The sequence below is a fragment of the Coturnix japonica genome, chromosome Z, assembly GCF_054131305.1.
Source record: "Coturnix japonica strain WE chromosome Z, WE-NBRP24, whole genome shotgun sequence".
In the NCBI taxonomy this organism is placed as follows: Eukaryota; Metazoa; Chordata; class Aves; order Galliformes; family Phasianidae; genus Coturnix; species Coturnix japonica.
Window position 1 is genome coordinate 22,274,141 of NC_140702.1, and position 288,358 is coordinate 22,562,498.

The 288,358-nt window shown below is 37.3% G+C and overlaps 2 protein-coding genes, 4 long non-coding RNA genes and 1 pseudogene across 15 annotated transcripts; 2 read left to right on the forward strand and 5 right to left on the reverse strand.

Moving 5' to 3' along the window:
* Positions 1-9,419: 9,419 nt before the first annotated feature.
* Positions 9,420-151,692, reverse strand: ROR2 (ROR family WNT receptor 2). 7 transcript variants are annotated; one of them, XM_085528631.1, is made up of 11 exons: positions 151,438-151,692; positions 112,284-112,385; positions 110,566-110,638; positions 52,713-52,790; positions 42,340-42,627; positions 41,384-41,414; positions 22,710-22,837; positions 17,288-17,602; positions 15,337-15,582; positions 13,919-14,121; positions 9,420-12,474 (listed from the first exon to the last, which is right to left on the reverse strand). In XM_085528631.1, exons 4-11 carry the CDS (start codon positions 52,783-52,785, stop codon positions 11,032-11,034), a joined length of 2,727 nt encoding a protein of 908 aa, XP_085384757.1. In that variant the 5' UTR covers positions 52,786-52,790; positions 110,566-110,638; positions 112,284-112,385; positions 151,438-151,692; the 3' UTR covers positions 9,420-11,031. The 7 variants fall into 7 exon arrangements, 6 of the variants coding, with proteins under 6 accessions (XP_085384757.1, XP_085384756.1, XP_085384755.1 ...); XM_085528630.1 differs by lacking the exon at positions 112,284-112,385; XM_085528629.1 differs by lacking the exons at positions 110,566-110,638; positions 112,284-112,385 and adding an exon at positions 147,130-147,230.
* LOC146753809 (uncharacterized) lies at positions 69,553-90,653 on the reverse strand. The gene is made up of 2 exons (XR_014939308.1): positions 90,428-90,653; positions 69,553-80,834 (listed from the first exon to the last, which is right to left on the reverse strand). It is a non-coding gene; the product is annotated as an uncharacterized LOC146753809 (long non-coding RNA).
* Positions 151,693-177,336: 25,644 nt separating the features above from the next.
* On the reverse strand, positions 177,337-200,071 carry SPTLC1 (serine palmitoyltransferase long chain base subunit 1). The gene is made up of 15 exons (XM_015849385.3): positions 199,942-200,071; positions 198,855-198,962; positions 190,762-190,856; positions 188,927-189,020; positions 188,514-188,586; positions 186,472-186,604; positions 184,858-184,987; positions 184,038-184,127; positions 183,284-183,391; positions 182,568-182,663; positions 182,193-182,289; positions 181,618-181,672; positions 180,690-180,807; positions 179,700-179,773; positions 177,337-179,133 (listed from the first exon to the last, which is right to left on the reverse strand). Exons 1-15 carry the CDS (start codon positions 200,008-200,010, stop codon positions 179,040-179,042), a joined length of 1,434 nt encoding a protein of 477 aa, XP_015704871.1. The 5' UTR covers positions 200,011-200,071; the 3' UTR covers positions 177,337-179,039.
* Positions 199,934-220,340, forward strand: LOC146753810 (uncharacterized). Of its 2 annotated transcripts, none has more exons than XR_014939399.1 (2): positions 199,934-200,071; positions 219,074-220,340. It is a non-coding gene; the product is annotated as an uncharacterized LOC146753810 (long non-coding RNA). The 2 variants fall into 2 exon arrangements; XR_014939398.1 differs by having other exon boundaries at positions 199,936-200,071; positions 219,077-220,340.
* Positions 220,341-224,639: 4,299 nt separating this feature from the next.
* LOC146753811 (doublesex and mab-3 related transcription factor 3-like) lies at positions 224,640-230,283 on the reverse strand (annotated as a pseudogene). The gene is made up of 2 exons (XR_014939309.1): positions 228,599-230,283; positions 224,640-226,317 (listed from the first exon to the last, which is right to left on the reverse strand). The product of XR_014939309.1 is annotated as a doublesex and mab-3 related transcription factor 3-like (transcript).
* An 801-nt stretch (positions 230,284-231,084) lies between these two features.
* LOC146753812 (uncharacterized) lies at positions 231,085-234,369 on the reverse strand. 2 transcript variants are annotated; one of them, XR_014939311.1, is made up of 4 exons: positions 233,789-234,369; positions 233,351-233,415; positions 231,736-231,799; positions 231,085-231,321 (listed from the first exon to the last, which is right to left on the reverse strand). It is a non-coding gene; the product is annotated as an uncharacterized LOC146753812 (long non-coding RNA). The 2 variants fall into 2 exon arrangements; XR_014939312.1 differs by lacking the exon at positions 231,736-231,799.
* On the forward strand, positions 231,223-232,112 carry LOC146753813 (uncharacterized). The gene is made up of 2 exons (XR_014939310.1): positions 231,223-231,329; positions 231,690-232,112. It is a non-coding gene; the product is annotated as an uncharacterized LOC146753813 (long non-coding RNA).
* Positions 234,370-288,358: the final 53,989 nt, after the last annotated feature.

Here is a 288,358-nt window from a genome sequence, read left to right on the forward strand (position 1 = left end):
AGAATGCAGGTAAACATATTGAAATGCTCTCTGCGGTGACGGGAGCACTGCTGCTAGCTTGAAAGACAAGGTGCAAATGTGGTAGACTGATATCTCAGTAAATCAAGATGACTGCTCAAATAAACATATTACCTAACAAAGAGCTTTATTTCAAAGAACATGAAGTAAAACAGCAAATGATGAACACTGTTACCTCGTTTTCCATAAGGTTGTCAACAAAAGATGTTCTGTTGAATAACAAAGGATTCCAAATGAATTCATAGCTATGGTGCCACCGTGGGTAACACAGTTCCACAACTTAATACTCTGTTATTGGCAATGCTATACTCTTACAACACTTATACCAAATCTATAAAAACCTTTGAGAAAGTGTGAAATGAAGCATATGGGCAAATGTGTCTGACTATCACATCTCCTTGGGGTACTCAAAAAAGCATCTGCTTCATTCAGTGTCATCCATTTTGTTAAACCCTAGACATTTCAAGTGGCCTTTTTTTTTTTTTTTTTTTTTTTTTTGTTAGATTGTGAAACTTGAAACTAAACATTAGTATATAAATATTGACGTGGCTTTTGGTTGGTTGGCTTGTTAACTATGTTGCCTAGTTTCAGAATTAATGAAATTATAGTCACATTCTTTGCAAGAAAAAAACTTCAGTGTATTAGAAAATATATTGAATAAAAACCGATATATTGGCATACTGTATTAATAACAGTATTTTTATACAAGACTTTAGGGCATTCTTCTGTCTCATTACAACTCTTGTTTCAGAGGTCTATGTTCACTATTAGTGGCAATAGAGGACTACTTGTGTGTCTCACATTAAACATACAGTTACAGATCTTATTAGATCTACAGAAAAGAACAGCATAGAGCAAATGTCACACATAATAAAGGAATCTTCTGCTTCAGTATCCATTTTCTTTTGAAATAAACTTGGCTGTGCAGTATAACTCATTAAAGAGAAAATCCCACTGTCTTGCACATGATTGCTTTATTTTTGATATGACTTTTTTATTGTTTAGCATAAAATCTCATTTCTGTTCCCTGACAGGACTTTCATACAACCTGAACTTCTGTAGACTTGAAGTGAAGGATGTCTAAAAATTGCAGACTCTTAAAAAAAGAATGTATTTTGAAGTGCTACTGCTCAGATCCTTTTACTAGTATATGTTAAAGTCAAGACAAAGATGATTCCAAGGTCACAGACCAAGAGAAAGTCAATTTTTAAACTGATTTTTCTTATTTCAGTTTCACCAATAAATTGAATTTGAATTACAGTGAAGTGGACAGAAGTCATCTCGAGGAGAATGACTACGTGTTCTTTGTAGATTAAAAACTCAGTATGAGCCAGCATTATGTGCTTGCAGCCCAGAAGGCCAATAGTGCCCTAGATACGAGAAGAGGAGTGGGGAGAGAGTAGGTGATTGTCCCTCTACTGTCCACTTAATTCCCCACCTGCAGCGCTGCATCCATGCCTAGGGGCCACCTGCACTGGAAAGACATGGAGCTGCTGGAGCAGGCTCAGAGGAGATCACAAGGATCATCAGAGGGCTGGAGCACCTCTGGAGAAAAGCTGAGGGAGATAGGGGCTTATTCAGTCTGGAGAAGAGAAGGCTCAGGGAAGACATTCCACTGCACAAAGAAAGTCTATAAGAAAGATGAAAAGTGACTCTTCATGAGGAAGCTTAGTGACAGGGTGAGAGACAATAGCTTTGGACAGCAACCCTGCCCGTGGAAGGGGAGTGGAACTGTCTGGGCTTTTAGGTCCCTTCCAACCTCTTCAAAAACCTCTTATTAGCATGCCTAAAAATTCAAAATCAAAGAAATTATATTAAGTCCCACTTATTAAAAGCAGATTATTGCAAATATGTACTCTTATTCCCTAGCAAAGAATGAAAAGAAAAAAAAAAAAAAACCCAAGATTTTCATGCAAGTTATTTTGGCAAATATTTTTCCCAAGGGTGTAGGTTAGTGAACAAAATGATTGCAAGACAATACACTAATTTTTTTTTTTGTATGCACAGAACAATTTAAAGAGATACAATATCATACTGACATATAAAAAAATATATACATGAAAAATTACAGGCTTTTAAAGTTATTAAGAAAATAGTAAAATTTTCTCTCTGTATTAAAAAAGCCATTAAGGAAAAACAATAGTAACATCATGTAATAGTAAATTTAGTAACATTATCAATACAAGTTGGGGAGTGTTTATCTAAAACAACAAGATGAATGTTTCTCATGGTCTTGGTCCAAAGTACTTTGAGGCTGAAGAAATTTTCCCAATGACATCTATGGGTGTTGGTTCAGGCCTCAAGAAAATTTGTCATTGTAAGATTTACCTACTCAATTCCAACCAATATTTTTTTTTTCGTTACCTTCAAAAAAAAAGTGTTATATCTATTTACACTACATCAGTAGCCCAGACTAATTCCAGGAACCTCACAACCAGTTGACACAATAATCTTCTCAGGATCAGCAGAAGATCGCTTTTGGTAGTGTCCTTATGCCATATCTAGTATAAGCATAATCTATCAGGAAGCTGCTAAACACATCTGTAGTTTGAATATATTTCTACCTCATGAGTTTCCCCTCAGAATACGTGTGTGGAGCCCAGAGATTCTGAGATTTACAGAAGAAATAACAACAGAAATCTGAGTAATTTTGCATAGAGGTGGGAACTCATTCCAGAATTAGTTCCACACCTCACATGAACACTATCAGGACAAATACAGAGAATAACCAGGCTTGTAGTCTTCAGTCTGGTTAGGGCAGAGTCTACCCCCCAAGAGTCTTTTTAGCAGTGGGCTGCCACCCACAGTGATCTCGGTGTGAGGTTGCTGCCCAGTGAAAGAGGCGATGCATCTCTGACTTGCTGCAGTGCTAAGTCACTTCCAATGTAGCCTACTGAAATTACCCACTTGAGGTGAGAGGGGGTAAGCAGGTCTAGCATCGTCCCCTGCTGTGTCTATAGGAGGATATCTGAAGCACTTCAGCTGCTTCAGAAGTGAATACTGCATTGGTTTGGATTGATTATTATTATTATTTATTCATTTATTTGTTTTTCAGTGTGGAGTGGCTCTTTCCACAAAAGCAGCCATAAAACCTGCTGTGTAGTTAGTGTACTCTCATTTAAAATATCCATTAATTATCAACAAAGACTACAAAAAGTTGAAGAAAAATCTACTCCTTTAAAGACAGAAACGTGTTATATCATGTTACACAGAATGTAAAAATGCAGGCCACAGCAAAGTCAGAGATGGACTTACTGAAAAAGAAGTATCTTGCTTAATAACATCCTTTTGCTTGTGTTAGGGTTTGCAAGTTATTGAATGACAAAACCCTTGCGCTTTTAGTGTTGTATGCTTTGCAACATGACAAGACTAAATTCATTCATTGAAAATATTTATGAAGAGAAAAGCTGGATCTTCTGTCTTCAGAGAACAATATTTATTAGTGAATGTTGTTGTAATGTGAGAAATATATACAGAAGGCAAGCACAAGAAATATAGTTAAATGAACAAAAAATATGGGAAGTAATGATAGTATAAAACAGTTACTTCCTTAAGCAACAAACTCTTTATTCCCAGCTTTTTCAGTGTTAATGGGGTACAATTTAAAATACTTCTTTGATGATTCACACAGAAATGATTACTAACTGAGCTAGGAACAGGAAAATGCACAAAAAAGACATATGGTTGCTGTTAAAACAACTGGAAAAGCTGAAATACAACATTCCCTCCTTGGTATGGCTATTAGCTCTTTTACAAGTTACTTCTCCTAACATTTCACCTTTCATCTCAAATTCATGTTTAATTTAAATCTGATAATGAAATTAATTAAACAGTAAACTGCATCAGGCTAGGATTAACAGCTGTGCTAGACAAAGATTTTTACTGTAACTGTAAAACCACAGACCATTCTCTTATTCTTGTAACAATCAACCTCAGCTGAAAGCACAAATTAAACTGATGTTATACACCTCAAATATTTCTGTTTTTAAACGACTTGAAGACAGTCCCTGTGTGGTCAATTACTTCTACAGTTTGCCATCTATTGTCCAACCTATCATCACATTGTTAATTACAGTGTCTTTTGTGGTTCTGAAAGGAATTTCTTTCATTTATTAATGGTGACATATATCAAATAGTTACCCTTAAAGCAGACTATAAGTGAGAACTGCATTTCTTTGTAGGATTGTTAAAACTGGCTGTGTTATGAATCAAAATGACAATGGCTTGCAGCATCTCCAGTGACCACTTCAGCAATTTGAAAAGCAATTTGAAAGACTATGTGGAGGACTGTAATTACATAAAATATAATCTTCTGTAATAAATATAAGCCATGTAGCAAAAAAAACCACTTTATGTAAATCTCCATAATGATTATTTATTACCTGGTGCATGGAAACAAACATTCAAGTAAATGGATTCAGTAATTTTTTTTAATTTTTTTTTCTAATTTCACCAGTTTTAGAATTAATAGAAGAGCTTATTGAGCAGACAGGTTATTCCCAGTTTTAGACATAAGTCTTAAAAAGGACAGTTGAACCATCAGGTACACTGCATTTGAGATAAAGTTCCTTTTTCAGATCAATCGAAATGACAAGTAACTACATCAGATTCTGTGTTCCCTCAGTATCACCCTGTGAACCTCATACTATTTCTAGCTCCTGACATAACTTCAATTATATTACTTCCCTATGCTTGTGCAATCTTGCAGTATCTAGACAAGATTTGGATCTGCTTTTGGGGGGTTGTTTTCTTTTTTTTTTCCTTTTTTTCTTTTTTTTTCTTTTTTGTTTGTTTTTTGTTTATTTTGTTATTTTGTTTGTTTTTAATATATATTTCATGTTAAGAAGCTGGATGGGGCCTGGATCAGGAAGGGTACTGAGACATTTGAGGCAAGAGCTGGGAAAGCTCCCGAGCTTCCCCCAGGTGCCCACAGCTGACCGAGGAAGTGCCCATCCTGCATCTAAGCTACAAATTTCATGGAGATGCTCTCTGCTGAGCATGTTTTCCAGCCTCTCAGTGTGATCTCAGGACAATGATGGGCCACTAAAGTCTGGACACCAAACCTCAGTGGCCTGAACACAAGTTATCAGCTGGGCAATATGCTCTTCTTTCTGGTATCAGGGGCTGAGTCATGCTCCAACAAGCTAAGGCCTGGATGTCCTGCAGGTGTAGACCGTATGCGGTCTGAGCAGGACTACCATCCACACTGGTGTATGCAGGACCACTGTTCTTGAGTCTATTTAGGGCACTGTAGGTTTTCTCATGGCAACTTAGTGTCACCATTTCTCAGCTCAGTAACAGGAAACTGGGGGGCCTTTGCGGCAGAAGAGGCATAGACCCTGTTGCTGGTGCAGAACAAAGATGCTTATTGTACGTGCTTACAACCTTTTATGCCCTTACAACAACCCCTTGGTCACATGTAGGAGCCAGGCATCTCGTGTGTGTTTATGTCTGGTGCAGGTAGCTGCTGAGCTTGTTTACTCATTTTCAAGGTCTTTTGTTCATAGTGTCTTTCTTTGTCCCACAGGCCTTGCAATAGTTCCCCATGTTTTCTGCAAGCCGTGAAGAAATGATGAGGACTTATTTTCCCTGAGACCTAATTTTGACTGAAATCATGATGATGCTACAATATTATATGTAATTTACAGCATAGTGATGTGGAACATGTTTCTTTAGAATTGTTTCAGAACAGCATTTGCTTAATTATGAAGTAAGCAAGGGGGTGTAGAGTGAACAAGGGCAAAACAGACACTACAGGGAGGGATGCAGAAGGGAGGAGAGGGGGGAAAGGGTGAGCCAAGGAATGCAACCTTATATTTTACCTGCCAAGCACACATGTGCTCATGCATTTAGTAGAGGATGTGACTTAGGAATTCTACTACAACCTGCAAGTCATGATAACTCAGCAACTGGGGTGGAGAATATGATAATAACTTCTTAGAATCACTGTAATATCCCCTTCTTCTCTAATTGTAGTGTCAGAATAATCTGCTCTTAATTTCTTAGAATGAATTGTTATACCCCTTCCTATTCTTTCATATGTGTAACTTGTCTCTATAATTCTTAACCTGTCACTTTGTGGTGTGCAAACTAGGAGTGGCTAACCCACTTGTACCCAGCATGTGTGTGCAGCGCTGTAATAAAAATATATAGCTGCTTTGTAACCTGTGTGTGTCTCTGTGTGTATGTACATGTGTATGCGTGCATACTCATTCCTCTTTGCCCTAAACACAATGTTACTGCATTTTATTTTTAATTTCAAAAGCAGGCATGCATGCATACACACATGTACAGAGGTTGCCTTACCTTATACTTGAGGTCACATAACAGTACTGGGGACCCAAACTTCACTTCTGCATTGAGAGCTTAGTGTTAGGAGTTCCCTGTCTTCCACGAAAGTTATATGATGGTGAAGGAATGAACCTGCCTATCAAAGCTTGTAATAATAAGGCCTATTTGTGTTTATTAGTTTGCTCTTTGGGTCAATAATTTATTTCTACACTCTTGTTTATACCATGCTGTCTGTGGCTTTGTATTCTCTATAGCTACAATAGGAAAAAAGCTGAAAACATCATAAAATAACTCGAATCTCAGACAGTACCAGAATGGGACTCAGGCTGGTGTTCTTGCTTGTGCGCAGCAGCATGGTGAAGGAGGGATGTACAGCTACAATCACTTTGTTACCCTGTTCAGATTACGAATGACACTAACCATCCCTCATGTGATTGAAGTCCAGTCTCGTAGCAGTAATATGGTTTTGTGAACAAGAATCCATATTTTGCTTCCGGCTCAAGCAACTACTCTGTGAGGTTGATCAAGATACACTTGGATCCTATATCTCTTCAGTCCCTTGTGCTCCTGGACATATGAACCCTAAGAAAGTGCCGTCATAGTTCAATACTTTACCTTGTGACTGTGCTACACACAAAGATCTCCTACTTTTCTGTTCAGCTTCTCCCTCCCCACCTTTGCCTCACTGGGACTCAGGAAAACAGGTAGCGGTGATCACTGAATCACAGAATTGTAGGGGTTGGAAGGAAACTCTGGAAATCATGCAGTCCAGCCTGATAAAGCAGGTTCCCTACAATGTGTTACATAGGAAAGGGATTTGAATATCTCCGCAGAAGGAGACTCCACAACTCCTTGGGCAGCCTTTTCTAGTGTTCTGTCACTCTCAAAGTAAAGTAGTTCTCTGTGTTTTTATGGAAATTCCTGTTTTCTAGTTTGTGCCCTTTACCCTTTGTTCTGTCACTGTACACTACTGAAAAGAGTTTGGCCCCATCCACTTGACTCCTTCACTTTATATTAATCAACAGTGATAAGATCCCTTCTTATCCTTCTCCACTCCAGGCAGCACAGTCCCAGGTCTCTCAGCCTTTCCTCATACGGGAGATGCCCCAGGTCCCTCATTGTCTTTGTGGCCCTCCCCTGGATACTTTTTAGGAGAGCCTTTATTTTTTCCTTTTTTTTTTTTTTTTTTTTCTTTTCCCCCAAATGCTGAACAAGACCAGATCCAGTAACAACACTGCTGGCTCCAGTACTCCAGCTAGGCTCTGTGCCATTGATCACAACACTCTGAACTCTACTACAGAGCCAGTTCTCAATCCATCTCAAAAAATCTTCATGTTTGCTGACACTGGGCTGATATGCAGCCTGTCTAGGAAAATGCCTCAGCCCAGGGCTGCTTTGCACTGCTCTAAGGTGAATCCCAAATTTGTTTTTGTGCTCTGTGAGAGCAGGCTGCATTAAAGGGGCTGACTGCACCAAGGCTCCTTTCAGCTTTCTCCAACAGATCCTTCTTCACAACATTCTGAACCAATATCAGACACCTGAAACACACTGGAAACCATTTGCAGGAGTGGGAGAGGCATGCACCAGGTCCAGTGTCACATAGCTTTGGAAGTAGGGAGGAAGTAGTATCCATCAGCCACAACTTCCTGCCTCATCAGTGGGATAAAATGCACAGTAGTGAATCCACATCCATTTTTTCTAAGATCTTCTTCCTTGTTTCCTTAGAAAGATCATACTAGCTGAAGTAGATCAGGGAAGTGCAGTTTCAAAACCAACTTCCTCTCTTCTGTTTATCTAGCCATACATTTGTTGACTACAAAAGCTGCTCTAGCAAACCTCTCTTTTCTAGCCATGGCCTGAAGAAATTTTGCATGCTCTATTGATCAGCTTTGTTGGGTCCCTGCCACAAGCCTTCCTCCCCTGTTCCCACTTCACCTTGTTCCATCTACTTACTGCCAAATCACCAGTCAGTTGTCCCTTTTCTGCTTTTCGTTACCTTTGCTTCCAAATCTTGAAGAGGCATAGAAGGTATGAAATTTGTCTGAGTCTGCAGCAGACATCACAGGGGAGTAGTCCAGGGAGTTGCAGAACAGCAAGTTATCATCAATACATATGACTTACTTACAGCAGCCATTAACATGTTGGTTGCATTAAGTGTCTACGCAGAGGTGCTCACCTGAGCCATAGGTAAGGCATTTGCATGCTGTCATATCTCAGATCATGGCAGCTCAGGGAATTCCATCAACACCAACAGGTGGAAGAAAACCTCTCTGTGCTACTCAGTGTACAAGCAAAGCTGGACTAAAGAATGACACACTGCTCCTCTGTCATCACTTGAACAGCGATTCTCTCATAGCAGGGACAGGAAAGTCTCAATAGGAGTCAGGCTTATTTTCTCTGATTAAGTTTTATAGACTCAAATTTATGAGGCTTGAGGAGGAGAATTAGGAGTTTCCAAACTGCACCTGAAGTTTTAATGACTTTTGACTACCAGAAGTGGGGTGAACTTTGTACATAGTTCTACAGAATCATCCACTGACACTATTCCAATGAGCACTAGCTCATTTACATTATCTCTTTCTTCATTTATGCATTTGTATTGTAACTGGATCATCAACCTTTATTTTTTCAGGCATTAAGTTACAAAAGGAAGCAAATATAGTTCATTAATGAGGTATTTGAATGCGAGAATGGAAACCTAGAGAAGCAAAGAACTTAAAGTTTCCTTTTTTAAAATTTATTTATCCTTTATTTATTAATAGCACCCAAAGCTGCATTATATTAACACAAGCAATAAAGTTTTCATATTTTACTCCTACCAGTGCATTTCCAAATCCAGGTGAAATGCTGGAACAAGTAACGCTGCCATACCATGACACAGAGTGTAGATCAAAATGATACACCTCTTAAAATGTATCCCCATGTAATCAAAAAAAAAAGGGAAAAGAAAAAAAAAAAAGAAAAAAAAGAAGAAAAAAAAGTACACACAAAACAATCATAGTTTAGGCATGAAACCTGTAATCTAAGGGACTGTGGCCATTTCTAATTCCACAAGTACTGTAACAACAAAACAATGGCTGTAGGAACTATAAAGATAACATACATTACCATACCTTTTGCATTACTTTATTGGAAATTCCACATGCTGGATGTACAACTTATAGCTACAGTGTGTATTGGCTACAATTCTACAAGTGTGTATTGCTCGTAATACAGAAAGAGTAGTGAAATGTATGGACCTGTCTGCACGTTCAACAAAATGAACCAGCAATATGATAAGACTGTACCACATATGAATATTGTAAATGCTTAAGCTATAAAGTAATTTGTTAAAAAAAAACCAAAACAAAACCAGATATTTCAAAGAAAAAAAAAAGTGTATAAAATGTAGTAAAACATAAATTACATTTAAAGGTCTGTACATGATCCATCCTGCAAACAGAAGACAAAACCAGCACTCTGTACAACTTTGCTCATTTTGGTCTTCTAAAGTTCAAAGAATTGTTTTCACTAAACTGGCAGGAACGAAAAACATGTTTTCACATGCAATCCAGCAGTAATTGCAGTAGATCAAGTGAGTTTATAACCCCCCACAAAACCCAACATTTTTACAATGCAGGAACATGTATGTGGAGCCCTTTTCTATACTTGACAACAAATATGCAATTAAAGTTGGATTGTTAAGTTAGTGCACACCTACAATATCCCCATTTTTGGTTAACAGTGTATTAAGGCTGCTTGCTGCTAAAAATTCACAGCAGAGAAGGAATACTTCCATCCACAAATGCAGTCAGATGATCTCATTTGGAAGCTTCTGTCACAGTCATAGACATCCTCTCTTCTCTCATGTTATTCCACAGGATGTTGTGGATGCTCTAATTTTTATGTGGGTCCAAAATCACTTGTATAAACTCATGGAAGAAAATTCCATCAAAGGTTATTAAACAAACAAAAAAATCCACCTCTGGCTTGGGAATTTCCTAAGCCACAAATTGCTGGTGCTTGTGAAAACACTCTGGGGAAACTTGGATTGCCCTTGTACTCCTCCCCAGGCAGAAACTATTCTCTTCGGAGACATGCTACTGGGCTAGACAGACCCATGGTCTCACTCAGCGCAGCCTATTTTACATTGTTTTTCTACTTTTCTGGTTATTTTAACACAACTATGGATCTGTATTCTCAACTTGCTTGTTTATTTGTTTCCTTTTTTATTTTTATTTTTTTATTTTTTTCCCAGATTCAAAAAGCAAACAACAATCTTCTGTCCATTATATCAAAAGATAAATACTACAAACTAAGCTGTCCATCACAACCAGGGCACTTCTTTTTGCTGAGAGCAACTGTAGTTGGATTCCTTCGTGCTAATGATTTAAGCATAATTCACTAACACTACACTCACATACCATGATATACATGGTGTGCAATGTTACTCTGCAATATGTTGCACAGCAACAAGTACATTACTGAAAAGCAGTTTCCCTCAAGAGCTGTAGTACTGTAAAAAAGATGAAAGCCAGCAATTCTGTACCACCAAATTTGCAAAATGCAAATGGTGGCAAAGGTCAATAAATCCAGTATGTCATTATTGCTGCAATTAATATATGTATATGCTTTTTGGTTGTGCTTTTTTCATCAAATGAAAATCTTTGATGTTAAGCTTAAGGATCTACCATCTCCAAGCACAGAAGTGACACAAAATTTTTAGTAGTAAGGCTGAATTTCTTAAGCTTCTGACTGAATTTCTGCTTCATCCATCTGAAGTGTGTCATTATCACCCAGCAATTCTGTTTCTGGCACAGATCCCTCCTCTTCCTCCTCCTCCTGGACAGGATTCTGGGCAATGTCTTCTGCTCCATTGTTTGTGTCATCTGTTCCCTCTGAGAGTAGAGCAGCCCTGTCAGCCACTGATGCATTGGAAGGAGCTGTTGTTACATATCCTGTGCTGGTGGATCCACTCCCACTGTGGTGGGAGCCTGGTTTGGGAATGATCTGGGGGGGCAATTGCTGAGGAGCCATTTGCATTGGAATTTGAACAGAATAAAAATTTGGCAAGTAAGCCCCATAAGCAGGCATTGGCTGGTAACCATTGACTGGAATATAAAGTTGAGGAGGTGGGACCATTGGTCTCATCTGCCCTTTCATTTGTATGAACTGAGGTTGAGGAAAAGCTGGAGTTTTCTGTTTTGGTCCTATGTACCTAGCATTGCTGACATTACTAACAGGGCTTGTGCTAAGGGAACTTGTTTGTGTGGTGTTGCTTGCTCCAGAAGTTTGTGCTGAGCTGTTATAATTAGAAAGGTTTCCCCATGTTCTTAGTCTGTTGTGTATATCTTTAAATCTTGGTCTTCTGTTGGGAAATTCATTCCAGCACTCCAACATCAAAGTGTATATCCATGTGGGGCAGTCATCAGGACATGGCAAAACCTGTCGGTTTCTGATCATCTCAATGACATCCTGGTTAGAATAACCACAGTAAGGCTGCAGGCCGTAGCTGAAAACTTCCCACAACACAACTCCATATGACCAAATATCTGAATCAAGAGAAAACTTGCCATACATAATAGCCTCAGGGGACATCCAACGGATAGGAAGAAGAGAGTTTCCCATCAGTTTGTAGTAATCAGCAGCATAAACTTCCCTGAAAAGGCCTAAATCAGATATTTTTACATTCAGTTTATCAAACACCAATATATTCCTAGTGGCCAAGTCCTTGTGGACAACATGGTGGCTTGAAAGGTATTCCATTCCTGCAGCTATCTGAGTCACAATGTGGAAGAAGTCTGCTGGTTCCAGAGTGGATTTTACTGTCTTGTCATCATCAGTGCTGCCAACATCTGAATGAGGAGATCTCATCACCAAAAACTCGTGGAGATCACTGTGGGAACAGTAACTGAAAATCATGCTGATGGGTTGCTCCTTTGTTACTATTCCCAGCAAACAAACAATGTTTGGATGCTGTAGTCGTGATCTCATCATTGCCTCATGCTTAAATTCTTCCCGAAGAGACAATTCTGCTTTGTCTTTCAGCGTTTTGATAGCAACAGCTTGTGTCTGTTCACCTGGTGCAGTACCAAAAAGATGCCCTTTGTAGACTTTGCCAAATCTCTCCTCTCCTAGTTCCTCCATAAATCGCACAGTAGACAGATTGATTTCTTTAAGTTTAGCCTGAAATGGAGCAAAGAAAACAATCAGCAAAAAATCACAATGCTTTCTGAACAACAAAATCTACTAATGAAAAGCTCACAGTTGTTAAGTCTTCAAATGGGAAGATAAAGTGGGTAAAAACTAGGTAACTTTTGGATATTTTTTTTTTAATATCCACATCAGTGTATGGATTTTACAGTAAATCTTGAAATGTTTACAGAATAATGAGTATCATTACTTTCACAAACAAGTTACAACATTTCCTGCAAGCTAAATGAATCACCAGTTCAGAGTAAATCAGGGTAACAGTGATACCTATTATAGTATTATAGTTGCCCTGCAGTTCTGCCCAGAGGTGTCCAATAAAGGTATGTCAGAAAAGTAAAAAAAGTTGGCAGGCTGTAGGGTGAACTGAAACATCATTTCCAGTAGAGGGAGGTGTGAAGCCTCTCTCTGTTTCCCAGCATCTCATCTGTCCTTTCTCCAACACTACATGAAAGGAGCAGTCCCTGCCTGTGGGTAGCAGTTCCCTGCTGAGAAACTTTGAATTAGCTCTAGCGAGGAGAATGAAGGAGGAGCTCTAGAAGGAAGAAGGGGGTGCCTTGTGATGCAGGAAGGTAAAGGTGGCAAAGCCTTGAGAGAGCAGGGAAAGCCAGAGACAGACAGCACAGCTTCACACAGAGGGTAATGCAGCAGGATGGGGTAAGACAGGCTGAAAATACTCTTAACAGGTAATCTGTGAACAGGTTCTGATTTTAGTGGCCAACAGACTGTCAACTGGCCAGAATACTTCCAGTGCAGTGTAAGCTCAGCCATAAAACTTCCTCACCAAACAAAATCAATAACATTTGTTACAAGCAGTAATACCCTGCAAATACTAAGCAGTTTTGTGAACAGATGTTGTAAACTGTTCCAAACTGAGCACTGTTTATAAGAACTCATGCCTGGTATGATTAAAAATTCAGCATTGGATATGAACACGATTTTAATATTTAGCTGATCGAGAAAATTGTATGAAGATGAGATCTTCACACAGCAGCTCAAAGTCATTTTCTTGTGATAGCAGCCTTAGAAATACCTTGCACCTCAGCTCAGATTAGAGTTTGCTGATAATACAAGCAGATTGTGCCAGCAGACGGGAGACAAAACACCGTCATGAATCCTGCTTGAAACAAGCAAATCAGCCATGCTGTTATCAAGAGCAAAAAAGGAGCTGCGGGCAAGAGGCAGAATGGGGACTGACAGGTAAGTGCAGATGTCATGAAATATTTTGTTCTGAAAGCTGCTGCCTGATGCCAGGGTTTCTAGATACAGCTAGCAAGGGGCAAGTAACTGGTTTTCACTAAAGAAGATGACTAATACAATATGAAAAGCAGATTTCTTGCAACATGGCTCAATTCAAATACTGAAAATATGAGACACGGTAAATCATAATATTAGAAACACGTGATTCTGGGAAAAACACCTGTTTGTGTTGATTAATGAGTGGCATTTCCATGTCCTGGCTGGGAGATGCCATCAGCTGGCGACGCTGTGGTGTTGTGGCAGATGCTTTCTGCTTATTTCTGCACATACAGACCAGAAAGAAAAGGCAGGCAATGACCAAAGGGATTGCTATGCTGGGAACCAAGATGTACAAGATTCCCATTTTGCTGTTGTCACGTGGACCTGTTGGCACAGAAATGTTCAGTGTTTACAAAAAGTATTTCGACACATTCAACAATAAAGAAAAATAAAAAGAACTATGACTGTTAACACTATATTTTTAATGAGAAGTTGACATTTATAAATTGAAAACAGGAGTCATGTTACCCATCCTTTGCCAATAGTTTTTTACTAAGTATTTCTAATAATCTGACTAAACATAGCAGTATAGCAGAATGAAGATAAATTTGTGGTGCCAACTTTATTCAGGTTCTGATGGCTGCATCTGTATGTTGGTTTATTTCACATTATTTCTGAGGCTTCCAGTTCTGGAAACTGCAGAAAATACAACAGTATCATGTTCTGGGAATAAAATCATGTAGTCTTCATCAGAGTATATAAAGCAGTAACCTGAACATGATAAATTAGGGCACACCACCACATCTGGCCTTCTCATTTCACTTCAGGCATCTGAACAGCTTTTCATACACTTTCTACCTTCACTAGTACTGCTACTGCCCAGAATAAAGAAAATATCAACTCTCACTGGCAGAGGTATTGTTTCTCCTCGACTTAAGAGAACAAAAGTGCTTCTATCACTTTTAAGCTATTTCAAGCTATCAATACATATAAGTCTGTAACAACAACAATTTTATGGCTTCCATGGTTTATTTGTTCCCACAGTAGGCAAGATTTTCTTCCTAGAGAAGCACAGTAATAAATTGCTTTGCTACATCTAAATACTGTTACTACTTCAACAGATCTAGAATGAAGTCTGCACCAACACAAGGAAGTAATCAGGACTATGTTGAGCCGTGAGAGGCTGCTTTTCATTTTTGCCATCAGTTGTGCAGATAGTGCAAGACACTTCTGATAAAATCATATGTTTTATGACATCTCCTCTTCTGTGCTTCACACAGCTTCATCAAAACCAAGCAGTGTTATACCTCCCTCTACAGGATCTTAAAATCCTTGTTTACTGCAAAATGTAATACAGAAAAAAAGCTAATACCACTGAGTAACACGAGCAAAACAAACTTATATAGGTGATGTTCATCATCTAGCAAGAAAACATTAAATGTTTTCATAAAACATAAAACAAAACAATAGTGTCAGATTAAAGCAAGTGAAACACTTGAGAGATTAACTTGTTAAGTGAATTGCACTTGTAAAACATGGACAATTAAAAATTACACAGGTTTCAGGACAGTAATAGTCAAAAAAAGAAAGAATACATACTACAAGAAGGTATGTCACACAGTTCCATGCGTACGTTTTTATTCTTTGTAAAACACCAAGGCCCATCCATCTGACCCCCAGGATTCCGGCAATACGCATGTCCTCCACCCAGCTCTGGAAACTGTGTGCTTGTTAGGTCGTGGTTGTGGGGACTCTGGGAGTCCCAGTGCTGACAAATGTGGCCAGATTTGGTGACGCTGACTGTTCCTCTGTAGTCTGCACCGGAACCATTGTAGCACTGATGATCTGTTAGAAAGGGTTTGGCAAAAGGTTACAAATAACAAAATAATCAGGGGTCAGCAAATCCATAACAGCTGCAATGTGTAGATCATGTATTTTTATTTTTAAAAAGTACTTCAAGTATTTTTAAGTATTTAAATTTAGGTCCTTTTAAGATTTAAACCAAAGCTTTTTTTTTTTTAAAGTTTCAATTCTGTGGCCCTCTGTACTGTTTCACAACCACCTATATCTGAATTCTGCCTTCCAGTCTATCAACCTATGGCAACAAACATCAATACCTGGTACTTCTGAATGTGAACTGGTATCAAGCAGACATTAAACACAGGACAAGATGCACTGAACTGGAGATACGAGTTTAAATTCACGAAAAGTCTTCTGATGCTAACAGTGAAAACTTCATACTACTTTTATTTCTCATAATCTTCCAATTTTCTCACACTGATGACTTCCAGGAGAAATTTGCTGCATTTTCTGTTGCCTTGTCAGTTTTTCTTTCTCTTTCTTTCTTTCTTACTTTTTTTTCTTTTCTTTTCTTTCCTTTTTTTTTTTTTTTTTCCTTCCTTTAGAAAAAAAGAGACCTAAGCTTTTGTTCTATTTCTTATCTGCTAATGTATCTTTATTCTCTCCCTTATGCTGCTACTCTCTTTTCCTCCTTTTGATTACTTGTTTCTCATGTTTGGCATCTGAACTGAAACATGCATTTTTCAGTATGCTTGCAACACTGCCTTCATCATTTATCCGAGTCTCCTTCCTTAGTCCTTAGGAATCCAATTCTCACAAAGCTGCTGTTTCCCATTACCTAAAAATCAAGGGCATATGCACTGCGGCTCTTCCACCAGAGGGAGCAGCAATGACACCAAGAGTCAGAGACATCTATACTTTCAAATCTTTTTCTTAACTGGATTTCTAATTACTGTTTTTATTTCCATTTCTTTTGCCTGATTTGGTTTTCCCATCAATTTCTGAGTTAATATTCCTTCTCAGCTACACAAGGCAATTGCCTCCCAAGAACACAGCAAGTATGGCTACTGTTATGCCATTACCTCTGCTCAGATAATTGGTATTCAGAATAACAGTACTTAGCTCTTTAGGCATCTTTAGTATCTAAGAGCTTCCCTGTTTAACATCTTACGAGAATTGTGATTAATTGCTAGGAAATGGAGTAGGCAGAAAAACTGTCATCACATAACAATTGGCAACTGAACAACCCTTCTACTCCTAGATGCAAATACAAATCAAATGAAGTGAGATTAACGTTTTCCACCATCCTGTGTGGGTGAACAAAGACAGCTACACTCCAAGATTGATTTAAAGAATTAGCACTCTTGTGGATTTTTTCACAGATAGAATGAACATTAAAAGTTTAATTTCTTAACAGACTTCTTGAGTTAAGCTCCTACAGCCTACTTAGATTTTATCAACATGTAAATAAAGCTCACATATAGCAGCATGGGAGGATTTATTCAGAAAGTTAAGAACTAAGTGAGCACTGAGGGACAGATCATGGGAAGGAAAGGTGCACTGATTTCCTTAGCATAGCTGATTAAAACTTGTGTCAATATGGAGTTTCATAGCCAAGCATAGTTGATATAATCCTTTCCAGTGCAAAGCACCATCCTTTCAGCTTCCTTACCACATTAAATGTACCTAGAACAGAGCAAGACTATGGTCAATATCAACACAATATAAAGTACATAGCACACTTGCTTACATCGGCTGAGTCTCTCCACAGGGATCCCAATCCTTATGCAGTTGGCAGCTTCCAAGGTGTCAGGTCGTGGGAGATCCTCACACTTAGGCAACTGCAGCTGCATCAAGATGAGGGGGTTTGATCTAGCAATGTTGTACTCCTGTTTACACAGATCGTTTTCTAGAACTTCACACTCATCCCGGCACAATTCCCGTGGTTTCGGTGTCCGGGATCGCTCATCGCACAAAGGAAACACAAAGTGGCAGAAGGATGGTATTGCAAACTGTGAACACTGGTCAGACAAATGCGTAGAAGTGCCAATCATTGTAAATGCAGCTGGAAAGGAATAAAGGTGCTGTTTAAGCATTAATTCACAATACATATGTGAAACAACATAATTTTTACATTGTTTGCCTTTTACAGCTTTCACCTTCTCATGATAAGAGAGAAAGCCTACCAAGCAGCAAGGAAAGAAACAAGGTCTTTTCTACTGCAAAGGACAGCTGGCAAATGCAAAAAGCAAACTCTCTGACATCTGCACATTTCTTGCAGAACCTCAGTTCTTAGGAAGTCACCCATGTGACTACTTTTGAGTAAACTGTTGACATTTTATTAATCTTAACTTGAAAGGATAAATATCTAAGGCAGGAAACAACTGCCAGAATGCTGACCTATGTTCCCAAAGTTTCTAGTTGGATAAAATTTGAATGAGGATAACTTAGCTTCATCCTCCTATAGATGTTTTGATCAATAATTAAGCATTTTTTAAGCCTTGAAAGGCTTGGTATTTGGAGAGATGTTGCCCTTAGTAGATAAGGGAAGCCAAACACATAACAGTAATCAATGTCAGCATGCTCATCATAGTTCACATTAAGATGTGTTTTATGTTGGTTAAGACCTTGACCTTCCCCTTCTGCTCTCACTGTCTAAACAATAATGTTAATCCGGGAGTTTTCCTGCATGTTTTTTTAAAACAGACAAGTGAACACATGCATTATGTATCTGTCTAAAAATCAAACTCTAAATACAAGAGTATTCATTCTCACACTGGAAAATATAACTTGCAAGTGAGGTTTGCTAGACTGTACATCTGCCAGTGCACACTGTAAAGAAAATCTGTCATAATTTGCAGCAGTATTAGAAACAAATTCTCAGCAGTATTGAACATCTCCCCATCCAAGCCTTCTATACTGTTGTCATGTTTCTGAACATACTATGTGGGAAAGATGTAGCCAGCATCTGAATGAAATATGCGGGAAATATGTGGAAAAATTAAAGCAGCTAAGGGGTTTGATTTTAAGTCAAATAGACATGAAGCAGCATGGCAAAGACATTGCTAGTTACACATATCCACAGGTTAGGGTTCAGGTCCATACACTTTTTTTCTCACATAACTACATAGCTGGGATCAAGCAGAAGTATAGGCAGGCAGTAGAAATATCATGAACATATTTTAAACAACAGCACAGCAGGGAAATAAAAATCCATTATGAAAATTCCCCATTGACTACATCCATAACTTTTTAATGAGGTCTTAGTGTCAGACAGTAGGTGTCACCATTACCCAGTCACAATCTTCCCAGAGTGGTGGATGGTGCTGAGTACAAAGAGCTTCCACCAAAAACCTTAAAAGTGTAGAAAAAAGTACAAGCAGATTCTAAGGAGAAGTTGTCAAAATATCCTGGAATTTAACGCTAAGAACATTAACACTGAAACACTTATTTTACATTTAAGAAGAGTTACGGACAAAAAAGCGTACTGTGAAATCCTCAGCATTTATTTTATAAATAAAGTATTTGGTATGTCCTTCAGATGTATGTAATTTTTAATATAATTTTTCTCATAAGGAAGGTTTGCACCAGGAATACTCCTCACGTCCTACACCTCCTCAGGTTCCCAGTCCTCAGCCTTCAAAATCCATCCAATCAGTGGTACTAGGGAACTACCAACCAGATCACAAGTGTCCATGCCATGCAATCCAGAAACAAAGATCAATAATTATTTTCTGGAAGACATCATGATTTAATACTTTTTAAAATTTGTTTTAGTAGGACATCATAAAAAAGCACACAGAGTTACAAATCTAATCATTTCAGATAAGTGAAGATTTTCCAGTTACTGAAAAATGTTCAGTCAAGATGACTGAGGAAAAAATGGTATCAGTACTATGAATTAATTAATTATTGAATGGTATGACAGGCCAGAATTGAAATAGAATACAAGAAAAAAGAGAGGGAAATGAGTTATAAAATCATAAGGAGAGGTCAAAACCTGGATTTCCACAGCCCCAGTATTTGATCACCATATCCTAGAAAAAAAATGGATATGGACTTCTGGCTTGAAAATAAACCTTTAAAGTAATGTCTAACTTTAAAAAGTAATATCTTTAAGGAGATAGAGCTGACAAGTCAAGCTTTCTTTTCTTTTCTTTTTTCTTTTCTTTTCTTTTCTTTTCTTTTCTTTTCTTTTCTTTTCTTTTCTTTTCTTTTCTTTTCTTTTCTTTTCTTTTCTTTTCTTTTCCTTCTTTCTTTCTCTCTTTCTTTCTTTCTTTCTTTCTTTCTTTCTTTCTTTCTTTCTTTCTTTCTTTCTTTCTTTCTTTCTTTCTTTCTTTCTTTCTTTCTTTCTTTCTTTCTTTCTTTCTTTCTTTCTTTCTTTCTTTCTTTCTTTCTTTCTTTCTTTCTTTCTTTCTTTCTTTCTTTCTTCCCCCCCCCAACTAATTGTGTTTAAATTCCAGATTCAATTTGATAGGCAAATCTGGCCAGATCATAAAATATTAAAATGGCCTGGGTTGAAAAAGACCACAAAGATCATCTAGTTTCAACCCTCCTGCTATGTGCAGGTCCGCCAACCACCAGACCGGGCTGCCCAGAGCCACATCCAGCCTGGCCTTGAATGCCTCCAGGGATGGGGCATCCACAGCCTCCTTGGGCAACCTGTTCCAGTGCGTCACCACCCTCTGTGTGAAAAATTCTTCCTAATATCCAACCTAAACCTCCTCTATCATAGTTTAAATCCATTCCCCCTTGTTCTATCACTATCCACCCTCATAAACAGCCATTACCCCTCCTGTAATGGCCACAATGAGGCCTCCATGGAGCCTTCTCAAAGCCAAACAAGCCAAGTTCCCTCAACCTCCTTTCCTCATAGGAGAGGTGCTCCAGCCCTCTGATCATCTTAGTGGCCCAACTCTGGACCTGTTCCAAGAGCTCCACATCCTCCCTGTACTGCGGGCCACAGGCCTGGACACAGAACTGCAGATGGGGCCTCACAAGAGCTGAGTAGAGGGGGACAATCACCTCCCCTTCCCTGCTGGCCACCCCTTTTTTAATGCTGCCCAGGATACAGTTGGCCTTTGGTGCTGCAAGCACACACTGCTGGCTCATGTCCAGCTTCTCATCTACCCCCAAGTCCTTCTCTGCAGGGTAGCTCTCAAGGAGGTCTTCCCCCAGTTTGTATAAATACCTGGGATTGCCCTGACCCAAGTGCAGCACCCTGTGCTTGGCCTTATTGAATCTCATCAGGTTTTCATGGCCCACTTCTCCAGACCTGCCCAGGTACCTCTGGATGGCTTCCCTTCCTTTCAGTGTATTGACTGCACCACTCAGCTTGCTGTCATCCACAAACTTGCTGAGGGTGCACTTGATGCCACTGTCTATGTCACTGATGAAGATGTTAAAGAACACTGGTTGCAAGACTGATCCCTTAGGGACACAACTTGAGACTGGTGTCCACCCGGACACAGAACCATTAATCACAACCCTTTGGCTTTGTCCAGCCAACCAGTTTCTAATCCATTAAACAGTCCATCCTTAAAATCCATGCCTCACCAATTTAGAGAGAAGGATGTCAAAGGCTTTGCAGAGGTCCAGGTAGATGACATCCACTGAAGTTCCCCCGTCCACTGAAGCCATCACTCTATCATAGAAGGCCACCAGACTGGTCAGGCAAGATTTGCCCTTGGTGAAGCCACGCTCACTGTCTGTCTCAAATCACCTCTTTGTCTTGTATGTGCCTTACCATAGCTTCTACAAGGATCTGCTCCCTGATCTTCACACAGAGTTGAGACTCACATGCCTCTAGTTCCCCAGGTCTTCCTTTCTCCCTTTCTTAAAAACAGGAATAATGTTTTCCTTTTTCCAGTCACTGGGGACTTCACCAAACAGCCATGATTCTTCAAATATGGTGGAAAGAAGCTCAGCAACCACATCAAACATCTCTATCAGAACTCTATGATGGATATCTTCCAGCCCCATGGACTTATACAAGTTCAGTTTCACGAGGAGAACTCAGACTTGTTCCACTGTTACTGTGGGACAGAAGCCACTCCCCACACCTCCACGTAGAGGCTCAGGGTCCTGGCAGACATGGGAAGCCTGACCAGCTGTGAAGACTGAGACAAAGCACTCACTGAGTACCTCATGTTTTTCTATGTCTGAGGAAGACAGCTCCCTATTACCTTTCATCAGATGGGGGAACACTCTCCTTGGCTTGTCTCCTCCTGCCTACGTACCTGCAGAACTGCATCTTGTTATCTTTCACATCCCTCACCAAGTTCAACTCTATATGCACTTTGCTTTTCTAATCCTATCTCTGCACACATGAACAACAGCCCTGTATTCCTCCCAGGCTACACAACACTGCTTCCACTTCCTGTACATTTCCCTCTTTTCACTCAGTTTAATCTGCAGGTCCTTGCACATCCACAGCCGTTACTTGTGTCCCCTGCTCGAATTCTTCTGCTGGGGGATGGGGAGCCATTGAGCAGATAGGCTTCTGCTGGACTGTGTTAATTCTCCATAAATAAGCATTTTGCTCTATTCCATGAACTCATTTCCTTGCTCTGCTCATGTCTGTCAGAATCACAGCCGATCAGAATCACAGTTATCAGTCTGATGGCTGAAGGTTCAATGAAGAAAACTCATGTTGATATACAGCTCATTTGTTTTGTAAACAAATTTCTGAGTGTGAACCGAAATGACCAGAGGAAGAAGTCAGCAGAGGCAGAGCACAAGAAGGTCAGATCTTGTTTTATATAAAGCAGTGTGAAATACGGACTCTCCTGAGATTATGCAAAGGAGAGGTAACTGAAGGGAAAAGCCACCACATAGAAAATAATTTTCTCTTACATCCAGAAGGCATTTTATTTTTTTTTTAAATCTTACACTAGAATCTGTCAAGCAGAAAGCTCCAGTATAAACTATAATTTGTTAAAAAGTCAATGTCCTATTACTTTACTTGAGGACATGGAAAGAGCTTTTATACAATAGTAGATACTCACCTTTCTTGCTCCAAGTTTTACTAACAGCAGAAGTGGGAAAATGGGTCATCTACTTCAAGCCTTAATATCTTAGTCATTGACTTACAAAAATGAAAAGGATGACAAAAGTGCTTGTATCGATATTGGACTGGTTTTCTGTCCTGCTACAGAGATGTATAAGCTTACCAGTAATTCGATTTTCAATTTCCCCTTGCATCTGTAGGGAGTCCACATAAATGGTCCTGTTTCCAATGATTCGTGCACATGCAATTCCCCTATATGGCTGACAGAAACCATCTTCATGGTAATCTTCTCTGCAAAAGACAGGTTAGGAACATATAAACAGATATTTAGGAATGCATAAGGCAATAGTTTTTTACAAAATATTTTCTTATAAAAGAAGAGAACCCCAGAAGATTATAAATTTGAAACTGTTCAGCTCCCAAAATGAAGCTTTCTCCTCCACTGCTGTCTGCGCTATCTCAGAAGTATTAATGAGGCACCTTGTAAAAAGACAAAAGTAAAACAAAAACTGATTAATTTAAACATCATATACTGATAGCAATGGAGTTTGAAGGTGAGTCTACTAAAACACTGCTAGACAGAGACAGCAAAACAGATGTTTTTTTACGCGTCCCCATGTAACCATGGCAAACTGTTTTTTCTCTTTTCTTACCCTCCCTTTCTTCTTTCCTATAGCAGTGAACAGCAGAAGAGACCCTGCCAAACTTTATTTAAAGTAAGGAAAAAATCTGAACTCTGAGTTAGGTAAACAGAATGAAAAGTAATCAAGGTTTTAACCTATTTTCCTCTTCTCTCTGGACAGAATCAATGCCAAATTCCTCTTCCTACATATAATTTAATTCAATTGAGTTAGTGTGTAAGCCAAGTTCAACTCCTTACATCATCATAAATACTCTGGCATAAAAGAACTAGCTCAAAGCCCTGGTGTTCAACACAGCATCCTCAAAGCCCAAGTAAATAATACAGAACTGATGTGTAGATCATAATGGTTTGAGTACTGCAAAGGGAGCCTTGTGAGGGAACTCTCAGAGTGATTCTTCACAACACCATGCATTTCCTCTGGTACAGCGCAGACAATATGCTAGGATTCACTAGCTTGAGTGTTTCCTATCACTCATCACATGATGCAGTGAAAAAGCATAAAACTTGATCTAGAAAATCATCAATTCTAGGACACCCACAATCTTTCCAAAGAGTCAGTTCAAACACCTGAGGTACTCCTCTAATACCAGCAATATCTGAAGTATTACTTCAATACTCTTCTGCATTTTGTACATTATATAAAATATCTTCAGATATTATGTGTTTTGGTTACACATATTTCCATTTCTCTTACAAATATCTTCATCCTTCCTCCTCAGCATGTCGCATGAACAGAGCAAGATATTGTGTAAAACCACATGACTTCAGCTGGGCCATATCATCACTATAATCTCCTGTCCAAGAACAGCTAGTCATGATAAGCACATCATCCAACACCTACCCAGTGCTGAGTGTAGCTATTAGTTTGGGTATCTTATTTTGTTTTAGAATCTTCATTTGCTTTTTATTTATTTATTTATTTATTTATTTTTCTTTCTCTCTTCACTATGGCTCCCTGGTAAATCTCTTCAGGGAAATGACACCTTTATTTCTTAAGTTATAAAATGTTTGGATGTGGAAGGGTGGGAAGGGCTGTCCACATAGGATAGGCAAAAGCTGGGATCATTACTCAACACCTGAGCAGCAGTTCCCCTTTCCTCCTAGAAAGACAATAAATCCACCATTTATCCATCACAAATGCTGATTTATTATATGAAGTGCCTCATGTAGCTGTCTGTCCCTTAATTCCTACTACAGTAAGATTGCTATTTATTTAAAAAAAAAAATAAAATTGTCTGAAAAAGTTAAAACAAATTCTGCTTCCAGAAAGAGGCAATTTGTATATTACAGTGGATGAAGTAAAGGAGGCATCTTTCAGGATCAATTAATTGTCGTAGTGTAATTCTTTCACACTCATAAAAAAAACCCTCTGATTTTGCAACAACAGCAACATGCCTGAGGGGACAAAAATCTCAAAGCGCTTTCTCTGTGCATGCTTTATGATCCTTGACCATCTCAACAGGAAATAAGCAATTCCCATAATGAGCTGAATGAATATGAAACCCCTATTTAACCTCTTTCTCAAGAATAAATTTATACTGTTACCCTGCAGAACAAAGTCTGCAGTGTACCTGAGTGAAACTGCACCTCACACTTCATCTCTCAGGGAAGGCTTCTCTTACCAGCACAAAAAACAAATAAATTATTTTAAAAAATAATAATAAAAAAAATCTGTAAAAGCTAGCATGGGTTTGGCGACAAAGACAGTATGACCTCTTACTTAGCTCAGTTTATTTATTTCTGTCAAGAACTTCTAAACACAGCTTAGATACTATATATAAACACATATGCTCCCTCCTCTCATGATACAGTTAACTGCTGATTAAACTAAACTGGATATGACCATTACTATGGATGCAAGCAAAAGTAAACAGTAATCTGATGTCATATACTATGCCTGTAGCAGAGCTCTTGCTCTATGTGTATATTAGCCAAGTCAGAGTAGTCAGTGAGTAAAACATGGTCAGCACTACTAAAAAAGGGGAGAAAAATTATGTTAGTCTGAGCAAAATAGTTGATTTTGAGAAAGCTGAAGTAATGACAGAAAACAGTCTCCTTGCAGATTGCTCTATCCCTTTGCAACTTGGCACATGGCAAAGTGTTTGCAGCAAAAAGCAAGGCATAGGAAATTTGATAAAATAGCACAGGGGAAGCAGCATGCTCAGTTCAAACAGGTGGCTTTGGAACCATGTGCTGTTTTGATTTGTGCTCTAAATCATGTGCCAGCAATTGAGCTGCTGATTAGAGCAAGAGTTTAAAGATGCTGAAAATAGGCAGAAATACTGACTCTTCAATTTCCTGCTTCTTGAGCTTTGAAGTTTGCTCTGATCAAGAACCCTGGTTCTTCCTCCTAAAACTCCAACTTCAATTAGGATGAATGCCATACATTAGTTTTCCAGACTCAGAAAGTTATCTCATGCCAGAACAGGGAAGTTTAAAAAAAAATGGTTTTCTGATATAAAGCCAAAGCAGGAAAAACTTCAATTTAGAGGGAAAACAAACAAACAAATAAAAGTGGTATCAGTGTTTTTTTGTTTGTTTTAATGTACAATACAGGGTCTATCTAAGATTAATCTTGCTTAACACATCTGGAAACATAAAGAACAACTGAGCACTGGTAAGTAATCTATGTGTTCCTTATCCCACACATACTGTACCACTCAAAAGCAGTTTGCTTAGAAGGAGAAGCAGAAGAAATCTGTATAAAATGGAAAACTGAAAAGACACACAGTGAAAAAGAATGATGAAGGCTCTGCGGTGCAGCGCCTATCCAGTCTCTTCACGGAGACAGAAACTGACTTCCAGGGATATGTGGGTCTGTAGGAGAGGTATGGAAAGATAGAGATAACTTATGAATGGTTTGAATCCAGGCCTGTTGCTTTTAAGCTGTCAGGAGATGAGACAGATGTTCTGGTGCAGGACATGTTCTCTGCTCAGATGCCCCCGAGGGCCTAAGGTCAGGCTGTAACAAGCAGCATATGGTTAGAAAGAAATGTTATTCAGAACTAATGGCTTTCTTTTCTTATAAAGTGTACTGTGTAACAACTGTACCAGAGGTTATGCAAAGAAGGTGAAGATGTTCTCCAGAAGCACACAGAGAGAAACACAGGGGCACTACATGCATTGCAAAAATTACAGAGCACTGCTACCTTCTTGCAGTAAGCATTACTTTAATTTCAGAGGTGACAAAGAAAGAACACCCAACAAAAGACTGTGGGAGAAAATACCTAGAAAACAAAGAGGCTTTTCTGAATAGAAAGTCTCATATGCTGAAAGAATACATCTGGGTGTAATACACTATATGACATCCATGTAATACAATCTATTGTATGCAACTGCCACAGTCAAGTAGGCCAGAGGGCAAATGAAACAAAAGAAGTCCCAGTAAATAAAAGGCAATTGTGGAAATTCTGTTCAATACTAAGATCATCTTGTGATGCATTTAAGCCTAAAGAGGGTTTTCAGCATGTATTTCATGCTCCTGCAAACACAGTGAGAGCTGACCTAGCACCTTTACTTGAAAATGGAGGGAGTAATTGAATGCATACATCAGCATGATATAGATTCAGAATTAAGACACAAGCAAGCCCAGAGAATTCCCTGTAAGAATGATGGTTAGCACTGAAAATTAAGTAACTAGAAATCAGTTCCGGCACAGGAGCAAGGTGGAGAAGGGGGAACCAAACAGCCTGAAGTAAACAAAATGGTAAAGAAAAATAATTAAAATGGTTGGCTTTGCAATTATTTTAGCGCTGAAAGCTATACTCAAGTAGTTTCCTAAAACTGATTTTTAAGGTGCCATAGAAAAGAGTACAACAAATCTGGTATGTTGTTATTCTGTATGCAGAACTGAAACATTATTTGTTCAAAGAATATTTGTATATAGTAAAAAATACCAATTCATCAATATTTTGATTGCCAACTTCCAAAGTCCACTTTGCAGTTTTGAACCAAGTAAGAAGACAAAGCTCTTGAAGGTTCATGTTAGATAGTCAGATTCAATACATGTAAAAAGAAGTCAGTGTACATTTTTAATAAAGCTTAAAAGTTATTTGGAATTTTATTTCAAGAGTAATTTGTTTCAGTATATTAATAAGCTTAGAAGTTATTTAGAGGGATCTTCATTCAGAGAAATTACAGGGTTTTGCTCAGTTAAAGAGGTAAGTCACACTAATGTGTGGGAAGGGTGTTACAAAGCTCTGAAGCAAAACATGGGGGATTTCTGTTTTCAATACATGTATACAGCAATGGTTTGTTTACACTGCACCTCCAACAGAGAATTGTTAAAATCTGGTACTACAATCCTTGTTATTTGTTCTCTCTACTTTGACATATAACATTTCAAGGGAGGGATCACTTTTCAATGGCTAAAATGAGTACACACGTCACAGCATTCACTACCTCCTACTAATACAGGTTCACACTATAGAGAAGAGAAACATACTATCTTTATCGTATGTAGTCTCATTTCTATAAAACTTTCATTTAGTCAAAAATATAATAAGTCTGTGTTACTATTATTGTAGAAAAACACCTAGTAATTCCAGTTCAGGTTGTTTCTTGAAATTTCTGATGAAAATATAAAAGAAAAGCAATTTTTTAATGCAGTTTCTTGTTTAATCATGAAGAATATTGTTTCTTAAATAGGGTATAAAATTGTTCCTTCTTGTGTACTTCATAATGTATTAAGGAGATCAATGAGAGTTAACACTACTGACATGTGAAACAATATGACTAGGGTATAAATATTTGATAAAGAATGGGATTTATTAAAAGCCATATTGGCTTAATTGTTAATCCATTGAGAAGGATTGGGCTAATGCCAGATGTTCCTGATGTTACTTATAATTTCTTCCGATACAGTATGCATACAGATGAATTGGAGGCTTCACTAAAACTTTCCAAAACACAGGTGTATAGGAAAACCTAAAACAAAACAAAACAACAACAACAACAACAACAACAAAACAACCCAGCACTGACACTGCATGTGCAGGGCTGAGTCCCATTCGAAAAAGCCAAAGATGACAAGGAAAAGGCTGATAAAGAAAACATTGGTGCTGCAACAGGGCCCAACTTAGCTGGAGGCAACTTTGGCCAGCACCGCAGGGAGTGGTGTGTGTTTCTTGCTCTGCCTGCTTTCATGATCAGAGCAAACAGCTTCATTCTGTTGCCAAACGTCTGTTTGCAGATGAACCACCTTTCTGGCACAAAAAATCATTTGCTTGCACATTTTCACTGGCATCTAAGCATTACCATGCTTGAGATCACAGAAAACAGAGATCATAGTTAAAACCTTGAAGAGACATCACTGAAATAAAAGATGGAGATAAAACTTTCTTCTGTTCACTGGAGGACTGTAATAAATATTATCAGTATCAGTAAAGGAATTCAGTGTTAAAAAGTCAAAAACTAACAGGTGGGGAAATTTGTATATACAGTCATAGCTAAGTTGAAGCCAATGGACCTATGACAATTTACACTCACCAAGGATATGGCCCGTGAATTTTGCTACCAGATGTTCACAGAGTTTAACAACATTCCCCTATATCTGCATTACAACTTAGATAAAAACCAATGAGTAGCATTTATTTCTGTGCTTCTTATCTGAGAAAAAACATAACAAGGCAGAAAGACTAAAAAAAATAAATAATGAGGCATTTACAGAGCAATATTCATCTGCTAGTTCTTAAAAGGTATGCTGTGAACTGAAACTCCAGATTCAATGTCCAAATAGAAAATTACAATTAGTCAGTATTCCACCGATCCTACCAAATGACGCATTTGTTAATTGTAGTACTCAAGGTACCATTTCAAATCAGGTATCAGATAAAGCATTTCATTGAAATTTCATTAATGAAAGAACAGCAGCAAGTGAATTTAGTCTTTGCAACAAAGCAGAGAAAAGTAAGTTGTCAGATAGCAACTTCTAGATAACCTTATTTTTAGCCTACTGCAATCATTTCCAAAACTGATTATAAAAGTTATGTTTTAAAATGCAAAACTAAGTTTTTAACGTCTGTTTCCAAAATCACTTTCAAATGTTCATAAATTATCATAAAAGAAGGATGCTTTTAATGCAAGGTATTTTAAAAGCATTTAAATACACAAAAAAAGAGGTGGGCATCAATTGCATTTGAGGGCATGTCTCCATTGAATCGCAAACCAAATTGCTCTACTCAAAAGGCACTGCCTTACATGCGCATCAACATCCCCAAATGAGCCATGCCCTTGCAGCAAGATACTGTGTTTAAAGACTTAAGTGGATTAAAATCCATGAAAATTGGTATCGACTACCCTTCTTTCACTGAATCATTCTCCATCAATCCTGTAACACAAAACGCACTGCAATTGCTAGAAACATGTAGGAAAAAATTAAACATATAAAACAGTGGCAAGGTGTGCATGGCATAACACCACATCCTACTGGTGTTTAAGGGTATCCTGCACAGTCAGATATTTATCATTTTTTTTATATAGTTACAAGAGGTTTCACTGCACCAAAAAGTAGTAATGTTCTCAACTACATAGGGAAATAGAGACAGAGGGGGCTGTTCTTACAAAGCCTGTGTAGAAAAAAACACATGACTCTACAGTTCTGTTTGTGCTGTTCTACCCATGACCCAGCGCAGTCACTCAGTGAGTAGCAGTAACTCCAGCTTTTGGGATATCTGCTTAATCATTTAAGCCATTTGCCAGGGCACAGAAGATAAATAATTTTGACATTTGTAATGCAGACTGTTCATCATGAAGATGAAAGAAGCAAAGCTAAACAAGAACACCTGCTTTATAAATTTCCACAAGGAACAGAAGATTGTTCCTGGATGCATTTTCAGCCATCATCCTCTGACAACCACAGACTCTTTTTCAATTTCTTTCAATTTACTGACACAATATTTTTCTAAGTTCTCCCACTGCTTTCATAGGTATCAACGTGTTGGGACAAAGTCTTTAAATCACAAGTCAGCTGGAAATCCAAGAAAGGCTGCCAGTCTGTTTTGTTGAGTATTGGGTATTTTCAGCAAAAACATCTCTGTTATCATTCGCGTTACAGAAGAATTTAAAAATGAAAAAGTTTCAGAAAGCCAGACTCATGGGAACATGGACCTGGTCTTGCAGCATTCCACCTTTTTGCTTACGAAAGAAATAATAAAGCCTCCCTCCACATGTTTTTTGTTTTTTTCTTTTTCCTTTTTCCTTTTTCTTTTCCTTTTCCTTTTTCTCCTTCTTTTTCTCTTTCTTTTTCTTTTTCTTTTCCTTTCCTTTTTCTTTTTCTTTTTTTTTTTCTTCCTTTTTCTTTAAAAACATGCTATCTTTCCTGTTGTGTTACAACTGTGTAATAAATTGTCTCTCTCTAACAACCCTGGGGAAAACCTGTAGGACCAATGAGCCTTTCACAGAGCCTCTAACAAGTGGCTCCCTGTTTCTCCCACTGCCAGAAAACAGAATTCTCACTCAGTTTTCATCTTTCCTCCTCATTCCACACTGCCTCTGAGCAACACACAGCAATACACAGCTCCGCCCCACAAAGGTCTTGGAAATGTTATATCATTGCTTATTTCATTAAAATCTGTTAGCAGGATTTTATATGCATGCCTGTCTGTGACAGGTAGGAGGTAGAAAGTCTTGAGAGAAAAGAAGACTGAGAAAGCATGACCAAAAACAACAGCCATAAAAAGCCAAAGACAAAGAGGGTACAAGAAGAACAATGGAACTATTTAAAAAATGAATATTAAACAACATGGAAGTGTCTCAAGCTTTTATTATTAGCACTGTCTTTAAATGGAAAATGGTAAATATTGCATTTTTCTGTAAAGCGTTTCTTAGCTTTTAAACTGTGGTGAAAAATTTCAAATATTTTTGTGAAAAATATATTTTTAGTCATTTCAATTGAAAGTTGTTTGGAAATTAAAAATGTTTTAACTGGACAAGTCCAGAAATGAAACGAACCATGTGGATATAATTCTTTTCTTCCTTTTTATTTTTTAAGATAACAAGGGTGGTTTTGCTATTTCAGATACGACAGATAATCATCAATATAAGCATAGGCTATGAATTCAAGGTTACATAATTACAAGTACATGTAAGCGTTATCTTCAGAGTTCTTCACAGACCATTTTTATTCAAACTACAATAACACCAACTGTTTATATCTATACAATATTAAAATGTCAGTTTCACAATAATTTTCCCAGTCTTAAGAAAAAAAAAACAACCAAACCAAAACCAAACCAAAACTGGCATATTCTGCTTAATAGGAAACCCAACCACCAAGTAAGAGATTACTTTACAAGCATCTAAGCTAATATACTCATTGATTCTCCAATAGTTTCTATGGATAAAACAGGAACTACCTACTTTAGGCAGTACTGTGCAAAGTCACAGTCTGAAGTGTTAGAGGTAATTTCACAGTTCTTCTTCATAGAAAATAAATAAATAAATAAATCAGAACTGGAATTTTCCAATTATCAAAGCTAATGTATTACTTTTTAACTTCAAAATATATGTCTCAGGTGTTTTAAAAAGCAGTGTTGAAAAGCACATTCCAAACCAAAACCACTACCAGGAAAAAGGGTAGCCAAAAGACTGCAATGCTACTGAGCAGACACCTGAGACATGCTGGGACAGGCCTTTTGCTAAACCTATGAAACACTACACAAGTCTGCCCAGCCTTTTGTCATTTCCATCCCTGTGTGCTCATCCCAGCCTATGAGAATGCAGATACTAAGTTCTGCAAATACCCAGTCTACCTTCAGCAAACTTTGCAGTGTGTGAGAGAAAACAGTTTGGCAACCTCATGGCTGGAGCCTAAGGTTAAATGAGGCAACTATGCAAGGAGCTTGCTACAGCCCAGGAAGACAGGGTATTCAGCTATGGGAGGCAGTAGCAGGCTGGGGGTGCATCAAGAGGCTTCCACCAGAAGAGCACACAGTTCTCCTTAATCTGGAGCAAAACTTAATACTTTTTGTCTCTTGCTATTCCTTTCTGTCAGTCTGTGAGTGCATGCTTTCTCCTCTGGGCTGGTCTGCTCTGAAGATAGAAGCCTGTTATTACTGTTCTCCAGCAACAGAGGTCTGGCTGGTATGGGTAAGGAACCTAGACTTCACAAAATAATTCTGATGTGTCATCACGATTCCAGGTAATAGGATTATCAATATTCCCCAGATTAGGAAAATTAGCTTCTAGACAAGAAATTCTATGCTAGTTACTATCAGAATCCCTAAATTTTCAAAAAGAAAAACAGACGTGAATCCTCTGCCAAGCCACTGGAAGAGGATAGGAAGAAGCCACTGTCTGTTCAGCAGCAACATCTGTGGGGCTGGTGGCAGAGCACAGTGATACATCCAAATCTGCTGAAAGGTCTGTATATCCAGCCAGGCCTCACACACTGCTAAATGACAGTTTCCCCCTCCTTTTCTTCCTTTGAGCTTTAAACCAGTTGCTGAACATTTATCACAACTAATTTAATTTCACCCCTGCTCTTTTCATTTTTCCTATTCATACACTTACTTCTGGCTAAATGTCTTTTTTTGTTAAAATCTTTAAGAAAAGTAATAATGAGTACTGCATTGTTTCTTAGGCAAAGCAAAACAGTTAACATGCAAAATTCACTGCCGCAGTTTCTTTTCACATGCCACATGCAGGATGCCATGCAGGCATTATTACATGAGAGGATGTCAGTAGCAATTCGAGTCGCTCCACAGCTCCAAAAATAAATCTAATCAGGCTTGACATCACTAACCTGCTTGTTAATATGAACAAATAAAGAAAACTCAATTAGGAAATCAAATGTGTCTCCTAAGTTTAACATGTTAGGACTTAGCTCCTAATGGTTGAAAATGAATATGAATATGAATATGAATACTGATCCACCTGTCAATCTGAGTGACAGAAAATTTACAAGTGACTGCCCACAGTCTTGAAACTACTGAGTATTAAGAACATGTTTTTAAGTAACAAGTAATAAACTGAATTCAGTTACAGAAGAAAGTAGGAAGGCAGCCTGCTCTTGCTTTGCAATCTGAAACTACTACACTGCCATGATGTGGGCAAAAAAAGAATTTTTTTTCAAATGTATTCTGTAAAACCACCAGATGAAAACACCAAGATTTCTATACAGAGGCCATCCTGCTGACACTTACCTCCTTCACTGAGCTAAAGCAACTAATTTCCCAATTTGAAGGAAAGCATGGTAAGGTGGGTGGAAATGAAAACAAATGTTTTAGGGTAAAAAGATGTGTGTCTCTGTGTGAGCACATAGGTTTAAAAGCAAAATTTCTGTGATATATTAAACATTGTCTCCCACGTGAAGCAATCCTTTTCCTCTTTTGTGTTATAATCAGATTTATCAACACGAGAAATGGAACACTTATGAATGACCTTTTTGAGAAGCATGAGAGACTATGGCTAAGATGAGCTTCTTGCCATTTTTATTTTAGAGTAGCATTACCTCAAAGACTTCAGATCTTAAAATTAAAAAAGCTGTACCAATTTTAAAAAGCAAATTTCCTTACTATTTCTTTCTTTCTTTCTTTTTGAAACAATGCACTTTATCACACTTCGTGTTATTTGGTTTTGAGGGAAAATGTTTCAGTTTTATCAGTTGTGCCATCTGCATTACCTTTTGTCAAGTACACAAAATAAATTGCATCTATTGTTCATTAAGATCATTCTGCCTAAAACAGAGAACAAAATTATACAAAATGTAAGGAAAAATGAACCATAAAGCAATAAAAATTGAAAGGATTATTTATGGTGTGCTGTTACAACGTTAGCTTATTTTGTTAAATTGCCTACTTTCCATTAGAATAGTGTTCCTTTACCTTAGAGCCTAACTACAATATTTGCCCTTTCCCTGCATGCACTTAGCTATTCAGTGCCCTAAGGAACTCTAATTAAACACAGTGTGGCATCCAGTGCTGACAGGAAGTCTCAGGGACGTTTAACTGTCCTTTTGTAGGACATACAATAAATACTTTGAAAGTCATTTAAGCTACAGAATGAAAGAAAGAAGGGAAGGGAGAGAGGGAGGAAGTAAAATCAAAACAAACTAAAGATTCCTGGTTGTATCAGGGATGTCCAACAGCTGCAAGAACTACTTGCCAAAACCCCAAAAGCTATTTCTACTTTGAAAATCAATTTACATATATCCTTAAAAGGATCAACAAATGTCTTCTTTTGCTTACAAGTTCTTTGGTAGTTTAATATAAATTGCTTTGTTGAGATGTCCAAACCCAGACACCTGCTGCAGATCTTGAATTTGCTGGAACAGGGCAAATCGGCATTGCAATTTTTACAAACTCAGAGCTGTGTGCTGCTTTTGGTCACACATGCACATCTCAGAGTTTCTCTGTGGAGTAGGAGGGATGCTCTCCCAACCCACAAATGATGGGTAAATTTTCTCTACACAAACCGTCAACTGTCTTTAATATCCATCTATCAGTGAATCTTCCAAATTTTGAAAAAGCAGATCTGTTAAGAAACAGAAGGTTTGTGTGTTTTGTTGTACTGCCTGCTTGATTCCCATATGTAAAAAACAAAGTGGTATGCATTACATTTATTACATGTTCCACTCATTTAAAAGGGTGCTATTGCTGAACAGCTAATCAAAAGTGCTTCCTCAAATTTAATCCAAAGTCAGATTAACAGTAAGAGCAGACAAAAGTGTAATTGACACTTCTTCCTAAGCTATTTAGAAGCCTTGACCAAAAGCAGGGAAGCCCCATAAGGATTCCTTTCTGGCATCACAATCAGGCTCTCATATAGTGCAGCGCAAAACAGCTGCATTACACCGTAAGGCTCAGGGACATTTGATTTCTGTAGTATGACAGAGAAGGTACAGCTTTTCTGGAGGTTTGTTTTTACTCATTTTTGCACGTGCTTGGCATAATTTTGTGGGCGTTTCTGAACAATTTAGACTAGTAAGTATAATGGAACAAAATATTAACCATTTTTTCAATGTTCCTTGTCAGCTTCTTTCCTCTGTTCTTTCCTTCCTTTGAAATGAAAGAAAAACCAGCCACTTGCAATAGTTCCTTCAGATAACAAGTTACAGATAATAGAGACACAGCTCCTGGCCTCACATGCACATCTCAGGGTCACATCTGGTAAGATAAACTCTAGGTTAGGAGAAACATAATCTCTGCTCTGCAAAGAAAGAAGGCTGTCCTACACACAGGCAGTTGTAACTGCACTACAGCGTTAATCGTGTTAGTTACAATACACACGTGATGTTTAAATTAATTAATTTTCCAAGTCCATGTTGAACTCATACTTCTATTACTACATAACATAGATCCTTCAATTTAATCTCAGCTTTCCCTCCAATCACAAAATTAAAAAGGAAAGTAACATACAGGGGCTAGAAAGAAACTGCTGCATGTTCCAGCCAGATCCCCAAACTGGATTGTGAGAGGGCCAGGAAATCTGCCAAGGCAAACATTTGCTGTTTAATGTGGACCAGCCTGAGACAGCTTTTGCCTCAGTTCCTCATTTGTTAAATAGGAGCAATGTTCCCATTTTTCAAGAGAATGTATCCTAAACATTTTGAAATTATCTGACTGCTAATAGTGGAAGGCACAGAAACCCTGAAGATTGACCATATATCCATTTGATGTACAAGAAATGGAGAGACAAAGGTTAAGCAACTTGCTGCAATCACACACGGAGACAGGAGCACAGCCAGAAATTGAATCCAGACCTCTGAAATTACAGACCAGTGTTTTAACCACAAAATTCTTCTTCTTGCTTGATTAAAGCAGGAAACCAGAACACAAAGTATGTGCTTATTCTCCAGCTTCAACATGATACCACAAATATCTATGGAAAAATATATATATACTTCAAATATGGTGCGTATTCTGTTGAAACAAAAGGCAAGTAATTTTTTCTTTCTTTTTTTTTTTTTTTTTCAGCAAGCATTTTTTTCAGTAGTAGTCAGTCATAGTTTCATGACTTGTGATCAGTATTCCATATAATAACATCAAGTAGTGCACTGGGAGTTAAAGAGTTAATGATGCAGTTCTGTGGATTGTCTATAGTTCCAGTTACCTGGCCTTAGAAGAGTTAACTACAGCTCCCAGAAGTCTTCATTATTCTGTTTCCAGCCAGAGGGAAAGATAAAACTGACCAGAAGCCAAGACATCATCTCTTTTTCTGCCTGCTCCATGGTGTGCGCTCTGTACCTGTCTTGCCTACAGCGTTACAGCAAGGCCTTTGGTTTCAGACACTCCTTCTCTCATTTTATTTATTAGCTTCAATTCCAATTATCTCGTATTTTATTGTATTGTCTCTAATTCCACTATTATATTCAGTAAATTAGTTGTTTTCCTTAGTTTGTTTCAGCTTTTTTTGTTTGTTTGTTTAGGCCCATCTCCCTACATTTTACCCTCCCCCCTTACCCTTTTCCTGGAGTGTGGGACTGTGAATCCCTTCATTCCCTGTCATGGAACCAAGCTGAACTGGGCTGAACTGTGATAGGAGTCCTATCTTTTAACACCTAATCCTTAGGTGCCTGAATAATTACTGTAAATTCTGATATGAAATAGCCATGTATTGGGTATAAAAACATTTGTTTACGTAAATTTTAAGAAAAATCCTATGTGATTTACAAGGTGTAAAATATTATTATCAGTGGCTGAACTATACTTAGACTAGAAAAGAGTTTTTGCCTCTCCAAGGAAAGGAAAGAGATACAAGTGGTGATGCTGCTGTTTGACTGTAGGGAAGTATTCCTTCTTTGTAAAGTGTTTAGCTTGCCAGACAGATCCAGCTTACAAAATGTTTTTTGCCCACAGCTACAGCCTTCTTCCTAGATGACCTCAGACACGACCAGGGAGGTGACCTTGGTTCAAAGTACTCCAGTGTCCCAGTCCCTTTCATTCTCTTTCTCAAGGTCTCACAGCCTCTTTTCCAGCTTGTGATAACGTGTAAATTTATCACATACTTGCATGCATAACAAGGCTGTATGACCACCTCTCACATCATGCAGAAGGTCACCTCTGCATCACAGCACAGGTGTGCTTTCTCTACATGATAAACATGGGATATGAAAGCTCACCCTAACCTTGGCATTCCTCACCAGAGCCTTAACTGAGATGAGTAGTTGGACTAGATGAAAGGGTCCCTTCCAACTTAAACACTTCCATGATTCCATGTTATTAGTTTTCAAAAACATCCTATTTTCAATCACTTGAAAGATTTTTTTCTTATTTTTCAACTGACTGATTTTCTAAATTCTTATTATTAATACAAACTGCATGAATGAAGGAACTCTTTGCACTGCAAACTTAGTCTGAATGGTTTGTATCTCAAAAACTCCTCCCCAAGGTAATGGCAATGCCTACTTAATAAAGGTGTTACTTCTCACATGTTTTTCCTTAGAATCGTTATGTAGACAGTCATCTGCGACTGAAATTCAGAACCAATCTTAATCAGAGCTCAATTAAAAAATGAATGCTTATGCTTCAAAATCCTAACTCCCCTACACAGTGCTGAGAAGAAGACATTAAGCTCCTTCTGTCATAAGCAGACCACATCAAGCATATGCATGGAAAGCATAGCACTTGTAACAGAGTGCTCTTGTGTTATTCTCATTTCTGCTAAGGCCTTACCACATTTTCCAGAAGACTTTACTGCCAACAAACTATTGAATCTTCTATCCCAAGACCTCTGCAAGGTATTTCTACTGTTGTCAAAGACTACATGATGAATGATGTCTTCAAAAAGGAACTCGCCTGATGGGTAAAATTCAATCTAAGTTTTTAAGTTTGGAGAAAAATAAGTTAAGTTACTGAACATGCAGTCTTCTTAGAATATTATTATCTTGTAAGAGCAGCACCTCAGGAAGGGAAGGCAGCTGCTTCTGCCTTCCTACACTTAGATTTCACAGAATCACAGAAGTTGGAAGGGACCTACAGAAATAATCAATTCCAAGCCCCCTGACAAAGCAGGTTCCCCACACCAGCTTGCACAGGTAGGCATCCAGGCGGGTCTTGAATATCTCCAGAGAAGGAGACTCCACAACCCCCATGGGAAAGAAGAGACTGACATCCATTGCTCAAATGTAAACTATACTAAAATACCGTTCTCTGGTACATAATACTCAATTTTTTAACATGAACGCATTCACACCTTTCTCACTGGACAGAACATCTCTCTTGAGCAGGGAAAAAGTAAATGATGTTAATAATGAAAAATATAACAGCATTGAGCAGGGAGAGAAAGAATTCACCCTGCTGGCTGGTCTTGTAGTAGTATAGTCCTCTACTAACATGCTCCTTTGTACAGTAAAGGCTGGTCAGAGACTAGTTATTTTTCTTGTTGTTTTTTTCTTTTATTTCCTTTATAAACTAATTTCTACTAGCTGTTAATTTTTGATAAATTATTTGCATAAGTTATATTTTTCCACTTCTATAGAAATACCTCTGTAACTTTCTACAGATGCAAGCCTTCACAGAGGCTTCTCCAGCCTCTCCAAAGCAATAAAAAACCAAAACCATAAAACAAACAAAACAACAATACAAAAAGAACAAGAAGCAACAACAACAAAAGCCCCTAACTTTCACAAGATGTGTTTGATGAAATCTTTCACTTTTTGGTTTTAATGGAAATGTCTTGACTTCAGTACAAGAAAGTCAGGGTCCTTTTTTTACACTGCTAAAGATGACTTCACAATGTACATTTGATCTACAGCAATTCTAAATTTTTAGATAATTTTTTAAAAATCCACAGCAAAACATGTGGGATACATAAAAATACCTTGACAGATGTTATCTGTTTAGATAAAGGTTTTTATTCTGTAATTTTTCATTAGTTATAGTTTTAAACCAAGACACAGTGGTTTTAGGTTTCAGAACTTTCAATGAAGCATGTCTTTTTGGAAGCATTGATGCCAGGAGAAATGGCATTTTAGGAGGTTCAACAACAGACTGTTATGTAGCCAGCAAACAAAGAGTCTACTGTTCTATATCAGCCCCTTCCAAGCATCTACGTATTTCAATAATCAATTTCCCCATTTCTTTTTTCAGGTTTATAAGTTGACCTGCACAATTTTAAACAGAATATTTAGTTTAAAAAAAAAAAATAGGACTGCCAAATTACAGCATTTTATTTGCAGAATAGAGGAACATGGGAACAACTGTAAGGCATAGGAAGAGAAAACAGAAAGAAAAGTAATGTAAGAAGGCAGGATATGAAAGCTGTACAGAAACTGGTTAAGTAGAAAGATGCAACAAGATTTAAATAGAAATTATACAGTGAGGAAAAACCTACCATCACTGCACACCTCTACACTTCATCTTCTAATTCCCTCAAGACTTCTCTCTCAACCTCCAATCTCAGGCACTTTTTCTCATGCTTCAGCTCTCCCTTCTGCTTAGTGCACGTGCCAAATATCTACCAGCACCACACTTTTCATCTTACTTCCAATGGTAAGCCCAAAAACAAGATGGCAGGCTACTGCTTCAAGGTTCAATACTGATGCCATTATTTCAGGACCAGTTCAGAGTTGTCACAGTACCAAACTAGTACCAAATTCATATGATATTCTTTGTTTTTCGCAAATAATAGGAGCTTTTTAAGGCTATTTATTTGTCTTAATGTATCATTCAAAACCTGTACAAATGAATAACAATTGATCAAAAATAAGGTAAAGTAGGAATTAAAGGTACCTTTCATACCTAAAAAGTATTAATTCACTTCCCCTTTTAGTGGATGGGTAATTAAGAAATCTGTGTAACACTTATTTTTTTCACTGTCACTGCTTGATTATTAAAAAATGATGTTACTTGTAGAGTAGCAATGATCTAACGTTTACTGCAGGAGAAGATGCTGGTAGACACTAGGGAAACCAAAAGAAATAAGATGAATTATTTCTCTAACAATATGGTATTAACTAATGTAAAACCTAGATCCCAGCATTTCACCTCATTCTTAGATCTCAGTATTCTTCAGCTGTATTTGAGAACAGTGTTCTTTGAACTTAAGTTCAGTGCTTCATTATGTGTATTTTAGTTTACTATCTCTTGTCTCAGTCACTGCCTTTCCATCTTGTAAAAGATCAGACAGTTTCCTGGCATCTCACTAATTTTCCTTTGCAGAGCAATTGTAAAACAGTTTTCTGAAGTAAACTGTGTATAATCTTAAATAGGCTTTCCGTTGGTAGAAAAATTATTACATTTTTTCAGTATGCAGTTTTGAACAGCCATTTTTAATCCACAAGAGCAAACAATTTTAAGAGAAATATGAAACCTTGTGAAAATTATCTAAATTCATGATCTAAATTATTCTAATTCATTGTGCATACTATGCTTATATAAAAGAATGTTGTATTAATTTCAAATACATAAAGCAACTGATTATTTGAGATCTAAAGGAAATGGAATAGTGGTCAGACCATTGCAGCCACATGATATTGCCACCCAAGTCATTGGCACTTCAGTAATCACAAACACTGATAAGCAATGTACACGTGAAAAACATCCACATGTCTTTACAAAGTTGCTTTACTCCATCACCAATGGTAACTTCATGCAATTAACACAGAAAAGTTCTCATACTGCATTTCTCATGTCATTAATCGATAGACCTAACCTATCTAAAAAAAACTACAGAGTACGTGTTACTGAATTTAAAACTAATACATAAAGAAAGCACTAGGCTGATCTATCTTAATCTTTATGACTGAATCTGCAAGCAAGCTGAAATAGCTATGAAAAATCACCAAGTCACCACTAAAGTCAATATGACACCTAACAAGTAGAGGTTACTCAATCATTCAAAGAAAAGATTTTGATCCTGTTTTGTCTGACTTTTCAAGCTATAACAGTATGACATGGGTAGATTTACAACTGCAGCAACTTAGGCACATTATCCATTCATTTTTAACCACTCATCCAGCCTATATTTGCCCTTTAAATAGTGTTCAAACATCATGACTCTGTGGTATTCTGATTGTCCAAAATATGAAATAAGCAAACAGAAATTTCTCGGGAACATTTGATCAAATTCAGACTCACAGAAACATAATGCTATCCTAATCAGAACTCTTCAGTCATCTGCAAGTTTTCAATCATACTGGATATTTTTAGCAAATGCACTGTGGTCAAAGGCAGTACTTACTGAGTTTATGAAACAAATTCTTACAGAATAAAATTGGTCAGAGTACATTAAGTAATTTTCCAACATGTACTTACTGAAGATTGTGATTTGGGCTGTTTGTTGGACCTGTAAGTATAAAACAAACAAACATTGCTTGTAAATTTGGCTCAAGGAAACTGCTTAAAAAAAGTCAATAGCAAACTGTCTCTTCAAGGAAAGTTAGCCTCAAGATTCAAACAAAAGTGTCTAGGTTCCCACACATAATTACATGCTGCTATTTTCAAAACCACAAATAAAAATCACATGTATCTTCTGTCCGTTCAGGCAACAATCCGTGTGAACTTTATTTCTGTTGGAAAATATCTACTGCCATAAAAACACAGGCTGTTAAAAAGACAATGTGTTATCTAGACACATAATTTACGCTTTACTAAGCCCCACCTGAACATTCCTATCAGTTTATGGTTCAACAAGGTTATGCACCTAACCTTTGTCATGATGAGAACAAGGTCAGATAGCCAAGTGCTTAATGAATCACTATAAACAAACTTTTGAGTAGTCATTATCATTATAAAATCAGAGGAAATTTTAGGTAATTGTGTCATGGCATTAGAAACACAAGAAAAAGAAATAAAACTTTTGCTTCCAGATGGAATGATCAATTCTCCAGCAGCCAATGCAAGTACTTCTTAATAGGTAGTGTACCTTTAGCTCTCAAAGAGCAGAATTTGAGGCCAGGATTCATGGAGCAATACAAACATGGTATATCACAAGGATGGGCTTAGCACTACTGAACACCACCTGTTTTTTCATCAATAGAAATTTAAAGATTTTTCCATCTGTATTTCCTTCCTTTTATTACTGGTAAATGAGTATTGAGTTCAACTCAATAGCTTCTGTGGTGGGGAAAAGGTACTTGGCAATGGCTTTATTTACTCCCTTTCACATGGACAGTTCTTAAAACATCAAATTTATTTCTTGTTATGCTATTGGAAAAGCTAATACCCAGCCCATATTGAAGTCCAAGCAATTATAAAAGCCAGGAACTCACCAAGCCTCACAAACAACACTCCTGTTGCTGTTATCGTCTTCATCCCATTAGAAGCCACACACTGGTAGTATCCTGTGTCAGTTGTGTCAAGATCTTGGATTCTCAGACGTGAACCATAATCTGTTTTTCTTATGATGATACGCCTTGGCTCCTGAACCACTGGAGCATCATTTTTTAGCCATCTGACATTTGGAGATGGATTTCCTGCTACCTTGCAGTGGAGGATTGCTGTCTGCCCCTGGACTATGGTGATATTGTTTACTGGTTCCAAAAAGGTCAGAAAGTAACCTGAAAGGGTAAAAGGTCAGAAACGTCAAAACTTTGCTTGGGCTTGGATAAAGGCATGTTTTTATGAGCAAGAGTTGCATTTTTATTTGAAGTATATACTAAAAAACAAGTCCCCAAATCACACCACACAATTCACCATTCCAGGTATACATCCAAATTGTATTTCCTAATTGACTTCAAGCTTCTCTACAGGTAAGTATAAAGATTAGAAGATAAAGCATGAAATGATACCATTACAACTCTACCTTCTTTCATCTATTTTGAGGTTGTATTTTTAGCTGATTACAACCTGCTATTTTTTTAATGTCAGGTCCCAGAATAGTGCTAAAATGGACAAGGAAAGAACTGTATGCATATTAAGTAATCAGGTTTCATGGGTTTATGTTCCATAAATGAAAAATAGAACACTAATTTGTGATTTGTTGAAAGCAAAGTGTTTGTCAGGAAGCCGTTATGCTACACCAGTGACCTCAAGTGATAAAAAACTGAACAGTGGATGGAAGCACAATGTAAAAACACTTGCAGTGATAAGTTCCACAGGTTATTATTTTAAAATTGAATTTGGTCCTACAGTTGATGCATATCAGACCATGAAAGCTTGAGAGCATTTAATTCCTCTGTAATAATAATGGGAATGTCAAAACATATCAGAAAAGTATAAATCTGTCATGTTCATGTTTACTTTGATGAATTTATACTATCTAGGTGCTTCATTAGATGAATTTCATACTGCACTTCATAAGTATGTAAACTGAATCTAAACAAAATTTAACTTAGATACATGTTCAAATGTGCCTTTTCCTATTGAGTAATACAATTTTGCAGTTCTTTAATTAGGAGACAGCACATTACTCTGTAGGAATATAACAGTAGAATGCAGTGGTCAACTTTGCGCCTAACAAAATGGATACTCTGTTTTTATTTACTTATAAGGTGACCATGAAAATCAATTTTCCTGTAATAGGTAGTTGTAGCATTAGAAAGAAGAGCAAATGACAGTAGAAACATCAAAATAATCTAAGTTGAGAAAGCAAAATTTTCCTGGAAAATTGTGTTTTACTGAGTATTACACTGTTTTCTACTAAATAAATCCTGATCTAGAGAATACTATATGAGAATACAATATAGACAAATGTGAAAGTAGTATGTCAGTACACAGTAAGATCCAGATATATTTCTTATCTCCATACAGCACTTCAAATTTAAAGGAAAAATATTTTGTTATCTTTTTCCTTATCAATACTTTTTTCTTTCTGTATGCAATCTTAAATTAATTTTCCCTGATGTTAGCCTTGTACTCCTTAGTGGTCTCTAAGAGATTTTGATAGAACACAAAGTATATTTATATTTAAACATCCTTTAAAAACAGTGGGCAGAGGCGATTTTTTTTCTTCAAAGTCTTTCCTGTCATTTTTCCTGGTTTACAGTCTACAACTGCAGTTAGAGTTATTAGAATTACATTGTAGCAGGTAAGATGAAAACAAATTACCTCCTGTCTTACAACAAATTACCCTGCCTGTTACAGGCAATAAAAAAAAATGTATCGAAATTATTACTTAAGTCAAAAACTCACATGCATAAGCATTTCTATAAAAAAGACTGTATGATCCCTCACAAATCAGAAGACGGTTTTCCATTGCTGTTTCATTTTTAGTTCTTTATTTAAAGAATGCAATTTTTGACAATTTTTCATATACCTGTATATAACCTGTAGCAGCCTATTTTCAAACAGCAGAGTTGAGGGAGGGTATGTGTGCAGGAAGACAAGAAGGCGACTTGCAGTAATTTTAAAAATATTCAAAAGAAGTCAGTTTGCACTAACTTGAAATACACTCAAAAAAGAACTGACATGGTCAGTAGCAAGGCAGAAGAATAAATATGTGAAAAGAAATGGAAAAGTGAGTGAGCAAAAAATTATTCGAATTCTAGCAAAAAGACCCCAGCAGCACAGGAGAACCATGAAAGTGCAATGACATCCAGTCATGCCAATGGTAGTGTGCTGTTCACAGAATCACAGAATGACCCGGGTTGGAAGGGACCTCAAGGATCATGTAGTTCCAACCCCCCTGCCTGGCAGGGCCACCAAACATACACATTTACTAGATCAGGTTGCCCAGGACCCCGTCCAACCTGGTCTTGAACACCTCCAAGGACGGGGCATCCACAACCTCCCTGGGCAGCCTGTTCCAGGGCATAACCACTCTCCTAGTGAAGAACTTCCCCCTAACATCCAACCTAAATCTTCCCTCTTTTAACTTAAAACCATTTCCCCTAGTCCTGCTATTGTCAGCCCTTTCGAAGAGTTTACTCCCCTTCTGGGAGTAAGTTCCCTTCAGGTACTGAAAGGCTGCAATGAGGTCACCCTGCAACCTTCTCTTCTCTAGGCTGAACAAGCCCAACTCCCTCAGCCTGTCTTCATAGGGGAGGTGCTCCAGCCCCCTGATCATTTTCGTGCCCCTCCTCTGGACCCTTTCCAAAATCTCCATGTCTTTTTTGTACTGAGGGCTCCACACCTGGACACAGTACTCCAGATGGGGCCTCACAAGAGCTGAGTAGAGAGGGACAATCACCTCCCTATCCCTGCTGACCACCCCTCTCCTGATGGAGCCCAGGATCCCATTTGCTTTCTGGGCTGCCAGAAAGCACACTGCTGACTCATGTTGAGTCTTTCGTCCACCAGGACCCCCAGGTCCTTCTCAGCTGAGCTGCTCTCAAGGACAACTCCTCCCAGCCTGTACAGGTGCCTGGGGTTCTTCCGGCCCAAGTACAAAATCTTGCACTTTGCCGTGTTGAACCTCATTAGGTTCACCCGAGCCCAGCTTTCCAGCCTGTTGAGGTCCCTCTGAATGGCATCCCTTCCTTTCACCGTATTGACCGCACCACTCAGCTTGGTGTCATCAGCAAACTTGCTGAGGGTGCACTCAATGCCCTCATCGATGTCATTAATAAAGATGTTAAAGAGCACCGGTCCCAAGACAGACCCTTGAGGGACACCGCTCGTTACCGGCCTCCACCTGGACATAGAGCCATTGACCACCACCCTCTGTCTGCGGCCTTTCAACCAATTGCTTGTAATTGCTGTTGGGTGGAAGAAGACTAGAGACAACAACACAAGGCCATGAGAGCATCAACTCAAGAAATAGCTCATTGCCCACACAGGTGGCTGAATATATGCACACAAAGGAAGTGAAGGAGAAGGTTTTGAGATGTAGCTAGTATTGAGGTACAGTTTCTTAGGTTGGAGTCATTCCTGATTACTAAGAAGTAAAAGAGGCAAAAAGGATGCTTTCTGCAATGACAGAGACCTGAGGCAACATAAACGAACAGCACAGTGAGAGTGGTTCTCCTTCTTCACTACACTTTTTGTTCCTAATACACAGGGATATAAAAAGTCTGCAACGTTCTTGTGCTATGGTCAGCTTTTGTGTTGATGGCCAGCTTATAGCTTGCTTACACATTTATCACTATATCACTTTTCCTGACTTAACCTGAGTTGAGTCTTCTGCTCAAAAAAGTTATGGACATTACATTTAAATTAATTCAGCTGAAAACAGGTAGTAGATCTAAGTATTAGGATCAAGAATTGTAGCTAATTCAAGAGTAACTCAATACCAAACCATGCTCTTATTCCAATTAAACTGGGATTATTGGAGGAAGTAATCTGACATATAACTTAAGCAACACAAAATATTTCATATAAATTCATGAATAAGATGCAACTAATTATTAGAGCAAAACTATTACCACCAAAAGCAATGCTAAAGATTTACAGACTAATTTAAATTCATCATGGTTGGATGCACTTCCTCTGAAGTCAGTGTAACTGAATCTACCTCCTAATGATCAGAATTTGGATTTAGCTCACTATTGCTCCTGCCGATTAAATCTTGTGCAGTGTTTTAAATTATCCTGCTATTATTATCAAGTAATAAATATTTTAACCTACTGAGCTTTGAAGCAAAGACGTTTTTTTTAAAGTTCTGTGGAGAAGCTTGGGAGCATTTGAGCAACACCTACTCACTGCCTCCGTCAGTATCCTTAATAGCATGCTGTGTTCTACCTCCATTTTCTCTTTGAAAAATGATGCTGAAGTCTGGCATTTGTACTTGCAGAATCTGAAGTGACTGAGCAGGCAGCCATTCCTAATGCTGCCCTGCTATTACACATCCACTCTAGATAACCTTAAATTGCAGATCCTCCAAACAAAGTAGAAACCTTTACCAATCATATTACTAAGAAATTTTTCCTTAGTTAATTCCTGTGGTTATAATTAGCAGTTACTTTTTGTGATGTATGGAACACCACAAACACCGTTGGATGCCAGTTTGATGCAATGGTTTCAGAAAAAAAACAAGCTAGCCCTCAGGCTAAAACAGCGCCTCAACAATAGGGAAAACAAACCTTTTCAGTGTAGCTCTCTCTAAGTAAACATGTACTCAAATACGGAGGACTAGGAAAATTAAACATGAAGGTACTCAGACATGTTCTCTATACAACTTGCATCCAGTATTTTGAATTCTGTAGCAGACAACTAGAGATTTTAAGAGTTTGAACAATTATTACTCTGTTTTAATAATACTGAGATAGCTATGAAACAAAGAAAAAAACTCTACAAACATTTTGGGTTTGCTATGTGCAAAAAGCATTATTAAACTTGTAGATGTCATAATACAAAAAAATATTTCCTTTGGGATATGGATATTCCAAGAGCATTTTTTCAAAAACAAGTTGTCTCAAACGATATGTGCTGTGCTTGTCATAAAGACAACACAAAATGATAATTCTGCTTCTGTTAGTTTAAGATCTTAGCTGTGGATTTTGAAGTTGGTTCTAAAAACAACTACTAAATATCTTTAATTATTGTGGATCAGGTTCTGGCTTAGCTTTTCTTCTGGCTTTTGATGAGAGTTCTATTTGTGCTAATTGCATTGTTCCTTCTCCCTGTATAGATTTAAAAAACAATCATGCATTACCAACCAGCTTCATGATCAACTCTATGAGTAGCAATTACCAGTAATTTGTAACTTCTTACTTCAGAAATTCTCAATCCATTTAAGTCTCATGACACGGAAAAGTACTACCAACATTATTTTCCAAATCACAGAATCACAGAATCACAAGGTTGGAAAAGACCTACAAGATCTTCTAGACCAACTGTCCTCCCATCACTGTTACTACCCACTAAGCTACTAAACCATATTTTGTAGTTCATCACCCAGACGCCTCTTGAACACTGCCAGGGATGGTGACTCCATCAAACTCCCTGGGCAGCCATTCCAGTGCCTGACCACTCTCTGAGAGAAAAAGTTTTTCCTTATATCTAAACTAAGTCTCCCCTGGTGTAACTTGTGGCCATTTCCTCGGGTCCTGTTTGTTGCCTGGGAGAAGCCAAACCCTTCCTCATCAAAACCTCCACTCAGGAAGTTGTAGAATGCAGTGATCTCTCAGTTCCCTCAGCCACTCCTCATTAGGACTTGTGCTCCAAACCCCTCACCAGATTCATTGCCCTTCTCTGGACACGTTACAAGGTTTCAGTGTCTTTATTGTAGTGAGGGGCCCAAAACTGAACACACTGAACACAAGCCTCATCAGTGAAAAGAGATGATTACCTTTCTAATGCAGGCCAGGATGGCACTGCTCCTCTTGGCCACCTAGGCACACTGTCAGCTCATGTTCATGACACCACTCTCCAAATTACTGCATTGTGAATACAGTAATAAATGTAAAGTATTCACAGGACTGACAGGTAAACTATGAATAATATGAAACAGTTACAGAATGTTCTGGGTTTATATAATCTCAGAGTACTGAAAGAAAACAAATATGAAAGTTGCTGGAATATAGAGAATTTCTTTCCAGAGATGTATACAGCAATACCACTAAAAGTAGAAGAGTTTAGGGGACGTATATCACACCATCACACCTCAGTGAATGGCTGGAATGCAGTAAAGTGGTTCCTTCCACACATAGATCAGGACTGGAAAAACACTGAAAAGTAAGTCTTAGCTCAGGGGGATGGAGAAGCTTAAGACTCCTGATCTTTTTTTCTAAATACAAAGCAGTCTTCTCAGTTGTTTGCCCTTTAATGACAGTACAAAGATGAGCAAATCACTACAGTATGTTAGAGTCAGGTTAGGAAATGTTAGGGATGTTGGCATCTCTCCCAAAATACATGAGTAATTAAGGAGACTACAGCAAGTTCTACATTGCTGTATGTTTTCAGATGAATTGATACTTTTTCAGCCCAATTTAATCTCATTATTTGCACTCTATTCTCCTTAATATATATGACCTCAATGTACAAAAATGCAACCATAAACATGTAAAATAAAATGATTTGTATAACACACATTTTTAGACAAGCAACTAGATACCTCAGAAGTAATTTGAAACAAATTGAAGCCAATTCAGTGATGAACTGGAATTGCCACTGAAATATTTCCACAATTTCAACATTGTCCCCCATACTTAAAACTAGTGGGATTATTCTTATTTGAAAAAGAAAACCTATTTTTGAGCAGTATTTTCTCATGCTGGGTTGTAACCCAGGCTTCTTACTTACCTATCCTACTTGGTAGAACAGTGTTGTTTTCTTGCTTTCTGAACTCTCAGAGGAAACTGAAGAGGCAGTTTCTCCAGCCGTTGGCTACGGGCTATTTAGAAGCAGACTGTCAGGGCATAAGGCAGTGCAGGTTGGGTATAGACTGTCTAGAGGGTCATCGGTTGTATATGAAAAATAGCTGCTTTCAGAATATATACGAGTAATTCCTGATATGTTGCTCCATGTCAAAATCAAGGCAACCAAGACAGTCCAATCATAGCTGGGGTTTATCATATAAGTAAATGCCTCAAAACAAGTTCCCAGACAGACTTGTGCAGAAAGCAGGGTAAAGATCACAGATTTGAGGCATCTTGTCTCCTGGAGTAGCTCACCTCACTCAGTATCTCTGTTGCTGCAAAGCTGCCCTTCCTCATTAAAGTGAGTTGCTCCAGTACTTCCAGATCTAACTTATGATACTACCGAGTCTCATTTTCAGAGCAATTTTCTGTAATGTGGTACAAAACCTGAAAGAATCTTTCTACTTTTCTCACTGTGCACAAAAACTGAAATAAATCTGAAATGATTTTTTTTTTAAATAGAAACTATGTTACTATGACAGAGAAGCATAAGGGTTAGCAATCGAACAAAAAGTTCGATTTTTGCTTACTCATTTGCAGCCACAAAAAAAAAAAAAAAAAAAAAAAAAGAAGAAAGACAGAAAGAAGAATGACCAGGCATGCTGGAAACTAGCAACTGAATCCATACCAGTGAGTCATATATGAACAAGGGTCTCTCTCTATTCCTCTCTCTCTCTCTCTCTTTTCATGAAGGAAATACAAAATACTTACGATGTAGAAACATTTGAGATGTGATTAATTACTTCCTCAGACAGGTATTGCCTATGGCCTTAGAAAAAAAATTAAAATAAGGAAATAACTGCAGCTCCTTCTAGGGCAAGAATTTAACCAAGTAATGTCACATGAAAGAAACATTTTCTTTTATGTCTACACCTTTACAAATTCAGAAAAAAGCCAGAACAAAAGAATGGAACAAAAATGCCTGCCTTTAAGAATCAGAGACTAACTTGAAAGACTAGAGAAAGAAAGGCAGATTCTAGCCCTCTGTTCAACTTCTTGGTGGAAGAGGATCAGATTCAGACTGGGGAATACTAAAGCAACCTGGACATATGTAAGTCCATGAGACCTGATGGAATGATGGCAGATATCACTGTGAGATCAGTTTCTGAACACCAGACAAAAAAGCAGATGTCACTCCTACCTTTAAGGAAGGATGAAGAAAGACCAAGGGAGCTATGGTTGAGTCAGGCTCACTTCAGTTGATGTGATGGAGTAGCTAGTCCTGGAAAATATTTTCCAGTCACGCAAAATAAGTGGAAATCATCCCAAGAAAGCATCATGGATTTGCTATGGGGAAGTAATAATTGGCCAACTTGACAAACTTCTATGATAAGAAGACTATGCTGGTAGATGAGAAGAGAGCAGTGTTTATTCCTGGTATTCAGTAAGGCCTCTGACATTGTGTCTAGTAAGATCATCACAGAAAAACTAAACATAGAGTAGACAGTGAGGTAAGTCAAGAACTGTTCTTATAACTGAGTCCAGAGGGTGGTGATGAGTGGCATGAAGTCTAATTGGAGACTAGTCACCAGTGAAGTACTTGGGAAGTCAGTGCTAGACCCAGTCCTGTTTAACATCTTCATTAATCAAAGAACAGAAACACAGAATCATAAAATCCTTAGAGCTGGAACGGACCTCTGAGCATCATCTAGTCCAACTTCCCTGCAAGGTACAGGGGCACTACAGCCTAGTGTTAGGTTGCCTAGGGCCTCCTTTCTTTCAAGCCTCACCTTGAAAGTTTCCAGGGACAGGGCATCAACCACAACACTAGGTAACCTGTTTCAGTGCCCCACTACCCTCACTGGAAAAGACTTTTCCTTTATATCTCATACATACAGCTTAAATCTACCCTCTCTGAGCCTGAATCCATTTCCTCTTGTTCTATAGCCACAGACCATGCTAAAGAGTCTATCCCCTTCTTTTCTGTAGCTTTCCTTTCAGGTCACTTTACAGCCTTCTCTTCTCCAGGCCAAAGAGCTCCATCTCATTAAAAAATGAGGGAGATGTTCTAGCACTCTGTCTTATCCTCTTGACCCTCCTTTGGACTTGCTCCAATAACTCCATGTCCTTGAGTTGGGGGCTCAAGAACTGGATGCAGTACTCCAAATGAGGCCACAACAGTGCAGAGTAGTGGGCTGGGATCACCTCCCTTGAGCAGCTCTAGGTAACTCAGTTCAAGAAGGGCAAAGAACTGCTTGAGAGAGTCCAGTGCAGAGCCACAAAAATGATTAAGGTAGTGAAACACCACCCTTATGAAGTGAAGCTGAGGGAGCTGGGTCTTTTCAGTTTGGAGGAGACTGAGGGGTACCTTCATTAATGTTTATAAATAAGTAAAGGGTGAGTGTCATGAGGATGAAGCCAGGCTGTTCTCAATGACATCTAATAATACAACAAGGGGCAATGATTACAAGTTGGAACACAGGAGATTCCACATAATTATAAGAAAAAACTCCTTAGTTGTAGGGGTGACAGAACACTGGAACAGGCTGCCCAGAGAGGTTGTGGGGTCTCCTTTTCTAGAGACATTCAAAACCAACCTGGATGTATTTCTGTGTGACCTGATCTAGGTGTTCCTGCTCCAGCAGAAGGATTGGACTAGATGATCTTTCAAGATCTGTGATTCTGTGTGACCTGCTTCTCACAATTCTCTTGATGCAGCTCAAGATACATTTGGCCTTCTGGGCTTTAAGCACACATTAGCAGCTCATCTTGAATCTTTTATTAATCAGCAACCCCAAATCCTTCCCCTCTGGGATGCTCTCAAGCCATTCTCCTCCCAACCTGTATCTGTGCTTGAGATTACCCCAACCTAGGTGTGCAGGATGTTGCAACAGTCTTGTTGAACTTCATGGGCCCACATGTCCAGACTTTCCAGGTCCCTCTGGAGATACCTCTTCCCTATAGAGTGTCAACTGAAACATTCAGCTTGGTTGTCATCTGCAATCCTTTGATCCCACTGTCCATTACACAGATGTTAAATAATGCTGGTCCCACTGAGGAATACCATGTGTCTCCACTTGGACATGGAGCCATTGACCAGAACTCTCTGAGTGCAACCATCCAGCCAATTCTTTATCCAGCAAGTGGTCCTTCCATCAAATCCATTTTTCTCTGATTTGATGATCAGGATGTCACGTAGGACAGTGTCAAATGCTTTGCACGAGTCCAGGTAGATAATGTCACTTTCTCTTCCTTTATCCACTGACACAACTCCATCATAAAAGGCCACCAAGTCTGCCAGGCATTACTTGCCCTTGATGAAATCATGCTGGTTACCACCAATCACTTTGTCACAAAACTGCTTTTCTTACAGGTGTATATACACAAATTAACATATGACAACACAGTTTTGATGGTGCTTAAAAAAGGATGATTTTATCTGGGAGGAAAATGGAACTTAATTTTACCTTTCGGAGTAGGAATTGGTCTCTCAAGTCCATCCACATGGCCTAAGGGGTCATTTGAGTCTGGAATTTCCATTTCACCTGGACAAAAGATAAAATTTTTTTGTGAATTGAAGGTCTGGGTTAATTTATCCCTTACAAAGAATTCTGATAGCGATAGAACTAACTTATTCAGGCCAAATCCCAACACCTGAGTAGCACAGATGAAATACCTAATGAGAAGATCAGGAATTATCCATACCATGTTAGAAAATATAAAATTAAGTCAGTTCTGTGGAATATCTTGTGCTCTATGATTGTCTACATTCTGAAAAATATCACTAGAAAGTATCTTCTAGAAATGAAAACTAAGTAACATAACAATTTTCTCTGATAACTTTATCAGTTTTCCATATACTGGACTACAGTGAACTCATACTATATAGAACATATAGCTCACAATTTTAAACTAAAAGAGGAGAGATTTAAGTCAGATGTTAGGACAGGATGCCCAGAGAAGCTGTGGGTGCCCCATCCCCGAGCTATTCAAGGCCGGGTTGCATGGGGCCCTAAGCAGCCTGATCTGGTGGGTGGCAGCCCTGCCCACAGCATGGAGTTGAAACTTTGTGGTCTTTATGGTCCCCTCCAGCCCAAGACATTCTATAATTCTGTGATTCCATAATATATCTGAGCAGGCAGAAATAATGTTGGTCTGCCAGCAGTTCATGCAGACAGTTGACAACATTTCCATGTTCCTTTGCTTTTGCAGTGTGAACTGACGAAGGTATAGCAGGAGTGCTTATGTCAAATTTCAGCAGAGATAAATCACCTCTCAGTTTTGCAAGAAAAACTGAAATAAGCTTGCCTCTATTCCTTTCTTTCTGAGTGACCTCTCCTATGTATCACAAGGAGTTTAGAAAGGGACTCCAACATTGATCAGTTAGGGGGAAAACAAACAATGGAGTAAAAGGAAGAGTAAGATGCTGTGTATTCAGCTTCAAAATACTTGTTCCCATTTCTTCAGTCAATTAGAGAGACTGATAACAGGAAAAAAATTAGTTCAGACATCAGCACAGAAATTCTTCTCTTTTCCTTCCTTCCCGGACTCATATCTCTTTGTTCTTAAAAGCTTTAAAAAACAAAGATGGCAAGGGAAAAAAGCATTTCCCAATTTGAAAATGTCTCAGTAATAGTCTTTCTGATTAATTCTCATGCTTGACAAGTTTATGTCTGGCAAAGACACTTATCTCCAGATGTGCTTTAAGAGAGAATAATTACAAACCACAGATTGTACCTACAAGCGAAATCTCCATGTCTAAGCAATGTTAAAATTGAAAATCATTTATCTACTAAACAAATTATAAATAAATAACAGATCTGTCAGTTAAATTGTTGTTTTTATGAAAGAAACATTTATATTTTATGCAATTTGCAAAGTTCCACTTAGACCATATTTATTCTGAATTCTCAAGCTTAACCTTGAATTTACTGAATCATAAGAAGCCACAAAGTCATTGTAAGCATGAAAAAAAATAATTTTTTTACACCAGAAGTTCTTCTAGTTTAGACAATCAAAAAGATACTACAATCAAATAACAAGTTTTCACCTTGAGTTAAACACAATAAAATAATCCTTTAGTCAAGAGCCTCTCCAAGGAAAGACTACATATACCTGCTGTATATTCTCTATGTTTCCTGAATTTAAATTCCCAACTTAATACACTTCTTCTTCTAGGATTGAATCCACTGCACTTTCCTCAACAGATAATAATCCTTGCAGTTATTCTTCCTTAACTCGTGCTACTTCACAGCAGACATTTCTTATCATGTACTATCACCTGTTTTCCACAGACATACACATCAGGTTTGTAGTTTTACACTTATTAACTTATGTCCTTTTTCCTATTTCATTCATTCAATATTCTGATCTGGGTATCTCATTTTACTTCTCTTCCTTCTGCTTTCCTCATTTTTTTTCTCCTGGCATTTTTTCCATGTCCTGCTGCTGCCAAGATGGGTGAAAATCCACAAAGATGGAAAAGGAATAGCTAAAGTGCACATGGCTATCATAATCACATTCAATGCCAGTAAAGAAAGGGAAGCAGACAGGGAATGTAAAGAAAGACAGACTTGGCTAGGAAAAAGAAAAACAAAAAGTAATGAACATAGAGAAATATCTTTCTTGATACAAGGTTTGCTCAGAGCTAGCCAGGACCTTTAAGGTGCAACATCTTGGTCTTAGAATTGTTAGTTCCAACGAAAATGAGCTAAAAAGCTAGAAGCTAAAAAGCAGTAAGGAGGACAAATTCAGTTAGTATTGACTATTTCTGGGAAAAGAATAGAGAATAAAACTGAAAATATCATTATGCTGCTGTATAAGTCTATGGTATTCTTTTATATATAGAATGTTGCATGTTTTTGAGGTCATCTCGTCGTGAAAAAATGTGGTGCTCAGAGAGTTTCAGAGAAGGGCAATGAATATAATGAAGAATAATGAAAGTTAGAGAACAACTTCTGTGCACCTGCTAGGATTCACCACTGAGAAGGAGGTGGCTGAAATGTTTTTCTATTGTGAGATTCTTGTGCTGAGATCCAATCTGTTCTCTTTCACCAATCTCTCAATAAAAACATGGGAAAACAGTAAAAGGCAATTTCAGAAAATGAAAGACAAAGCTTTCTGAGACAAGTTATTGTTAAGCTGTGGTCAGAGTTTGCATGGATTACAGGTGAGAATGGACAAGTTAATAGGAGAAGAAAACCTATGGAGCCATAACTAATATATAGCAATCACATGTGGATGAGGAAGTCCCTGAGCTCAAAATGGCTGGAGGCTAAGAAAATACCTAGAAGTACTTATACAAGCCCCTCTTACCATTTTTCTCCTGCATCTCCTTTTTTGCTTCTGCTGTAGCTGTGACACACAGCAGGTAGACATCTGATCTGCTCTAGTATGGTTACCATCATGTTTTCAGCTGTATGTGTCCACTACTCAGACTCTAGGAGAATCATAGCTCATTTCTGAACACCTATAATCTACATTTGCAGTGAGTTATCAGGTAGAAAAGATAACCAGTTTCTGTCCTCCTTGTACATTAGCAGACAATACTGCAGCATAACCACAACTCCAACTGAATGGAGATTCCCCACATGGGGCAATGTGTATTTCATACTGACCACCTATTACATCCTCAGGGATATCCCTCTTTTTAGGGACAACGCTGTCAAGAAAAACACAGATGCTGTAAATTGTACTTTTATACTGCTCATTTACAAATGTAACTTCTTTACTTTTCTGGGCAACAGAGGAAGTCATTTCAGTGAGGGGAAAACTCCAAAACCAAAACAGAAGCCAAATCTAAAGTCAATATTCTGTATTTATGATGCAGAAAATGCAAGTTGATATTCAATTCCTTAGACTTAAATGTAGCAAATTTCAGCAAGAAGACAAACAATATATAAAACACTTTTCCAGATGAATATAAATAATGATCCCTCCTTTTGTTAATTCCCTTCTCCTGAAAAATATCAGGATGGCTTATTTAGTGACAGTGATTCAAGGGCAGGTAGCTCTTCTTCAATTCAGGCACTGGTGACAGAATACATAAGGAAACATCCTGTCTTACTGAGATAAGAATGTTCTAATGCATGCAAAAAAGTAAATTACCAGACAGATCACAACACCAACTCAGACTGCATGCTATTTATCATAAGAGCTGCATTTTTTCCTTCTGAAATGGTTATGAGTTTAAACATCCTTCAATACTTGATAGATTATTGCTATAAACAAAATTCAAAATGAACAGACATCAAAACAAAGCATTAATCTTCATTAAAAACCCAGATACAAGCAGGCAGTTATTATAATTAATACCAGAGACAAACCAGGGCCTCAGCCTCAAACAGGAAGAGAATAACGAAGTCAGGTATTTTCAGTCAGAGTGGGCCTGATTAATTTAGAGGAGTTAAGAGCTGAATGATACAATGTCATGCAATGTTAATAATTGTCTTTCAGTTCTTGTAGAGCACAGATGAAATCTTAAAGGACTGGAAATTGCATAAATAGTTCTTATTACTTATTTAAAAGTGTAAAAATGAGTGCCAGGGAGCTGTAGATGCACCAGCTCAACATCAATTCTTGAAAAAATAATGAAACTAAGGTTATTTTAAAGCATTTTCAATACAACAGAGAGATGAGTATTAAGTAGCATAGAAGCCAACACTGAACTGGCTTAAATGAATTAGAATTGAACACAATTCAGCAATCCTAAGTTACTGCAAATAAGTCAAATATAATACTGAAACATATAAACAGTAGTAATCCTTCCAGTTTACTCAACACTAACAAAGGCCTGGAGTGTTTCCTCTAGTTTTGTGTATCACTCTTCAAGATGGATATGGAACAGAGATACTATAATTAGTGTCACAAGACTGGTCTAGAAAACAAGATCAATGAAAAGAAAACATGGAACTAAGCCTGCTTATTCTAAAGGAGATTAGCTTTGGGCTAGCATTCTCCAAATGCACAGATCTCTACAAATGACATTCTTAAGGATGGGAGATTAGGCAGTATCACTACTGTACATTATACTGCACAGATACAATTAATTCTTCTTTTCCCTGGGGTGGAGACCTCTTTAGATCTTTTCCAGCCTCATGGTTCTATGAGAAAAATATGTATCCTTATACCATATTATGCTATATCTCAAAGCTTACAATAAATCCTTCTACACAAACAATTGCACATAGCTACACCTAGGGCAACTGCAGCTTTTTTCATACAGCAACTCCTTCCACTCATCAATAATCCTGTCTATTGATGAGATTATTGAAACCATTTCAGATTGAAACCATTTCAGACTTAAATGGCAATACACAGCCTTTGCTTCCTGTGACTTTAAACTGTGACTGAGGTCCTAACTTTCTTCCAAAAACATAAAACTTCCAAAATCTCTCTCTGCAGCCTAATACCATCTAATATTCTGTTCTTCATAAAACTTTGTTGACCTTCTGTCAATTACTAACCTCTGGAGCTCGCAAACAAAGGGCCCACTGTACCCTTTGATTCAGCTGCCAATCTGATTACTTTGGCTGGAGGAGGCAGGCTGCTTAGGTTGCTGAATCAGGGCCTTTCATTGAAATTTCTCTTTTCCAACATCTGCAGCCCCTGGCAACCAATTGCAGAGTGGGCTTGGCAGACCTGTAAAGGGTGGTGAATAGTCTACAAAAGATGCAGTTTGTAGCATGAAATCAGTGCCCCCCTTTCATAGTTATGGCAGATTGGAACTGCCACAGCACATGTTACTTAACTGCTGCAATTTCACATAAAAATATCTGAAGGTAGAAGAAATAATCTGTAGTTTTTGTTGCTGTTGCTCTACTCAGATGATAGTAAAGTCTGAATAACAAACATTTCTTAACCTGATATCAGCTAGCAAAGAAGACAATTTTCTGGATAGCATCGTAAGTAGTAAACCATTTTTGAAGACATCCTTAAGTTCTTTTATTACTGTGAAGTTAGCTGAAAGTAATTTTAAAAGTTTACACTATCAGGCAATTAGAAATATCATGAGCTTTTGTATGTCTGTCCTGTTGTAACAAGAGACAAAACACTTAACAAGTATATTTAAAGCAAAGTCAACACCAGCCCGCAAGTAACAGGACCTTCAGAATACCAGCAGAAAGCACAGACAAGAAACGTTTCAAAAGAACCAGAGCTGAATTATAAATACCCACAATTTATAAGCATTCTTTACTGAAGCTAATATCTTGTTTCAGTAGTACGATTTTTCCTTTCTTTATCTTATTCTCAGTTTTACCTAGGAACTACACAGAAATGATTTTACGTCAACATGTGCCAGGAAGAATGCTCTGCTATAAACAGTGAGAACTACACAAGGGGACTGAGGTCTAGTATCTCTATCTTTATTTGTTTCACACAGAAATTTTTATATTACTATAAATACTTCTCTAAATGCCAATGTTAAACTACCTTCATTCTACTCTGGGTGACTTCATTTCTCAATAACATCCTCACAGGTCTTCAAAATTTTATGTTATGATATTCTTTTGTTAGAAAAATGCATAAAAAGGAATCTACATATCACATTAACCTCTGCTATGATATATATACAATGCACTTCCAATACAGAAAAAGATATACTTAAGTTGCAGTTTATCATCCTAGTCATCAGCTAGGCATCTTACCTAATACTATGAAGTCAGTGTGACAAGATAAGCCACTTAGAACAGTATTGCCAGAGATTCAGACATGGACTTCAATGAATACTTTAATTTTTTTAATGCATATTTTACATTAATTCCATCTGTGTTTTCAATTGCACTGTCAATCTTTTAACAGTTAAAAGTAGGAGTTGTGTAATAATTTAAGATTCTTCCTTCTGGAACTCATATTTGTCACTTAAAATGAGTGTTCAGAAACATCAATGAAAAATACTGACAATAAAGATTTACTCACATTTCATTCACATAGGAACTCTCACTAAGAGATGTTTTACCATAAAACAAACTGCTCTCATGGAGGAGAAGATACTCATTTTAAGTAACCAAGTTCAGTACACTATAAAGCTCCAGAGAGTATAAGCATTGAACTACAGTTTATTCCACACATTCAGAGCCAAAATAAAGTTAAGATAAAATTCAGCTGCTCTTACTTTATAACACAGTGGGGCTCACTCAGCAATATCCTAGCCTACACCAAGGAATACCCCACACCTATTTTCAATTCTTAGGGGTTTCTGCAGAGTCACCTTAGGCAAGACTGCTGAAAACATCTGATGCCAAAAGATGGAGACAGATGTCTACCAGGATCTTCAAAATATATGGGCATCAAGATCTCATGTCTGCAGTAAATATCCCTTGAACTTTAGTAGCTCTGTTGCCCAGAGGCAGAGATGGGTAAAGGTTAGGTCCTTGATGTGGTTACTGGTGCAGCCATATGCGTTTTTGAGTCAGCACAAGAAATTAAGCAGCACAGAAGCAACAAGCTGAGGCAGAAAAAAGTCAAGATGGAGTTTTTAGATTACCCTCATAGCTTATGCCACTTTCAACTCATCACAGATTCCAGATTTCAACCGTTATCTGTGAGCATCATGGCAGATAAATTCTGCCATAACTGCAAAGTACTATCTTTACTCCTTGTAAAGAAAGGCAAAGAAATAAAGCAACACTTGGAAACAAATTAAGATGTAATTATAGCAATAAAATTGTTCTGAATGTTTAATAAAAAAGAATGTACTCAATCATATTTACAGCATAAAGTACTTCAACTTTTTTAAAACACAGAAGCATTTCAACGTCATTTCTAATGTTGCAACAATGAAACAATGTATACTATCACAAACATGGCTTTTCTGTACAACAGCAAAAAGCAATTGTGGATAAATTCTAAAGCTCTTCATCATCTCAGTTGTAAAATCACAGTTCAAACACAACCAATAGAGGCTGAGAACACACCTGCAGTAGCTCAAAGAACACTAAGCAACATGATAATTATCCATGGCATTATTACATGATTGATTATTTTACTGCTTCTGGCTGTGAAAACAAAATAGTCTCAGTCAAAAGGTTGAAAATAATCATGATTTATGAGTATAACACTCCATCAACTGAAAGAAATAACTATTTTCACAGTGGTCTTTTTTTTTTTTCTTTTTTCTTTTTTCTTTTTCCCTGAAAAATAATTTAGAATCCAAAAATACCAGTGCTGTTTACAGCCTCAGGCTGAAATCTTCAAGACTCCAGTTCTGAAAAACAGTCTTATCCCAACAGAGCACTTGAAAACAAGCTTATTTCTAAGCACACTTTTAAATGTTTATGCTTATGTTTCATATCTTCAAAACAAAGCAATAACATTAATCTCCCTCACTACAGGTAGTCAAATTCAAAACAAAACAAAACAAAACAGACAAACTGTGCATAATGGAATACCAGTTACATACCCTGATTCTGACTTGGTGAAAAATATGGGCAATGTATGCACTGCAGGAAACATATATATATATATATATATATTTAACTTACTTCTTTTTTAATTTTCACTCTCTGATAATACTGCAAAAGCAGAAGTTGCAACACCAGCCTGAAAAAAGTACAGCTGTTACAGCCAGGCATGTGGCCCTCTGGAAAATGGTGAGAACAAACAGTTTACTCAGGCTGATCAAAGCATTTCTGAATGATAAAAGTTTTTACAAGTAAGTTTTATAATTTCCACCTTCCTGACAGAAAGGACAGTAGGTAAAAATGAGTAATGAATTCCCAGACCCAAAGGTTTGACACTAAATGCTGATCTGAGAAAGCTGGGGGCTTAGTTTGGAGGCCTGGTTCTTCAGTATTCCATAGGAACCAAAGCAGGCAAGTGATCACCAGTAGAGTACTATCTACCCTCTTGGGATTTGTCTTCATCAAGTCACAGTACAAGACAATTTCACAGAATTGCATCTTTAATACACAACATCAAATACTGTATTTCAAGAGGATCAGCTGATCATTAGTTAGTACTATTTCTACTGTAGATATTGCTCATGAACAATAAGTGAAATACAACATTTTTACTTCTCTAAGAGGACAAATATCTTTTTAACACAAAGCATTGTTGTTTAAGTGCCTGAAATTCTTAGCTTTCTACCAAAAACCCTCTTTGCACTGAGTAGTCACATGAAAAAAAAAAAAAAGAGTGATTCCTCCCTCTCAGTAACAGTTTAGCTTGTACTCATGTCTGTAGAGCAAGTAAGGAAATAGTGGTCAGTGTACATGTGTCTGAGGTAGACATGTCACCACTGAGAGTTTTAAGCACTTGTGATTAAAGATCGCTGGTGGCTCAATAGCATCACATGAGCGCACCCACACTACATCTGCCTGTCTACATAGGAAATAAAAGACAAAGACCAGGGATCTTAGGATGTAACACTAACACTTGATCTGTATTTAAACCTCAGAAAAATGCAATCCGTTTAGTTTACTTAACAGTATAGAAGATACTTTATTGATTTTTTTCAAGGTTTTTCCAAACTTGTATAATTGAACTATTTATTTTAATAAGAGTTACGTTTAAATAATATTCGCATTTTTTTCTTTGACACTATGTACATCTAAAATAAACTATTTCTGCTAAAATGCTGCTTATTGACTCTAGGCAGAAAAACGTGATTTCTTCCTACTAGAAGATCAACTTGTTGCTTCAGATTACAATTGAACACATATAGTGAAGCTATAATGGTTGCCTGCTCAGAAATATTCCCATTTGTCTTCTTTCTGTTGTTTAAATTATCTTCACTGCTAAAGGAGGAAATCAGATCAGCTCTATAAACAGAATTCTCTGATGCAGTTGCTTTTAGTTATTTGCTTCTAATTAAAAGAACCAAGCAACACTTATCTGTATGAAAAGTGGTGGGATACTGTTTGTTTATGCTCTTCTCATAAACAGTATTAAGAAAAGTGTAGAAACCTGAGGTAGAAAATAGAATGAGTGGAACACTTCCAGTTGTACATAAATACAATTTCCAGAGGGTCAGTAGAACACAGACCAAGTGGGAACCCAGTCACAGCCACAGAGTTACCAGCCAATGCAGCTACTTCCACATGATGACATGACACCTAGCATCCTCCTGCCTGCCTGCACACAAAGCAAGGAGCACTTCCCTAGCCCAGTCATGAAGAGGAGAACCAGGCATGCACACTAACTAGCACGCAGCTCCAATGCCCTTGGCACTTTCCACCTAACTGACACATTTTTCCCCAAGATACACTGAGAGTTTCTGAGCTCTCATTATCACTCCTCACTATGCAGTTTAATGATTGTAACTGATGCTAATCACACAATCAACATTAATCATTTAATTATTTTGTTATGATTCCATTTCAGCAGCAACATTCAAGGCTGCAACACTGCCATTTTTATGAATCCTGAAATTATTTTCCAATTGAATCCCACATTTATAAACTCCTATGACACAAACTAAAGCCTTTCTTATTTTGTTGTTACTCTGACAGCAAGACGAAGGACCAAAATGCACTTCTGATTCATTGCATGGATCATTTTTTCTCCTACATCAGAAAAACAAAACCAAAAAATGATTACTCTGAAAGCCCTGTTTTCATAACATATAAACTAGAAGAAACAACATACACAACTTGATGTCATCTTGCAAGGTTAGCTTATGGTGCTTCACCATGACTTCAAATTCTTACTTATATTTATTGTTCAGATCTTACTTCAAAGTCACATACAGATACATATAAAATTTCATTTCAGAAAAGGACTAATTTTGAAGTGGTAGCCTGTATTTTAACAAATGAAACTATAAGCTCATGTAAATGAATACTCTACTGCACTCACAATCATATATGGGAATGTATGGAACAGGCATTGTAGAATATTAATTGATTACTCTCTTAAACTGAGAAGTGCACAGAAGTAGACAGCTACATCAAGCAACTGCCAAACACACTGGCCATTTTTTCCTAACACTTCTGGGCCATGATGCAGATCCCTCAGCTTTAAAATTTAAAAAACATCATGTTTCAAGGAAAAACAGTTAAAATTGGGACATACAAGTGTTCCATTTTCAAGCATTTTATTACCATGTAACATTTCAAAAATTACATAACAGATACATAGCCCAGATCCAAATGTTACTTTTATGCTTGATACATTCCACTATAACAACTGTTTACTTAACCAAAGATGACAGCTGTGGTTTTCATTATCCTTAAGCAAATATTTGCACAGGTATTACATAGTTGTATTATATATTACCATAAAATTTTGCAAACAAAAGCCAATCATGCCAATTCAAATGTCCTTGTATATGAACTTCTTAAGAAATTGTGCAATCACCAAATAAAATGTTCGAAATGTACAGTTGACTTCCTTCACAGTAATAGTGATTAGCTTGAAAAATACACTAGCTCCAAAATACCAGAACTGGTCACTAACTTGAATAAGCAGTTCTAGAACCAGAACATAGCCACACGCACAGTTAGAGCTGTGATTACAGCAGAGCATGACTTTAAAAAATGACATGAATTTAGATATCGGTAGGAAATCTAAGACTTCCGTTAGTAATGAAGCTTTAATGCAAGTGATGTGATGTTTATGAAGGCAACAGATGCATAGTGAACACCTACTGTGCAATGAAATATAGAAAGCTGATGAGCTTAAGGTGCTATAGTTTTAACAGCAAAGCTCCCCATTTATTCCAAACTTAAAATTTATTCTCAGATATTGACTAGGTGCATTGGGTTTGTGTGATAAGGTTTTGGTAGCAGAGCCCAGCAGTGCCCTTGTTAGAGCAGAGCTCCAACTGCTCCAAAGGGACCCACTGCTGCCAGAGCTGAGCCGTGTGTGGCACCTGGTGTGCCCTGGAAAAGCAGGTGTAAAGGAGGGAAAACTCCCACACAACAACAGATGGGAGACAAGAGTGAGAGATGGGAGAAAACTGGCCCTGCAGTCACTCAGGTCTCTGCAGAAAGTTAGGAGGTACTCCAGGCAAAGAGCAGCAGCACTCTGCAACAAAGGAGAAGCCCATGGAGGAGCAGGCCATCCCCCTGTGGTATGTATGATTCTTTGCTGGTACTGTGTAGAGCAGATCTCCCCCTGCAGACATGGAGGGTCCCACAGCCCAGCAGGAGATGAGGACAGGAGGATGCTCAGCCCATGGACAGTACAGCAAATGAGTGAATCAAAATTAGTGAAGATGTAGCAGTGGCAAAATCACTTTGAGCCAGAGCAAGAGAAGGAAACCAGCAGTGGAACAGTAGAGTAAATGGGGGGATGAATTCAAAGCTACATATACTTCTCAGAAATCTGTCCATTTTTGTTCAACTGCATTTCTGTTTAATAAAATTTGCATGACAAGGGACCATCTGAAAAAAGTAGCAAGCATTAGTTGTCCTAGTTAGCAGTCAAACATCCACAAAGTGGTCAGAGATGACCTTTATGTATGGTACAGAACTCCAGAAACACTTGTTTACTTCATCTGCCACCAGTTTCATAAAAGACATTTTTCTTCAGTACCTGTGTTAGGCAAGTTACTGCCTACTGTTACTGTAGTAATAGTTATGGGAGCTTAATTTACCTGACAGAGACTTTGCATGCTTTGGGAAAACACTCAGGCAATCCTGTTGAAAGCATTAAGCAGGAAACATATCATAGCCTAACAATGAGCTATCTGCTGTGGCACTAAAACAGACTGTTTTCAAAGAGACACCTCTAAATATGACATTAAGAAACCACTGGGAGAAAGCTCCCCAAGATCCTCCACTATACCTTCTGTCTCTTAGGTTTTCTACAAAGCGGCAAACACAAAGGAGAGACTTGGTGATCTACAGTCCAGCTCCATGAACACAAAAAAGATGTGGTTAAAGATCTATTGCAAAACAAAAAACTCTGTATTGCTCTTGCAATGACTTCTTAAATATTTAAAAACTACTACGACACCAAAAGCCAACCAATGGATATACTGCCCTTGACCTTGTCATCCTAGGTTAGTTTGTTTTTCTTCACAATAACTCTGTATTCTGTTTTCTTACATTAATCAGAAATACCTAGCCTCACTTGTTTGATAATTACTGTGTAGACCATAGATTATTAGGTGCTCTGCTCAGTTACCTGTTAGCCCATTAACATCGGCTGCCTACACAACATGGCAGAGCTAATATCACTTTTTGGAAGAAGAATATCAAGTAGAACCTAAGATGCCTCCAAGGACAATGAAAGTCTTATCTGAAACACATTCTAAGAATATTTATTTTTAGTTTATTTAGTAAATGGAAATATATATTATTTGCCTTTTCTACTATGAAATTCACTTAGGAAAAATGAAAAATGCATTTCTTTATATTTCAGAATTTTAGAAATCTCAATTTTTAAACATAGCAATATCCAATAAAACTGAAACCCAGTCATATTGGTACAGCAGGAAATCTTTGTTATAAAACAAGATAACTTGCCACATTGACACAACAGACCTCATAACAGAGAACTGATCATAAACTTGAACACGCAAACACGTCACATAAATATAAACATAATAAAAGCATGGAAAAAAAATCATGTGCATATCAACTAAAAACTGGATGCACTATGTGCACATTTAACTCTTTTTTTCTCTACAAAATAAAATAATGTTTTCCCTACAATATAAAATTAAATCTCAAGATCATTCTCCAAACCCTGTAAAGGAATCTAAACTTCATAGCTCATGATATTAAGTCAAACGAGTAATCAGAGTTAAGTATGAAACACTGGAATTCTTTCATGCTTACAACTACAAATAGGAATTTAAGAAAAGAACAGCAGCAGAATGAGTCCATAAGCAACATAAATCCCTGTGGTTAAAGTAAAATTCAATAATGATGACAGAAAAAGAATTGCTGCAAAAATCAGCTTTGAGAACACTTATTGTTTCCACAGCAACTCAACCTTCAGAGGTCACAGAAGGATTAAATTCCCCCATTATAATCCAGCTCCAGTGCTTAACCAATCACTTTTCATGAAACAAAGGCCACACGAACATTTGACGAGTTGGATCAGCAGGGCTATGTGAAACTTCTCCATAAACAAAAGAGGCTACATACATAAAATATTGTGTTACTGTAACAAGACTTTTAAGTAGACTTGAAGAGATCTTACTGGCCTGAGTCATAAAACAGCAGTACTGAGAAATTATGGTTGAATTCGAATACAATAATATCTCTCTGCTCTAGTTAACACACAAGGCTTAACCTTTTCATTTATTGTGTTCTCATTGCTGTTCCTTCAATTATTCTTACTTTTTAAAGAAGAGATATATAACAGTGTCATTTATAGAGCTCCACTACAAACAAGTAGCTTATATTTATATTTGCGTTTTGCTTTTCAAAATAAGAATCTAACACTCAACATCAGCCTAAAAGTGCTAGCTTGACATCTGCAATTAATGTATTAGTTAGACTAGTATAAGAAACAATTAAGTCACTTCACCACAAAAGTGTGGGTAATGAGGTATATTGTACAAAACTATTTATTATAGGATACAAAGATGACTGAATTTCTGTAGCTTTCTTGAATGGTACAGATTAATCATCCAAAAGAGGCTACTTAGCTTCAGATGGATAGAAGTAAATAAGTTTGAGCTCAAAGTTTATGTGCTAATTCTTCACTATGTACTGCACAATGGGCCAAAATCAGCACATCTTTAGTGTGGGAAGTAAGGTGTTGTATCATCTACAGCAGTTGTGCATGTTCTCTGAATTTCAAAGAAGTCTTTTTTTTTAAAAAAATACATTCAAAATAGTATATAAATTCCCTTTAGATTTCAAAGTTTTCAAAAATAAGTTGACTTATAGTATTTATTGTGCCTGTAGGTCACAGTTTACTTAAATGTAACAGTTTACAAACCCCCAAGCATTTGAAAAATGTGGTTTTGGATTATTAAATTAGCAAAAAGCAGTTGCTACACAAAAGGGAGTGTTAAATTTTTTGTTCCCATTTTTCTTTTCCTCAAGGTGAGCATTTACGGGAGTCTATCCACTCACCCCAAGCTGCAGCTTGTCAGGAAATCAGGTGTAGTATTTCCTCACCCTGTCAAATATTCACCTCATTTATCTAAGTTCTGATTAAGATGGATTAAGAACCAGCTGGCTGGTCACAGCCAAAGGGATTGTGATCAACTGTGCTATGTCTGGGTGGAGGCCTGTAACAAGCAGTGTGTCCCAGCCTTGAGACTGGTGCTCTTCAGCATCTTAATCAGTGACATGGATGATGGAATCCAGGGCACCCTCAGCACATTTTCAGACAACTCCAAGCTGAGCAGTGCAGTTGATACGCTGGAGGGAAGGAAAGCCATCCAGAGGGACCTGGACAGGCTAGAAAAGTAAGTCCGTGTGAACCTGATGAGGTTCTACAAGGCCAAGTACAAGGTGATGCACTTGGGCCAGGGATCCCACATATTTATATAGACTGCAGGAAGAACTAAAGAGTCCTGCAGAGAAGGATTTGGGGGTCCAGCTGGATGAGAAGCTGAACATGAGCCAGTAGTGTGCACTTGTAGCCTAGGAGGCCAACAATGCTTTGGTCTGCACTAAAAGAGGGGTGGCCAGTAGGGAGAAGGATGTGATTATCCCACTCCACTCAACTCCTTTGTGGTCCCATCTGGAGTACTGTGTCCACGCCTGGGGACCCCAGCACAAGAAAGTTGCAGAGCTCTTGGAATGGGCCTGGAATAGAGCCACTAAGATGGTCAGAGAGTTTGGAGCACCTCTCCTATGAAGAAAGGCTGAGGGAACTGGGCCTCATTATGTCTTTCCAATACTTGAAGGGAGCATTAAACAGGAGGAGAAGTGACTGTTTACATGGGTGGATAGTGATAGGAAAAGGGGGGATGGTTTTAAACTAAGACAGTGGAGGTTTAGGTTAGATACTAGGAAGTTTTTCACACAGAGGGTGAACACTGGAACAGGTGGTCCAAAGAGGTTGTGGATACAGCATCCCTGCAAGCATTCAAGGCCAAGGTGGATGTGGCTCTGGGCAGCCTGGTCTAGCGGTTGGCTAAATGGCTTCTGACATTCTTTTCAACCCAGTGCATTCTATGATTCTATGATTCTATGATTTCAGTCCAAATAATCAGAGATACAAATGCCTTATCTCCTATTTGTACCTGTGATCCTATGGCAACGGCCAGAAAAATTCTGTTAACCAAAATAATACTGCTCCTTAGAAGGTACCATACAAACACACGTTAAGTAACATTTTTGAGTAAAAAGGAGTTTGTAACCCAGACCACAATGCAAAACAAACAAACAAACAAAAAAACAACAAAAACAAAAAACTACCTTTGCAATTTGAGTTGTATGTTTAGTCTGAATCCCAAAAGCAACCAAAGGAAGTCTGAAGTGACAGAGCTGCTGCCATTTCCTGTGTGACCTGAGGCAGGGCAGCAATACAGAAGCTACCTTTAGGTAACTTAGACTCTTGATACCTGGAGATGCAGTTCCCCTGCCAGCTTTGTCTCTTCTGTGTGTGCTACAAGCCTTGATGCTGCTGTGAATGAAGTAGCGCAGAGGGTATCAAACCCTTGAAGTTGCTTCTTACCATCCAGAAGTACTTTCAAAATCCTGATGCCATTGTAATTAGAGCCATTAATAATCCTATTTTTTTTCCCCTCAGTTTTGTTCTTCCTCACTTATCTGTTTTTCTATCAGAAGGATGCATGTTAAGGTGATAGTCCTTACACCAACAAGCTCAACTGTACAGACCCTTGGAGTGAGATGTTTGGTGTGAGAAATGTTACTAATGTATTGAAATAAATAAAGTGAAGGTTGAGCATTCTCATCTAAATATACTAAAGTACTAAATAAAGAGTAAGAAATACCCAATGTACTAACAGAGAATGTTAATATATCTCAAAACAGGCAACTAGGACCATATTCACTTTTCATCTTCACTCAGTAACACAGCACTGTACCATGGCAGTTTATGATCACTTATGTGGTCATTCTCTGACTAACTTACAGTAGAGACTTCAGTGTTTCTGGAAATGTTCAGGACAAGAGCCATAAAATATGAACTATTCTGTTTATCTAAAACATTCCATGAAACAAGATACATTTCACCTTGCTGCACTTATGATCTGTCTGTCCCTTTAGACTTCCCTCCACCTTCCTATGTCTCTGTAAAGCTCATCCATGCCTCCACCATCCAAAGAAAGCTCTCATCTTTCTTTCTCCTTATTTTCATTTTAAAAATTTAAGAACAAGACTTGCACTAACACTAGTGAAAAGATTTAAATTTACCCATTAATATTCTATCTTAAGAAGTCATATTCTCACCAAAACTGATCAGATTTCTGAGATGTCAGTTAAGTTATTTTCCTCTGTGGATCACTAAAATTATAGGTGAATGGTTATTTGAGGATAGAGGGAGCAACTAAGTTATATCCATCTAAATGCTTAAACGTACAAAATTCATATCCTTATGTTTGAAGTTCGTACATCTTCTCAATTAGCTAAGAATTGGAAAGACTGAACTTTTTAAGATTATGACTTAATCAGAAACACACTTCCGATCCATCTAGCATTTACTATTAAATTAACTCTATGTCATAAAATGTGAAGAAAATAATTCTAATTTTTTTTCTTTATCTTCTTCTTTCTTCGTTTAATCTAGGGAAAAGATTCTCTGGCCATGCTTCTCTAAAATGCTGACTTGTCACACATAATGCAGTTCTCTGTTTACAGCAGTGCACAGCTTAATCTATTTTATTTTTTTTAATTAGTTTTCTGCCAGATGTCGCCTCATTCAAAATTTGTACACAGCAAACAAACAAAACAAAAACAAAAACAAAAACAAAACAAAAAACCAAAAAACAAACAACAAACAAAAAAGCATAATAATGCAGTCCAGCCTTTTGGCAAAATGACAAAACAGACATAAATTAAATGCCGGCTTTCTAGAGTTTACATCACTCACACCCCTCAGTCTACGAGGACCTACAAATTACAGCTGTCAAAGTTTTTGTATAACCTAAACTTTCAGCTCTAGAGAACCCTTACTTGTCTGCATTTATTTATATTCTTGGTAATGGAGTGGTTCATTATTTATACTAGCTGCTTAAACAGTAACAGGGTTGTTTCAGGAATTGTGCATTTATGCAGAGATGGGCTGCACATTTTATGTATCTGAAGAAAATCAAGTTTCACCAACCGTACAAAGTTGACTTAAATATGTAGAATCATAAAAGCAAAATACTTTCCCTAAAATCTTTTGGAATAGTTTTAACAAGGAAGCAATGTAGATTAGGTTACTTCTCCCTTATACTAGTCAAGTTGCTTGGTTGTTAAGATTTAACGTTATTACACTGGTACATTTTCAATTCTCCTTTCATTTTTAAAGGCATGTAAGCTTGTTCATGTGTAAAGAACAGCTCTGGAGAAATGCATTATGGAAGAGTTATTACCCACATACTAAACAGTCTCCTAATTGAACTTAAATGAAAGCTGGCAGTCTGCAATTCTTCAAAAACAGAAATGGGTGACGCTTCTCAAACAGAGACCTGTTTGATCTCAGTGTCCAGAGCAGTAGTAAGACTTCTCACATCTTTTATCTCTAGCACTTCGAGCACATGTTTCCTTTCAAAAGTTTTGTTTCAGCCTCTAAAGATTTGATCATTATTTGCCAGCAATTGGAAGTCTGGACTGGGTGTGAAGTACCTACAGCCCACATTACACTGTGACGGGTGTGCTATCATAGGTGGGAGTATAGTGTATATGAATAAATATGCATAAAACTAAATCGTAATTTAGATATTCTATCATATTGAGTTCCATTCCTCCAACACCTTTTAAGCTAGTACCTCTTAAAGCAGAAATTCAAGTAGCCTGTAGAACACAGTTTCAAAAATGTAATAAAATGGCATTCTGGATTCAGTATTTCAGAACCTAAAAGCCACTTAAGAAGTTAAGGATTTCTTGTTAAAAAACTGGTAGTGACTACGTACCCTGACAAAAGGTGAGTGTTCAGGACCTCAGTGAGATGGGATTTGCTTTTCCTTTAATAAGCTAAGACATCAGATCTACGCTCTTAATTCACGCTTACACAGAAGCTGCCCTTGGGACAACATGCCTGCTTCTGCAGAAGCAAAGTAAAGCAGGTGTGCAGAACAGTGATGGGGAGTGAGGGGGAAGTGGAGAAAGACCTATATACATCTAAACAAAATCATGACTCTACCTGTAGTGTGACTAACCTTCAGAACACTTTGGGTCAGAAGGGAGAGGAAGGAAGGTCAGCAGGAAAGCTTAGCACTCAGAATCACTAGTGGCTCCCATATCGCTTAGCTCTAGGTAAGCAGCACACACATTTTTGTTCTAAAGCCTGAGTCCTGAGCCCAGACTGGGTGGGATTCTAGGCGGTCTGATCTACTGGGTGGCAACACTGCCCAAAACAGTGGGTTAGAACTGGATGGGCTGCAAGGATCATTCAAACCCAAGCCATCCAATTATTGTACGTTTGATAAACCACAAGAATAATTTTTGGATGGGTAATCCTCCTCCCAGAGTTTATTTATAAATATCTAGAAAATGCAAAGTGGCCACAAATTGTCTTTTCATTGCAAAGTGTATAACCAATTTTTTTCACTAGTCACCAGTTTTAAAAGATCAGCTTGCTCACTTATTAAAAAGTCATTCAGCATCCTGGATGACAGGTGAGGAAATAACAACATGTCTACCTTGAATCTTTCCAAGAGTAGCAACAGAGCAAAAACAGAGAAAGGGAATTTTTTCTGCGTTTGTCATATGGAAATGCAATCTGTAGATACAACAATTTATGCCCTAATGCTTGCTCTAGCATCAAGCAGAACTTCAGCTGAATTCTACAAGTGTATAACACTTGTGCAATTCACTTGTTCCACCATCAGAATAACAGACATTATGAAAAAAGAAACAATACCTTCGGATAAAAAAGCGACACCGGAAGGCATGATTTTTCATCTTCTTATTCATACTATGCAACTACACAAAAAATCACCAGCTTGCTGTTTAGCAAAATGCTTGCTCTTTGGAGAAGAGAGCCAACAGGTTTTTAAGGAAGCAAAAAATTGGGGGGTGAGTCTTCCCCTGTACTCAGCACTGGTGAGGCCGCACCTTGAGTACTGTGTCCAGTATTGGGCCCCTCACAGCAAGAGAGACATTGAGGCCCTGGAACGTGTTCAGAGGACAACAAAGCTGGTGAGGGGTCTGGAGGAGAGGCTGAAGGAACTGCGAATGTTCAGCCTAGAGAAGAGGATGGAGAAGAGGATGCTCAGGGGAGACCTTATTTGCTCTCTATAACTTCCTGAAGGGAGGCTGCAGTGAGCTGGGGGTTGGACTCTTCTCTCATGTCATTAGTGATAGGACCAGAAGGAATGGTTTCAAGCTACAGCAGAGGAGATTCAAGCTGGACATTAGGAAGTATGACTTCTCAGAAAGGGTGGTCTGGCAGTGGAATGGGCTGCCCAGGGAGGTGGTGGAGTCACCAACCCTGGAGGTATTCAAAGAATGTTTGGATGTTGTGTTGAGGGGCATGGTTTAGTGGGAGCTACTGGTAATAGGTGAACAGTTGGACTGGATGGTCTTTTAGGTCTTTTTCAACCTTGGTGATTCTATGATTCTATTCTATGATATTTACCCACCTAACATGCTGATGTATCAGCCAGACACAAAAGCTACGTGACTGACGTAAGAAATAGGCTGTTAAATACAGCCATTCATTCTTTGCCTTAAGTTAACCAGTGCAGGCATCTACCACTGCACGCGCTAGATTATGCGTGAAAAAGTTCTATAGTCCTTCATCACTCACTGTAATAATGATACAGTCCAAACAGTTTGTTTTGAAAAACAGCTTTATAATAAGCCAGCAGTACATCTTAACCTGGTAGCAACATGCCCTAAAGCATTTTCTTTCATTCATACAGTTTGTCATTTTATGAAAATACATACTAAGGCTATTTGTACTCTACACAAAGCTAGAATGTAGGACCTGAAACAGAACACCCAAAATTTAAGGTAAAATATGTACATTTCAGTTCTGAATGAGGCACTAAATCAGACAAAACTTGCTTCTGACAGACAAGTGATGAATTATAGGATTTTCAGTAATCCTCTAGTAAACAAAGTTAACACTGTTCTTCATGCAGAAACTGCTGGTTAAATCACACACAGCATAGATCTGGTACTCTTGCTGGAAAATATGACATTACCTTGATTGTCAGACACCCCTCTAGAAACACTCAATTTTCTAGCTGGCCTCTATGTAAGTACACAGTTCAAAAGAAAAATTATGTGATAGAAGTCATAAACATACAAAAACTGCACCTAGCAGAGCAGACTTTAAAAGAGTTTTCTATGTTAGGGATCAAGGAAGAAAAGTGCTTTTAAAAATATACTGTGAAGGAAGGAAGAAGGATTACATGAAGCTGGAATTATTTTGCAAAAGAAAATAAAGCCTGTCGTCCCTCTCCAGCAGGCTGTAAAGATGTCTAACATTAAAGCCAGTGTGTCACCTGTGAGAGGCTAAGTTCTATATGTTATTTGGAACAGGACCTGCCTTGCAAAGGTAAGCTCCTTTATGTTTGGCAGAGAGGCAGCACCACCTTTTGACACGGAAAAACACTCATTTGTGTATAAGATCATACACTCCTTGATGAAATATGCTGGTTTCAAATAAGTTTGAGGAACAAAAATCTTTTTCATGTACCATTCTAAGATTAAAAGTTAATCATTTGGAGGAGAATATTCACCAAAAGGTATGCTTTAACACTTGTACAAAAAAATTAACCTGCAAGAATGGCAGACTAACAGGAAAAAATTGCATCAACTTTCCTCTGTCATCATCCTAATTGACTAACAAAAATTATGATTACTGAAGTGGGAAAATACATCAACACTTTCTACAAAATTTCCTTACTTCAGAGAGCCAGATCTGCATAAGATTCTAGGCAGGACAGACGAAAACAGAAGAGTAGACGGCTTATAAATATTTTCAATAGAGATATTTTTCTTTCTAAACTACTCCTATGTACTTAAATATGAAGGGATGCTACTTTGTGCAAATGCTGCTGATCTATCTGCAAAAATATTCAGTAGTATTTAAAGTGGTAAAGAGAAGTAAAATCCCTGAAGGAGCAGAAGACAAAGACACTGAAGCCAGAATAAGTTGAACTGCTGAAGCAGCTTTTCACAGAAACAGACTATTCTGCAGGTGCACAGTGAATACTTGCTTCATTTCAAATTTCAACTATTTCATTCAAAGCTGAAATACCAACTGGGATTTTAGAAGGCAGGAAAAGTTATTTTCCTCTTACAGTCCATGAATAAAAATGAGGTGAGATGCTGAAGTCTTGTTAGAAAATCTTGAAGACCATGGTAACAACAAACAATAAGTTCAATTCAGTAGTATACACAGGTTACATTGGAAGTAATGACTCCTTTCTATTTCCATGAAAACTACAACAGATACAAAGAGCACAGAAATGCTATTTGATAAGATCAAACTCTCAGCTACAAAACATTTTTTAAACACAGGCACCATTATTAGTTGCACATTTTTGCCAGTGATGAACAAGAGCCTGTATGCCGTGCTTGTAAAAATCTTCAACAGTGAAGGTGACAATGCTATGAGGATGTTGCTGCAAGGATAATCTTGCACATACAGTCCATCTTTCATTGGGTCAGTCAGATGGAAATCAGAAGGTGATAAATCAGGTCTATACAGTAGGTGTGGTAGGACAGTACAGCCAAGATAGTGCGCTCTACAATCCATCTGGTAGGGGCCAAGTATTACTGTGTTGCAAGAGAAAGGCTATCTGTCTTTTTCTCTGGTCTGCTTCTGGAAGTCCAAGCCTTCAGCTTAGTCAGCATCATGACGTAGCAGTCAGAGTTGATGATTTGACAGGGTTCCAGAATATCCAGAAAGATCACATCTTTCTTGCCCACCCCAATAGACAGTGCACATAATTTCCCCTGCTGTGGGCTGCCTCTTGAAAATTTTCTCCCATGGGAAACTGACATGTTGCCACTTCATATGCTGCTTTATTGGCAGAGGCTCATATTGGTGACATATTAGTGATGTCTCAGCATCACTAATGACGTAATCCAGGAAAATCTGCTGGATCAATAGGGCCTGACAAACCTGCATGTGCTGTTCTTTCTCTTATTTAATGAACATCTGTGGAACACATGTGACTCAAATTCTGTGATACTCCAAGACTGCCACAATTGCTTCTAATGCATTGAAGCTGATTTTCAGCTCTGTAAACAGTTCTCTGATTGTCATTTGCCAATTCACATGGGTGAGCTGATCAAGATGCTCTTTATTTTGTGGTGCATCTGCTGTGCATAGCCATTCAGAATGTGGCTTGTCTTTTTGCCGCTATCAGACTGCTGAAACTCAACATCCACTGACTCGCAGTGCTCACATCCACTGTCTGGCTTCCAGAAACATCCAACAAGCAAGACAATAGGTGCAATTTTTTCCTTGTGGAGAAATTCAGTAATGCATCTCTGCTTCATAAGCACTTCCATGTCAGATGTCATTTTGTCAGACTCTGCTGCCATCTTTCACGTGGCAACAAAATGTAAGAAAACACTGGCGAGAATGTTCAATCACTACTGCCATACTGCAAAATAACTAAATAAATTCTGATATACCTTAGTTTGCGCACAAACCAGAATGAGTTAGTTTAAAAACACTAACACAAAGGTTCAAGCTCTACTGCCACAACAACATTCACCTCTGATGTTGTGGGTCAACAAAATCAAACATATGTCACTACTTTCGGAGCAGTCTTCATAGATACTATTGCATTTTCTAAGTCAGTATGTTTCAAATCAGAAACCATATTTTGGGAATGCTGTTTTTATTTCTTGTTTGTTTTTTCCACATGCAAGGTAAATACATTCCATTTTACTGCTTTTCCAGTGCTTGTTTTATACACTAACACCACAATTATTAACAGCACTTAAAATTAGAAAACTTAAGAAATGTATATTAGACTAACTATTGCTGAAATATATTGTACCAGTCAGTAAAAAGGTTACCAATAAAGTACTTCTGAAACTTTACGCTTTTGTAATTGTCAGAGAACCAGTCTTTCCTGTACAACATTACAGTCAAAAACCACTTCAGTTACATGTAATTCTTCTACTCTGGTCTTCTTAGCGTAGAAGCTAGAGGAAAAGACAGATCAGTTACAGTTCTTGGAAACAGCTTAACCCTTCTGCTAAAACCATTTCAGGTTTCTTTCAAAGCAGCAGGGAAGTCTGGATGCAGTGCAGAAACTAATTCTGTCAAGAAAGAGTGCAACAATTCTCTTTTCCTTTAGATAAAATCAAAGTGCTGGATATAGAAGCTCTAAAATGTTGTGGCATGGATTCAACAGTGGGATTTGCTGGCTTTTCACCATCCTAACCATTATTCAAAGCAAAAAAGTTCATTTATCTTTTAAGATAAATTTCCCATCATTCTCAGAGCATGAAGCAGTATTCTCCCTTTTTGTCTCTGCGTAATAGGGCACTGTGCTTGTGGGAAAGGATAAAAGTAACTCCCCAAAGATTAAGATACATCAGTAAAAAAGACAAGGGAGATACTACTTTACATCAACTGAGAGCACAGATTGTCACATTTAAAGCTTTCAGGTAGGATAATAATGACCACTTTGATCGACATCACCTCCACAATGACTGAGACTTTATAGTGAAAAGACTTCACTGCATATTTGCAATTATTTTGATAGTATGAATTTATCTTCAGATTCTTGTCAGAGGGAAATGAGATGACAGTACAACAAACTGGTTGTTTTTTGTTTGTTTGTTTCAGTCAAATTGTGTACACAAAGATAAATCAGTTCAAATCCCTAATATGGGTACGTCTAGCACCTATAATAATTGGCATTCCAAAGTCGGAGTTTCATATTAAACAACATTAATGAACATCTTAAAGACAATTTCATGCATCATAAAGGTATATACCAAGTGCGTTAGGCATTTGTGGTTGTTTTCTTTTTTTTTTTTTCATTTAAACATGTAGCAAACTGCTATAGTTGTATTAAGGAAAAACAAACAACAAACAAACAAAACAACACACAGAAGCTCTTCCAGTTTCACAACTACCTAAAAACACATAGCAATGGCTCTGTTAATTTGATGCATCCCAGTCTGAAGGTTTATATTTTAACCAGAAACCACAGTTGGTTAAGTAAAATACAGATTACTGAAGAATGGAAATTGCAGGTTGTGATACAGCATAGGCATACTGGAGCAAAACTGTAGTACTGAAGAACTTGTTTTTTCTTCCTCCAATATCCTGCTGAATTCTGGAGAATTTTGTTGCTAATACCATTCAACATTAGATTCTACTCTTTTTTATTAAACTTCCACTTGTAATGTTTATTGGCATATATTTAACAAGAGATTTTCCTGCACACTTTTGATCTTAGGACTTAACTTATTATATGGTATTATATACTTGATTTAAAATCTCACCTCCTCCTCTGAACACCTTGAACAGATTTTTTAAGATAAAGTTGTTACTAGTATTCAAATGAAGAAAATTCATTCAGAGCCGCCTGCTAACGAATATGAGCAAATACTATGTTTACTACTGCAGATGTATCATACAAACATAAGCTCATAGATATACATATTCATAATTGTTTAGGACAATCATATATGCATAGCATTCAACAACCCTCATAAATCAGCCAAAAGGTAATTTTACTTATAAAACTTAATTTGATCACAGAACAGAATAACTTAGTTTAAAAACATGATCTGCTCAAGCTTGCTTAAGCCTGTGTAACTGTTAAACGCCTGTTTAGACAGCACAACTGCTACTAAATGGATAAAACTGTCCAGTTGTAAAAATGTTTGTATCCATGACCTCCTATACAGCTATGGGCTGCCTCATTGACATTCTGGATGCCAGTGGGCAATAACCTCTGTGATCTTGCTATTTTATCAAGGGATTATCAAAAGAGGAAACTGAAAATGTATGAGATTGCAAGAAAAGCAATTCAGTGTAACAGGAAGAATTCAAACTGCACTTCAGCTTTCTAAGTCATTTCCACCCATTATAGTTATCATGCCCATGCATTCACTTCAGGCAGTCCTGACTCCTGCCAGCATTCATACTTCTGGTGAACATCAGGCATTCATGTCCACTATAGCAGAAGGTGGACCACTGCTAAAACCTTCATGTGAGCTGGAAGGAAGCTGGAAGCTGGAAGAGCTGGAAGACCTGAAGGACGCTTTCTGTGACTTTGACTGCTCAGCTGCTGCTTGTGAGATGGCTTTCTGCTTCTCTTTGTCCTGTGCCACATGGACCTAATGGTCTACATGTTGATCCTTCACAGGCTGAAGGCTGAGTAAAGGGAGCATCCACCCTTGAGAAGTAAATCAGGCATTGGATTTATGTGCCATTGTTGGCTTGGGAGTGATCCTTATAGTTCATGAGAGAAGAACAGCTTCTACAAGACATCTTCCCCTTGCCCCATGGGAAGTGTTCTGCTCTCGAAGCTGCCACAAATAGGCTGAGTAACATTATCTCCTACATGTGACAGAGGCAGGGAAGTATTTAAGGTTTCAAGTGTCTGACCTACATAAGAGATCAAAAGCAACAACAATATCAGCTTGTTCACAGAATGAACATATTTCAGATACACCAGCTAAAGCCAGTCTATGGTGGTTATGAGGCCTACATTTTGTGTCTGTAAGTCTTCTTCCTTGGTGCTCAGATAAACCAAATTAAGCTGCTCCTGAGTTGAAATAAAATCACCTTTTACATGTTCTACAAGTTATTATGTTTAATCATAATATGTAAATGTGTAAATATATATTCACATATGTATGTATATTTTTTCACATACACACACTATATATTAAAGGAAAAAAAAAAACTTGTTACATTTTGCACAGTCATCACTACACATGGCTTAAATAGACAACTGTGGACAGTGTCCACAACTGAAGTAACAATGTTTTAGCAGTCACAGAACTATTACATTTCGATATTCAGTGTTTTCTCAAGCACATAAGTAGAAACACATAGACCCTGCAGTACTGTAATTATGCATTAAAAATATTATAATTACAACAGTGTTGCCCAAACAGGAACAGGGGAGGAAAATTAATGTTAAAGAAAAAACAATACAAAATGAACCAGAGAATACACTATTCAGCGGCTTAAGTGCAGCAGTTTCTACTTTAATCCATTCAGTATACAGACCAGCACTACACAACACCTCATTAGAACTGACTTTAAATACTCCCAGCAAAGCAACACTTCTGGGATTAAGTCCCATCAAATTATTTGATGAGAATACTTACTAAGGGTAGTTTAAACTCTAGTACTTTAAACATACGTAACAAATCTACTTTAAAATACAGATCTTTGGTACAATACATACAAATTTATAATGCTTATGGCCAAGGTCAACTGCAAAGAAGCAAGGTAGATAATCCAGAATATGGACTCATGCACAGCATTAGAATGCATCAGAACTGGAGCATTCAATGTCTCAGTCTGATGCTAGACCAAGTTTATCAGAAGCTTTAGTCAGTAATGCCAATGGTTTCTCTCTTCCTTTTTAAATATCCAGGGATTGGGCAGGGTGTCAGCCACATCTCTGTGCAACCTGTTCCAGTGCCTAACCACCCTCACTGCAAAAGATTTTTGCCTTATATTGGAAACAAACCAACATTTTTCAGTAACTTCAAACTCATTAGAGATCTTAAGGAAATACCTCAATAGACAAAGTCAGTATCCTAATAATTATCACTCTAATAATTAAATCCATATTGAATGCTTACAATTACTGAATAATTTCCTGAGAAATTTCAGCACCTTTTTATTCATCTGTTTCCTAAAGAACTACCAAAACATTATGCATCTTGTACTACACTGCCTCTAAAAGTCAGTCAAAGGTAAACAAACGAGCAAAGTCTCATGGTCCTAAACAAACATTTCCAGGGAACTCCTCTCTGATATACATTAGAAATGTTCTTCACAAGTCAAAGGCAGGTCCCTAGAGTCACATAAAGAAAGATAGATTTGTCATGCCATTAATCCAGCTCTATCTCTTTACATTATTACTTCTGCCCCAGAAACAGCAATTTAATTAAATCTACAATGTTCATCAATAATAGTTATGGACTTGGGAAGAAAAGGAACTCTGACTCAAAAATAAACACATGGGAAGCATCTATCTCCAAATCAAGGGGACTCTGCTAGCAGAACTATATGAAACAATCCAAGTGCTCTTTGTAGCCAGTGGATGAGCATTTGAGCTGACTCCAGTGAATAAAGAGACTGCACACTTTAAGAAAAGCCTGCTGGGAAAGAAGAAATAATTTTCAGTTCATCTGGTGACCCTGGCTCTCCAGACACATACGTGTTTCAGGCTGGGGGGGGGGAATATCTGTTAAGTGAAGCTCAATTCCTGCAGTACGAAGAAGTGCAGGATTTAACTGCCAGCTTTTGTAGAAACTAAAAAGAAATCCTTCCACATTCATCAGGTAAGACTATGGGTAGTTCACGCTTCTGATCTTCTCAACAGCAGTAGAAGGCATCATATAGACTTCTGGGAAAAGGTGAACAGGCTCCAGGTATCAAAACAGCTTGAGTAAAAGAAAAAAAAAAAAATCATGTAACTGGAAATATTTGTGCAAAGGATGGATGAACACTGGTTTTAGGAATAGTAGCAGACTGGAGATCCAGAAAGTCACTCCTTTTATTTGTGAATAAAAAGCTGTGAGTTTACAGGGATGCTTTGGACTTACATTACAGACCGAATGCTGAGTATGCACCTAAAATATACCTACACACAAAGATGCAGACTTATAATTCAGTACCCTGCCAGCTGTTTATACTAAAAAAAATTATCTATAAAATCCAGGACATATTTGCAATGCAATTATAAACCACCTTTTTATGAAATGTCACTCAAAGATGCAGAATATATTTCATACCTTTGCACACATAACAAAGATAGCTGCAGTAGACAGCTACCCTCTTTCACACTGTTTCATGCTAGCTTTATTCTCTGTTCCACTTTCTCTCAAGCAGTGAAAGGCTGCTCAATGTTTACTACTTTTTTTCTTTCACTACCCATATAAATTAAAATAAATAAATAAAGATAGCAAGGGTAAGGCAGAAAAAAAGTAAAGGCAGTAAAAGGTACCCTCAAGAAAACAACAGTCTCAAGAAAAGCCTGTACATTCACCAGCTAAGGGTTAACCGATTTGTTTCTAGCTTGTTTTCCTTAAACATGTATTCCAGACAACATTAAATTGAGGCTAGAAAGAGGGGGAAGCCAAGAATTAACGTTAGTGCATTATGGAATTTTTAAAGGCACTTCCTTCTCACTCAGAGTCAAAAGTTATGATCACTCAACTCTTTTCAAATACATATTTATTTTGTAGCTTTTGCCAAACTAAATGAATCCTGTCTCTAAGTTAAAAAATAAAACCATAATTTTCCTCATTGTACTTGAAGTCTGCCTTATTTCCAAGAATGTCAATAAGACTGTGTATGAATTTTTCCCCTTAGAATGAATTCTTATCTATTCAGATTTGTGCCACAGCAGCAAGTTACTACTACAACTTTTTAAGAACTTACATTTTCAGACCAAAGTTATTTATTTATTTATTTATTTATTTATTTATTTATTTATTTTGCAATTAGGAAAACAATCAGCTCACTTCTCCTGGAATGGTGTTGTCCACAATTTTATTTTTTTATCTTTTCATCTGTTATAAATAACATTGAGCAATAACAACACAGCTGATTGAGCCTGGAAGTCAAATATTGATTAGCTATATAAAATAACACTATCAAATTTTATAAAATACTTTCTAAAACTGTATTTGGGAATGTTTTCCTTAATGGATAACTTCAAGTTAGCCATGTCCCCAGAAAACATTCCAGTTTTCTGACTATGAAGATATTCAAAATGCCTTACAGAATTTGTGTGAAATCCTCACTGCAAGAGTAAAGAGTTCAGAAATAAGGTCCCCCAAATCAAATACTTGTATGTGAAGAGCTTTAAAGTACTAAATAAAATAAAAGTAAAAATAAGACCATTTTAACAAATGTAGATTACTCTGAATGTCATTCCCCCAATTTGTTTCCAAGGAAACTACAACAGATACAAAGAGCACAGAAACAATATTTGATAGAGGAAACCAAACTACAAAGCACTATTTTCAACATAATCACTATTATTAGTTATCTAATTTTAGCAGTAATGAAGATGAACCTGTGTGCCATACTTCTAAAAACACATACCAGTGGAGCTGATGCACTATTTCACAATGCTATGATGGTGCTGTTGCTAGAAATATGTTCCCCATGCAGTCCATCAACCAGCATGAACAGATGGAAATCAGAAAGTAACAAATCTGGACTATACAGTGAGTGTGTAGGCTAGTACACCCAAGCTAGGCAGTGTGCTACACAGTCTTTAGACTGTTATGGGGCCAAGCACTACTGTGTTGCAAGAGGAAAGCTGTCTTCTTCTCTGGTCTTCCTAGGAAATTCAAGCCTTCAGCTTAGTCACCGTCAAGGTGTAGCAGTCACAGCTGATGATTTGTCTGGGTCTCAGAAAATCCAGAAGGGTCAAACCTTTCCTGTCTATTCCAAAAGACAGTGAGCATCACTTTACCCACAGCTTCTTAGACATTTTCTTCCATGATGAATTAACATACTGCCACTTCATGGACTACTGTTTTGACTCTGGCTTATAGTAGTGACATCACATTTCTTCAATAATGAAACAGTACTGGAAACTACTGGTTCAATATGTTCTGACAAACTTACATACAGTATTCTTTCTGTTCCTGAGATCTACCTGGTGCAAACTCTTATATTCTAACGTAGCCATCATTGTTTCCAATGCACTGATGCCTATTTTTAGCTTTGTACACAGTTCCCTGGTCACTGTCCCTTGATGCGCACTGATGACCTCATGGATATGCTCTTCATTTTGTGGTATGACAGCTTGTCAACAGTTTACCAGCTGGTTTGGCCCAGTTCCATGACTAGAGGGGCAGAGGGATTTCAGATTCCTCGCCTCTGGAAAAGGGAAACAGGGGACCCAAAAATAATTAAAAACATTGGCTATGATCTGAGGAGAAACAAACTAATTTACTGAATATGGTATCGGAATGCAAGATAACACACTATAACACAATATAATTAGAATTGAAGCTAATAAATCAAATATAATGAGAGAGTATCTGAAAGCTGTAGGCCGTACAGTAATACTGAAGTGATTCGTGCAGTCAGGACAGGCAGCAGTGAGGAGAGGCAAAGGAGAGCAAAGAGAAGATCAGATGACCTGGCCAAGAGTTATATCTCCTCTCTAGCAGCAAAGCCCCTGGGGAACATCCACTGTTTGGTCTTCAGAAACACTCAGCAAGTACTGATGAATGTCAGTGGGTAACATTTTTTGCGTGGAAGAATTAAATGACACACCTTTGTTTCACATGCACTTCCATGTCTAATGCCATTTTGTCAGAGCACCCCTCTGCTGCCATCTGTCATATGGCAACAAAATATTAAAAAAAACCACAAGCAGGAAAGTTCAAACTCTCTTGCCATACATATGCCTCTGATGCTGTGGGCCAACATAATAAAATAGAAGGCATTACTTTTGAAGAAGCTCTCATGATTTCTCACAAGGGGGACCATCTGTGATCAGTTCCCATGGAATTAAAGAAAAGGTGGAAATAAAATGAAAAGTTTAATTAAAAAAAAAAAAAGTGAAGCATCTTTTTTTTTTCCTAAGGGTCAAGACTAATTGCTCTCTGACTCTTCCATATTTTCCACATTGATATCATTTTTCATGATCTGCTTTGCCACTTTAACTTCATGCCTTTTACTCAAGAATATTAGACAGTTTTAACAGGTAGAGAAGAAGGCAGGTGGGAAAATGGAACACTAAGAGAATAATAGTTTACTAATAAATTACAGATGATGCAATTTTAAAAATCTTGATGTGTAGGGCCTCATGTTCACATGTGCATTGGCTTTTCATTGTAAAAATTAGCTTTAACAAACCATCAATAGCATTCAGATGAAAAGTGATGTGGAAAAATCAGCCAAATTAGTTACATACTTGGAAGGAACTAAAAATATTAGATCTTCAGAATAACCAAAACTGAAGTAGCAATGGATGATTCCCATATAATTCTAAGGAAGACCCTCACGTAGGTGAGGATACTCAACACAGATGCTATTTATGTGAAGGCAGAATAAACTAGCACATCACTTTATGGCTTTGATCTGCTTTTATTAATGTTTGCTGTTGAGAAGTTCAGACAGTGACCCCATTCCAACAAATGCTGTATTTGTCTCTTTCACAAACTCAAATAGTAAAGATCATTTACTCTTTCTGCTATGTGTTTGATTTGTTTACTCAGCATACCTCCAATAGCAAAAGTAAAAATAAACAGAAAGAGGATTTATCAGGCCCTGAGTTGACCACATCTTTTTGAATGCTGCATGTTTCAGCACCCCAGTCAAAACTTTGACAATCTAGTAGTAAGCAGCAACTCCTTTTTATGCGAAGATTTATCAGCAGCAAGGGCACTGAAGTCAGTGGGAAATATCCTGGTAATAGAACAATAAAATCATGAGGTTTGGAAAAGACCTCCAAGATCATCCAGTCTAAGCACCCACCTATCACCAAAATTTCCCCACATTAAACCATGTAATTTCATATAACACCTAAACTTTTCTTGCACACCTCCAAGGATGGTGATTCCACCACCTCCCTAGGCAACCCATTCCAGTGCCTGGACACTCCTTCAGAGAAGCAATTTTTCCTAACATCCAAACTCAATCTCTCCCAGCACAACTTGAGGCCATAAATAAGTAGCAATTATAGTAAGCAACTTCAATATCTAACAATGAAACAATGAAAACAAAAATAGTTAGCCACTACTGACTTGACAGTGAGGTTTGGATACAACATACATATTCGTTCTACTTTGGATAACAGTTATGCTCTCCTGTCAAAAAAAGCACTTCAAAACAAGCACTACAAGAAAAATAACTACAATGCACAGATTAGGCAAATGGAAAATACATGATGTTCTTGATCTTAGATAATTTTGCATGTACACACACACACATACATATAAATGTACTTTCCAGAGCTTTAGATGTACAAGCAGTAATTAAGAACATACTCTGAAAACATACTCCATTTGACCACAGCAGAAGTAAGAAGTCTGAACTTGTTGCAGAACTCGACCCATAGCCAAATCTGGGAAACTTTAACATTCAGCTCTTAGGAAAATTGATAGTACAGAAGCAGTTTCTGAGAGCTATCATCACATTAGCTACAGGGACAGTTAGTGCTTCTGAGGCTCCTTTTCAAGTTCTTGCATGTAGGTTTTCTTCCAGTATCTCAGATTTGCAAGATACATACTTTCTGCTGCATCATGTGCATCACACACAACATAGAATAAAGGCAATAGGAGGAGCAAAATGGAAAACATAAGCTGATTTCTAGACTCAAATTTCTGACAGAAAGCATACACTCTAAACTTCAAAAAAAGCAGATGTCTCCCTCTCTCTCTCTTTTTATTTTTTTAACCATAAGGAAATTCAGTAATAGCCCAAAAATTCCAGATTTTTTTCAGCTGAGATAAAAATAAAAAAGCCCCTCACTATAAGAACAGCTCACATCGTTCTTTCAAAACCCTTCTTAATGTTAAGCATGTGAAAGTGAACTTGTACTTTCTGGTAAGGACAGAGGCAGCTGAACAAATGCCAAATACCACTAAGAGTTGTTTCAGAATCTCCAGTCCCCAGAGATTACAGGGGGAGTTCTGTAGACACCAAAAGACTTTGTAGAGCTTAAGTAGTGCTCAGAACAGCACTCTGAATCCTGGGCAGTTGTTTATAAATACTCATTTCTAAACATATGAAATTTTCCCCAGAATGAATGAAAATAGTCCTTAGAGCGTAGCTGAGCACTGTTTAGTTACACTGACTTTTAAACTCTAGTGCTGCAAAGGATTAGCAGTTACACATTCTCTCTGTAAACAGTCTCTTTTCATTAAAAAAGCCCTTGCACAAAGAATGTATTATTATTTATATGCAAAGAAAAGAAACAGTCTTTTCTACTTCTTCTTCCAAAGTTCTGATTATGCTGAACATGAGCTTTCCAGAGGAGAAAGGTTCATAAAGGAAGAGAAAAAGAACTACGTGGAACTATGTGTTCAGATGCTTTAAGGCTATGATGTCAGGGCCCCGCTGTGCAGAGGCCAACATATATATCGTTTTTATTACAACCATTATTTATCCTTGGTAAGCATCAAGTAACACTAGAAAGATAAAAGCAGCACAGAAGATTTTCAAATTCTTGAATTTCCAAACTTGAGCAAAGAATGGAAGAATGATAAAAAGTTAAAAACAAAACAAAACAAAAAACAACAAAAAAACCCACCACATACTTAGCAAGGTAACTTATCTCTTTAATGTAACTTATGAACATTAAAATATTTTAGGGTGCTCTGCAATGCAGCTGTACTTTGTTACAGTCTGATGAAGCAGACCTCTAACAGGGAACAGGATTACTAAGAGCTATCATTCATATAAGCCAAACCAGAGCAGGAGATCAGTTATTTTCTGAGTCCATGCCCAACTCTTTGTAAATATTCCCATGTGTTTGCAATTAGTTAGTGAGCTATTCTGACAGCAAAGGCTGTTGGCGTCTGTTTTCCAGACAATTTTGCTTTCTTTTTTCTTTCCCCTGCACAACTAAGACTCAGTTTTATCATGTTTAATAACAACACTGCCCAACAGTAGGGTCTTATACATATATATTTTTAAAAAGCCCCACACCTTAAATGGAATAGTTTATCTCCCTTAGTTTACAACATAAACTTTGGTAAGTACAGAATATTAACAGAATCTAGTTTTAGCTGCTGCAGCACTTAGAATACATCGAGTATGGGGAAGGATTCAACCTCTGCTGATCTGAAATTTATTAGCGGTAACAGTTTATTTAATGAACTAAGTTAGCTACATATTCCTCATCAAAATCTGCCAAACTAATGCACTGTCAGTTGCATCCCAAGACATAAATTCATGCACACATCATAAAGGTGCAGCCTACATCATACTGAGGTAAATCAAGATCTGGGAGTACTGGTGGATGAGAAGCTAGATATGAGTCAGTCATGTGTCCTTGCAGCCCAGAAAGCCAACCATACGCTGAGCTGTGTCAGAAGAAGTATGGCCAGCAGGTCGAGGGACATAAGCCTGTCCCTCTACTCTGTGCTGGTGGGGGCTAACACAGAGTACTGAGTCCAGATGTAAAAGTCCTCAGTACAGGACAGACAAGGACCTGTTGGAGCACATCCAGAGAAGAGCCACAAAAACGATCATCCATGGAATGGAACACATCTCCTTTAAAGGTCCCTTCCAACTCAAAAGATGCCATGATTCTATGATCATGACCTTCAGGAACATGTGGTATGACTTATATACATTCAAACATCACTTTTTTTTTGTTGTTTGTTTGACATCAGGTGATAACTTAAGTGGCAGACTAACTAGTCATGTATCATAATTACAAACAGCTTATTATATGAACAAGAGTAGAATACTTGTTCATATCAAACAGCCTCAATCATATGCAGTATTAAGTGTTCTTCATTACTACATTAGCAAATATGATGAATTGGGACTAGAGCTGAAAAGTAAGCAACTTTTGTGTCAGTAAGTTGTATCTACTGCTCACTGAAATTAAAACTGAAGTAATCACTTTATAATCGCCAGAGACAAAAGATAATAAATAAAGTGCAGAGGGAATTGCTATAGTCTGAGAGGAAGTTCTTATGAGATTACTAATGTACTAACTAAAACACTTCTATGGTTTATGTGTGTCATGGTTTTATAAAAAAACTGACTGGGAGTCAAGAGACTCTCCTTTTTTTTCTTCTCATCTCCGTGGTGTGTGTTCCCTAGTTATTTTACCTTCAGTATTAGAATAAGGCCTTCGTTTTTGGAAACTCTCTCATTTTATTTGATTTATTAGCTTCAGTTCCAATTAAATAGCATTACATTAAGTTATCTCACATTCTGCTACCATATTTGGTAAATCAGTTTTCTTCCTTAGCTCGTTGCTGCTGTTTTGTTTTTAGGCCCATCTCGGGATGTGGGTCCATGGGTCCCCCCGCACCATTTAGTCACAGAACTAGGCTGAATCAGGCCACAACCATTAACAATGTCATTCATTAACTTACAGTAAGCATTGAAGTTGCAATACAAAATAAGGATTCTGAAAACTAATCTGACGAAGTGATACTGATAACCTCAGAGTATCTAGAAAGAGGGGACTAAGTGCAATTCATGCTATGAATATGACTTTAAATTGAGTGAATACCAGCACTAGCTAACATATGAAAGAAATGGGAAATGGCTAGACAGAAGAGAGAAATCGAAAATTCTGCAGTCTTCAAGGAAGGTAATATATCATTATGGTAGTTGGAAATGTCTGTTTAGCAGAAAAAATTGTGTAATGATTCTCAAATTTTGTATCTACACAGAAACCATAACAATTACATTCAAGCCATACCTCACCTCCATATTCCATATTTAATGCAGATGACTCAAAAAATAAGCCTAACATCCAGTCATATTTTCTGTCTGGAAGGAAAAGTGAATTTAATCCAAAAAACAAATACAATATAATTTCTACTGAGTCAGATACAGACAGAGTCTTACAAAGCAATTTGCTTTGACTGTTTGAGAATGAAATCGTCCCCAAGTATCTTCAAGAAATTCAGCATGACTAAAGCTGAACAATCAGCCAGGATTTTGTTACAAAACCAAATAATAGGTGACGTTTCATCAGATTCACCTTTCAAGTTCATCACCAATATTTATGCTGTTAAACAAATAAGAACAGGTATGAACAAGAATACTAAACAAAATATTTCTAACAGTATTTATTATTCAAATAAAAAAACTACATGCTGTAATTACATAATGTAAGAAACAAAACTAGGTCATTACACAGGCTTGCTTGATGAGATCCATCAAAATCTTTGAGTTATTTACAGTCCTTGAACACCAAAACTGATCTGTATCTGCATTGTACAAGGTATGAAAATATGAAGCTCTCATTCACCACAGGGTTATACTTTCATTTATCTACTCTGTTGTGAGTAAGGCTAAAAATTATTTCAGTAGTGACCAAGAAACCCATTGGAAATTCCTGTCTCAGAACACTCCAATTACTACTATGTCTATTCACATGAGATGGTTGCCTTTATAGATAGATATTATAGTTTAACTTCATAGTAACACACTAATCTCTGGAGTCAATAATTTTCCAGACTGTACAAACCTCACTGCAATCAAGCACAATCTCTTTCTCAGTTGACTCCAGTGAAGAAACACTTGCAATCCAAAGAAACAAGAAAGCAGACAGAAAATGGTCAAGGCTAGTAATATAATTATGCATCCTGATCTGCATTTATTTTGAATTTACCACCTGAAATTCAACCAGTACTTAACAGTATTTGCCACATACGATTCAGTTACTAAAATACGAAAATATGCAACAGAATACTCATTCATTTCTCTGCCAATACTGAATTAATGCAAACAATTTGTTTTCTAATATTTATCCTGTTAAGTTACGAGTTCCAAGAAATGGAACCTTCCTTGGGAAACTATTCCTAACAGGCACAGAAACCTTCTAATAGTAAAATGCATTATATGGACAGTGAATGAAAGTTTTCTTGCTTATGTTTACTACTGCTCTTCTTATTTTCCTGTATCCTTTACTGTTTACAATGCAAACATCACCTAATATTTCTGAACTTGCACATTCCTGTTCCATCACCACTTACTTCTTCAAAATGCTCATATCCAGCTAACCCTCAGCATACATTTGTACACATGTACACAGGTTTCAATTATTTTTGTTGTTTTTCTGAGTTCCTTTCAGTTCACAAATGACAAATTCCTACCTGCAACATTCTAGCAAAATACATTTTCCCACCTCACAAAAATGGATTGTTTTATACGCAGCTGCTGCTCTGCAGTCCACTTGCCAACCCAGCCCCTCCCAAACACACTCAGAGATCTTTCCTTCTGAAACCACACTGACTAAAGCAGCCTTCGTGTCCTCTGTCCTGATCCCTTTATCTCACTCTCCACTGTAGCAGTTTCTCCCTTTACCCACCTGTGCTGTTAAGTGCATCCTGTAACAATAAGATAAAAGTAACCCAGCAAAAGATAATAGTTGTTTTTAAACATAAACCAGTTTTTCAATCCAGTGCACTATGCAAGCACACACTGCTGTACAAGTTGATCAACTGGGATTTTTGGATACTGGAGTAAACACCAGTAAGCAGCTACAGCTCTGTGATATGGCACTGTCAGAAAAGCACAATACACTCAGGCAACAATTCAGTTCTTTCATGAAGGACATTTCAACAGAGAGTGCCGGGGGCAGCACCTCATCACATGCCCTGAGAGCACTGCACTGTGATGAAGTGAGAAGAAACCATAATTGGTGTTAGCAAGATACAGGCAAAATCAGGTGAGAGGTTCTATTTTTATTCTGTATTCCAAATAAAGCAACATATATCAGAATAAGCAGAACAAGGAAGGATCTGATTGATGTTTATAAATATCCGAAGGGAGGTAGAAGGAAAATGGGTAAGGCCAGGCTCTTCTCAGCAGTATGTTGTGATAGGACAAGGAGCAATAACCTAAAATTTAAACATCAGATATTCCACAGAAACATGCACAAGTACTTCTTTATGATAAGGTTGATGGAGGACTGGAACAGGCTGCCCAGAGAGATTATAGTGTCTCCTATGGAAACATTCAAGACCCATCTGGATGCCTACCTGTGTGATCTATTGCAGGGTACCCTATGATCACTACAATTCTGTGATTTTCTCCATCCGTGAAATAATTGTAGGAATTTCTCCCCATCTTCACAGATCGTATCTCTGTCATTTCAGTCACGCCCACATAAGCCTATGCACTGATACAAAGGCTTGGAAACATCCCAGCCTTTAGAACAGAGGTTCTTCCATTAAAATCACCAGGTTCCATAGCTATGATCTCCAAATTAGAACAAACCTGTTTGTTTTGGATTCAGAAAGCATCGGCCAGAGATTACCTTTTCAGATGACAGAACACTATAACAAATCACCCTTTTTATTTACTATATGTACTCATGAAACAGAAGCTGGAATGAGAAAGGCCTGAGAACCTACAGCTCTTTATTTCTGTGCCATTCCTGTAAGGTTAAAAATGTAACAAGAAACAGAAAATGCAAATTTACCATCAGAAGAGAGATTCACATAAACATATTTCCCAGTGTACCTGATCAGTTGAATTCACCCTTTCTACTTCAGGCCCTCCTCATGCATTGACAAGGAAAATATCTCCGGCTGCTGCTTGCCCATGTTCACATACACTCCCAGTACTAGACATCTCCCCTCCCTTTCCACAGCTCTCTAGCCACCATGTCCCTTCCCACTGCCCTTTTTTGGACTCTTGCTGTTTTCTTATCATTCTTTGCAAAACCCAATTTTAGATTTGATTTATTATTATTATTATTGTTGTTGTTGTTGTTGTTATTATTTAGCTACAGTATTCATTCTCACAGCCTGTGATACTTTCTCCATAGGCCTCCCAAGCAATTCCAAGGTGGGCAATTAAAATTAAAATATTAATTTTAAATCTTGCAGTGGGATCTAATGTCAGTCATCCGATCTATTGATATCAAAAGTAGATGTAGAACAAATGTTTAAAGATAAATAATGATACTACATGAAGTGGCTACTTGTAGAAAAACTAGCAAATGAAACTGATGAAAAACATACAAAAGACCAATGAAAAGCCCATGAACAGAAGAACCATTTTGCACCAAATGACTGAATCTCAATGACTCAAGCGCAGTACACAACAATAACTTACTCTCAAGGTAACAAAGGCATGAAATACGTGCTCAACCACCCAAAAATGAAAGAACATTATGAAAAGAGCTCAGTACAAATTAGACTATGTCATAAAAATATGCCTGTGCTTGTTGCAATATCTTGGTTGTTAATAAAGCTATTATAATTATAGAAGAACACTACAAACATAATACTGTTGAAATTAATCATCTAGTACAGAGTATGTATATCACACTGCTGACAATTCTGGGTAAGAAAGGCTGCAAAACCTTTATACCTGGAGCAGCAAAGGCAGCTTCATTGCCATTTTCTGTATTCCTTCTGCAATGTTTTCACAATATTCTTTAGAAAATTTTACAAAAAATGTTGCTACTTGTTAACACATTTCCTTTCTGCCTCCTGTAGGATATCAGCCTTCACACAGTAGGTGAAATTTCACCTTGTAGTTTTGGCAGGGGTCCCTACCTTTCAGGCACCTTTCCCCCCTCTTTAAAGCATGGGGGAAAAGGAGAACAGCAACTGGCAAAATAACAAACTGAGTTACTGAAACAATATCCAAAAAGACAACAGCAGTTTGACAGTACAGCAAAACTACTTCCATGATTGAACCGATTTCAGTAGTCAGTCACTCCTTCTTTTCTGAACCAGAGGAACAACAGGGAATTTCTCTTGCTATACAGACTTCCAGCTGGCAATATCTGAAGAAAGTTACAGTTCTTCTGTGTTTTGCACTTACCTTAGTTATGAACAGCTAGGTGCAATGTAAGGACAAGAACAACAAGAAGCTAAACTCCATTTGACAGTTTGGGAAAATAATCTTTTTTTGCATCAGGTTGGTCTGACTGAGAAGAAATTTAAAATCAGTAGTAGGAAAAAAGTATATTTTAATACAAAAAGAAGAAGGTAGGTTAAACAAATCAAAGCACAACAGCAGCTTAACAAAAATCAGTAAGTGGTATATGGAAAGCCAGGTGGAAGTTCTAACATGAATGAGAGAAGCCACCTGGCATGTGAAAAGATTAACCAATGTATATAGATAGTATTTAGAGTGTAAACTATTGGAAACAGCTAAAACACAATCCAGGAATTTGCAGACCAGTACAACAGCAGTGTGCAAGACATCAGAATATTATTTTAAAGAAAGAACAACTAATATGCAGACAAGTATAGCAAACAAGAAAAAATTATAGTATAGAATTCATAGCAATCCTACCAGTTTCACCTGATAACCTACTCTAATAAGAACATAGATTTTATAGATGAATGTTTTCTGTTTTAGCTTAAGTAAAGCATTTGACATATGGAAATCTATATAGATTATCAGTAAGTGGTGAGGTACTGTAGGAGAAATGACAAAACAACTTTAAGACTGGAAAGAAATTGTTAAGAACATCCTAGGAACTTGTGCTTGGGCCAGTCTTGATATTTTCACTGATAGCGTTATACCAGAAGTTTGATGCTGAAACCTCTTAATTACAATGCACGATGTTGGAACAGTAAAATGCCTAGGAAGAATGGTCCAGAAGATAAAATGAATTAATATTAACAAGCACAAAACTGTGGAGTTAAGGACTACCTTAGAACTTCTTTGTAGAGTGGGACCACACGAGGTGAAGATGTGTCAGAGTGAGCTACAAAAATATCAGGTAAGGCACTGCAACAGTGCGGAACAACTAAATGCTACTGTGTGTTTACTTGAAATAACACCTGATTGTATACACCAATGGAAAAAAAAAAAAAAGAAAGAAAAAAGAATTGACAGTATTCTTTGAACACAAGGATATAATATTTGCTTATTTCCCGTGGCAAAGACAAATGGAAGAAAATTCATGTCTGCTGTCCACAGGAAGTAAGCTAGGAATGAAGAACAATTGATTGCATAAAAATAAATATGTATGACCTAGCAGTGGATAAATTTATGCTCAACAATGAACAATCCTAACTGTTAGAGTAATCAAATCCTGAAACAGCATTTCCAGTGGGAGTAACAGAGGCAAGAAAACATCAGCTGCTTCTCATAAGAACTTTGTTAAGTTTAAGAAAGAGGCTGTATGGCACAGTGCCTCCAACAGCAGAAAACTGTTCAGTGATGCAGTTGCTTGCCTATTGTCCTCAGAAACCTGCTTTTTTTCGCTTAGGTTCAACAGCTCATAAAGAATTTGGACTTCTGCTCTTTCCGTTCCAGCTGATCCCTGTTACAACTTATTGGCTGTGAAAACAGAGTCCCTGAGACAGCACAGTATATGACCACCAAGAGCCCCAGTGATTAACGCCAGAACAAGGAGGAAATAAGAAGCCAGCAATGTGCTTTGCACTTCATCCTGCAGATGTGGACTGAACTAGGCAGAATATACCCTGGAATGCTCCTGCCTGACAGAGAGGGAGACAAGCAGTTCACCACAGCCACAGGGTTCTGGTTAACCACCCTTCCAATGAGACTGAGAAAACAATGCTAGTCCACAAACACCACCAGAAGAAAGGAGATGGGGGGACAGAGAGGAATGTGACTGTCCTTTCTTGCAGCAGAACATTATATCAACTCAGCTGTGACATCAAGTCTAAACACACGCTGGAGGTGGGCTCACTCCGCACAAGACCATCTTGGGTGGTTCTTCTTGGTGCTTACAGCACCAGTGCTCTGGGGAGTGTTATTCAGAGACATCCAAACAGTGCTCTGAAAAGTCACGGCTCAGTCCAGCCACATTTACTACGTAATCCCCAGAACTGCTAGCGCAGGTTGAAATGCAGTGAAAACACACCTGAAGGAGAAAATCCTTGCCTGAATGTGATGTCTTAGGGTCATGGAGGTTAAGAGGCCAAGCATGAGGAACTGGGCCCAGTGAATTATGAAACACTGCCTGTATTCCCAGCTATGCCACTGCTCTAGTCTGCATATTTCATAGCTTTCAGTATAATATATGCCATGTACAACCATCCCCTTTTTTAAAAAAGCACATAGCTTACCTTCCACATTCAGATACAAGCATTGCATAGTTCTTAAACTTGTCTTCCAAAGTAGTAGTTTGCTTCTGAAATTGAACTACTTTTTTTCTTACATTTTTAATACATTCTTTTGAGAAGAGAATTTTTGAACTGAAAAGGAAGTTATTTCAAAATTAAATAAAACACTTTGCCTCAAAACCATGCTTCATAAAAGTGTAAACCTTTAGATGTAGCACAAAGGTTTACCTAAAAATTTCCATTTGAGCAACTTCTCTTGACTCCCAGAAGGCCCAAGATAAACAGTACCCTAATAAAAGTTGATAGCATGGGCTCTGTTCAAGTGAAACCACTTTATAACTTGACTGAGTGTGTTCTCTGCCAGGAAATGATTGCTTTTCCAGTTCAACCCAAGAATGTTGCTCTGCCTTATGTCTGCTGGCAACAACTTCTCTGTTTACGGGTGGGCTAAAACAGGAGGATTCGAAGGCTAAGTTTAGGCCTCAGATAATGGTGCTAGAATTAAGATCCAGTCCTAGATTTTACCATCTCTATCATAATGATTTTTAAGAATGAACAGACAAACAAGTAGGGCACTACAGCATATCACGTAGTTTGCTAAGTTTCTGTTTTTATCCCTTTAAGCTTACTATATCCCCATCCAAATCAAAATAGTATCTGAAATAATATAAACACAGACTGGCATGATTTAATTTCCTATTCCTTGCTAATGCTATTTCATACTCTCTTGTGAAAACCACTGTATGCTCAGAGGTCTCTCATAAGAAAATTGTGTTCTATTGCAGAAGACCCTTCCTAATCAGCACCACACAAAATCACAAATGTAAGTGGTGAAAGCCTTGTACCAAAGCACTACCCTTCAGTGAAGAGAAGGAAACTGGCTCCCCTCCAAAAGAGAAACCTCTGAACAAGGTGGAGTTAATGCTGTAGATAACCATGCAGCGCTCTTGCCATGGAGATACACAGTACTGCCTATGTCTCTTCCACAGAAAGTGAGAACTAAAATCAGACTATTCCCTGCACCCCCAAAGAAAAGTTCACCAACTTCTATGCTTTAAATGCATTCATGGGAATAGTATTCATGTGAATTTCCCAGAGCTGAGGAAATATGGGGAGAATTTAATACAGGTCAGAGTATTAAATATGCGGTTACACTTCAGTGAAATTCTGCACAATTACCATAGAGCCTAGAACACTAAATGAATTGGACTATACAGCTATTCTACATCTACTGTTCTACCTGTACACTGACTCCTCACTTTGGGGAAAAAATTTTTTTCCAGAATATGATTCCACTAAAGGAAAAACAGTTTACAGTTGAGGAATTTGACTTTATTTAACACATTACTATATGATGCAAACTACCAAACACCAAAAAGAAAAACTATCAGGCAAAAATTTACATAAATGCAAATATCTTTTCCACCACAGATCATGTACAGTCAATACATGTTCCTCTGGTGGGGCAGCAGGCAGCACAGGAGGCTGAAACTGTATACACAGCAGATTTCAGCTGATGGTCTGTGCTCACAATTTTTGCTGCCCTACTGTCTTGATCTAATTATTGAAGGAGATGACTCAGCACATATATACCCGGAGGAAGATTAAGGCAGCAAATGAGGCCAAATGTTGTTCAGTGATTATAACAAATTCTAAGCTGCTAAGGAACATGGGGAAGATAGAGAGGTTAGCGATAGTGAAGAGATAAGTCCTGCTGAATGGTTTACAAAGCAGAGATAGTCGCCACTAGAAATACAGCAATGTCTCACTTATCCAAAGGGAGGCAGCAAGTCAGTCAGTGACATCTTGTTAACCTGCAGCTTGGCAGAAAGGTTACCCACTCTACCTCAAAACTCTTTGGGTTTTTATCCCCATAGCACCTTTTTGGTTGTCAGGGGCACTTCCATTCTGTTTGTCAGGTGCAATGGTAGCTGGAAAAGTGTGTCCAAAGAACATGCCCTTCCTGTCACATAATCAGCAGTTGATCATACAGTTGTCACAAGGTAGGCTGCTAGGTATGTGCACTGACTGCATGGCAGTCCTCTCCAATGAGATGACCCTCAGAAATCAGCTTGAATGCACAAAATAAGCAACAGCCAAAAAGGTGGCTCCTAGTCACCCAGCTGCATATGCTTCTCTTACCACTGTGCTCATGATAACCATTAACCCCAAAAGCTGGTCAAGCAGGTTATGCTGCTGAACAACTTTAGAGCCAAAAAGTTTTTCCAACTTCTTACACCTACGTTTAGTGGTTTGTTGCAGCTCTTCATGTATTTGGTTCTATCTGGCTGTTCCTTGGTGCCTGTACACATACATGGGTCACCATGAGCCGCCCTGAGATGAACTCATATCACTGCTGATGCTCTTACATACAGCCTATAGAATATATGTAGTCAGCCTTCCAATGCAGTCCCTGAAAAGCACATCTTAAGAACTTAATTACAGAGCTTAACATTGTAATAGCCCAGGCATATTTCCACTGCAGGTCTTTCAGAGTAGAATAACTTCTAGAAGAAATGCCTGTACAGTTGCAAGAGTAGTGGTGTATAGAAGTCATCGGCAATGAGACTATGGAAAATTTAGATGAGTATGTCTAAAGAAGAACAGCAGAGGAAAGGAAGACAGCTCAAATGAACTTCTGCAAAGAAAATCAAGATGGGAACATCTGAACTGAAGTTTCCCTATCACAGGGCTATCAGAAAATAAACTTTTTTTTTATTTTTTTTTTGTCATTAGGTCTCCTAAAAATAAGGCTCTAATGTTAAAATAACCTCATGGTAGTAAGGCTCATCTTCTTCTCCTGAGCAAAATGAATAAATAAATAAAAGCAAACACAATTACAGAGTTTTCAACAGTGTCCAATAGCTTCAGCAGCGAAAGTAGAACTGTGTCTTCTTTCCATCCCCACAACTCTTCAAGTCATAGTTTTACTACTCACAAATGAAGCAGATATCCAAATTATCTCTGGAAAGTAACACTTCCTACAACTAAATAGAGCTGCAGAAAGACTTGTGAAACTACATCTCACTAAAAATTACCTGAGACAGAGACCACTGCTAGAAGGAGTCCAGAGCTTCATTAAAAAGTTTTCTCTTCCAAAAGTAGCTATGACAACCTGGAGGAGTTCATTTAGCTAAAACAGTTTACTTCCAACTTCTCTTGCATTACTCAACTTTGTAATGAAGATTACTTGGGAAGCCACTCTCTTACAGACATAGGAGACATTCTTCTGTTTTCATCAAGCTCTTCCTAGACAGCTTCAGCCTGTAACTGGTCTTTCTTGCCACTACAATTCTTTTACTGTTTGCAATGGAAATCCTTTCACAGCAAACAAACAACATAAGAAAAATAATTTTAAGTAAGAAGACTATATGTAGAAGGAAAAAATGCAACAGTCTTAACCTAAGAAACTCAAGATTTTGACTTGCAGAATCAAACTCTATAATCCAGAGATGGGTTATAAAGCAGGTATGTTTATTCCAGCGTTGCGCAGCGCCGGGTGCAAGGGGGATAGCTGCGCAACGCTGGAATAAACATACCTGCTTTATAACCCATCTCTGGATTATAGAGTTTGATTCCGCAAGTCAATTTAATGCCAGATAACAGAAAAACTATACAAATCACTTGAAAGAAAAAAAAAAAAAAAAAAAAAAAGGAAAAAGGAAAAAGAAAAAAATAAAAAAGAAAGATGTAGAGTCTTAAAGGAAGCAGAAGAGTCAGAGGAATTAATGCATCAACTCTATTTTTCTACAGGGCCTCATATACTCAATACCTGGGGAAGATGAAATGAAACTCAAGCACATAGACAAAAACATATACAAAGAGCTAGATTAAGGAAGTAAAAACATCAGAGTAGTAATATAAGACATTTCAGAGATATGAAAATAAAGGCAGAAGAAATAATATCTCTGGAGTACATAGGGCTTTTATGTTAAAATAATATTGAATCTAATTAATAAGGAAAGTGCTTAATGGACTCAGGAAACTAGAAACAAAATTAAGACATCATACAAAGACAATGTAGCAGTATATCTGGAATACAGGGTAAAAGAGGAACAAGAATGGCTTAAATTTTAGAATGGAGAGAAAGGGATTGGAAGGAAGAGAAGGAAAAAGAATGAGGGCTGTGAAGAGAAATCACAGGTATTTAAAGAAAAATGAAGCCTCATTTCAGACTGTTGCAGAAGGCAGATTAGCCGTAAGAGACATCAGAATCTCCATTCTGGGAAATAGTTAGCCTGACAGCTATACTAATAACAGAGCATGCAAAATATTTAGAAAATAGTCACATAAGTTTTGCCTCACATATTTATTAAACAGGTTAATACTTGAAGAGCATTTCAGCATTTAAGATGATCGTTAAGCTCTTGGTATCTCTTGCCAATACAACATGCACAAACACTAATAAGAAATGCACAATTTCTCTCCTTCTAGAAAAGAAACTGTCTTTGTGTTACAAAATGAAGATCACTACTATATCAGTATAGATCTGAAACTCATGAGCCACATCCACAAATCAGAAAAGATTATTGTGAACACATAAGGCCAAACAGTCCTTGAGCTCCATTTGCTGTGTACTCATGAATAAAAGAATTGGATGTTCTGTGCTACAATGCTCTCAAAAAGTTGAATGAGAGTTTCACATAAAGAGATAATATGCCTTTCATCAAATTCAAAAGGCTAAAACTATGTCCTGGGAGGTCAAGCAGTTATATTTCATTCAAGTTTAAATACAAAAGCCATCAACCCAATAAAGCCTTCCCTTATAATGACGCCATACCAGAAAAAAGAAAAGCTTAGGGCAAACAATGAAAAGAAGGAGAATATGAAAGAAATATGAAGGATTGCCTGAGCAATCTGGTGGCCTTCTATGATGGAGTGATGGCATTGGTGGACAGAAAAAGGGTGGCAGATGTCATCTACCTGGACTTTTGCAAAGCCTTTAACATGGTCTCTCACTACATCCTTCTCTCTAAATTGGAGATGTATAAATTTGAATGATGGACTGTTTGGAATTGGTTGGCTGGTTGCAGCCAAAGGGTTGTGATCAGTGGTTCTAAGTCTAGTTTTAAACTGAGACAGGAGAGATTTAGGTTAGATATTAGGAAGAAGATTTTCACTCAGAGGGTGCTGACACACTGGAACAGGTTACCCAGAGAGTCTATGGATGCCCCATCCCTGGAGGCTTTCAAGGCTAGCTTGGATGTGACTCTGAGCAGACTGGTCTGGCGGCTGGCAATTCTGCCCATGGCAAGGAGTTTGAAACTAGGTCGTCTTTAGATTCTTTTCAACCCAGGCCATTCTATGACTCTGATTATATCACTCATAGGCTTGAATTTCATTTGTGTCATGTCAGTGAACACTCATGAAAGTATAAAATATGGACACATTCCCATGTTTGCCAGTTAGTGCACATTGACGCAGATGTACAGACTTCAGAAAGGCTGTATGCCAAATCCATTAAAGCTGAGGATCCCTTCACAGTGCAAATTCCCCTCAAAGCAACGGAGAGATACTACTGAGCTGTGACACTGGAAAATGTCCAAGTTCATAGAAGACAGAATCATAGATGAAGCCTCAGAAAACCACACTGTAGAGCAGTACTGAAGAGAAATATGACCTCAGCTTTTTCTACAGATCCAGATTTCTTAAATCGTGGGTGACATAACAGTTGCACAACTCCTTCAGTTAAATGGATACAGAACAAAAACAGGATAAGGATTCCCATTCTACTAAGTCCCATACACTTCATCCTCTTACACAAATATACATTTGTATACAGTAGCACTGAATTACATTTGTACTACAGTAGCACTGAATTCTTTCTGCAGAATTTTATGCTATTGCTAACTCACTGCATGCTCATGATTAGAAAAAGAGATGTAAACCCCCTCCGTAGCAGTCATGCTTGTACAAGACATAATCCCACAGTTTTAAAGTGAGAACCAGTACAAGATTATTTTGTAATAATGTTAGAACATTTGAATAACAATAAACTTATGTATCTTTAAGCAGCATTTTAATTATTTCAAGACATATGATCTTGCAGGAAGTATGTAAGAAAAAATATGACTTCTCATATTAATTATTTGTCTTTTCACTACCATCTGCTCTTGTATTTCCTGCTCCCAGAGCCAGATATTCCATATGTGTTCAGGTGTCCACACAAAAAAAAAATCAGAAAATTTTGCAGGAAGAATTTTTAGATCTGTACTTTAGCTTCAAATAATCTAGGGCTGAAAAAGATACAGACTCATTTCAGAGTTCAGTTTCCCACCACTTTTTCTTTCTTTCAGAAAACATCAAGAAATCACAATTTGAAACCAAATCATTTTGTGAAAGTAAGAGATTCAGATAAAAATAAAGCTATATTTACAAAAAAAAAAAAAAAAGAAAAAGAAAAAAAAAAAGATGGGAGAAAAGTTAAAAGAGAAGAGGGTAGAAAAAAGTATGTGAGGGTATATAAGTGAAACAATAGATAACAGAGGCTTAGGGTGAGAATCATTTTTAAAACAAAACTTATTGTAAATAGCTTATCATGTCTTCCAATGCATCCTCCCTAATAAGGACTTTATCCTTTATCCTGCAATGCCTGTTCACAATGTAAAGCTAGTTTATTTATATGCACGTTTAAATCCTTACATCATAAAGGTGCTCATAACCAACTATTTTTAAAAAAATGAAGCAAGAAAGAATGCACACAAAATGGCCGTTTCTGCATACCATCATACCATAACAATAGCCGCTTCATATAACTTTGGAAGGAACATTTCCATCTGCAACAATGAAAATTAAAAACACACGCAATCCAGAGTGAATGAACTGCATCTCTGGCAAGAGTTGTTCAAGCTACATGTAACAAAGCAAAAGACACTAAGGGATGCTTTTTGAATTAAAAACTCTCTTTTAAGAACAGTTTTTCCTTAAACCAAAGCATAAAACTTTCAACAGAAGATCCTCCTTCATCTTATTCCTATGGATGCCTATTGTATGAGCATGCCTAGGGTACTTTTATAGCGAGAACATTCTATCCTAATCAAAACAGAAAATACAGTAACTAAAACTAAGGTGGAAATAGCTACACCTTTTCTGTCTTCTCCCTGGCATCGGGCAGTGACTCCCAGGGTTAGCACAGGTCCAGCAGTGGTACAGAGCTAAACAATGTAAACAGGTGGCCCAGCAAGTGTTGTCACTCTGCTTTCCTGGTACACTAATGGATGACAGCCTATGTTGGGCTGCAGTCTTTCTACCTTTGAGTGTCAACTGTCAGTTGTAAAATCACCACGGAGAATTTCAGAAACATTCTGAAAGTAGATTGTAAAGTTTTTGTCTCCATCTTTCTTTACGGTGATGATCATCCTTGATAACAGTCCACCACAAGCAAAGATTTAAGCATGTCTCTTTCAAAGCCTTAGCAGAAAAGTGCTTATGATTTTCCCCACAATTCAGGGGACACTAACTAAAACTCAATAGATCTGAAGATGCTCAAAGATCTGGCTGTGAAACAACACAGCAGTCAGTGTGAGAATCACAAAAGAAAGCACGGCACAGTTACTGTGGATGGCAAAGGAAAGCACTGGCACCCATGGCCAGTCATCAGGGTTGCCTGGGATGTTTCTGTATCATTCCATGTGAGGCAGGCAGTAGTTGCATTTTCATTCAGAAAGTACTTACTCCACTCAATTTTGAATCCAGACTGTTGAGAAGAAAATGTCTTTTTTTTTTCCTCTTGTAACTCTGGTACACACTGTACAGCTCCTAACGTTCTCTTTGTTGTGTAAGAAACTAAAGCATATCTGATTCTTTTAAATCACAAAGTAAAACCACAAAGCACTACGCTTAATAGATTAAGACCAACAATTGAATGCACTTGTGCACCTCAAAGCAATTGCAGTACTGCTCAGGTACACTTTCATAAGAAAGACCACCAATCCATCAACTCAATCATTTAATCTCCCACAGTAGCCTACGGAAGTTACTTCGAAAAAGAGTATTAAAAAACAAGGGAGAATTCATCGTGATGTTACCAGTATATTCTCATATCTTTCAGCCATCTGCAGAGAGGTACTTCGCAGGCAGTTTATTTGTGTTTATCAGCTTCTAGAAATTCTAATGACATTGTAATGTGCATAATTGGAAGAACATAGAATCGTAGCTTACTCCACTTTGATACCTTTGAAAAAAAAGAATTATATCAAAATCATGAACATATATAACTGGCCAGATTGTGTCCAACTGGCAATACTGTATTCAATCAAAGAGCAACTTAGACCAACATCCTCTATCTGAAAAAAGGGAAACCAGTCATATACGACACTTTCCCTTAACAGCCTTCCAGTTTCAAACCACTTTCGGGATCAGGCAGTTGCTGAGGTAAACATAAACATAATTCTCATGAGCTCACTATTCCTCAAGGAGTTTCTCTTTGGCTTTGATGGCAGCTCTTTTTGAAACTATGTTTTGATGCTCCCAACATCCCGTGGCAAACAGTTCCACTGCTTTACGGCCAGATGTCTGAAGACTCAAACTCCCACCAGGCAGAAGATATTTGATATCTTTTTCTGGAATACTGCTAAATAGGTGAAATGTGAACATGTCTTTCTAACAGAAAAATGAAAATAAACAACATTGCCATTTTGAGTTTTTCATTACAGAAATCATACCTGTGACTTGTTTAAGCAAATTAAGCATTCACAAGTTTATAATAGTTTATAATAGAACAAGAACACTGCTTTTGTTATATGCTCAATTACAGCACTTCACTCAATCTAGGTAAGCATCTCCGCGTATTCTGAAGTGAAAACAGAATTAACTTCTCTGTTAGTGTACAGGAAAATCCAATACCCAAACTCTTCAGCAGAGAGTCAAAGAGAACATTAAAATAAAGATACTGAAATTACACTGCACATGATCTTGATGATATACACGCTTCTTTAGAGGAAGGCATACCTCAGAGACCATAATGATTCAAGTATGGAACAACAGCACTTAAAACCTTAATGTAATAAAACATGAAGTAATTTCTAGAAAAAAAAAAAATTTAGAAGTCTTGGCCTTTGGATTGATTCCTGGCGCCACTGGTTGAGCAAGGAACCACAAGCATAGCATATTTACAGCAAGATTTCCAGACTGAGCTGCAAGAGCCAAGATCCTTTTCTGCAAACTCAGGCCTCGGCCTACCCCACGCACTCATTTCCCATTGTAGCTATGTGCATTTAATAAAGCTTTTCATTCACATTTTTATTATACATTGTTTATATTACCCCACATTAATTTCCTCTTTGTAAAATCCCCTAAACTGATCATAAAACTGCTTTAAAAAAAAAAAAAAAAAAAAAAAAGAGAGAGAGAGAGAGAGAGAGAGAGAGAAAGAGAGAAAGAAAGAAAGAAAGAAAAAAAAGAAAGTAAAATGATCCAGCTTGGACATCAAGGAAGAGAAATTGGGTCATTTTTCACTAGAGGTGTAAAGAACAGAAAATAGAAAATAAATTATTGCTGATTACTGCACATGGCAAACCAGCAGACTTGATTCTAGACTTTTGCATTCCAGGATCAGAGCAGGATGGTGGCTGAGAGAAGGCATTCATAGCGATATTCTAAAAGACTTTTCTGAAAGAAATGCAGGTATATATCATGCTCAGTTGTGCAGGACCAGGGAAACCATGTACAATTAACTTTCTATAAAACTTACAGATCTGAGAAATAAACACTAATATCCAAGTTGTCTTAGGAATTATGAAGATGTATCCTGACAAGGAGAAAAAAACGAAAACACTTTCACATGAAAAATGACGTAAGGTCTAATAAGGCAACATGCTAAAAATAACTGCCATACTCCAGAAAATAACGAGAAAAAATTTAGGAAACACATAATACATTAGGCTTATTGTAATGGAATATAAAGGTAAAAAAGTTTGATTACATTCAAACAACTATTCATTGTGAATACTTGTCTTTCTACCCCTATTTTCATAAATCTTGTCTTGTTTAAAAGGAAAAAAAAAAAAAAAAAAAAAAGATTATGTCAATGACAAGCCCACTTGGCATGAGTTAATATAAATATTGCAAAGTTTCCATTTCTTTTCCTCTAAAAAAAGGACAAACATAGTCCTTTTATGTTCCTATTATGTTTCTATTTAAGTAATCGTTTCCAGGTTCCATACAGACCCACTCCCATGAGTAAGGCTTAAAGTGTGCTATTATGAGCAGAAAGGATCAAACTGCCAAACTTTTGGTCTTCTACCGCTTCCCTTGCTGGCTTCCATTCTTCTACCCATCCCTACAAGCATGCATTCCAGACCTCTCAACTCACACTGCCAAGCACCTTCCCTCCAAAGAGGCAGAAAGACCAGCAAAAATACAAATTTTGCTTTCCAGTATTTCTAAACAAACACAACACAAGGAAGAGTCAGCAGAAAATAGTATGACAATTCACTTTGTATTCCCAAGAAACCTTCTTCCTTCTGTGGAGTGAAGCAAGGAATCAAGGACACTGGTGCTGCCTGGCTTTGCTGGTTTTCACTGGCTAGCAAGTTACCCTTTGTGTTTGAGGGAACATTTAAAATCATGTCCCAGAAAATCTGGGAATCAGAAAACTGCTATTGAAAACTTGTCATACAACACTAATCATTTAATCTGAATCGCTATAGTAATTTAAAAAACAATAATTACCAAATAATGATTTAAAGGTCTAGTTTTTGCCTCACACTAACTCCTACTAAATTACGCCTTTGGGTTCTAATTGTTAATCCTAATTGTTTTGCAGCAAGGTCAAATAACATTAAAAAAGAAATTATTTGAACTTCATTGTAGTCCTGTAGCTGGTATTGTCTAGATTAATGATGGTAGAATATCTCCACTTACAAATAATCAAATAGATAATCTCAAGATGCCTGAAATCTGGCATAGAACACCTCAGTATCTTCATGACACAGTGTTCAAAAAGTGTCTCTGGTTGAGCATAGAAAATCTAATTTTTAGTCAGAAAATTCTGAGAGTCATAGGACAAACAATAAGGAGAATAAAAGGGCAATAGGCCAGACAACTGAGACTTCTACACATTAACGGTAAGAGTAAGGAGGATAACAGGAGGAATGTTGAAGTGCTCAGAATTGACCAAAATTACTACTGAATCCACATAACAAAAAAGGGATAAATCACAGGGCTGGATTATTGGTAAGAAGAACAAAAAAAAAATGTGCTGATGTTCCCATTTAAGTAAACATGCAGGGCTGAAAGAAAGAGCTGGTCATACACTGTAAATTAAGAATTTATACACTTGCTCTAAGTCCAGAAATAGTTGAGATGCACAAATTAAATGTCTCTGAGCAAATATAAAACAGGAAAAACCATGCTTTGTTATATGCCTGCTCTAGATCACCTTTTTTGAGAGATATATAGTATTACGCATATATATATAAATTTCACCTATGTCAGAAGGCTGAATGTTCTATCTTTATGGTGTTAAAAGCTCTTCTTGCTTATGATTGCAATATATATATACATATATATATATATATATATAGTATAAAATGAGGAAAAATTATTCTAGTCAATTGCTGCAGAAGAACTTCTGACTGCTTCAGACAATAATAAAATAGGCTGTTGGTTCTTAAGTCCCCAGAAGCAAGGAAACATGATCCTAGCGGGTATTACAGGAGGTATCATACTGAGATGTCAGGCTAGATTATTTTGCTTTACAGCTGAAATATCGGTATGGGAATTTATGCATTTTTCATTTTGGGGGAAAACAAAAAAAAAAAAAAAAGGGGGGGGGGGGAGGGAGAAGGAAGACTAACTTCCTTAGAAAAGACCTAAATCATTCATCTTTGTTACATCAACTTCCTCTTCCCCAATATAATCTTCATTGAAAGTAAGTACCTACCTATATTCCTCTCTAAACTGATAGGTGAGGAAGGAAAGGAGACATGGATAAAACTAGCTAGAGTTTTAAAAAAAAAATAAATCTCATTAGAACAGAAGAAGACAAAAATGAATGGGGTTAGGCTAGCCACAGGCCATAGCTAATTCAAGATCCTCTTGCTACTGGCAAATCAGAGATACCATTCCTCAGGTCTCCAGGAAGAACACAGTCCTACTGGTTAAGCTTTCATTCTATGGACATAAGAAAAACAAAAGCTTCATTGCATGGCCTCAGCAGACAATTTTAAAAATCATGGAATAGTTTAGGTTGGAAGAGACCTAGTTCCAACTTCCCTGCTATGGGTAGGAAGACTTTTCAGCAGACCAGGATGCTTCAAGTCCCACTCAACTTGGCCTTCAACTGCCTCCAGGATGGGACACCCACAGCTCCTCTGGGCAACTGCTCCCAATGCCTCACCAACCTCACAACAAAAAGTTTATTCCTTGTATGTAATCCAAACCTACCCCTTTTTCAGTTTAAGACAGTTACCTCTTGTCCCATCAGTATACTTCCTGATGGTGAATCCCTATCTTTGGCTTCCCTGTAGGACCCATTTAAGTATTGTAAGATCTCCCTGGAGACCTCTTTTCTAGGCTGAACAAATTTAACCTTTCTCTTAAGGAGATGTGCTTCAATCCTCTGATTGAAGCTCCCCTCTGAACCCACTCCTACAGGTCTACATCTTCCCAAGCCTTGGGGCCCTAGAGCTGAATGTAAGCGGGTTTTCACGAGAGATGGTGATGGTGAGAATTGCCTCATTCAGCCTACTAGATATGCTTCTTTTGATGCAGCTGAGGACATAAATGGCTTTCTTGGCTGCAACCATACACTGTCAGCTCATGTTGAGCTTTTCATCTACTAAGGCTTTCTCTGCAGGGCTACTATCTATTTATTTGTTTCCCAGCCTGTATTCATATTTGAGATTGCCCTAATCCAGGTGAATGACTTTGAACTTCATGCTGAACTTCCTGTTATTCACATAGGCCCACTACTCAAGTCTGATAAGCTCCCTCTGGAATGATGCAATAAAAAAAGATGAACATGTAAATTCATCTTTTTAATGCTTAAAAGTAATAACCTCATTCTAAAGCCCTCTCTGATTCAACATGCTTGAGTTTGGCTCTAATAGCTATTAAAAGATGTGCTGTCAAGTGCTGTCTTTTCAAATTAGCAATGCTCTACTGTCACTTCCATTCCCTATCTAAAAGAGAAAAACTAATATGCAATTGTCACCTCCAGACATCCACTGATGCTAGATTAGGCCCAAAGTCATACTGGCAAGAGATGAAAGTAAATCCTGATCACAGTCCAAAAGCTGATTTAATCTGGGAGAAGTGAGAGGAGATAAGTGGGTGTGTTAATTCCTGAATTTCATTTTTTTTAGTTTTGTTAAGAGGTGAGGCTGGAAACTTTTTAAAGATGGGTGAATTTTCTGAAAAACAGGTTTAAGCACATGGCCTAACTTCCGCAAAAATCATTCAGTCTTGAAGTGTGGGCTTGTATTCACTGGAGAAAACTGAGAACAGCACTTATTCTCCTCTCACCAGAAAGAAATGGATTACTGTGTTTGTAAGACTTGGTAGGATGATTTTTCAGTTAATAAATATAAATGGCTGGCCAAAATAATGCACAAATAGTAATGCACAAATATAACATGATAATATGCATGTTTTTTGGTTTTTTTTTCTTCTGTGCAACTGCTTATAGATAATTTGATACCAGTTAGACAATTATTGTTTAAAAATACAAAGACTGAATTTACATTCATTAGGCTTATACTGGTGTTAATGGTGTCCTCCCCCTCAAAAATGTTAAATAAGTTGAATAAATTAGATTTAACTATTGCATTAATTCTGTAGTTATTGCAAAGTAATTATCAGAAAGAAAGAAAGAAAGAAAGAAAGAAAGAAAGAAAGAAAGAAAGAAAGAAAGAAAGAAAGAAAGAAAGAAAGAAAGAAAGAAAGAAAGAAAGAAAGAAAGAAAGAAAGAAAGAAAGAAAGAAAAAGAAATGAAGCTTGACCTAAGTAAAAATCGTTCTGACCCATCACAGTGTTAACAGCAGTGTTCTACTGCATGCCAATACTATTTTATTAAAGCTACGTGCTTTGCAGCTCAGATTCCTTCGCAATTTAATTTAATGCCCTGCCACTTTCAACACTAATATCCAAACACATAGGCAATTACCACAAACACAGAAAGCAAATCAGCTCATTTCAATGTGTTTCTTTACTCAAACAAGCTTCAGGCAATTTTCATCCAAAAATTTATTAACCTGACCTAAAAATCCACTGAAAATTTGCTATGCTGCCACTTAACCTTAGCAAGCTTCTCCTAAGCGATCCAAACATAAAGAAACGTGCATACTCTTTGTCCTCTCACAGTGTGCTTCTGCATGCTGAATTGATCATTGGGTGGTCCAGCTACATGACAGTATATTCCACAACTGTCTGGAAGACGGACAGTCAGAAAAGGGAGGATGTGACCTGACCCCTACTATTCACTATTTCTTATACAAATTATTTCTCTCACTTGCTGACATGCTTTTTGTAACACTTTCTAATAGTTTTCTCTTGAAACAATTGAGATTTCTAAAGAGGGCACGGATCTTAATTTGAAAACACCCCACAGAAGCATATTCATTTAAAAAAAAAAAAACAAAAAAAAAAAAACAAAACATAGATTGAAAAACAAACCTTAGGTGAATCTGAGGGTAGGAAACAATTTTTTTTTTTTCATCCCAGAAAAGTTTGTATTATACTCACGCAATCATTCTCATAAGAATACTTCATCTACTCTAAATTTAGCACCAGTAAAAGAATTTCAATGCAGATCTCAATTATAATGAAGAAAAAGTTCAGCAGGAGAGCAATACTATTTACCAGGGAGTAGGGATTTGGTGCTACAAGAATAACTTCATCATATTTTGCTCTGTTTCAGCTTAGTGACTTTTAGCTCCACTTTTCTATCTCTACTAATTTGCCAATATTGGTATGTACCCCTCTGCAGTGAGCACCTAGACAACAGAATAATTATTCTATAGTAAGCACAGCCTTTAAATGGGAACAGACCTTTTTCATACAATGTGAACCCATTACTGGTGTAAGAATTTTGTCTGCTTAGAACTGACAGTGTCATGCAATTCCAGTTCCAAATCACAAGTTCCATGCTAAGCAATATGCAAGCGTCTTTTGTAGAATGAATTGTGAAAAAAAAGAGAAAGTTTTTTTGTTGTTCTTGCCTCTAAATTTCCTGCCCATTCATTTCTATATTTTTGTTTTTCTAATATGAAGATGAAAAAAGGTTACCAAGCACTTCCAGTATAGTAGTTATGCCTTTCAGGATGCCAGTATATGAACATAAAAGCAATTGCACCTTAAAAATACGTATTCGTCAGTCAAATTCATTCTTATCCCAAAACCCTTTATCACCAAGTTACTGCTGTTGTTAGGCAGCAGTGTGGCTGCGCACCATCAACAGCACTAACACTGTATATTCTTCTTCCCCTCAGTTTTGCTTTACCTTGGCTTCCATAGCCCTTCCAAGGTGGGGAAGGGCTGAGGCCAGCTATACTTCACCAGAGGTGATCAGTTCTCTGTAGGAAAGAGACAGAAAAATGAAGAGGATTTTGGCCAAGTTTTACATTTCTGGAGGTGAACTGCTGCAGTGTAGGTTTATGGTGGAATTCTCCAAGCCCGTGAGAAGGAAGGCACATGTGTAACAGAATATCAGGGGGAAGAAGTTATCTCCTGTCTCCATTCGTGGATGGATAGGTCTATTTGTAAATGGGAGGAAATGAACAAGGAATGAAGGAAGAGGAAAAGTGGAAATAAAATTCTCTATTCTACCTAACTTCTTTATGCAACTCACTTATCTCTGAACAAATGGTTTAATAACATATCTTTACTTTTAATCAGTATTAAGAAAAGTTTAAGTGGAATTTCCATTTACTTATTTTTTCTTATTTCCATGTCAGATAGTCCCAAACTTAGGTGGAAGGAACTCATTATCTTCCTATCCAGACCAGAATGGTACCACACCCTTCTTTTCTGTTCCCCTTCTCCTTTTTCCTTTGCCTTATCCTATCTCTTTTTTCTCTCTCCCTTCCCCTCCCCACATGTTAATGGAAATCTCTTTTGCAATTGAGTCATAGGATGGAAAGTGAACATATTTCCACTGCAACTCCCAAATTAAATCTCATGATAGTATATTAACTCTCTGCTAAACGCAGAACAAATGATCTTTTAGAAAACGTTATTTATACTATGGAAACTTTCAGTCTGGAAACTAATGGTGACTTACCACCTGTCACTCTCTGTACTTTAATACTCCTGCATGAATAAGGGTTATTAAAACTGCACATGCTGAAGGAAAAAACCTATTCTTTAATAATGGAAATCTTATAAAAATCTAATGACACTTTTGATCTGTAAATTGTGAAAGGGCATGTTAGCACCAACTTTAACAAAACAGTGGATCAACCGAAACAATAAGGTGGAACTTAAGAAAAGCTTTGCTTAAGACCTCCCGTTTTAATGCTAATTATGGTTTCACACCAAGCAGCTTCATAAGAGGCATCACTGCATTCCAGGGGTATTATCTCACCAATTGCCAAAGCAAATGTGCTCAATTAGCATTCTACCTCCGACCTAGAACCTAAGAAACAAGCTGAAATACTTCCTCCTACAACAAAAATCAAAAAAGATAAGCAATGTGACACTTCAGAATTCCTATCACCATCTTCAAGGCATTGCTGCGTATATCTAATAAAAAGTGAACCAAAACGAAAAAGTACAAAACAAATGCAGATGCACCACAATTACAAGTTTGATACAGTATCACCAAATAACATCACATATTTGTTAGTGTAGAGGATGTCTTCTCCTATAGCTGAAATATTACTATTCCCATGAAGCTTTTCACTGAAGTTCAGCAGTGCGACTTTCCATAGCTCAGCAAGAGCCACTGATACCACTACGGACTGATTGCATGAAGCTTGTGTGAAGCGGACAGATTTGGTTACATCAGTTTCACTAGCAGTATATGTTAATTTGGCTGACTTGGAACAAAATGGGAGACAACTTTGACATGTTTGATTTCATGAGATGCACTGGCAGACAATGACTATCGTCTGGATGCCCCAAGGTTAGCAAACTACTCCATGTATCTGTTCTCTGACTGTCCTATAACTACCACTATTGAGAAGAAGAACTGTAGTTTAGAATAATAGATCTGGACACCTGTGAAATTTCTGCATTTTCTATTTGTCTGAGTTGATGGTTGGGAAATAGATGAGCACCATCTGCTTGGCAGTCAGCATAAATATCAAATGAGGGGGGCAGCTGAAAAGAAAAGAAAATCCATTTATTTAGCCATTGCCATTTCCCTGTTCTGTTAGCATTTCTAAATTGCTGAGAAAAAGAAGCAGCATTAAATAAAATCCATCACTTTTTATTACTTGAGACTTACTTCAAACATTAAATTACAGCAAGACATCATACTTTTTTTTTTTTTTTAAACTCCATAATGAACTGTGTCAACCTCAGAAACTCTATCACAGTTTGTCAGACTATAAGTGAACATACTATCTTGCCAGAAGAATGGAATAATCCAGCAGTGATTCTTTTCACTTTTTTGTGTTCTGCTGTAAATCTCTACCTAGTTTACTGCTTGAAATTAACTTCAAAAAGTTAAGAGCTGACAGCAATAGTGGAGTTTTCTCTGCCAGAAGTACACATTAAAAAAAGAATTGCAAGCAGGCTACACTATTTAACTTGAGACTCCTAGGCACCACAAGAAGAAACCTTTTATAAATCAAGGGCACAGTGTATACAGTAATTCACTTAGAGTATTTAAGAGAAATATTGTTAAAATCTACCAATTCATTTTTGGCTTGAACTGCAAACAGGCAAGATAGTTTACAAATACAGGTTATAAGCAGTGTTGCTCAAGCTGCCATTCCTGTGATCTCAGGCTAGCTCTGAAGCATGTTGCTTCCTCTCTGAAAAGCTTAAATATGCATCGTTCCTCAACACACCCTTAACTCCGGACAGCTGAATCATTCTCACAGTAGATAAATCTTTATGACTGCCAATTATTCTGTGGGAGAGAAAAAGGCATGGCGCGTGAGAAGGTTCCTTTTGTTTCATTACAGGCACAACAATCTGTTTTTCATTGAGCAGAGTTTTCAGTTCTGCATCCACAACATTTTTCTTTAATTATGATAAAAGATAGTAACTTAATCTGGCATAAATCCTGTTCAAGTGAACATAAAAAAAAGGGGGGGGGGGGGGGAGGGGGGAGTCAACTTTTGAAGCAAAGAGATATGTGGCTTCTCAATTACTACTCTAGATAACAGACCATTAAAGCAATGACAAATGCAAAATCATTCATTGCTCGGAAATTGCACTAGTATCACAGACTAGGGAAATGAATTAAATACACCCACAATCGTGTTTATTTTGATTAACATGCTCTGTCTAGAATGTAACTATTCAGTTATAAAATGATCTTGGCTTTTACTCCAGTAGCACAGCCATATGCATAGTTGCTCCCAGAGAAACCTGTTGTCTTTGAAACACACTGTTTGTTTCAGGAACACTGCAGGCCAACACCCCAGCTTGCTAAGTAAGCTGGAGAAAAGAAAAAATAAGAGCTTAGGACTAATATTAGGAGGGAAATGTACCACCTTTAGAGAGTTGTGCCAGCTGGCACATAAAGAACAGGGAGAATGTATATAAAGACAAGGATCAGACCCTTCAGAGAACAGAAAAATTGCAGTTTTAGCTCTGTTTAGGTGTCGGAACCAAAACTCACCCAACTAAACTGCAGCAGAACTAATTGCCACTCACACAGGAATCACCAGCTGCTTTTTAAGTGGTGAATGGGCTGCCTGTATTTTAGCCCACCGCAATGAAACTCATCCAAGCAGCACTCCACCTCTGCCCGTCTGCTCAAGGAGCTGGACACACTGACAAGGCACAAGACACACCCCTTAGGAAACTGGAAATGGTTAGAGAGGGGGCAGAACATGGGCTCAACAAAGCAGAGAAGATCCGCCAAGAAACCTGAGTGCAAAGGAAGGTCGAAAGTGGGAGCGAGCAAGCAGTGATGAAGGCAACAGTTCTGAGGACAACAGTTTTGGCCACATTTAGTTAAAGCAGGATGGCCATACCCAAGGCACTTCAGCAACAAGCCTTGTCAGTTGACCCTCCCTACCCTAGCTCTGCTGTGTCAGTAGGAGATGCTCATTCAGGTAACACCACATCAGAAAGCATGTTCCTCAGTAAACCAGTCAGCTCTGGGCTGACTCAGCTCAGGTCCTGATTATTATTATTACTGTTATTTTTGTAAGGACACAGCCAGAGCTCCTTAAGTGAAGAGATAATGAGCAATGAGCACTTGGGAAAGACAACAGGGACAAAACTCCATCATTAAAGACAACCTCAGAATTGTAGGTAGTTCCCAAAATACAAAGGAATGGGAGGTTCCCATGTGACAACAGAATAGGTATGATGTTTATGCAAAAAGCAAAGTGTGAAGGCTTCACAAAGTACACGGCCGCTGTGTTCCTCCCATAACCAGCAGTAGCTGTCACCACCAGTGACAAGGTTCATCCGTCACCACACACAGCTTCCCTGCTGAGGCTTCCCTGTCGCGCTTGCTTTGTAGTGAATACTTTCTTTATACGACTAGCATCAAGATAGCAGGTTTTTAGACTACAGTGTCGCTATAAGACAAAGGTAGTTTGGATGATTGGTTAAAGCTGCTTAAATAGCTGAATGTTCAAGCTACAGCTGTCAAAAGGAAGAGAAATCCCCTGGGTTTTTATTTTTTGGCTAGTCTGGAGCATATTATTTCAGGAACTGTGAAAATGCCTCAGGCTATAGTTACAGAGAAGACTTTAAATGAAAACTGGTGTTAGCCTGCATAATATTTTCTGCACCTGAAGAAAATATTTACTCAAGTAACGGCCAGATCTGTGGCCGTTGAGGACTCACACCATGTTCAGTGGAATCCTTGGAAGCACCTGCAGGCACTCATTATATTTATACTAGATTCTCTTCAACATTTGTGAATAAAACATACAAAAATAAATATTATATTGAATTTGCAGTAAGATATTCACACACAGTCATCTAATTTGTGACAAAGTTGCTCTCACAGTATGCATTTTCAGTATTATTTTTACAATGACAATTTACATTTTCATTCATTGCACTTGTAATTAATTTTCCCCTATTAAGTGTTAAACACCTTTAAAATGTAAGCATGTGTTCAGGAATTTAATACCTCTGATATAAATCCATACTCATATACAAGTCGTATACAGCTCACACCAATGCTTTTTCCAAAACAAGTATCTATGGTATGCCATATCAGCTTTGTAGTAATTCAGCATCCACATGGTGCAGTTTTAGAATGTGCAGTGCTGCACAGAATCTAGACTGGCACCAGGAATGCTTCCTTATCAGGAAGCAGACATTTCCAAGTGTCAACATTCTTCATTTATGTGGAAAGTCTAGTATATAAACAAACACACATTCCCACACTGCTACGCAGTCCCAGGGTCTCCCTGTTCACACTGATGTGTTCCTACATCTAACTAGCAGATTATTTGATGCACTGGAGAGGTTTTAGTTAATGCAAACTAAATCTGAACCATTTAAAGTACAGATCACTGTCTAGTTTTCTTTCCTGGAATAAAATCAAGTATGACAGCCACTTCAAATACATCCAAAGCCAGTCACAGCCTATGGTGTCCCACCCCACCCCTCACATTAAAAGAACTCTCTCAAGGACTCTAAAAGAATGACTCTTTGTTACAGAAGTAAATTTTGGTACCTTCCTAATCCTGAGATAATTGAAATTTGCTAAGGTAAGAAGACACTACCTCTATGAAAGAGTTTACTGAAGAAACACCCTCTACATTCTGAATGGCAGCTACAGAGTTTCCACTGACATATACTAGCACTTTTCCTAATCACATAAAAGTATTCAGTTTCAACCAAAGTGGAACTGTTGATGTATGCATAATTTATGCACTGGATCACAGCTCCCTCGAACCATGTCAAAAAGCATCCTCAGCACATCATCAATGCAGCCCTACTCTTTAGACACACACCTCTTGGAGGAACTGCATTTTGAAAAAAGTTCAAACTATAAATTATCTCTGAAATGCTGACTTTCATTTTATCTTCTAATGTAAGACAACCAGATATGCCATTTAAAATTATACTTAAAAGATTATTTCTTGCCCCTAAGTGACGACATTGCCTGGAACTATACCTAATCCAGTATACAAGCCATGCCTTATTATTTCTAACTTGCCATTTATTTTACATTAACAGATAACCTGATCTGAAGTAGAGGAAAATGAAAACAATCACCTGGAAAGGTGGGATAACAAGACTTCTGCTGCAAAAGCCATTAAGAAAAATAATGTGAAAGCCACACTAAAATTACAGAGAACAAACCCAAAGAATTAAGATCTGAGTTATTTCAGGGGAAACAAGCAGCAGAAACTGGTCCATTCTGAGATTACCTCAGTGGGAATATAATCTTCCAGAGTATCTAATGTTAGGAATGAAAAGAAACTTTATAGCATTACTACCAGGATATTGTTACAATCTTATACACCATTAATTGAAACATAACCTTATCCACAGAAATTACACTGTATATTGAGATTAAAAAATCTCTAGCCAATAACATTTCTTATAAATTTCAACTCTAGTTTAAAAGAAATTGTAAATAAAATTTAAATTAAGTTGTTACTCCTGCACTTGATTTTCCAAATAATAGAAGATCAAATAGTTACATCCACAGCTGAGCAAGATTTCTTGGGCATATTTCTTGACTTATCCTGTGATACAATGCACCGTATTTAGGGAGTTAGGACTCACCACATCACAATAGTACAGAAGCTATTACATGCATATGATACAGTTACGCCAATTCTATGAATTCTGCAAAAAAATATTCAGCAGAAACAGTGCCAAAAGAACAAGAACCATGAAGTGAGATCGATCAGATATTCATTTCTATACCATCTTCTCGGTTTTGTCTGAAGGCCAGACACCTGACAGGTGGTTGCAGCCAGAGACATAACAGCTGAGAAGTTCAATCAGCCACTTTCTGAGGCTTAATAGGTACCAGGTGTTTGCATCTGAAACATAATTATTCGGAGCCAGATTAAAATACACAAATGAAATAAAATAATAGAATCATAACAATTGGAAAAGACCTCTAAGCTTATCCGTTCCAACTGTCCACCTATCACCAACACTGGCCACTGAAGTATGTCCCTGTGTACCATATCTACACATTTCTTGAACACACCCAGAGACAGTGACTCAACCAGGAGAATTTTTTCCTAAAAACTAACCTGCACATCCCCTGGCACTAACTGAGGCCATACTCTCTCATCCTACCATTGTTAACTAGAAAAAGAGGCCAACCCCAGTCTCACTACAACCTCCTTACAGGCTGTTGTAGAGCTCTGTAAAGACTCCTGTGAGCCTCCTCCAGATTAAACAACCTCAGTTCCCCCAGTCACTCTCCTCATAAGACTTATGCTTCAGAGCCCTCACCAGCCTCAGTGCCTTTCTCTGGACACTCTCCAGGGCCTCAAAGTCTTTCTTGTAGTGAGAGGCCCAAAACTGAACACAGTACCCAAGATGTAGACTCACCACCACTGAGTACAGGGAGACAATGACTTACATCTGTGCTCCTGCTGGACCACACTTTTTCTGATACATGCCAGGATGCCACTGACATTCTTGGCTACCTGGACACACTGTTGCATCCCCCCTCAACTGACCAACACACCCAGATCCTTTTCTCTGCCCCAAGCCTGTAGCACTGCATGGGATTGTTGTGATCACAGTGCAGCATCTGGCAAGTGGTCTTTGTGAACTTCATCCCATCAGCCTCAGCCCAGTGACTCAGGCTGTCCAAGTTGCTCTGTGACCTTCCTTCCCCTAGGCAGATCAACACCTCTCATAACTTGGTGTCATCTGCAAACTTACTGATGGTGGACTCAATTCCTTAATACAAATAATCAGTAAAGATACGATCATCACTTCTAACCATCTGCCAGCTGAATTTAACTCCATTTAACACTACTCTCTGGACCAAGCCCTCCAGCCAGTTCTTTACCCAGCAGCAGACAGTATACCTGTCCAGATCTCAGGCAGTCAGCTTCCCCAGGATAATGCTGCAGGAGAAATTGTCAAAGGCTTTGCTGAAGTCTAGGTAGACTGCATCAATAGCCTATCCCTCATCCACTAAGCAGGTCACTTGGTCATAGAAGATCAGATTGGTCAAGCAGGACCTGCCCTTCATGAAGCCTTGCTGGTTGGGTCTGATCCCCTGGCTGTCTTGCACATGCCCTGTGATCTCATTCAAGATGATCAGAGAGGCTGCATTTAAAGTAAAAAGGAACAATGGCTGAAAAGGATATGTCTAAACTAATAGTAGCTGAGGATTTGTTCACAGGAATGATAACTAGGAAGGAAACGTTCCTAATGTTTTTTATAGTCCTAACCAACTTTGTTCATACTGTCCATACAGCAGCCCTTACTGAATAACCAGATAGGAATCATCTAGCATTAATAAGCTAATTATTTATATTTTCATATAAATCCTTGTCTGCTGCATTTTCAACTCTGCCTAATTAGGGAAGAAATAATAGAGACTACAAAAACTTTTAAATCTGGTAATATCCCCACTTGTTGAGAAATGTTGGATGTAAAGCAAGAAAAGCCCTCTTTTTTTTTCCTTTTCTCCTCTTTCTTTCTTAATACCTTAACAATCCATACAGTTGAAGAAAGAAGCCTCGATTATTGCCAGTGAGAAACAGACTCAAATAACCAAAAAAGTAAACTGTGGTATAATAAGGGGAAACATACACCCATCATAGAAAATATGGTGGATTTATTTATTTATTTACTGGGGGGGGGATTCTTTTTTTGTTTGCTTGTTAGGATTTTATTTGCCTTTGTTTGTTTATTTGTGCATTTTTTCCCCTTAAAGCTATCAGTCTTCCTTTTTAAGTGCATTGCTTGTTCCTTCTCTCTCCAACTTCTGCTTACAGAATGAAAATTTTATGGTTCCAAAGACAATTAAAAAAAAAAAAAAAAGTGTTATTTTTATCCTTAGTTAACAACTGAGATACCACTTCATTTAGGACACAAAGTAAATCTACAGTTGCTGTCTGCACCCTCTTGGCATTAAACTTAACAGGAATCAAGTCATTTTCCCAACGCTTTTAAAAGTTGCAAAGAAGTGTGACATAGCATCTTTAGTTATTCTCTAAGAAGAGAAACCAAAATATACAGGCTTAAAGCAGCAAGGTGTGATCTTCCTGTGTAGGATACAGATCCTACACAAGCTGGCTACAGGTGAGGAATAGCACAACTTCCCACTCACCTTAGTGGACACGCTGTTTACAATTTTGCTAAGAAACCAACATCTGACAAAAACTTCCACACTCACAGAAATGAAACTGTTGAGGGTAGGGACAGAGAGGGCCAAGTGTGCATCCCAGCTGGCCCCAACAACAGGTTTTATGCCTTTAGATGCATAAGGATAATTCCTAATTAAACTCACACAACTCATGTATTTGCATCTTTTTCCAGATTTCTCTGTAACTAAAAAGAAAAATGAGTTTGAGGTATATTCTCTATAACCCAGCTGACTAGCTTTATAGCAACGAAATCAAGAAAACAAGCTTTTGGTATTTATAGTTCACAGGTGTTCAGAAAGAAACTTTCATTTGAATTGTGGAGGAGGGAACAAAAGAAAGATAAACTCCAGCATGAAGACTGGAAGCTACTTAATCTGATACAGTATTGTTTCCATCTACACGTATCTTCAAGATGCAATTTAAAATCCACAGAATTACAAGTATATCACTGTTTCCTCAGTGGACCTCATCCAACAGTTACTAAAACACTCCTCAAATCCAGGAAGACATGCTAGCATGATATGAATACAGTTCTGGATGTAAGAAAAAACTAATCATACTGAAATCAACTGACGTTAACAAATTTAACTGGAAAATTAAAAGAAGTTTTTAAATGGCTGGAAGACCAGAACACTGTATAGCATATGACACACACAAGAAATTCTTTCAGGAAAAAGAAAATATGTGGTCAAGTTAAAAATGAGTTAGATGAGCAAAATAAATAAAGTAATTTATAAAATAAAATAAAATAAATATAAAATAAAAAAATAAAATATAAAATAAAAAATAAAAATAAAAAAAGTAAAAAAAAATAAAAAAAAGTAATAAAGTAATTAATCAAAATTAAAAGCTCACTCAGTCACGTACCTATATGAGAGAGAAACTCAAAAAGTTTAAAAAGATCCTTGCACTAACCCACTATACATACTCATACAGACAACCTGATCTGTATGCGGCTGAAGTCTGAAACCAAAGCAGAAGCAGCACAAAATCAATGGATACTGTGATCGATACTCATGGTCAGAATAAGCAGATGCCTTGGATGCTACAACTATAATAAAATGAAGGAATGTAAGAACACGTGAAAGGCTCAAGTACTTAATCTGCGCTAAATTTTATCAAAGATTTTGCAGTCAAGGAATTGCTACTCTGGGGAAAAAAAGAAAAAAAAATTGGAATTAATGGGAAAAAAAAAAAAAAAGCAGTTTCTCAAACACATAAAATCATCACATCTGATAAGACTCACGCTACCAAAAGATTCTTGTGTGATGTCACAGGCAGATGGTGGTGGTACGGCAGTAGAGGTTGAACCTTCCCACCAATATTCCCTCACATGTGGTTTTCGTGTGACAGATACCAGCAGAGGGGCAGTCTGACAGAATTATGTCTGACATGAACGTATGTATGAAGTAAAGGTGTGCAATGAATTCCTCCATGCGGAAAGAATGGTACCCATTGACACTCACCAATGCCAGCTGAATGTTTCTGGAGCCCTGACAGGAGGATGCAAGTACAGTAAGGCAGTGGAGGGTGACACATTTCAGCAGTGGCAATAGTGGGTCACCTCTGCTGATCCAGATTCTGACAAGTACAGCATGCAGGCACTTGTTCATTGCTGGCAAAAATGCAAGGCTAACAGTAGTGACCATGTCAAAGAAGTGTTTCATAGCAGAGAATGTGCTCTGTCAAATGGTGTTATTCTGCTCTTTGTAACTTTTGTAATTTCCATGGAAATAAATAAGATGTTTTATGTATAAACACTCGTATATTATTAAGCCTCCAGACCAGGTTTCAGTTCCTACACTCCAAGAAAATTAGGAAACCGAGTTGTTCAGCCAGTACTGGTAATGGCCTGCATAGCTGCAGGAGGTTTATAAATCCATTTTCCTAGGCACTATTAACTTTCTGAAACAGCCTGCAAACTGCAATAAGAGTTTTCCAGGAATGGACCTTCTAACTCTGTTTTCCTGTTCTATTTAATCCCGTCAAAGGAACATTTCAAAGCAGAATGCAGAATGAAAGCATGTGATGGAAAGTCCACTGAAGGCTTCCAAAATGACAAAAGCAGACATGCTAATTGAATCATGAAATGCAAAACTGTTTATTAAAGAAACATGGACTATGACATTCAAGTGTGTCTAAGAAACAGAGCCAACAATGTAGCAGCCTCTCACTTCCAATTTTAGACAAAATGTTGTTATAAGCTTTCTGACACTGAAATGAAGCACAACCGCTTTGTACCCTGTAATATTTGGGGGAAAAGGTGCTTCAAAGAGAACTCCTTCACACACTATTCCCTGTAGACTTCACACAGCAGGGTATCTCCAGGCCCTTCCTCAGCACCAAGTCACAGTGCAGGCCAGGAGGAGCATGGCTGTGATCAGGAGCGTGATCACAGCTGCCCCCTCTTGCCCAGCACCAGGCAACAACAGCCTCACTCTGGGCTGGTTCATGTCACCCACCTCTCACCATGAGCTATGGTAAGGGCCTGTGCTGCGTCCCCAGCCTGTGGGATTGTTTAAACAAGCACCTCAGTGACAACTCCAAGGATGCACAGCAGGTCTCCTCCAGCAGCAGCTGCCACACTGTAAGTGCAAAATGAACAAATGCCTTTGGCAGCCAGTGCCTGTGAGTAATACCTGTGGCTTCTGCAGCTGTTAGCATAGCATTTGGAGGCCTGAAGGTATCTCCTGCTAATGCAGCAATGTGGGTGTGGGGCTCAGGATGATGGACACTTGGATCTTGCAAGCAACAGACACTTTCTCCTGCACCAAACAACAGAACACATGCACCTACTGCTAGGAAATTGTCACTGTTTCAGCCCAGTTCTATGACTAGAGGAAAGGGGGAGGAGGGAAGATAGGGAGATGAGCCTAAGCACAAAACTGTAGTCAAAAGGAGCCAAGTGGTATGCCACAACTGACACTGCTAACACCTTATTCACCAGTCCTTTGGCCACAGAATGCAGGCCACAGTTTGCTTTCGCCAGGAGGGGTATTCAGTATGCATGGAACCATTTGCCCCAGGGACAGCAGCACAGCCCAACAATTTGCCATAGGTTGATTCAAACTGCACTGGAACAGAGTGGTGCTCCCAAGCATGTGCAGTACATTGATGTCATTATTGTGTGGGGCTAATGCAGCAGAGAAAGTTTTCAAGAAAGGTGAGAGAATAACTCAGATCCTTCTGCAAGCTGGTTTTGCTATTAAGTGAAGCAAAGTGAAAGGACCTGCACAGGAAATTCAGTTCCTAGGTATAAAGCGGCAAGATGGTGCTGTCGCATCCCAATGAATTTGGTCCACAAAATTACCGCTATGTCACCCACTAGTATGTGACAAAATCTAGCAGTGAGCTAAGTGAGAAAACTGATTTACTAAATATGATGGTGGAGTTACAAAATAGCACAATACAATATAATTGGAATTGAAGTTAATAAATAAAAAAAATTGACATAGGGTCCCGAAACCAAAGGCATTACTCTAAAGCTGAAGGCAAAATGACTAAGGAGCACACACTGCAGAGACAAGCAGAAAAAGAAGCAGTCTCTTGACTCCTGAACAGTTTTATCTTTTCCACCAACTGGAAAATGGAAATGGAATAATGATATCTTCCGGGAGCTCTAGTTCATCTGTTCTGAGAAAGGTAAACTGAACTATTGACAATCCACGGGACTAAAGCATTATCTCTTTAATCCCCAGTGCACTACATGATGTTATGATGTGGAATAATGATAATAAATATCATAAAACCATGACAGAAAGCAAAATCCACTACTACCCCACTAAACCTCCCATCAAGATAAAACAAGACTGCAGAACTAGATGATCAGATGGAATGGCCACAACAAGAGGTGAAGGATGCCAATACAGTTTGGTTTTGAGACCTTCAAACTTCAGGGAAGAAACAGCTTAAGTGGGTTATATCTGAGAAATATAATATTGAGAAATAAGCATTTGCTTTTCTAGGAACAGTGAGCAGGAAGCTGCATTTCAATCTTGGATTCACTAAGTTGAAGGAAAAAGCAGTATGCAGCAAATAAGTGAGCACATAAGCGAGCAAATAAGATGTCATTCTGTGGAGGCACATGCAAAGCAGACTTAAAAGTAGAGAAAAATAGAAGTAAAAACTGCATGGGTCTACATGCAAGATAACTAATGCCTGCCAGCACCAAACTGACAGAACTGAGTACACTGACCGTTTTACAGCACAAAATAATGTCTAAAATGCATTTAAGAAATACTCATTTTTCATTATTAACTTTGTTACTATTTAATCAGTAAAACACACTTTTCCTAGAACTCTTAATTGTGCTTCCCTACTCAGCAAAAGGCCTTGTGGAGGATTGAAGATCTGGCTCTGGACTTAGGGCAGAGTTTTGCTGCAGTGCTTCCAGAGGACTGCCAGAAAATTTGGTATATTTGGTCTTTGCTGTAGTGAATAAAAAAGCTTTTACTTCCTTTAAGTTGGCAGGAGCCTGTTTTTAAGGAATAAATCCTAAAAAGAGGACATATTTTCTGGAAAAAAAATATATATATCTGTTAGACAATTATGAAATTACATGCAGTTGTCAAATGAGACGTAGCACCTTTATCATAATCACAGATCAATGATAGTTCCTCTAATTTTCCTATGTAAAGTATGTTCTGTATAATGTTACCCATGGATCCTTTTAAAGAAAAAAAATATTTCTGACAACTGCTTTCATTTTACATATGAAATTATTAAAGTCAGTAATTATTACTGAGAACATGTAATCATCAAAAAATTGACACTTGCATTCATACGGTCCCCAGATATCCCCTCGTTCCCACCATCTCCCCATTTACACTAACACACTATTTTCAATTTTGAGGCAAAGAAATAACATGTCATATTACATGTATTTAAATCAGGCTAGCTTGAAAAAGTGTTGTTTTAATCCTTTTGCAGTTCTATTTTTCTGTAGACTTGAAATTGATTTAAAAAACAAACATAAAAAACAATGTTCTGTCCAAACTTGTGTTCTTCTCATGCTTCTCACATCTTTTCAGTACCATCCTAAAACACTGCACTCATATCATAAAGAATACTTTAATCAGTCCTGACATGCATCTACTTTCCACTTGGCCTAGCCCCAGCAAACACAGTCGTGCTCTACTACACATCATTTCTCTCCATAACCTCTCTTTTCCTTTGGGTAACATTCTTCATTTCAAGACATACCTTCTGCTCCAATGCAAGACCCTCAGCTTCTGTAAGGCCTAAATCAGAGGCTGAGTAATAGGCTCACAAACAGAATTTTGGTTTAGTTCACAAGTTCTGCTCTGATTCAACCTGAACTTCAGCCAAATCAGCTGCAATCTAAGCCTGGCTAATTGACTTAGTCTGTTATTGAAAGTTTTATCTGTTGCTTTTTAAAACATTCAAACCTGAGAGTATGTTTCAGGATCAAGGATTCATCAAGTTTCATCAGTTCATATATGGTATTTAGCAAAAAATAATTTCAAGATAAGTAGGTAAAACATCAAGTAAATATTACTTCCACTACAACTGTTACCATCTGAGCTCTCAGCCCAGCAGCACCAGCATGACAGAGAACTGAGATGATTTTTCAATGCGTATAATCCCACGTGCAAACAAGTGACACAAACATTCTTCTAATAAAGTTAATAATTTGTAGATGTGAGCCCTGATATACAGCAAGCCTCCTGCCAAAAATAAAATAAAAATAAAAATAAATCACTACTAACAATCCCTATTTTCCTACTTCAGAGAGAAGGAATACTTAAAATCTGTGGGTTTGATCTAAAACCCATTAAAACGGGCTACTCATAATTTAGATGCTAAGCAGCACACATACTCTTAGCAGTGTATTAAACTATGTGCATTTCTGGGGCTCTGATTTGAACCCACCATGCTGAGGCCCTAAAGGTGAGACGTGAAATTCATATTACATCTGCCTTCTGTCTTGGAAAGTCCTGATTATACATCTGTTTTAAATACAGTATTCTCATAAGTGAAAGACATGCTTCCCTCAGCTGTATCCCATCTTCTTGGAGAGCTAATCCATGGCAGGAAAGACAACATCCACTAACTCCAAACATAATGTACAGTTCCACAAATATTTTTAGACACAGTCATACAAACAGATGTACACCATGTTAGCTGGAGAACCTGAGGAATATTCTAAAGAAGAGATTTTGAAAACATGTTTAGAAAGAACAACCCTAAGACTGTTCTGGTGGCAGAAGTATCAGGGGAAAAGAAAAGAAAAGAAAAAAAAGGAAAGAAAGAAAAGAAAAGAAAAGAAAAGAAAAGAAAAGAAAAGAAAAGAAAAGAAAAGAAAAGAAAAGAAAAGAAAAGAAAAGAAAAGAAAAGAAAAGAAAAGAAAAGAAAAGAAAAGAAAAGAGAAGAAAAAGAAGAAGGAAAGAAGAAGAAGAAGGAAAGAAGAAGAAGGAGGAAAGAAGAAGAAGAAGGAAAGAAGAGGGGAGGGGAGGGGAGGGAAGGGAAAGAGGGAAAGAGGGAAAGAGGGAAAGAGGGAAATGTTTGTTACCTTTAGAAAGTATACAGGAACAGATTGCAGAACAACACTGGACATTATTGCATGACAGAACTCCAGCACAGATCACATCAATAACTGATCCCTTTAGCACATCATATCCTGACATCTTAAGAAGAATCAGTTCTGGAGCCTCTTGGGACTGAGGAGTTTTACAGAGCACTGTAAAATGTGATGAACACTTCCAGACATGAATACAAAATGTGCTACTAAACCTTTCTTTCTCTACACTGCAATGTCCTTATGGTTATACTACACCCCGAAGCTAAACAGAAACTCTGATTTCCACCCATACTTCCATTTCCGCATAATAACAAAATCTTTGAAATACTCGTGAAGTCTGAATTCATCTGAAAAGAAGTGCACATGAAACTATCATGTTTACAAAGTAAATAAATAAATAAGGCTTAGGAGAGTCAACTTACACTAACATTTATATGACACTATTGTGATGTTGTAGGTAGGGCACAGAGAAGAAATTTAACAATTTCCTTAAGAACTTGTTGAAATCAATAAATCAGATGTCCCTCACAACTGTATTTTGAGTTGTCTTTTTCAGTATTAAAAACTTTGAATCTCAAGGGAAAGCAAAATCCTTTTTCCAATCTTTTATTAAAGCATGTTGCCCCTACTATGTTAAAGGCTGTGTGACATTACTAGAGCAAAAGACACTTGGCACTGGCCACAGGAATTATCGTGCATATTTTACCCATAATGCAACAAGCAGATGGGCAAAATTGGCACCAGAAGCTGCTGACAGGAGAGGCAGAAAGTATCTACAGATACTGGGGATTGCGATGAAGAACTCCTTTTTTTGAGCTGCAGTTATCCGTTTTGCGGGACTTCATCCTTCTTGAGGCAGGCTAGCAGCCACACACTTGCAAAGTTGGTACTTCATTTGCACATTAGACACAGTAGCTAGCCGAACAAACAAAGCAGCGTTGAGTCAGCTTGTCAGACAGCTTGGTCAGAGTAGGACACATTCATCGGCTTGCGCCTGCTTTTTTAACCAAACAAGATTTGCACAAGAATAGAAGACAGGGCTCGCCATTCTTTACAAGGGCAGCATTGCTTGTAGCATTTTCCAAGATAAAGAAACTCCAATATTTGGCAAGCCAAACTTCAGTCCGCTGCCTAATGGAAATCTCTTTTGATCACAGCCTTTCCAGAAGTAACTGACACATGAGTTCTTGTTAATAAAAAGAATGGTAAGTGCTTTTTGCCTTGAGAAGTCAATAAAAACAATCTTATCACCAAATCGTTAAACAACTGCAAATACTTAGGAACCTAAGAAAAAAAGAAATTCCGTTCTCGTTCCCCTTCTCCCCCCCTACCCCACACCAATTCATTACATAAACAGATCAAGGCGCACTTCAGTTCTCTTGCCTCAGAAAATCTTTAGTACTTTGTTTTGTTGTCAGAGATAACATTTTTTTCACTCAAGTTAAACAAAAACCTACTGGCTCTTGTTCAGATAAATTATCGAAGTTCCAACCCTGATGTCTGCCTTTAATCAGTGCGACCAACCAAAGGACTTTTGATGTGCATTTTCTTGTGCCAATTTACATTAACTTTTGTTATGTAAGGAAAAATTACAATGAAGTCAAGAATAAAAGATCCATTATATTTGCTCTGCATTACATGAAATTGCTGAAAATTCTCATTAAAACACTCCCCAAATAAAACTGAATAAAAAAGCTTTTACAGCATCCAAACGCAAAACATAAAAGAAACTGGACTTTACAATATAGTGGAGTTATCATGGATTATACACAAAAGCTACACAGATTAAGAACTTTCCCTGCTCTGTTCTATGTAATCTATCTGTACAAAAACTGCCAGATTACACACCTAAGCAGATCCTCCCTCTGATGTGAAAACCTCAGTAGCAGTTTGGCCTCTGGACAGTACAACTCAAACGTTGCTCTGGAAGGTTTCTATGTTTTGAAAGCAAACCTTTTTCTTGTTTTGTTGCCACCACAAATGAAATAAAAAGACAAGTACATTCTTCTCTTACATGAGTATGCATCCGCTAAATTAGCAAGATAGTTTTTCTAGACAGAATGGTGCAATGACTGCCAGACTCAAGAAAACTCAGGACTTCCTCTTAAAGACTGAAAATACATTCAGATGACTGTATTACTTATGAGCTTTCAAGCAACACTGAGGGACTGGGATTTTTAACATGCTGGTGTATGAAATGTCAAAATTACTAATAATGTGTAAGCATAATATATCAGTCTCTTAGTATGGAAACAGAAATGGCCAGCTACTTAAGATACTGCCAGTACTATGTTACTTACATAAATAGGTTAGTCGCAACAAACACACCAGCTTCTTTGTTTTGATCCAATTTGTACTTCCATCACAGAATGATGAACATGACTTTTAAATAGCTTCCATCATCCCCCTATTATCATCTAGGTGTGTATTAGCAAGTAACACTAAAAATCAACCCTTGGGCAAGAAATTTCCTGCCTGCTCGCACACAGACACTCATTAGATGGTTGGACATCACAGCGCATAAAGCAGTACACAACTACTGGGGCAAGATGCACGGTGCATAGCTTCAAGCATAAAGGAACCAGATTTAAAAGCAAGGTAGTGCTTGTCTTTTGTAGGTTTAGGCAGAGCTTCAAAAGATCACAGAGGAAACCTATGTCACATTCCTGCATTGTTTGTATAAGAAATGGCTACCTATATTCCTTTTTTGCCATTTTTAAATGATCCACAGGAATAAGCAGTTTCTATTCAGAGCTAAAGCATGAGAAACACTAATTCACTCCTTCACAACAATATCAGCATCATATGTGCTGCCTCTTTAACCTCATCAGTAGGATGCGATGAATTCCTGTGTTTCAAAAGCATCTAGCTCAGTATGCACTACTCAAACAGGAACAATACTCACAGCAACAGTAAAAGAAAAGTCTGATAGACTGCTGGTAACTGAGCAACCAGAAGGTAAGCCACATTCAATATTTTTCACTGAGGTTTCCTTAGAAGAGAAGAAGCTGTGATGTTACATCTGTACCTAAGTACTCAATGTCCCCAAAACTTCAACAACAAAACTGAAACGTGATTAGTAAAAATTAAAGAATTATTAAATATACATATCAAACTCCAGGTCACAGGTGATTTAACAGAGCAATCAGTACAACTCACTCAATCTGAGTTAAACTATTCCAGCCTGAAAAACCAATCAGATGGTGTCACAGTAATCTGAGAACCCCAGGAAATGCCAGAGTTGTCAAACCACCTTCTCAGTAACATCTCCCCCCTTCCCCACCCCTCCCCCCAACCCCGCTCCCCCCCCCCTACCCCCCCGCAATTAGAAACTGGATACACTAAGTCGCTATTTGGCAAAATTCCCTGCTTTAAATGACAGGATTGAAACAAGAGAGAGTCACTCTTTCATCTCCTCTACTAGTAACAGGACCAAATAATCTCAGATGAGTGCAATCAGTACCTCATCACAGAGGAATAACGAGGAGATACTCAAATTTTATGTGGAGTACTAAATTAATTCCCCAGCTAAGTAGCTTCATGAGAATTCATAGAATTTCTCAAATGAGAGAAAAAAGAATCCAATAAGGGAGAGAAAGGGAGAGAATTAAAAAAAAAAAAAAAGTAGAAAGGACTAAAACAGAACGTCACCAAACTGACCAACTCTACTGGGCAAAAAGGAGACAGTATGCATAGACCGAATTTCTGTATTAAGATGACTCATCTTTAACAACAGAAACAGCAGGAGGGAAAGAGAAATAAACCTTCTAATTTAAGCATAAATATGAATGATACTAAGAATTATTAACTGTGTAGTATGCATTAAGCCATGCTTGAGAATTAAGCTCACAGGTACCAGCACATCTCCTGAGTGGCTTAGGGGATATTACTGCAAAACAACCAGCTCCTCCCTTAAGAGACTTACCCACAAGAAATTAAGAACTTGAGTTTTGTGTTGAAACAGTGATCTGAAGAAACAGTAAGAGGATGCCCAGAGACATATTCTGAGACTGCCAGACCAGCAGACTGATGAAACTCTTGAGGTGGCAGGGCTCAGCACCTCATGGTCAGCTGGACACCAGCAGATAAATGAGCTGTCTGGGCAGGCAAGGATTAAGCAGGCCTGGTCAGATTTGGGGCAGCATATGCTGTCCATGCCATGCAATGGGCTAGAGTCGGGTATCAACCATCTTTTTGTGTAAGAGTGCAAACTTGATGAAAGGTGTTGAGGAATCACTATGAAGACAGCATGCTAGCAACAGCCAAAACTGGAATGGACATCTTAAGCTCTACCCTGACTATTCCAACCCTGGGGTTGGGGTTGGTACTGGGCCTTGTAATGTCATCATAGGAACAATTCATCTGCTGCTTCCTCAGCCAGCAATGCCACAGCAAGAAACAGTATAGAAACATTTCACAGACTATCTGCCTCATAACAAGAGGTAGAACAAATCACCTTGCAGCCCTCCTCTTCAACCAATCTGATTTAGACACACAAAATTTAAAACCATTTTGTCAAGAATTTATGCTTTCATACAACATAAACAATCTTCTCACATACTCTCCAAGCACCATGACAAAGAGAGCTAAACACAAGCATTATTGCTCTAGGTTATTATTAGAAAATCAATTAACAAAACCAACTAAAAGACAGTAAGTTCCATCACAGCATGTAACTTCTAACTCCATGAGGACCAAGTAATTTTGGACTTCTAAAACCTTACTTGCTTCTCTCCAATAATTAAATGCGTTGTGAAGGCCAGAAGAGAAACAAGGAGGGCCATCAAGGAGAACTCAGAACCATGAAACAACTTTACTTTTGAAAGGTGTTTAAATAATATTTCAGTGTGAAGAAACAGACATCTTTACTGTGCACTACATTCCTGCCATTCCAACCTGTCCACAGGTTCCTGCTCATGTTCTTTTCCCTCTGTACACAGAAAACCTTCTAATGCCTTCTTTCTCAAAAGGCGCATTGCGTAGGAAAGTTTCAGAGTGAGCTACTTTTACAGATGACATGCCTGAAAGTACAAATTATTGAAAAAATACTATCCTTAAAGGAAAAAAGAGAGAAACATAGACCAGATGGTATGGAAGGCAAATCAAAACTGTGCAAGGGTTATTAAATTACACCCACTTGGAACTCTTCACTGGCTGAATCAGCAAGACATGTTTTGAAATGAGCCTAAATATTCAAAGGTAAAATTCTGATCCCAGAACTAGCTGTAAAATCAAGAGTGTCACTGTAAGTATACTTGGATTAATAAATTTTTAAAAAGACAATATATTTAGTGCTTAATTTAAATTATTGCCACAGTTGTAGAAACAGCATAGTGAAGCAGACCCATCCTTTTCATGGGCAAATATGAACACTGACTGCTATGCAGAGTAGACTCCTCTATGAAAAATACTTTTCTAATATAAAATGTGTCACCAAGATAGAAAAAGCCATGAGGAACACTTAAACATTCAAAATCATATGTTTATTTCCAATGAAAGTGTAAAGTATTTTGTAATTCTGAAAACTGACTCAATTTTAGCAAGCAATCTCAAACATCAAAGTTGGAAAAATTCTGGCCTCACTTTAGAACATATCATAATAAATGTTTCCCAAATTTGTAAAATGTTACAAGAATTACAATAGCTCATATTCACTTTACCTCTTCACACTTTGAACTACTGACAACAGAAAAAGGAGCCGGGAAACCTCTGATGAAAGGCTGAGGACTAGAATAATACATCTGAAATCACTATGTAATCTATCAACCCCTAAAAGAAACAGTTGAGCTGGAACATTCACATAAATTATATTAGGCAAATATGATGCCAGCTGGGATCTTGCAGCTCCTGGGCAACAAGCAATAACAGCAGCTCAACGAAGACAAGTTCTCAATGCTAGACTGCACTTTTAACAACTCTTGTCTGTCACATAGCTAAAGTAGATAATGCAAATAAAAGAAATCACAAAAGGATGCACTGCCTTTTAAAGGCAAAGGGCTTAGGCCAGGTATTATCAGAAATCACAGCCATATAACCTCACCTTCAAAGCATCAGGCAATGAGGATGCTCAACTCCACAGTGACTCAAAGTATCACTCATATAAAGCATCAAGGGAAATTAAAAGTTTGGGAGGTTTAGGCCATCAGGCCAGTCCACTTTAAAACAAGCATTACAGGCTCGTGTTTGACTCACTTTCCTTAACTCAAAACCACTGATCTTGACAACCTGGAAACGAGGAAAGATGACAGTGTAAAGGGGAAATGCTGAAAGAAATGCAGAACACCTTAGTGAATCCTCTACTATTCAGCATTCTTTTTCCCCTTGAGGCTGAGTGGAAGAAAGGGAAATGTGTTCACAACCAAAAGAGCTACAATATTCCAGTGCAAAAAAGGCATGAGAAACAGTTTTAGTATTCACTTATTTTCCTTCTAACAACCCAAGTGTCTGTGAGACATGGCAGTGGTAAGGGACTAGCCTTAACTCCAGACTTCCACTCAACCTCTATGAAGTTGCCCATCATATTTTTGGACGGCTATTTAGTAAGAGAAGGTGGATGGAAGGGTGTCCAAATTAGCACTTGAAAGATTGTTGAATACATAGTAACAGTGCTAGCCCTGGTTTGTGCAGACACTGGTCTCCATGAGGGACTGAAGTCCCTTTTCTGGCCTTTATTGCACCAGATCACAAAAATGGACACTGCATTTTTCTGTCTAGCCTAACAAATGCTCTACTGCAATTGTTTTAAATTTTTTCCCATTCTTTTCATGATAAAATTTTAAAATCAGTTAATCTCACAACAAAAAAACATCTGCCTGTTCAGCTTGACCACTGCTTTAAAACCAGCCCACGAGGAGCTGGTTAAAGGCCCACCTGTGGCCTTTGTTTGGGTTGTGTGTTTAAGTGAAATACTGTCCCAAGTGAAAAAGCAGAGATAAGCCTGAGAATGAGCACACTGCTATAAATTACAGCACAAATTTTCTGTGATCCTTACTCCAATAACCAAAAAGGCAAAACCAAAATCTGGCTTTAAATTCTGTCTTTGCAAGCCACATGCTGGAGTGAACATGAGAGTTAAGAGGTACAAAACAACGTACTGCTAAACTGAAGTGAGAAACTAGAAAACCTCACAGCAGCCAGCTCATTAACATCTACACATATCTACCAGGACAACATGAATCACAGAGGCATGGAGCCAAATTTTTGTACACTTTTTCATTCTAGTAGGTTGGCCTTCAGCATCAAAAAGAAGCTATATCCTCTTAGCAAGTTTAAGAACCTCGTGTCTCTGATCTGCACCTAGGAAAAAACACAGCAAATAATGAAAGTTTATAAACTGTAATCAAGTAATCCAAACAATAACACCCAGGCATCTCTTAACTAAATGTTGATGGAGGGACAAAAACTAGGTATTCTGAAATTTAATTATAAGAAATTGCAAAGATACACAGAAGCTCAAGATTAAATCAGTTCCTGTATCTTGATCCATGGCCAGAGGAATGTTGTTATTTACAAAATCTATATTGCCTTAAGGGGAGGCCAATCGACTTGAACACATGCTTCATAATCTAAAGCATCTTCAGCAGTTAGAAACCTCACCTGTCAAGTCTGAGAGGCACTAAATTTAATTCTTGTTTGAGAATTCTGTAACATCCAGAGTGTGACTTCATTGGCTGCAATAGTATAACAACAACTTACAACAGTTGAAGATAAGCTTTATAATTCTTGTGGTATTACTCTGCACCCATCAACAGCCTCCACATTCTGCAGCAATATAAACAGAATTAAAAATGAGGGGGAAGAAAAAAGAACTGCAGGCAGGATACACATTAGTAGCACATGATACTCCTCTGGTAGTCAGCACTGTGTGAAATCCAACTTGAAGAACAGGACCTGTCCTAACATATCATTTTAAAGGTTTCTTGATATGTACTTTCTCGTGTAAACTCACAAAAATTAAATGCACTCATTGCAAGCAACCTCTTTCTTCAAGGCAAAACAAAGTCTTCATAGACACACTACCCACCAGTGAAAGCTAATTCTCTGAACTCCTGGTACTGGTGATGCTTTCCTTCAGCTGCGGCAGACTGAGTCCCTGGAGGACATTTTAGCTTTCCAGTCCCAACAAGCATCTCCACCACTCAGTCTCATCTTTCAGACTACACCCCAGCTCCTCTGCAGAGATATGTATGTATACATTTGTATACATTTGTATATGTACATTTTCCTACTTCTTACAAACTTATTCTAACAAGAAAAGATCTCAGACTCAGCCATTTTAGAACAACTCTGAACTTTAATTCCAGCCATTGTATACCAATATTCTCTCCTAGGTTTTCTGTTTTAACCTGCAAACTGCCCTTTGTAAGTCCCTCCACAATTGTGGTTGGTATTAATTTGTTCACAGCACTGCTCTACAAATGCTTTAAATTTTTGAATTTCTGTCATTTATTTTGTGTTGTCTGTCCTCTTCTTTTAGACAGTATTTTGTAAGAAAACCCATGGCAGTATACTACATTTTATTTACATACAGCAGGGCATTTAAATGCAAAGATATTTCAGTGCAGAAAAATAGAGCTGTAATTTCATATTTCTACGGGGAAAAAAAAAAAGAGTCAGCAAGCTAGTTGATTCATTTCTACTTGAATCTCATTCAGCAGTAAGAACTTCTGTTACAGGGCCTTTTTTTTTTTTTTTTTTTTAACCTGCCAGGTTTTTTCTTATAACTTCAGCTTCACAACCATTAAACACTATATTATGTATATGCAGTCATGTGTGATGCCACATCATCTCAGTTGTCAAGAACAGTTGCTGCAGAGCTTTCCTGAGCAGACTAAGAGCAACCAGTCTCAGAGGCCTTGGGGTTTTCCTTTGCTAGGGAAACACTGAGGCAGCAGAGAAACCTTCCAGCAACAGGCAGCTCTCCCTAGAGAGGCTGACAGGCTGACATGTTGTAGGCATTGCCAGAGCAATGAAGGCCACACCTGTGTCCACAAAGAAGCCTAATAGGAGAGCAGCAAGTAGTCACTGCCCACCAAGTGCAGAGTGGGCAGAGTGTGGGTGTCATCTGTACATCCACTGTGTGCTGTAACAGCAAGAGCAGTAGCTCACACAGCAGGAGATTAATGTTTTGCCAGCTTCAGAAACAAGGAGCATTCATTTCAAGTCATTCTCAATGCACAATCATAGAATCACGAGGTTTGAAAGGACCTACAAGATCATCTAGTCCAACTGTACTCCTTTTACCATACCTACAGAAAACCACTAAACCTTATCTCCTAGCTCCTTATCCAGACGCCTCTTGAACACTGTCAGGGATGGCAACTCCACCATCTCCCTGGGCAGCCATTCTAGTGTCCGACCACTCTCTGAGAAAAGAATTTCCTTCTTATGTCCTATCTAAACCTCCTCTGATACAACTTGTGACCATTTCCTCAGGTTCTGTTTGTTGCCTGGAAGAAGAGGCCAAGCCCATCCTCATCACAACCTCCCTTCAGGAAGTTGTAGAGTGCAATGAGGTCTCCCCTGAGCCTCCTCTTCTCCAGCCTAAACAATCCTAGCTCCCTAAGCTGTTCCTCATAAGACCTGTGCTCCAGATGGCAATGGCAAGCACTTGATGCCAAGCTAAGGCTGTAGCTCTGGCAGGGAGTACACCACCTAACCCAGTAACAACCAGTGCCTTCACTCTCAGCTTCTAAAAGAAGATGTATCTGTGCATACTGTCATTTGAGGGAACTGTCTGGACCTTTATACCGGAACAGAAGTGAGTGACAAACTCACCTGTGTAAGACATGCCTCGGTGGAGGACCTGCTGCAACAGCTGACTTACCTGAAGGAAACAGTCAAAAGGCTGTGTACTGTCAGTGTGGCAGAGACAGGGAGAGTCAGCCAGATTCACATGCAGTCTGCACTGAATCCACAGTTCAGAGCCAAACAGCCCCAAACTCCCCTACTGGCATATCCATTTGTAGGGGATAAAACTGCAATCAGAAATGGCAAATTGCCATGACAAAGGCTAACAAGAGGAAAAAAGCCTGACTCAAAGTCTAAGGTGCTTCCGCAGAACTGCTAGAAGGAAGGCATGCCATCCAGAGGGACCTGGCTTGACAGGCGGGCCCATGTCAACCTCATGAAGTTCAACAAGACAAAGCACAAGGCCCTGCACCTGGGTTGGGGCAATCTCAAGCACAGATACAGGCTGGGCAGAGAATGGCTTGAGAGCAGCCCTGAGGAAAAGGATTCGGAAGTCTTGGTTGATGAAAGATTCAACATGTGCCAGCAATGTGGATCAGATCTATTTAAATGTGGAACACCTAGAACCTGAAGGCTTCTAATGCTTGGGTCTTACAGTCTGTGGCTTTGATCCTCTTAGATATTATGCAGAAAGGAAGGAAGCATACTGCTGCTAGCAGTGTTGTTACATATCAGAAATCACATGCTTCTGCAGAATGTGTAAATCCCAGCATCAAATACATCTCAGTATTTAGTGCAGCATTCAAAGTAACTCAAATAACTATTGAATACTGGAAAAAAAGGAGCTCAGGAATAAGTTATTTGTCTTAAATTGTATTTTATAATTTACATGTGGAATAAAAGTATGAATTTAACTTGGTTTCTAAAGCCCATATTTTCCTTCCTTGCATAGCTACTGCTACCAAGCTACCTCAAAATGGTTTTTATTTTACCTATAGTAGAAGTCAAATTACACAAGTTTTGAGGTACTCCAGGTACTCTACTCACTGATCTGTTCACTAAAATATTAAAATCTTACCATCTTAATAAATAATTTGAAGCTAAACTACTTTACTTGCTAGTTAAATAATATTCTGCACTACTCTAGATACCAGAGAAGAGAGAAATCTTACCACTTCATAATTATCTTGTTAATGGCTAAAGTATGACCTATGTAAGATACTTCATCAAAAAACAGAACATAAAATCATCTAAACACATTTTCATATAAGCAGCAAAACAAACTGTAGCCTTTTCAGAAGGGAGGGGAGCTCTATTTGTTGTGGGAGTGATGACTAACAGTATAAATGAAAGTATTGGCTCTTTTCTCTTGGGACTCAGGAATAATCCTTTCCAAATTATGGTTTTAAATTAAAGACACTTGGAAGTCTCTAGTCTCAATCCCTTTTGGACAATCATCCTAATCCCTAAACCACCACATATTTTAGAAAAACTTGGCAGTCTCCACACAAAGACCAGGGCTGACCAAACTGACTCAGAATTACCAAAGAGAGTGGTCTCACTAGTTCCAATGAAGAAAAAGCATAAATTAAAGAAGCAGCACTGTCAATGGTTTATGAGCTAGTTCAGCCCTGTTCCACAACTAATGGGTAGAGGGGACCCATGGACCCACGCCCTGGGAAAGAGAAAAAGTTGAAAAGGGAAAAGGGTAGAGAGATAGTCCTAGAAACAAAACAGTAGCAACAATCTGAATTGTTTCAAACTGAGCAAAGAGTATGAAATAGCCAACCACCACAGCAGGCATAAAGTCACCTTCCTTCTTATTCTTAATTAGAACATGCTATACAGTCCCTGGTGAAACTGCTCACATTATATCTCCCAAAGCACAAAAAAGTAGTGAGAACACAGGGCAGGAATTTCTAAAACACAGTTTAGTGCTGTGTTCAGTACCTGCACCAATAGCTAATAACTATGCCAGCAGAGCAGCACTAATTTCTAACCTTCTGTTCATCCTGTACATGTGAACAAGTGAGCTTATCCAATCCTTCCTATCACACATTTACACAACCTTAATCCCATTTCCTCACCCCAGAGGCATCCTGTCTTCATGAACTGGATCACAATCCAGCTCCTCTGCTCAGACAAGTAAAGCCACTCCAGCATACACCTACTTTATCAGAGTTACACACTCCATCTCACCCTTTTCCCACTTACTCCTGCATCCTACACAGCAGTAGTTCAGATATTTGATACCAGCATATACACTGAAGCAACAGCATAAAAGGATCATGGTAATATCCCAGTAAGTCACTGCAAAAACATTTTTGGAGGTGTTCATCCTATTACCTACACAGAAAATTTGTTTCCAGACAGCCAGAAACAGGCACTGTGGATCAGTTTGAAGTTTCCTACGTTTGGTGGCAACCACAGACAAAGAATTGCCCCCAAAAATGAGAATCCTAAAAAGTAAGCTGAAGGAAGATGACAAGATGATGGCAGATTTAAGAACTAAGGACAATCCTGTAGAGTCAGTGAGAAGTGCAAATATTTATTCTTTCACGACTATTAAAACTGCAAGGCCATAAGTGATTTTGGATTAATACTAATGCTTAAAATTGAGATTCTATCATATACTCTAGAACATTCATCACATGGCCTTGCAACACGCAACTACTCAAACAATACAGAAATCTAAACAGGAACATAAAAAGCAAGAGAGCATTAAACAGTATGAGATTCAAAGATACTATTTTAATCCATCCAAAACGATTCAGACGTAACATTAAAGAGATTTTTTTCTTTTTTTCCCATAAAGTTTTATATAAACTCAGGAAAAAAAAAAAAACAAACAAAAAAACACCACCTGAATCTTTGGAAGTAGTGGTGCCTCGTTCTGCTTTCAAATTGATGAATTTTATTATGACAAAATACTATTGTAAGCTACAGAAAGAAACCACAGAAACAAGACTTGGAAACATCACAGGAATTTCCACCACTGAAAGGCTAATATCCTGGACTGAGTGATATGAACTAAGTTGAATCTGAAGCATCAGGGGGAAATGGAGGCAATACATTGTCTGAGAGGGAACAATCTCACGTGATTCTCATAGTTGTGCAGACAAATACAAACTCACTGGAAAATTAAGAGAGTTATCTATCACATGTGATAATGTTACCTTACTTACTGAACTCAGACAACACCAAGGTTCAAGGCAGACCCAATATATTAATCTCTGCAAATGACAGAAAATGTTTGCACAAAAGTGGCATGGTGAGGGGAGGAATGAAGAAGTAAAATTCAGCAGTGACAAGAAGATTCTGTGCTTAAACAATCACGATGGCTTAGCATGGGAACTGACAGGCTTGGGAGCAATCTGCATAAAACTCTTGGAGTAGAGCAGAATGTGAGCAATTCCATTCTGCCACAAAAGTCAGACATCACTTTGGGAAACAAAAACAACTTAGTCTGTTAAATACAGGAAATAATCCTTTTCCTTTACCCAGTGCTGATGCAGCCTGGGCTGGAATACTCCAGTTTGAGTTAATTCACTTCAGAAAGATGTTCCAGAACTCGTCCAATAAGGAGGAATGAGCACAACCAGGAGATTCAGAAAACATGATGTAAGAGAGAAGGCTGAAAATGAAAGAATCATTTAGTTTGGAAAGACCTCTGAGATTATAAAATCCAACTGTCAACCTAGCACTGCCAAGGCTACCTCTAAACCACGTCCCTAAGCATCACATCTACACATCTTTTAAATACCTCCAGGGATGCTGACATAACTACTTTCCTGAGCACCACATCCCAGAGATTCACAAGTCTTTCAGAGAACATATTTTTCCTTCCATCCAACCTGAATCTCCTCTAAAACAACTTGAGGCCCTTCCCTCTCATCCTATCACTGTTACCTGGAGGAAGAGGCTGGTGCCTGTCTCGCTACAACATCCTTTCAGGTAGCTGTAAAATAATAGCTCCCCTGAGCCACCATTTCTCCAGGCTAAATAACCCCAGTTGCCTCTGCCACTTCCTATGAGAGTCTTTAGAAGGGTCTAGAGACACTTCATTAGTTTCCTTGCTCTAAAAATAGGCTTGGGTGAGGGAAGACTGTAAGAAGAGATGCCGACAAGGAATAAAGATACTTCTCAAAAAGTTTTCATTTCAGACTTCAAGGAGATGTTTCATGATTTGCAAAAATCCTGTAGTACAGCTACAAGTGGCAGAGGAACTAACTATTGGGGGAAGTAATGCATTTAAACTACAATCAAGGATATGGATTCACTGTGCCTGTGTGCTTGCTTATGGACATCATTCAGCCTCTGCTCCTCTCACTTCCGTGGAATGGGCTGGCATAGCTGGCTTTATGTGATTCTGTCTAGAAGGACAGATGATATGAACTCTTAAATGCCTTCTAGTCCTTTTTCCCCTAATGATACCGTTACAGAATCTCTTGAGACTTAAACACACTTTAAGTATTCCTCCGGAGCCTAAAGCTCCAGCAAACTCCAGCAATAAGGCCTATTGGATTTTTTCTTTTTTTTTTTCTTTTTTTTTTTCTTTTTTTTTCCCCCCTGTTTATTTCTATAAATTGTAAATCATCTGCCAATTATCAAGGATGACACTTGAGGTATTTCACTGATCTTTAAGGACTTGTCTGCAGGAAGAAGTTACTATGCCTAGTTTACTCTGTGGTTGCACACTGAACTAGTACGTTCTAATAACAACCTCTCTGGACACAGTAAGTGTTCAGTAAATGTGAGACACTGTTTGCCACTTTTTCTAACACTGAAAATGGGCTGTAAATTTACACCTTCTGGTTTTGCAGTACTTTCCCCAAGTTTCAGTATTAAAACTGTGTTTAAGCATTGGATTGTGAATGAGGTAACATTTGAAATCTGCTTTCCTAACTACGTGCTGTTATTTTTGACTGGCATAATACTACTTAAAGCTTACTCTACATTCAGCATACCCTTAAATAACACATTGAGAAAAATGTGTCTTTCTCTGAAAAGCAATGTTATACAAAAGCTCTAGACATAAATTTTGCAAGTATATTTTCCCTTCTGCTTTGAGAGCCCCAATATTGTGGACTCTATTACATAGGAAGAAACAAATTTCTGAATCCTACTTCTACACAGACATCAACAGAGAAAGGTAAATGGGAGATCAGTTCTAGAAAAACAGGCTGAATAACTGCCTATAATTTCAACTATTAATACCCAAATTCACTGAGTCTGCAGAATGAAATATAAAGAACAGACTCACCCTCTTGAGATATTCATTAACTACCACTTCTGGTCTGGCTGGAATTTATTTTTTTTAATCAATTTGTTGTATTAAATTGCTTCCAGGCAGAGCAAGGAAGTATGGTTATTTTTAAAATTAAAACAACAGCAAATATATTTTCCTCATGTAGGCTTGGTTCAGATCCTGCCCAAGCTTGTAATTTTATCTACATAATACAACCTTTCCCTTTATAAGGGATTCTGGTCTATCATGAAAGGAGTCATCATCAACCACCAATGTAATGACAGAATATTTTAAAGCAACTTTTAATGTCTATGGTCACCCATCAGTTACTGGTTTCCTGTGGTACTTCAAATGATTTTTATTCCCGTTGCCAGTAAAAAAAATTCCTACATGAACATAATTCTCTGGTTTCTCTGTCACAGTCTCTTCTGTTTTCTTGTTTTGTTTTGTTCTGTTTTGTTTTTTCTCCAGCTTTTTCTATTAAGTGTTTCAAGTTCTTAATAAAGATTTATGTTTAGCCACAGAAAGACAGCAAATTAAAAGTGCAATCACAGAATCATAGAATTATAAAGTCACATAATCATAGAACGGCCTGGGTTGAAAAGGACCACAAAGATCTCCCAGTTTCTACCCCCCTGCTGTGTGCAGGGTCACCAACCACCAGACCAGGCTGCCCAGAGCCACATCCAGCCTGGCCTTGAATGCCTTCAGGGATAGGGCATCCACAATCTCCTTGGGCAACCTGTTCCAGTGCATCACCACTCTCTAAGAGAAAAACTTACACCTAATATCACAACCTAAATCTCATATCTCAGTTTAAAACCATTCCCCCTTGTCCAGTCAGAATCAACCCATCAAAATAGTCATTGCCCCTCCTGTTTATACACTCCTTTCAGGTACTGGAAGGCCACAATGAGGTCTTCCTGGAGCCTTCTCTTCTACAAGCTAAACAAGACCAGTTCCCTCAATCTTTCTTCATATCAGAGGTGCTCCAGCCCTCTAATCATCTTAGCGGACCTCCTCTGGACCCATTCCAAGAGCTCTGTATCCTTCTTGCACTGGAATCCCCAGGCCTGGACACGGAACTCCAGATGGGGCCTCACAAGAGCTGAGTAGAGGGGGACAATCACCTCCCTCTCCCTGCTGGCCACCACTTTTTTGATGCAGCCCAAAACACAATTTGCCCTCTGGGCTGCAAACACACACTGCTAGCTCATGTCCAGATTCTTGTCCATCAGGACCAAGTCCTTTGTAGGGCTGCTTTCAAGGAGTTCTTCCCTGAGTCTACCTAAATACCTGGGATTACACTAGCCCAAGGGCAATACCTTGCACTTGGCCTTGTTGAACCTCATCAGGTTCACAGGGCCCACTTCTACAGTGTGTCCACATCCCTCTGGATGGCTTCCAGTGTATCAATTACACTGCTCAGCTTGGAGTTGTCTGCAAATATGTTGATGCAATGAATTCCATCACAGATAAAGATGCGGAAGAGCACCAGTCCCAAGACCAACCCTTGGGGGACACTACCTGTGACCAGCATCCACCCATGCATAGAACCACCAATCACAACCCTTTGGCCAGCCAACCAGTTCTGAATCTGTCAAACAATCCATCATTCAAATTTATACCTCTCCAATTTAGAGAGAAGGATGTGGTGAGGGACCATGTCAAAGGCTTTGCAAAAGCACAGGTAGGTGACATCTGGCACCCTTTTTCTGTCCACCAATGCCATCACTTCATCATAGAAGGCCACCAGATTGCTCAGGCAAGATTGCCCTTGGTGAAGCCAAGTTGCCTGTCTCAGATCACCACTTCATCTTACAAGTGCCTTAACATGATAACCAGGAGGATCTGCTTCATGATCTTTCCCAGGCACAGAGGTAAGGCTCATCAGCCTGCAGTTCCATAAACATCCTTTCTCCCTTTCTTAAAAATGGGAGTAATATTTCCCTTTTTCCAGTCACTGGGGATTTCATCTGATAGCCATCATTTTTCAAATATGATGAAGAGGTGCTGTGCAACCACATCAGCTAACTCTCTCAGAACCCCGCAATGCATATCATCTGGCCCTATGGACTTACACAGATTTTCACAAGGAGGTGTTGGACTCGTTTCACTGTTATAGTGGGACAGAATATGCTCCCCTCACCCTCATATAGAGGCTCAGTGTCCTAGCAGACAAAGGAAGCCTAACCACCAGTGAAGACTGAGGCAAAGCACATACTGAGCACCTGAGCTTTTACCATGTCTGATGAAGCCAGTTCTTCATCCTCGTTTATCAAAGGGGAAACACTCTCCTTAACCTGTTTCCCCCTGCCTATGTACCTTCTTGTTGTTTATCACATCTCTTGCCAAGTTCCATCTGTGCCTTGGATTTCCTGATCTTATATGCAGGCAACACACCTCCCTGTGGGATGGACCCAAATGATATATCAGGCCCTTTATTCCCCCCAGAAGGGAGTCAGCTATTGATGATGTGGTAATACAGTGGGCAGCCTGACTTGTCTCAGGCAACTCCACCTACCTGCAGTAGCAGCTAGATGCTTCAGAATCCTTTTTAACTTAGAGTCTCATTTTTTTTCCCACCATGATTAAATTATAAAACAAATCTCTGATAGATGTATAACCTTCATATAGATATATAACCTTCATAAATCTTTTATTTTTACATTTCACTGTTTATTGTAACAAAAAGACTCTCCTGTTGAGTCAGCACACCTAATGTTAAATGCGAGTACAAAATTCAGCTGAAGAAAGGACTTCTGGAAATTCAACTGTTCAAACAGAAGAAGAAATGAGAAAGAGTATTTGTGGCACAAAGAACTAACTGACAACTAATTAAACACTTGTTTGCAGACTAGACTTTCGAGGCTGGTGAGATTTTTATTTAAACAGCAGAGGTTAGGCTCAGTGCCACAGGATCCAATCTTAGATCACCATCAGATATGAGAATATTGTGAAAGTGTCGCTTAAAACTTCTAGCCCACACAGTTATGTCAGAATTTTTGCATATTGCCTCCTCTGTCTCGAAGCGCACAGTCCTACGGCTATGTAAGCAACTCTGCGTGAGGGCTGCCAAGCACTCCCCTCCCACCATGTCACCCTCCTGTCCCCAGCCAGCACCTGTGGTCCTGCGACAGGAACCAGCCGGCTCAACCAGCACTGCGATGGACTTCACAGGGTCAGACTTGGGGCAACGAGCTCTCTGATATCAAGTCTGAGTGATTTTATACTACCTGACAAGGTACTATACTACCTAAGGGCAGGCGTGCTTGTTCATTAAAAATACAAAAGCTTTCTTCACATGTTAAGTAGAACAGACAGCTCATGCAAAAACAGAATAAGATTGCCTGAAATACATATTTTTATTTGGATTAACTATCAAACTTCTTCTGGCTTAGCTTCCATTTGCCTCTTTATTTTCTTTTTATTAAGAACAGGTAAACATTCATACAGAAACAGGATAGTTATGTCCAACATCCTTGTTTTTCTGTTCTGCCATGTCACATTTCTAAATGAGAAACAACCACAGTATGGCCATTCATTGATTTATCTCTCAGACTTCCTGCTCACATTATATATCACCATGTAATCTCAACACGCTTTTTGCACTGTATAACTTCCTTCTACAACTTTCCCATTATCAAGTGTGAAGATTTTATATGTCGCCTTGGCCTCCTAATTTTTCAAACTGCTTTTTTACGGCTATAAGCGAAATTCATGGAATATGTTTTATAGTAAATCAGCTGCTACAGTCAAGGGCAATTCAGTTGCACCATATTTCCCTTCCATTTTTTGATTGTGCTCTACTCAGCTATATTTTTATACATGCAAAACCAGGCAAATCAGATAAATGTTTCCAGAAGTGTTGTTCTTCATTTTTTTTCCTTTCAGAAATATCTTGTTCCTCCTGCACCAGACCTAAATTTGTTCTGCATCCAAAAGAACAAGCCAGGAAGACCTGACAACCTCCTCAACTGATCCAAGGAAATGCTGATGTGACTCAGTCCCCCCAAGCCATCCATCCCTCATGCCACACCACTGATCACCAGCACAACTGCACTGTACTGTAGCTCTCTCAGCTGCACTTAATCTATCAGTAACACATTATTTCTTCGTGCACCTGAACTACTGACATTCTGTAACTGACCAAGCTAAACAATGAAGCTGCTATTTGAGCTGCTATATGAGGCAAATTTAAGACAGAGTATATGAAAAAGCAGGTAATAGCAACCAGCACAACAGCACACAATTAGCTGAACCATTAAATGAACAATTCTAGAGACATCACAGTGAGGAAAAAAATGATTAGTTCTGCAGATATTTACAGGAGGTGCCGGTAAAGCATGCAGAAAGAAATAAGAGAAGCATTTGAGAGAGAGCTCTGAGCTAAATGGAGATTAATTTCTCCTACAGTTGGAATATGCCACTACTGCCACTGTTCCCATCCTTCTCACAGATGCTTCATTAAATGCTCCTGACACAGGCTATCAGGGCTGAGCAGGATAGTGAAACAGGTGATCTCACCCCTAAAATCCCAGCATAGTCATCAGTGCCACAGAACTTACAACCTCCTCTAGCCCACTGGTAGTGTTTGCTTATGTGAGACTTCTGCTTGATCAATTTCAAAATCAATCAGCTAAGCTTAGACCAAGTAAACTGATTTTGTGACACTGTCTGAAACAGGGTGCCAAATGTCCCTCACTGCTGTGACAAAAGAGCTTGAAAAGTGTTAACATCCAACTGAAAGGAAATGAAGAATTATGGATGGATGTTGCTTCATTTAGCAGGTACATATGGATGACGTCTGTCCATATATAGTAAAAAGTACAGCAATTGCAGCTCATTGAGAACACTGAAATTTAGAAACTAAAGTCTTACAAGTAAGTATTCACAACAAATAATTGCAAGATCTTACTGTAAACAACAGCTCAAATGCCTGAGCACACATTGCTCTAAATAAACCCACACATCAGATTTTTGTTTCTCCATCCATTCTCCAGAAAAATCTGTTTCATCCCAAGCCCTCAAGAGATCTGCCTGTGCTGTTGTCAGTAAGGAGCAAATAAAGCTCCTGCACTTATGTAGCAGACAATCTGTCTCTCTAGTTTGTATTTGGGAGGAATTCTGTTACTTCTCCTTTAGATTTAAAGATGATTAATTACTTTTTCTTACAGTTGATATAATTTAGAAGAAAGCATTTCTGTGTTTGACTAATACAAGTCCAACTTCACTACTTGCAACGTATTTTTTCCCAATAAGAAACATGGAAAAAACTTTTTCTGTTTATTCCTGTCAATTTTAAGTTATTCGTCCTCCATCTTCTGTTTTACTACAAATACTACTCTCATACGTGTCTGCATTATCACTTTGCTAAGGAATCAGTCCTTCAGCTGTTTAATTTATGATTCGACTGGGCAGTTGTGTATGTTGTATAGAAAAATAAAGCTTCATAATTTTGAAAGAACTAACAAAATTTATACTCTCTCCATACAATGCAACAAGTAGTTCCACTTAAATACACAGGACCATGAAAATAAATAACAAACATAGGTTTTAAACTACCAAAATCAAGGAAGAACAGTTGTGGAATCCACTTCATCTTGAAAATACTTAACAGATGAGCTGTTAAATGAATAGCCTTGAGCACCACTGATGAGGACAAAGGGCAATAACCTGGAGTTACAGAGTAAAATGTTTATACCAACAGTAAAGGAAGTGTCCAAACAGAGCAATTCATGGACAAGAAATCTAAGTTCTACAGAGATTCCACAGATGTGATGGCATATACACAGGGATTCTTCTTTCAAGCAGAAAGAGATGTGTGTTTCTTGCTTCCCTTTATGTGTTTACATCACCTGAAGAGGAATTATTTAACCTAAAAGTATACTTATATGCTTACATTATATTACATTTAAAGTTTATAGAGAGCTCAGTGACAACATAACTGTGGGGAGTCAGTGTACACTAAGTTCTTGACTGGACTACTTAGATTTTGAAACCAGCCAGACACATTAGGGTCTGGAACAGAACACTAAACATTTCACTTTGCATGTCCCACAAGCAGTACGACCACAAAATCTAAATCCACCTGCTGCTCCATCAAAACCAACCTGAGGAAAACTGAAAAGGTCTTACCTGTTTTCATCATGCCAGTTCTGTTTTCTTCTATCCATGCAGTCTTTCATTCCTGCAGAACTCTGTTCGTAGACCATCAAAGCTTGCTGGTCTAACTAAACCTAGATGTGGATGTGATCAACAGTTCAAGCAGGAACATACAAGCTAATTTTAAACTAACTCAGAAGAGATCTCTCTGGAAGGCAACCACACTGCTTCTCCAGCAGGGTTTGCAAACTGCTCCAGACCTGTGCTACTGCCACGTGAGCCAGCTAAACCCATGGAAGGTTTGATACATCTACATATCCCCATTAAAGTAATGGTGTGTGTCAATACATTTCTGCTGTGATTTCCTGTTCTTACTGAAATTTTAATACAGGCTTGTGTTCTTAAGTCAAGCCTTTTGTCCACTGCAAGTTGAAAGACAAAGACACACTCTACAGCTAAGGTATCACATTGGTTTTCTGAAAGCTGTCTTTGCTAATCAGAAAAGTCACTCCATTTCAAAGGAGATTACTGACGAACATCACCCAGAAAGATAAGTTGAAATCCCTTCCCAGAAAGATAAGTTGAAATCCCTTCCCAAAGCAGCTGAGAAGGATGAACAGATACAAGGAGAAAAGGTTGTTGTGTGTTAGGTCTAAAGAGAGGATCAGAAAAAAAAATCCAGCAGGATGTCTGCAAATGAACATGTGCTTATGGCAAAGGCTTGGAAAACCAGAATACCAGAAGCTGCTACGGGGCATTGTTCACATCAAGCCTCTGAAACGTTCGGACAAAACCAAGAGCCAAAGACGATCATTTAAGTTAAACTGTCGTTTGTCCCGAATGGTTAATTCCAATGTTGCAAACGTCTACAGTACATGTAACAATAAAAAGCAGGATTAACAAACAATGCATCTTCTTTTAGTGAACCAAAATCCTGTCATTCCTCTTTTTTGAAGCTTTAACTACTTTGTAGTCACTGGATTAGAAGACTTGAGGACTTGCATACTTTTCAGACGTGCCGAGCCTAACGACAACTTCCTTTACAAAGCAAAAGCCTCACAATGAATAAACAAACTTAAACAGAAAGCCATCCTTCTCACAGAGAACGTAGTGGCAGATGCTATAAATTAGACGGAATACTCTTTAAGTAGCATTTCGTCCCTCGGAGCAACCGCATAGCACAACACAGAGCATCTACGGAAAGATTTATGTTTGAAAATCAAAGGAAGAGGTTTTGTTGTTGTTGTTTTTGTTTTCTTTCTTTTTTTTTTTTTCTTTTCTTTTTTTTTTTTTTTTTTCCTTTTTTCTTTTTTTAACGCCCTGAAAAAAATTATTATCTGGGCCAAACGTACAGATAGATGATACATAATGATGATGACAGTTTCTAGCTGACATTTACACTAAATGCAAAACACGAATTTAAGGTCTGAAGCTAAACCTTAAAAAGGACGCAAGTCCAATATGCAGAAAATTCACACAGATACAAAATAAATAAATAAATAAGCGTATTTGTTACCATTCCTTCCATTTCAGTCTCATTCTCTTCTGTGAATGGGCTAAAGCCACTGATTCGTAATTGGTGGTCAAATATATTCCCATGCTGATGGCGGTTCTGAAGAGAATTCTCACTTTACACAAAGTGAGTTTAGAAAAGATCAGCTTTCCTGCAAAATGGAAGCTCCCTAAATAGGATTAATTTGCTTTGTCAGCCAACTGGTCCTTTTCTCCCCACATCTTGCATTTCTATGCTATTTACAGCAGAAAAGAGATTGAGGAGAAAACAGTAATTCCATTACAAATGCCTAGTGTTATCTAAAGACACTCAAGAGGGAAAGATATTCAGTGGCAACCTTTGACCCAAGGATAAACTTCACCACTAAATTACTTAACAATTTAATGAACGCAAGAAAAAGCCCAATAAATGTTTGACCAAAACACTGTCCATGCAGTCAACGTCACCCACTATAAGTGACACCAAGATTTCTTATATTCAAAGCAGTATGTACTTCTACCAAGTGATCCAACTACACTTTCCAGACCTGAATCTCCTTTACCAAGGTCAGGAGGGGGCTACAGCTGAATTCTACGCAACTTTTAAGATTCATTTTACAGCTTTTTGTAGTAAAGCATTTAGAAGCATTCAGAGTGGATTGCTCCTTTATTTACTTCTCCGCTAGCACTCTACCCGAAGAAATAAGTTTATTTCACTGCAATGTTAGGGAGAAGTTTACAAAACACAGGCCTGCAAAATCACAGCACAGCATTACTATTTTTTTTTCCTTCCCAGATTTCAGTTGACATAATTTATATATATGCTTTCAAAGACAACTTTCTGCATACCCTGCAAGCCATGTGAGCATTACCTTTAGGTTGGATAAACATCCTTTCCCATTTAACAGTAAGGAGACGGAACAATCAAAGTAAACCTCAGGTTATGTTCCACCATACTGCGTACCCACAGTTCCACCACACTGACACCCTCTCTTCTAATCTTGTTTTAAAGCCCAAGATAACATTTTCAAAAATAAAAGATGAAATGAAACGTAGATGAACATCGTCTGTTTACCGTTGAGCAAATCTAATTAACCAGAAGAAGACAGATAAGCAGCAGAAGTACACGAGTATTTATTGTTGTCACTATGGGCTCTCGACCGCAGCGTAGAGGGGGGAAAAATAAAAACAAAATAATAATTAAAAAAACCGTCCATGCCACATTCCCACCATTAAGCGGTGCCGCGTGGAGCTGCACTGAGCGGGCCGCTCCCAATACAGCAGTCTTTCCAATGCGCGCACACCCGGGGACGGGGGCGGCCCAGGAAGCTGTGCGGGGCCGGGCAAATTGATGTTCCCCCCTACTGTCCCTCCCAGAGGGGAATAAAGGCATCAGAAAAAGTAAACTCGATGGGAGCTGACCCCAAACCTGCGAGAGGTAACTCGCTCCCCCGACACCACCCCCGTCCCAGCCCCCCTGCGACCTCGAGCTCTCTGCTGACCCGCTCCCTTCAAGGAAATGCAACAAATGGCAAGACCTGGGACCCAGCGCTGAGTAACAGGAAATATCGGCATCTGTCACCTCCCGGTGGGAGGTAAATGGATTAGCGAGAGCAACAAAGGGAAGAAAAGCCCTTTCAAACGTGCAATTGATTAACAAGTCCCCTCTAATCTGCAGCATCGCTGTTTTTCCTCAAAGACATCATCTCTCTCCTCTCGCACTTCGGTGCAGCTCAGCAGAGATCGGGAGCGCGCCTGGCCCCAGCCCGGCACGGAGCGGTGCTCCCGCGCCACCTCCCGCGGTCCCCGGGAAGGGTTTGTGGGCAGTGCTGAGGGGAGGGGGCAGATCTCCAGAGAGCGGTGTAAGGGGGAGATCAAAGAGCACTGTCGGACAGCCCGACCTCCCCGCTGCATTTCACATTCCGGGGAAAATGAAAACGTTAAACCTCCTCCCCCTTCTGCTCCGAAAGCGCCGCGCGTCTGTAGCGAACGTGGAAGGAGGGGGGGAGGGGGGAAGTTTTAAAAAAAAAAAAAAAAAAAGTTATGCTGCGACTTTCAAAGGAGCTCATATGGTTCCCCGCTCCCCCGAGGTCCCCGCACATCGCGGCGCTTCCCCGACAGAACCAGCACCGATCCCATGCCACCGCAGTGGCCAGGCACCGGGATGCCTGAGGCGCGCTGCCCCGGACGGGCGGACCCCCGGACACCGTCGGGAACGGGACACTCCGGAGCTGAGGCCCTCTGCCTCCATCTGCTGTGTGGACGGCGGCGGGCCCTCGCCTGCATTAACCCACCTCACCCCCCTGGTTCCCGTTGAGGTTCTGGCAACACTCAACGGCCCAAATAATAACACATTATTATAACCGCTCCGATGGGAAGGCTAGAGGGCGGGCGGAGAGAAGGAGGAGGTTCCACTCCTCGCTACCTACCCTCGGCAAAAACAAAATCCCGAACTTTTCCTTTGTTTTCTCCCTCTCTTCCCCTCCCACCGCCCGCCTCCAGACGGCCCCGGTGCACGGCCCCAGTCGGGGCGCAGCACGGAACGGAGAGGAACTGCGGGACTCCCGGGAAGGTATGGGGTCCGTAAGATCCCTCCCCGCCTTCACCTCCTGCCTGCCCTGCTGGTAAAAACGTTACATCGGGTCTCCAATTTGCAAAATAAATAAATAAATAGATAGAAAAAAAAATAAATAAATAAAACAAAATGGGTAATCAGCATCAACTTGGGATGCTGGCGCTCCACCAGCCTCATGCGGGACGCACAACTTTCCTGGAAGAGAAAGCACCACCCCCCGGCTCTCTTCTGCTGAATCCCTCCGAAAGCGGCGGCTCCCGGCGGTCACCCCTTACCTGCGGCGCGGAGTCGGAGGAGCAGAGCGACGGCCAGCAGGGCCAGGAGACGCAGAGCGGCCACGGGGACCATCCTGCGATCAGTGCTGGTGCCTGCGGGCGGAGCGGCGCGGCGTCGTGCAGTGAGGAGCGATGCGTTGCAGTGAGGAGCGGTGCTGTTGGCCCCGGCTCCCCAAGCGGGGAGGTGCGGTGTATGCTGCCGGCCTCGCACCGCCACCCCAGCTAGACTCTCCTGCTAACGGACTCACCCGGACTGGGGGGCGGGGGAAACCGCGCTCCTTTCCCCTCCTCCTCCTCCGCCTTCCCCAGCATCCCAACGTCACCGGGGACAAATCCGACACAGGGGAGGGAAGGGGAGGGGAGAGGCACCGAGGGGTGGCGGCCCCGGCGCTCCGGCACCCTCTACTGGGGGAGCACCTCCCGCGGCAGCGGCTGGAGGGATGGGTTCGCCGGAGGCGGGCCGGCCCTCGACTCGCAAGGAATCTCCAACGAGAAAATTAACCTGGGGAGGTGGGAGGGAAGCGATCAGCAGCAGGGCTGCGGCTCCAGACTGCCTCCTTCACCTCGCTGCGAAAACCAACGCCTTTTTGCATCCCCAAAACTTAGAGGGAAAACCCCGACGACGGCCGCGGTGGGACCGCGGGCCTGACAACCCCGTCTGAGGCCGCCGCTGCTCCGTTGAGGCGTCAAAAGTGATTTGGCTTCCTGCTCGTGGGCAGGAAGCGGTTCTGCTCCCAGCAAAGCTTCCAGACGCCTCAGCCGTGCTTTGTTACATGAAATAAGGACGCTCTAAGTGTGATTCAAGTGTGCTCTCTAAATCCTTTTTAGTTTATATTTTTGCAACTTAAAGATAGCAGTGCACTAAGATTGATAGTGCAGAACCACAAGCAGGCATCTGCTAATGGTTCCACAAACTTGAACAGTGGTAACATCTTAGTTTACCGCACTTTTAAAGTTATAATTGAATTGGAAGACTTCTTCAGAAATGCAGCATTCCCATCACTTTAGACTTTGATTCTTAGGATATGATGATGAACAATGCTGAATATATACAAAACTGTTTTGATGCCTTTCCCATATCAAGCTCCAAAATTACACCAATTTAAGAGTTACTCACATTACATTACACTTACTTATTGCAAACACAGGCTACAAAACAGTATTTTCTCCTTGCATCTCATTTCTTCCCTCTTAGCTCTCCATTTCCACCTTGAAAATTCCTCTGGCACCTGGGCATAACAAAGGGAGGCCCTGATCCCTCCTTCTAGGAATGTGGGATGGCTGAACTCAGTCCTTTGCCATCACAACAACACGTTTTATAATCCCTTTTGTAAACACATGAAACCAAATTCAAGAGCACTGAAGTCTTCTTTTAAATAAGTTCTACTCTTGTGACTAGAAGACTACTCCAGACCCTTCCTCTTCAATAGCCAGACAGCCACACCCACAGTGGCCAGCCCAAACTCATTCTGTTCATAACCCTTACCTTTGATGCCTCTGTTAACTTTTTCATTCACGTCTTCCCCCTTTCTGTTGTATGAAGTTACCACAAACACCCTCCAAATTTTATTTTACTACACTAATAAAGCTTAAATGTTCAAATTTCCTCTGAAGTGATAACTGCACTCCCCAGTCCCACCCCACTCTCTTCTCTTGTTCCCTGCATTTTTGGAAGTCTGATCTCTTTCTGAAGTGGTGGTAGAGTTCTGGGTAGTACTGTCTCTTCCACAGCACTTTCCTTTCTGTGCTCGGTAGGATGTACCCCCAGTGGTTACACTTTCCTGCTGATAGATATCCTGTGATGTACTAGAACATCTGCACCTCCTCCTTATTGGTTCCAGTGCATACCTAACAGCTGAGAACTGTATCAGAATGCCAAGTGTCAGTCCTTCTCATTTCTTTTATTCTATTTTGTTTCTCAGATTATCAATATCAGTTCTTTCTTCAAGATAAGCTACTCCATTCTGAGAGGCTCTGTGTCAGCAAAAAGCATTTGTCTGCATGTTGATAACATGCCTGAAGGTTTTTCTCAAAATAAAGAAATCTGTAGTTGGCATCAGAGATCAACAGCTAAGACAATCCTTCCACTTAATATTCTCCAAGTCAATATTTTTCCTTTTTCTCTCTTCTGCCACCTCCTTCTTGCAGTGTATCTATGAATCAGCTTCATCCTAACCTGTAATGTTTTGTGGAGGTCTATCAGAGATTAAATCAAGTCCAGCTGAATGAGGCATATTTACCACTATTGGTTTTTGAAAACCAGTTCAAGGAACCTTTGAAGTTCTCCTCAAGTTAGTGTATCTGTTTAGTAAATACATTTTATTTTATACACATCCATGATGTCACCTCAGTTCTTCCTCCAAACTCAGTCCTCAAGCTTCTTGAATTCCTGATCCCAGGGTAAGGGATCTCTAGGTATCCAGATGACTTTTTCCTGTCTCTTAATAAATATCAGCCACAGAGGCCAACAAAGCCTGTGTCTCAGGAAAAATGAGCAAGTCTGCATCACCACATGGAATGGTGCATGAAGACCAGATTAAACAGATGGAAGGCAAACAACCCTAACTAGACATGCAGGGTAAAGGTATTCTTTCCTTCTCCTTTCCCTAATTTTTTCTTCCCAAATCCTGGTGGTGCTGCTGTTTGGCTGTGATGACAAGCACATTTTGTGGTAATGGGATTCATTTTCTAGTGCAGGGTAATAGATGAACTCAGTGCCAACATGTCCAAGATACTGAACAAGAGACAGTGCCATGACTTTTACAGTGAAATTTAACCAGTTAAAACCTGTGGCAGTTACCTGCCAAAAGCTTTCCAGGTCTGAGTCTGTGTTCTAGAACTCCTGCTTGTTCATTTGGGTTTCTTACCTTCCAAACCAGGGAAAACTGCTTGCTTAAATCAGCCTTATTTAACAAAATCATTCAAAGATAACATATTTTTTTTCCCTCTCATGCTCTCAAAAAACAAAAATCTTACCGAAATAATTAGGATATAGATCCAAATATTTTTTATTTCAGAACACATTTGAATTTTATAGAAATTTCAGCTGGGAATGATTATTATATTATGATTGTTAAGTGACTAAAGCAAATTGGACGTTGAGAGTTAGTCTCCTTCACAGCCACAAGTGATTTTGTCACTGACCACAAAAATTGTCATTTCATATTTCACAGTTGCAGGGAGAATCACTTGCCAGAAATGAGGTGATGTCATTACGGAGAAGAAACCGCAGTATGAATTCTTGCTTTTCATTGTGAAGAAAAATGGACAACTGCACATTTCTTCTGTATTGGTTCACCCCACTCACGTAAGCCACCAGAGTGCTCATTTATGTTCTGTAGCATATGGCCCCAAACTGTTCTGTCGCTGTTCCACAAAGAAAAAGCTGTGCATGTATTTGTTTGCACGGCCATATGGCATATGCCTGATATGTGCTGTTGAGAGCAACAGGGAAAGTTAGAACTCTTCCTGAGCTGGCTTGGTAATCCCTGATGGAGCATGGATGAATTGCATTGAACCTGTCCAATAAAATCATAGTCACCTGAGGGTGTGAGCAACATGCAGTGTCTTTGGACTAGGGTCTTCTTAGTCCTTTCAGTCATAAAAGCAGAAAATGAAAGGGCCAAATGTTTTCTCTCTTTCCTCTATCAGTATTCCTATGGTTAAAATAATTAGAGAATGACTTAGTGAAGCCTAGAATGTGCAAAAAGATGAGGATTCAGTACCTCTTATACATACTAAGCACAAGTGTGAATATCTGAATCAATAAATTGGATTTGGAATTAAATGAATCTTTGAAGTGGCTATGATTACAGTAAAGAGTGGTTGTGGCATTTAGTCTTTCATTTCCTCCAAGTAAAACTAAGGGTTTTTTTGGTTTTTGTTTTTCGTGCAATTGTCGTTACCATTCATTGTAAGTTGTACTGAAACCCTTCTGTGCATTCCTTTTAGCAGTTTGTGTCAGCCTTCATCATGGCACTTGAACACCAGCCCTGTAGAAAAATTTGCAAACAATTAAAACTGTAGTTTTTTAGCTGACACAAATCCCAAAACAATGAATTTCTTTTTCTAGATGTTAGGCTGGAGCACCAACACTTAGATTTTTTGGCAGATTTCAGAGTAAACTGTTTTCTAAACTCCCTTAATAGCCTGACTTACTTGTTAAATTAATACAGAAATGCAAGTCCATTTCTGAAAATTTCAGAACTAGGATATTATGTTACATATACAGTACATAACATGCAGTATACAGAGCAACACTGAAACCTAGACAATAAGATATCTTAGAGCTATGTCAGTGGACATAGCAGAAAACAGCACACAAGGTCAGATCAAATATGGTTTAATTTCAAATACATCAAATCTTTTCAAGCCTCCATAAAGCCTATATGGTTTTATCTTAAGATCAACACCTATACATGAAATTCTCCAACAAGCACTGAATTGAAATAGGAATTTAAAAGTTAGCATCCAAAGAGCTGCTTACAGAGAGGGCTCTTTCAAGAGCATTTATGTGCATGTCAGTGTCTCTGTGACAGCTGTGGCAGGCACTGGGATGATGTGTGCTAAGAAATGGCTGTTTGATACATTTCTGTTTTTTAAAGCTAGCCTTAGCTGGAGATCAGACCATCTTCAATACTGGCACACTGGGATTCAGTGCCACAACAAAGAGGAACCATTACTTGTGTGTTCTGTTCCCATGTGCACTGAAGAGCTCTCCAGATAGGAAACATGTCATTGCTGCTTGTCAAAAGTGCATCAAGGACTATCTTGGCTTTTAAAAATATAGATGGATATACTTGAGAAAGAAGCAAAATCTGGAGAGACTATAAGCAAGCAGCCCAAGCTGATACTGCATGTGCCATGGAATGAGTTTTCTTGTAACTCCTCTGCCCTTGGAAACACAAAGCCCCAACGGACAACAAACGTTGTAGAAGAGCCAAGCAAAATACATTGCAGCTCTGCACCAGGAATCTGTCATGTGATAGAGTGAAATTTCTCTCCTTTCCTCATCTCCCCTCACACACAGGGGCACATATGGCATACACACATAAAGGACTGAGAGCTACCATGGGAAGAACTTCAAAGATAACACAGAAAAAGTAATGTAAACATGTATACAAGTGAAATTCATTCAGAATTACTGTGTTTAATGGCACAGAGCAGATGAGTGCCGCTGGCTTTCAGTACACATTCCCAAGTGTTCTTCCTTTGGTCTATAACACTTTGAGGAAGAACATCTGTCACATTTTCCCCTTCTCTCATCCACATTCTTAACTTCAGACTTGTGAAAAGTAAATTCAGCTCACTAATGAATTTTAAAACGCCTGTGATGCCCTAAACCAATGGTTTACTAAATCACACTCACAGAGCAGTATACTTACTGAGTAAGAAGGTGAGAATGACATGAACTTGCATAAATACACAAGCACAAATATGACTACTTAACACACATGCATAAAATAACAGGCAACATAGGTAAAGAATTTAATCTGAAAAAAAAGCTAGGGAAGGTATGATTACAAAGAATTCTGTCATATTTTAATGACCACATAAATCCTTTTCACCCCAGAGCTATTTGTAAGGCCTGTCAGCAGGAGAGAAAACAACTGGATCCCAAAGTCCCACACAGATCACTGTAGTTCTCTTCTATTAAAAGGCATAGAGATAGCCAGTAAAATTACTGTAACATATACTTTTTTATATATAACTGCACACTTGCACTATGTCTCAATCAGTTGTCCAGTGGTTTTGGCCTTGCAGGACCACTACTCATTGCACAGAAAGTTTTCCTTTTGTTTTGCTTTCTCTTTGTGTACCAGTCCCATAAACTCAAAGTTTACCAAAACTGAAAAGTAGGAAATATCTTTTCATTTAAGGATACTCTTTATCTCATCTTGTTCTCTTCTGTTGGAACTGTAACAATTCAAACAACAGTTCCCTACGTAAATAAATAAAAAACAGTCTACATCTTTTCTGTCCATCTTCTAGAACTTCTTTGTTTTTACTAAAGTGGATTTTTAAGTACCTAATTATCCCATCTAATCTGTACAGATGTGATCTTCAAATTCTACAAGTACATAAACCTTTCCTATGTCTATTTCTCCCTTACCTAGATGTATTTATATGACCCTTGACATCCAATGTCTTTAATTCACAGAAGTGACATAACAGTACTGAAGATTTATCAGTGGCAAAGAAGCAATCCCTACCTCACATTAGGTTTAAATTGCAGGCTCGATCTGATCTGCTAAGGGAGACGGGTTGTTGCTTCTGCCTTCAGGGATACACTAGATAACTCTTCTGAATGAAATGGTCTTACCTACATGTGTTACATATGTAGAAGTAAAGGGACTGAAGGACAATGTTATTATTTTATTTTATTTTTTGCACCTTCAGGGAATTGGATTTTTTGCATCTGGTCAGCCACTTCAGTGGCACCATACTCACCTCACTTCAGGGTTTGAAGTCAATTCACGCAATCCAGTTTTGTCTAATCTGAGGCTCCACACGCAGAGATCAGCATCTCTAGCTTAGGTTTAATCTGTTTTCTTCACTTTGATTAAAAAGTCCAGAAGGGATTACTAGATCAGCCACTACCACTTTCCCATATCAGTTGTAACATCACTCATATAAAATGGGTCAGAAAACCTGCTTTGGTTCTTATATTGTTCAAAAGCTGCTGCATCAAAATTTGATGGAGGTTTACATAACTTAGATAATATCAGCTGCTGTCCTGTGCAAGTGTTTACCTGCCACTCAAGAGAGCCTCTTAGTTGAATGCTTCTCTACTTCTTCCATTCCTAATCTACCGTAACAGCAGCAGTCAACTTCTTACAACAAACATGTAATTAAATTAAATAGCACAGTTAAATTAGACTCAGATGCTCAGCGCTATTGCAAGACTTAATGATATCTTTCAGACACCAGTACCATTTTTGTGGATAAGAGTTCATCTAAAAAATCTCAGCATGTGCCAGTTGTTGCATTGTGCAACGGTTAACATTATGCAATGCTGGCCAGACAGAAGTTAGACCCTGAGCAAAACTGTCCTTTGTCAGGACAGTGCCAGCAATCAACCCAACCAAGAAAAATAGGAAGCGGGGAAAAAAGAACAGCTCATTTCCAACTTAGTGCTGAAGCCCTTGGGGAACACCAAGGATAACTGGGGAAAGTATGAACAGCACTTTGTCTGCAAGTTATGGATAATAGGAAAAACAAAGACAATGGAAGATAATGTTATTTCTCTGTGTGGTTGGTTCTGAAGTACTTAATATTTATAGCAGTTAAGTTAGACAGGAAGGCATAAACTGATTTGGCCAAAAAGCTCCTATTTAGTCTTTAATACAAAACACATGAAGGTGGTGTAGTTTAACTTGGCATTTCTACATTTGTATAGCTTTTAGTTTAACAAGAAGAGAGGAAAGATGGCAAAGATAATTGTAATTGTTGAAAGGGCTTGAAAGAAATCAGCAGAATTTGTTTTATAGTGACACACAGTGCACAGGGCTGCTCACACAGAAATGAATGTGGATGGAGCACACTGCTTCTGATCAACATATGGCACTAGAAATAAAACCTATGAAATGAACAAATCCTAGTAGAATAACTGAACTATAAGAAGTCACTCCTAAATATATGTTCTTTAACAGAACTGCCACCAATGAGGCTGAACATGAAAGCTACAGTTTGCCCTGTTGAGGAAGATTCTTTGTGAGGAAGGGCAAGAGTTTGAGCTCCTAGAATGTGGACTTTGTACAAGGGTTATCTGCAGCACAAAAATAATGCTTCCTATTTATTTCCATGGAAACTACAACAGATGCAAAGGGCGCTGGAACACTATTTGACAGAGCAAATTCTCAGCTACAAAATGCTATTTTTCAGCATAGCCATCACCATTAGCTATGCATTTTTGCCAGCAGTAAACAAGAGCCTGCATGCTGTACTCATAAAAATCTGCACCAGTGGAGCTGACCCACTGCTGCTGTCACCACTGCTGAAACACACCACCCACCACCTCACTGTGCTCACACCCACAGTTTAGACTCTATAAATGTTTAGCAAGTATCAATGAATGTTAGTGGGTGCCATTTTTTCCCCACAGGGGGCATGTACTATGGTATGGCAATAGAGGCTGAACTTTACCTCCAATATTCTATTATATATTGTTGCCATGTGACAGTGTGCAGCAGAGGGGCATTCTGACAGAATGCTGTCACATATGGAAGTACATAAGAAGAAATGGCATGGAATTGAACACCTCCATGTGGAAAAAAATGTACCCATTGACATTAATCAATGCTTGCTAAATGTTTGTGGAGATCAGAGGTATCTGGGGGTGTTGGTTGATGCTCAGATGAACATGAGCTGACAGTGTGCCCAAGTGGCCAGGAGGACCAGCACCATCCTGGCCTGCACTAGAAATAGTGTGGCCAGCAGGAGCAGGGAGGTAACCATCCCACTGTACTCAGCACTGCTGAGGCTGCACCTGGAGTAATGTGTTCAGTTTTGGGACCCTTACTACAATAAAGACATTGAGACCCTGGAACATGTACAGAGAAGGGCAAGGAAAAAGGTGAGGGGTCTGGAGCACAAGTCTTATGAGGAACAGCTCAGGGAGCTGGGATTGTTTAGCCTGGAGAAGAGGAGGCTCAGGGGAGAACTCATTGCACTCTACAGCTTCCTGAAGGGGCTTGGCCTCTTCTCCCAGACAACAAACAGGACCCAAGGAAATGGCCGCAAGTTGTACCAGAGGATGTTTAGATTAGACATAAGGAAAAACTTTTTCTCTCAGAAAGTGGTCAGGCACTGGAATGGCTGCCCAGAGAGGTGGTGGAGTCACCGTCCCTGGTAGTGTTCAAGAGGCATCTGGATGAGGAGCTAGGAGATATGGTTTAGTGGCTTGTGGCAGCAACAGTAATGGGAGGATGGTTGGAGTAGGTGATCTTGTAGGTCCTTTCAAACCACGTGATTCTGTGAGTCTATGATTCTATGAACCTATGATCAGTGGCTGTGAGCATCCATCCTGTAGACCTGATTTGACACATTCTGACTTCCTGCTATTTGAGCCAGTGAAAAGTGGACTGTGTGAGTAACACTTCCCTAGCAGCAACAACACCATCATAGCAGTTCTGAAAAAGTGGGTCATCTTCACTGGTGAGGATCTTTCGGAATGCAGCATGCAGGTTTTTATTTATTACTGGTGAAAATACACAGCTAGTGGTGTTGACTATGCTGAAAAAGTGTTTTGTAGCTGAGAATTTGCTCTATCAAACAGTGTTGCAGTATTCTTTGTATCTGTTATAGCTTCCATGGAAAAACCGTGGTACCACAGACTCAGTTTTATACTGATATGTGTGTATTACTGAAATAAAGAATATTACAAGTTCTTCTTTTGCAATCAGCCACTCATACCCCAAACCTACAATCTCCCACCTCTTCTTCTTCTTCTTTATTTTTTTTTAAATTATTTGAAAGCAATGCACAAATTCATTTAATTAATTCATTTATTAATTAATTCAATGAAGACAGAGTTAATGATGCAGCAAGGAGAAATAAGAAATACAGTTTTGCATATATACATCATATTTCCAGTCTGTTTACATTTGGATTTCCCAAAGTTATTGATGTAATTTCAGGCAATAAAATTCCAAGAAAAGTCTTTGCAAAATAAAAATATTTTCTCATATACACCATGACTGATTTAATGCTGATCTTGGAAATAGAATTTTTGTTCTTTTAATTTTTACTTTTATCATGTTGAATCACAGAAATTAAACAACTATTGGTAAGAATCCCAGGCCAAAGGCTATTCAAAAAACCTTAATGTCTTTAGGATCAGTAGTAATTCCAACGGGACCATGATGCTTAAGACTTTCAAGTCAGCCTTCCTGCCACCTACAATAAACTCCATATGATTTGTTCTGTTTATTTAGTTGTATAAAAGGCCAAGCTGATTTCTAGAAGCATTTCAATTTTTATTAGCATCAGCAGGAATTACATACATACATCAGTTGTAGGATATACTCTAAAAGAATTCATTTTTTAGTCAGAAGCAGATCTAAAGACAGATTTCTATCATGGCATTTTATTCAGGGGTTTTGATTTGATCCATGCTCAACAGGGGTGCCTGTTTATTGAAACCATGTGGTATCTGCTTGGTATGTAAAGAATAATACTGCTGCTGTCAGCATTTGCTTCAAAAATCTGATGCAGTATGTTATAAGGAAGATTCGAACAATCATAACTAAGATTTGTTGGGAAAACTTGAAACAAAGGATTGAATAAAGTTGAAAACTTATGGAAACAATAAAATCTGAAATGTTATAAGAAGAAACTTAGTATCCACATGGGAACTATTCTACAACCTTGGCAAATTTTAATCAGACGTCTAACAAAAGTAATGTAACTAACTTCTATATAAACAAAAATATGTGTACCTTCCCATAAAGAGATTAAACATTACAGTTTTAGATTTTTAGGACTACTATATGTAGGAATACCTGGTGCAATCTAATGGCATCAAGCTTTTAGAAAAATAGCATAGCCAACCAGAAGAATGGTTTCTAATACATTTTTATCCCAGATCATTGTTCACTACTTTTCATCACAAAGACTAAATTTACAGTAAAATTTACAATATAATTCTACTGGTTCTATTCTGTCTAGCTTTATTTGGTCTTATTAAACCACAGAAGAGATTTCTCCATCTAGAACACATAAACTGATATCCACCCTGTTCAGAACAGCTTGTCATATTTAAACTTAACTAAAAGCTTTTACTATCAACACCCATATATATTGGAACAATTTGGTATTTAGACAGGTCTGCCAGAAGTTATGGAGGGGTTCAGATGAAACAGTTGTTTCCCAAAGTAACCTAAAGCATTACTGTAAATTATACAGCAGATTCTGAGGACATAATGCTTAGAAATTTGTCTCATAAATAATACCTTGTAATTTCTAAATCACTGCATTAACAGTTTTCAAACTCTTACAGAAACACAAACATATGCAACCTTAAGTTAAAAAAAAACTGTGTAAGTACGTACTAGAAGTGAAGAAACTAGACCCTTAGGGACACTGACCAGCATTTTATGGAAACCGTGACAGTATAAAAATAAAACCTTCATTTTAGACCAGGATATGAAAATTCAAATTCTTCATCTTTTACTCTGTGCCTCAGAAGACTGGGTTAATCTTTGTGACAATCCTTCATTCTCTATTCAAGCAGTGAAGTTTTCCCCACTGAACTTGATCAGCATTAGTTCTAACATCTTGAGAGCCTAAATAATTGTTGAAGGCATGGGAAAAGAAGTATACAGAATCAGCTAAATATTCGGCTCTGCACAATTTCAATTTGTGCTTTCAGTTCATATTACTAGCCCTTCAACTCAAAACAATAGTAACCCACTGCAGAATAATGGAGTTATTGCAAAACACCAAAGACAATTGGTTGAAATTCTGTCCCCTGCTTTTATGAGACTGAAGAGAGATCAGGAGACGCTGCCTTGTTCTACACTGAGATTTATCTCACGTTGTGGCCTCTTGGATGGGAGCATGGAACACAGCCCTTACACTGCAGGTCATTCCTTCGTACTACCAGCATGAAGCAACACTGCCTCATTCAGAGCCATGAGTCTCAGGAAAGTATTGTGCCCTGCATAAGATGACCTAGTGATTCTCAAGCTGAAAACTCAACCTTTTAGGAACCATTGGTGTAATTGTTTCTCAGCAACAAAGGTGATCCAAATAAAGGTAAAGAACTTGCTTCTCTGGTAATGAGTTTAAAGAATATATATATATTTTAAAAAAAAAAGAAAATCTACTAGGGAGGTTTATCTACCAGGTACACAGTGATCAAAGGATATCACTTAGGAGAATCTTATGAGTATGTCTTAATATACAGCATACACTGTTTTCAATGGAAGAAATGTATTTCAGAGAGTAAAATGCATTCTGTATTATTTATTGTGACTATAAGTAAATTAAATAAAACCAGCACTACAGGACTTGAGCACTAAAGGGGTCTGGTGTCCATTGATTGTTTTTGCATGTTCAAGATCAAGATCCTAAGAAGAAGAATCAATGCTCTAAAATGAGGTAAAGTCCCATTTCTTAAAGCTGTTCTCTAGTATGCTGTAGGCATCAATCTGAGAACAAGTTCCTGACCCGAGCAGACTGCAGTGTGATCCATTATGGCTAGTCTGTTACAGATTTTGTCCTGTGGAAGACTTTTAGTATCAGCAAGACTAGATTCTACCACTAGCAATTGATACATACTTGATCCTGGTTCAGAACAGTTTACAGAGCCTTTTGAGATCCCTTCTAAAATCCCCTTTTTGTAAACACTAATATGGATGCAATTATTAATACATAAAGAAAAGTATTTAAAAAGCCCACAGCTACAGTGAAAGTTGAATTCTACCACAACAGACAAATGTTTTTCACAGATACGAGCAAGCACTGAAGTACCCAAATCTGATTATGAAGATAAATAGAACAAAATTAAGACCAAATTCATGACCTCAAAATTACAAATGTTTCTGGCTGTTTTAAGTTATAGTTACTGTTATTTTTCAGAACATAGATTTCATAACAGACGAATATCAAAGACCTTTTTTGAAGGGACATATTAGTATTAACTTAGGACGAGATTTTCGTGACAGCAAGTTCCTCAGTTCTGCTGGCAGAAGAAAAAGGTAGCTCAATTGTAGTTTTGTCTATCCTAGTGGTTAACACAGACACACTTGTTTCCTCTTCTTTTTGGCTTCAACATAAAGCCAAAGCTTTGCCAAGAACTTGGTATAATCTAATAATAACAATAAATTTGGCATGGTTTAATAAGGGATATACGTAACAGGGGAAAATATTTTGCTCACTTTTACCAATGAAAAGGTTTCTTCAGAAACTTTTCAATGTCAGTTTCCATTTCTTTCACATCTATCTGTATGGAATATAGATATATTTTTTATGTAAGATCACTTATTAAATAGCGATGGAGCAACAGTAAGAAAAAATAAATGTATTGGTTGTGTATTAAACTTTACTCAGAGTCTAATTCTTAGCTTAAATAGTCAGTTTCCAAAACACAAAAAAAAGGACAAATATCATCTGGGAATTCTGGTCTTTCTCCTTAGAAATATTTCTCCCACCTACCATATACCTAGGCTACTTATACAATATACTGGACATCTATTTTTTGTGTTAGATAAATGACAATATTAGGGCACAGCATTTCTAAAAATGCATTGTTGTAGGGTCTTTACTGATTACAAACCACAGAACTATCAGACATGGTACCAGAATACACAGGTCACATATCTTTTAGAGATAACGTTCTAGTCTTTTTGACTACTGATCAACAGTGGTATAGTTCTCAAAAGTGTCCTTGCTGTAAGACAACATATGCAAACTCTTAATTTAAAGACACAGCTTCCACAGTTAGCCACTGCAAAATGCAATCACAACATGGCCAAACACTGCAGATAAGGGAAGGCAACCAGTGTCATTTAACTGTACTTGTTCAAGGCCTTCAACATGGTCCCCCACCACATCCTTATCTCCAGATTGGAAAGATGTGGATTTGGTGGGTGGACCACCTGGTGGATAAGGAATTGGTTGAAAGGACACAGACAAAAGATGGTGATTAATTGTTCTGTGTCTGGGTGGAAGCTGGTAAGCAGTGTCCACCAGGTGTCTGTCCTGGGACCAATGCTCTTTAATATCTTTATCAGTGACATCAGTGATGGAATTGAGTGCACCCTCAGCAAGTTTGCTGATTACACCAAACTGAGTGGTGCGGCTGAAACAGCAGAAGGAAGTGATACTATTCAGAGGGACCTCCGCCGACTTGAAAGGTAGGCCTGGGTGAATCTAATGAGGTTCAAATACAACAAAGTGCAATGTTCTGCACTTGGGCCAGATGAATTCTGTATATATATACAGACTGGAAGGAGTGGTCCTTGAGAGTAGCCCTGCAGAGGACCTGGGGATGCTGGTGGATGAAAAACTTAACATGAGCAGCTGCAGCTTGGAAAGCAAATGGTATCCTGGGATCCATCAGAAGAGGGGTGGATGTAGAGGTGATTGTCCCTCTCTACTCTGCCCTTGTGAGGCCCCATTTGGAGTACTGCATCTAGGTCTGGGGCTCTCAGAACAAGAAAGACAGGGAACTGTTGGAGGGGGTACAGAGGAGGCCCACAGAAGTGATCACAGGGCTGGAGCACCTCCCCTATGAAGACAGGCTGAGGGAGCTGGGCTTGCTCATCCTGAAGAAGAGAAGTCTGTGGGAGGACCTCACTGCAGCCTTCCAGTATCTGAAGGGAGCCTATAAACATGAGGGAGTCAACTCTTTGAAAGGGTAGATAATGGCAGGACAATGGGAATGGTTTTAAATTGAAGGATGGAAAATTTGGTTTGAATATCAGGGGGAAGATATTTACAGAGAGTGGTGAGGGGCTGGAACAGAATGCCCAGAGAGGTTGAGTATGCCCCATCTGTGGAGGTGTTCAAAACCAGGTTGGATGGGGCCCTGGGCAGCCTGGTCTAGTATTAAACGGAGAGGCTGGCAGCCCTGCCTGAGGCAGGGGAGTTGGAGCTTGGTGATCCTTGAGGTCCCTTCCAACCCAAGCCATTCTATGACTCTAAGAAATGAAGTTTGTATGATGTGAACAAAATATTCTTAAAAGATAGAAAGTGAATCTCATTTCAGTTATCAGTTCTGCATCAGCAGCACACATTTTCTGATTTGTTTACTTTCAGCGATCTATGTCTTGTTTAGTCCCTGACATATTGCAATTGCATTGTTTCAATACATGATTTGTTATATCCCAGCTCTTAGTATTCATCATTTCTGATGACCACAGTAAGTCACCTAGGGATAAGCTCGGTACACACAGCAAAGCAAAATTTGAAATCCAAATTCAGTGTCTATCAGGTATTTCAGAATAACTGTTCGATGACCCTAAGTAATAAGCTGAAACAGGAGAGACATGAATTCAGAGGGGTTCTGAGGATATGGGTGCATCTTTAACTTACATATGCTCCAAGTACCCTACATTCACAAGTACTGTGCATTCTCAAATGCTACACCAAAGCACGAATCCTAAGTGCAGAAATTAGTAAAAGGCATGAACAAACTGCTGATGTGATCAGTGCAAAGCTCTTAATTACAGGTCATTTTCCATTGCAGGGACTTCAGAAGCTTGGCTAGTGGTGGTACTTGCTGTTCTTAGTTTAGTTTAATTTTTTTTTATTTTTTTAATTGCAGATGTTGGGGGGGGAAAACCTACAACGGACGGAGACCATAGTTTGAATATAAATAATGACTCAGACAACTGTTTTTTATTTTCATTTTTGTTTTCACTGATTGAGAATGTAAATTGTACTTCAGTGCTATTGTGCTTTGTTCTCTCTCTCTGTGAAAATGTGTTCTGCATTAAAGTGCATGGATAAACTAGAACAGCTCCAAATATCACCCTTCAGCTTTTGTATAACACAAGAGCCAAGAAAAGATAGAGAATGCGGTTTTATGACCAACAGATGGTGTAATTGGTATCATAGATGTTTTTATGTCAGGGGGTCTTAGGTTCATTCTCCATCTGGAGCCTTCTCAGATGTGTAGCTAAATGATTAAAGAAGCCATATTGGGTCAAAAACACAACCACCTGCCTGAGGGTAAAAGTATTGCTTTCTTGATCTTGTTGCTATACTGCAATTGCCTTTCATATTATAGTTCTCAAGTCAATCAACACAGCACTTAGTACAAACAGGACTCAACTATTCAGTATCAGTTCATTTATACTCTTCAGGATTTCAAATGCTTGATAAACCTCACAAAAATCCAGGTTTGCTTATTTGATCAAAAAGGTATTCTGACTTGGACTGATAAGTGATAGCAATGGGCCAAAACCCAAAGGGAAGGAAACAAGTTTACTAGACAGACCTATAGATTCAGCACTGGTCAGTAAGTCAAGTAAGCTTACACATTCCAATCCAAATTAAACACATTTGCATTCAGATAGTAAAAAGCACTGTTATTACTCAGTGCAATGACTTCATCTACAGTTTCTGAATTAAGATGAGAATATCCACACACAAAAAAAGTTCAAATCCTACAAAATAAGTGTTATACACAGTGTATTTGGCTAAAAAGGGTTATGGATGAGTTACAACAAATGATTGATACACATGATGATGCCACCAGTTTGCTCTCCTTGTGGAGTAAGTATTAGCAGCAATAAGTGCACAAAATCAGCAAAACCCTATTTTTATGATTCCACACACTCTTACAGTTTTATGCTCACTGTGTACTGAACTTGCCTGAGATATATCATGATTTAGCTGCTCTCCACAGCAGTACTGATATCAGGAACCTTACATGACTAATGATGCAAACAATTATAATGTTTCTAATTAACACCCATGGAAGTTACCGCTGTTTCACATCACTTCACTGTGAAACAGCCTGTTACTCTTCACAAACTCTGGAGTAAAGACAGAAACAGGTAACAATACTAAAAAATAAAAATATTTTCCATTATTGAATTTCCAATTGAAATACTGAATTGAATATATTAACAAATTGCTTTCTGAAGACATTCATAATAGTCGTAAATCAATTGCTTAGGTGGAGTTCTAAATCCATATTCCTGAATGCTAAGCATGTTTTTATATAGGGGCATTTGTATTATATATGTTTCCTGGTGTAAGGAAAAAAAACCAAAAAAAACCAAAAAAACATGACATACCGTTAAGGAGCAAATAAACATGTATTTTCCATCTGCAAGCTTACTGAGGGTACTCAATCCCCTCATCTAGGCCAAACAAGATGGGCCCCAGTAGCGACTCCTGCAGGACGACACTTGGGTTGCCAGCTAGTCTACCAGTCTGATCACCCAGTCATAGAAGGAAATGAGGTTGATCAAGCACAACCTGCCTGTCATGATCCCATGCTCGCTGGGCCTGATCCCCTGGATGCCACACGTGTGCTGTGTGATCTCACCCAAGATGATTTGCTCCATCAACATGATGAACTGTAGCTCACCACACCATTATATTCATGCTAGCCTCTAAGCACACTGCCTAGATATCTTAGTACTTAGATATCATCAACATAATCAGTCAAAAGCCAAGAAAATAAGTTTCCTTGTTAATTTAAGTACTTTGTGTGACTTCACGCAGCCTCTTGTTTACAAATATACTGTGTACTGTCCAGGAACATCCCACAGCTTCACATAGGTCTTGGGAACTTCCTGTACTGAAAGCATTTTTACAAAGACAAATAGGAATAAAACTGTAAATAGCGTGAATGTCATGCATTCATTGCTGTGAAATATTGCCTGGTGTCCCAATGCAATTATCTGAGAAAACTAGCTTGTTCCTGCAAAAATGTCAACAATTATTTCATCATGTTAAGGCAGCAGATACTTTCACAAAAGTACTAATTAGCGTACTGGACACACATCTTCAGAGAAAAACTGAATCCTCTTTCACTTTCAGACTCATTTGGAAAACATATGAGAAAGCATATGAAGTTTCACAATGGTCTAAAAGTTTCTGTTTCAGTGTCACCTGTAAAACAGATGTTTCACACTTTTCTTTACTATTAGTGCCTGTTAGAAGCAATATTGTTATACCTGCAAAGAATGAAGAATCACTGGGTTCTTAGACTATGTTCTACTTGAATAAAGACAAAGCAACTACAAGACAGTCTGTTCCAGAGTGAGATTCTTCTCAGCTTGTCTCCTCAGATACATCACTGCTGCCAGAAGGGATGACAAACACACATGCAAGGGTGTATACCAGCAACTTAAGACGTCTGAGGCTTCTCCTATTTTCAGGATGAGCTGTGTCAGTTCCTTCAGTCTCTGAGTATGATTCTTGAACAACTTAGGCAGCATAAAACTTGCACAATGACCACCAACATTTCCATAATGAACTACCCCAAGGGCAGACTGTGCTGTCATTTTTCTGTCTGTGGCAACTCTTTCAGTTGCAGTTTAGCTTACTGCACCTTTCTCTTTCCCCACCCCAACTGGCTGCGCTGTGGATTAAATGCTATATATTATATATATGCTGCATGTCTGTTTATTTAATTCTAAGGCACAAAGTTGTTCAAATCTTGTCATTTAATACAAACTCTTATCTCTGCTCAAAATTGTTTATAGTTTTGTGCTGTTTCTTTTTCTTTTTCTTTTCTTTTTCTCCCCCCCACCCCCCCCCCTCCCAAATCTAGTTGTTTTCAACACTTTTCTAGTCCAGCATAGCAAATGTGCTCATAGAAAGATGTGTGGATACATAATAAATTCCCTTTGTCATCAGACACTGTAGTCTGTCTTCAGGTTGCAAAGGGTATGTGTAACTTCTTTATAGATTCTGTAAGATTTCCCAGTTGCACCTAATTTTGCTGTGAAGACAGCCACCATCATCACATTAACAATTATTTTCTTATAAACATAAATAACTTGTGCTATGCAACAGTTCCTGGTATCCAGAATCAAGCTCACCATTCTCCCATGTGTAGTCACTCCCTAGACTTGGATGGACAGCCAATGGATGGGCAACATTCTGGTGGTGATTAACTTCAGAAACCTAGTCCCAGTAACATTACTAATGATAGCTAGGGTTCTCCTGTTCATTTTTTAATATTAATATTTTTAATATTACAGCTCCATTGCAGCTCTGTATTCTTATAACTCTTAACGAGCAATTAATGAGCATTTAATGCTTTAGTTATTACTGTCCAAATATCAAAAACATCCTTATCTTTCTTCATCTTACAACATTCAAAAAATGATTCCATTTCAAACATCTATCTCCAATATACCTGATACTGCAGCTGTAGTATCTTACCCATATTAATTCTATGGTTTCAAAAAAATAAGAATAATATAAGAAATAAGAAGAATATAAGAAATAAGAAACTTATTAAGGTGGCAGAACTGGCCTTCTGTACTTAAAAATGACCACCAACATTGAGTCACTGTGTGGTTCAACAGATTTCAATTTGTACTTTAAGCCTCAATGTATACATACACAGTAATATGCACAGCACTCACCAGCTCTATCCAAATGAAATAGCTGTCCAATTGATAGAATCATTTGAGTTGAAAGGGACTCCTAAAGATCACTTAGTCTCTGCAATGAACAGGGATATGCACTATCTACTAGATCAGGTTGTTCAGAGCCAGGACCAGTGTGACCTTGAATATCTGTAAGGACACAGCATCCACTACCTCTTTGGATAACCTATTTCTAGTGCCTTACCACTCTAAAAAACTTCTTCCTTATATCCAAACTAAATCTCTCCTCTTTTAGTTTAAACCTTTTCTCTCTGCCCTGTCATCACAGATCCTTAAAGAGTCTGCCCTCTTCTTTCTTACCGTCCTCCTTTAGATATTGGAAGGCCACTATCATGTTTTCCTGGAGCCTTCTCTTCTCCAGGCTGAACAGCCCCGCCTCTTTCAGCCTGTCCTAGTAGAGGAGGTGTTCCATCCCTTGGATCATTCTTGTGGCTCTCCTCTGGATGCATGTAACAGGTCCATGTCTCTCCTGTACTGAGGGTTCCATATCCAGATGTAGTACTCCAGGAACAGATCGATTGATAATATTTTCACTGCAAACATCAACTAATATATGCATTTTATTTTTAAAGACCGTCAGATTAAAGCCCCAATTTAAAGCAACTCTGTTCTCATTCCTTGCCTTACACAAGTCAATAGCAGCACGTCTCTACCTTCAGAGAAAGTGGACATAATCCCTTAGACAAGGTCTACTGTACACCAAATGCTTAAAAATTATTTAATCAACTAACTGCATTTATCTTTTATGGCTGTCCTGGAAAGTGATAAATGAGGAAGATGACTATGTATTGGCTTAATTTCTTATTTTATACATGATAACTCAGTAAGTGTATTATCGCAAACACTGGCTATTATTTGCTAGTAATTCTAAGATGGCATATCACAGTCTATATATATTCTGTAACTAAAATCATACTCATCATTTGCACCATGATAAATTCCACTCAAAATATATGTAATCTAAAGCTAGCTTTAAGTATTATCCTGAATAAAGTTGAAACAAAAACAAAGATTAATTCTTAGAGCAATTAACTGCACAGAACAGCCATTTCTTTACTGTATTGTGTGAAAGAAAAAATCTAAGGCACTGAAAAATAGTAACAGAAAGTCAAAACAGTTTCTTAAGTCTCGTATGAAATGCTGATATTACTTCACCTTGTCTTCTCGTTAGCATCCCTCTCACTTGTACTATCAGTAATGCACTGAACTTAAATTCTTTCCTTTGTATCCCACCCCCGGGGTCTACTGAGATATTTTTCAATATCATAAACATGCTTATTTCAATGGAAATTTTGAACTCTGCAAGTATTAAGGATTGCCATTTCCCGGTGGAGTTAGTCAGTCTCTCCTGATTGTTCCAGATGGAATATCATTAAGTGAATTCAATTCTGATGTGGCACTGCTCCTAAATGTTGGTCAAGATTTTTAGTATCCCCAAGTTGTTTTTGTATCAGAAAGAGCAGTTATATTACATTGACACTAGAAACCTGTTCAGTATCAGGCATTCACACAAACAAGTAAGTAAACAAACAGAAAGCAAACACACTTGAATGTTTTTAGTCCAAGAAATAAAAACACCAATTTCACCTACTACATATGTAGATCTCTTTAGGAGTTTAGTTTACATATATTTTTAAGTATTTCACCCTCCCATATCTTAAGTGCATCCATGTTCTTATTTTGCTTTGCATCAAATGCATAGACCCCAGATTAACTGTATTTCCAATTCCACTTAATATTTTACATGTGAATCCAGTACTTACTCACTCTTTCAACACTGGCTTCCCTGTTGAAAAATGTACCTCAGTCACCCCATGAGTATTCAAAGTCAGGTCGGAACAGGTTAAATAGACAAATATAATCCATGTAGTAAAACAGTCAAAATTATGTTATTTTATTCTGTAGCAGTCTTTCAGAGGTGAGCATATTTTACCTGGATTTAGGGGTTTGCTGATATATTGGAAATTCCAGATCAAGTCACAGCAAAGCTGTACCTGGCCCAGTGTCTATTTTCTTTTAGTACCTACTGTCTAAGTACTAGAAACTGGTTGTGTATAGAGCAATTCTTCCCTGATTGTTACTTCCACCTTCTAGTAACTTGCAACTCAACTGATTTATTGTGTATGTGACTTTTATTATACTTACTTTGGAATGACCTAACACACACACAACAGGAAATGAACATCTGAGCAATCCATCAACAGCAAGACAGCCCAAATCCATTATCTTATTAGCATGAAAACTGCCAAGGAACATAAAAAACACAACAATAAACATTATCCAGACACTTCCTTTTATTGGAATACTGAAACAGTTTAATGCACAAATACTTTGTGTTAGTGGTAAATATTTCCTCAACCTAAGCAGCATTTCCAGCTCATGTACAGTTCCTAAGTCATCTCAAGACATGAGACACTTTTGCAGTAGCAACTTCATAGATCACAGAATGCCAACTCTTCACAACCCTGCTGAAAATAATAAATTCCAGATGGAATGACAGAGAGGAGACAGTATCCCATTCTGTGCAGCGGCTGGGCTTGTATTTCAAAAGTGAAAAGAAAACAACAATCAAAGTTATACAGCCATACTTCTTTCTTAATGGTTTCCTTACACACTTTACCACCTATCCAAAAATAATTATTAGTATAAAAAACAGAAGAGTCATCTGTAGGTTTTTCTATTAAAAAAAAAAAAAAGACCTCATACAAATAACAATCAACTATTAAACCCCCACTTATCATTCAGGTGCTTCCACTTAGTTAAAACTCTGTCCAAATAGGTGGCAGGGTGAAATAAATAAATTAGTTGAATTAAAATTAAGAATACAGATCTTTGTTTTCAATACGAAATACTGAAGTTTCATGTGGGAACACAAGGAACACTATCCAGAGCAGCAGCTGTGAAGCAAGACAAACAGCATGAGAAACCAATGCTGAGGACCAAGGATGTCTCTAGAAGAACAGAAAAGCAAAAGGAACCCATTGCAAAAGAGCCCATGGCTCTGATTGGATAAGTATCTGTATGCACAGCTATGGTGTGTCTGTGCAATACTTTCTCAATGTGTAAAGGTGGATGGGAAAGTTGTAAGCATGGATGGGAAAGCTAAAATGGAATCTTATGAATGTATGTGAGTTATGTGAGAACCTGTAATAAATGATTTGGATCGTTTACATCTGAGTCCAGGCCTGGTTGAAACAAATGGCACCCTGGAGCAAGGACTTGAATCAGTTTATTTGGCTGATGGGTGGCATGCCCCACTCAGCTTCAGTCTGCTGAAAGGAACCAGGACTGACCGCACAGCAATGTCATCTCTGGGAGATCAGAGGTGAGCAGTGGGGAACTGTGGATGGGAAAATGTCCAAGGAATGTAAAGCAGTTTACCAGATGATGGAGGGTATTCTGCAGAAGCATCATACGAAGTGGGATGGTACTCTGAGAGACCCCTTTTTAGTACTGGAGTGGATTTGGGATATTATGGGGAGCTCACTAACAAAGGTGCAATAAGTAAATCTCAAAGTGCTACAGAGAACTTCAAAGTAGCATCAGCTACTTTTCTTAAACAGATAAGCAAAAATGTCTGTTTCAGAAATCCAGGTTTTCATTTGATGGGGCAGTTTGGGACGTAATTGGCATGAGACTCCGGGACGTTGCTACTTGCTCAGATACTGCAGCGCAAAGCCTTTTAGGGCCATGGAAAACTGTGTGTGAGACTTAAAGAAACATACGGGTTCGGCGGGCTCGGCAGAATCCGCGGCGCTTCCGTCGTTTGGAGCGACCTTAAATAATCGGCGGGATGGGTTAGAGAATCCGCTGGATCCCGGGCCGGCGGACCTGAAGGAATAACCCGATCCCTCTCCTGCAGATAAAACAGCTGTTAAACCTTTACCTGTTTGGCACAAACAAATTCGACGAGGAAGGACAAATTCTTCCACCTTTCAGCATGACACTCCCCGCCGTCCCCGCCGCTGCCCCTCGCTGCAGGAAAGCAGCTCCTGCCCGGATCCGATTCGAGATTCCAACCCTTCCCCCGGCCGACAAGAAGAAAAATCGCTCGCTGCCCCAGAGAGCTCCGCTAACGCTGCTGGGATGAGCCCGCAGCTCCGCGGCCGCACTTTTGGGCACAGTTGGTGCTGGCTGTACCTGTGGATCTACTGGGGTCCCTCAGATAGTATGGACCTATTTAATGTTGTTATTTATCATTACATGTATAACATTCTTGTGGCAACCAAGTCAACTAAAGAAATGTGATATGCCACGGCTGTAAATCCTTAATAGCATAAGCAGCTGTGATTTAGAGGTAGCTCGGGAAAAGGTCCAAGAGGGTTTGCCACGGAAATATTGAGGATGGCGAATTACAAACCAGACTATTGCTCTATAACGCCTTAAACTGGATTTGGACATCCAAACTCTAAACGATATGCAAAGGCTGTTAGAGATTATAAATTAGATGTGGCCTCTGCAGTGAATATCTAATGAAATCCCATGCCCATTATTTCAGTTATTAAAGGGTGATCCAGCTTTGAATTCCAAAAGATCACTGACACCTGCAAGCTTTGCAGAAGGTTGCCACAACTGTGTCTCAGCAACAAGCTCAGCAATACAACCTTGCCCTTCTTTTTCATTTAATGGTACTGAATCCAAATTTGCAGCCTCATGCTCTTGTCTTTCAGTGGAGTAATACTTTGTAGGATCATCTTTTAATACTGGGATGGATCTTTTTGCCTCATCAGTTTTCTAAAACCATCACCACACAATTTGAAATTATTTCTGTTTTTTTTTTTTTTGTTTTGTTTTTGTTTTGTGAGAAAGACAGAGGTTGTTATTGCTGACCAGGTCTGAACCTTTAGTAATTATGTTACCTGCATCTACAAACATGTTGCAATGGTTGTTTCAGTGTTTTCAGATAGCAATGGAGGGATTCACCAGAATGACATCAATACACCCACAGGGGCATAAATTGGTACAAACGCATTTCATCATACAGAAGATGGTAAAATGTTCCTTGATACCCTTAGACACCTTGACTGTATTCATGGATGGGTCAGGGAGAACAGGTCGGTCGGTTATCGTATGGCAGCACACATCCAGCCAATGGCAATTGGATATTCAGACAATAAAAAGGCTCTCCATAGATTGTAGAATGAGCTGCAGTTGTAAGAGCATTTCAAAAGTGGCAGCAAGGGCAGTGTGACCTCATCTGTGGGCATCACCTTCATGTGCTGCACCATCATCATGAATACTGTATGGGTACCTTCACATCCTAAGACTAATTTGTGGGTGACACCAATGACATTGGACAGAACACTCACTGCTTATCAGTGTCATCCCGACTCTCCATTTACATTTACTTCATGCCTGGCAGGACTTCTTGATCAAGCGAAATGGGAACAACTGGCTCACAGCACTAGTGCTTCCTCAGCTGTGCAGGAAGAGGTCTGGGGAGGGAACTGGATAGCGGACACGTGGGACCAGTGGGTACCCCACCTGCCCCCAGTATCGCTACCCCCACAGGAGCTAGAATTTGGGGATCAGTAAAAATGGATTGGTGTGTATTTTTCAGTTATTCTGGTAATGATCAATCTCATTCATGGTCAGTCAATGCTACAGTTTTGGCGTATAGAAATGCATCAGCCTGGTGTAATTACACATCTTCAAATATTTCAAAATCAAGTAATTTACCCCTTCAATTGCTCTGAGGGGTATTTTTAATATGTGGAGATTGCACATGGCCGAACATTCCATTGTATATTAAAGGAGAGCCTTGCTCCTTGGGCGGGTTGACCTTATTAATGACGAATCTGACCTATGATACTCGCAAAACTCCAAAATCATAGTAGAATATGAAGAAATGTTCATGCTTGTGATAAAATTGCAAAGATTGAATTTTGGAACAGGGAATCAATTGTGTTTGCATCACTCTTCACTCTAAGGGTAGCAGCTGCTAAAGCATTAGCTATTTTAAATAAGCTAGGATGCTGGCTTAGCAAACAGACTAACACAACCTCACAAGCACTTTCAGACCTGCTACTGGATGTTGACCCTGTTTGTCACACTGCATTGCAGAACAGAGCTGCTATTGACTTCCTGCTTCTCACACAAGGACCTGGCTGTGAGGACACTGAAGGACTGTGCTGTATGAATGTATTGGAACATTCTACCTCCATCCATCAGAGCATTCAGCAACTGCAGGAAGGTGTGCAGAAATTACGTGTGGGAACTTCATGGGGGTGGTTCTATGTGTGGTTTCAGTGTCTGGGCCCTTGGATTCAGAAACTAATTAAGTTAGGGCTAGTGTGCCTCCTGATTTTTGTGTGCCTTTTATCTGTATTCCTTGCATTATATCCTATGTAAGAGTTATGATTAACAAAGCGATAAATCAAGTACTTGTTCAAGTTAATAATGACTTGGGCAATGTGGATTCAGTCAGCAATATGTTGGTAAACGAGGATGGCAATATTCTCACTTTGGTCAGCATGAAACCACAGGAATAAGCAGCTGTGACTGTAAATACTTTCTGCATGGGTCTTGTTTTGTAGAGAGAGAGAGCTAGCTTCAGTAGTTTGTTTTATAAGCAGGCATTTGGCTTGGGCTCTGTGTCACACACTGGCCACAGGGATGCGGAGCACAAATGGAAAAAAACCTTCTATATTAATGCTAATGAGTTACTTATCTACCTTCATAGGTTTACCTTGAATGCCAGAACAGTTATGCTGCAATAAAATCCAACCCCTCCATTTGTCCCCAGCCAAAAAGCTTGAGTTTAATAGAAAACACAGTTTTGTATTATCAATCCAAAAATGGCTCACAAGCTCAATGCATTCCAGTCAATTTTAATTTCCATCTCACAGAATCTCTAAAGACCCTGAGAAGGCTGATAGCTCTTGAGAAGGCACATCAGTTCTTGGTCCACAAAACAGGAGTCAGCTTCCATCCTCACATTTTTGCTTTTTAAGTAGTTGGCTTGTCACAGGATTTTAGTCAAAGTTAAGAGAGAAAAACATAAATGTAAATGTAATATAAATACTTTTTCACATTGGGATGAAGTATCTGCTGTACACAAAAAACTATTCGAGTATTTCTAGTACTGGCTGTACCAGAAACAAAAGTGCACAAGAGTAACTCCAGAAGGGTTTTAACTAAAAAGACAAGGGTCAGAAGCTTTGAAAGCCACAGTCTTAAGTGTATATTAATATTAATTATAGTATATTAAGTACATAATATGTAGTACAAATTTGAATAAAATGTTTATTTAAACATTGATCTTTCTCAAAAATAGTACTGTAGTCCTTGTGGCAGCAACAAAAAAGAAAAGCAAGTACAAAACAACTCAGAATACAGATCAGGTAGAACACAAAGTTTTTTGAAATGGTACTGTTAAAAATACATTGAAATATTATTTTATTTGATTAAAAGCCATGGCTTACTGTCATCCATCTTACTGGTTTCCTCAGACTGGTGTTATGATTCTATCCATCTGTGACTACTGAAAATTACAAGAGCACAGAACTCCAAATATTACTAATTATGTTGGGGTTTTATGTGCACATATTGAGTTGCATTTCAGTAGCATGTGTACCATCTAAACACTTTGAGTGTTCATCTCTAATGCACAGCAGCTGTTTAGAGCTACAACTTAATACACACCTTTTAGTGCTTCATGGCTGTTTGAATAAGCTAGTATTCAGTTGCCATTTCAGAACTTTGGTTCTTCTTCATGCCGTTTATGCCTCCTCTTCAAAACAGGTGCAAAAATCCCCTGAATGAACATACTATAACGATATTACAGCATGCTCGCAATTTAAAGTTTTCAGTTTAAGTTGATAAGAAAAATCTCATCCATAAAATCAAATATGCATATTTACATATGAAACTGCAGTATGCAAACAGTGTGAAATATAAATTTATCATTTTAATAGCAATTATCTGACAAGGCATTCTGAGAAACTGCTTTCAGAAATGGTTAAACATTATATATATATAACCGAGTAAGAACTGAAGTTCCCACTAGGAATGACTCAATACAGCACAAAACTATTTCTTAATGTGTTACTTCTCTCTTATGGTAATATTAGGAACAGCCAATCTTCATTCTGAAAGCAAGTGAACTTCCTACGTACTGAGATGTACATTTTAGATGTTTTGAGGAAAAAAATGAATTATATACATATGTATTTGTATCTCATCTCTCTCTCCATACATGTGGTAACATTAAGGGAGTTGAAGAAATAAATTCAAGGCTTTTTAAGATGAAACCCGTAAAAAAGACCTGCGTGCAACTGTGATATCCCATTTTTAGAAATGTTACTAAAATGTAGATTTTTAATTTTAAGTACATTGTGTCATTCACCATTTCCAAATTCAGCATTCTAAACATCACTGTATTTTCACAATCCTGAAACAATCTCATTAGGCTTTAATGTCTATGGTGGATAAGCTTTAATATCTGAAGTGGAATTCACTACACAGTGTTAAACATTTATTCCCATAATTTGAGGAAAAAGGAATCCAATACTGTGGTTAATTCAGTACAGATGCTGCAGCTTCCTTAATAAGTGATGCAGCTTTGTCCAGTTCTTCTTCTGTTTGTTCCACTGTTACCACAACTCGAATACTAGAAAAAGAAAACCACAACACAAGTACATATAATCCTTGTCTTCAGTTTTAGGCTTTTCCTGTACCTATACGAACACACTATAATTTCTACCTCTAGGCAGTAATTCAAATTAAACCAGACACAAGACAGATGACTAAATGGAAATGGTGAGAATATTTTCACCCTGTTCTCCATATCACAGTATCACAGTCTCATCTGGGTTGGAAGGGACCTTAGAGATCATCGAGTCCAGCCCCCGGGATTCGAGCCTCCTGTGTAGCAGAGCGGCACTGCTACCACTTGTGCCATAGGGGGGATTCGAATCCGGGCCTCCGGTGTTGCAAGTGGCATTTCTACCACTGTGCCACAGAGACACACAAGCTGGAGATAAATTTTAATTGTTGTCTGCACATGCACAGCTCATGGAAAACAAGTGAAGATGGTGCCATGCTGATTGCTAGGAATCAGGTAGTTTAGATACAGTCGTTATTTCAGGGCATCAGCATCCTTTCTCAAAATTCTGCTGCATGAAAACACAGAGTCATATCCCATAAAATGAAATAATAACATGATTTTCTACTTACCTGGGTGGAGGAAGACATTTTTCTTCTTTCTCCAGATAGCGGGCCTGAGTTAATGCAATACCACTATTTATGCACTACAGATGAAAGTACAGACAGAAACCAAAGAGAACAAAACAAAAGGTTGATTGTATAGATGAAAATACAGTTTGGGAATTTCTAAAGGTATATCATCTAGATCATCAAATGCATATGACTATCTTCACTACTTCTATGTCAGGATAACTCTTTCCTAAATGGAAATTTTGACAGTTGTGCAAAAAGCAAATTTAATTTCAATAAAAGGTAGCCACATAAAATTAAGGAAGTTAGATGTAGCTTCTTCAGCTTCCCTACAAATAATCAGACAAAAATGCTATGTTCATTAGGCCATTCAAATAATGTTAAGTGCATTTTCAAGGATAATCAAACTTCTGTTTATGGCGTAATCTTGCATATCTGCCCCCTGAAATCTAAAATCACTTTAAAATCACCATTTATTTTACACTAGAGAAAGTAAGTGAATGTGAAGGTAGAAAAACAAAAAATACTATATTCAAACCACAGGACTCTCTTCACACAAAAAACCATGTCAATTGCCTCAATAAGCAAAACTATTGAAAGCTAGGTCTTTAATGGTTAAAAGACACCAACTGAACTTTGAACAGAAAATGGCTTGGATTCCTTTGAACATCACAGACGTTTCCTAAACAACTGCTCTAAACTTGAGATTTGAAGTACATAACAGGATAACACTATATTCTAAAGTAAAAACAAGAAATATGTACTTTTATCAAATGTTATGAATCTAAACACGTGCAGTGAGAAATCAGTAAAATATGTTTTTTAGTAGCCCTAGACTCAATGAATAAGCAGATTTCTTGCAGCATTCCTGCAAGACATTCCAACAAGTTACTAAATGAATTACCCACAAGTCACTCTGCACGTCTGCATTTCATTCACTATTCACATTGAAAGGCAATGATATATTTTAGCTGTTAGAGGGACACTTACATAATCCACAATTCTCTTGAGCAACTTTGCATCATTTTCTCTAGATCCATAACTATCTTCCAACCTTAAGTGCAATGCTGGAGAAAATGATTCTCCCACTACTCTTAAGCCAGGAATCCTAAAAAAACAAAAAACAAAAAACATAAACAACAAGAAAAGCACACTCTACAAATAGATAAGTGTCAAAGTTCTAGAAGAGAAGGATATTTCATAGAAAACATTATTAATTTTTTATTTTTTTACATTAGGAATAGCTGTTCGCTAACAGTTTCCCGTTCTAGCATCCACAGCATAACCTGGATGCTTATTTAAAATGACAAATAGTTCATACAGAAAAAATGGCCAACATTAAAAATAAATAATTAAAACCAGGCAGTATAATTAGTAACACACCACAGACTCTCTGCATGTAAAATTTTCTTCATTTCTTTAAAGCACAACAGAAAACTACAGAAGAAAATTAATTCTAAAATAATAAATACAATTTACAGTTGAGAATTCTTGTAGAAATTCAGTTTATATATTTTTACTAATAAAATGTATCAAAAAAATGAATTAATATAGTCATCTCCTAAAGCAGATACAGAACCTAAAACAGAAACTTTATTTTTCAGTAAATTTCTAGCAGTTTGCTTTATAACTCCAGAATAATCAGCATTTTACTACTGTTTAAGATTCAAGTCTCATATAGAAGAACAACACAGCATTAGTTGATTACAAGATGCTTTGAGGCATCTGTAATCTTATCTGCTAAGCTACAACCCAAACTACTAGCACACAATTATCCTACTAAGGCAGTTTTTTCAATATGCTTTGTACTACTGAGAGCTATAACGCTCTTCTAGAGACTAAATGCTCTCTACTAGACATAAGGCATCATGTTATTTTAACACCTATAAACAAGTTTTAAAAACCTGGAATTACTTACCCCTGTAAAGCTCTGTGAATTCGCTCACATTTAGTCCGAAGAGTCTGAAAAATGTCTAGACAAAAAAAAATAAAAATCTTAGATCTCCTGTTTCTACCTTAAAGTTCTGTAAGTCTATAATTATAAAGATATTTTCAAGGTTTTTAAAATTTTTTCTTATGTATGTAAATAGAATTTGTAACTCACTTCACTACTCTTGAAAATGCTCCTGATTCCCATTTCTGCGAGGAAATTACAGAGCTGACAAACTCATGAAAATATGAAGAAGTGAACTCTGAAGTGGTTCATGATTACAGTAAAAAGATGTTACAAACCCTTGAGAAACAAGGTTGAATTTGCTCCTTGATCCTCTCACCTACTCACTGCAGATTCTTAAACAGAAAATTTTTACTGATGGATCCATAGTTCTTTATTTTCTCTTATTTTCATTTAATTTCTGAAGACTAGGTATGGGCTAAACAGACCCTGTGCTTTTTATTTGAGACAAATTAAATGCTATGTCTGTCTGTCACAGTAGTAGCTGTGAGTTTTGCCTAAAAAACAACTGAAGAATAAGACGTTTCTGAATTAACTACCTGGATTATCTTCCATAATGTTCAGAGCCTCAATAGCAGCAGCAGCTAACAAAGGTGGCAGGGATGCAGAAAAGCAATAGCCTTGACCAGACAATCGCTATGGAGAGAAAAAAACATATCTTTCTATTCAAAGCAGCATTGACAGTATTTTTATTTGCACATATTTAAACCAGTTCTCCACATTGCTAAGCTAATGAAGTATTGAAAAACAGATTTTTAATTCATATACAACGTTTCTCAAAACTAGTAGGTTTCTAAACAGAATCAAATGTTGCATATCACATTACTCCTTAAAATTCATACAAGTTACTAACCTTTATGTAACTAACCTTGCCACATCATGTCAAAACAAAACAAAACAAACCCCCAACTTACCTGATGGTCAATTATAAAAGATCTTCCACAGCAAAATCCTCCAATAGAAGCCAGTGAATTTTCCATGTTTGCACTAATGAGATCTATATCATCAATCTGCAATTTAAATTAACAAGTTATTATGAGATGCCTTTAATTACATCAAAGCAATTCATAAGATAAATATTCATCTTCTTCATATTTTCATGAGTACTAGAGAAGATCCATCATGTTAACACATACTAGAATAACGATGCAAGTAGTAAGAGAATCAAGAAGTTTTATCTCACTTTTTCCCTACAGGAAAAAACAGCAATAGAACAATATGGGCTTGCTTTACAGAGCGAGAATTTTCTGACTTAACCTTAAGATTCACATATTTCTGTGCAAGCATGATATTTTGAAGTGTATGGGGCAGGAAAAAACTTAAATCATTATCTCACTGAGTATTCAAAATGAGAAGAAAATTGTGAAACTACAGAAGTTTTCACAATACTTCTAACAAATACAAGTTTTAGGGAAAAAAAAAGATTTCAAGTATACAAGTGAAATAAAAGTGTAGAGACCTGAACAGTTTAAGCTTAACTGGAAAGAACAAAAAAGTATGTTTAAGATTCTGTCATCCACTGATAAGTATTTCAGATACCACAGGCATAAGAAACTAGTTCTGCAAATTGCTTCTACACAAATCTCTTGCTTACAAGAAAAAAAAAAAAAGCAAAAAATACAGCACTTACATTTATTCCAAAGTGTTCAGTGATTCCTCTTCCATGTTCTCCAAGGACTCCAAAAGAAAGGCTCTCTTCTAAAAATATTCTAACTTTGTATTTATACTTCAATTTTATCTAAAACAAATTGCATAAAATTGAAGTCACAACCATTAGAGAATTTGGTCATAAAGTGTGTGTGGGGGGGGGGTTACAACGTAAAGATAGACAAGTAAAATATCTTGAATATTGCAGAAATGTCAGCTCTAGAGTAGTGTTCAGTCATGACAGGCATTTAAAAAGCCTTCTAGATTGTTTTAACATTAATTCTCATAAATACCAATTTTCTATTTTTGTAGTTATTATTTAATAGGCAGTCCAGTACATTTAATTCCACACACTCTCATGGTATTTCTTCCACTACCTACCAGAATATAGTCTGAACAAAATTCAGTTTATGCTAAATTACCAACATTTTCTTTGGAGGCCACTGTTTGATAGTTGCATGAGGATTTCTTTGTCAGTTCATTTTATTTTTTTAAGCAACAACTTTTTCTTAATGATTCAGTACAAACTAGCTGCAAGTATGATATACTTTACGGGTTAAAAACTAAGACCTTAAGTAGAAATTAATTAGTGTGTCTCATTACATATTAGCTTCAGATCCTAATCCCAACCAGATGTTTCAGGTCTTCTCAGTGTTGGCTTAACAATACAGCATTAATGTTTCATTAGTCACATGCATTCATATCTAAAATTTAAAAGGCAATTCAAAACCCCTTACCAATTCTGGAAGAGGGCAAATGTCTCCTGTATTCATATACAATCCTTCCACCACAATGAACCTTCGAGTTACACGGGCTTTGCGAGGATTCTTCAGAAATAAATGTTTTCAGTTAATTTCAACAATTAGTAACAAGTGAAGCTCTGAAAATCACTTGGTAAGAAAGTAATGGAAAGGAAAGGAAGATAATGTTGCCTTTTCAAGTAACCTGAGCACGTTACAAGTTGTATGAGCAGAGTATTTGTGCTTGCTGACCCTCGTTTTAGCAGCTGCTTTTGGACGTCCTTTTGTATTAGTCAGAATGAGGAGTAAGCCATCAAACTGACCCTTATTTTAGAAGACAGAATATCTTAAGAATTGAGTACAAGAAACAGAGATGTCTAAGAAAGGGTAAAAAAATTAAATAAATGATGTTGCTGATGTAAATTTGAGGGTTAGGACTAGCCACTCATGAGTTGATTCTGTGGTGTGGCATTCAAACCGTGAATTAATGGGCACAATTTATAAAATGAAGACAGTTACACAAATTTTTAGATGACAAAAATGCAAGCTCTGCAAAGAACACCAATATGTATCAGTCATCAACCCAGAGATATTCTCCCACCACCAATGCCTGTGAATTCACTGCCAGGCACTACAGCAATTAATGTAATCATTAAAGTCAATCTTAATTAAACAAGCAACATTAATTGCTCAATACAGATTTACAAAAAACAAATATATGCCTATAAGTAAAGCACCCACTGGATTATAGAATCCAGTTTAAGAACACTGGGAGAGAAGGGACATAAAAATTAAGGTATTTTTGTAAGGAATGTACCTTTTGATCTTCAGTCTCTTGCTCCTTCAACAGTCGTTCAAGGTCTGCCATATCATTATGCTTAAATAATTTGATGTTACTACGAGATGCTTGTAATCCCTTTTGAATAGCAAAGCAGGCAGCTTCATCTCTGCAAATGCAGGAAGCCCTTTTAATGTTTAATGTCAATACAAATTAGAAAAGCGACTATTAGGACTGTACTACTTTTGAGCAGACACACGTAGATAGGGGTAGTTAAAACCAGAATTATTTAAGCATCACATATTTTATTTACACTTTGAAAAAAACTATTCCAAAGATTCTTAACTCCCTATATACTACAAGCACCTTCTCTTTAAGTGTACACTGGTCTTTTTGTGACAGCAGTTCATACGAGTCCTGTATTCCATGGATCAGGTATAATACTCTAGTAACCATCCCAGAAGCTTTCACTCAATCTGCTCTGTTACTAAAATGTGTCTGTAAAAACTGCAGTGGTCCTCTGATTATTTCAAACCTTCTTTTTAATATCCCTTAGGTATCACTGCCTTGGTGTTCAAAAAAATTACCCACCATTTCTAAATCCTGGAAAAGCAAACAATATGGTAGGCACTTTCATAGCTAGGTAAACAAGTCCAGCAATCTCCTGAAGGTGTCAACTAAGTCAAACCTTTTGCATATGCTAACTGCAGCAGTTTCAGTCAAGTTACTTTAAAGCAAAGCGTGAAGATCTTTTGTCACAAAGAAGCTGAAATAGTTGAAACCTAACTCCTGGATAAAGTATACCCTGAATATTGTACCCAGCGCTGGTCATTTATCTCAAAAAACAAACAAAACTCAACTGATTCAGAAGACAAAAAAGCACAACTAAGAAATAATGTCAGTTCATTCTCTAAAAAGCAAATGCATCAACTTAAACCAGTAAGTGCTACACTTAAAAAATATTTATTCATAAAAGCTTCACATTAAACTGTGAAATTACATGTTATACAAGTATTTTGACTATTAGATGTTTAGACAGGGACAAAAAGAATTATAAGAAAATACATCAGCTTCTACTGAATCCAAACCCTTCTCTCTGGCTCAGAAAGTTTTGAGTATTGCTGTTATTTCTTTATTTGTCCCCACATGAATGATGACTCGCAATTCCCACAGGCCATACACTGAGCTAGATGAATCTTTGGTTCAATCCTTTATAGATATTCTATAAACAGGGATCTTTACCAAGCAATTCCTTGCAGATATGTATGAAAGGAACAACTGCTGTATGGGAAGGGAAAAAACGTCAGCAGGACGTAGGAGAAAAACAAATACAACCATCCATTTTCCTAAGAAAAAATCTAGATATCAGACTTAGTCCTTGCACACACAAGTCTGTGGCTTTTTCAGTTTGTTTGGATGCATTGTTGTTGTTAAGCTGAGTGCTCAAGCTTGTGTTCTCCTGAAAAAAGCAGTGACTGATTTGATTTGGAATATTTGGCAAAGGAGTATTTAAACTTTGTACAACAAAATACTTGATCCAGACCAGCATTATTTTCTAAGCAGATGGTTTAATTTGATTTATAATAACAAAAGGAAGACACCAGAAGGAAAACTCCTGAATTCGTAATTTTCCAGAGAGAAAACAATACTTACACAAACACGATGTCCCCTCTTTTTGAATATGCAGGAATTGCGCTGGCAATTGTTGCAAATCCATATGAGTATATAATAGCTTCTTCTGTCCGCATGAATTTTGCTAGCCGGTCTTCTAATTCTAAGTGCACATCTATCAGAGTGAAAAAAAATAGAAAGACCTCAGGCAGTTTAGCTATTTTTCATATCAGAAAGACTAACTCCTTGCTTTTAGCAATGATCTAATTGAATTAAACAAAATTACTGCTCATTTGTAGGAAAAGTTTTACAAAAAGTAACTTCTCAAAAAACACCACCAAACCTAGCTGCATTTAATAAAGCCTTATTTAAACTAAGAAGCAAACCAGTATTAAACTGAAACTTTGAAAGATTAGAAAAATATTTAAGTAATGTGGTTCTCTCATACTCTTACACAATGGTAATTTAGATCTGCTTGTGATTAGACCACAAGTAAATGAGGTAGAGTTCCTGGTCAATGACTAGGGAATGTAATTACTTCAGCAGAAAATAAATAGCAACCTAATTTATAGTAATTAATGAAGTCTTGTTGGCAGGCTCACAGTTCCTCCAAGCTAATGTTTCTATTGCATATAATACAGCTATCATTACAACAGAAAACTGCCCCTATCAGACTGCAATCACACAGTACCTCCTGAATGCAATACAGCTAATTCAAAAGGTGGCTATTTCATGCCACAGATCACCAAAATAAATTTGAACAATTATACACAAATTTATTTCCCAAACCAATTCAGTCAGAATGGCCTGCGCTGCCACTGTATGAAGAGATTAAGAACAATACATAGTGAATGAACTGTTGCATCAGGACCAGCCAGAGGCAAAAAGGTGACCAAAGCATTAGCTACTGTGCCTAAGCAAAATAATCTTACTGTGTGATAAATGCTTATTTTAATCATGCAAAAATTTTGTCAGTGCAAGCTTCTTCTACAGAATGTTATTCAGATAATTGTCAAGTGAAAAAAAAAAAAGAACCACAAGTTGTAGGGGCAAACAGAGATCATTATAATGCAACTTGAACAACGACCACTGGCCAAGGAGAATGTCTTTGCAATTATTCAAAAGTTCACTGAAACTAAATTTAAATGACCCAATATAAAAAAATACAGATTCTTCAATAGCCTATGAAACTTGTTTATGTCAATATTAATATTTCTAGCAAGTCTTTAAGACTGCTGTGAAATATTCAGCTTCATTCTAATATACAGACATTGAACAAAACAAAATAGGTGGAGCAACAGTTTCATCACTCAAAGGACTAGTGTGAAAAAGTTTAAAATAATCTTGAATTAAAGCCAAGGCTAAATGAAGATACAAAGATCATTTGATGTACAAACATGCCATGAATTCCAATACCTCTGACAAGACAGAAAAGTTCACAAGATAATGAGTTGATGCTTTTAGCCTCCAACTGTGTAGTTATTCATTTATTACTTGCTGGTTTCCAAGCAGCATTTCAGTATCAATGCCCATAAATGACTACTTCCAGAGACAGATATTAAGAACCTGCTTTTTCTTAACCTGAATTAAGAAAACCCTCAGTAACACCCTCTCACGTTATAAAATTTCTAAACCACAACCATAAAGTGATCAGTAAAGAAAAAGTTTGTTATGACTACAGCATTATACAAACACAGATAAAATTAGTAATATTCACCATTGAGAACAGAAGTCAGATTGCCCCCTTGTGGTCTCTTTAGAAACACGTTCCTGATTTACGCTGCAATTCACCAGGACTGGTAAATCTCTGGTGGTTTTTTTTTTTGTTTTGTTTTGTTTTTCTAAAACTTCCCACCAATACCAGCATTAGAAATTAAGAAAGATTAAGAAAAGGTGTAAAAAGAGAAAGGAACAAAATTGCTAGCTATCAACAACCCTTATCAATTACAGTACAAACTGTTTTAAAGGATAAATGCTCTTCACAATAATTTAAATTCATTTCTTACACACAGAACTAACGTGGGTAACCTACCACACATGTCTTAAAAACAATAAAGGTAGATAAGAAAAAAAAAATTACTGACCAAAAGTACCATAGAATCCTCTAGGTCCACAAGTACCAACACCGTACTTCTTCAAAGATGCTTGGGCTGCACTCTTTAACAGAAAACAAATTATGTGTAATATTTACCCCTACAATTGGTAACTAATCCTTTTACAAAGTTCATGTTGACTTTATTTTTTAATTCTACTGGTTAATAATATTAGATACTAATCTAATACTCAGCTAGCTCCAATTAAGTGTACCAGATAAAACTTCAGTTAAAAGACAAACAGCACAAAATTATAAAATGTATAATCTTCCTTACTGCTTTAGAAGTAAATTTCCTTGACAAAGTTTGTGCTTTGTACAAACTGAAGTAATTTTCAATTTCAAGGAAACACACCAGCTGAAAGGGGACTAAACACATACTATACAGTAACTGGAAGAACTCACCTTAACTTTCTCATTATCCAGAAGTCCAAGAAAATTGAATGATGCAAAGTTTATACATTCCTTGCCATTAACAATGATCTTATGGGTAGGAGGACTGAAAAAGTTAATAGAGATCTATTGTTATGAATGAATATTCATGATTTTCATCAACAATTCAACAGTATAACAGTTTTATTTTCCCTACTAAGAAAAGACAAGAGTATTTTCAAGATTCCTCATTTCCATTTTTCTTTAACTGATAACTGATGTTTAAGTTCAATATTAAGGCCAAACTCAGCATTACTCCTGTATATTCATAAAGAACTATTAAATATCTTCCAATTTAGTTTCATGATTCTTTGCTAAAAACTTAAACAAAGATGACTCTTGAAGAAATAAATATAGCTTCTCCTTAGCTTAAAAGTTACGTGATATCCTTTTGGAAGAGTACTAAGAATAAAAACAAAATTTTATTGCTACTTACTTGTTTTAAATACGTTTTTATTGTATTTCACGGAATCACAGAATTGCAGGGGTTGGAAGGGACCTCTAGAGATGATACTGAGTCCAACCCCTCTGCAAAGCAGACTCCCTACAGCAAGCTGCACAATTAGGCATTCAGACAGGCCTTGAATATCTCCAAATAACTCATGTTTTTATCATAAAGCAGTCCATAATACCAACCTTCTACTGCCTCATGCTAACTGTAAACAAACAGAAGTACTCTGTTTTACTGAGTTTCCAACTCTCTTTAAACCACAGCAGTTTAAATAAACCACATAATCAGGAAATACAAAAACTGTGAAAGCATGCAGTATTAACAAATGAACAACATCATAACAAGCGGAGAACAGGAAAAAAAGAAAATCTGCACCAAAAGCTCTGGTTTAGATAAGTTTGTTGCAATTAAAGAAAAGAGGAAATACAAGTGTTACTGCTTTAAATGTAAGTATCACATGTACTGTATTCTAAAAGCAATCTTGCTTCAGCAACTATACACTTCAACATTATAATTTCAAGAGCTTCAACTAATCATTCAGTGCTGAAAATCTCACAGCTAAGCCAATTACAAAAGCTTATGTCTGTCCATTTCTATATGCGTTGACAAGTAACAACATTGAGAACTACCATCCAAGCCACAAATGGCAAAAGCAGAATCAGGGAGAATGAAGAATCAATCATTCAGATTGATGCCGTCAGATTTGAGACCACCTGAGGAATCTGAATATGTACAGGTGCAACCTAACATACACACCCAAGGGTCTTGACAGAACTGTAAAGAGATGGACGTCACTATCAATCACATCTGAGAAGTTGTGGCAGTCCAGTGAAGCTCTCAGTGACTGGGAAATTGGAAACTTAACCATCACTAGTTTTTATAGGAAAAACAGGAAGACCCAGGAACCTACAGGTCAGTCAGTCTCACCATTGTACCCAGCAAGACCATGGAGCAGATTCTAATAGAAACAAGGGAAAGTTAAACAGAAAATAGAGAGGTGACAACCAACATAGTTTCACTAAGGGCAAATCTTAATTTGGTGACCTTCTACAACAGGATTTCAGTGTTGGTGGATGACGAAAGAGCAATGAACATCATCTACTTGTACTTACGCAAAGCAGTAGAAAATGTCCCATATGACAGTACATTCAAAACAACTTTCACATCAAGGATTCTGATGGTCCACATCTATTATTTTATGAAATAGTAACTTTTCACGAAGTGTCAACTAGCTAGGCAAAAAAACCAGTTTCTCCTGCAGTGTATTCTAAATGCACGGATCCCCTTAACTTCTTAGTTAGTAAACAACATGTTAATATTTTAAGTAAAAACCTGAAATTATGTCTGTTAGAATTACCCTGAAACAATGTTGTAGTTGAGAGCTGGATGATCTTTTGATACAGGAGGAACAAGAGGCTCTGGCTGCCATTCTTCAATCAACTCTTCTTTTTCCTGAGGAACAGAAAAGAGAACTGCTCAAAATGGATTTCCATTACTAAAGTCCTTGTACTGAAATGAACACTTGTTAAAAGCTACACAATAAATTACATATCCTACTGCATATAACCCTTCTGAGACACATGGGGTTGGTAATTTATCTACATGGTCAACTAAGGGTCCCAGTTCTTCAAAGGGAAGGATGTGTAAAAGAGATTGTGATGGTGCATTAAAAATGTCATGGTATGGTCATTAAGAGCACGGATATGAATTAGGTGTCCCTGACAAACTGAATCAATGTTTCATTCAGTCTGCTAATTATTAAAATCCTCTTCTACAAGATGTAAGTTAATACAAATATTATAATAATTGAACATAAACTGCCTCACTTCACATTTTCAAGTCTTCAACTGTGCAGTTAAAACCACCGTGACATTAAAACACTAAGCCAAGTAACACAAACGTGATTAAGACACAACAGCAAATACAAACTGCCAAACACTTGAGACAACATCAAAACGAAACCACATATCCCCCCCATCTAATCATAAAAGAAAACTTAATGCATATTTATTTTCAAAGTGCTTTAAGAAAACCTCAGTTAAATGATTTTCTGAAGAATCTGTACTGGACCAGCAAGGCATTAGACCAGTTCCATATAAATCAGCAGCTACTAAAGAATACCACCAAAACTGTTCTTCATAGCAACAAGAAAAACTCTTAAAGAGGATTACTTACTAGTATAACAAGGTAAGTCTGATATCATACTTGTTAACTAACTTTTGACAACAATGGTGTTACATTTCTATAGAATATTTAAGGATACTTATTTTAATACCTAAATAAAAGAATTGTAATCTACTTTTAAAATTAACTCAGAAACATAGATTTTTTGTTTTGTTTTCCATTAAATACTTCCTTTCAAGCCTTCAGTGTACAAGAACAAATGAAGATCATTAAAATCAAAAGGAAACAATATGTCAGAATAGCTTTTACTTTTGTGCACTTTATTCAGTTTCTTTTTACTAAGCTAACAAATAATTTTGTTTCTAGGTCTTTCTGGAATCTAAATTAGTATTCCCAAGAACTCTGTAAAGGCCTATTTTTTTTGCCATACAAATGGAAATTTCACTTTTTATGTAAGCATATTCATCTGTATTTCTAATATTTTGCAGATGTAGTTTAAATACCTTTTTATTCATTTATTTTTCATGTTAGTTTTCTATTTTTCTATAATTTTACCCATGTGGCATATGCTTTAAAGGACATACACACATATCACAATTAAATTTGTCCATTATTTTGAAATGGCCACATTCATGTAAGAAAAGGTATTTAGTTTCTTCAGCAACTGCAGAACAGATCACTGGAGCCCTGCACATAGTTGTGCATGCATGGAAATGCTACTCCATATACTACTATTTTTTACTGTATTGTAAATCTCAGGTTCAACAACATTCAGCTAATAATTTCAGATGGCAGACTACTAGATGAAGCATCCTATAAAGTTTGTTGTACAACATAGCACCAAAATGGTGGGAAAAGTATTACCTGAATTCAGGTTACTCGTAGCATGAAACAACAATCCTATCCCTGTTTGCTAAGTTGATCCACATAAAAGAACGGTATTCTGATTTTGGTTCAAGCTCTTTATAAAGACTGGGGGAAGACCTCCTTGAGAGCACCTCTGCGGAGGACACAAGCCAGCAATGTGTGCTTGCAGCCTGGAAGGCCATTAAAAAGGGGGTGGCCAGCAGGGAGAGGGAGGTGACTGTCCTTCTCTGCTCAGTTCTTGTGAGGCCCCATCTGCAGAACTGTGTCCAGGCCTGGGGCACCTAGTACAGGAAGGACATGGAGCTCTTTGAGCAGGTCAGAGGAGGGCCACTAAGATGATGGATCATTTCTCGAAAGAAGAAAGGTTGAGGAAACTGCTTGTTTAGCTTGGAGAAGGGAAGGCTCTGGAGACCCTAACCCTTCCAGTACTTGAAGGGTGCATATAAACAGGAGGGGGAATGACTGTTTAAATAGGTTGATAGTGATAGGACAAGGGAGACTGGTTTTAAACTAAGACAGGGAAGGTTTAGGTTAGATATTAGGAAGAAGTTTTCCACACAGAGTGTGGTGAAGCACTGGAACAGGTTGCCCAAAGAGGTTGTGGATGCCCCATCCCTGGAGACATTCAAGGCCAGGCTGGATGTGGCTCTGGGCAGCCTGGTCTGGTGGTTGGTGACCCTGCACATAGCACAGGAGTTGAAAATAAGAAACTACACTAAATTAGCACAGTGCAAATGAAATTGAGACCTGTAAGCATACGAACAATCCAGAGTTACTAATTTTCTCCCTGCTACTCATACTAAATTGGTAGGAGTTTCCAGTCTTCCATTTCAAAATTTTGCAGTATCCAGGAACTGCATCACAGATCAGACACCACTGACAAGACATGGACAAGATATTTTCTATATGAAATAAAATCATAGGATAGTCTGAGTTGAAAAGCCCCATCCAACCTGGCCTTTAGTACTTCCAGGGGTGGAGCATCCACAGCTTCTCTGCACAGTGTGTTCCAGGGTATAAACACTCTCACAGTGACAAATTTCTTCCTTCTACCAATTCTAAATCTCTACTCTTGTAATTCTAAACTTTTTTTCCTTGTTCTGTCACCACATTCCACCATAAAGAGCCTACCACCACAGCTTTCTGGTAGGCTCCCTTAAGGTACTGGAAGGCCGCTGTAAGGTCTCCTCAGAGCCTCCTCTTGTTTAATCACCTCAACTTTCTTAGCCTGTCTTCACAGCAGAGGTGCTCCAGATCTTTGTGGCCCTCTGGACTTGTTCCAAAAGGTTCATGTCATGCTGAGTGTTCCAGAGCTGAAAACAGTTCTCCAGGTCTGGTCTCCTGAGTAGAGGAGAATCACCCCCTTTGCCCTCCTGAACATACTGCTTTCAGCTTTATATTTACCAACATCTTCGAGTCCTTCTGCTCGTGCCTGCTCTCTGTCCCTTCTCCATCCTGCCTGCATTCAGTTTTGTGAGTGATATGATCTAGGTGCAGGACCTTGACTTGGCCTTGTTGAATCACAGCATCATAGAATTGTTCAGATTGGAAAAGACCCTTAAGATCATGAAGTCCAAACACAACCTAGCCATACTACCCTAACTATAACAATCCTCCCCCAAATCCTGTCTCTGAGCACCACAGCCAAACAGTTTTGAGACACATCCAGGGATGGTGACTCAGGCACCTTCCTGGGCAGCCTATTCCAGTGCTTAACAACCCATTCTGTAATGAAGTTTTTCCTCATATCCAACCTAAACCTTTCTTGGCACAACTTAAAGCCATTTTCCCTCATCTTTTCATGTGCCATCAGTGAGAAGAGACCAACCCCACTTTCACTGCTAACATGTTTCAGGTATTGGAAGAGAGCAATACAGTCTCCCCTCAGTCTCCTTTTCTCCAGACTACACAGCCCCAGTTCCTTCAGTTGTTCCTCACAGGGCATGCTCTCCAAGCTGTTCACAAGCCTCATTGCCCTTCTCTGGACCTGCTCCAGTACCTCCATGTCCTTTCTGTATTGAGGCGCCCAAAACTGAACACAGTACTCGAGGTGAGGCCTCACCAGTAGTGAGTACAGGGGCAGGATGACTTCCCTACCATTCCTGACACAAGCCAGGATGCCACTGGCCTTCATGGCCGCCTGGGCACACTGCTGGCTTACATTCAGACAACTGTCCATCAGCACAAGGTCCCTTTCCATCAGGCAGCTTTCCAGCCACACCTCCCCAAGCCTGTAGGGTTGCCTGGGGTTGTTGTGACCAAAATGAAGGAGCCGACACTTGGCCCTATTGAAACTCATACAGTTTACCTCGGCCCATGGAACCAGTCTATCCAGGTCCCTTGGTAGCGCCTTTCTCCTCAGGCAGAGGTACTTCCTTCCATTTTGGAGTTGTCTGCAAATTTACAGAGGGTGCACTGAATCCCCTCATCAAGATAAAGATGTTAAATAGAAGTGGCCCCAGTACTGAGCCCTGGGAGAAACCACTGGTTACTGGCCACCAACTGGATTTAACTTCATTGACCACAACTCTCTGGGCCCGGCCATCCAGCCAGTGTTTCACCTACTGGAACGTAAACCCATCCAAACCTTGAGCAGCCAGCTTCTCCACAAGGCTGTTGTTGGGGACAGTGCCAATGGCCTTACTGAAGTCCACGCAGACACTGACAGCCTTACCTTCACCCACTAAGTGGGTCACTTTGTCACAGAATGAAATCAGGCTTGCCAAACAGGATCTACCATTTGTGAACCCATGCTGACTGGGCCTGATCCCCTGGCTGACTCTAATTGATCCCTGATGGCTCCCAAGATTATCCGTTCCATAACTTTCCCTGGCACAGAGGTGAGATAGGTCAGTGATAGGTCAGTAGCTACCAGGATCAGCCCTTTCTGAAGATGGGAGTCACATTTGTCAGTCTCCAGTCTGCTGTGACATCCCTCGTTAGTCAGGATTGTTGAAGGATGGTGAGTGACTTGGAAACCAGATCAGCCAACTCCCTCAGCACTCTAGGGTGCAATCCATCTGGCCCCATGGACTTGTGAGCATCCAGCTTTCAGAGCAGATCCAAAATCATCTCCCTGTGGATTATGCGGGGCCTATTCTGTTCCCCATTCCTATCTACCAGCATAAGGGGCTGTGTTCCCAGGGAGTAACAAGTCTTACTATTAAAGACTGAGGCAAAGAAGGCATTAGGTACCCCAGCCTTTTCCTCTCATTCCTGGTCACTATGTCACTCAGTGTCCAACAAGGGATGGAGATTCTCCCTAGCCCTCCTCTTGCTGTTGTTTAAACAAGTTGTTGTTTTTTTTACCCTGATTTTCAAAAAGTCATAGAATTATGGAATGCATAAGGCTGAAAACTTTATTAAAGACAACCTGATTCCAACATCCCTGTCATCGGCAGGGCTCCCACCCACAAGATCAAATCTGTTCAGGGCCTCATCCAACCTTGGCCCCAACCACCTCCAGGGATTGCATATCCACAGCTTCTCTGTGGAAAATAATTTCTTCCTAACACACAATCTCTCCTCTCTTTTGGTTTCAAACCATTCTTCCTCGTCCTGTCACCACACATCTCAGCAAAGAGTCTCTCCCTGTTTTTTCTGTTGTCCCCCTTTAGCTACTGTAAGGCCACAATGAGGTCCCCTCCACACCTTCTCTTCTCCAAGCTGAAGAAGCCCAGTTCTCTCAACCTTTCTTCACAGGAGAGGTGCTCCAGCCCTTTAATAGTCTTTGTAGCCCTCCTTTGGACCCACTCCAACAACTTTCTTGTGCTGGGGTCCCAGGCCTGAACACAGAAGTCCAGATGGGGCCACACAAGGGCAGAACATAAGGGCATAATCACCTCCCTCACTAGAATGAAGCAATTATCTTCAGGAGACATGTCTTTGCTAGCACAAGTGTTTTGAAACAGTGAACAATATACAACTGTGTCAATACGCAAAGATTAATAACACCTTTTCTATTTGCAGTCATATCAGTCCTCAAATAATAGCTCTTTAAGTTATCGGTATTTACAGAATTATGCCACCAATTGGTAAATGTCTTTACCTATAGTGGAATCTTGGCCTGAAAGAACTGGAAGCTCACAGGAAGGAACTACATCTGCTTTTCTCTTCAAATACCTTCTGATCCTCTTCAATTCTTGAACACTACACATGCAAGAGGCAGCTCTCATGGCCTACATGATTTCCTGGCCATGCATTAAACATTCTTCTCTGAAAAGAATTTTCTAGTCTCCATGTGAATACTACTCTAATTAAATTTATTATACTACCATAATGAACATTGTAAAACTTAAACAAACAAAAACACACTACCTTTTCTTGTACATAAGGCATGGCTCCCAGTAGGGTTTCAATAGAAAAGCTCAGTATTTTTTATTGCAGAGTGAAAGGCTGTCAGATCTAGAAGGTTTCTTCCTTTTGCACAAATTGTTGTGCAAAAAAGTTGTTGGATGGAGAGTAAGTCTGTAACTAAATGATGGAATGCAATCTTTGGCAACCTTCATCAATCCTCACCGGCCCTTTGCTGCTTTTCAATAGATTATACTTTGAATAAAAAGTCTGTGAGAATCTGCATGCTTAGTATTCTGTCTAGCCATAGGTTTATTTGTTCCTCCTAAAATCCCAAACTATCAAGAAGTTACAGTCAGAGAAAGTACTCCAGTTCGTTAGTTAATTATTCAAGAGTTTCATTTCTTTTTAATTTTCTTTTTTTAAATTGAACCAACAGCAATATACACGAGCAGTGTTACGAATGCTGACAGTCAGCCTGAAAGCTAATTCTTGCACTAGGTTTCATAGTACTATTGCTACACATTTGACTAAACCCAGGAGACATGTCTGGGTGGATTTCTTCACTGTTTTAGAAGTGTGACTTGTAAGTTCACTAGATTGCACAACATATAATCTACTTCTCGTTTTCCAAGTCAGACTGGTCCTGACAGATCATGCTATATGGCTATGCAATACTGGTAGTCTTTGGTAACAAGTAGCATGTGAAGTCAGCTCTTCACTGGCAGCATCCCCAAGAGCAAGTCACTAAGAAACATCAAGTATTGTTACGTAACTGGCTGTCATAAGGGTAGTCTGAGCTCCACTGTGTGAGCTGACTTATCTCCACTGCCTGCATACAAAAATCCCAGTCATTACTTCTGGTGTTGCAGAGACTGGACACCACAGCTTGAATTAAACTAGGACAACGGAGAGGGCAAATAAGCAGCACTCTCCTTGCTGGCATGCTACTACATGTAGCTCAACAAACACAAAAGCCAGCTTGTACAGAATCTTATATTGCATTAAACAGATCAGCTTAAGCTATCTGAAGATTCTTAGTGAAGATTAAGATTTTCTTCGCTGCCTACAGCCATTTCACACACAAAAGAGCTTTTTCACATCACCTGCAAAAGTGACAGAATCCCACCATAGCTTTGATTTTTTAGTCTGCTTAAGTACTCCTCCAGCTGCAGAAGGCTTATTCACATTTTTACTTCACTGCTGTATTTATGATTACTTTCAATTAATTACAGAACTGCTTTGCATACTGCACATTTACATTATGTTATTGTAATGCGAGCACTGTACATTACTTACAACACATAAGCACTTTTTTACAGGACATTCCCTTCCAAATACAGCTGTTCATACTGAGAACATTCCTTCAATTTTCATAGATCGGACCAATTTAAATTTCCTTTATCAATTGTCAAATAACTTAAATATATCACCAGACTAAAAGGCATTTCCTCAATCTGTACTTTCCATCAAGAACAGTTAAGGCTGGAAAGGACTAAGGAGGTAATCAAGTCCAAGCTCCTTGATCAAGCAGAAATATCTAGAGCAGGCCATCCAGGAAACACCAGATACCGGTAACAAAAAGCTACAGGTGTCAATAATTAACATCTCAAGTCATACCCTTCGCTATACTGCAGCTCTTAGCACTTCAGCCTTTACTCTTCTTTGCCCTGCAACTGAAAATTAACGTATCCAGTATCCATATAGTGTAATTTTTTACAATTTTTATTCCTAGCAATTAACATTCCTTTCCACTTCTCAAGTTCAACAAACTTCACATGAATCTCATGAGAAGTACCACAGCAAGAACTTATTGTATGCAGTCGAGGGATATCTGTAAAACACATTGTACGCATTTATGTTTGTCACAACTTCTCTGGGCAACCTGTTCCAGAGACTCCCTGCCCTAGACTAAAGTCACTTTTTACTAGCTCATTAGTCTTTCCATGGTTATATTAGTTTTGTTACTTTGTTTTCTAACATTTTTAGACTCCCAAATGTCATGCTTACTTTAGAAGCATGAACTGAAGCGTTTAAGCAATTCCTTACTTAAAAGTTTATCCCTTGATATCCTAAGAAAAACTAGCATAATTTGCTGCAGCAGTGGCTCAAACACATCAGTTTCTACCAACTGTTCCCACAAAGAAAAATATTTTTCCACCATACCTTAAGTGTTAGATCAGATCGCTCTTGAAGCTTGTATGTTTTGGAGAAAATAAGCCTGATTATCCACAGAATTAGAATTCCTTCCAAAATAAGATGGTATGCAGGAGCCTGAAAATAAAGCACAAAAAGTACAATAACAAAATTCAATAGTCTCTAGTAGCAGAAGTAACTTAAGGTCTTTGTGTAGTTACGGCAACATTATTTGACACATGGTTTAAAGGATGAGTTCAGTTAATTCATTTCAGCAAGGTTACAGTCTATACTGCAGGTGCGTACTACTTCTAAAAGACTCAAAGAACACACACAGTAGAAAGATGATATTTTCTTGAGTGCTAGAACTTGAGATCACATTTTGAACCAGCCCCTGGGATTTTTCCCAAGCATTACCAACAATGCCACGCAGCTTTAAGACAGAACTTGAACCCAAAGTCATGTTATCTATTCACATCTGACCGAGAATAAAACTCAAAACACCTAACTTTTGCGAATTAACTATTCAATAAACTAGGTTTCCCAACTGAGACTGCTGTTTTGTTACCACCTGCCTGGTTTTGCAAAAGAAGTAAAACAAACAAGCAATTCCTTCCAGACAGCCTCGCTGATCGATATCAAAGAAAAGCCACAAACAGTGAGAAGAGCATGCTACTTGCCAGCAACTTCAAACACCATTTGGAAAAAAAAAAAACACAAAACACACAAAAACATCTTATTCTAACTGGAGGCAAGTCAAATGCTTGTTCAGTCGCTCACCCAAATACACACGCTACAGTCATTCCAGACTGCAGTTTTTTAAGCAGCCTGCATCTTTAAAAGATCTGTTGCAGCCTTGCACGCTCCACAGAGCTACAGGGAGGAAGGCGCTGGTGGAGCCGCCGGCGAGGCTCCACTCTATCTCGCGGCCGTTTCCTTCTGGGGGTCAGAACCCCGCTTTCCGCTGTCTGTACCAGGAAATCCCTACACCAGGACCAAGGCCGTGCGAAGCCGCAGCGAAAGAGCTCAGTCGCTCCGGTTGGGCCTCGGTCCCCACTGCGACTCCGTCGCGCAGCACGTAACCTCGCCTCCTCCCCCTCACCCCACGGCAACGCACCTCGTAGAAGGCCTGCACCATCTCCACCAGGACCCACTGCTGCCCCATGCCCACAGCCGACGCCGCCATGGCTACCTTCTCCAGTCGACTCACAACCGACCAGCTTCCGTCCTTGCCCCCCGACGCCGACGTAAGGGGAGGGGCCGGGGCTGAGAGGGGCGGAGCGTTTACAATGGCGGCCTAGCGGGTGGAGGGCGGAGTGTTGGAGTGGGCCCGGCGCCATAGCCTGTGGGGAAATGGGGGGGCGTGGGGATGGAGGGTACGCTGCTGCCAAGGACACTGCTAGTTTGGCTTTTTTTGTTGTTGTATTGAAACCTGATGCTCAACCAAGGTGATGTTGGCAGCAGCCACAGAAAATTTACCAAGTCAGAGAGCATAGTTGGTTTGGGGGAGCTTAGTCGTAAGCCCCAAAAACATGTCTCAACTCTTAGTGGGGAGCAGAAGGATGGTGCAAGGGTGTACTGTGCAAGCACCAAGGAGAACTTGAATATTGAGTTCTGTGATTTATTTGATATGCATAGAAGTGAAGCAAGTTGAGCACAGGATACATTTAGTATTGTCTCAAGCCACACACCATTGCCTCCTGGAAGTATTCTTACTCCTGATTCTGTAGTGCATTAGCTCTAGATTAACTAAATCAGTAAAAATCTGCTTCATGTTATCTGTTATCTCTCTGGAGATCACAAGCTTCTGCACAATGCTGTGCAGGAGTAAGGGCACCCATTGGTTAATGTACTTATACATTCTATGAATCTCAGTCTTTGACAGAATCTTGAGCTGCTTCAGCTGTAGTGATTAAAGTGACATGAAGTGGCAATGCCAAAGGACCAAATGTGACCTCAGCTGCTAGAAGCTGATTACTATCATTATTATCCTGAGCAACCAGTCCCCTTTTCTAACTGTTTTGAGTGAAACTTGGGTAGACTTTCAGATAAAAAATCTAACATATGGGATGTAGGCACAGTATTATCTCCTGCCTACACTTCTCTTTGCAGTGACTAGATGGGCTTTTCTGAACTGGGCTAAGCACTTAAGTTTCCAGCAAATGGCAGATGGAAGTATCTTAATTGACAATAGATAAGCCCAGTTATATGCTAATTAGAGAAAACTTGTGTTAGGAACTTGCAAGAGCATCCTAACCAGCCTGCTAAGATCACCAACAGAATAGACACAAAATGAGAATGCTTCCCTTACAGAGACAAGGTTACCCATATGCAGTGTTGCAATACTAAGCTAGGTTTTCTGTCTTGTGTGGTTAAATCCCACACCTCTCTCGTTCAAATCATACTTCAGATATACTCAGGTTGGGGATTTGCAAGCCAGAACTTTCTCTTGGGCTGTTTCCTTGTATTGCAGAAGGTGTAGGTGGATGGCTTACCCATTCCTCTATGTAAATACTCACCTGGATTGATAGCCACCTTATACTACAAAACCATAGTCAAAACAGCACACCACTTACTCTAAATCATTTCAGTTTGAATCTCTAATCTTTTAGAAACAGAAGTGCTGTAGTAAATACAACAACTTGGAATTTGTGTTTTTCAGTTCTTTATGTCCCACCTTTTCCTCATGGTGAATTGTCTATCTGCATATTTGGATTAAAAATATGGCAGATGTGAAGAGCGGACTTTTATCTGAAGTCACTGTAATAACTCCAGCAGTTTATAGCAGGTCCAGACCTGCTTAATACCTTAATTAACAATATGGACAATGGAGTAGAATGCACCTCGGTGAATTTGCAGATGACATGAAATTTGAGGGAGCAGCTGACACATCAGAGGGCCATTCAGCCATCCGGAGAGACTTTGACGGTGGAAAGGCTGACAAGAACCTTGTTTGAATGTGTTGGCAGAGCTGAAACATTTTTGAACTGATGTGGCATCCACAGCCTCCTTGGGCAACCTCTTCCAGTGTATCACCACCCTCTGTGTGAAAAACTTTCTCTAATATCTAAACTAAACCTTATCTGTCTTAGGGTCCCTCAAGCTGAGGGTGAGAGGAACACAGCAGGCCACCTCTCACCCTCAGCTCCTTTGTGTCGGGATGCTAGAGCTGTCACCCCCCCATCTGGCACAGCCAAAAATGTGGACACTGAGACATTCCTTGGGGAGGGTGCAACCTTCTCCTGCTTTCCCCCTTGGAGGACTTGGAAAAACCCAGATGTGTCTGTTTGGGAAATGCATACAGTGTGTTCTTCCTCCAGCTGCACCTGCAAAAGGCCAGCCCCTGTGCATGAGCATCTTGGAAGTGTTTTTGTCTCTTTGATGCTCTCTCCTTCCCCACTCACATAGAAAGGGGTTGAAACTAGATGATCATTGTGGTTCTTTTCAACCCAGATGGTTCTGTGATTCAGCATTAGTCTTTTGAGCTCTGAAAAACCTACCTGGCTTTTAGTCTCTATGAGCTTACCTGAGAGAGGCCATTTCCCTCTTCAACTGCTATTTCATAGCAAATTAGTATAGTATAACTGTATTATTAATTGTCAGTAGTCTCCCTAGATGTCTCATATCTAAGTATTTATGAGCAGTTAAAATCCAAAAGATAAAATAAACATAACAAAGTGGTAATTCCAGGAAAAAACAAACAAACAAACAAACAACTGACTGAGAACCGCTTCATGTACCATTCTCACACAAGTAAGTGCTGAAATAGATCTTTCAGAGCGACCTGAACAGTAAGGACATTCAGGAAATTAAGATAATAATGCAGCCTTTGTTGATGGGATGAATGTTGGTGGCCTTCTAAGGCAGATTCTGTTTTTTCTCACACCTCTGAACGTCTAACTGAAAATCTGCTGGAAGCAAATAAAATAGTAACTTGTTTATGAAGCTTTTCAGAATTTCAGTTCTGACTGGCAGAAAGTTGAATGTGATTCATAGATTCATAGAATGGCATGGGTTGGAAGGGACCTCGAGGATCTTTGGGTTCCAACCCCCTTGCCTCAGGAAGGGCCACCAGCTTCTGGGTCTGGAAGTAGACCAGACTGCACAGAGTCCCATCCAACCTGGCCTTAAACACCTCTGGGAATGGAGCATCTACAACCTACCTGTTCTAGCACCTCATCACTCTTTCTGTAAAGAACTTGACCCTGATTTCCAATCTAAACCTGCATTCCTTGAACTTGAAACCTTCCCCCTTATCCTGAATGCCACTGGCCTCCAGTGCTGCAAGAATGCTGATTTGTAGTCAGTTTTTCATCAGCCAGGACCCCTAGGTCCTTCTCCGTGGGGTTACTCTCAAGGAGTTCTTCTCCCACTCTGTGTACATATCTGGGATTATTCCAACCCAAGTGCAAAACTTTGCACTTTGCTGTGTTCTACCTCATTAGACTCACACAGGCCAGTTTTTTTGAGTTTTTTTTGACTGCTATTATTTTTTTCTTTCAGAAAATAAGCAAGCAAATTGTCAGTTCCTGTTTTTCTTAGTGACTCTTATTTCTATACACTTGGGTTAAGTTCTAATGAATTATTTAAAAATAAGATGCTAGTTTTAACTAACATGCTAGATGATTGTCATGGTTTTACTATTTTTGTTGTTGTTGTTGTTGTTATCTGTATTCCACATAATAATATCATGTAAAGCACCGGGAGTTGAAGAGTTAATGGTCCAGTTCTGTGAACTGTTAATATTTCTGGGTACGTGGTTCTCAGAAGAGGAGAAGAACTGCATATCCCAGAAGACTTTCACTGTTTCATTCCTATTTTCCATTTAGAGGGAAAGATAAAACCACTCACAAATCATGAGACTTTCCTTTCTTCTACTGCTCATCCCTGCAGTGTGTGCTCCCTAGCCATATCACCTTCAGTATTAGACTAAGGCCTTTGGTTTTGGACCCTCTCTCTCATGTTTTGATTTATTAGCATTAATTCTATTAATTCTATAATACATTATATTGCGTTATCTCTCATTCTGATATCACATTTAGTCATTAGTTTTCTCCCTTAGTTGCTGCTGTTTTGTTTTGAGGTTAATCTCCCTACCTTTTCTCCTTTCCCTCTCTTCTGGGGCATGGGTCAGTGGGTCCCTCTGCTCTACTAGCCACAGAATTGAGTCAAACTGGCCCCAAACCATTGACATTTATTCGTGTGTTGACATACATACTTTTTAGAATGAACATCTGTGTGCTCTCCAAGAGTTTTGTTAAAAAGTTTAGCTGTTTTCTGTATTGTAGATCTGCAAACAAGGCCTTGAAGTCCAGGCAGACCACCAATGTTCTGGGATATTTGTGAACTCTCTGAATGCTGTGCCAGTGTTTTTGTTTTTGTCACCTTGTCAAATTGCTTTTGTAAGGAGAAAGAAAGATGTATTTTCTTTTTCTGTTCTTCAAGAGATTGCATTCCATCACTTCTCCTGTTCTAATACTCAGAACATACTGGGCCTTTATTAAGTCTGCCACTTTGCTCTATGGAGCTATATGTATATGCAATAAATGAGAAACAATGATGGAAATACCCATTTGGTGTCTGCAATGTGGCATGACTTGGGCACTGAAAGTTACATCCCAGATGGAGTTACTAATTTTACAGAACATTATTTTTAAACAGGCTTCCAGCCTCTCCCTTGAATCCCTCATGAATTTTTTGAATGCTCATCCGATGATCAAGTTGTCAGTCTCTCTGAATGTACTCCTCATCATTTCACTCATTTCCTAATATGAGATGCCCTCTAATCTTAATGTGACACCTTTCAAACAGGATGAGACCATTTCCAAGTCAATCAAGACTGTGTCCACACTGAACAAGAACTGCACCAGAGTGCACACTGGTACACTAGCAGGAATGTATGACAGAGTGCAAAGAAGACCTCTTTATTTGATCTGATTATTGGACTTTGTGAATTTGAGCAATATAGCTCATGTATCAGTCATTTTGGAAGTTACTGGAAGACTGGATAGAATAGAGAGTAAACAGGAAGATATATGATGGAGGAGCTGAGTACCTTGTTTAATTGTGATGAACCCATTGAAACCATGCTGATGAGAATCAGGACTATCAAAACAGTTTGCTGAAGGGGCTGATCAAATTGATCTGCTCCCTGCCTGTATCATCCTGTATCTCAGCTGTTAAAAGCAGACATCCTCCTGTTTGGACAAGTGACAACTTTATGTTGTGTATGCCTTGTGGAATTACCTACATTAGCATGGAGAAAATATGAAGAAGTGGCATAGAAAACCCACTCCTGCAGTTGAACCAGCCCCAAAACATTGACAATGATAGAGCGTCTTAAAGTTCTTTGCTTACATACCAAATGCAATAACTCTTCAGAAATTCTGAAAGGACAAACATGTTCACTGTCTGGGCAGTAACCAAACACACAAGAATAAAATGAGAGCTTACTTTCCATTACTAAAAGCCTATCCATATATTTGTTAAAGAAAAGTCTGACAAATGCATCTTTCTTTAAAAAAATATGTTTTGCTAAATTTCTTTGACAAAAAAGGAAAAACAGAAATTTACCAGCTTTAAGATTTGTTTTCAGTAAATTAATCCAGTCATTATACTTGTGGGTTCTTCAGTTTTTTCAGTAATAACACATTTACTTTTTATCAAAAAGAGAGACAAATTTAGGACATTTAGAATTCCTTGTGAACAAATCTGAGTTCGTTCTGTAGCTGGCAGGTAAAAAGTCCTGATTCCTTGGGTCCCGTTCACATTTATGTAGAAAAGAAGAGGAAACTGGTATGTTCTGGTGTTCTTAAGATTTCTGTGTTCGTTTTTGGGATGTTGTAACATTACCTGCATTTCCTTCTGCTCCAAACACAGCTGGTGAAACAGCAATCATACACTGTTAAAATGCTTGTCAGTCTTGTCATGAAAGCAGTGGCTTGTGCAGCAGGAGTCTTCATAGTCAGTTTGTATTTCAAGGCTTTTTGTGTATGGATCTCATCAGGAAATGAGCGAGACAATAAGAATTTAGCACTATGGTACCAGCATTCTCAGACACATTTTTTCATTCCATATGTGAAACAAATGTGTAAAAACAATTTGCAAAATTATAATATGTTTTCCAAGTGATTTTTCTGTTAAATATTTTAACCAGAATCAGATATGTGTAACTACAGAAGAGTAAGACTTTCCCCCACCCTTGCTGCCCCCCTACTCTTAACCACACTTCTGTTGCCTCATATGGTAACTTGTAAAAATATCTGTACCTGGTTGTTGTCCCTAGAAATCTGAGAAAGTATATTGCCTGGTCTGAAACAGCAACATTTCTGATCAGGTTCTGAGCCTCCTGCTCCAAGGCAGTTCTCAGTGAGTGGTGTAATTTTTCCATAATATCTCTGAAATAGCTCTGACAACTGAAAGTAGGAGTCTCTTTCAACTGACTTATGAGGACTACTCCTGCTCCCACTGACTTAGAAAAGCTGTACTGGTCTAGTGTTCAAAGACATAACATTATGCTTTTATTTGAATAATACACATTCAGAAATGAATGCAGCTACCATTATGCAGGCTAAAGTACAAGACAGTAAATTCAGAAATCTGGAATATTTTACTGACTATCTGATTTATATCTCTAACTTCCCAAAACCAGAATCCAAGAATGGATGTTTAGGTGATCAGTTATGTAACAGAAATACTATGTGACAGAAGAAAGGTATTTAAATGCCAGTCACGAAATACCAATGGAGTTTCTCATGCTTTCTGTAGAAAGTTGGCAAAAATAATTAAAAAGTACCATCCTAGCTTTCTTTGAAAGCGTATAATGAAAACTAAATTGAGATTCACAGATTCCTTGCACTCCTTCGTTCTTGAATACATAGGAGCAACATACTTGCATTTTCTCAGACCTTTGTGGAAAAGAAAGTTTCAGCAGCTGAATTTCGCAGCTACTAGCGCCTTAGAAATGCAAAGTGATGGACGTAAGGGGACATCTGCTGCCAGTGAGAGGCAGTGCACTGACACTAAATGCTAAGTCATGCAACAATGTTCTGAGAAAGTAAAATTAACTTAGATTATTATACTTACCTAATATGCTTATGCAGTCTCCAGGAAAGACTGGATAAAAGGAGTTTTTTACTTGTTATCCTTTCCTTTTGGTTCTTTCTATATTATTTTTATTTATTTATTTACTCATTCCTTTTGTGATTGTGGTAGGGTAGAGGAGTACAAAGGCAAGATAGGGCAGCTGGAAGAACAGATTTTATTTCTTTATTTGTATACCTCAGAGCTGTAAGAAAGTCTCTTCATCCACTTGCTTTTGTAGCTGGCCAAATGGACAGCTATATCATTTACTGTAGCTATTGCAGCTGTAAGCAATCTGCAAGTCTAGCAGTGGGAAGCACTTAGATTGAACACCGTGCCCTGGAAATGAGTAAGAGCGCCACAGCATTGCCAGTGGTCCCATCACAACCAAGTCATATTTAAAGAGTATGTGAATTGCACAGGGCTGATTAGTAGTCCTGAGACTGTCATAGCAAATATGTGAATGAGTAAAAATGATAATAACAAACTTTTCCTAAATCTATTCAGTGTGGAAAGTGAAAAACTGTCAGTGTCATTTTAGACCATTTTGGAACCTAAAAGTTGTTAGAGGACATTCAAACGAGGGCTACATAGATGGTGAAAGGCCTGGAGGGGAAGACATGTAAGGGGTAGCTGAGGTCCCTTGGCTTGTTCAGCCCAGAGCAAAGGAGGCTGTGGGGAGGCCTCATGGTGACCTAGAGCTCATCACAGAGAGCAGGGTGTCAGCTCTGTGCTCTGCTCTCTGGTACAGTGACAGGATCTGAGGGAGCATGGAGCTGAATCAGAAGAGGGTCAGGCTGGGGCTTAGGAAAGGGTTCTTCACCAGGGTGATGGGTATGGAACACTCTCCCCAGGGCTGTGGGTCCAGAGCTACTGAAGTTCATGGAGTGTTTGGACAATGCTCCTAGACACTGGGCAGGCTTTTGGGTGGTCCTGTGTGAAGCCAGGAGATGAACTCAATAGTCTCTCAGGTTCTTTATTCTTGTTGGTTTTGTTATTTATTTCAGGAGCAGGAAACTTCAGGGGAATTTTAAAATATTTTTCCTTTTTTTTCACTATTGATTCACATTCTAGTCAGGGAATTTGTAAAAATTTTACTGGATGAGGAAAAGTGGAAGAGAAAAATCCGCTTGGCAAATTTCAGTTTTGATAATGAGTAAGGGCCAAAATGAAAAGCAGGCCGTCATCTAATTCTGGGCCCAGTTTTTGACTTAGGCAGTCACAGTGGTTTTCTATTCAGATAAAGCACGAAGCATGCTTTTTTTGTTGTTGTAAGAAGGTAAACGTGAATGCCTTAAAGCTAAGAAGGTTTCAAAGCCATTGTATTTTATCTTTGATGAAACTGACAGCTATTTAATATTATCAAGAGCAATCCTTTAATAATAATCCTTACTAATACTTTAGTAAGAACTGTAGGAGCAAGATCAAGCCAGAAGGGACAAATTGCTGACAACATAATCTCACTGGAAAAATACCATTCCTGTATCTGACACACTACGCTAAATTCTTCCCACGGCTAGTAATCCATTTCTTACTGTCCTTCTGTAAGGCATGCTTTCTTACCCACAAAACCTTCCCACCCTTTTCTGGTATCCACTCTTTCTGCTTTTTGATTATTGACTCTCAGCCTCCTAGGATTCATATGCATCTCTTAAGACATCTTCCTCCCCAGATCAAAGCTTAATTTGTAGATCTGCATTCCAGCACATCAGTTACTTTTTAATTTGACCTTTTGCAAAACATTAACTAAGGATGTTTTAAGAAATTTCTACAGTTGATCATCAGTTACATTACTTTGCCTCTATCTTCTCAAGCCTTTTAAAGCTACGTGCAACTCTGTGTGACCAAATATTCCCCAAAAGCATTGGGTAGTATTAATATTAATCTCACAGCCACTAGAAACTTCAACTGTAAAACTGTAACCTGTGCACTGTAACCCTGTAAATGAGAAACCATTTAAGGTTAAGGTCAGACTTCTACAGCTATACAAATCTCGTAAGGTTATGCATATGTTTTTAAATAACATCATGCATAAATGACAACATGAAATAATAATGTCACTGAGTAGAAGTGTTTTTAAGAAGTTGCTGTTTCATACAGATATAGATCACTGCCTTATGCATAGAGAGTATGAGTTATTATTGCACTCTTGCTGAATATATGCATACAAATCAGCCAAACTTAGGAGTCCTGATGTATTTCTGAATCTAAGTTGAATTGGTATCACTTAACATCGCAGCATAATCCTGAACTGAACTAGGTTTGATTTTGGTATCTCACATAATTTTTTTAATTCCTTAGAATAAGACTATCAGTAGAAATACCAAGGAAAGCACTCATCTAAGGTATGCCTGGCATAGAACAATAGGGTGTCCTGTCCTCACAGAAGTTGACAACTTGCTTTCTTATAGACAGGTGTCCTGTATCTATCTGCTTCTTTTTGTCAATCTCAGAGCAAAATACTTTTGTCTGTACTTCACACAGGACTTTGGTGGACTTCGACAACAACCCAATCATGGAAATTAAAGGAGAAAAAATCTCACTGCTTTCTCTGAACGTCTTAGCAGATCATCTTCTGCATGGTGCCAGCACACAGCATTTTTAGTGGTTAGATAGCTGCAGCTCTATGATTGCTTCTATTATGCAGACCATTCTGCCCATCTCCCTTCTATACCACCAATTACATTCACTGTTGTCACACTGCTCCCTTAGATTGCTAGCTGTTCAGGGCAAGGATCTGCTAGTTTTCAGATAGGGCTGTTGCCTAGTTACAGTGTAAGAAGAGCCAGTGCACAGTCAGAAACTATTGTATGCTACTGCAGTGAAAAAATAGCAAGGGGCAAGCGCTAAAGGATTAGCTATTTATAGGCGTTTTTACCAACAAGGAAGTACATAGGTTATGCAGCTGTGCGCATTTGTGCTTCTGAATGAGGATATGTCCTCAAAATCCAGAGTCAGGTCTTTAGCTTATATAAACCTATCACTGTAGCAATTAAAAAGAAAGCTTCCAAAAGCCTCTGGTGTTATCTTCCCAGGTTTGAGGTCTGACAGTAAAGGAAGGCAGCGTATATGAAGAAGCTGACTGTCATGAAAGACAGTTTTATCTAGTGTTCTAGCCCACTTCATTCCACCTCTTTTTAATGTGTCTTTTTCTGAACATTAATTGAGAAATTCACCAAATATCATATAAAGCACAATGGTATAAGCAGAACTCCAAATATCTCCCCTTTAGTTACATTCACTGTCTTATGACAGTGATTTTATTTTTCAAACTATTTTTTAAACTAGATTTTATCTTGCCAGTGTGCCTTCAAATTATGTTGGAGGCCATAGCAGAACTAATCATCACCTTCTTCTCTGTGCCCTCAGATGAAAATGCCCATACAGCAGCTGCTGGACTTCTTCATATCAGGATTACCAGCTTGGCATATCCTTTATAGCCTGAGCTAGAAGCTGGCAGTTAATTCTCCAGTCCTTCTATGCATTTTAACCAGGTGCTGACACAAGGGAGTCATGGTCAATTCAGCTATTGTAGTTTAGTTTATCAATATTCATAAGTGAACACCCACTTATGCATGAATTACTAAATGAAGAGTAAAATAACTGAACAGCTAGAAAGCTTTTGTTACTCAGTCTTATCTAAACAGAAGTATGATTTCAGGAGTTTATATGTCTCCAAAGTGAAATGACTGTAAATAATATTGTCCATTATATTTTCCCTGTCTTATCTGAAAATTTTCTAAATAACATGTTATGAGAGAAGTAACTGGAAAGTGATTTAAATGATCTAATGATGTTGCTATATTCTATTTCTAGGAGAAACTAAACTAGGAAGCTTAAAGGGGATGTGTTCCTGACAAATAACAAAATGTGTATGTGCAGTAAGAGTCGACATTCTAGTCTTAAAAGCTTTTAAGGTTTTTAACCTGATTGAACCCTGCACAGTTCACAAGAACAGTAAATTACCTCATTTTTATTATAAGTTTATGTTAGTGGTTACCTGCCCTACCTCAAATATATTTTAAGACTGTGTTACAAGAAATCAGTTCTGTGCTGCCAGGGAACTGTGATAGATACACCATCCAAGGAGACTTGCAAGGCAAGGCCCTGGAAACCCGATCTAGCTATGGATGTCTCTGTTCATTGCAGGGGAGATGGACTAGATAACATTTACAGATCCCTTCCAACTCTAAGGACTGTATGATTCTACTCTAGAATACTCTGTGAATTATTTTTTCTCTGGTTACTTCCTCTACCTAAACAGTAATGAATTGACTTAGTTATATCAGAATTAACCAAGCTTTTTTGTTTTGGTTTGGTTTGGGTTGTTTGTTTGTTTGTATGTATGTTTTCTGTAAAATTGCTGTGGTAAATTTTTGCCACTAGAGAGCAGGTTTGCATTACAGAGCCTGTCTTCACCCAGAGGTGTTGAAAAACTGAACGTATAACATCCTGTAAATAATATCTTTCAAATGCAGTTATTGAGTAATGTGCTTGTATACCTGTTTCCTTTATTGGTCTCAAACAGGCTTTAGATTGCAGCACTCCAGTTGTGAGATTGTTTCCATAATACCAACTAAGTCATAGTTTGCCTGCCACTCTATGGTTTCCAGCTTCTCCTGTTTGTTGCCCATGTTGCTTGCATTGGTGTCAGTGCACTTCAGCTGAACCCCTTGTCTCACTGACAATCCAATCATCATTCCCCCAGGCTCATCTCTATGGAGCCTCATTTTGTCCCTTTCCCCCTTCATGCCTACCAAATTCTCACTCAGAACTACAGAAAGCCTAGCTTCAGATTTTAAAATAAAATATTTTCTTTAGTGATGTCTCAAATTAGTCTTTTACACTAAGAAAAAAAAAATGTATGCTCTGTGCACCTACTTCCATATATTTATAGGTCTGTATTCATATACATTATTAGTATACATTGGGAACTACAATGCACACGAAATGGTGCATAAATATTACATAATATCATTTCTTTGAAACGTGCTCTACAACATGGTATATAAACACTGGTGGCATTCTGCAGCATTCCGATGGAATATTTTCTCCTCTATCCTAGTAGACTGAAGAGTGAAAGGGTAGAGTATCTTTTCCAGTTGTTCTTCAGGTATGTTCACCTGCCCAGAAATATTGCTAATAAACAATTTTTAGTAGAAAGCAATATATTCATACCAGACCACTTTATTCACGCTAGAGAAAGTAATCTTGATTTTGGTTACCTTACATGAAATTTTGAATGTTTATGTCAGGAACCAGTTACATTTCCTGTAAGTAATTTCAAGTCATCTTTAAAACCACCAGTTAATTAAAACAAACCTTACAGTACACTCCGTGACCTCCCAGTCTCTTCAATAGTCTTCTAGGATGTCTCTGCGAAAGTTGTGACTAAACTTACCTTGCAGTTTGTCTTAGGAATAACTTCTAATTAACTAATGAGCTTTGCATATGTTAGAACTACGAGAATGGAATTAATTTCTGTTATACAGGTATGCTAATCAAAAGTTCTATTTAAATGAAAGTTAGCAATTATTTTGACCATCACACAAAAGCATAAACAGTTTTAAAAGGTGTTGTGGTCTAGAACCTGACCAGAAGTAAACTTTTCTTGACATACAATTTACTACAATTTTACACCACCCCAGTCTGAAAACCCTACAAAAAATGATATCCCAGGAAACCACATTAGAAGCAGGAAATAAAATCTTACAGCATCTTGTGGTGACTGATGGGCCATTTAAATGTTAATTCATAATTATTTAAACTAGATTCGGTCATGTTCCACCATTACTGGATTCTGTTCCTGCTATGCATCTCTTCCTTTCCTCAGGGGTAATGGAGGTAACATTGCTCCAAGTTAAATGCTATGGTTGTCAAGCATGGATACCCGGATACCTAATTCTAAGCATAAATCCATTTCTGTGTCTAAGATCTGTACCTTGCAAAATCTATGCACAGTGAAATGATGAAATAATGCCTGCCTATTATGCAAACTCATACTGTAAAATTTGTCAGTCTCCCATGAAATAGTTGCTTCTCTTCTAATCCATTTAAGAGGAGCTTTGTAGGGCGAAGTAGTATCCTTCAATCATCCAGCTACTGCAAGCTGAGGTGAAGACACAGGATATTAATTGGATTTTAACTTTTGCATACTGTATATGCTTTCTCAAAAATATAACTGCAATTGACAGAGGTCAAATTTCAAATGGTTTTTAGGCTGACGTCTATTCTTTACTTAAAATTACAGGGATTATCAGAGAGTTTTAAAACCAAACATTGCAAAAAATCCTTGGATTAGAAAAGTCTTCTAGTTTTTATCATTATGAATTACAAAATACTATGTGCTTAGCTTCCTATGAAAAGAAAGCACCATTCCTTTAAACAAGAATTATTTTAAGGAATACTTTGTATGGTTAGTGATCTGTAGAGACAGATACAGATCAGATGTAGATCTCATGTTACATTAGTGATGCTTTTTTTCTTCCAGAAATGTAAACTTCCAGAGAGTTTATTTTGCATTGTAATTGTACTGGTGAAGTGGAAGTTTTACCCCAGTGTTATAGTTAAATGTTTAAGACAGATACACCCACATGTGGTTACCTATTTTTAAGAAGTATTGCTGAGATGCTTTGCTTCCTACAGTTTCCAGCTGTTCTAAACAGCAGGGCACATTCATAACCTAGCCAGGGCCAATGTGGTTTTGACTCAGCTCTGCATAGGATACCATATTAGCTGCACCCTTCAATTTTTCTCTCTCAGCTTTTCAGTCTTCAGTAATTTGCATCTTGTTCTGTTGAGACTACAGGCTCAAGTGAGCTGTTTTAATTTTGACTTAATTAGAACTACTTTTTACCTCACCTTACTTTTTCTACAAGTGTTTCTTGGCTCCCCAAGAGTAAACTGGGCTGTTGGCTACTGCCTTCTCTAACTAAATGCTCTAACACAGAATGTGGAGGCAAAGGGCAATTTTAACTGCTGCTTTCATATCACTATTCCATGTTCATAGCCAGCAGTTTTCCCTGCTAGTCTCACAGTCCAGGAGTGTTGCCCTATGCAAGGTAACCTTAAGAATCATGTCCCTCGTTGATAATGTGCTTTTGACGGCCCCCTGACCAAGTTACACGCTGATTACACCAATATGGTGAGCTGTAAAATGGCGTTTATTTGATTGTGTGAGTCCCTTAAATGGGTGTCATTTACACCTCTTATACATATGCATGACCCCTTCTACATATACATGACTTCATCTACATATGCATGACCGAGCAGGGGAGGGCCTGTCGCATAAACTTCTGTTTATTATGCCAACAACTGTAATCATGGACAGAACCTCAACTGTCTGGGGGAGAGATACAAACATGGATGCCATGATGTCTTCTCTCAATTTATTGTTGCGTCACACTCCTTATATAACATCCTAAATCCCACGCAGACGCGTACACCCACTAGGCAAAACCCGATGCACGCAAAAGAACCTATACACACACCTACCTAAACCCCCCGCCCACTAACTCTTAACCTACAGGCCCAACTCAGCTATTCTAGAACAGTCCATCTACTCAGAACAATTGTATGCACTCATAAATCCTTACAACAACAACTTAGTACCCCAACATAATATCCATGCAATTTCTTGGATTTAAATGGGACTGTTTATTTATTCGTTTGTTGAAGCTCTTTATTTTTGTTGAAGCTCTTTATTTATTTATTTTTCTTGTCTTGGAAATGTGTCCAGCTGTACTGAGAAAATGCTGCTTTCACGTTCTTCAAATACTGAAGTGTTCTTTTCACTTAGCTAATTAAATTCACCCTTCCTTCACTGATGGTGGTGGCAGAAAGCACAAGTTTAGCTCCTAATGTACCTTGGATGTCGTCATCCAATGTCGCAGTGGTGTCAGTAAAATCCTTCAACAAAAAGCTGAAGACAAAATTCTCTTAAAGAAAAAAACATTTGGAAAGGAAGAGAAAAATATCACCATGAATGTAAAAAGTTCCATCACTGAAAGTACGCAGGCTTTCCTTCCTTGCCTTTACTACTGCGAAGAAGCATAAAGTCAAGATCAGCTTAGGAATTTCTGAGGAGAAAAGAACGTTATTGCAGAACAAAGCACGTAGAGGCAATAAAATAAATGCTACCACTAGACGGTAGCAAATACTAATTTATTGTATTCTGATAACAGAATATTTGACCATTAAAAAACAAACAAACAAACAAACAAAACCAAACAGTGAAATCCTGTGAGAAGGGAACAAATGGGATAACTGCCTGACTGGAATAAAACTCTGTTCTCTCTGGAGACAATAACAGAATTTCTCATTGAGGAGAATTCACTTAGTAGGCTCCAAATTCTAATTTCCTGGTCAAGTACCTGGCTTGTCTAATAGTTTGAATGTTTGTCTTCTAAGGGGCTAAGCTTTCACAGAATTATAGAATCACAGAAACCTCAGAGTTGGAAGGGACCTCTGATGGCCATCTGGTCTGACTCTCCCACAACGAACAGAAACTTCAGGGCTTATTCCACGGAACTGGAGTATGAACCTTTCAATGATCCATACTGCACATGATGTTATGATGTGGAATATTGATAGCGGCATTACAAAACCATGACACAAGGGGCGCATTGCCAGGTGTTTTTTGGCAGGGCTGTGTGGAGAGTGTTTATGCAGATACGTGCTGCCGAAGCCTGGAGGGCTGCAACGGTACCGACGTGAGTAAATATGGACAGGCAAGCAGCATATGATTTATTTTCCGCTTTTCTTAGGCGGAGACAGTTTAAAGGTATAGACTTAGTAAAGGATCTCCCTGCTTTATTGAGCCGCGCGGTCTCATATGGCTTTTTTGCAAATCCCCACTCAGTGCACACCTTAGAGGAGTGGCGGCGGTATGGGGATAAACTGTGGGAGTTAGTTTTAGACGATGATAAGCCAGCAAAAAAGAGAAGTAAGTTGTGGAAAGCAGTGCATAACGAGTTGTTGATGAGTCAGGCGGAAAAAAGGGCAGCTCGGGAAGCTCAAGCTGCGCAAAAACAGAATCAAGATGATGGGCTGCCATGGGGCACTAGTGTCCCGAACCCCCCTGTTTTTTCCTCCGTTACCTTGCCGGCTGCAGCCTCAGCGCCCTCTGCACCCCCTCGCGAAATGCAGGCTGACCTAGGAACGGAGCCCACGGAGGTCTCCTCTAGCCCTCCCCCTCCGCCGTCCGGAGCTCCGCCGTCCGGAGCTGCCTCGGCGCCGCTCCATGTCTCGGCACCGCCTGTGCCGCAGCCGCAGCCGTCCGGCTGCTCTGAGCTCCCGGTGGCTCCGGAGCCGTCAATTCTGCGCGGGTCGGGTCCGATCTCTGGGGCTGGGTCTGATCTTGCGGGGACTGTCGCAAGGGAAAGACGCGAGTTGTGGTCTATGCTGGCAAGGCACGGGATGGAGGATGGCGATAATGAGTTAGTACAGACAGCAACTGAGAATCTTGCATTCCCTGTTGTTTACACTCCCTTGCCGCAGGGAGGAGTCCAGGCTGAGATTCAGTCTCTGGACTGGAAGATGTTCTCACAGTTGCGGGCTACAGTAGGGACATATGGGGTGACTAGTGAACCGGCCAGGCAAATGATAGATGATCTTTTTAGTGCGCATATCCTTCTCCCAGCAGATATTAGAAGCATAACGAAATTGATCTCTACCCCTCATCAGTTAATATTGTTTAATGCTCATTGGCATCAGCAGGCTGTGGCGTCCGCAGCAGTACAGAGAGGACCAGGAGACCCCTTAGCAGGTGTAACAATGGAACAATTGTTGGGTCTTGGGGCATGGACTCGAATAGAGGCTCAGGCGATTTCTGATCCTGAAGTTTTGCGAGAAACTAGGAATATAGCCAGGAAAGCTATGGATAGTATAAAAGCTGCGGGGGGAACGCCTATTTACATGGGAATAAGACAGGGGCGTGAGGAGCCGCTAGGTAATTTCATAGATAAGGTTGTGGATGCCATCAAGAAGGCTAGTGTTCCAGAATATATGCAAGGGGCATTGATTAAACAACGTGTGCTCCAAAATGGCAATTCCTCAACCCGATCTCTGGTTAATACATTGCCCGGAGATTGGTCAGTCCCCGAGTTGCTAGAAAAGGCTGCTTTGGTTCCAACTGGAACCCAGGCATTCTTAGGAGTGCTTTACAGAAAATTAGTGACGGGTTGCAAGAGCAGGCAAAGGCATTTCAGGAGCAATCTAGATCCTCGCATACTCGGGTTTTAGCAGCCCTTGCACCCCTCCAAGCTGCAGTCGCTACAAGCCCACGCTCGCAGAACAGCTCCCGCATGAAATGTTTCCGTTGTGAAAAAACTGGCCACATCCGTCACGAGTGCCAAGCCACTGGGATTTGGTGCAGCAGGTGTCAATCCAACACCCACAACGCTGCTGTATGCTAGAGGGAGTCGGGAAACGTGAGAAGCAGCGCGAGAAAGAACAGCGGCCGCGCTCCGACACAAGCAGCCGTTCCCAGCCAGCGGCCGCCTGCCGCCCCCCCCCCCCCCCCCCCCGTCGTGCGCGGCTGCGTCTGTGAAGCCCGCGTGTAACGTGGTTAAAGACACGGATGGACTGAAACCAGGGGATCGTTGTGACCCAGGTCCAGAAGATCCAGAAAGCGAATCGGATGCATTTCCTCCTGATGACACTTGGAAGGAAGCAGGAATGACAAATTTCCCTACAGCGTACTGTGATGTCTTAGAGCCGTGCAGAAAAGAAACAATATGAAGGGGTGATGCTGACACGTTGCAAACCTTTCCTAATCAGGTCCCCCGTTGGGAATCCCTGCCTTACGAGGCAGTGAAGGAGCTAAGGGAGTCAGTGAGAACATTCGGAGTTCAGTCAGCCTTTCCACACAATGTTTTGGTTACAAACAGTGACAGTTACGCTATGACCCCTCACGATTGGAAAACTGTGTTAAGAATGATCCTCTCTCCTATGCAATACACCGTGTTGATGACTGAATATCAGCTACATAATTTGACTGATAGCTCTTTGCCTCAGACTCGGACAAATCCCTGTGACACAGCACCTCTTCAACTGTGTCAGACAAACGTCACTCACATTCCTGAATTTGGCCGTCTAAAATATGCACATGTAACAATAGATATTCATTCTTCTTACGTATTTGCCACAGCACATACAGGTGAACACAGTCATGACACCCGTAAACACTGGTTATCTGCTTATGCTGCTATGGGAATCCCACATACAGAGAATAGGCCTGCGTATACCTCTAAGGCCACTCAAACTTTCCTCCAAGAAGGGTGTGTTAGACATACTACAGCCATTGCTCATTCTCCCACTGAACAAGCTATCACTGATCACATTTATCAAACATTGAAATCCATTCTTCTTATTAAACAAAAAAGGGGGAATATGGGAGACACACTACAAGAAATATTATGCAAGGTTTTGCTTGTTTTGTTTGTGCTGAAGTTTTTGAATCGTGTTCATAGAGATACAGCTTATGTGGATCGTCATTTTGAGGCTTCCCCAGTGCTAAAGGAACAGCCTATGGTTAATGTTTGGAATATGGCCACAGGACTTTGGGACTGTCCCCTACCATTGACAACTTGGGGTCGTGAATATGCTCTTATTTCCACAGGGACTGGCCCTACGTGGGTTCCAGCATGATATGTTTGGTCTCATCTGAAGGCAGAAAATAGCATCCAGCCTTTATAGTAATTGTAATTGTGTGTTTCTTACTTAGTGGTATTGCTTTGTAACTTGCTGTGTTATAGATAATATTACTAATAGTTTGACATAGTGTGTGATTTTCTGTTTTACCAATGCAGTCTCAAGATTTAGAGTTGAAGGCATTAGCTAGGATGTTGTGTGCTTCTTCTATTTTAGTAATAGATCAGATGTGTATTAAACAGGATTTGATCTAATCAATGCTAGAATCTACAGGAATAGCTCTTTTAATGTTTTAGTACTGTTTGCTTATGATATTATTAGCCTATTAATTATCTTTTCTTAATTTGCAAAGACAAAACCTGGAAAGGAATCCCAGACAAAGAGATGACCCTGTATCATAGAACAGATACCTCTTTTACATCCAATTAATTGGGATCTGAAAATATAACCATGCATCATTTGACAAAAGTGCACGCTAATAGAACTAAATTTGATAGTTTCTTTTGTTTTCCAAGCAGGTGTTCCACTTGGGCTCTATATCACGCACTGGCCATGCGGATGTGGTGTACGACTGGAAGAAATCCTTCAGACCCTGAATGCAGGAGAGAATCTGTGATGGGTGAGAGAGGAAAGGTGCACCTTGAAGCAGGGGACGCCCTGCTGGCACTATCTGTCGCATCCACCACCAACACAGCTTGCTGTTTCTCAAGGGTCAATAAGTATTAATGCCCCTACTGATACTCTAGTCCATTTGTCCTCTAAAATTGGTTCTATTTGACATGCTACTTCATAAAATTGCACGATCATTAATCAATTATTAGCCCGGATAACTCAGTTGGTAGAGCATGGTTATGAGCATCTTAAAAGCATTTATTGCACAAATTTTAGTGGTCATTAAAATCAATATATCAGAGTATATGAAAATTGAAGACTTTTCCTGATCAGTTACAGATTAACACAATGGGACCCTCACAGATTTATTTTCAGGTTGCAGAAACTTAGGTTGCAGAGCAAACACATTTGTCCTTTACAGCAGGTTTAACAGTAATGTTGTTAAGTTGTATTTGACTTGTCTCTCTTTTCACTTTTAGAGTATTGTTAATCGAGATCTTGATTGAGTTATAATAGTTATGTTATTAATTTAAGTAGTGTTGTTACTCTATAGGCAGTATCTTGAAATTGTTGTAATACAAGAAGAATTCTACGGAGCAGCAGCCATGGATCGAGATGAGAAGTTCACAGAGCAGCAGCTATGGAGCAGGATAAAACTACATGAGAACTGATTGAACAAATGAACTGAACTGATTGTTAAATATGATTAATCGGTCAGTAAATCAAACCCCTTTTCAGTTTAAAAGAAAACGGGGGAAGTGTGGAAAGTGTTTATGCAGAATGGCTTTGTGAGAAAGGACATGAAGAGATTCCATTAGTGAAATTGTAAAAGAATGAACGTGACTGAAGACAAAGACGGTCTATCCTAGGGCCGATCACGGGCTAGGCAGCTGAGAAGAAATCAGGATGTGAAAAGACAGGGTATGTAGCTAAAGACAGGATATGTAGCTAGAGGCAAGGACGGCCTGAGGGAAAAACAAGATGTGTAGCAAGGTGAAGACATAGCTGTAAAGAAAAAGTATCCACAAGACTAACCACAAAGGTCAGATGAAGTAATGTGTAACCCACCAATCCTGAGCTTTACTTTTGCAATATGCATGAACTTATTACTGATTGTATAAATGAGATGCTGTAACACCTAATAAACGAGGCTTGTTGACCATGATAGCATGAGACTTGTCTCCCGCGGTTACTTCCAACAGGGCTGCACTGAATCCTTTCATCCCACAGGTGGTATTGGTATTGGGTTTGCCTCTGCTCAGGTGCAACATCTTGTACTTGGATTTATAGAATCTCATAATGTTACTTGTGCCCATTGCTCAGCACTGTCTAGGTCCCTCAGGATGGCATCCTGTCCCTCTGGAGTGTCAACTGCACCCCACAGCTTGGTGCCATCCACAAGCTTGCTAAGGGTGCACTCAACCCCACTGTCAGTATCATTAATGAACATATTAAAGGTAATCAGCCCCAGCATTGGTGTCCAGTTCTTACAGAGCACTGGAGAATTTACAGGTAATAGCCATGTACTCCTTGTAGCAGCTTTTTTTACCTCATGGAGATGGAGAAAGAGACATCTGACGCTCAAACCGAGCTACGAGATCTCCCTCAGATCAGTGGGCAGAGCAGGGATGTACCCTTGTGAGAGTTGCCCGTGTCTCATCTTCATTTTCCATAGAGTGAATACAGAAATAACAAGCCGCATTCCCAAAGGTTCTGTACATGTTTCTGTTCTGCTGAGACTCTAACGAAGCCTGGTCTCCAACGGCAGTTCTCCTACAAGTATGTCTCCCTCTGCATTCCCAATCTTTCAACACATACGATGCTCTAAACTTACCATCTACAAGGTCTACTGCCCAGTACCTGCACAAAAGTTTGACCTTCCATGTGATGTCAGGACTCACACTGTGTGTCCACGTGTTTGTCACACAGCTGTGGTTACAGCCCTCTGGTACTGTGTTACTGTGGAGATCAATGTAATTAGTCTCTCTAAGGGAAATCTCAGCTGAGATTTCCAGTGTACACACAGCATCCTACCAGGAGCTGCTGAGTCATGCAGAAAGCTGCTGAGACACTGCATTATCAAAATGTGCTTGGGGAAGAAGGCTTGTTATCTGCCAGTGTGTGTTCCAGACGAGTGCAGGAACATTAAGATTCTGCATTAAGTTAGTTGGTTATAGGGAAGGGAGAAGAATGATGCTTGAGGGTTATATGCCCACTAGAATTGAAGTTTGGAAAGTGCGCATTCAGAAATAATTTTCTTTCCCAGTAATGGCAATATGCAATATCAAGTAAGAAATGAAATTGAAGAATTAATCTTCTTCTTCAAATACAGGATGGCTTCAGTATTAAAATTAACATATAAATTTAGCCTCAATCCTACTCGCCCACTCACGTCCACATAAGGAGTGAATGACTGAAACAGTATACTGGGAGAATCCAAATCGTTCTTCAAACGTGTCAGCACGAACGCGAGGCCAGCCTGTTCAGCCAGCGTTCGCAGAGTGGCCCTGGGGCCGCAAGGAGGGCACGTCGGGGCCGCGGGGAGCACGCAGCCAACTGCGGAGCCGCGGGGAGGGACGTGGGGCAGCGCAGCACAGCGCTGTGTTCTGATCGCAGCCGCCCCGCGGAGCGGCTGAGTGCGGAGCAGCCGGAAGAAGGGCTTCCTGCGGAGTTACCGTCTGTGTTGTGCGCACAGGCGGGTGGTGAGCCGTGAAATCACCGTCCTGACAGGAGGAGCACCACAGAAAATGCACCTGGGCTCAGCCGCTCCGCGCACCCAGAGCGAGAACTGCGCCGTGAAATGAGGGGAAGTCCTCTTGCTCCAAGTGACTCGTGGCTGCGGTATCGCCCCCTACAAAAATAACAAATCAAAATGAAATAGGACCACTTAATTGCAGGACTACAACAAAGGCTTCGCTGATCTTCTTGATGCTTAAGCTCGTTCTTTATGGTTTCCAGACACGCAGCCAGTTTCACTCCTTCCTCTTCAGCCACGCGTCTTCTCCCTTATTTTACCACGAGACGGAGCCAGAAAACAGAGGGCTGGGACCTGGGACCTGCAGGAACCAGGGCTGGGAAGTGCATGGCCTGAGACAAAACAGGTGTTCTCAAGAACGTCTGCTGATGCAAAGGAAAAGGTGCAATTGGGTAGTGCATGTGGGCCAGGTGCCAGGAGTGGGATGAGATGGAATGGGATGGGATGGGATGCAATAGTACATTATGGTGCATAGGGAAGCAGAGGTTCTCTCATCTCCTATTTGCCCACACTGTAAAGGCAGGATGGAGTTAGGATTACCCACAGGTAAAGACATAAGGAGCAGACTCCAGCACCATGGGGCCCTGCCAATATGCCAAGGGCCCCAGATCCTTGCTGCATGTTGAGTGAAGTCTAGAAATGACATCCACATTTAGTGGCAGCCTGGAAACACAGCTGTATGAACAGTATCCTTTCCTAGACATATAACTGCTGGTCAGTCCAATTGGTTTGTTTGGGTCAGTTTGGTTGGTTGGTTAGTTTATTTTCCTGTTGGTTTGTTTGCTTTAATGGAACTTGTAAATAGCCAAAATACTGCAGAAGTTGTCTGCAGACAAACAAAATGTGTTTGGTTTTTGTTTTTAACATGTTTATGTTTACTTTATTTAAAAATAATAATAATAATAATTGTGAATTTAGTCAAAAGATATTCTATGATTCCTGAAAGAATGACTATTTTAATTTCAGCGCTTTCACAAAGGAAGAAAAAACAAACAAACAAACAAAAAAAAAACCCCACAACAGTTTATCAAAAGAGATAGGATTTAATAATTGCTGATAACTGCATTGCTGACCCTGCATTTTTTCACCCATCATGTTTGTAGTATGAAATGTAGTTTGCCCCAGCTTGGCCAAAGGTCATCTTTCTCTGAAAGATATGTTCCACTTCCAAGATGTCAAGGTTCTGCTCACTGAAAACCCACAGACCACAGTGCATAAGATCACTATGAGCTGTCGGTTGCCACTGTTTGGTCTTCCTGCTGGAGGTTATTCACCCTCTGCTGGGAAACAAAAGAAAGAAAAAGAAACAGAATTCATTCAACCTATGAGGGTGCCTATACAAAAGCCTCTGCTGGAGGGAAATCTGCTTGGTGCATGAGCTCAAAACCTGAGCTCACGGACCTGTTTGTTCGCATCGAGCCTTTCGCACCTAACTCCTCTACGATGTCAGAGCACAGCATTTCACTACCTCATCTCTTTCTGTTTGCAAGACCAAGCTTATTTCATGAGTGTCTATTACTTTTCTGCTTGGAGTGTCTTGAAGATGAATTTGTTTACAAATTCCATGTGGGCACAGGAAAATGTGTCAGTACAAAACTGTAATTCTGCATTATGAAAATTCCAGGTGTTCTTACATTTGCATAAGGAATGCTACTTATTTTCTTTTCTCCCACTCTCCACTTTTCCCTCTTTGCTCTCTAGCATACAACTACAAATTGCTTTACTGAACAGATTGCAAAAATACACAATAAAAAGTGTATTTCTGATCATTTATCCCCCAGAGAAAATAAAAACATTATTTATTTTATTCTTGTTCTGCTTGTGCCTGTTCAGTATCAGTATGAACTGTGGGATCCATTGAGTAAACAAACATTACGAAGTATGAAATGCCAAATGAGAACACAGGCATTCACATTAGCAGTGATACTAGGCAACATGCCTGACAAATTCTAAGGTCCTACAGCCCACCTGCTTTAGGCTTCCCCCCTCTAGGGGAACCCTCATTGGGTTTGAGGGGTAGGGCTGATCTGTACACATGGCAGGCCTGCCAGCCATTGCATCCACACAGAAAGAAGTGTTTTGGAAAATCCAACTGCCAAGCAGATGTGGTCAGTGGCAAATGGTTCAAAAAATGGCACAAAAACCTTAACAGACAAATATCTAGGTGGAGAGTGAATGTAGTGGCATTCTTCACCAGAAGCAATTTGTAGTGTTATTCTGACACTGTAATGAAAGTAGGATAAAAGGGGAGTTCATGCATGCAAACATGCAATAAATTGTTCAAATAATTACTTTTCCAGATTCGAGAAAGCTGCCATTTAACTCCACACTGTTTTAAAGAAAGGTCTGCTATTACACCCTATCTCCTATTTCTATTTCTATAGCATAGGGGGAAAAAAAAAAAAAAAAAAGAAAGAGCCTCTTATTTACTTATATATATATATTTTCCCGCTTACTGTGACTGTTACAAGTTCTGCTTCACTCTCCTGAACTTGGAAGTGCCTGTAGCACACATCCAAGGACCTAAGCTTCCCTCATGATAGCATTTGCTGAGACTCAGTTTCAGGCTACGAGGCAGGGGGGCAGAACCTGGACTGGGAAAAATAGACTTGCCTTGTCTGCTGTTGCTGGAACTAGACATTGTTACCCCAGCTGGCAGTTAATCAGCTCTCTATCCTCAGAAATGCTATTTGCCCAATATAAATGACATAAACCAAGATGATCATCTTAGTTTATTTTTCTGGAGTCCTTAGCATGCTACATTAACCTGACAATGTTTAATCTTGTGTTCATTTCACAATACACTTCATGCACTTCACAGCCGTAATTGGTTTTACACTGACATTACACATTTTGACCTAGCCATGGGAAAAGAATAACTCATAAGATTATTTTTCTAAAAAATGTCCAAGCTCAAACAGTACAGAAGCAGTTCATGCTAGTTCCATGTGCATAATTCTTCTGCCTTTCCTTTCAATGCAAAGATGATGACTGGTCCTTGTTTTAGTCCATTTGCAATTGAACTACTTTTGTTTGATTTCTTATGTCCTGAGGAGTTCTCTCTTATAAAACAGCATTCAAGTATTCTAGTTTAATATCCCCAGTTGTCTGAGTTAAGGAACAAAGTAGACCTTGAGCTTCTGTTTCCGCTATGAATCTTCCAGAGTCCCGTAACCGATGGCCATAAAGTCTTTCCTTGTTGTACGCACTCAGAGCTAAAGCCAGAGTATTGCTATTTGGCATTATCCAATGAAGTGCAAGAAATTAAATACGTTATGTCTTTATTGCTATAGTACAATACCAAGCAAAGTCAAGTTTTAATACAATTGCAAGTGTTTCATGGAGTATACGTCTCTCCTCTTCAGGCCCAGTAGTTCAGCTGCACTGCAAATATCACTTACTTACTTATCATATGCCAAATGTCATCCTAAGAAGATGTGTTGAGTATTCTTGAGTCTGAAGAATCAGACCTTTCATCATACTCATCTTCTGTGTAAAGAGGTTGCTTAGACACAATAGGACATCCGTCATCAGGGATTGAGATCCTAGGATCTTCTGATGAGCGAGAAGGAAGGACAGAAGAGCTTTGGAAGACGCTGGCCAAGTTGCTAGAGAAAGGACTGACATACTGGGACCGCAGCTGGTACTGCTGCTGCAGCATCATGGTGTTCCAAAGGGTGACATCATTAGGCAGGAAAGGACTGGACTGGTTTCTTGCCAAAGTGTTCCTCATCATCAGTGGGTAGCGAGGTGGCTGAGGAAATGGGTGCTGCAAAGGTACAGTCAGAGGATTGGGCACAACATTGCTGGAGTCAGCAGAGAACCTCAGTGTGTCAGGGACCCTGAAGGCTGAGCCCACTGACCACTTGGAAGAGGAAATAGGATAGGAACTCAGCGTGTGTTCAAAAATATGCCCATTGGAAGGTAGAACTAGACCATCTGACTCTGCAGAAGTTCTCTCACCACTGGCCACTGAAGACCGGCTGGACAAGAGAACCTCAACAGCGCTCACCAGGTCACCACCACATCCTTTCAGGATCAACTCCAGCACCGTCGGCTTCTGGTTAGGGAAAATCTTTTTCAGCACTTCCAGTGGAGGTCTGTTGGCTTTCAAGCTGAAAGGTAAAGAAACTGTCCCAGAAGGACCTTCTATCAGTAGGTGATTCTGCTCTGCATGGTACTTGGGGCTCTCTGGACGGCTCTCTGTGCTCCCACCAGTTTTCTGAACTGCGTAACATACCTCATCCACTTATACAATTTCTGGGCTTTCAGGGGTGAAGCAGGTTCTGGCTTTAGCCATGTCTGGGGAATTCCTTTGGTCTGTGTCTTCGTCACTGTAGGTCTCAGCATTGTCTGTTCCGCTGGCATCACCCAGCCTCTCCTCACTGATGTCTGCAGAGGAAGGCAGAGAAGTCAACAAATGCTGAGTCCAAATGCCTCTATGGACACCAGAGGACAGACTCTCCCTATAGGGAACAGAGCAGGCTCCTAGGGAAGGAAAGAAAGAAAAAAGAAAAAAAAAGCATTTTTCTGATAAAATTAAATTCTCTTTACAATGTCACGTGAGAACAAAACTGCAAGAGTCATGAGACATGACCTAGGCATTTTGTGCTTCTTTTCAGTCATCTGTCTCATTCTTCCACGTATAAGAAAAGCATCCTTTTTTCTCCTGCATCAGATGTGCTATATTAATCCTTCCATCCTTCTTCACTAGTTACAAGACAGCAATGAGCCAACCCAGTGTGCAAGTTCTCTCAGAGGAACTTGAGCATTTTCACTCTGGGATTCCTATCGCACTGGTTGTAAGATGTAAATATTCAGAGAGAATACCCTGGAAAACCAACATTTCCTCTGTAAGTGCAGCAGCACTGGGAGAACCACTGCACCACATCTGCTGGCTCAGAGCTGTTCATATAAATCAATATATCCTAGTTCTTGTTCTGCAGAAGCCAGTTCATTCCCCAGCAAGAAAAACAGGTTTCTCTTCCAAACCTGATCAAACCTGATGCCTTCATTGATTAGAACACAACATTTAGAAAAAAAATAATCTTTTTTTGGAAAGGACCCCTTGAAGGCATCTGGTTCAACCTCCTGCTCAAAGCAGAACTAGCCTAAAATCTAGAGCAATTTGTTTTAGTCCCTGCTCAGCTGAGCTTTAAATATTTCTAAGGCTGGATGCTTAGCAACCTCCCTCAGCACTTGTTTCAGGTACCTTGCCTGTCGTGTGTGAAGCTAAGAAGGGCAGAGCAAAAGCCCACGGACCACGTTTTTACCAGAGGTACACACAAAAAGGGAGATACCCCAGGGCTCCAATCACAAAAGGGGGCAATGTATTTGCTTGAAATCCTTTGCAGTCATTTATCTAAGGATGTTGTTCTGCTGACCTCCCTCATGCAAGTGCAGTGCTGACCTGACAAACATCAGCAGCTGGGGAAGGGGACACTGCAAGCAGATGCAGACAGAGGCTGTGTTCACACAGCAGAGCTTCTGAATGCACAAATGTGAAAGATGGTCTGCAGAAACCAATGGAAGTACTTGTCTGGTTTCCCAAGCCCACAGTGATGAGCCCAAGAAGATATGGCCTGAAGCAAGCAAAGGCTTCCAAATTGTGCTCACAGTCACCCCTACCAGACTGAGAGGGAACTAAGGGCATGTAAATGGAAAATCCTGGCCACTGGCCTCCTACAGGTCTGCCTCACTCTCTCACCCTGGGAATGGACAGGGCATTTCTGGTGCAATTTACCCACTCTGTCACTCTGAGAAAGGAGTCTGAGTAAGCTGAGCAGGAGGTCACCATGCTGTCCAGAACGGGAGATACATTCCTCTGCTGTAAGTAAACCATCAGCTCCTGGCAGAGCAGAGCAGACAGTCAGCATGGCAAAGGGCTGTTCTCTGCCCGAGGCAGGAGCGATGGCCGTCCTGTGGAGCCGCGGGTGTTGCTGGCTCGGGTTGCAGAAGATGAGAGTGGGAATAAAGCTGAGGTGCCCTTCTGAAGACCCCATCTTTCTCTTTGAATTGCCTGACCTGTGCTGCTTACCCGTTTTTCATCTGGTTATGCTCTCTGTCCAGAGCTAATAGAGAAGCACGTATACAATATGAGGCAACGTGCATATGAACTTCTTTATGCTCTCTGCGTTAGTCTTGCCTTAGCATCCAAGGGGAATGCAGAAAGCAAACAAACCGGTAGCATTATCTTTTTGAGAGAATGTTAAGACCTAGGGGTAGCTTTTACTTGCAAAAGAAAAGAGAACGGGAGGGTCATGCTACCTTTCCCTCTTAATCCCCCACCACCCCCACCCCCCTCACACACACACACACACACACATCTTCATGCCTTCACAGCCACGTATTTATTACCAGAGAAGGGATATTAAGAATAATTCACGTGCGAATGAAAGAGCAATTTACACACTTGAGTCTTAGAGAGCAGCCCGAGGACAACTAAATGCCTTTGCCCCTGTCGTGATTTGTGATTCTTAGGTCACAGATCTAGAAAGGCTAGAAACCAGCAATTAACATGTAGATGAATAAAGACGATATTGCATAATGAAAAATAGGCTGCTTGTTCCCAAAGAGCTTGAGATAGTGTATAAGATGAGCCCAAAACACCCCATGATAGTCTGAGTCTCATGTCAAATGTGACACCAAAACCATTTCTTAGTGCAAAACCTACCAGGAGCTCCAGCCAGCAGATAATACTGATTCATACACCCAAGGCTGCACAGTTGGATCTGTCATTTGCTTGCCTTCATTTCATCAGTGGAAAAAGTACCCAAGGATCCAACCCACAGCCTTCTTCCTGCCTCCAGTATTTTTGCCAGTGAAACAGAGGACTCTGGTGGAGAAAAAGGATCATTGTCATCATCCATGTTGTTGATCCTGATGAGGATTAGGGTAGTGTTACAGCATGAACCATGAAAGCTGACCTTTACAAGCAACAAATTCCATGTAGCACTTGAAAAGTGGTAGCATCTTCTTGGCCTTAAACTGTGAAAATAGCTTCCTGAACAATCACTTTGACAATGCCAGTCTTACAGGTTACACTGGTTTATATAGGCATGTCAGTAAGGCTAAGTAAAAATAAAGGCATATGAAGTGCTACATGATATATGTCAGCAGAAGACTGAAAAACAAGGGTCTAGGTCCTTTTGTGTGTGGGAACTTCAAGCTGAGTGCAGGAAGATGCTCACATATCCTCTTCTGAGCATGGAAGTGGCACTGCCTCGTTACAGTTTCCTCCTTCTTCCTGTTCCCTGAGAATGTTACAGGATAATTCACTCCCAGCACAAATGGTGGGGAAAATTTATCCTCTGCTTATGCTCTAGACCCACACCCTTGTCTGCTAGTGAAGATGTGTTCATTCAAATATACCATTATGTTGTTAAGCATGAGGAGACATCAGAGCAGCCCTTGCTCATGAGCCAGCACTTAACAGTGAAAGATAAGATCTCCTCAGCTTTTATGATAACATCCACAGAAAAGATGGCTGTGAAGTGGTTAATGTGCTGAAAGATCTCAAAACAGTTTGGATTCCTGTCATGGAGGGCCCTGCCAAGGGCTCACATCCAGTCCTTGATGTGAGTTATCTCTGGTGTGTGTGGCTGTGGGAAGGAGAGAATATCCCTTGAGCAGCTGCACATTCAGAAGCTGTGCATCTGACCAATGTGCAGATGGGGCTGAGTGGGAGCAGGAACTGGAAATGGCCTGTGATGTCTTCACCATCTGATGACAGCCACTATTGGGTCTCCAGGCTGTTTGATCCAGCAAAGTAGCTGATTGCCAGACCAAAAGCATGAAGGAGACATCTCAACTGGCTCCCATACTGCAATCTGGAGGTGAGGATGAAGATGTTATTCAGCTCACATTCTAAAATAAAATAAAATAAGATAAAATAAAATAAAATAAAATAAGGAAATATTATTTTCTACTTTGATAGTTTGAGTATTTGCTTACAAATTACTAACAAAGTGCAAAATCCAATAATCTTTCTGGGTTGCTACTGGAGAACAGCCCAGTTTATTTTTCACACTGCCAAAAGACTTGTTTTTCCTTTGACAGAGGGCCTGGCAGTCATCTCCCGGTGCCTCAAACTACTGTAATGCATTTGATATCAGTCCACCCAGCAAATCTAGCCAGCAGCAAAGCCGGAAGCAACATTCGGCCACTCCCTATCACAAAGAGCTCCTCCAGGTGCTCACAGCACCAAACCCTTTCCGTGGTTCTCAGGGAGCGCTGCAGTGAGTTGCTGGTGAACCTGCGGGTGACGCTGAGAAGAGGGGTTACAATGCACCCCACCCCTGCTCTGCTCATATCGCTCCCAGAAAGATCCTGGGGCTGCCCGGGATCGGGGAAGGGTCGCCCCGTTCTGTAACGTCAGCTCATTCGTTGGTGACATCACCGAGCGTCCGGCATGAAACGGGGCACGGCCGCTAGATGGAGCCGCTTGCCCGACGGAGTGATCCTGGTGTACTATGCGGGTTATGGCGCAGCCGTTTTCAGCCCGGCTCCCAAAAGCGGATCGTCTCTGCTCTCCACCCTCAGGTATGTGTCCAGATTGGGCTCGGCTCAGGGATGCATTCAAAGCCAGTTGAGGTTCCAGATGCTTGGAAGTTTAAAATACAAGCCCATTTCACAAGGAGCTCTCAAATGTCTTGTATATACAGTTCACTTTCAGCTGAATTCACACATTGCCGGCGGGGGGGGGGGGGGAGAGGGGGGTGAGATGGGACGGGACGGGACGGGACGGGACGGGGGGGGGGGGGGAGATGGGGGAGGGCGGGGCGGGTGACAGGACTTGAGCTGTAAGGCTGGAGCATATGCCAGATCTTCAGCATCAGTGATTTTTTTGGTGAAACAAAAAGGCGACCCAAGTTTGTCTGGGGAGTAATTGTATTCAACTGCAGACAAATTAAACCCAGGTCACTATGGCTGGTTGCTGGCCGCTGCTTTTAGGGTGTGCAAGGGTCTGTGAAGCAATGCTGCAGAGGAAGTGAGGACTCAGAGAAGGATGGGGTGGTTGTGCTGCTCTCACCACACCCACAGCCACAGCTGATTCCCCTGTTGCCAGACCAATGTGACTGCAGAAATAGTGAAAATCTGTCAAAAGAGCAGCCAGAAGTGATGGCCAAATCAGGAAATAAGTGAATGCCAGACAATAACTCAACAAGCAGAAAATTTTATTGAGATTTCAAATGTTAAGTATATACCAGTCATCTGCAGAGTTAGTTGCAGCTTTCCATACCCATACATTATGGAAGCCTATCAAAACCTCATGTGGTGAACTTTCCAGGAGGAAGGAAGGAGTACAGGCAGACAGCCCACCCCACCTCAACTTCAGGCTTCTACTGTAGAGCTCCCTGTTCCTTTTTGAAGCCAGCAGAAGCAGGCACAACATCTCTAAAAAGGTAAGATAAATACATAAGTAAATACAAGATAAATACAGCTTCTTGGAAGGAAAAGAAGGGAAGGGAAGGGGAAACAAAAAGGGAAAGGAAAGAGAAAAGGGAAGGAAAAGGGAAAGGGGAAGGGAAAGGGAAAGAGAAAGGGGAAGTGGAAGGGAAAGGGAAAGAGGAAGGGAAACGGAAACATAAAGGGGATGAAAAAGAAAGAGCAAGAAGAAAGAGGGAAGAAAAGGGGGAAGTAAACAGAAAATGAAAATTAAATAGGGAAGAAAAAGAGAAAGGAGAACACGAAAGGGGGGAGGAAAAGTAAAACAAATAGGGTAAGAAGAAGCCTATCAAAGTCTCATGTGGTGAACTTTCCAGGGGGAAGGAAGGAGCACAGGCAGACAGAGAGGTCAGCCCACCTCACCTTCAGGCTTCTACTGTAGAGCTCCTTGTTCCTTTTTGAAGAAGCAGAAGCAGGCACAACTCCTCTAAAAAGGTAAGATAAATACCAAAGTAAATACAACATAAATACAGCTTCCCCAAAGAAAAGAATAGAAAAGAGAAAAGAAAAAGGGAAGGGATAGAGAAAGGGAAATAAAGGGAAAGGGAAAAATAAATTGGAAGTAAAAAAAAAGAGCAAGAAAAAAGAGGGAAGGAAAGGGGGAAGTAAAAACAAAAAGAAACTTAAATAGGGAAGAAAAAGAGAAAGGAGAACAGAAAAGGGGGAAGGAAAAGGAAAACAAATAGGTTAAGAAGAACCAAAAGCAAAAGAAAATAAGTTGGGGAAATGGAAGGGAGAGGTGGCCAGGATATCTCCCCTCCATCCCTCATCACTATTATTTGTACCACAGTCCTGCAGATTATTTATTTATTTATTTATTTATTTATTACCAAAATCAAAGCTACTGATGGCTACTCTATGATTGTGAGAACAGCGCAAAGAGGTATCAGATGATATTTTTATATGTTTGTACGTCGAGAAGTGTCATTTCATGAATTTATTGTGCTTTTTTAAAAAAAAAGGAAAGTAAGGGAAATGGAAAAGAAAAAGGGGAAGAAGGTGAAAGAGAAAGGTGAAGAAAATAGAGTAAAAAAAGAAATAAGGGAAGAAAAAGAGAAAGAAAAAATAAAAAAGGAGAGGAAAAATAGAGAGATTTAAAGAAGCAAGAGGAAAGGAAAAACAATAGAATAAGAAAATGCAAGAGAAAAAGAAAAAAAGAAACAAGAAAAAGCAACAGAAAAAGAAAATGAAAAAAGAAAAAAAGGTTAATGAGAGGGAAAAAATAAAATGAGAATAGGGGAAAAAAGAGAAAGAAGAATAAAATAAAGGGAAGGGGAAAAAAAGGAAGATAAAGAAAAACAAAAAGGATAAGGAAAAAACAAAACCAAAAGAAAATAGAAAAAGAAAAAGGAAGAGAATAAGAAAATGGAAAAAGAAGAAAAAATAGAGAAGAAAAATAAGGAAGAAAAAAAAAAAGAAAAATAAAAAGAAAAAAGGAAAGGGAAAAGGAAAGGGAAATAGAAACATAAAGGGGAAGGGAAAGAGAAGTGGGAAAGCAAAGATAAAAGGGGAAGAATAAAGGGGGAAGAAAAGAGGGAGGAAAATAGAAGAAGAATGATAATTGGGAAGAACAAGAATAGTAAAAGGAGAAGGGAAAGAAAATGGGGAAGAAAAAAAAACAAATAGGGGAAGAAAAAGCAAAAGCAAAAGGAAAGAATGGAAGACAAGAAGAAGAAAAGAGTACAAAAGAAAAGAGAAAGGAAAGAAAGGAGAAAGGGAAAGAGGAAAGGAAAGGGAAATAAAGGGAAAGAGAAACATAAAAGGGAAGGAAAAAAAAGCAAGAAAAAAGAGGCAATGAAATGGGGAAGAAAAGAGAAAATGAAAATTAAATAGGGAAGAAAAAGAGAAAGGAGAACAGAAAAGATGGAAGGAAAAGAAAAACAAATAGAGTAAAAAGAATCCTATCAAAATCTCATGTGGTGATGTTTTCAGGGGGAAGGAAGGAGCACAGGCAGGCAGAGAGGCCAGCCCACCTCACCTTCAGGCTTCTACTGTAGAGCTCCTTGTTCCTTTTTGAAGCCAGCAGAAGCAGGCACAACACCTCTAAAAAGGTAAGATAAATACAAAAGTAAATACAAGATAAATACAGCTTCCCAAAAAAGAAGGGAAGTAAGGGAAGAAACAGAAGGGGAAAAGAAAAGGGAAGGGGAAGGGAAAGAGGAAGAGAAAGAGAAATCAAGGGAAAGGGAAACATAAAGGGGAAGAAAAAGAAAGAGCAAGAAAAAAGAGGGAAGGAAAGGGGGAAGTAAAGAGAAAATGAAAATTAAATAGGGAAGAAAAAGAAAAAGGAGAACACAAAAGGGGGGAGGAATAGTAAAACAAATAGGGTAAGAAGAAGCCTATCAAAATCTCATGTGATAAACTTTCCAGGGGGAAGGAAGGAGCACAGGCAGGCAGAGAGGCCAGCCCACCTCACCTTCAGGCTTCTACTGTAGAGCTCCCTGTTCCTTTTTGAAGAAGCAGAAGCAGGCACAACTCCTCTAAAAAGGTAAGATAAATACCAAAGTAAATACAACATAAATACAGCTTCCCCAAAGAAAAGAATAGAAAAGAGAAAAGAAAAAGGGAAGGGAAATAAAGGGAAAGGGAAATAAAAGGAAAGGGAAAGGGAAACATAAAGGGGAAGTTAAAAAAAAGAGCAAGAAAAAAGGGGGAAGGAAAGGGGGAAGAGAAAATAGGGAAGAAAAAGAGAAAGGAGAACAGAAAAGGGGGAAGGAAGAGAGAAACAAATAGGGTAAGAAGAACCAAAAGCAAAAGAAAATAAGGGGGGGAAATGGAAGGGAAAGGTCACTGATGGCCAGAATATCTCCCCTCCATCCCCCATCACTAGTATTTGTACGACAGTCCTGCAGATTTTTTTTTTCTTTTTTTTTTTTTTTTTTACCAAAACCAAAGCTACTGATGGCTACTCTATGATTGTGAGAACAGCGCAAAGAGGTATCAGATGATATTTTTATATCTGTTTGTACATCGAGAAGTATCATTTCATGAAGTAATTGTGCTTTAAAAGTAAAAAAAAAAGGGAAGTAAAGGAAATGAAGAAGGGGAAGAAGATGAAAGAAAAAGGTGAAGAAAATTGGGATAAAAAAGAAACGAGAGAAGAAAAAGAGAAAGAAAAAAAGGAAAGGAAAAATAGAGAGATTTAAAAAGCAAAAGAAAAGGAAAAACAATGAAACAAGAAGAAAAAGCAGCAGAAAAAAATAAAAGAAAAAGAAACAAGAAGAAAGAGCAACAGAAAAGAAAGAAAAAAAAAAGAAAAAAAGATAAAGAAAAAGAAAAAAGTTAATGAAAAAGGAAAAAAATAATAGGGATAGAAAAGAGAAAGAAGAATAGAATAAAGGGAAAAAATGAAGATAAAGAAAAACAAAAAGGATAAGGTAATAGCAAAGCCAAAAGAAAATAGAAAAAGAAAAAAGAAGAGAAAAAGAAAAAGAAAAAAGAAGAAAAAATAGAGAAGAAAAATAGGGTAGCAAAAGAAAAGAATAAAAAAAAAGAAAAGAAAATAAGAAAAAAGAAAGGGAAAGGGATAGAAGGGGGTAAAGGGAAAGAAAGGGGAGGGAAGGGAAAGAGAAGTGGGAAAGCAAAGATAAAAGGGGAAGAATAAAGGGGGAAGAAAAGAGGGAGGAAAATAGAAGAAGAATGATAGTTGGGAAGAAAAAGAATAGTGAGAGGAGAAGGGAAAGAAAATGAGGAAGAAAAAAATAGGGGAAGAAAAAACAAAAGCAAAAGGAAAGAAGCGAAGTCAAAGAAGAAAAAAAATTAAAAGAAGAAATGAAAAGAAGAGAAAGGGAAGGGAAAGGGAAATAAAGGGAAAGGGAAAGAGAAAGGAAAAGGGAAAGAAAGGGAAAGAGAGGGAAAAAAAAGAAATGAGGAGAGGGGAGGGGAGAAAATGGAAAGAGGATAGAAAAAAGGAAAAAAGAAAAGAAGAAGAGAATATAAGGAAAGGAAAGAAGAAGAGAAAAAAAAGTAATAGGAGAAAGATAAAAGGAAATAGAAGAGGGAAGACAAAAATAAAATTGGGGGGGGTAAAGGTAAGAAAACGGGGAAAAAAAGAAGAAAAATGATAATAGGGAAGAAAAAGAATATAAAAAATAGAAGGAAAAGAAAATGGGGAAGAAAAGAAAAACAAAAACAGGAGAAATGAACAAAAGGAAAATGAAAGAAGTGAAGAAAAATAAGGCAAAGAAAAGGAAGAAAAAGAAGAAAAAGAAAAAGAAAGGAATGAAGAGTAAAGAAAAGAGGGAAGTGAAGAAGAAAGGGAATACGAAAGAGAGAGGGAAAGAGAAAGAAAGCGATAAGGAAACATAAAGGGGAAGGAAAAAAAAAAGAGCAAGAAAAAACAGGGAAGGAAAGGGGGAAGAAAGAGGAAATGAAAATTAAACAGTGAAGAAAAAGAGAAAAGGGAATAGAAAAGGGGGAAGATAGGGAAAAAAGGTAATGGAAAAGAAATAGGAGAAATAAAAAACAGGAAACAGAAGGGGGAAAGTAAAGATAAAAGGAAGAAAAAAAGAGGGAAGAAAAAAGAGGGAAGAATACAGGGAAGGAAATAGAAGAAGAATGATAATAGGGAAGAAAAAGAATAGGAAAAGGAGAAAGGAAAAAATGGGGAAGAAAAAACAAAAAGGGGAAGAGAAAGTAAAAGCAAAAGGAAAGAAGGGAAGAAAAAGAAAAGAAGAAGAAAAGAATAAAAAAAGAAAGGAAAAGAAAAAAAAAGGAAAACAAAGGAAAAAAGAAAAAAGAAAAAAGAAAAAAAAGGAAAAAGAAAAGAAAAAAAAAGAAAAAGAAAAAGGTAAAGAATAGAGAAGAAGAAAAAGAAACATAAAGGGAAAGAAAAAAAAGCAAGAAAAAAGAGGGAAGGAAATGGGGAAGCAAAAAAGAAAATTAAATAGGGAAGAAAAAGAGAAAAGAGAACAGAAAAGGAGGAAGCGAAAGTAAAACAGAGTAAAAAGAAACAAAAGCTAAAGAAAATAGGGGTTGGGAGGTGGGGGAATGATTGGAAAAGGAAAAAAAAAAAGAAGTAAATATACGGGCTATAAAAAAAAGGGGGAAGGGAAGAGAAGAAGAAAAAAAAATTATCAAACTTTAAAAAGAAAAAAGAAGACAAAGAATGGGTCAGGGAAAAAAGAAAAGAGGGAAGATAATGAAGAAATAAAAAAGAATGAGAAAAGGGAAAGAAAAATGGAAAGAAAACGAATATTAAAAAGGGAAAAAAGCAAGAAAGAAGAAAAATAAAGATAGGGAAGAAAAAGTTAAAAAAAAAAAATAGGGAAAAAAACATGAAACAGGAGAAAGTCAAGATAAAAGGGGAAGAAAAAAGAGGGGAGAAAACAGGGAAGAAAATAGAAGAAGAATGATAATAGGGAAGAAAAAGAATAGAACAAGGAGAAGGGAAAGAAAATGGGGAAGAAAAATAAAACAAAAAGGGGAAGAAGAAGCAAAAGCAAAAGGAAAGAAGGGAAGAAAAAGAAGAAGAAAAAAAGAAAAAGTAAAGAAAGAAAAGACAGGAAAATAAAAGAAAAAAGAAAAAAAAAGATAAAGGGAAAGAAAGGGAAAGGGAAACATAAAGGGGAAGAAAAAAGGGAGCAAGAAAAAAGAGGCAAGGAAAGGGGGAAGAGAAAATGAAAATTAAATAGAGAAAGGAGAACAAAAAGAGGGAAGCAAAAGAAAAACAGGTTAAGAAGAACCAAAAGCAAAAGAAAAATGGTGTGTGTGTGGGGGGGGGGATGGAAAAGGAAGAGGAAAACATAAACAAGTAAAAAATATATGGGAACAAAAAAAGAGGGGGGGAAGGGAAGAAAATAAGAAAAAAACAATCAAGATTTTAAAAGGAGGAAGCAAAAAACAAAATGTGGATGGGTGGGTGTCGGGGGGGGGGAAGAGGGAAGAAAAGCAAGAAATAAAAAATAATGAGAAAAGCGGAAGAAAAATGTAAAGAAAATGAAAATTAAAAAGAAAGCAAGAAAGAAGAAAAATAAAATGGAGGTAGGGAAGAAAAAGGTAAAGAAAAAGACACAGGGAAAAAAAAAACATAAAACAGGAGAAAGTAAAAGATAAAAGGGGAAGAAAGACGAGGGAAGAAAACAGGGAAGAAAATAGAAGAAGATTTGGGAAGAAAAAGAATCGAAAAAGGAGAAGGGAAAGAAAATGGGGAAGAAAAACTAAACAAAAAGAGGAAGAAAAAGCCAAAGGATAAGGAAAGAAGGCAAGAAAAATAAGTAGAAAAAAAAGAAAAAGTAAAGAGAGAAGAAGAAAAAAGGGGGGGGGAAGGAAAAGGAAAAGAAAATGAAATAAAAAATATATAAGAACAGAAAAAAGGGGGGTGAGGGGGCGGAAGGAAGAAAATAAGAAAAAAAAATCAAATATATAGGCAAGAAAAAAATAAATGAAAGGAAAGAAAAGTATAAACGAAAGGAAAGTATAAAGGTATGCTAAGGAAAGGAAAGTGTAAAGGAAAGGAAGGTACAAAAGAAAGGAAAGTATAATGGAAAGGAAAGTATAAAGAAAAGGAAAGTATAAAGGAAGGGAAAGTATAAAAGAAAGGAAAGCAAAGGTAAGTATATTGGAAAGGATAAGAAAGTATAAATGAAAGGAATGGGTAAGTTTAAAAATAGGAATGGAAAGGAAAGTATAAGGGAATGGAAAGTATAAAGGAAAGGAAAGTATAAAAGAAAGGAAGCAAAGGTAAGTATAAAGGAAGGGAAAGGAAAAGAATAGAAAAGAAAGGAAAGGTAGATATAATGGAAAGGAAAGCAATGTATAAAGGAAAGTCAATGTATGTAGAATTGTAAGGATAGGGAAGTATAAAAAAAAGGAAAGGAAAGGTTAATTTAAAAAAAAAAAGGAATGTAAAGGAAGGTCTAAAGGAAAATGTTACAGAACAAAAAGGGAAGGTAGGTATAATGCAAAGGGAAGGGAATTATTAAAGAAGGGAATTTATAAAAGATAGGAAAGCAAAAGTAAGTATGAAAGGAAAGGAAAGTATAAATGAAAGGAAAGTTTAAAAATAGGAATTGAAATGAAAGTGTAAAGGAAAACAAAGTATACAGAAAAGGAAAGGGAAAGTATAAAAGAAAGGAAAGCAAAGGTAAGTATATTGGAAAGGATAAGAAAGTATAAATGAAAGGAATGGGTAAGTTTAAAAATAGGAATGGAAAGGAAAGTATAAGGGAATGGAAAGTATAAAGGAAGGGAAAGTATAAAAGAAAGGAAGCAAAGGTAAGTATAAAGGAAGGGAAAGGAAGGGAATAGAAAAGAAAGGAAAGGTAGATATAATGGAAAGGTAAGCAAAGTATAAAGGAAAGTCAATGTATGTAGAATTGTAAGGATAGGGAAGTATATAAAAAAGGAAAGGAAAGGTTAATTTAAAAAAAAAAAAAGGAATGGAAAGGAAGGTCTAAGGAAAATGTTACAGAACAGAAAGGGAATGTAGGTATAATGCAAAGGGAAGGGAATTATAAAAGAAGGGAATTTATAAAAGAAAGGAAAGCAAAGGTAAGTATGAAAGGAAAGGAAAGGAAACTATAAATGAAAGGAGAGGCTAAGTTTAAAAATAGGAATTGAAATGAAAGTGTAAAGGAAAGGAAAGTATACAGAAAAGGAAAGTATAAAGAAAAGGAAAGTATAAAGAAAAGGAAAGTATAAAGGAAGGGAAAGTATAAAAGAAAGGAAGCAAAGGTAAGTATAAAGGAAGGGAAAGGAAGGGAATAGAAAAGAAAGGAACGGTATATATAATGGAAAGGAAAGCAAAGTATAAAGGAAAGTCAATGTATGTAGAATTGTAAGGATAGGGAAGTATATAAAAAAGGAAAGGAAAGGTTAATATAAAAAAAAAAAAGAATGCAAAGGAAGGTCTAAAGGAAAATGTTACAGAACAGAAAGGGAATGTAGGTATAATGCAAAGGGAAGGGAATTATAAAAGAAGGGAATTTATAAAAGAAAGGAAAGCAAAGGTAAGTATGAAAGGAAAGGAAAGGAAAGTATAAATGAAAGGAGAGGCTAAGTTTAAAAATAGGAATTGAAATGAAAGTGTAAAGGAAAGGAAAGTATACAGAAAAGGAAAGTATAAAGGAAAGGAAAGTATAAAGAAAAGGAAAGTATAAAGGAAGGGAAAGTATAAAAGAAAGGAAAGCAAAGGTAAGTATATTGGAAAGGATAAGAAAGTATAAATGAAAGGAATGGGTAAGTTTAAAAATAGGAATGGAAAGGAAAGTATAAGGGAATGGAAAGTATAAAGGAAGGGAAAGTATAAAAGAAAGGAAGCAAAGGTAAGTATAAAGGAAGGGAAAGGAAGGGAATAGAAAAGAAAGGAAAGGTAGATATAATGGAAAGGAAAGCAATGTATAAAGGAAAGTCAATGTATGTAGAATTGTAAGGATAGGGAAGTATATAAAAAAGGAAAGGAAAGGTTAATTTAAAAAAAAAAGGAATGCAAAGGAAGGTCTAAAGGAAAATGTTACAGAACAGAAAGGGAATGTAGGTATAATGCAAAGGGAAGGGAATTATAAAAGAAGGGAATTTATAAAAGAAAGGAAAGCAAAGGTAAGTATGAAAGGAAAGGAAAGGAAAGTATAAATGAAAGGAGAGGCTAAGTTTAAAAATAGGAATTGAAATGAAAGTGTAAAGGAAAGGAAAGTATACAGAAAAGGAAAGTATAAAGGAAAGGAAAGTATAAAGAAAAGGAAAGTATAAAGGAAGGGAAAGTATAAAGAAAAGTAAAGTATAAAGGAAGGGAAAGTATAAAAGAAAGGAAAGCAAAGGTAAGTATATTGGAAAGGATAAGAAAGTATAAATGAAAGGAATGGGTAAGTTTAAAAATAGGAATGGAAAGGAAAGTATAAGGGAATGGAAAGTATAAAGGAAGGGAAAGTATAAAAGAAAGGAAGCAAAGTAAGTATAAAGGAAGGGAAAGGAAGGGAATAGAAAAGAAAGGAAAGGTAGATATAATGGAAAGGTAAGCAAAGTATAAAGGAAAGTCAATGTATGTAGAATTGTAAGGATAGGGAAGTATATAAAAAAGGAAAGGAAAGGTTAATTTAAAAAAAAAAAAGGAATGGAAAGGAAGGTCTAAGGAAAATGTTACAGAACAGAAAGGGAATGTAGGTATAATGCAAAGGGAAGGGAATTATAAAAGAAGGGAATTTATAAAAGAAAGGAAAGCAAAGGTAAGTATGAAAGGAAAGGAAAGGAAAGTATAAATGAAAGGAGAGGCTAAGTTTAAAAATAGGAATTGAAATGAAAGTGTAAAGGAAAGGAAAGTATACAGAAAAGGAAAGTATAAAGAAAAGGAAAGTATAAAGAAAAGGAAAGTATAAAGGAAGGGAAAGTATAAAAGAAAGGAAGCAAAGGTAAGTATAAAGGAAGGGTAAGGAAGGGAATAGAAAAGAAAGGAAAGGTATATATAATGGAAAGGAAAGCAAAGTATAAAGGAAAGTCAATGTATGTAGAATTGTAAGGATAGGGAAGTATATAAAAAAGGAAAGGAAAGGTTAATATAAAAAAAAAAAAGAATGCAAAGGAAGGTCTAAAGGAAAATGTTACAGAACAGAAAGGGAATGTAGGTATAATGCAAAGGGAAGGGAATTATAAAAGAAGGGAATTTATAAAAGAAAGGAAAGCAAAGGTAAGTATGAAAGGAAAGGAAAGGAAAGTATAAATGAAAGGAGAGGCTAAGTTTAAAAATAGGAATTGAAATGAAAGTGTAAAGGAAAGGAAAGTATACAGAAAAGGAAAGTATAAAGGAAAGGAAAGTATAAAGAAAAGGAAAGTATAAAGGAAGGGAAAGTATAAAAGAAAGGAAGCAAAGGTAAGTATAAAGGAAGGGAAAGGAAGGGAATAGAAAAGAAAGGAACGGTATATATAATGGAAAGGAAAGCAAAGTATAAAGGAAAGTCAATGTATGTAGAATTGTAAGGATAGGGAAGTATATAAAAAAGGAAAGGAAAGGTTAATATAAAAAAAAAAAAGAATGCAAAGGAAGGTCTAAAGGAAAATGTTACAGAACAGAAAGGGAATGTAGGTATAATGCAAAGGGAAGGGAATTATAAAAGAAGGGAATTTATAAAAGAAAGGAAAGCAAAGGTAAGTATGAAAGGAAAGGAAAGGAAAGTATAAATGAAAGGAGAGGCTAAGTTTAAAAATAGGAATTGAAATGAAAGTGTAAAGGAAAGGAAAGTATACAGAAAAGGAAAGTATAAAGGAAAGGAAAGTATAAAGAAAAGGAAAGTATAAAGGAAGGGAAAGTATAAAAGAAAGGAAAGCAAAGGTAAGTATATTGGAAAGGATAAGAAAGTATAAATGAAAGGAATGGGTAAGTTTAAAAATAGGAATGGAAAGGAAAGTATAAGGGAATGGAAAGTATAAAGGAAGGGAAAGTATAAAAGAAAGGAAGCAAAGGTAAGTATAAAGGAAGGGAAAGGAAGGGAATAGAAAAGAAAGGAAAGGTAGATATAATGGAAAGGAAAGCAATGTATAAAGGAAAGTCAATGTATGTAGAATTGTAAGGATAGGGAAGTATATAAAAAAGGAAAGGAAAGGTTAATTTAAAAAAAAAAGGAATGCAAAGGAAGGTCTAAAGGAAAATGTTACAGAACAGAAAGGGAATGTAGGTATAATGCAAAGGGAAGGGAATTATAAAAGAAGGGAATTTATAAAAGAAAGGAAAGCAAAGGTAAGTATGAAAGGAAAGGAAAGGAAAGTATAAATGAAAGGAGAGGCTAAGTTTAAAAATAGGAATTGAAATGAAAGTGTAAAGGAAAGGAAAGTATACAGAAAAGGAAAGTATAAAGGAAAGGAAAGTATAAAGAAAAGGAAAGTATAAAGGAAGGGAAAGTATAAAGAAAAGTAAAGTATAAAGGAAGGGAAAGTATAAAAGAAAGGAAAGCAAAGGTAAGTATATTGGAAAGGAGAAGAAAGTATAAATGAAAGGAATGGGTAAGTTTAAAAATAGGAATGGAAAGGAAAGTATAAGGGAATGGAAAGTATAAAGGAAGGGAAAGTATAAAAGAAAGGAAGCAAAGTAAGTATAAAGGAAGGGAAAGGAAGGGAATAGAAATAAAGGAAAGGTAGATATAATGGAAAGGTAAGCAAAGTATAAAGGAAAGTCAATGTATGTAGAATTGTAAGGATAGGGAAGTATATAAAAAAGGAAAGGAAAGGTTAATTTAAAAAAAAAAAAGGAATGGAAAGGAAGGTCTAAGGAAAATGTTACAGAACAGAAAGGGAATGTAGGTATAATGCAAAGGGAAGGGAATTATAAAAGAAGGGAATTTATAAAAGAAAGGAAAGCAAAGGTAAGTATGAAAGGAAAGGAAAGGAAAGTATAAATGAAAGGAGAGGCTAAGTTTAAAAATAGGAATTGAAATGAAAGTGTAAAGGAAAGGAAAGTATACAGAAAAGGAAAGTATAAAGAAAAGGAAAGTATAAAGAAAAGGAAAGTATAAAGGAAGGGAAAGTATAAAAGAAAGGAAGCAAAGGTAAGTATAAAGGAAGGGAAAGGAAGGGAATAGAAAAGAAAGGAACGGTATATATAATGGAAAGGAAAGCAAAGTATAAAGGAAAGTCAATGTATGTAGAATTGTAAGGATAGGGAAGTATATAAAAAAGGAAAGGAAAGGTTAATATAAAAAAAAAAAAGAATGCAAAGGAAGGTCTAAAGGAAAATGTTACAGAACAGAAAGGGAATGTAGGTATAATGCAAAGGGAAGGGAATTATAAAAGAAGGGAATTTATAAAAGAAAGGAAAGCAAAGGTAAGTATGAAAGGAAAGGAAAGGAAAGTATAAATGAAAGGAGAGGCTAAGTTTAAAAATAGGAATTGAAATGAAAGTGTAAAGGAAAGGAAAGTATACAGAAAAGGAAAGTATAAAGGAAAGGAAAGTATAAAGAAAAGGAAAGTATAAAGGAAGGGAAAGTATAAAAGAAAGGAAAGCAAAGGTAAGTATATTGGAAAGGATAAGAAAGTATAAATGAAAGGAATGGGTAAGTTTAAAAATAGGAATGGAAAGGAAAGTATAAGGGAATGGAAAGTAGAAAGGAAGGGAAAGTATAAAAGAAAGGAAGCAAAGGTAAGTATAAAGGAAGGGAAAGGAAGGGAATAGAAAAGAAAGGAAAGGTAGATATAATGGAAAGGAAAGCAATGTATAAAGGAAAGTCAATGTATGTAGAATTGTAAGGATAGGGAAGTATATAAAAAAGGAAAGGAAAGGTTAATTTAAAAAAAAAAGGAATGCAAAGGAAGGTCTAAAGGAAAATGTTACAGAACAGAAAGGGAATGTAGGTATAATGCAAAGGGAAGGGAATTATAAAAGAAGGGAATTTATAAAAGAAAGGAAAGCAAAGGTAAGTATGAAAGGAAAGGAAAGGAAAGTATAAATGAAAGGAGAGGCTAAGTTTAAAAATAGGAATTGAAATGAAAGTGTAAAGGAAAGGAAAGTATACAGAAAAGGAAAGTATAAAGGAAAGGAAAGTATAAAGAAAAGGAAAGTATAAAGGAAGGGAAAGTATAAAGAAAAGTAAAGTATAAAGGAAGGGAAAGTATAAAAGAAAGGAAAGCAAAGGTAAGTATATTGGAAAGGATAAGAAAGTATAAATGAAAGGAATGGGTAAGTTTAAAAATAGGAATGGAAAGGAAAGTATAAGGGAATGGAAAGTATAAAGGAAGGGAAAGTATAAAAGAAAGGAAGCAAAGTAAGTATAAAGGAAGGGAAAGGAAGGGAATAGAAAAGAAAGGAAAGGTAGATATAATGGAAAGGTAAGCAAAGTATAAAGGAAAGTCAATGTATGTAGAATTGTAAGGATAGGGAAGTATATAAAAAAGGAAAGGAAAGGTTAATTTAAAAAAAAAAAAGGAATGGAAAGGAAGGTCTAAGGAAAATGTTACAGAACAGAAAGGGAATGTAGGTATAATGCAAAGGGAAGGGAATTATAAAAGAAGGGAATTTATAAAAGAAAGGAAAGCAAAGGTAAGTATGAAAGGAAAGGAAAGGAAAGGAAAGTATAAATGAAAGGAGAGGCTAAGTTTAAAAATAGGAATTGAAATGAAAGTGTAAAGGAAAGGAAAGTATACAGAAAAGGAAAGTATAAAGAAAAGGAAAGTATAAAGAAAAGGAAAGTATAAAGGAAGGGAAAGTATAAAAGAAAGGAAGCAAAGGTAAGTATAAAGGAAGGGAAAGGAAGGGAATAGAAAAGAAAGGAAAGGTATATATAATGGAAAGGAAAGCAAAGTATAAAGGAAAGTCAATGTATGTAGAATTGTAAGGATAGGGAAGTATATAAAAAAGGAAAGGAAAGGTTAATATAAAAAAAAAAAGGAATGCAAAGGAAGGTCAAAAGGAAAATGTTACAGAACAGAAAGGGAATGTAGGTATAAAGCAAAGGGAAGGGAATTATAAAAGAAGGGAATTTATAAAAGAAAGGAAAGCAAAGGTAAGTATGAAAGGAAAGGAAAGGAAAGTATAAATGAAAGGAGAGGCTAAGTTTAAAAATAGGAATTGAAATGAAAGTGTAAAGGAAAGGAAAGTATACAGAAAAGGAAAGTATAAAGGAAAGGAAAGTATAAAGAAAAGGAAAGTATAAAGGAAGGGAAAGTATAAAGAAAAGGAAAGTATAAAGGAAGGGAAAGTATAAAAGAAAGGAAAGCAAAGGTAAGTATATTGGAAAGGATAAGAAAGAATAAATGAAAGGAATGGGTAAGTTTAAAAATAGGAATGGAAAGGAAAGTATAAGGGAATGGAAAGTATAAAGGAAGGGAAAGTATAAAAGAAAGGAAGCAAAGGTAAGTATAAAGGAAGGGAAAGGAAGGGAATAGAAAAGAAAGGAACGGTATATATAATGGAAAGGAAAGCAAAGTATAAAGGAAAGTCAATGTATGTAGAATTGTAAGGATAGGGAAGTATATAAAAAAGGAAAGGAAAGGTTAATATAAAAAAAAAAAAGAATGCAAAGGAAGGTCTAAAGGAAAATGTTACAGAACAGAAAGGGAATGTAGGTATAATGCAAAGGGAAGGGAATTATAAAAGAAGGGAATTTATAAAAGAAAGGAAAGCAAAGGTAAGTATGAAAGGAAAGGAAAGGAAAGTATAAATGAAAGGAGAGGCTAAGTTTAAAAATAGGAATTGAAATGAAAGTGTAAAGGAAAGGAAAGTATACAGAAAAGGAAAGTATAAAGAAAAGGAAAGTATAAAGAAAAGGAAAGTATAAAGGAAGGGAAAGTATAAAAGAAAGGAAGCAAAGGTAAGTATAAAGGAAGGGAAAGGAAGGGAATAGAAAAGAAAGGAAAGGTATATATAATGGAAAGGAAAGCAAAGTATAAAGGAAAGTCAATGTATGTAGAATTGTAAGGATAGGGAAGTATATAAAAAAGGAAAGGAAAGGTTAATATAAAAAAAAAAAAGAATGCAAAGGAAGGTCTAAAGGAAAATGTTACAGAACAGAAAGGGAATGTAGGTATAATGCAAAGGGAAGGGAATTATTAAAGAAGGGAATTTATAAAAGATAGGAAAGCAAAAGTAAGTATGAAAGGAAAGGAAAGTATAAATGAAAGGAAAGTTTAAAAATAGGAATTGAAATGAAAGTGTAAAGGAAAACAAAGTATACAGAAAAGGAAAGGGAAAGTATAAAAGAAAGGAAAGCAAAGGTAAGTATATTGGAAAGGATAAGAAAGTATAAATGAAAGGAATGGGTAAGTTTAAAAATAGGAATGGAAAGGAAAGTATAAGGGAATGGAAAGTATAAAGGAAGGGAAAGTATAAAAGAAAGGAAGCAAAGGTAAGTATAAAGGAAGGGAAAGGAAGGGAATAGAAAAGAAAGGAAAGGTAGATATAATGGAAAGGTAAGCAAAGTATAAAGGAAAGTCAATGTATGTAGAATTGTAAGGATAGGGAAGTATATAAAAAAGGAAAGGAAAGGTTAATTTAAAAAAAAAAAAAGGAATGGAAAGGAAGGTCTAAGGAAAATGTTACAGAACAGAAAGGGAATGTAGGTATAATGCAAAGGGAAGGGAATTATAAAAGAAGGGAATTTATAAAAGAAAGGAAAGCAAAGGTAAGTATGAAAGGAAAGGAAAGGAAACTATAAATGAAAGGAGAGGCTAAGTTTAAAAATAGGAATTGAAATGAAAGTGTAAAGGAAAGGAAAGTATACAGAAAAGGAAAGTATAAAGAAAAGGAAAGTATAAAGAAAAGGAAAGTATAAAGGAAGGGAAAGAATAAAAGAAAGGAGGCAAAGGTAAGTATAAAGGAAGGGAAAGGAAGGGAATAGAAAAGAAAGGAACGGTATATATAATGGAAAGGAAAGCAAAGTATAAAGGAAAGTCAATGTATGTAGAATTGTAAGGATAGGGAAGTATATAAAAAAGGAAAGGAAAGGTTAATATAAAAAAAAAAAAGAATGCAAAGGAAGGTCTAAAGGAAAATGTTACAGAACAGAAAGAGAATGTAGGTATAATGCAAAGGGAAGGGAATTATAAAAGAAGGGAATTTATAAAAGAAAGGAAAGCAAAGGTAAGTATGAAAGGAAAGGAAAGGAAAGTATAAATGAAAGGAGAGGCTAAGTTTAAAAATAGGAATTGAAATGAAAGTGTAAAGGAAAGGAAAGTATACAGAAAAGGAAAGTATAAAGGAAAGAAAAGTATAAAGAAAAGGAAAGTATAAAGGAAGGGAAAGTATAAAAGAAAGGAAAGCAAAGGTAAGTATATTGGAAAGGATAAGAAAGTATAAATGAAAGGAATGGGTAAGTTTAAAAATAGGAATGGAAAGGAAAGTATAAGGGAATGGAAAGTATAAAGGAAGGGAAAGTATAAAAGAAAGGAAGCAAAGGTAAGTATAAAGGAAGGGAAAGGAAGGGAATAGAAAAGAAAGGAAAGGTAGATATAATGGAAAGGAAAGCAATGTATAAAGGAAAGTCAATGTATGTAGAATTGTAAGGATAGGGAAGTATATAAAAAAGGAAAGGAAAGGTTAATTTAAAAAAAAAAGGAATGCAAAGGAAGGTCTAAAGGAAAATGTTACAGAACAGAAAGGGAATGTAGGTATAATGCAAAGGGAAGGGAATTATAAAAGAAGGGAATTTATAAAAGAAAGGAAAGCAAAGGTAAGTATGAAAGGAAAGGAAAGTATAAATGAAAGGAGAGGCTAAGTTTAAAAATAGGAATTGAAATGAAAGTGTAAAGGAAAGGAAAGTATACAGAAAAGGAAATTATAAAGAAAAGGAAAGTATAAAGAAAAGGAAAGTATAAAGGAAGGGAAAGTATAAAAGAAAGGAAGCAAAGGTAAGTATAAAGGAAGGGAAAGGAAGGGAATAGAAAAGAAAGGAAAGGTATATATAATGGAAAGGAAAGCAAAGTATAAAGGAAAGTCAATGTATGTAGAATTGTAAGGATAGGGAAGTATATAAAAAAGGAAAGGAAAGGTTAATATAAAAAAAAAAAAGAATGCAAAGGAAGGTCTAAAGGAAAATGTTACAGAACAGAAAGGGAATGTAGGTATAATGCAAAGGGAAGGGAATTATTAAAGAAGGGAATTTATAAAAGATAGGAAAGCAAAAGTAAGTATGAAAGGAAAGGAAAGTATAAATGAAAGGAAAGTTTAAAAATAGGAATTGAAATGAAAGTGTAAAGGAAAACAAAGTATACAGAAAAGGAAAGGGAAAGTATAAAAGAAAGGAAAGCAAAGGTAAGTATATTGGAAAGGATAAGAAAGTATAAATGAAAGGAATGGGTAAGTTTAAAAATAGGAATGGAAAGGAAAGTATAAGGGAATGGAAAGTATAAAGGAAGGGAAAGTATAAAAGAAAGGAAGCAAAGGTAAGTATAAAGGAAGGGAAAGGAAGGGAATAGAAAAGAAAGGAAAGGTAGATATAATGGAAAGGTAAGCAAAGTATAAAGGAAAGTCAATGTATGTAGAATTGTAAGGATAGGGAAGTATATAAAAAAGGAAAGGAAAGGTTAATTTAAAAAAAAAAAAAGGAATGGAAAGGAAGGTCTAAGGAAAATGTTACAGAACAGAAAGGGAATGTAGGTATAATGCAAAGGGAAGGGAATTATAAAAGAAGGGAATTTATAAAAGAAAGGAAAGCAAAGGTAAGTATGAAAGGAAAGGAAAGTATAAATGAAAGGAAAGGCTAAGTTTAAAAATAGGAATTGAAATGAAAGTGTAAAGGAAAGGAAAGTATACAGAAAAGGAAAGTATAAAGAAAAGGAAAGTATAAAGAAAAGGAAAGTATAAAGGAAGGGAAAGTATAAAAGAAAGGAAGCAAAGGTAAGTATAAAGGAAGGGAAAGGAAGGGAATAGAAAAGAAAGGAACGGTATATATAATGGAAAGGAAAGCAAAGTATAAAGGAAAGTCAATGTATGTAGAATTGTAAGGATAGGGAAGTATATAAAAAAGGAAAGGAAAGGTTAATATAAAAAAAAAAAAGAATGCAAAGGAAGGTCTAAAGGAAAATGTTACAGAACAGAAAGGGAATGTAGGTATAATGCAAAGGGAAGGGAATTATAAAAGAAGGGAATTTATAAAAGAAAGGAAAGCAAAGGTAAGTATGAAAGGAAAGGAAAGGAAAGTATAAATGAAAGGAGAGGCTAAGTTTAAAAATAGGAATTGAAATGAAAGTGTAAAGGAAAGGAAAGTATACAGAAAAGGAAAGTATAAAGGAAAGGAAAGTATAAAGAAAAGGAAAGTATAAAGGAAGGGAAAGTATAAAAGAAAGGAAAGCAAAGGTAAGTATATTGGAAAGGATAAGAAAGTATAAATGAAAGGAATGGGTAAGTTTAAAAATAGGAATGGAAAGGAAAGTATAAGGGAATGGAAAGTATAAAGGAAGGGAAAGCATAAAAGAAAGGAAGCAAAGGTAAGTATAAAGGAAGGGAAAGGAAGGGAATAGAAAAGAAAGGAAAGGTAGATATAATGGAAAGGAAAGCAATGTATAAAGGAAAGTCAATGTATGTAGAATTGTAAGGATAGGGAAGTATATAAAAAAGGAAAGGAAAGGTTAATTTAAAAAAAAAAGGAATGCAAAGGAAGGTCTAAAGGAAAATGTTACAGAACAGAAAGGGAATGTAGGTATAATGCAAAGGGAAGGGAATTATAAAAGAAGGGAATTTATAAAAGAAAGGAAAGCAAAGGTAAGTATGAAAGGAAAGGAAAGTATAAATGAAAGGAGAGGCTAAGTTTAAAAATAGGAATTGAAATGAAAGTGTAAAGGAAAGGAAAGTATACAGAAAAGGAAAGTATAAAGGAAAGGAAAGTATAAAGAAAAGGAAAGTATAAAGGAAGGGAAAGTATAAAGAAAAGTAGAGTATAAAGGAAGGGAAAGTATAAAAGAAAGGAAAGCAAAGGTAAGTATATTGGAAAGGATAAGAAAGTATAAATGAAAGGAATGGGTAAGTTTAAAAATAGGAATGGAAAGGAAAGTATAAGGGAATGGAAAGTATAAAGGAAGGGAAAGTATAAAAGAAAGGAAGCAAAGTAAGTATAAAGGAAGGGAAAGGAAGGGAATAGAAAAAAAAGGAAAGGTAGATATAATGGAAAGGTAAGCAAAGTATAAAGGAAAGTCAATGTATGTAGAATTGTAAGGATAGGGAAGTATATAAAAAAGGAAAGGAAAGGTTAATTTAAAAAAAAAAAAGGAATGGAAAGGAAGGTCTAAGGAAAATGTTACAGAACAGAAAGGGAATGTAGGTATAATGCAAAGGGAAGGGAATTATAAAAGAAGGGAATTTATAAAAGAAAGGAAAGCAAAGGTAAGTATGAAAGGAAAGGAAAGGAAAGTATAAATGAAAGGAGAGGCTAAGTTTAAAAATAGGAATTGAAATGAAAGTGTAAAGGAAAGGAAAGTATACAGAAAAGGAAAGTATAAAGAAAAGGAAAGTATAAAGAAAAGGAAAGTATAAAGGAAGGGAAAGTATAAAAGAAAGGAAGCAAAGGTAAGTATAAAGGAAGGGAAAGGAAGGGAATAGAAAAGAAAGGAAAGGTATATATAATGGAAAGGAAAGCAAAGTATAAAGGAAAGTCAATGTATGTAGAATTGTAAGGATAGGGAAGTATATAAAAAAGGAAAGGAAAGGTTAATATAAAAAAAAAAAAGAATGCAAAGGAAGGTCTAAAGGAAAATGTTACAGAACAGAAAGGGAATGTAGGTATAATGCAAAGGGAAGGGAATTATAAAAGAAGGGAATTTATAAAAGAAAGGAAAGCAAAGGTAAGTATGAAAGGAAAGGAAAGGAAAGTATAAATGAAAGGAGAGGCTAAGTTTAAAAATAGGAATTGAAATGAAAGTGTAAAGGAAAGGAAAGTATACAGAAAAGGAAAGTATAAAGGAAAGGAAAGTATAAAGAAAAGGAAAGTATAAAGGAAGGGAAAGTATAAAAGAAAGGAAAGCAAAGGTAAGTATATTGGAAAGGATAAGAAAGTATAAATGAAAGGAATGGGTAAGTTTAAAAATAGGAATGGAAAGGAAAGTATAAGGGAATGGAAAGTATAAAGGAAGGGAAAGTATAAAAGAAAGGAAGCAAAGGTAAGTATAAAGGAAGGGAAAGGAAGGGAATAGAAAAGAAAGGAAAGGTAGATATAATGGAAAGGAAAGCAATGTATAAAGGAAAGTCAATGTATGTAGAATTGTAAGGATAGGGAAGTATATAAAAAAGGAAAGGAAAGGTTAATTTAAAAAAAAAAGGAATGCAAAGGAAGGTCTAAAGGAAAATGTTACAGAACAGAAAGGGAATGTAGGTATAATGCAAAGGGAAGGGAATTATAAAAGAAGGGAATTTATAAAAGAAAGGAAAGCAAAGGTAAGTATGAAAGGAAAGGAAAGTATAAATGAAAGGAGAGGCTAAGTTTAAAAATAGGAATTGAAATGAAAGTGTAAAGGAAAGGAAAGTATACAGAAAAGGAAAGTATAAAGGAAAGGAAAGTATAAAGAAAAGGAAAGTATAAAGGAAGGGAAAGTATAAAGAAAAGTAGAGTATAAAGGAAGGGAAAGTATAAAAGAAAGGAAAGCAAAGGTAAGTATATTGGAAAGGATAAGAAAGTATAAATGAAAGGAATGGGTAAGTTTAAAAATAGGAATTGAAAGGAAAGTATAAGGGAATGGAAAGTATAAAGGAAGGGAAAGTATAAAAGAAAGGAAGCAAAGTAAGTATAAAGGAAGGGAAAGGAAGGGAATAGAAAAAAAAGGAAAGGTAGATATAATGGAAAGGTAAGCAAAGTATAAAGGAAAGTCAATGTATGTAGAATTGTAAGGATAGGGAAGTATATAAAAAAGGAAAGGAAAGGTTAATTTAAAAAAAAAAAAGGAATGGAAAGGAAGGTCTAAGGAAAATGTTACAGAACAGAAAGGGAATGTAGGTATAATGCAAAGGGAAGGGAATTATAAAAGAAGGGAATTTATAAAAGAAAGGAAAGCAAAGGTAAGTATGAAAGGAAAGGAAAGGAAAGTATAAATGAAAGGAGAGGCTAAGTTTAAAAATAGGAATTGAAATGAAAGTGTAAAGGAAAGGAAAGTATACAGAAAAGGAAAGTATAAAGAAAAGGAAAGTATAAAGAAAAGGAAAGTATAAAGGAAGGGAAAGTATAAAAGAAAGGAAGCAAAGGTAAGTATAAAGGAAGGGAAAGGAAGGGAATAGAAAAGAAAGGAAAGGTATATATAATGGAAAGGAAAGCAAAGTATAAAGGAAAGTCAATGTATGTAGAATTGTAAGGATAGGGAAGTATATAAAAAAGGAAAGGAAAGGTTAATATAAAAAAAAAAAGGAATGCAAAGGAAGGTCAAAAGGAAAATGTTACAGAACAGAAAGGGAATGTAGGTATAATGCAAAGGGAAGGGAATTATAAAAGAAGGGAATTTATAAAAGAAAGGAAAGCAAAGATAAGTATGAAAGGAAAGGAAAGGAAAGTATAAATGAAAGGAAAGTATAAAGAAAAGGAAAGTATAAAGGAAGGGAAAGTATAAAGAAAAGTAAAGTATAAAGGAAGGGAAAGTATAAAAGAAAGGAAAGCAAAGGTAAGTATATTGGAAAGGAAAGGAAGGGAATAGAAAAGAAAGGAAAGGTATATATAATGGAAAGGAAAGCAAAGTATAAAGGAAAGTCAATGTATGTAGAATTGTAAGGATAGGGAAGTATATAAAAAAGGAAAGGAAAGGTTAATATAAAAAAAAAAAAGAATGCAAAGGAAGGTCTAAAGGAAAATGTTACAGAACAGAAAGGGAATGTAGGTATAATGCAAAGGGAAGGGAATTATAAAAGAAGGGAATTTATAAAAGAAAGGAAAGCAAAGGTAAGTATGAAAGGAAAGGAAAGGAAAGTATAAATGAAAGGAGAGGCTAAGTTTAAAAATAGGAATTGAAATGAAAGTGTAAAGGAAAGGAAAGTATACAGAAAAGGAAAGTATAAAGGAAAGGAAAGTATAAAGAAAAGGAAAGTATAAAGGAAGGGAAAGTATAAAAGAAAGGAAAGCAAAGGTAAGTATATTGGAAAGGATAAGAAAGTATAAATGAAAGGAATGGGTAAGTTTAAAAATAGGAATGGAAAGGAAAGTATAAGGGAATGGAAAGTATAAAGGAAGGGAAAGTATAAAAGAAAGGAAGCAAAGGTAAGTATAAAGGAAGGGAAAGGAAGGGAATAGAAAAGAAAGGAAAGGTAGATATAATGGAAAGGAAAGCAATGTATAAAGGAAAGTCAATGTATGTAGAATTGTAAGGATAGGGAAGTATATAAAAAAGGAAAGGAAAGGTTAATTTAAAAAAAAAAGGAATGCAAAGGAAGGTCTAAAGGAAAATGTTACAGAACAGAAAGGGAATGTAGGTATAATGCAAAGGGAAGGGAATTATAAAAGAAGGGAATTTATAAAAGAAAGGAAAGCAAAGGTAAGTATGAAAGGAAAGGAAAGTATAAATGAAAGGAGAGGCTAAGTTTAAAAATAGGAATTGAAATGAAAGTGTAAAGGAAAGGAAAGTATACAGAAAAGGAAAGTATAAAGGAAAGGAAAGTATAAAGAAAAGGAAAGTATAAAGGAAGGGAAAGTATAAAGAAAAGTAGAGTATAAAGGAAGGGAAAGTATAAAAGAAAGGAAAGCAAAGGTAAGTATATTGGAAAGGATAAGAAAGTATAAATGAAAGGAATGGGTAAGTTTAAAAATAGGAATTGAAAGGAAAGTATAAGGGAATGGAAAGTATAAAGGAAGGGAAAGTATAAAAGAAAGGAAGCAAAGTAAGTATAAAGGAAGGGAAAGGAAGGGAATAGAAAAAAAAGGAAAGGTAGATATAATGGAAAGGTAAGCAAAGTATAAAGGAAAGTCAATGTATGTAGAATTGTAAGGATAGGGAAGTATATAAAAAAGGAAAGGAAAGGTTAATTTAAAAAAAAAAAAGGAATGGAAAGGAAGGTCTAAGGAAAATGTTACAGAACAGAAAGGGAATGTAGGTATAATGCAAAGGGAAGGGAATTATAAAAGAAGGGAATTTATAAAAGAAAGGAAAGCAAAGGTAAGTATGAAAGGAAAGGAAAGGAAAGTATAAATGAAAGGAGAGGCTAAGTTTAAAAATAGGAATTGAAATGAAAGTGTAAAGGAAAGGAAAGTATACAGAAAAGGAAAGTATAAAGAAAAGGAAAGTATAAAGAAAAGGAAAGTATAAAGGAAGGGAAAGTATAAAAGAAAGGAAGCAAAGGTAAGTATAAAGGAAGGGAAAGGAAGGGAATAGAAAAGAAAGGAAAGGTATATATAATGGAAAGGAAAGCAAAGTATAAAGGAAAGTCAATGTATGTAGAATTGTAAGGATAGGGAAGTATATAAAAAAGGAAAGGAAAGGTTAATATAAAAAAAAAAAGGAATGCAAAGGAAGGTCAAAAGGAAAATGTTACAGAACAGAAAGGGAATGTAGGTATAATGCAAAGGGAAGGGAATTATAAAAGAAGGGAATTTATAAAAGAAAGGAAAGCAAAGATAAGTATGAAAGGAAAGGAAAGGAAAGTATAAATGAAAGGAAAGTATAAAGAAAAGGAAAGTATAAAGGAAGGGAAAGTATAAAGAAAAGTAAAGTATAAAGGAAGGGAAAGTATAAAAGAAAGGAAAGCAAAGGTAAGTATATTGGAAAGGATAAGAAAGAATAAATGAAAGGAATGGGTAAGTTTAAAAATAGGAATGGAAAGGAAAGTATAAGGGAATGGAAAGTATAAAGGAAGGGAAAGTATAAAAGAAAGGAAGCAAAGGTAAGTATAAAGGAAGGGAAAGGAAGGGAATAGAAAAGAAAGGAAAGGTAGATATAATGGAAAGGTAAGCAAAGTATAAAGGAAAGTCAATGTATGTAGAATTGTAAGGATAGGGAAGTATATAAAAAAGGAAAGGAAAGGTTAATTTAAAAAAAAAAAACGGAATGGAAAGGAAGGTCTAAGGAAAATGTTACAGAACAGAAAGGGAATGTAGGTATAATGCAAAGGGAAGGGAATTATAAAAGAAGGGAATTTATAAAAGAAAGGAAAGCAAAGGTAAGTATGAAAGGAAAGGAAAGGAAAGTATAAATGAAAGGAGAGGCTAAGTTTAAAAATAGGAATTGAAATGAAAGTGTAAAGGAAAGGAAAGTATACAGAAAAGGAAATTATAAAGAAAAGGGAAGTATAAAGAAAAGGAAAGTATAAAGGAAGGGAAAGTATAAAAGAAAGGAAGCAAAGGTAAGTATAAAGGAAGGGAAAGGAAGGGAATAGAAAAGAAAGGAAAGGTATATATAATGGAAAGGAAAGCAAAGTATAAAGGAAAGTCAGTGTATGTAGAATTGTAAGGATAGGGAAGTATATAAAAAAGGAAAGGAAAGGTTAATATAAAAAAAAAAAAGAATGCAAAGGAAGGTCTAAAGGAAAATGTTACAGAACAGAAAGGGAATGTAGGTATAATGCAAAGGGAAGGGAATTATTAAAGAAGGGAATTTATAAAAGATAGGAAAGCAAAAGTAAGTATGAAAGGAAAGGAAAGTATAAATGAAAGGAAAGTTTAAAAATAGGAATTGAAATGAAAGTGTAAAGGAAAACAAAGTATACAGAAAAGGAAAGGGAAAGTATAAAAGAAAGGAAAGCAAAGGTAAGTATATTGGAAAGGATAAGAAAGTATAAATGAAAGGAATGGGTAAGTTTAAAAATAGGAATGGAAAGGAAAGTATAAGGGAATGGAAAGTATAAAGGAAGGGAAAGTATAAAAGAAAGGAAGCAAAGGTAAGTATAAAGGAAGGGAAAGGAAGGGAATAGAAAAGAAAGGAAAGGTAGATATAATGGAAAGGTAAGCAAAGTATAAAGGAAAGTCAATGTATGTAGAATTGTAAGGATAGGGAAGTATATAAAAAAGGAAAGGAAAGTTTAATTTAAAAAAAAAAAAAGGAATGGAAAGGAAGGTCTAAGGAAAATGTTACAGAACAGAAAGGGAATGTAGGTATAATGCAAAGGGAAGGGAATTATAAAAGAAGGGAATTTATAAAAGAAAGGAAAGCAAAGGTAAGTATGAAAGGAAAGGAAAGGAAACTATAAATGAAAGGAGAGGCTAAGTTTAAAAATAGGAATTGAAATGAAAGTGTAAAGGAAAGGAAAGTATACAGAAAAGGAAAGTATAAAGAAAAGGAAAGTATAAAGAAAAGGAAAGTATAAAGGAAGGGAAAGTATAAAAGAAAGGAAGCAAAGGTAAGTATAAAGGAAGGGAAAGGAAGGGAATAGAAAAGAAAGGAACGGTATATATAATGGAAAGGAAAGCAAAGTATAAAGGAAAGTCAATGTATGTAGAATTGTAAGGATAGGGAAGTATGTAAAAAAGGAAAGGAAAGGTTAATATAAAAAAAAAAAAGAATGCAAAGGAAGGTCTAAAGGAAAATGTTACAGAACAGAAAGGGAATGTAGGTATAATGCAAAGGGAAGGGAATTATAAAAGAAGGGAATTTATAAAAGAAAGGAAAGCAAAGGTAAGTATGAAAGGAAAGGAAAGGAAAGTATAAATGAAAGGAGAGGCTAAGTTTAAAAATAGGAATTGAAATGAAAGTGTAAAGGAAAGGAAAGTATACAGAAAAGGAAAGTATAAAGGAAAGGAAAGTATAAAGGAAGGGAAAGTATAAAAGAAAGGAAAGCAAAGGTAAGTATATTGGAAAGGATAAGAAAGTATAAATGAAAGGAATGGGTAAGTTTAAAAATAGGAATGGAAAGGAAAGTATAAGGGAATGGAAAGTATAAAGGAAGGGAAAGTATAAAAGAAAGGAAGCAAAGGTAAGTATAAAGGAAGGGAAAGGAAGGGAATAGAAAAGAAAGGAAAGGTAGATATAATGGAAAGGAAAGCAATGTATAAAGGAAAGTCAATGTATGTAGAATTGTAAGGATAGGGAAGTATATAAAAAAGGAAAGGAAAGGTTAATTTAAAAAAAAAAGGAATGCAAAGGAAGGTCTAAAGGAAAATGTTACAGAACAGAAAGGGAATGTAGGTATAATGCAAAGGGAAGGGAATTATAAAAGAAGGGAATTTATAAAAGAAAGGAAAGCAAAGGTAAGTATGAAAGGAAAGGAAAGTATAAATGAAAGGAGAGGCTAAGTTTAAAAATAGGAATTGAAATGAAAGTGTAAAGGAAAGGAAAGTATACAGAAAAGGAAAGTATAAAGGAAAGGAAAGTATAAAGAAAAGGAAAGTATAAAGGAAGGGAAAGTATAAAGAAAAGTAGAGTATAAAGGAAGGGAAAGTATAAAAGAAAGGAAAGCAAAGGTAAGTATATTGGAAAGGATAAGAAAGTATAAATGAAAGGAATGGGTAAGTTTAAAAATAGGAATTGAAAGGAAAGTATAAGGGAATGGAAAGTATAAAGGAAGGGAAAGTATAAAAGAAAGGAAGCAAAGTAAGTATAAAGGAAGGGAAAGGAAGGGAATAGAAAAAAAAGGAAAGGTAGATATAATGGAAAGGTAAGCAAAGTATAAAGGAAAGTCAATGTATGTAGAATTGTAAGGATAGGGAAGTATATAAAAAAGGAAAGGAAAGGTTAATTTAAAAAAAAAAAAGGAATGGAAAGGAAGGTCTAAGGAAAATGTTACAGAACAGAAAGGGAATGTAGGTATAATGCAAAGGGAAGGGAATTATAAAAGAAGGGAATTTATAAAAGAAAGGAAAGCAAAGGTAAGTATGAAAGGAAAGGAAAGTATAAATGAAAGGAGAGGCTAAGTTTAAAAATAGGAATTGAAATGAAAGTGTAAAGGAAAGGAAAGTATACAGAAAAGGAAAGTATAAAGAAAAGGAAAGTATAAAGAAAAGGAAAGTATAAAGGAAGGGAAAGTATAAAAGAAAGGAAGCAAAGGTAAGTATAAAGGAAGGGAAAGGAAGGGAATAGAAAAGAAAGGAAAGGTATATATAATGGAAAGGAAAGCAAAGTATAAAGGAAAGTCAATGTATGTAGAATTGTAAGGATAGGGAAGTATATAAAAAAGGAAAGGAAAGGTTAATATAAAAAAAAAAAAGAATGCAAAGGAAGGTCTAAAGGAAAATGTTACAGAACAGAAAGGGAATGTAGGTATAATGCAAAGGGAAGGGAATTATAAAAGAAGGGAATTTATAAAAGAAAGGAAAGCAAAGGTAAGTATGAAAGGAAAGGAAAGGAAAGTATAAATGAAAGGAGAGGCTAAGTTTAAAAATAGGAATTGAAATGAAAGTGTAAAGGAAAGGAAAGTATACAGAAAAGGAAAGTATAAAGGAAAGGAAAGTATAAAGAAAAGGAAAGTATAAAGGAAGGGAAAGTATAAAAGAAAGGAAAGCAAAGGTAAGTATATTGGAAAGGATAAGAAAGTATAAATGAAAGGAATGGGTAAGTTTAAAAATAGGAATGGAAAGGAAAGTATAAGGGAATGGAAAGTAGAAAGGAAGGGAAAGTATAAAAGAAAGGAAGCAAAGGTAAGTATAAAGGAAGGGAAAGGAAGGGAATAGAAAAGAAAGGAAAGGTAGATATAATGGAAAGGAAAGCAATGTATAAAGGAAAGTCAATGTATGTAGAATTGTAAGGATAGGGAAGTATATAAAAAAGGAAAGGAAAGGTTAATTTAAAAAAAAAAGGAATGCAAAGGAAGGTCTAAAGGAAAATGTTACAGAACAGAAAGGGAATGTAGGTATAATGCAAAGGGAAGGGAATTATAAAAGAAGGGAATTTATAAAAGAAAGGAAAGCAAAGGTAAGTATGAAAGGAAAGGAAAGGAAAGGAAAGTATAAATGAAAGGAGAGGCTAAGTTTAAAAATAGGAATTGAAATGAAAGTGTAAAGGAAAGGAAAGTATACAGAAAAGGAAAGTATAAAGGAAAGGAAAGTATAAAGAAAAGGAAAGTATAAAGGAAGGGAAAGTATAAAGAAAAGTAAAGTATAAAGGAAGGGAAAGTATAAAAGAAAGGAAAGCAAAGGTAAGTATATTGGAAAGGATAGGGAAGTATAAATGAAAGGAATGGGTAAGTTTAAAAATAGGAATGGAAAGGAAAGTATAAGGGAATGGAAAGTATAAAGGAAGGGAAAGTATAAAAGAAAGGAAGCAAAGGTAAGTATAAAGGAAGGGAAAGGAAGGGAATAGAAAAGAAAGGAAAGGTAGATATAATGGAAAGGAAAGCAATGTATAAAGGAAAGTCAATGTATGTAGAATTGTAAGGATAGGGAAGTATATAAAAAAGGAAAGGAAAGGTTAATTTAAAAACAAAAAAGGAATGGAAAGGAAGGTCTAAGGAAAATGTTACAGAACAGAAAGGGAATGTAGGTATAATGCAAAGGGAAGGGAATTATAAAAGAAGGGAATTTATAAAAGAAAGGAAAGCAAAGGTAAGTATGAAAGGAAAGGAAAGGAAAGTATAAATGAAAGGAGAGGCTAAGTTTAAAAATAGGAATTGAAATGAAAGTGTAAAGGAAAGGAAAGTATACAGAAAAGGAAAGTATAAAGGAAAGGAAAGTATAAAGAAAAGGAAAGTATAAAGGAAGGGAAAGTATAAAAGAAAGGAAGCAAAGGTAAGTATAAAGGAAGGGAAAGGAAGGGAATAGAAAAGAAAGGAAAGGTATATATAATGGAAAGGAAAGCAAAGTATAAAGGAAAGTCAATGTATGTAGAATTGTAAGGATAGGGAAGTATATAAAAAAGGAAAGGAAAGGTTAATATAAAAAAAAAAAGGAATGCAAAGGAAGGTCAAAAGGAAAATGTTACAGAACAGAAAGGGAATGTAGGTATAATGCAAAGGGAAGGGAATTATAAAAGAAGGGAATTTATAAAAGAAAGGAAAGCAAAGATAAGTATGAAAGGAAAGGAAAGGAAAGTATAAATGAAAGGAGAGGCTAAGTTTAAAAATAGGAATTGAAATGAAAGTGTAAAGGAAAGGAAAGTATACAGAAAAGGAAAGTATAAAGGAAAGGAAAGTATAAAGAAAAGGAAAGTATAAAGGAAGGGAAAGTATAAAGAAAAGTAAAGTATAAAGGAAGGGAAAGTATAAAAGAAAGGAAAGTATAAAGAAAAGGAAAGTATAAAGGAAGGGAAAGTATAAAGAAAAGTAAAGTATAAAGGAAGGGAAAGTATAAAAGAAAGGAAAGCAAAGGTAAGTATATTGGAAAGGATAAGAAAGTATAAATGAAAGGAATGGGTAAGTTTAAAAATAGGAATGGAAAGGAAAGTATAAGGGAATGGAAAGTATAAAGGAAGGGAAAGTATAAAAGAAAGGAAGCAAAGGTAAGTATAAAGGAAGGGAAAGGAAGGGAATAGAAAAGAAAGGAAAGGTAGATATAATGGAAAGGTAAGCAAAGTATAAAGGAAAGTCAATGTATGTAGAATTGTAAGGATAGGGAAGTATATAAAAAAGGAAAGCAAAGGTTAATTTAAAAAAAAAAAAGGAATGGAAAGGAAGGTCTAAGGAAAATGTTACAGAACAGAAAGGGAATGTAGGTATAATGCAAAGGGAAGGGAATTATAAAAGAAGGGAATTTATAAAAGAAAGGAAAGCAAAGGTAAGTATGAAAGGAAAGGAAAGGAAACTATAAATGAAAGGAGAGGCTAAGTTTAAAAATAGGAATTGAAATGAAAGTGTAAAGGAAAGGAAAGTATACAGAAAAGGAAAGTATAAAGAAAAGGAAAGTATAAAGAAAAGGAAAGTATAAAGGAAGGGAAAGTATAAAAGAAAGGAAGCAAAGGTAAGTATAAAGGAAGGGAAAGGAAGGGAATAGAAAAGAAAGGAAAGGTATATATAATGGAAAGGAAAGCAAAGTATAAAGGAAAGTCAATGTATGTAGAATTGTAAGGATAGGGAAGTATATAAAAAAGGAAAGGAAAGGTTAATATAAAAAAAAAAAGGAATGCAAAGGAAGGTCAAAAGGAAAATGTTACAGAACAGAAAGGGAATGTAGGTATAATGCAAAGGGAAGGGAATTATAAAAGAAGGGAATTTATAAAAGAAAGGAAAGCAAAGATAAGTATGAAAGGAAAGGAAAGGAAAGTATAAATGAAAGGAGAGGCTAAGTTTAAAAATAGGAATTGAAATGAAAGTGTAAAGGAAAGGAAAGTATACAGAAAAGGAAAGTATAAAGGAAAGGAAAGTATAAAGAAAAGGAAAGTATAAAGGAAGGGAAAGTATAAAGAAAAGTAAAGTATAAAGGAAGGGAAAGTATAAAAGAAAGGAAAGCAAAGGTAAGTATATTGGAAAGGATAAGAAAGAATAAATGAAAGGAATGGGTAAGTTTAAAAATAGGAATGGAAAGGAAAGTATAAGGGAATGGAAAGTATAAAGGAAGGGAAAGTATAAAAGAAAGGAAGCAAAGGTAAGTATAAAGGAAGGGAAAGGAAGGGAATAGAAAAGAAAGGAAAGGTAGATATAATGGAAAGGTAAGCAAAGTATAAAGGAAAGTCAATGTATGTAGAATTGTAAGGATAGGGAAGTATATAAAAAAGGAAAGGAAAGGTTAATTTAAAAAAAAAAAACGGAATGGAAAGGAAGGTCTAAGGAAAATGTTACAGAACAGAAAGGGAATGTAGGTATAATGCAAAGGGAAGGGAATTATAAAAGAAGGGAATTTATAAAAGAAAGGAAAGCAAAGGTAAGTATGAAAGGAAAGGAAAGGAAACTATAAATGAAAGGAGAGGCTAAGTTTAAAAATAGGAATTGAAATGAAAGTGTAAAGGAAAGGAAAGTATACAGAAAAGGAAATTATAAAGAAAAGGAAAGTATAAAGAAAAGGAAAGTATAAAGGAAGGGAAAGTATAAAAGAAAGGAAGCAAAGGTAAGTATAAAGGAAGGGAAAGGAAGGGAATAGAAAAGAAAGGAAAGGTATATATAATGGAAAGGAAAGCAAAGTATAAAGGAAAGTCAATGTATGTAGAATTGTAAGGATAGGGAAGTATATAAAAAAGGAAAGGAAAGGTTAATATAAAAAAAAAAAAGAATGCAAAGGAAGGTCTAAAGGAAAATGTTACAGAACAGAAAGGGAATGTAGGTATAATGCAAAGGGAAGGGAATTATTAAAGAAGGGAATTTATAAAAGATAGGAAAGCAAAAGTAAGTATGAAAGGAAAGGAAAGTATAAATGAAAGGAAAGTTTAAAAATAGGAATTGAAATGAAAGTGTAAAGGAAAACAAAGTATACAGAAAAGGAAAGGGAAAGTATAAAAGAAAGGAAAGCAAAGGTAAGTATATTGGAAAGGATAAGAAAGTATAAATGAAAGGAATGGGTAAGTTTAAAAATAGGAATGGAAAGGAAAGTATAAGGGAATGGAAAGTAGAAAGGAAGGGAAAGTATAAAAGAAAGGAAGCAAAGGTAAGTATAAAGGAAGGGAAAGGAAGGGAATAGAAAAGAAAGGAAAGGTAGATATAATGGAAAGGAAAGCAATGTATAAAGGAAAGTCAATGTATGTAGAATTGTAAGGATAGGGAAGTATATAAAAAAGGAAAGGAAAGGTTAATTTAAAAAAAAAAGGAATGCAAAGGAAGGTCTAAAGGAAAATGTTACAGAACAGAAAGGGAATGTAGGTATAATGCAAAGGGAAGGGAATTATAAAAGAAGGGAATTTATAAAAGAAAGGAAAGCAAAGGTAAGTATGAAAGGAAAGGAAAGGAAAGTATAAATGAAAGGAGAGGCTAAGTTTAAAAATAGGAATTGAAATGAAAGTGTAAAGGAAAGGAAAGTATACAGAAAAGGAAAGTATAAAGGAAAGGAAAGTATAAAGAAAAGGAAAGTATAAAGGAAGGGAAAGTATAAAGAAAAGTAAAGTATAAAGGAAGGGAAAGTATAAAAGAAAGGAAAGCAAAGGTAAGTATATTGGAAAGGATAAGAAAGTATAAATGAAAGGAATGGGTAAGTTTAAAAATAGGAATGGAAAGGAAAGTATAAGGGAATGGAAAGTATAAAGGAAGGGAAAGTATAAAAGAAAGGAAGCAAAGTAAGTATAAAGGAAGGGAAAGGAAGGGAATAGAAAAGAAAGGAAAGGTAGATATAATGGAAAGGTAAGCAAAGTATAAAGGAAAGTCAATGTATGTAGAATTGTAAGGATAGGGAAGTATATAAAAAAGGAAAGGAAAGGTTAATTTAAAAAAAAAAAAGGAATGGAAAGGAAGGTCTAAGGAAAATGTTACAGAACAGAAAGGGAATGTAGGTATAATGCAAAGGGAAGAAAATTATAAAAGAAGGGAATTTATAAAAGAAAGGAAAGCAAAGGTAAGTATGAAAGGAAAGGAAAGGAAACTATAAATGAAAGGAGAGGCTAAGTTTAAAAATAGGAATTGAAATGAAAGTGTAAAGGAAAGGAAAGTATACAGAAAAGGAAAGTATAAAGAAAAGGAAAGTATAAAGAAAAGGAAAGTATAAAGGAAGGGAAAGTATAAAAGAAAGGAAGCAAAGGTAAGTATAAAGGAAGGGAAAGGAAGGGAATAGAAAAGAAAGGAAAGGTATATATAATGGAAAGGAAAGCAAAGTATAAAGGAAAGTCAATGTATGTAGAATTGTAAGGATAGGGAAGTATATAAAAAAGGAAAGGAAAGGTTAATATAAAAAAAAAAAGGAATGCAAAGGAAGGTCTAAAGGAAAATGTTACAGAACAGAAAGGGAATGTAGGTATAATGCAAAGGGAAGGGAATTATAAAAGAAGGGAATTTATAAAAGAAAGGAAAGCAAAGATAAGTATGAAAGGAAAGGAAAGGAAAGTATAAATGAAAGGAGAGGCTAAGTTTAAAAATAGGAATTGAAATGAAAGTGTAAAGGAAAGGAAAGTATACAGAAAAGGAAAGTATAAAGGAAAGGAAAGTATAAAGAAAAGGAAAGTATAAAGGAAGGGAAAGTATAAAGAAAAGTAAAGTATAAACGAAGGGAAAGTATAAAAGAAAGGAAAGCAAAGGTAAGTATATTGGAAAGGATAAGAAAGTATAAATGAAAGGAATGGGTAAGTTTAAAAATAGGAATGGAAAGGAAAGTATAAGGGAATGGAAAGTATAAAGGAAGGGAAAGTATAAAAGAAAGGAAGCAAAGGTAAGTATAAAGGAAGGGAAAGGAAGGGAATAGAAAAGAAAGGAAAGGTAGATATAATGGAAAGGTAAGCAAAGTATAAAGGAAAGTCAATGTATGTAGAATTGTAAGGATAGGGAAGTATATAAAAAAGGAAAGGAAAGTTTAATTTAAAAAAAAAAAAACGGAATGGAAAGGAAGGTCTAAGGAAAATGTTACAGAACAGAAAGGGAATGTAGGTATAATGCAAAGGGAAGGGAATTATAAAAGAAGGGAATTTATAAAAGAAAGGAAAGCAAAGGTAAGTATGAAAGGAAAGGAAAGGAAAGTATAAATGAAAGGAGAGGCTAAGTTTAAAAATAGGAATTGAAATGAAAGTGTAAAGGAAAGGAAAGTATACAGAAAAGGAAATTATAAAGAAAAGGAAAGTATAAAGAAAAGGAAAGTATAAAGGAAGGGAAAGTATAAAAGAAAGGAAGCAAAGGTAAGTATAAAGGAAGGGAAAGGAAGGGAATAGAAAAGAAAGGAAAGGTATATATAATGGAAAGGAAAGCAAAGTATAAAGGAAAGTCAATGTATGTAGAATTGTAAGGATAGGGAAGTATAGAAAAAAGGAAAGGAAAGGTTAATATAAAAAAAAAAAGGAATGCAAAGGAAGGTCTAAAGGAAAATGTTACAGAACAGAAAGGGAATGTAGGTATAATGCAAAGGGAAGGGAATTATAAAAGAAGGGAATTTATAAAAGAAAGGAAAGCAAAGGTAAGTATGAAAGGAAAGGAAAGGAAAGGAAAGTATAAATGAAAGGAGAGGCTAAGTTTAAAAATAGGAATTGAAATGAAAGTGTAAAGGAAAGGAAAGTATAAAGAAAAGGAAAGTATAAAGGAAGGGAAAGTATAAAAGAAAGGAAAGCAAAGGTAAGTATATTGGAAAGGATAAGAAAGTATAAATGAAAGGAATGGGTAAGTTTAAAAATAGGAATGGAAAGGAAAGTATAAGGGAATGGAAAGTATAAAGGAAGGGAAAGTATAAAAGAAAGGAAGCAAAGGTAAGTATAAAGGAAGGGAAAGGAAGGGAATAGAAAAGAAAGGAAAGGTAGATATAATGGAAAGGTAAGCAAAGTATAAAGGAAAGTCAATGTATGTAGAATTGTAAGGATAGGGAAGTATATAAAAAAGGAAAGGAAAGGTTAATTTAAAAAAAAAAGGAATGCAAAGGAAGGTCTAAAGGAAAATGTTACAGAACAGAAAGGGAATGTAGGTATAATGCAAAGGGAAGGGAATTATAAAAGAAGGGAATTTATAAAAGAAAGAAAGCAAAGGTAAGTATGAAAGGAAAGGAAAGGAAAGTATTAATGAAAGGAGAGGCTAAGTTTAAAAATAGGAATTGAAATGAAAGTGTAAAGGAAAGGAAAGTATACAGAAAAGGAAAGTATAAAGGAAAGGAAAGTATAAAGAAAAGGAAAGTATAAAGGAAGGGAAAGTATAAAAGAAAGGAAGCAAAGGTAAGTATAAAGGAAGGGAAAGGAAGGGAATAGAAAAGAAAGGAACGGTATATATAATGGAAAGGAAAGCAAAGTATAAAGGAAAGTCAATGTATGTAGAATTGTAAGGATAGGGAAGTATGTAAAAAAGGAAAGGAAAGGTTAATATAAAAAAAAAAAAGAATGCAAAGGAAGGTCTAAAGGAAAATGTTACAGAACAGAAAGGGAATGTAGGTATAATGCAAAGGGAAGGGAATTATAAAAGAAGGGAATTTATAAAAGAAAGGAAAGCAAAGGTAAGTATGAAAGGAAAGGAAAGGAAAGTATAAATGAAAGGAGAGGCTAAGTTTAAAAATAGGAATTGAAATGAAAGTGTAAAGGAAAGGAAAGTATACAGAAAAGGAAAGTATAAAGGAAAGGAAAGTATAAAGGAAGGGAAAGTATAAAAGAAAGGAAAGCAAAGGTAAGTATATTGGAAAGGATAAGAAAGTATAAATGAAAGGAATGGGTAAGTTTAAAAATAGGAATGGAAAGGAAAGTATAAGGGAATGGAAAGTATAAAGGAAGGGAAAGTATAAAAGAAAGGAAGCAAAGGTAAGTATAAAGGAAGGGAAAGGAAGGGAATAGAAAAGAAAGGAAAGGTAGATATAATGGAAAGGAAAGCAATGTATAAAGGAAAGTCAATGTATGTAGAATTGTAAGGATAGGGAAGTATATAAAAAAGGAAAGGAAAGGTTAATTTAAAAAAAAAAGGAATGCAAAGGAAGGTCTAAAGGAAAATGTTACAGAACAGAAAGGGAATGTAGGTATAATGCAAAGGGAAGGGAATTATAAAAGAAGGGAATTTATAAAAGAAAGGAAAGCAAAGGTAAGTATGAAAGGAAAGGAAAGTATAAATGAAAGGAGAGGCTAAGTTTAAAAATAGGAATTGAAATGAAAGTGTAAAGGAAAGGAAAGTATACAGAAAAGGAAAGTATAAAGGAAAGGAAAGTATAAAGAAAAGGAAAGTATAAAGGAAGGGAAAGTATAAAGAAAAGTAGAGTATAAAGGAAGGGAAAGTATAAAAGAAAGGAAAGCAAAGGTAAGTATATTGGAAAGGATAAGAAAGTATAAATGAAAGGAATGGGTAAGTTTAAAAATAGGAATTGAAAGGAAAGTATAAGGGAATGGAAAGTATAAAGGAAGGGAAAGTATAAAAGAAAGGAAGCAAAGTAAGTATAAAGGAAGGGAAAGGAAGGGAATAGAAAAAAAAGGAAAGGTAGATATAATGGAAAGGTAAGCAAAGTATAAAGGAAAGTCAATGTATGTAGAATTGTAAGGATAGGGAAGTATATAAAAAAGGAAAGGAAAGGTTAATTTAAAAAAAAAAAAGGAATGGAAAGGAAGGTCTAAGGAAAATGTTACAGAACAGAAAGGGAATGTAGGTATAATGCAAAGGGAAGGGAATTATAAAAGAAGGGAATTTATAAAAGAAAGGAAAGCAAAGGTAAGTATGAAAGGAAAGGAAAGGAAAGTATAAATGAAAGGAGAGGCTAAGTTTAAAAATAGGAATTGAAATGAAAGTGTAAAGGAAAGGAAAGTATACAGAAAAGGAAAGTATAAAGAAAAGGAAAGTATAAAGAAAAGGAAAGTATAAAGGAAGGGAAAGTATAAAAGAAAGGAAGCAAAGGTAAGTATAAAGGAAGGGAAAGGAAGGGAATAGAAAAGAAAGGAAAGGTATATATAATGGAAAGGAAAGCAAAGTATAAAGGAAAGTCAATGTATGTAGAATTGTAAGGATAGGGAAGTATATAAAAAAGGAAAGGAAAGGTTAATATAAAAAAAAAAAAGAATGCAAAGGAAGGTCTAAAGGAAAATGTTACAGAACAGAAAGGGAATGTAGGTATAATGCAAAGGGAAGGGAATTATAAAAGAAGGGAATTTATAAAAGAAAGGAAAGCAAAGGTAAGTATGAAAGGAAAGGAAAGGAAAGTATAAATGAAAGGAGAGGCTAAGTTTAAAAATAGGAATTGAAATGAAAGTGTAAAGGAAAGGAAAGTATACAGAAAAGGAAAGTATAAAGGAAAGGAAAGTATAAAGAAAAGGAAAGTATAAAGGAAGGGAAAGTATAAAAGAAAGGAAAGCAAAGGTAAGTATATTGGAAAGGATAAGAAAGTATAAATGAAAGGAATGGGTAAGTTTAAAAATAGGAATGGAAAGGAAAGTATAAGGGAATGGAAAGTATAAAGGAAGGGAAAGTATAAAAGAAAGGAAGCAAAGGTAAGTATAAAGGAAGGGAAAGGAAGGGAATAGAAAAGAAAGGAAAGGTAGATATAATGGAAAGGAAAGCAATGTATAAAGGAAAGTCAATGTATGTAGAATTGTAAGGATAGGGAAGTATATAAAAAAGGAAAGGAAAGGTTAATTTAAAAAAAAAAGGAATGCAAAGGAAGGTCTAAAGGAAAATGTTACAGAACAGAAAGGGAATGTAGGTATAATGCAAAGGGAAGGGAATTATAAAAGAAGGGAATTTATAAAAGAAAGGAAAGCAAAGGTAAGTATGAAAGGAAAGGAAAGGAAAGGAAAGTATAAATGAAAGGAGAGGCTAAGTTTAAAAATAGGAATTGAAATGAAAGTGTAAAGGAAAGGAAAGTATACAGAAAAGGAAAGTATAAAGGAAAGGAAAGTATAAAGAAAAGGAAAGTATAAAGGAAGGGAAAGTATAAAGAAAAGTAAAGTATAAAGGAAGGGAAAGTATAAAAGAAAGGAAAGCAAAGGTAAGTATATTGGAAAGGATAAGAAAGTATAAATGAAAGGAATGGGTAAGTTTAAAAATAGGAATGGAAAGGAAAGTATAAGGGAATGGAAAGTATAAAGGAAGGGAAAGTATAAAAGAAAGGAAGCAAAGGTAAGTATAAAGGAAGGGAAAGGAAGGGAATAGAAAAGAAAGGAAAGGTAGATATAATGGAAAGGTAAGCAAAGTATAAAGGAAAGTCAATGTATGTAGAATTGTAAGGATAGGGAAGTATATAAAAAAGGAAAGGAAAGGTTAATTTAAAAACAAAAAAGGAATGGAAAGGAAGGTCTAAGGAAAATGTTACAGAACAGAAAGGGAATGTAGGTATAATGCAAAGGGAAGGGAATTATAAAAGAAGGGAATTTATAAAAGAAAGGAAAGCAAAGGTAAGTATGAAAGGAAAGGAAAGGAAAGTATAAATGAAAGGAGAGGCTAAGTTTAAAAATAGGAATTGAAATGAAAGTGTAAAGGAAAGGAAAGTATACAGAAAAGGAAAGTATAAAGGAAAGGAAAGTATAAAGAAAAGGAAAGTATAAAGGAAGGGAAAGTATAAAAGAAAGGAAGCAAAGGTAAGTATAAAGGAAGGGAAAGGAAGGGAATAGAAAAGAAAGGAAAGGTATATATAATGGAAAGGAAAGCAAAGTATAAAGGAAAGTCAATGTATGTAGAATTGTAAGGATAGGGAAGTATATAAAAAAGGAAAGGAAAGGTTAATATAAAAAAAAAAAGGAATGCAAAGGAAGGTCAAAAGGAAAATGTTACAGAACAGAAAGGGAATGTAGGTATAATGCAAAGGGAAGGGAATTATAAAAGAAGGGAATTTATAAAAGAAAGGAAAGCAAAGATAAGTATGAAAGGAAAGGAAAGGAAAGTATAAATGAAAGGAGAGGCTAAGTTTAAAAATAGGAATTGAAATGAAAGTGTAAAGGAAAGGAAAGTATACAGAAAAGGAAAGTATAAAGGAAAGGAAAGTATAAAGAAAAGGAAAGTATAAAGGAAGGGAAAGTATAAAGAAAAGTAAAGTATAAAGGAAGGGAAAGTATAAAAGAAAGGAAAGTATAAAGAAAAGGAAAGTATAAAGGAAGGGAAAGTATAAAGAAAAGTAAAGTATAAAGGAAGGGAAAGTATAAAAGAAAGGAAAGCAAAGGTAAGTATATTGGAAAGGATAAGAAAGTATAAATGAAAGGAATGGGTAAGTTTAAAAATAGGAATGGAAAGGAAAGTATAAGGGAATGGAAAGTATAAAGGAAGGGAAAGTATAAAAGAAAGGAAGCAAAGGTAAGTATAAAGGAAGGGAAAGGAAGGGAATAGAAAAGAAAGGAAAGGTAGATATAATGGAAAGGTAAGCAAAGTATAAAGGAAAGTCAATGTATGTAGAATTGTAAGGATAGGGAAGTATATAAAAAAGGAAAGCAAAGGTTAATTTAAAAAAAAAAAAGGAATGGAAAGGAAGGTCTAAGGAAAATGTTACAGAACAGAAAGGGAATGTAGGTATAATGCAAAGGGAAGGGAATTATAAAAGAAGGGAATTTATAAAAGAAAGGAAAGCAAAGGTAAGTATGAAAGGTAAGGAAAGGAAACTATAAATGAAAGGAGAGGCTAAGTTTAAAAATAGGAATTGAAATGAAAGTGTAAAGGAAAGGAAAGTATACAGAAAAGGAAAGTATAAAGAAAAGGAAAGTATAAAGAAAAGGAAAGTATAAAGGAAGGGAAAGTATAAAAGAAAGGAAGCAAAGGTAAGTATAAAGGAAGGGAAAGGAAGGGAATAGAAAAGAAAGGAAAGGTATATATAATGGAAAGGAAAGCAAAGTATAAAGGAAAGTCAATGTATGTAGAATTGTAAGGATAGGGAAGTATATAAAAAAGGAAAGGAAAGGTTAATATAAAAAAAAAAAGGAATGCAAAGGAAGGTCAAAAGGAAAATGTTACAGAACAGAAAGGGAATGTAGGTATAATGCAAAGGGAAGGGAATTATAAAAGAAGGGAATTTATAAAAGAAAGGAAAGCAAAGATAAGTATGAAAGGAAAGGAAAGGAAAGTATAAATGAAAGGAGAGGCTAAGTTTAAAAATAGGAATTGAAATGAAAGTGTAAAGGAAAGGAAAGTATACAGAAAAGGAAAGTATAAAGGAAAGGAAAGTATAAAGAAAAGGAAAGTATAAAGGAAGGGAAAGTATAAAGAAAAGTAAAGTATAAAGGAAGGGAAAGTATAAAAGAAAGGAAAGCAAAGGTAAGTATATTGGAAAGGATAAGAAAGTATAAATGAAAGGAATGGGTAAGTTTAAAAATAGGAATGGAAAGGAAAGTATAAGGGAATGGAAAGTATAAAGGAAGGGAAAGTATAAAAGAAAGGAAGCAAAGGTAAGTATAAAGGAAGGGAAAGGAAGGGAATAGAAAAGAAAGGAAAGGTAGATATAATGGAAAGGTAAGCAAAGTATAAAGGAAAGTCAATGTATGTAGAATTGTAAGGATAGGGAAGTATATAAAAAAGGAAAGGAAAGGTTAATTTAAAAACAAAAAAGGAATGGAAAGGAAGGTCTAAGGAAAATGTTACAGAACAGAAAGGGAATGTAGGTATAATGCAAAGGGAAGGGAATTATAAAAGAAGGGAATTTATAAAAGAAAGGAAAGCAAAGGTAAGTATGAAAGGAAAGGAAAGGAAAGTATAAATGAAAGGAGAGGCTAAGTTTAAAAATAGGAATTGAAATGAAAGTGTAAAGGAAAGGAAAGTATACAGAAAAGGAAAGTATAAAGGAAAGGAAAGTATAAAGAAAAGGAAAGTATAAAGGAAGGGAAAGTATAAAAGAAAGGAAGCAAAGGTAAGTATAAAGGAAGGGAAAGGAAGGGAATAGAAAAGAAAGGAAAGGTATATATAATGGAAAGGAAAGCAAAGTATAAAGGAAAGTCAATGTATGTAGAATTGTAAGGATAGGGAAGTATATAAAAAAGGAAAGGAAAGGTTAATATAAAAAAAAAAAGGAATGCAAAGGAAGGTCAAAAGGAAAATGTTACAGAACAGAAAGGGAATGTAGGTATAATGCAAAGGGAAGGGAATTATAAAAGAAGGGAATTTATAAAAGAAAGGAAAGCAAAGATAAGTATGAAAGGAAAGGAAAGGAAAGTATAAATGAAAGGAGAGGCTAAGTTTAAAAATAGGAATTGAAATGAAAGTGTAAAGGAAAGGAAAGTATACAGAAAAGGAAAGTATAAAGGAAAGGAAAGTATAAAGAAAAGGAAAGTATAAAGGAAGGGAAAGTATAAAGAAAAGTAAAGTATAAAGGAAGGGAAAGTATAAAAGAAAGGAAAGTATAAAGAAAAGGAAAGTATAAAGGAAGGGAAAGTATAAAGAAAAGTAAAGTATAAAGGAAGGGAAAGTATAAAAGAAAGGAAAGCAAAGGTAAGTATATTGGAAAGGATAAGAAAGTATAAATGAAAGGAATGGGTAAGTTTAAAAATAGGAATGGAAAGGAAAGTATAAGGGAATGGAAAGTATAAAGGAAGGGAAAGTATAAAAGAAAGGAAGCAAAGGTAAGTATAAAGGAAGGGAAAGGAAGGGAATAGAAAAGAAAGGAAAGGTAGATATAATGGAAAGGTAAGCAAAGTATAAAGGAAAGTCAATGTATGTAGAATTGTAAGGATAGGGAAGTATATAAAAAAGGAAAGCAAAGGTTAATTTAAAAAAAAAAAAGGAATGGAAAGGAAGGTCTAAGGAAAATGTTACAGAACAGAAAGGGAATGTAGGTATAATGCAAAGGGAAGGGAATTATAAAAGAAGGGAATTTATAAAAGAAAGGAAAGCAAAGGTAAGTATGAAAGGTAAGGAAAGGAAACTATAAATGAAAGGAGAGGCTAAGTTTAAAAATAGGAATTGAAATGAAAGTGTAAAGGAAAGGAAAGTATACAGAAAAGGAAAGTATAAAGAAAAGGAAAGTATAAAGAAAAGGAAAGTATAAAGGAAGGGAAAGTATAAAAGAAAGGAAGCAAAGGTAAGTATAAAGGAAGGGAAAGGAAGGGAATAGAAAAGAAAGGAAAGGTATATATAATGGAAAGGAAAGCAAAGTATAAAGGAAAGTCAATGTATGTAGAATTGTAAGGATAGGGAAGTATATAAAAAAGGAAAGGAAAGGTTAATATAAAAAAAAAAAGGAATGCAAAGGAAGGTCAAAAGGAAAATGTTACAGAACAGAAAGGGAATGTAGGTATAATGCAAAGGGAAGGGAATTATAAAAGAAGGGAATTTATAAAAGAAAGGAAAGCAAAGATAAGTATGAAAGGAAAGGAAAGGAAAGTATAAATGAAAGGAGAGGCTAAGTTTAAAAATAGGAATTGAAATGAAAGTGTAAAGGAAAGGAAAGTATACAGAAAAGGAAAGTATAAAGGAAAGGAAAGTATAAAGAAAAGGAAAGTATAAAGGAAGGGAAAGTATAAAGAAAAGTAAAGTATAAAGGAAGGGAAAGTATAAAAGAAAGGAAAGCAAAGGTAAGTATATTGGAAAGGATAAGAAAGAATAAATGAAAGGAATGGGTAAGTTTAAAAATAGGAATGGAAAGGAAAGTATAAGGGAATGGAAAGTATAAAGGAAGGGAAAGTATAAAAGAAAGGAAGCAAAGGTAAGTATAAAGGAAGGGAAAGGAAGGGAATAGAAAAGAAAGGAAAGGTAGATATAATGGAAAGGTAAGCAAAGTATAAAGGAAAGTCAATGTATGTAGAATTGTAAGGATAGGGAAGTATATAAAAAAGGAAAGGAAAGGTTAATTTAAAAAAAAAAAACGGAATGGAAAGGAAGGTCTAAGGAAAATGTTACAGAACAGAAAGGGAATGTAGGTATAATGCAAAGGGAAGGGAATTATAAAAGAAGGGAATTTATAAAAGAAAGGAAAGCAAAGGTAAGTATGAAAGGAAAGGAAAGGAAACTATAAATGAAAGGAGAGGCTAAGTTTAAAAATAGGAATTGAAATGAAAGTGTAAAGGAAAGGAAAGTATACAGAAAAGGAAATTATAAAGAAAAGGAAAGTATAAAGAAAAGGAAAGTATAAAGGAAGGGAAAGTATAAAAGAAAGGAAGCAAAGGTAAGTATAAAGGAAGGGAAAGGAAGGGAATAGAAAAGAAAGGAAAGGTATATATAATGGAAAGGAAAGCAAAGTATAAAGGAAAGTCAATGTATGTAGAATTGTAAGGATAGGGAAGTATATAAAAAAGGAAAGGAAAGGTTAATATAAAAAAAAAAAAGAATGCAAAGGAAGGTCTAAAGGAAAATGTTACAGAACAGAAAGGGAATGTAGGTATAATGCAAAGGGAAGGGAATTATTAAAGAAGGGAATTTATAAAAGATAGGAAAGCAAAAGTAAGTATGAAAGGAAAGGAAAGTATAAATGAAAGGAAAGTTTAAAAATAGGAATTGAAATGAAAGTGTAAAGGAAAACAAAGTATACAGAAAAGGAAAGGGAAAGTATAAAAGAAAGGAAAGCAAAGGTAAGTATATTGGAAAGGATAAGAAAGTATAAATGAAAGGAATGGGTAAGTTTAAAAATAGGAATGGAAAGGAAAGTATAAGGGAATGGAAAGTAGAAAGGAAGGGAAAGTATAAAAGAAAGGAAGCAAAGGTAAGTATAAAGGAAGGGAAAGGAAGGGAATAGAAAAGAAAGGAAAGGTAGATATAATGGAAAGGAAAGCAATGTATAAAGGAAAGTCAATGTATGTAGAATTGTAAGGATAGGGAAGTATATAAAAAAGGAAAGGAAAGGTTAATTTAAAAAAAAAAGGAATGCAAAGGAAGGTCTAAAGGAAAATGTTACAGAACAGAAAGGGAATGTAGGTATAATGCAAAGGGAAGGGAATTATAAAAGAAGGGAATTTATAAAAGAAAGGAAAGCAAAGGTAAGTATGAAAGGAAAGGAAAGGAAAGTATAAATGAAAGGAGAGGCTAAGTTTAAAAATAGGAATTGAAATGAAAGTGTAAAGGAAAGGAAAGTATACAGAAAAGGAAAGTATAAAGGAAAGGAAAGTATAAAGAAAAGGAAAGTATAAAGGAAGGGAAAGTATAAAGAAAAGTAAAGTATAAAGGAAGGGAAAGTATAAAAGAAAGGAAAGCAAAGGTAAGTATATTGGAAAGGATAAGAAAGTATAAATGAAAGGAATGGGTAAGTTTAAAAATAGGAATGGAAAGGAAAGTATAAGGGAATGGAAAGTATAAAGGAAGGGAAAGTATAAAAGAAAGGAAGCAAAGTAAGTATAAAGGAAGGGAAAGGAAGGGAATAGAAAAGAAAGGAAAGGTAGATATAATGGAAAGGTAAGCAAAGTATAAAGGAAAGTCAATGTATGTAGAATTGTAAGGATAGGGAAGTATATAAAAAAGGAAAGGAAAGGTTAATTTAAAAAAAAAAAAGGAATGGAAAGGAAGGTCTAAGGAAAATGTTACAGAACAGAAAGGGAATGTAGGTATAATGCAAAGGGAAGAAAATTATAAAAGAAGGGAATTTATAAAAGAAAGGAAAGCAAAGGTAAGTATGAAAGGAAAGGAAAGGAAACTATAAATGAAAGGAGAGGCTAAGTTTAAAAATAGGAATTGAAATGAAAGTGTAAAGGAAAGGAAAGTATACAGAAAAGGAAAGTATAAAGAAAAGGAAAGTATAAAGAAAAGGAAAGTATAAAGGAAGGGAAAGTATAAAAGAAAGGAAGCAAAGGTAAGTATAAAGGAAGGGAAAGGAAGGGAATAGAAAAGAAAGGAAAGGTATATATAATGGAAAGGAAAGCAAAGTATAAAGGAAAGTCAATGTATGTAGAATTGTAAGGATAGGGAAGTATATAAAAAAGGAAAGGAAAGGTTAATATAAAAAAAAAAAGGAATGCAAAGGAAGGTCTAAAGGAAAATGTTACAGAACAGAAAGGGAATGTAGGTATAATGCAAAGGGAAGGGAATTATAAAAGAAGGGAATTTATAAAAGAAAGGAAAGCAAAGATAAGTATGAAAGGAAAGGAAAGGAAAGTATAAATGAAAGGAGAGGCTAAGTTTAAAAATAGGAATTGAAATGAAAGTGTAAAGGAAAGGAAAGTATACAGAAAAGGAAAGTATAAAGGAAAGGAAAGTATAAAGAAAAGGAAAGTATAAAGGAAGGGAAAGTATAAAGAAAAGTAAAGTATAAACGAAGGGAAAGTATAAAAGAAAGGAAAGCAAAGGTAAGTATATTGGAAAGGATAAGAAAGTATAAATGAAAGGAATGGGTAAGTTTAAAAATAGGAATGGAAAGGAAAGTATAAGGGAATGGAAAGTATAAAGGAAGGGAAAGTATAAAAGAAAGGAAGCAAAGGTAAGTATAAAGGAAGGGAAAGGAAGGGAATAGAAAAGAAAGGAAAGGTAGATATAATGGAAAGGTAAGCAAAGTATAAAGGAAAGTCAATGTATGTAGAATTGTAAGGATAGGGAAGTATATAAAAAAGGAAAGGAAAGTTTAATTTAAAAAAAAAAAAACGGAATGGAAAGGAAGGTCTAAGGAAAATGTTACAGAACAGAAAGGGAATGTAGGTATAATGCAAAGGGAAGGGAATTATAAAAGAAGGGAATTTATAAAAGAAAGGAAAGCAAAGGTAAGTATGAAAGGAAAGGAAAGGAAAGTATAAATGAAAGGAGAGGCTAAGTTTAAAAATAGGAATTGAAATGAAAGTGTAAAGGAAAGGAAAGTATACAGAAAAGGAAATTATAAAGAAAAGGAAAGTATAAAGAAAAGGAAAGTATAAAGGAAGGGAAAGTATAAAAGAAAGGAAGCAAAGGTAAGTATAAAGGAAGGGAAAGGAAGGGAATAGAAAAGAAAGGAAAGGTATATATAATGGAAAGGAAAGCAAAGTATAAAGGAAAGTCAATGTATGTAGAATTGTAAGGATAGGGAAGTATAGAAAAAAGGAAAGGAAAGGTTAATATAAAAAAAAAAAGGAATGCAAAGGAAGGTCTAAAGGAAAATGTTACAGAACAGAAAGGGAATGTAGGTATAATGCAAAGGGAAGGGAATTATAAAAGAAGGCAATTTATAAAAGAAAGGAAAGCAAAGGTAAGTATGAAAGGAAAGGAAAGGAAAGGAAAGTATAAATGAAAGGAGAGGCTAAGTTTAAAAATAGGAATTGAAATGAAAGTGTAAAGGAAAGGAAAGTATAAAGAAAAGGAAAGTATAAAGGAAGGGAAAGTATAAAAGAAAGGAAAGCAAAGGTAAGTATATTGGAAAGGATAAGAAAGTATAAATGAAAGGAATGGGTAAGTTTAAAAATAGGAATGGAAAGGAAAGTATAAGGGAATGGAAAGTATAAAGGAAGGGAAAGTATAAAAGAAAGGAAGCAAAGGTAAGTATAAAGGAAGGGAAAGGAAGGGAATAGAAAAGAAAGGAAAGGTAGATATAATGGAAAGGTAAGCAAAGTATAAAGGAAAGTCAATGTATGTAGAATTGTAAGGATAGGGAAGTATATAAAAAAGGAAAGGAAAGGTTAATTTAAAAAAAAAAGGAATGCAAAGGAAGGTCTAAAGGAAAATGTTACAGAACAGAAAGGGAATGTAGGTATAATGCAAAGGGAAGGGAATTATAAAAGAAGGGAATTTATAAAAGAAAGGAAAGCAAAGGTAAGTATGAAAGGAAAGGAAAGGAAAGTATTAATGAAAGGAGAGGCTAAGTTTAAAAATAGGAATTGAAATGAAAGTGTAAAGGAAAGGAAAGTATACAGAAAAGGAAAGTATAAAGGAAAGGAAAGTATAAAGAAAAGGAAAGTATAAAGGAAGGGAAAGTATAAAGAAAAGTAAAGTATAAAGGAAGGGAAAGTATAAAAGAAAGGAAAGCAAAGGTAAGTATATTGGAAAGGATAAGAAAGTATAAATGAAAGGAATGGGTAAGTTTAAAAATAGGAATGGAAAGGAAAGTATAAGGGAATGGAAAGTATAAAGGAAGGGAAAGTATAAAAGAAAGGAAGCAAAGGTAAGTATAAAGGAAGGGAAAGGAAGGGAATAGAAAAGAAAGGAAAGGTAGATATAATGGAAAGGTAAGCAAAGTATAAAGGAAAGTCAATGTATGTAGAATTGTAAGGATAGGGAAGTATATAAAAAAGGAAAGGAAAGTTTAATTTAAAAAAAAAAAAACGGAATGGAAAGGAAGGTCTAAGGAAAATGTTACAGAACAGAAAGGGAATGTAGGTATAATGCAAAGGGAAGGGAATTATAAAAGAAGGGAATTTATAAAAGAAAGGAAAGCAAAGGTAAGTATGAAAGGAAAGGAAAGGAAAGTATAAATGAAAGGAGAGGCTAAGTTTAAAAATAGGAATTGAAATGAAAGTGTAAAGGAAAGGAAAGTATACAGAAAAGGAAATTATAAAGAAAAGGAAAGTATAAAGAAAAGGAAAGTATAAAGGAAGGGAAAGTATAAAAGAAAGGAAGCAAAGGTAAGTATAAAGGAAGGGAAAGGAAGGGAATAGAAAAGAAAGGAAAGGTATATATAATGGAAAGGAAAGCAAAGTATAAAGGAAAGTCAATGTATGTAGAATTGTAAGGATAGGGAAGTATAGAAAAAAGGAAAGGAAAGTTTAATTTAAAAAAAAAAAGGAATGCAAAGGAAGGTCTAAAGGAAAATGTTACAGAACAGAAAGGGAATGTAGGTATAATGCAAAGGGAAGGGAATTATAAAAGAAGGGAATTTATAAAAGAAAGGAAAGCAAAGATAAGTATGAAAGGAAAGGAAAGGAAAGTATAAATGAAAGGAGAGGCTAAGTTTAAAAATAGGAATTGAAATGAAAGTGTAAAGGAAAGGAAAGTATACAGAAAAGGAAAGTATAAAGGAAAGGAAAGTATAAAGAAAAGGAAAGTATAAAGGAAGGGAAAGTATAAAGAAAAGTAAAGTATAAACGAAGGGAAAGTATAAAAGAAAGGAAAGCAAAGGTAAGTATATTGGAAAGGATAAGAAAGTATAAATGAAAGGAATGGGTAAGTTTAAAAATAGGAATGGAAAGGAAAGTATAAGGGAATGGAAAGTATAAAGGAAGGGAAAGTATAAAAGAAAGGAAGCAAAGGTAAGTATAAAGGAAGGGAAAGGAAGGGAATAGAAAAGAAAGGAAAGGTAGATATAATGGAAAGGTAAGCAAAGTATAAAGGAAAGTCAATGTATGTAGAATTGTAAGGATAGGGAAGTATATAAAAAAGGAAAGGAAAGTTTAATTTAAAAAAAAAAAAACGGAATGGAAAGGAAGGTCTAAGGAAAATGTTACAGAACAGAAAGGGAATGTAGGTATAATGCAAAGGGAAGGGAATTATAAAAGAAGGGAATTTATAAAAGAAAGGAAAGCAAAGGTAAGTATGAAAGGAAAGGAAAGGAAAGTATAAATGAAAGGAGAGGCTAAGTTTAAAAATAGGAATTGAAATGAAAGTGTAAAGGAAAGGAAAGTATACAGAAAAGGAAATTATAAAGAAAAGGAAAGTATAAAGAAAAGGAAAGTATAAAGGAAGGGAAAGTATAAAAGAAAGGAAGCAAAGGTAAGTATAAAGGAAGGGAAAGGAAGGGAATAGAAAAGAAAGGAAAGGTATATATAATGGAAAGGAAAGCAAAGTATAAAGGAAAGTCAATGTATGTAGAATTGTAAGGATAGGGAAGTATAGAAAAAAGGAAAGGAAAGGTTAATATAAAAAAAAAAAGGAATGCAAAGGAAGGTCTAAAGGAAAATGTTACAGAACAGAAAGGGAATGTAGGTATAATGCAAAGGGAAGGGAATTATAAAAGAAGGCAATTTATAAAAGAAAGGAAAGCAAAGGTAAGTATGAAAGGAAAGGAAAGGAAAGGAAAGTATAAATGAAAGGAGAGGCTAAGTTTAAAAATAGGAATTGAAATGAAAGTGTAAAGGAAAGGAAAGTATAAAGAAAAGGAAAGTATAAAGGAAGGGAAAGTATAAAAGAAAGGAAAGCAAAGGTAAGTATATTGGAAAGGATAAGAAAGTATAAATGAAAGGAATGGGTAAGTTTAAAAATAGGAATGGAAAGGAAAGTATAAGGGAATGGAAAGTATAAAGGAAGGGAAAGTATAAAAGAAAGGAAGCAAAGGTAAGTATAAAGGAAGGGAAAGGAAGGGAATAGAAAAGAAAGGAAAGGTAGATATAATGGAAAGGTAAGCAAAGTATAAAGGAAAGTCAATGTATGTAGAATTGTAAGGATAGGGAAGTATATAAAAAAGGAAAGGAAAGGTTAATTTAAAAAAAAAAGGAATGCAAAGGAAGGTCTAAAGGAAAATGTTACAGAACAGAAAGGGAATGTAGGTATAATGCAAAGGGAAGGGAATTATAAAAGAAGGGAATTTATAAAAGAAAGGAAAGCAAAGGTAAGTATGAAAGGAAAGGAAAGGAAAGTATTAATGAAAGGAGAGGCTAAGTTTAAAAATAGGAATTGAAATGAAAGTGTAAAGGAAAGGAAAGTATACAGAAAAGGAAAGTATAAAGGAAAGGAAAGTATAAAGAAAAGGAAAGTATAAAGGAAGGGAAAGTATAAAGAAAAGTAAAGTATAAAGGAAGGGAAAGTATAAAAGAAAGGAAAGCAAAGGTAAGTATATTGGAAAGGATAAGAAAGTATAAATGAAAGGAATGGGTAAGTTTAAAAATAGGAATGGAAAGGAAAGTATAAGGGAATGGAAAGTATAAAGGAAGGGAAAGTATAAAAGAAAGGAAGCAAAGGTAAGTATAAAGGAAGGGAAAGGAAGGGAATAGAAAAGAAAGGAAAGGTAGATATAATGGAAAGGTAAGCAAAGTATAAAGGAAAGTCAATGTATGTAGAATTGTAAGGATAGGGAAGTATATAAAAAAGGAAAGGAAAGTTTAATTTAAAAAAAAAAAAACGGAATGGAAAGGAAGGTCTAAGGAAAATGTTACAGAACAGAAAGGGAATGTAGGTATAATGCAAAGGGAAGGGAATTATAAAAGAAGGGAATTTATAAAAGAAAGGAAAGCAAAGGTAAGTATGAAAGGAAAGGAAAGGAAAGTATAAATGAAAGGAGAGGCTAAGTTTAAAAATAGGAATTGAAATGAAAGTGTAAAGGAAAGGAAAGTATACAGAAAAGGAAATTATAAAGAAAAGGAAAGTATAAAGAAAAGGAAAGTATAAAGGAAGGGAAAGTATAAAAGAAAGGAAGCAAAGGTAAGTATAAAGGAAGGGAAAGGAAGGGAATAGAAAAGAAAGGAAAGGTATATATAATGGAAAGGAAAGCAAAGTATAAAGGAAAGTCAATGTATGTAGAATTGTAAGGATAGGGAAGTATAGAAAAAAGGAAAGGAAAGGTTAATATAAAAAAAAAAAGGAATGCAAAGGAAGGTCTAAAGGAAAATATTACAGAACAGAAAGGGAATGTAGGTATAATGCAAAGGGAAGGGAATTATAAAAGAAGGGAATTTATAAAAGAAAGGAAAGCAAAGGTAAGTATGAAAGGAAAGGAAAGGAAAGTATAAATGAAAGGAGAGGCTAAGTTTAAAAATAGGAAATGAAATGAAAGTGTAAAGGAAAGGAAAGTATACAGAAAAGGAAAGTATAAAGGAAAGGAAAGTATAAAGGAAGGGAAAGTATAAAGAAAAGGAAAGTATAAAGGAAGGGAAAGTATAAAAGAAAGGAAAGCAAAGGTAAGTATATTGGAAAGGATAAGAAAGTATAAATGAAAGGAATGGGTAAGTTTAAAAATAGGAATGGAAAGGAAAGTATAAGGGAATGGAAAGTATAAAGGAAGGGAAAGTATAAAAGAAAGGAAGCAAAGGTAAGTATAAAGGAAGGGAAAGGAAGGGATTAGAAAAGAAAGGAAAGGTAGATATAATGGAAAGGAAAGCAATGTATAAAGGAAAGTCAATGTATGTAGAATTGTAAGGATAGGGAAGTATATAAAAAAGGAAAGGAAAGGTTAATTTAAAAAAAAAAGGAATGCAAAGGAAGGTCTAAAGGAAAATGTTACAGAACAGAAAGGGAATGTAGGTATAATGCAAAGGGAAGGGAATTATAAAAGAAGGGAATTTATAAAAGATAGGAAAGCAAAGGTAAGTATGAAAGGAAAGGAAAGTATAAATGAAAGGAAAGTCTAAGTTTAAATTAGGAATTGAAATGAAAGTGTAAAGGAAAAGAAAGTATACAGAAAAGGAAAGGGAAAGTATAAAAGAAAGGAAAGCAAAAGTAAGTATATTGGAAAGGATAAGAAAGTATAAATGAAAGGAATGGGTAAGTTTAAAAATAGGAATGGAAAGGAAAGTATAAGGGAATGGAAAGTATAAAGGAAGGGAAAGTATAAAAGAAAGGAAGCAAAGGTAAGTATAAAGGAAGGGAAAGGAAGGGAATAGAAAAGAAAGGAAAGGTAGATAGAATGGAAAGGAAAGCAAAGTATAAAGGAAAGTCAATGTATGTAGAATTGTAAGGATAGGGAAGTATATAAAAAAGGAAAGGAAAGGTTAATTTAAAAAAAAAAAAAAGGAATGGAAAGGAAGGTCTAAGGGAAAATGTTACAGAACAGAAAGGGAATGTAGGTATAATGCAAAGGGAAGGGAATTATAAAAGAAGGGAATTTATAAAAGAAAGGAAACCAAAGGTAAGTATGAAAGGAAAGGAAAAGAAACTATAAATGAAAGGAGAGACTAAGTTTAAAAATAGGAATTGAAATGAAAGTGTAAAGGAAAGGGAAGTATACAGAAAAGGAAAGTATAAAGGAAAGGAAAGTATAAAGAAAAGGAAAGTATAAAAGAAAGGAAAGCAAAGGTAAGTATATTGGAAAGGATAAGAAAGTAGAAATGAAAGGAATGGGTAAGTTTAAAAATAGGAATGGAAAGGAAAGTATAAGGGAATGGAAAGTATAAAGGAAAGGAAAGTATAAAAGAAAGGAAGCAAAGGTAAGTATAAAGGAAGGGAAAGGAAAAGAATAGAAAAGAAAGGAAAGGTAGATATAATGGAAAGGAAAGCAATGTATAAAGGAAAGTCAATGTATGTAGAATTGTAAGGATAGGGAAGTATAAAAAAAAGGAAAGGAAAGGTTAATTTAAAAAAAAAAGGAATGTAAAGGAAGGTCTAAAGGAAAATGTTACAGAACAAAAAGGGAAGGTAGGTATAATGCAAAGGGAAGGGAATTATTAAAGAAGGGAATTTATAAAAGATAGGAAAGCAAAAGTAAGTATGAAAGGAAAGGAAAGTATAAATGAAAGGAAAGTATAAAAATAGGAATTGAAATGAAAGTGTAAAGGAAAACAAAGTATACAGAAAAGGAAAGGGAAAGTATAAAAGAAAGGAAAGCAAAGGTAAGTATATTGGAAAGGATAAGAAAGTATAAATGAAAGGAATGGGTAAGTTTAAAAATAGGAATGGAAAGGAAAGTATAAGGGAATGGAAAGTATAAAGGAAGGGAAAGTATAAAAGAAAGGAAGCAAAGGTAAGTATAAAGGAAGGGAAAGGAAGGGAATAGAAAAGAAAGGAAAGGTAGATATAATGGAAAGGTAAGCAAAGTATAAAGGAAAGTCAATGTATGTAGAATTGTAAGGATAGGGAAGTATATAAAAAAGGAAAGGAAAGTTTAATTTAAAAAAAAAAAAACGGAATGGAAAGGAAGGTCTAAGGAAAATGTTACAGAACAGAAAGGGAATGTAGGTATAATGCAAAGGGAAGGGAATTATAAAAGAAGGGAATTTATAAAAGAAAGGAAAGCAAAGGTAAGTATGAAAGGAAAGGAAAGGAAACTATAAATGAAAGGAGAGGCTAAGTTTAAAAATAGGAATTGAAATGAAAGTGTAAAGGAAAGGAAAGTATACAGAAAAGGAAAGTATAAAGAAAAGGAAAGTATAAAGAAAAGGAAAGTATAAAGGAAGGGAAAGTATAAAAGAAAGGAAGCAAAGGTAAGTGTAAAGGAAGGGAAAGGAAGGGAATAGAAAAGAAAGGAAAGGTATATATAATGAAAAGGAAAGCAAAGTATAAAGTAAAGTCAATGTATGTAGAATTGTAAGGATAGGGAAGTATATAAAAAAGGAAAGGAAAGGTTAATATAAAAAAAAAAAGGAATGCAAAGGAAGGTCTAAAGGAAAATGTTACAGAACAGAAAGGGAATGTAGGTATAATGCAAAGGGAAGGGAATTATAAAAGAAGGGAATTTATAAAAGAAAGGAAAGCAAAGGTAAGTATGAAAGGAAAGGAAAGGAAAGTATAAATGAAAGGAGAGGCTAAGTTTAAAAATAGGAATTGAAATGAAAGTGTAAAGGAAAGGAAAGTATACAGAAAAGGAAAGTATAAAGGAAAGGAAAGTATAAAGAAAAGGAAAGTATAAAGGAAGGGAAAGTATAAAAGAAAGGAAAGCAAAGGTAAGTATATTGGAAAGGATAAGAAAGTATAAATGAAAGGAATGGGTAAGTTTAAAAATAGGAATGGAAAGGAAAGTATAAGGGAATGGAAAGTATAAAGGAAGGGAAAGTATAAAAGAAAGGAAGCAAAGGTAAGTATAAAGGAAGGGAAAGGAAGGGAATAGAAAAGAAAGGAAAGGTAGATATAATGGAAAGGTAAGCAAAGTATAAAGGAAAGTCAATGTATGTAGAATTGTAAGGATAGGGAAGTATATAAAAAAGGAAAGGAAAGGTTAATTTAAAAAAAAAAGGAATGCAAAGGAAGGTCTAAAGGAAAATGTTACAGAACAGAAAGGGAATGTAGGTATAATGCAAAGGGAAGGGAATTATAAAAGAAGGGAATTTATAAAAGAAAGGAAAGCAAAGGTAAGTATGAAAGGAAAGGAAAGGAAAGTATTAATGAAAGGAGAGGCTAAGTTTAAAAATAGGAATTGAAATGAAAGTGTAAAGGAAAGGAAAGTATACAGAAAAGGAAAGTATAAAGGAAAGGAAAGTATAAAGAAAAGGAAAGTATAAAGGAAGGGAAAGTATAAAGAAAAGTAAAGTATAAAGGAAGGGAAAGTATAAAAGAAAGGAAAGCAAAGGTAAGTATATTGGAAAGGATAAGAAAGTATAAATGAAAGGAATGGGTAAGTTTAAAAATAGGAATGGAAAGGAAAGTATAAGGGAATGGAAAGTATAAAGGAAGGGAAAGTATAAAAGAAAGGAAGCAAAGGTAAGTATAAAGGAAGGGAAAGGAAGGGAATAGAAAAGAAAGGAAAGGTAGATATAATGGAAAGGTAAGCAAAGTATAAAGGAAAGTCAATGTATGTAGAATTGTAAGGATAGGGAAGTATATAAAAAAGGAAAGGAAAGGTTAATTTAAAAAAAAAAGTAATGGAAAGGAAGGTCTAAAGGAAAATGTTACAGAACAGAAAGGGAATGTAGGTATAATGCAAAGGGAAGGGAATTATAAAAGAAGGGAATTTATAAAAGAAAGGAAAGCAAAGGTAAGTATGAAAGGAAAGGAAAGGAAAGTATAAATGAAAGGAGAGGCTAAGTTTAAAAATAGGAATTGAAATGAAAGTGTAAAGGAAAGGAAAGTATACAGAAAAGGAAAGTATAAAGGAAAGGAAAGTATAAAGAAAAGGAAAGTATAAAGGATAAGAAAGTATAAAGAAAAGTAAAGTATAAAGGAAGGGAAAGTATAAAAGAAAGGAAAGCAAAGGTAAGTATATTGGAAAGGATAAGAAAGTATAAATGAAAGGAATGGGTAAGTTTAAAAATAGGAATGGAAAGTATAAGGGAATGGAAAGTATAAAGGAAGGGAAAGTATAAAAGAAAGGAAGCAAAGGTAAGTATAAAGGAAGGGAAAGGAAGGGAATAGAAAAGAAAGGAAAGGTAGATATAATGGAAAGGTAAGCAAAGTATAAAGGAAAGTCAATGTATGTAGAATTGTAAGGATAGGGAAGTATATAAAAAAGGAAAGGAAAGGTTAATTTAAAAAAAAAAAAACGGAATGGAAAGGAAGGTCTAAGGAAAATGTTACAGAACAGAAAGGGAATGTAGGTATAATGCAAAGGGAAGGGAATTATAAAAGAAGGGAATTTATAAAAGAAAGGAAAGCAAAGGTAAGTATGAAAGGAAAGGAAAGTATAAATGAAAGGAGAGGCTAAGTTTAAAAATAGGAATTGAAATGAAAGTGTAAAGGAAAGGAAAGTATACAGAAAAGGAAAGTATAAAGAAAAGGAAAGTATAAAGAAAAGGAAAGTATAAAGGAAGGGAAAGTATAAAAGAAAGGAAAGCAAAGGTAAGTATATTGGAAAGGATAAGAAAGTATAAATGAAAGGAATGGGTAAGTTTAAAAATAGGAATGGAAAGGAAAGTATAAGGGAATGGAAAGTATAAAGGAAGGGAAAGTATAAAAGAAAGGAAGCAAAGGTAAGTATAAAGGAAGGGAAAGGAAGGGAATAGAAAAGAAAGGAAAGGTAGATATAATGGAAAGGAAAGCAATGTAAAAAGGAAAGTCAATGTATGTAGAATTGTATGGATAGGGAAGTATATAAAAAAGGAAAGGAAAGGTTAATTTAAAAAAAAAAGGAATGCAAAGGAAGGTCTAAAGGAAAATGTTACAGAACAGAAAGGGAATGTAGGTATAATGCAAAGGGAAGGGAATTATAAAAGAAGGGAATTTATAAAAGATAGGAAAGCAAAGGTAAGTATGAAAGGAAAGGAAAGTATAAATGAAAGGAGAGGCTAAGTTTAAAAATAGGAATTGAAATGAAAGTGTAAAGGAAAGGAAAGTATACAGAAAAGGAAAGTATAAAGAAAAGGAAAGTATAAAGAAAAGGAAAGTATAAAGGAAGGGAAAGTATAAAAGAAAGGAAAGCAAAGGTAAGTATATTGGAAAGGATAAGAAAGTATAAATGAAAGGAATGGGTAAGTTTAAAAATAGGAATGGAAAGGAAAGTATAAGGGAATGGAAAGTATAAAGGAAGGGAAAGTATAAAAGAAAGGAAGCAAAGGTAAGTATAAAGGAAGGGAAAGGAAGGGAATAGAAAAGAAAGGAAAGGTAGATATAATGGAAAGGAAAGCAATGTAAAAAGGAAAGTCAATGTATGTAGAATTGTAAGGATAGGGAAGTATATAAAAAAGGAAAGGAAAGGTTAATTTAAAAAAAAAAGGAATGCAAAGGAAGGTCTAAAGGAAAATGTTACAGAACAGAAAGGGAATGTAGGTATAATGCAAAGGGAAGGGAATTATAAAAGAAGGGAATTTATAAAAGAAAGGAAAGCAAAGGTAAGTATGAAAGGAAAGGAAAGGAAACTATAAATGAAAGGAGAGGCTAAGTTTAAAAATAGGAAATGAAATGAAAGTGTAAAGGAAAGGAAAGTATACAGAAAAGGAAAGTATAAAGGAAAGGAAAGTATAAAGGAAGGGAAAGTATAAAGAAAAGGAAAGCAAAGGTATGTATATTGGAAAGGATAAGAAAGTATAAATGAAAGGAATGGGTAAGTTTAAAAATAGGAATGGAAAGGAAAGTATAAGGGAATGGAAAGTATAAAGGAAGGGAAAGTATAAAAGAAAGGAAGCAAAGGTAAGTATAAAGGAAGGGAAAGGAAGGGAATAGAAAAGAAAGGAAAGGTAGATATAATGGAAAGGAAAGCAATGTAAAAAGGAAAGTCAATGTATGTAGAATTGTATGGATAGGGAAGTATATAAAAAAGGAAAGGAAAGGTTAATTTAAAAAAAAAAGGAATGCAAAGGAAGGTCTAAAGGAAAATGTTACAGAACAGAAAGGGAATGTAGGTATAATGCAAAGGGAAGGGAATTATAAAAGAAGGGAATTTATAAAAGAAAGGAAAGCAAAGGTAAGTATGAAAGGAAAGGAAAGGAAAGTATAAATGAAAGGAGAGGCTAAGTTTAAAAATAGGAAATGAAATGAAAGTGTAAAGGAAAGGAAAGTATACAGAAAAGGAAAGTATAAAGGAAAGGAAAGTATAAAGGAAGGGAAAGTATAAAGAAAAGGAAAGTATAAAGGAAGGGAAAGTATAAAAGAAAGGAAAGCAAAGGTAAGTATATTGGAAAGGATAAGAAAGTATAAATGAAAGGAATGGGTAAGTTTAAAAATAGGAATGGAAAGGAAAGTATAAGGGAATGGAAAGTATAAAGGAAGGGAAAGTATAAAAGAAAGGAAGCAAAGGTAAGTATAAAGGAAGGGAAAGGAAGGGAATAGAAAAGAAAGGAAAGGTAGATATAATGGAAAGGAAAGCAAAGTATAAAGGAAAGTCAATGTATGTAGAATTGTAAGGATAGGGAAGTATATAAAAAAGGAAAGGAAAGGTTAATTTAAAAAAAAAAAAAGGAATGGAAAGGAAGGTCTAAGGGAAAATGTTACAGAACAGAAAGGGAATGTAGGTATAATGCAAAGGGAAGGGAATTATAAAAGAAGGGAATTTATAAAAGAAAGGAAAGCAAAGGTAAGTATGAAAGGAAAGGAAAAGAAACTATAAATGAAAGGAGAGACTAAGTTTAAAAATAGGAATTGAAATGAAAGTGTAAAGGAAAGGAAAGTATACAGAAAAGGAAAGTATAAAGGAAAGGAAAGTATAAAGAAAAGGAAAGTATAAAGGAAGGGAAAGTATAAAGAAAAGTAAAGTATAAAGGAAGGGAAAGTATAAAAGAAAGGAAAGCAAAGGTAAGTATATTGGAAAGGATAAGAAAGTATAAATGAAAGGAATGGGTAAGTTTAAAAATAGGAATGGAAAGGAATGTATAAGGGAATGGAAAGTATAAAGGAAAGTATAAAAGAAAGGAAGCAAAGGTAAGTATAAAGGAAGGGAAAGGAAGGGAATAGAAAAGAAAGGAAAGGTAGATATAATGGAAAGGAAAGCAATGTATAAAGGAAAGTCAATGTATGTAGAATTGTAAGGATAGGGAAGTATATAAAAAAGGAAAGGAAAGGTTAATTTAAAAAACAAAAAAAGGAATGGAAAGGAAGGTCTAAGGGAAAATGTTACAGAACAGAAAGGGAATGTAGGTATAATGCAAAGGGAAGGGAATTATAAAAGAAGGGAATTTATAAAAGAAAGGAAAGCAAAGGTAAGTATGAAAGGAAAGGAAAGGAAACTATAAATGAAAGGAGAGGCTAAGTTTAAAAATAGGAATTGAAATGAAAGTGTAAAGGAAAGGAAAGTATACAGAAAAGGAAAGTATAAAGAAATGGAAAGTATAAAGAAAAGGAAAGTATAAAGGAAGGGAAAGTATAAAAGAAAGGAAAGCAAAGGTAAGTATGAAAGGAAAGGAAAGGAAACTATAAATGAAAGGAGAGGCTAAGTTTAAAAATAGGAAATGAAATGCAAGTGTAAAGGAAAGGAAAGTATACAGAAAAGGAAAGTATAAAGGAAAGGAAAGTATAAAGGAAGGGAAAGTATAAAGAAAAGGAAAGCAAAGGTAAGTATATTGGAAA

Bases quoted from the DNA above. Each gene is read 5' to 3' on its own strand.
- ROR2 (XM_015849387.3), bottom strand. From the start codon at position 151,510: ATGGTCCCCGTGGCCGCTCTGCGTCTCCTGGCCCTGCTGGCCGTCGCT. The intron at 22,838-41,383 runs GTAAGTACATGT...TGTCTTTTGCAG, and splicing joins AGCCCAAATCACAATCTTCA to AGAAGATTACCATGAAGATG. The intron at 12,475-13,918 runs GTGTTTTTCCCA...GCTCCATTTCAG, and splicing joins TCATTAATCAACACAAACAG to GCTAAACTTAAAGAAATCAA.
- SPTLC1 (XM_015849385.3), bottom strand. From the start codon at position 200,010: ATGGCGGCGTCGGCTGTGGGCATGGGGCAGCAGTGGGTCCTGGTGGAG. The intron at 186,605-188,513 runs GTCAGTAATTTT...TCACTCTGATAG, and splicing joins AGGATTCTATGGTACTTTTG to ATGTGCACTTAGAATTAGAA. The intron at 184,128-184,857 runs GTACATTCCTTA...TTATTTCTGAAG, and splicing joins AAGAGACTGAAGATCAAAAG to AATCCTCGCAAAGCCCGTGT.